This window comes from Gorilla gorilla, chromosome 1 (assembly GCF_029281585.2).
Source record: "Gorilla gorilla gorilla isolate KB3781 chromosome 1, NHGRI_mGorGor1-v2.1_pri, whole genome shotgun sequence".
NCBI lineage: Eukaryota > Metazoa > Chordata > Mammalia > Primates > Hominidae > Gorilla > Gorilla gorilla.
The window spans coordinates 217,820,737-218,062,192 of NC_073224.2; the positions used below are offsets into that span (position 1 = coordinate 217,820,737).

At 52.6% G+C, this 241,456-nt stretch overlaps 4 protein-coding genes, 1 non-coding gene and 2 pseudogenes across 14 annotated transcripts; 1 reads left to right on the forward strand and 6 right to left on the reverse strand.

The window, feature by feature from the left end:
• Nucleotides 1–11,846: 11,846 nt before the first annotated feature.
• LOC101137143 (chymotrypsin-like elastase family member 3A) lies at nucleotides 11,847–22,735 on the reverse strand. The gene is made up of 8 exons (XM_031001335.2): nucleotides 22,675–22,735; nucleotides 21,301–21,386; nucleotides 18,841–18,938; nucleotides 18,589–18,723; nucleotides 17,381–17,517; nucleotides 16,883–17,025; nucleotides 14,539–14,691; nucleotides 11,847–11,939 (listed from the first exon to the last, which is right to left on the reverse strand). Exons 1-8 carry the CDS (start codon nucleotides 22,715–22,717, stop codon nucleotides 11,922–11,924), a joined length of 813 nt encoding a protein of 270 aa, XP_030857195.1. The 5' UTR covers nucleotides 22,718–22,735; the 3' UTR covers nucleotides 11,847–11,921.
• On the reverse strand, nucleotides 13,298–13,410 carry LOC115932230 (uncharacterized; annotated as a pseudogene).
• An 11,224-nt stretch (nucleotides 22,736–33,959) lies between the features above and the next one.
• Nucleotides 33,960–46,317, reverse strand: LOC115930425 (chymotrypsin-like elastase family member 3B). The gene is made up of 8 exons (XM_031001332.3): nucleotides 46,257–46,317; nucleotides 44,886–44,971; nucleotides 42,425–42,522; nucleotides 42,174–42,308; nucleotides 39,515–39,651; nucleotides 39,014–39,156; nucleotides 36,661–36,813; nucleotides 33,960–34,052 (listed from the first exon to the last, which is right to left on the reverse strand). The coding sequence occupies exons 1-8, from the start codon at nucleotides 46,297–46,299 to the stop codon at nucleotides 34,035–34,037; spliced, it is 813 nt and encodes a 270-aa protein (XP_030857192.3). The 5' UTR covers nucleotides 46,300–46,317; the 3' UTR covers nucleotides 33,960–34,034.
• On the reverse strand, nucleotides 35,427–35,535 carry LOC115932186 (U6 spliceosomal RNA). Its single transcript, XR_004068505.1, has one exon. It is a non-coding gene; the product is annotated as a U6 spliceosomal RNA (small nuclear RNA).
• A 39,534-nt stretch (nucleotides 46,318–85,851) lies between the features above and the next one.
• Nucleotides 85,852–200,719, forward strand: HSPG2 (heparan sulfate proteoglycan 2). 10 transcript variants are annotated; one of them, XM_063701917.1, is made up of 100 exons: nucleotides 85,852–85,994; nucleotides 126,639–126,774; nucleotides 126,983–127,027; nucleotides 132,242–132,351; nucleotides 132,451–132,509; nucleotides 132,795–132,955; nucleotides 134,221–134,271; nucleotides 134,872–135,000; nucleotides 135,264–135,518; nucleotides 135,604–135,723; nucleotides 137,486–137,617; nucleotides 137,780–137,924; nucleotides 138,019–138,170; nucleotides 138,260–138,409; nucleotides 141,445–141,608; nucleotides 142,112–142,291; nucleotides 142,388–142,584; nucleotides 142,693–142,840; nucleotides 143,828–143,955; nucleotides 144,284–144,370; nucleotides 144,456–144,514; nucleotides 144,694–144,761; nucleotides 146,291–146,431; nucleotides 146,538–146,714; nucleotides 146,902–147,081; nucleotides 147,197–147,315; nucleotides 147,942–148,053; nucleotides 148,215–148,328; nucleotides 148,411–148,538; nucleotides 148,933–149,019; nucleotides 149,520–149,569; nucleotides 149,853–149,947; nucleotides 150,184–150,324; nucleotides 150,567–150,758; nucleotides 153,378–153,575; nucleotides 154,073–154,156; nucleotides 157,223–157,315; nucleotides 157,667–157,747; nucleotides 157,959–158,189; nucleotides 158,819–158,932; nucleotides 160,898–161,025; nucleotides 161,170–161,256; nucleotides 162,781–162,839; nucleotides 163,014–163,181; nucleotides 163,340–163,450; nucleotides 165,629–165,729; nucleotides 165,819–165,999; nucleotides 167,103–167,228; nucleotides 167,340–167,492; nucleotides 167,569–167,711; nucleotides 168,032–168,167; nucleotides 168,250–168,404; nucleotides 168,672–168,822; nucleotides 169,914–170,065; nucleotides 170,152–170,284; nucleotides 170,751–170,896; nucleotides 171,058–171,193; nucleotides 171,288–171,439; nucleotides 172,490–172,625; nucleotides 172,796–172,947; nucleotides 173,951–174,089; nucleotides 174,188–174,339; nucleotides 174,889–175,024; nucleotides 175,142–175,293; nucleotides 175,490–175,628; nucleotides 176,384–176,535; nucleotides 176,728–176,875; nucleotides 178,681–178,832; nucleotides 179,542–179,683; nucleotides 180,059–180,210; nucleotides 180,600–180,741; nucleotides 180,839–180,979; nucleotides 181,308–181,442; nucleotides 181,696–181,880; nucleotides 182,964–183,159; nucleotides 183,431–183,610; nucleotides 183,896–184,156; nucleotides 185,978–186,182; nucleotides 187,340–187,437; nucleotides 188,029–188,295; nucleotides 189,049–189,158; nucleotides 189,360–189,507; nucleotides 189,590–189,706; nucleotides 190,367–190,478; nucleotides 191,185–191,329; nucleotides 191,419–191,518; nucleotides 191,657–191,766; nucleotides 191,891–191,999; nucleotides 192,877–192,975; nucleotides 193,364–193,585; nucleotides 193,887–194,131; nucleotides 194,540–194,711; nucleotides 194,814–194,936; nucleotides 195,047–195,103; nucleotides 198,205–198,280; nucleotides 198,369–198,447; nucleotides 198,572–198,678; nucleotides 198,780–198,863; nucleotides 199,265–199,368; nucleotides 199,496–200,719. In XM_063701917.1, the coding sequence occupies exons 1-100, from the start codon at nucleotides 85,932–85,934 to the stop codon at nucleotides 199,666–199,668; spliced, it is 13,548 nt and encodes a 4,515-aa protein (XP_063557987.1). In that variant the 5' UTR covers nucleotides 85,852–85,931; the 3' UTR covers nucleotides 199,669–200,719. The 10 variants fall into 10 exon arrangements, with proteins under 10 accessions (XP_063557987.1, XP_055243232.2, XP_063557990.1 ...); XM_055387257.2 differs by having other exon boundaries at nucleotides 198,608–198,678; XM_063701920.1 differs by having other exon boundaries at nucleotides 138,263–138,409.
• Nucleotides 114,229–114,748, reverse strand: LOC101136767 (large ribosomal subunit protein eL21-like; annotated as a pseudogene).
• A 576-nt stretch (nucleotides 200,720–201,295) lies between the features above and the next one.
• On the reverse strand, nucleotides 201,296–210,218 carry LDLRAD2 (low density lipoprotein receptor class A domain containing 2). The gene is given in 5 exon segments (XM_019012301.4): nucleotides 201,296–201,513; nucleotides 206,577–206,708; nucleotides 207,826–207,970; nucleotides 207,973–208,268; nucleotides 210,134–210,218. Coding segments are annotated over 5 exon segments (876 nt in total).
• Nucleotides 210,219–241,456: the final 31,238 nt, after the last annotated feature.

The following is a 241,456-nucleotide window of genomic DNA, read 5'->3' on the forward strand; positions in this document are numbered from 1 at the left end:
TTCACAAACCAGGACTCCTTGCTCTGGCCCTACTCCTACCTACCAGAATGACCGTGAACCCTTCCCCACTCACTCCTAAAACCAGGTTTCCATCTCCTCTCTCAGCTTAGGTTTCCCTAACTGTAAAATAAAAAGGTTGGACTAGGTTAAGGACTTCCTGCTATTTCTCTCTCCCACACTAAGGTTCCTTAGGAATGCTTCAGAAAACAGCAGGGGTTGGGGCAAGGATGCCACTTGAGTCCCAGAGCAACTCCAATTTCATAGGACATAAATTTATGTGAAAGTATATACGTTTAGGCTTGTGTAAGATTATTTTATCATCCCAGGTAAAATTCAGCCTTTGTGCTTCATCTTTCCCCACCCTCCTGCTCACTCAGTTTGCTCCAAGAACGCTGACCTTCTGGCTATTTTGCAAATCTGACAATCTGACAAGCTCATCTTCACTTCTTTTTTTTTTCTTTCTTTCTTTTTTTTTTTTTTTTTTTTTGAGACGGAGTTTCGCTCTTGTTGTCTAAGCTGGAGTGCAATGGTGTGATCTCGACTCACTGCAACCTCTTCTTCCCGGATTCAAGCGATTCTCCTGCCTCAGCCTCCCGAGTAACTGGGATTACAGGCACGAGCCACCACACCCGGCTAATTTTTTGTACTTTTAGTAGAGATGGGGTTTCGCCATATTGGCCAGGCTGGTCTCGAACTCCTGACCTCAGGTGATCCGCCCACCTCAGCCTCCCAAAGTGCTGGGATTACAGGTGTGAGCCACCACGCCCAGCCTTTTTTTGAGACAGAGTCTCATTCTGTCACCCAGGCTGGAATGCAGTGGCATGATCTCAGCTCACTGCAACTTCCACCTCTTGGGTTGAAGTGATTCTCTTGCCTTAGCCTCCCAAGTAGTTCAGATTACAGACTTGCACCACCCTGTCCAGCTAATTTTTGTATTTTTAGTAGAGACAGGGTTTTGCCATGTTCCCCAGGCTGGTCTCGAACTCCTGACCTCAAGCGATCCACCCACCTCGGCTTCCCAAAGTGCTGGGATTACAGGCATGAGCCATCGCACCCGGCCTCATCTTCACTTCTTTTGCTGATCTCTGCTTGCAGTGCTCTTTCCTGAGATCTGTTCACCCAGGTTCCAGTTCAACTGTAGTGTCTCCTTTTCTGCCCACCTCCTCTATCCCCCGACCCCGGGCACCCTTCCAATTCCTTTATAACCTGTTACTTTGTTTTTGTGATTACCTAGTTATTTTCTATCTCATCCACTAGAGGCAGGGTCCACAAAGCTAAGGACTTTGTCTGCCCTGTCACCACCATGACCCCAGTACTTAAAACTGAGCATAGGCCGGGCGCAGTGTCTCACGCCTGTAATCCCAGCACTTTGGCAGGCCGAGATGGGCAGATCACAAGGTCAGGAAATCAAGACCATCCTGGCTAACACAGTGAAACTTCATCTCTACCAAAAATACAAAAAAAATTAGACGGGCGTGGTGGCGAGTGCCTGTAGTCCCAGCTACTCGGGAGGCTGAGACAGGAGAATGGCGTGAACCCGGGAGGCGGAGTTTGCAATGAGCTGAGGTCACGCCACTGCACTCCAGCCTGGGCGACAGAGCAAGACTCTGTCTCAAAAAAAAAACAAAAAAACAAAAAAACAAAAACTGAGCATAGGAGCCAGGCGCAGTGGCTCACGCCTATAATCCCAGCACTTTGGGAGGCCGAGGCAGGTGGATCACCTGAGGTCAGGAGTTCGAGACCAGCCTGGCTAACATGGCGAAACCCCGTCTCTACTAAAAATACAAAAATTAGCTAGGCATGGTGGCAGGCGCCTGTAATCCCAGCTACTCAGGAGGCTGAGGCAGGAGAATTGCTTGAACCTGGGAGGTGGAGGTTGCAGTGAGCTGAGATCACGCCATTGCACTCCAGCCTGGGCGACAAGAGTGAAACTCCATCTCAAAAAAAAACGAACAACAACAACAAACTGAGCATAGGCTGGACAAACACTGAATGAATGGATCAATGAGTGAGTAAAGGAACAGAGCAGCTGGGCGTGGTGGCTCACACCTGTAATCCCAACACTTTTGGAGGCTGAAGCAGGAGGATCCCTTGAGCCCAGGAGTTTGAGACCAACCAAGGCAACATAGTGAGACCCATCTCTACAGAAATTTTTTAAAAATCAGCCTGGTGTGGTGGTGCACATCTGTGGTCCCAGCTACTTGGGAGGCTGAAGTGGGAGGATCACTTTAGCCCGGGAGATTGAGGCTGCAGTGAACTGTGATTGAGCCACTGCACTCCAGCCTGGGCGGATAGAACAAAACTCAGCCTCAAAAAAAAAAAAAAAAAAATGGTCTGGGCATGGTGGCTTACGCCTGTAATCCCAGTACTTTGGAAGGCTGAGGCAGGTGGATCACCTGAGGTCAGGAGTTCGAGACCAGCCTAAGCAACATGGTGAAAACCCATCTCTACTAAGAATAGAAAATTAGCTGGGTGTGGTGGTGCATGCCTGTGACCCCAGCCACTTGGGAGGCTGAAGCAGAAGAATTGCTTGAACCCGGGAGGCAGAGATTGCAGTGAGCCAAGATTGTACCACTGCACTCCAGCCTGGGCAACAGAGTGAGACTCCATCTCAAAAGAAAAAAAAAAAAAAGAAAAGAGAAAGCCTGAATTTTATGACAAATCCAATCTGATAAAGACCACTAGGGATATAGCTGTAGTTTAACAAAATTAGGCTTATTAACTTGATGTAGCAAGAGAGACAACACACCAGAGAAACTGTGGAGGGTGTCACCAAACAAAAGAAGAAATGGGATTATCATAGGATTTGGGGGAGGTTGGAGTTTAGGTGAAATTGAAATGAAGCCGTGTTCATAGGTGCAAAGCAAAGCTGGCAATGTGTAAAGGGGTTAACATCTGGCGTGGGCTGAGAATCAGACTCAGAGTCTTGTTTCCTTGGACACCACAAAGGTAAGACAAATATAGACTATTGTGTCCAAAAACCCTTTATCTGAAGCTCTGCATCTGGGTAGGTACAGGCTATGTCTCTGTATCAAACCTGGCTCTTCTGACCCACTAGAGAAGCGTGGGATGTTCTGCTCTCACTAATGTGATTTCAAACAGCAAAGTTTCTGACAGTCTCTGATTTTAGAGAATGAGATTCCTTTTTTCTTTTTTCTTTTTTTTTTTTAGGTGGAGTTTCACTCTTGTCGCCCAGGCTGGAGTGCAATGGTGCGATCTCGGCTTACTGCAACCTCCGTCTTCTGGGTTCAAGCAATTATCCTGCCTCAGCCTCCTGAGTAGCTGGGATTACAGGTGCCCGCCACCACACCCAGCAAATTTTTGTATTTTAGTAGAGATGAGGTTTCACCATGTTGGCCAGGCAGAGAACGAGATTTCTCAGCACTGTCTTTTTTTTTTTTTTCTTTGAGACAGTCTCGCTCTGTGGCCCAGGCTGGAGTGCAGTGGCGTGATTTTGACTCACTGCAACCTCTACCTTCCTGGTTCAAGCAATTCTCCTGCCTCAGCCTCCAGAGTAGCAGGGATTACAGGCATCCACCACCACACCCAGCTAATTCAGCCTCCCAAAGTGCTGGGATAGCACTACGTCTTTGATGTTAATTGACAAAAGAAAGTTTGACAGATTCACCTTTTTTTTTTTTTTTTTTGAGACGGAGTTTTGCTCTTGTTGCCCAGGCTGGAATGCAATGGTGTGATCTCGGCTCACTGCAACCTCCACCTCCCAGGTTCAAGTGATTCTCCTGCGTCAGCCTCCCTAGTAGCTGGGATTACAGGCATTTGTCACCACGCCCAGCTAATTTTGTATTTTTAGTAGAGATGGGGTTTCTCCATGTTGGTCAGGCTGGTCTCAAACTCCCGACCTCAGGTGACCCGCCCACCTCGGCCTCCCAAAGTGCTGGGATTACAGGCATGAGCCACTGCGCCCGGCCTCACCTTTTTTTTTTTTTTTTTTTTTTTGACAGAGAGTCTTGCTCTGTGTCCCAGGCTGGAGTGCAGTGGCATGATCTTGGCTCACTGCAACCTCCACCTCTCAGGTTCAAGCAATTCTCCTGCCTCAACCTCCTGAGTAACTGAGACTACAGGTAAGTGCCACTACACCCAGCTAATTTTTAAATTTTTAGTAGAGACAGGGTTTCACCCTGTTGGCCAGGCTGGTCTTGAACTCCTGACCTCAAGTGATCCACTTGCCTCGGCCTCCCAAAGTGCTAGGATTACAGATGCAAGCCATTGCGCCCAGCCCAGATTCACATTTGATCTCAATCATCTGACCTATGTCCAGAATATATAAAGAATTCTACAAACCAGCCAGGCAGGGTGGCTCATGCCTGTAATCCCAGCACTTTGGGAGGCTGAGGAGGGCAGATCACAAGGTCAGGCATTCAAGACCAGCCTGGCCAACATGGTGAAACCCCGTCTCTACTAAAAATACAAAAATTAGCCAGGTGTGGTGGTGGGCCTGTAATCCCAGCTACTCAGGAAGCTGAGGCAGGAGAATCGCTTGAACCCGGGAGGTGGAGGTTGCAGTGAGCCAAGATTGCACCACTGCACTCCAGCCTGGGTGACAGAGTGAGACTCCGTCTCAAAAAAAAAAAAAAAAAAAAAAAGGAATTGAAGTATTGACATTGTGCCTTCTTGAAAAATGCATTGTTGGCTTTTCATGATTTAGAAATCAAAAGCAAAAAATTATTGGCCTTGACATTCTAATCATTATTCAAAGAATTAAGTTATTGACTATATGGGTTTTAAAAGACTTGAATTGATAAGACTTGGAGATTTGAACAAAGGGAAATTGAATGTTGGCAGTTTTAGGCAAGATTCCCTGACTCTCTGCTGCCCATGTGTGGAGAGAACTGGGTCATCACAGCTCCCAGCCTCCCTCTGAGGATGAGTAGAGGTCCCTTGGGGGCCCGCTGGCCAGCCACATTATGAAATTACATATATCCCACTGCCCTTTACTCTGAAACTATTTTGGAGAATTATCCAAGGGTTCTTCCTGACTCATTGGGAGGAAGTGGACACTCAGCCTTTGCAACCCTACTGTGCCTTGGCAACGCCTGACAGTTACATGTCAGCAGGCACTGTCTGTCTGACTCAATAACAATGATAAATGTGTGTGGTTTCAGAACTTCCTCCCCACCTCCCACCACCCTCATGATGCGGAAGTCTCTGTTCAGCTTGACTCCATTTCTTCCCTGCTCTCACTCTGCCCTTGCCATACCAGTTCTCAGGCTTTGCAAGACCTGGAGGGTGCAGGCAGATCACCTGAGGTCAGGAGTTCAAGACTAGCCTGGCGAACATGGTGAAATCCCGTCTCTACTAAAAATACAAAAAAATTAGCCAGGCATAGTGGCGTGTGCTTGTAATCTCAGCTAGTTGGGAGGCTGAGGCAGGAGAATCACTTGAACCCAGGAGGTGGAGGTTGCAGTGAGCCGTGATTGCGCCACTGCACTCCAGCCTAGGAGACAGAGTGAGACTCCATCTCAAAAAAAAAAAAAAGAGCTGGAGTGAGAGTAAGGATGGGAAGAGAGTTGTAGGGGACGGCTGAGATGCCAGAAGTGGTTTAGGAGAAAAATGGGGCCAGTTTGTAACATGTAGGGGCAGTGGATGGGAAAAGAAAAAAAAAAAGAGAATTTGAAGGAGTATTGTTGATACAATCACTTTGGAGAGCAATTTGGCAATTGGTAAAGTTGAAAATGAGCATGTCCTCCCAGTCAGCACGTCCATTTCTTGGAATATACCCTAGAGAAACTCTCCCACTTGTGCACCCGGAGACATGTCCAAGGACATCCACTGAAGCGCTGTTCGCAATCACAAAAAATTAGCTCTGCTTTAAATATCCCTGAGGAAGGAATAAAGAATAATAAAAATTTAGGCAATGGGATATGCTACAAACAGCAGCAACGAACTAGAGATATATAAAACAGCATGGATAGACCTCAAAAACACAACATTAAGGCCGGGCGGGGTGGCTCATGCCTATAATCCCAGCACTTTTGGAGGCTGAAGCAGGCAGATCACTTGAGGTCAGGCATTCGAGACCACCCTGGCCAACATGGTGAAACCCCATCTCTACTAAATATATATATATATATATATGTGTGTGTGTATATATATATATGTGTGTGTGTATATATATATGTGTGTGTGTGTATATATATGTGTGTGTGTGTGTGTGTGTGTGTATATATATATATATATATATATATATATATATATATATATATATAAATTAGCCGGGCATGGTCATGGGCACCTGTAGTACCAGCTACTCAGGAGGCTGAGCCAGGAGAATCACTGGAACCTGGGAGATGGAAGTTGCAGTGAGCCGAGGTGGCACCACTGCATTCTGGCCTGGGTGACAGAATAAGACTCCATCTCAAAAAAAAAAAAAAACCCACAACATTGAGTGAAAGAAGCAATTTGCAGGACAGTCCATACAGCATTAAGCTGTGCATGTATTTTTAAAACCCAAAACAATGCAATATATTGGTTTTGGATATTTATATATATGATAAAAACATAACAGCACAGAATAGAAGGACAAACACCAAACTCATATTATCAGTCAGGATAGGTTAGGTTCATGCCTCTGTGATAAATAACACCCAGTCTTAGTGGCTTATAACAGAGTTTATTTCATGGTTGGGCTACATGTCCATCAGGGGTTAGCAGAGTCTCCAGTTCACATCTCACTCTGGGACCAGGCTGACCAGCAACAACCAGATGTCACGGCAGAGAGAACGAGAGCCTGACAAATTGCTTTGTCTCTCAGTATTTCACCTTGGCAAGCCTAATGGCCAGACCCAACTTTTTTTTTTTTTCCCCAGATAGACAGGGTCTCACGGTCACCCAGGTTGGAGTACAGTGTGTGAGCACCACTCACTGAAGCCTCAACCTCCCAGGCTGAAACAATTCTCCCACTGTAGCCTCCCGAGTAGCTGGGACTACAGTCAGATGCCACCATGCCTAGCTAATTATTTTATTTTATTTTTAGTGGAGACGAAGTCTCATTATGTTGTCCAAGCTGGTATCAAACTCCTGGGCTCAAGCAATCCTCCTGCGTTGGCCTCCAAAGTGTTGGCATTACAGGCATGAACCATCCCATCCAGCCAAGGTGATAGATGTATTATTATTTTCTTTAAGACAGAGTCTCCCTCTGTCACTCAGGCTGGAGTGCAGTGGCATTATCATGGCTCACTGAATCCTCAGTGTCCTTGGCTCAAGCGATCCTCCTACCCTAAGCCTCACAAGTAGCTGGGACTACAGGCATGTGCCACCATGCCTGGCAAATTTTTTACTTTTTGTAGAGACGGCATCTCACTATGTTGCCCAGGCTAGCCTTGAACTCCCAGGCTGGTCTTGAACGCCCAGGCTTAAGTGATCCTCCCACCTCGGCCTCCCAAAGTGCTGGGATTATAGGTGTGAGCCACTGTGCCTGGCCCAAACCTAACTTTAAGGGGGCAAGAAAGAGGTATCCTATTATGTGCCCAAAAGCAAAAGCAGTAATTGATGGATAAAAACCCTCTGTCCATCATGGTGATGACTTTTGGGAAGAATACAAAGGTGCTTCCACCTTAACTGTGAAAACTGAAAATAAAATCCTAAGCCCTCTCAACCACTGAATGGGCCTCCTCTTGGCCAAGAGGACCCCAGAGAAACCTTAAAATTTGAGTTCCCAGCCATGACAGGATGGGAGTCAGACACACCTCATTAGACTTCCTTTTGGTGGTGTAGACACAACTGACCAGCATTAATGTTAAAAATTAGGCCGGGCGCTGTGGCTTATGCCTGTAATTCCAGCACTTTGGGAGGCCAAGGTGGGTGGATCACCTGAGGTCAGCAGTTTGAGACCAACCTGGACAACATGGCAAAACCCAATTTTGGCTAAAAATACAAAAAATTAGCCGGGCATGGTGGCCCACGCCTGTAATCCCAGCTACACAGGAAGCTGAGGCAGGGGAATCACTTGAACCCAGGAGGCAGAGGTTGCAGTGAGCCGAGATCGCAGCATTGCACTCCAGCCTGGGTGACAGAGTGAGACTCCATCCACCACCCCCGCAAAAAAAAATTAATGTTAAAATAGAGATCTTACAACTGAAGAACAGATTCTCAGTGGCAGTAAGATACCAAATTATAACAAGAGCTAAGGTCATGCCAGATAAGGGTTAAGATCCCTACACTTAAAAAAATAAGCTATGTTCTAACTGCCACAAGATTTTTCTTTCTTTCTTTCTTTTTTTGGAGACAAGGTCTCAATCTGTCATCCAGGCTGGAGTGGTACAGTGGTGCAATCACAGCTCACTGCAGCCTCAACCTCTCGGGCTCAAGTGATCTTCCCACCTCTGCCTCCCAAGTAGCTGGGACTACAGGCATGTGCCACCCCACCCAGCTAAGATGGGGTTTTGCCATGTTGCCCAGGCTGGTCTCAAACCCCTGGGTTCAAGCAGTCCTCCAGTCCTCCTACCCTAGCCTCCCAAAGGGCTGGGATTATAGGCATGAGCCACCGCTCCCAGCTGCCTGAGATTTTTCCTTTTCTCTAGCAGCTCAACAAGCACTGGCCTTGAGATCAATAATATTAAAACAACTGCAGCTCATCCACCACCAGACCCTAACAGACCTCCTGCTCCTGCTCCAAAGCCATAACTACAGCTTTGATTGGTAAGGACACAGATTTCAGTAACTTTCTCCTGATAAGAAGACCACAGAGCATGGACTGGTTCTGTCTGGTTTACAGAAGCTGCACTTGAGTACCTTCATGTTCCTGCTTCACCTTTTGATGCACAGGGTCTTGTTTTCATGCTTAAAGAGGTGGGGTCTCATTATGTTGTCCAGGCTGGAGTGCAGTGGCTATTCACAGGTGCGATCATAGTGCACTGCAGCCTTGAACTCCTAGCTTCAAGCTACCCTCCTGTCTCCACCTCCTGAGTAGCGGGGACTATAGGCACATGCCACCATGCCCAGCAATAATGCATTTAAATGTCAAGTCTCCACCCCACAGTGAACATGGGACACATGTAACATACGTTTGTTCAGTACACATGTGTCAGGACCCCCTTTGTTAATATTTACAGCTCCTTTTTTTTTTGAAACGGACTTTTGCTCTTGTCACCCAGGCTGGAGTGCAATGGCACGATCTCAGCTCATTGCAACATCTACCTCCCAGGTTCAAGCAATTCTCCTGCCTCAGCCTCCCGAGTAGCTGGGATTACAGGCACCTGCCACCACACCAGGCTAATTTTTGGATTTTTGGTAGAGACAGGGCTTCACCATGTTGGCCAGGCTGGTCACGAACTCCTGACCTCAAGTGATCCACCCACCTCAGCCTCCCAAAGTGCTGGGATGACAGGCATGAGCCACTGCGCCCAGCCCACAGCTCCTTCTATAACCTGTTGAATATGTATGTTTAGTCAACTCTTTCAGCTTCAAGCTTCCACTCCAATCCCTCCTCCTTTGGAGTGCCTGTTTCTCCTCTTTGCAGGAGGCTACACTTCCCAGCCTGTCAGCATGGCCACCATGCAGGCTGTAACCCTTTATAAGATATAAAATCCCCTTTCCAAATTTATAGATCCTGGCCAGGTACAATGGCTCACGCCTGTAATCCCAGCACTTTGGGAGACCAAGGCGGGTGATCACTTGAGGCCAGGAGTTCGAGACCAGCCTGGGCAACATGGTGAAACCTCATCTCTACTAAAAATACAAAAATTAGCTGAGCGTGGTGGCATGCGCCTGTAGTCCAAGCTGCTTGGGAGGCTGAGGCAGGAGAATTGCTTGAACCCGTGAGGCAGAGGTTGCAGTGAGCTGAGATCATGCCACTGCACTCCAGCCTGGGTGACAGAGCGAGACTCCAACTCAAAAACAAAAAAAATAAGCCAGGCATGGTGGTGGGTGACTGTAGTCCCAGCTACTCAGAAGGCTGAGGCAGGAGAATCGCTTGAACCTGGGAGGCGGAGGTTGCAGCGAGCCAGGATTGTGCCACTGCACTCCAGCCTGGGTGACAGGCTGGATCTAAAAAATTATAGATCTCTTGATTTTTTTTAGTGAATGATTGTAATTAATATTTTTTAGAATATGAAGCAAAATGTGAAATTTGTTAATTCTGAAGGGAGGATACCTATCTGAGTCTCTGCTATATTATTCTCTATGTTGCATCTTTTTCAGTTGTAGCTGAAAGTATAAAGGGAGGCTACAAATGGGCCATTAATATCAAAGTCATTTGTGTGTGTCCTTGCTGGGACAATCTTTCCTTTCATGGTGTTCAAAGAGAAATATGAGGAAAGAGATTCCGTTGAATTTTTTTTTTTTTTTTTCAGTCAGAGTCTTGCTCTGTGCCCAGGCTGGAGTACAGTGTCACAGTCTCAGCTCACTGCAGCTTCTGCCTCCTGGACTCAAGTGATTCTTCCACCTCAGTCTTCCGAGTAGCTGGGACTACAAGTACCCACCACCACACCTGGCTAATTTTTATGTTTTTCGTAGAGATGGGGTTTTACCATGTTTCCCAGGCTGGTCTCAAACTCGTGGGCTCAAGTGATCCACCCCCCCTGGCCTCCCAAAGTGCTGGGATTACAAGTATGAACCACCAGGCCCAGCCAGACTCCCTTGTTTTATGTTGCTTTTGTCTGTGTAACAGCATTCTTTTTTTTTTAAGAAGGAGTTTCGAACTCGTGACCTCAGTTGATCTACCTGCCTCAGCCTCCCAAAGTGCTGGGATTACAAGCATGAGCTACTGCACCTGGCCAGCGTTCTTTCTTTCAAAACTCAACTGTTTGCTGGCTCTGGGCTCGTGCGCAGCATTGTGTGTACCTGTGTGTGTATACCTGTGTACCTGTGTGTGTGTCTTCTCCCCCCTTTCAGCAAGGGCTCTTCCTAGGGTTGCCTGACTTGTCTCTGTTTTTCCAGCCCTGAACTTGCCACAAGGCAGGTACCTAATACATGTTTAATGAATGACCGTGATATGCTCATGACATGGTTAGGCTTTATGTCCCCACCCAAATCTCATCTTGAATTGTAATCCCCATAATCGCCATGTGTCAAGGGAGAAGGTAATTGAATCATAGGGCGGTTCCCCCATGCTGTTCTCATGATAGTGAGTGAGTTCTCACCAGATCTGATGGTTTTATAAGGGACTCTTCCCCCTTTGCTAGGCAATTTTGCTTCCTACCGCCTTGTAAAGAAGGTCCCTTGCTTCCTCTTCATCTTCCACCATGATTGTAAGTTTCCTGAGGCCTCCCCAGCCATGCTGAACTGTGAGTCAATTACACTTCTTTCCTTTATAAACTACCCAGTCTCGGGCAGTTCTTTATAGCAGTATGAACACAGACTAAGAGAGCTATCTTTAAATAATGAGCCACTTCAGGGCAGGAACCATGTCTCCTTACCCCTCTGAGCCCTCCTCTAAAACAAGGAATAAGTGTTTGTTGAATGGACAAATACCAAAGCCCCCAGCCCATCACTGGAAGCAGAACACACATTGTCCTTCCCACTCTACCATGAGCCTCCTCAAGGGCTGGCAGGGTCTGTTTATCTGCAGAGTTTTACCATGTTTATATGCCTGCATTGAAAAGCTACTGACTTATGTGTGACTATATACTAAGGCGACCAACTTTTCCCACTTTTCCTGGGACCTTCCCAGTTTTAGCATTAAATGTCCAGTGTCTTCACTCCTGAAGTTCCAGGCAAACCAGGATGCTCAGGTCACCACACAGCAACTCCCTGCTCTCCCAGCATCATTTTTCCCTCGTCTTCATATGAAAGGGTTGGACCTGGTCCTGTCTCTGCATATGAGATCTAAGATTTTAGGAACAGGCCAGAGGGGAAGAGGTGAGTCAACAAAGAAAGAAAGATTCAACTTGGAATTTTCTGAGAGATCTTTATTCTTTATTCAGGATGTGGGATCGATCAGCACTGCCAGCTGGGCCTTGGTTCTAGTGGCTTGCTATGGTCTGGAAAAGTTGGGGGGGCAGACAGAATAGTCAATTTACGAGCACAGGTTCTGGAGTCAGATGAAACTGGGTTCAACTTCCAGCCCTGCTGTGTGACCCTGGGAGAGGGATTGACCTCTCTGAGCCTCAGTTTCCTCCTCTATGTAGTAGGGATAGAACTTACCTCATGGGGGGGTTCTTGATTAAATTGTTAACTAAGGTTCTCTCTACAATGCCCAGCACAAATTTAGATGGGATGTGTACGTATATACATATATGTATATGCATGTGTGTGTATATGTGTGTGTGTATATATACGTATTTGTGTGTATATATACGTATGTGTTTGTGTATATATACGTATGTATGTGTATATATATAAACAAAATATATATATATTTTTTGTTTTTTTGGTTTTTTTTGAGACAGAGTCTCACTCTGTTGCCCAGGCTGGAGTGCACGATCTCAACTCACTGCAACCTCCACTTCTTGGGTTCATGCCATTCTCCTTCCTCAGCCTCCCAAGTAGCTGGGACTACAGGCGTACGCCACCATGCCTGGCTAATTTTTGTATTTTGTATTTTTAGTACAGATGGGATTTCACCGTGTTAGCCAGGATGGTCTCAATCTCCTGACCTCGTGATCTGCCCACCTCGGCCTCCGAAAGTGGTGGGATTACGGGTGTGAGCCACCGCGCCCGGCCTTTTTTTTTTTTTTAAGACAGAGTCTTGCTCTGTCACCGAGGCTGGAGGGCAGTGGCACAATCTCAGCTTACTGCAACCTCTGCCTCCCGAGTTCGAGCAATTCTTCTGCCTCAACCTCCCAAGTAGCTGAGATTACAGTGACGCACTACCACGCCTGGCCAATTTTTTTATATTTTTGTAGAGACAGGGTTTCACCATATTGGCCAGGCTGGTCTCGAACTCCTGACCTTGTGATCCGCCTGCCTTGGCCTACCAAAGTGCTTGGATTACAGGCATGAGCCACTGTGCCTGGCCTTATATATATATTTTTTTAACATGGGTCAGGGAACCAAGGGATTAAATGGTCTATAAATCATCACTGTTTTTTTGTTTGTTTGTTTGTTTTTGTTTTTGAGATGGAGTCTTGCTCTGTCACCCAGGCTGGAGTGCAGTGGCATAATCTCGGCGCACTGCAACCTCTGCCTCCCAGATTCAAGCAGTTCTCCTGCCTCAGCCTCCTGAGTAGCTGGGACCACAGGCATGCACCAACACGCCCAGATAATTTTTTGTATTCTTAGTAGAGATGGGGTTTCACCATGTTGGCTAGGCTGGTCTTGAACTCCTGACCTCAGGTGATCCATGCGCCTCGGCCTCCCAGAGTGCTGGGATTACAGGCATGAACCACTGCACTCAACCAGAAATGTTTTTTTATTGAAAGGCTTCATGACTTTGCATGTCATCCTTGCGCAGGGGCCGTGCTAATCTCTATATCATTCCAATTTTAGTATATGTGCTGCCAAAGCAAGCACTACTGTTTTATTTTATTTATTTTATTTTCATTTTTTTAAGAGAGAGGCTCTTGCTATGTTGCCCAGGCAGGAGTACAGTGGCTATTCACAGGTGTGATCCTACTACTTTTCAGCATGTGAGTTTTGACCTGCTCTGTTTCTGAGCTGGGACAGTTCACCCCTCCTTAGGCCACCTGGTGGTCCCCACTCCCAGGAGGTCACCACATTGATGCCAAACTTGGTGCAGAACCTGATGGGTATAGCGCACTATGACCCAGAACTCCAGGGCTCAATCGATCCTCCTGCCTCAGCCTCCCAAGTAGCAGGGACTACAGGTGGGCATCACTGCACCCAGCTAGCTATTACTCTTTTTTTTTTTTTTTTTTTTTTTGAGATGGAGTCTCGCTCTGTCACCCAGGCTGCAGTGCAGTGGTATGATCTCGACTAACTGCAACCTCCACCTCCCAGGTTCAAGCAATTCTCTGCCTGAGCCTCCCAAGCAGCTGGGATTACAGGCACCCACCACCATGCCCGGCTAATTTTTGTATTTTTCGTAGAGACAGGGTTTCACCATCTTGGCCAGGCTGGTCTTGAACTCCCAACCTCGTGATCCACCTGCCTCTGCTTCCCAAAGTGCTGGGATTACAGGCATGACTACGCCATGCCCAGCTATTACTCTCTTTTTTGTTGTTGTTTAGCTATTACTGTTACCATGAGCATTATTAGTCCTCTCTGATCACCCATCCCCAGATGAAGTCTGGGGCCTGGACTCCCCTCTCTCGGCTCTCATCAGACTGCATCGTTATCATTCATGTAATCACCTGTCCCCCACCAGGCAGCCTCTTGTCTGTCATGTCTCTCTATCCTCCCTGACAAGAGAGGACAAGACCAGAGGAGATACTTTATAAATACTTGTTGAAATAAGGAAGTTCAGCTGTAGTTCCAAGCACCACCCAGAAGCCATCAAGTTCCTGGGGTCACACTGTATCAGAAAACATCCCCAAGCCTTTCTGGAATGTCCCCAAGGGCCCTTCCCCACTGAGCTTCTAGGATCCTTTCAGGCCCTCCCCAGGATCCGATGTTTCTCACCTGTCACCTCTCAGAAGAGCCACCACCCTAAAGCCCTCCTGGCCGCCCTGCCCTCCTCACCTCCTCAATCCAGTCGATGAAGGCCGAGACTCGAGTGAACACCGTAGGCTTCCAGATGAAGTTGCAGCCAAAGCCAGAAACAAAGCTGGTCACACCGTGGACCTGCCAGCCACCATCCTCTGTGGGGCAGTTGAGGGGTCCTCCAGAGTCACCCTGGAACCGTCAGAGAGGAGTGGGTGGCTGAGCCATGTCTGAGGTTTACGGAACTGGTTCTGAATTCTAGGGATTTCAAGAAACTCTGACATTACTTGACACCTCTGAGCCTTAGCTCGCTCATTTTTTTTTATCATTTATTATTTTTATTTTTTTAGATGGAGTCTCGCTCTGTTGTCCAGGCTGGAGTGCAGTGGCGCAAGCTTGGCTCATTGCAACCTCTGTCTCCCGGCTCTCAGGTTCAAGTGTTTCTCCTGCTTCAGCCTCCTAAGTAGCTGGGATTACAGACACCTGCCATCACACCCGGCTAATTTTTCTTTCTTTCTTTCTTTATTTTTTATTAGAGATGAAGTCTCACTCTGAGGCCCAGGCTGGAGTACAGTGGCAGGATCTCAGCTCACTGCAAGCTCTGCCTCCAGGGTTCACGCCATTCTCCTGCCTCAGCCTCCCAAGTAGCTGGGACTATAGGCGCCCACCACCACGCCCGGCTAATTTTTGTATTTTTCGTAGAGACGGGGTTTCACCGTGTTAGCCAGGATGGTCTCGATCTCCTGACCTCGTGATCCGCCCGCCTCAGCCTCCCAAAGTGCTGGAATTACAGGCGTGAGTCACTGCGCCCAGCCATATTTAATAGAGATGGGATTTCACCACGTTGGCCAGGCTAGTCTCAAAGTCCTGACCTCAGGTGATCCACCTGCCTCGGCCTCCCAAAGGGATTATGGGTGTGAGCCACCACACCCAGCCAGCTGACTCATTTGTGATAGGGAATAGTAGTATCTGTCCAAGAGCCTAGGGAATTACATGAGATGATGCACGATCTTAGCACGATATCCAGTAGAGAAGAAGCACTCGATAAACATAGTTCTTATTAGTGGCACCATAGTTAATTATTAATTCATACTCAATTACAATACAATGAGGGTATTTGATAGTATTTTTTTTTTCTGAGTCAGTGTCTCACTGTCACCCAGGTTGGAGTGCAGTGGCGCGATCTCGGCTCACGGCAAGCTCCGACTCCCGGGTTCACACCATTATTCTGCCTCAGCCTCCCGAGTAGCTGGGACTACAGGCGCCCACCACCACACCCGGCTAACTTTTTGTGTGTTTAGTAGAGACGAGGTTTCACCATGTTAGCCAGGATGATCTCGATCTCCTGACCTCGTGATCCGCCCGGCTCGGCCTCCCAAAGTGCTGGGATTACAGGCGTGAGCCACCGCGCCCAGCCTTTGTTTTTTTTTTCTTAGACAAGGTCTTGGCCAGGAAAGTGGCTCACATCTGTAAACACAACACTTTGGAAGGCCAAGGCAGGAGGATTACTTGAGCCCAAGAGTTAGAGACCAGCCTGGGCAACATGGTGAGACCTCATCTCTACAAAAAATTTAAAAATTAGCTAGGCATTGTGGCACACACTTGTACTCCTGGCTGCTTGGGAGGCTGACATGGGAGGGTTGCTTGAGCCCAGGAGGGCAAGGCTACAGTGGGCTGTGATGGCATTACTGCACTCCAGCCTGGGCGACAGAGGAAGATCCTGTCTCAAAAAAAAAAAAAAAAAAGAGACAACGTCTTGCTCTGTCGCCCAGGCTTGAGTGCAGTGGCAAAAATCACAGCCACTGTGAGCTTGAACTCCCAGGCTCAAACAATCCTCACACCTCAGCCTATCAAGTAGTTGGGACTACAGGCAAGTGCCACCATGCCTGACTAAGTAAAAAAAGTTTTTTTGTAGATGGGCATCTCACTATGTTACCTAGGCTGGTCTCAAACTCCTAGCCTCAAGCAATCCTCCCGCCTCAGCCTCCCAAAGCACTTGGATTATAGGCAGGAGGGACTGTGCCCAGAACAATGATGGTATTCTTAACATTTAATTATAACTTCACAACCACAGAATTGACCTGCGTTAGAGGTCATGGGACCAGTATCTCCTGCTGTGCTGATGCGGAAGCCTGAGGACCAGGGAGAGACAGTGACTTGTCCCAAGTCATGTCAGTGTGTGAGCTGAGACTGCAACCCGGGGGTCCTGACTCCCAGACCTGGGCTCTGTGTCTGGACTGTGCTGATTTCCTCCAAGTCCTGCCTGGCCTGGAGGCTGAATGGGGCAAGCGGGCAAGATCCTTCCTCCACCTTCCAGGCAGTTGGCCCCATTCCAAGGTCCTGCACACCCAGCACCACCTTGCGCAGGTAAGAGCTGACTCACGTTGCAGCCGGAGCGGAGGTACCCTCCAGCACACACCATGGTTTTCTTCACGGCGGAACCCCACCAGTTCCACCTGGAGCAGTGCTCGTAGTCCACCACGGGCAGCAGCGCCTGCTGCAGCTTGTCTGGGAGTGGCCCGTTGGCTGCAAGGATAAAAAGCACAGAGTCAGGGGTCTGGGGGCACAGGGCTAGGAGACCCAGAGGAAGGGGGCATTCAAGGCGCACAGTTCTTCTGCTCTGATGAGGACTCTCCTCCCACCCGCTAAATGGTCCTGCATGCTTTGTGCACCATTACATCCCTAGCACGTGGCACGCAGGCACCAAAACATGTGCAATTGACCACATTCGTGTTTTGGAGGTTGGTGGGAGAAGGCTGCAGCTGGAGAGAAATGGGAGAAAAGTACAAGGTCCGGTCTTGGTGTTACCTTCAACCTGCAGCCCCCAGGCCCTGTCTTTCTGCCACTGTCTCTGTGGCCAGCTAGAGAAGTCAGCACGTACTATAGAGACGGCCCCAGCCGGTGATGTAGCAGGGTGTCTTGTTGGGAAGGATGTCACCAGCGGGAGGGAGTGAGGCGAGCTGGACGGCGTCTCCCAGCTGGGCGCTGCGTGAGAGCTTGATGAGGGCGATGTCATTGCTGGGGAGGAGGGAACAGTCACGGGGCCTGGTCCTCCAGCCGGCCCAAGTCCTACCTTCTAGCCGTTGCCCCAGGCTTTTCCACCTCTGAGATGCCCCAACTTCTTTACCCTCCAAATCCACTCTTTCATCATCATCATCATCATCATTGTTATTATTGAGACAGAGTCTCGGTCTGTTGCCCAGGCTGGAGTGCAGTGTCACAATCATAGCTCAATGCAGCCTCCTGGGCCAAGGGATCCTCCTGCTTTCACCTCCTGAAGTACTGGAATTACAGGCATGAGCCACTACACCTGGCCCAAATCGTTCTTAAGGCTGAGGAATTTTATTTATTTATTTATTTATTTTTGAGTCAGAGTCTCGCTCTGTTGCCCAGGCTGGAGTGCAATGGCATGATCTTGGCTCACTGCAGCCTCCGCCTCCCGAGTTCAAGCGATTCTCCTGCCTCAGCCTCTCGAGTAGCTGGGATTACAGGCTCATGCCACCACGCCTGGCTAATATTTCTTAAGATTTTTTCATACACTTGAAGGGCATAAGATTGTCTCCTTGGCCTTCACAACCACCCAGGAAGCCCAACTTCATGGTCACCTTTTGACAAATGGCAAAACTAAGGCCCAGAGAAGGCCAGTGACTTCCTCAGGCCATACACAGAGTTAATGCCAGAGCCTGACTCTTAGCCCATTGCTCGTCCTTTTGCCCATAGTGCTGGGAGCCCAGGATGCACTGGGTGAGCCACCTGTTGAATGGAGAAACCCTCGGATATGGGGGAAGGATGCCAGAGGAACCCTGAGCTCTGAAGCCACTAGCCAAGTGGTCTTGGGGGAGTTCCCGCCCCTCCCTGAACACTGCCATCCCCTCTGTAGGGAGACAGGTTTGGTGGTGATGGTCCTTAAAGGCTCTGCTGGCTTCAGCCCTCAGTGTGTGGGACCTGGGCACAGGCTGCTGGACTCAGCTCTCCCGTCCCTATGTCCCTACGTCCCTACTCAGAGTTGGAGCCTACTCAGACTTGGCTGTGGGTCATGGAGGGATGAGTAGAGGAGCCTCTGGGTTCCAGACCGGAGCATTCACTCACCCACAGGCCACACACGAGCTGTTCCAGAGTGGATGCACAAACAGGTCCTCAGAGTTGATGGGGATCACCTGCTCGGGGCCCTCCTTCACAGCAAGGTTGTACTCACCCAACACCACCTGGTAGGTCAGGTCCCTCCTGCAGGCAGAGGTGAGGTCAGTCCGGGCCTGACTGGCTCACCTCCCTCCTTCCCCATCATCACCCACTCTCCCCCGCTGCCCAGGGCCACAGGCAGGGACAGGGTAGAGAACTCACGAGATGCAGTGGCCCGCAGTCACAACCCAATCGGGGGCGATGAGGCTGCCACCACAGGTGTGGTAGAAGCTTCCGTTTTTCTCATACTGCAGGGAAACCTGGTGGCCCAGGAGGAAAGGGCCTCAGTGGGCTGGGCCTCACCATGAGAGTTGCCACCAATGGCTGTATAGGTTGTGCACTGTGCAACTCTAGAGGGTGCCATTCACACAGAAAACAAGAGCACCCTCTGAAATATGCAGCATACAACCTGCGACCTGTGCAGCTGCCCGTGGTGGCCCTATCACTTTTCCATGGGGGTCACATTCTGATTCTCCAAAGCCTCCCCACACCAGCACTATGACCTCCCTGGGGACCCCAACGTTCTCTACCTTCTGTCTCTTGAGAGCCCTTGAAGGCCCTCTGTTCTATCACACACCCCTCACCCTATGACTTTTTTTTTTTTTTAGATGCAGTTTTGCTCTTTTTGCCCAGGCTGGAGTGCAATGGTGGCAATCTCAGCTCATTTCAACCTCCGCCTCCCGGGTTCAAGCGATTCTCCTACCTCAGTCTGCAGAGTAACTGGGATTACAGGCACCTGCCATCGTGCCTGGCTAATTTTGTATTTTTAGTAGACACGGAGTTTCACCATGTTGGCCAGGCTGGTCTCGAGCTCCTCACCTCAGGTGATCTGCCCACCTCGGCCTCCCGAAGTGCTGGGATTATAGGCGTGAGCCACCGCGCCCAGCCCCGCTGACTCTCTTGAACCTCAGCTCTTTCAAGGCCTCTTGAGCCTTCTGAAGTACAGCTCACCCTGATGAGTTCTTTGCCTCTCTTCCCATTTCCTACACATTCTGATTTTCAAAAGCTCCCTCTAGACCAGGGTTAGCAAACTGTGGACAGTGGGCCACATCAGGCTTCTGGTCTGTTTTTGTAATAAAGATGTCCTGGAAATAGTCACATTCATTTCTGTATTGTTTGTGTCTGCTTTCATGCTACCATGGCACAGTCAAGTCATTACTATCCAAACCATCAAATAACCTAAAATATTCACTCTCTGGCCCTTTACAGAATAAGCCTGCTGACCTTCTCCAATAAAACTTCCCATAATCATGGGAATGTTCTATATCTTTGCTGTCCAATATGGTAGCCACTAGCCACGTGTGACTATTGAACATTTGAAATGTGGCAAGCAGACCAAGCATGGTGGCTCACGCCTATAATCCCAGCACTTTGGGAGGTCAAGACAGGAGGATCACTGGAGCTCAGAAGTTCGAGGCAAGCCTGGGCAACATAGTGAGACCCCATCTCTACAACAATACATAAAAATTAGCTGGGCGTGGTGGCGCATGCCTGTAGTCCTAGCTACACAGGAGGCTGAGGTGGGATGATTGCTTGGACCTAGGAGGTCAAGGCTGCAGTAAGCTGAGATCACACCACTGCACTCCAGCCTGGGCAACACAGCAAGACCCTGTCTCAAAAAAAAAAAAAAGAAAACAAAACAAAAAAAGAAATATGGCAAGCACTGAGGAATTGAATTGTTAACATTTTTAATGTAAGTAAATTTCGGCTGGGTGCAGTGACTCACACCTGTAATCCCAGCACTTTGAGAGGCCAAGGCAGGTGGATCCCCTGAGGTCAGAAGCTCCAGACCAGCCTGGCCAACATAGCGAAACCCTGTCTCTACTAAAAATACAAAATTAGCCGGGCTTGGTGGCGCGTGCATGTAATCCCAGCTACTTGGGAGGCTGAGGTAGGAGAATCGCTTGAACCCGGGTGGCAGAGGTTGCAGTGAGCCAAGATCGTGCCATTGCACTTCAGCCTGGGCAACAAGAGTGAAACTCTGTCTCAATAATAATAGTAATAATAATTTAATTTAATTTTTTTTTTTGAGACAGAGTCTCACTCTGTTGCCCGGGGCTGGAGTGCAGTGGTGCGATCTCGTCTCACTGCAACCTCCAACTCCCGGGTTCAAGCAATTCTCCTGCCTCAGCCTCCTGAGTAGCTGGGATTACAGGCGTGAGCCACCGCACCTGGCCTAATTTAATTAAATTTAAATAGCCACAGCACATCAAGTCCAGCCTTCTGAGCTTCCCTCCACTGGCCTTACAAGACCCCTCACTCTCTTATTGCTTTCAGACCCCATAGCCCTGTTGTATCATCCTAGGAATCTAGAAATGAGTCTCTCAAAATCTCACTTCTTCAACACAGTGCCTGAAATTCCACCATCAGCGTGCCAACTCCTTGAGTTTAGCATTTCCTTCACCCCCGATTCCACTTTTAAGTTGCAAATAGCCCAGTGAGGGTTACAGATGAAACGGGCAAAACCTCCCTGTGAAGTAGATGGTCCAAGGGCTGCCTGGTCTTTGGAAGCTGAAGTGGACATTGCAAAGGGAGCAATGGTGTCAAGGCTGGATGCCGCGCCATTAGAGCTTAGGGTCCAGAGCCCACGGTGGGAATGAGGGCAGCTGCTATTGCTCTTACCTGCCAGGGCCAGCTGTAGGGGACCGCATCCTCACCATGGACAACGCGGCTGGAAGGGCGAGAGGAAGGTGGGCCATAGCCTGAGGCTAGAGGGGAGAGGAGAGCTGTCAATCAGCTGGAGGGTCCCCAAAAGCAAAGAGGAGGCCAGGGTCCCAGTCCAAGCCGTGCCTTCAACTGGCTGTGTGACCCCATGCGAGCCCCTTTCGCCCTCTGGACCTCAGTAACCACATATGAACAGTGAACATTGAAACTAGAGCAGGGCTTTCCAGGATCCCAGGAGTCCAGGGATAGAGATTCAAATGTGGCCTCCTTCACTGGGAGGATTGAAGAGCTTGATACACTTAGAACAATGCCTGGCCCTCGATGAGCCCTCAAAAAGTGAGAGCTATTGTCATACAGAGTGGAGGCTTTAAAGAAGGACTTCCTGGGTTCAAAGTGCAGCTCTGGGCTGTGTGTGGTGGTTCACACCTGTAATCCTAGTGCTCTGAGAGGCGGAGGCGGGAGAATCGCTTGAGCCTGGGAGTTTGAGACCAGCCTGGGCAACATAGCAAGACCTTATCTCTAGAAAAATAAAGTCCAATAAAATAAAGTAGCCGGGTATGGTGGCATGTGCCTATAATCTCAGCTACTCAGGAGGCTAAGGTGGTAGGATTGCTTGAGGCCAGGATTTTGAGACCAGTCTGGGCAACAAAGCAAGACCCCATCTCTATTAAAAAAAAAACCGCAAAAAATAAAAACATTAAGTGCAGCTCTGCCTTTTGTTCTATGATAAGCTACTTTACTTCTCTGAGGGTCGGTAAAATGGGGATAATGATAGTACTGATCTCCTGAGGCTGTTGTGAGAATTACATGAGAAGATATAAGAAAAACCCTAAACATTCTGCCTGGCATAGTAAGCACTCAATCAATGTTATCTGTTACCATTATTGTCAGTCATGGGAGGCTGCTTGGAAGAGGTGGCCCTGAGCTGGAATGTAATATGGCAGAGAGACCAGGAAAAGGCCAGAGCATAGAATATGGAGCCAGGTAGGGGGAGTGAGAGGAGAGTTGGAGTGGTAAGTAGAGCTGTGGAAATTCCAACCCAAGAAGTCCAACCACACAGCCCAAACTCTTAACCGTTTTACTTTGTTTACTGCCCCCATCAGGGACTTCCACCACAGCCCTTTGGGGATCTTTCACCATCCACGGCTTCCCCTCCACTCTCCTGCTCCATCATCAGCTGAAAGCCCCCACAGTCATGCCCCCGGGTACAAGCTGAGACCCCCTCCTGTGGAACCAGGCGTAGCGTGTCATGGGACTCAGAGCGAGTGGTAGATTTCAAGGATTCCTAGTCCAGGGCAGCCCAGGGAGCACACACACAGGTTGGGGTCTTACCAACGGCCACAAGGAGGAGGGAACTGAGCAGCCGGAGCATCATGAGTTTTGTGATGATAGGAAAAGGGCACAGAACCTGGGGCTCTAATATAGGGAAGAAGGTAAGCAGGGGGGCTGACTGGGCCCCACTCCCAGAACAGGTGGTGGAACTCCAGGTCTCCCATGGCCCAAGGCCACAGTTCTCACCCACTGCAGATGGACGAGTGACAGCCAAAGGAAGGACCTAGCGTTCCCTCCAACAGGTGGCCGCACAGGTGTTGTGGAGTGGCCAACTGATAACAAGAGTTCAGGAAGAAAAGCTCATGTCAGGACAAGACCTCCTCTTTCGGAAAGAACAGGGGCACTGGAACCTGGCAGACCACGGTTCAGTCCTGGTTCTGCCACCTCCAAGCTCTGCGACTTTGGCCACATGGCTTAACCTCTCTGAGTCTCAGTTTTTTCCTCTCTAACATGAGATTCATATTAGTACCCACCTCCACAAAAAAATTCTTGTTGAGCACTTTTTCTCTATGTATCAGGCACTGTTCTAGGGGATACAGCTGTGAAAAATGCATGGTCTCAGCCCTTCTAGAGTTTGAGTCTAGGCCAGGAGCGGTGGCTCACACCTGTGATCCCAGCACTTTGGGAGGCCAAGGTGGGAGGTTCACTTGAGGTCAGAAGTTCGAGACATGATGAAACTCTATCTCTACTAAAACTACAAAAATTAGCCAGGCGTGGTGGTGAGCACCTGTAATCCCAGCCCCTGTAATCCTAGCTACTGGGAGGCTGAGGGAGGAGAATCACTTGAACCTGGGAGCAGAGGCAGAGGCTGCAGAGAGCCGAGATCATGCCACTGCACTCCAGCCTGGGCCACAGAGCAACACTGTCTCAAAAAACAAAAACAAAAACAAAAAAAAACAGAAAAGAAAAGAAAATGAAAATGGGTGATTGTGGTAGGAATGGGAGTAAGTCATTTAGATGGGGGGACAGAGAAAGTGACATTTGGGCTGAGGAGGTCATATCTGATGGAGTCCTGAGGATAAGTAAAAGCCAGCCATGGGAATCCCTGAAAGAAACGCACTCTGAAGGGAGGGGACAGCAGGTGCGAAGTTCTGGAGGCTGCAATGGGCTTGGCTTGTTCAAGGAAAGGGAGGCCAGTGTGACAGGAGCTTGGTAATCAAAGTAGAGAGTGGTGGGAGATGAGGTCAAAGAGCAGGCGACCCCGAAAACTGAATTCACGGGTGATCCAGCGGTTTCCCTCCTAGGTCTACACCATGAGGAAACCTTACACATGTGCTCCAGGAGGTGTGGATGAGATTGTTTGCCGCAGCCCCTGTTCTCAAATCTCAACAGCAAAGACCTAGAAAGAACTCCCACGTCCATCAAGGTTCATAGGTCAATATGTGTAGCATATTCACACAATAGATTTTTTTTTTTATAGTGGTGCGATCTTGGCTCACTGCAACCTCCACCTCACGGATTCAAGCGATTCTCCTGCCTCAGCCTCCCGAGTAGCTGGGATTACAGGCATGCACCACCACACCTGGCTAATTTTGTATTTTTAGTAGAGACGGGGTTTCACCATGTTGGCCAGGCTGGTCTCCAACTCCTGACCTCTGGTGATCCACCCACCTCGACCTCCCAAAGTACTGGGATTACAGGCATGAGCCACTGCACCCGGCCAGACGGGGCAATTTAAATGGATCCCTCCTGGGGGAAAGTCAGGCATCTTGCTGGGCAGGTTTTCTTTTAGGAGTGAACCCCCTCCAATCACACCCTAGCCATTCTGATAGCCTGGGTTCGTGGAACGTGTGTGGACACAAGGGAAGCAGCTGTGAAAATCCTTCACACTGTGATAAAAATAGCCATGCCCTCCCCTGCCCTCTGTTCCCTATGTGCCCGGACATGTTTGTTTGCTCAGCTTGAAAGCTCTGAGCCATTCCCTAGACCCTACGCCAGGGAAGAAGGAGGGAGGGGCCCAGGAGGTGGCTGGGGAGAGATAGGGTTAGGTCCGATAAGCCCAGATTCCACTGTAGAGTGTCTAAAACCCACAGGGCCTAAAACGCGATCTAATCCAACCACTTACATCTGACAGAAGGGAAAATGACGGGCCAGGCACGGTGGCTCACGCCTGTAATCCCAACACTTTGGGAGGCCGAGGAGGGTGGATCACCTGAGGTCAGGAGTTCGAGACCAGCCTGACCAACATGGAGAAACCCCATCTCTACTAAAAACACAAAATTAGCCGGGTGTGGTGGCACATGCCTGTAATCCCAGCTACTAGGGAGGGTGAGGCAGGAGAATAGCTTGAACCTGGGAGGCAGAGTTTGCGGTGAGCCGAGATCGTGCCATTGCACTCCAGCCTGGGCAATAAGAGCAAAACTCTGTCACAAAAAAAAAAAAAAAAAAAAAAGGAGAAAATGATGACCCAGAGAAAAGCCAGGACTTGCTCAAGTTTCCCTGGTTTGTTACTGCTTAGCCTGGTGAAGGGTAGCCCACGGGCACGGGGAGGGTCCACTCTCCCTCCCCCAACTTCAAACGAGAAGCCTTCCCAGCTTCTTACCCAGGTGACCTTGAGCAAGTCCCAGCCTCTCTGTCGGCTCTGCTGGGTCCCCAGGGAGAGGGGCTCCCTGACGCCAACTGTCCCATCACAACCCCTGCCTGATTGGTCACTTCAAGGCCTTATGGACTGACACTGGCAGTTGCACGGCTGATTAACTCTCCGAGGGTTTTCTGGCCTAGGAGTAGCCTGAGTGAAATCCCTGAAGATGAACCTCCTCCCAACACCTGCCCCTCGAAGAGGGAAGATGGAGGGGTTAGATCTACTTTAGGCCTCAGCCTGAAGCAAAGCAAGCCATTTCCTGAATGGGAGGTGGAGGTTAGGTCGGAGAGTATGCAAAATTAGGAGGTCAGTCTGGGAAGGAGAGGGAGGGCAGGGAAGCTGGCGAGGGGACAGAGGGGAAGCTGGTGAGCCTTTTTCCTGGGACTGGGGGAGTTCCATTCTTTCCAGTTCCTACCCCATAGGAAGCTCTTTGAGGATCAAAACTTTATCTTATTCATCTTCGGATTCCCAGTACCTAGAAGGGAGCCTGGCACATGGTAGGTTTTCAACAGCATTTATTCAAGGAGGCAACAAATGAATGAAGGAAGGGAAAGGACTCTTCAAATGCCCTCCTCTTCCTACCCTGAAAGCACGGTTGAGCCTGATATTCATGCAGGGTGCACCTGGAGGGTGTCCCCTCTGTGTGGCCTGGAAAAGCGCAGCAGCATGGATGGTGTCCTGATGGGCACATTCTAGAGATATTAATAGATGTTTGATGATAAATGGACCCACTAGAACGGAGCCCTATGGGGCAGGGGGTTTTGTGTGCTTTGTTCACTGCTGTGGCCTCGGCTCCCAGAATATAACCCAGTGGGCACTCAGTGAAGAACTAAAGCTCAGATGGGATTGGAAAATATGAGCTCAAACAAAGTTCAAATTGTCCTTTCCTACAGGACTTCTCAGAGCCTTTAATATGCCAGTGTTCACGGTGAATCACACACAGTGGTCCTGAGTCCGGGACTCTGGTGCCTTGTTGCCCTGTAGTTTCTGTGAAAATAAGATATTCAAAATCTAAGCTGTTGGAACTTTAAAATACCTTAGACTTAAGGGAATGAGATTATGGGACCTGAGTAATGTAAACAGGAAGGCATAACTTTTGTTTGTGTTATCGATTAGCTTTTCCTTACCTACATTGTTTTATAAAATGTTGTAAATGACTAAAGGGTGACAGGGCAGACTGTTTCCCTCTCAATAGTCAATCTTCATTATAGATTAACTTCCTTCTTTTCTCTCTCACACAAAGACTTCATGACTATCACATTATCTAAGATAGAATGTTAAATACACAAATTGGAAAGGAACATAAAACAAACTGTATGGAAAAGAAGACAAATTTTAACTAGCTATATTGTTGTAACTTATAAACCAGCCTGGTATAGAAATGTTATAGTCCTACTAAATTTGTTTTCTGCCTGTGTGAGCAAGATCATAACTTTTTTTTTTTTTTTGAGACGAAGTCTCACTCTTGTCCCCCAGGCTGGAGTGCAATGGCTAGATCTCGGCTCACTGCCACCTTCGCCTCCCGGGTTCAAGCGATTCTTCTGCCCTCAGCCTCCCAGGTAGCTGGGATTACAGGCACCTGCCACCACACCAGGCTAATTTTTGGATTTTTAGTAGAGGCAGGGTTTCACCACGTTGGCCAGGCTGGTCTCAAACTCCTAACCTCAGGTGATCCACCCTCCTTGGCCTCCCAAAGTGCTGGGATTACAGTCGTGAGCCACCACGCCCAGCATTTTTTTTTTTTTTTTTTTTTTTTTTTGAGACGAGTCTTGCTCTTGTCTTGCTCTTTTTTTTTTTTTTTTTTGAGACGAGTCGTGCCGGACTAGAGTGCAATGGCACAATCTGAGCTCACTGCAACCTCTGCCTCCCAGGTTCAAGCAATTCTCCTGCCTCAGCCTCCCGAGTAGCTGGGGTTACAGGCATGCACTACCACGCCCGGCTAATTTTTTGTATTTTTAGTAGAGATGGGGTCTCACCAGGTTGGCCAGCCTGGTCTCAAACTCCTGACTTCAAATGATCTGCCCGCCTCAGCCTCCCAAAATGCCGGGATTACAGGCGTGAGCCACCACGCCCGGCGGGACTTTAACTTTTAACTTTGGAGCACTTACTCCTCTTCTCTGGAGCCCATGTTTCTGGATGACTATTCTCAGATTTTTGCTGGAATAAATTCTTAAAAACCGGATTCTGATCTCTTTGATGACTACAGGTCAACATTTCCCAGCTACCAGCCCCAGCTGTCTCATATGGGTCAGCAGTGTCAGGGATGGGGAAGGAGGCCCTGCAGGTGCCCCACCTGTGGTACAAAGAAGCCACCATGGGAACCCAGGGCTAGGACAGTATGCAGGTATCTCTTGTCCCAGGGAAGGCATCACCCCGGCTGGGATCCAAGGAGGTTATTGAGCAATGGCAGTGGGGACAGGCACAGCCCTTTCCCCACGGCCAGTGCCATACCTTCCCGGTGTTACAGGAAAGGGGTCCCAATCCAGATGCCAAGAGAGGGTTCTTGGATCTTGTGCAAGAAAGAATTCAGGGCGAGTTCATAGAGGAAAGTGAAAGCAAGTTTATTAAGAAAGTAAAGGTATAAAGAATGGTTACTCCATAGACATGCCCATTTTTATGGTTATTTCTTGCTGATATGCTAAACAAGGGGTGGATTATTCATGCCTCCCCTTATTTTAGGCCATATAGGGTAACTTCCTGACGTTGCCATGGCATTTGTAAATTGTCATGGTGCTGGTGGGAGTGTAGCAGTCAGGACGACCCGAGGTCACTCTCATGGCTATCTTTGTTTTGGAGGGTTTGGGCCAGCTTCTTTACTGCCAACTGTTTTATCAGCAAGGTCTTTATGAGCTGTATTTTGTGTGGATCTCCTATCTCATCCTGTGACCTAAAACGCCTTAACCTTAACTGGCTATCTGTCTGGGAATGCAGCCCAGGTCTCAGCTTCATTTTACCTGGCTGTCGCTTAGGCTGGAGTACAGTGGCGCGATCTCGGCTCACTGCAGCCTCCGCCTCCAAGGTTCAAGCAATTCTCCTGCCTCAGCCTCCCCAGTAGCCAGGACTACAGGCACGTGCCACCACGCCCGGCTAATTTTTGTATTTCTGTAGAGACCTCGTTTTGCCATGTTGGTCAGGCTGGTCTCGAACTCCCGACCTCAGGTGATCTGCCCGCCTCAGCCTCCCAAAGTGCTGGGATTACAGGCTGAGCCACTGCGCCCAGCCTGACTGGTGTGCTTATATAAAGGGGAAACTGGGACACAGAGAAACTGCGGAGAGGGAAGGTGGCCATCTACAAGCCAAGGTGAGGGAACAGAACCTTTGCTCCTAGCCCTCAGAAGGAAACAAGCTGCTACTACCCTGATTTCCTTCTTCCGGCCTCAGGATTGTGAGACAATCAATTTCTGTTGTTTAAGCCACCCAGTTTGTGATACTTTCTTGTGGCTTCCCTGGCATTAAAAGTGATGGCAAAAACTGCAATTACGCTTTTACAGCAATCTAAAAATAGAGCATGAAATGGCTCCTCCAGGACAACCACATTCCAGATGAAGAAAAGGGAAGGGGAAAACTTCACCTTTACATGGTCAACCTGAAATTTGCACGCATCTCTTCTGCCACAGCCAGAAATCAGCACACAGCCTCACCTGGCTTCCTGGGAGACAGGCAAGCGTGCTTTCCATTCTGCACAGCCCCTGGACACAATAAAAAGTCCCCTTAACAAGCAGGGTGCAGTGTCTCATGCCTGTAATCCCAGCACTTTGGGAGGCCGAGGCAGACAGATCACGAGGTCAGGAGTTCAAGACCAGCCTGGGCAAAATGGTGAAACCCCGTCTTTACTAAAAATACAAAAATTAGCCAGACGTGGTGGTACACACCTGTAGTCCCAGCTTCTTGGGAGGCTGAGGCTGCAGAATTGCTTGAACTTCAGAGGCAGAGGTTGCAGTGAGGTCATGCCACTGCACTCCAGCCTGGGTGACAGAGCAAGACTCTGTCTCAAAAAAAAAAAAAGAAAAAGAAAGAAAAGAAAGGGGGAGAGCCAATATTGGGGACAGCCACCACAGGTCTCTTCCACAAAATACAAATATTTTCAGATGCAAACAACAGGACACTCTGCCTAAGTGAAACAATTAGGATTTTTTTTTTTTTTTTTTGAGACAAGTCTCACTCTGTCGCCCAGGCTGGGGTGCAGTGGCATGATGGGAGCTCATTGCAGCCTCAACCTTCCTGACTCAGGCGATCCTCCCACCTCAGCCTGCCGAGTCGCTGGGACTGCAGGCATGCACCACCACGCCCAGCTAATTTTAAAATATTTTTTGTAGAGATAAGGTTTCACCATGTTGCCCAGGCTGGTCTCAAACTATTGAGGTCAAATGATCTGCCTGACTCGGCCTCCCAAAGTGCTGGGATTACAGATCTGAGCCAGCAGGCCCAGCCACAAATAGGAAATGTACAATCTCACAGGACTTCACTTTAAGTGGAGAGACAGGGGAGCCAAAGAGAGGTGCACCCCAGCTCAGGCTTAGGATTTCTGCCGTTCCACTGGCTCTGCCCCACACCGGCTGCTGGCTTCCTCCTCAGGATGGAAGTCTGCCTTTGTCGGTCAGAGTCAAACCAGAAAACAGAAATCTCAAGTATTTGAAATACAGGGAATTTAATCTGGGGAATTGGCTGTCTCGGTGAGGAAGGTGCAGAGAAGCCAGCAGGGAAGATGTGGGAACTCAGAGATTAGTACAGCTCCCTCCCAAGATGGTAGGACAGAGAGAGGAGATGCTGGTAGCTGGAGCCCAGGAGCAGAGGTCACCTCGCCAAAGATGGGCCCAGCCCAGGCATGTCTGGTGGGAGCCGTGGAGGAAGTGTAGGGAGAGAAGTACCTTTTGGAGGATAGGAGGGAGGTTTCCCTCTCCCTCCTGCCTTTCAATCTCCCACTGGAAGTGGGAGAAGCCTGCTGTCATAGGTGCCTGGGAAATCCAGCCTGCCCCTGCCCAGCCACAATACAGCAAGGAATAAATCTAAGGACTGGAGCTTCTCTGGGAGGGGAGCAGAGAAGTGGGGCTGGAGATTCCTGCAGGGCAGGCACACAAGGCCACAGGGGGCCTTTGAAGGGTTTTCCACAGGAGAACATGATCCAGCTTCTGTCTTGAAGCGTGTCTCTGGCTGCTGAGTGGGAAACGGTTTGAAGAGGAGCCAGAATGCCATCAGGGAGGCTAGTGTGGGTTCTGCAGAGGTTCTCCAGGTAACCAGGATGGGGGCAGTGGAGGAACGGATGAGCTGAGGTCAAGGGAGGTTTTCAAGAAAGACAAAATCTGAGCCCAGGTGCAGTGGCTCACACCTGTAATCCTAGCACTTTGGGAGGCTGAAGTAGGTGGATTGCTTGAGCCTAGGCGTTCAAGACCAGCCTGGGCAATGGGGTGAAAGTCCGTCTCTACAAAAAAATACAAAAATTAGCTGGGCATGGTAGCATGCACCTGTAGTCCCAGCTACTTGGGAGGTTGAGTTGCGAGGATCACTTGAGCCCAGGAGGTCAAGGCTGCAGCGAGCAGTGATGGGGCCACCGTACTGCAGCCGGACAGCAGAGCAAGACTGCGTAGAAAAAAAAATGTTTTTTAAAGAAATTCAGAAGTATTTGGCTTTGAAAAATAAATAAATACACAAATACAATTTCTTTTCTTCTTCTTCTTCTTCTTTTTTTTGGGGGTGGGGGGAGACAGGGTCCTTTCTGTTGTGCAGGCTGGAGTGCAGTGGTGTGATCTCAGCTCACTGCAATCTCCGCCTCCCAGATTCAAGCAATTCTTCCACCTCAGCCTCCCAAGTAGCTGGGATTACGGGCATGAGCCACCATGCTCAGCTAATTTTTTGTATTTTTATTAGAGACAGGATTTCGCCATGTTGGCCAGTCTGGTCTCGAACTCCTGGCCTCAAGTGACCCACCTGCCTCAGCCTCCCAAAGTGCTGGTATTACAGGCATGAGCCACAGTGCCCAGCCATAAATACAATAACCTTTTTAAAAGAAAATTTAGTACTTTGTTGATTTAAAGAAAATTATCCTTGGTATTTTAGTGCGGAAATACATCAAAGCATGACTATAACTGTCTTAAAAGCGGATATTGTGATGTGGTATCAGGACATCTGGACATCCTGCCATTAGAACTATGTTCTAACTGCCACAAGATTTTTCTTTCTTTCTTTCTTTTTTTGGAGACAAGGTCTCAATCTGTCACCCAGGCTGGAGTGGTACAGTGGTGCAATCACAGCTCACTGCAGCCTCAACCTCTCGGGCTCAAGTGATCTTCCCACCTCTGCCTCCCAAGTAGCTGGGACTACAGGCATGTGCCACCCCACCCAGCTAAGATGGGGTTTTGCCATGTTGCCCAGGCTGGTCTCAAACCCCTGGGTTCAAGCAGTCCTCCAGTCCTCCTACCCTAGCCTCCCAAAGGGCTGGGATTATAGGCATGAGCCACCGCTCCCAGCTGCCTGAGATTTTTCCTTTTCTCTAGCAGCTCAACAAGCACTGGCCTTGAGATCAATAATATTAAAACAACTGCAGCTCATCCACCACCAGACCCTAACAGACCTCCTGCTCCTGCTCCAAAGCCATAACTACAGCTTTGATTGGTAAGGACACAGATTTCAGTAACTTTCTCCTGATAAGAAGACCACAGAGCATGGACTGGTTCTGTCTGGTTTACAGAAGCTGCACTTGAGTACCTTCATGTTCCTGCTTCACCTTTTGATGCACAGGGTCTTGTTTTCATGCTTAAAGAGGTGGGGTCTCACTGTGTTGTCCAGGCTGGAGTGCAGTGGCTATTCACAGGTGCGATCATAGTGCACTGCAGCCTTGAACTCCTAGCTTCAAGCTACCCTCCTGTCTCCACCTCCTGAGTAGCGGGGACTATAGGCACATGCCACCATGCCCAGCAGTAATGCATTTAAAAATCAAATCTCCACCCCACAGTGAACATGGGACACATGTAACATACGTTTGTTCAGTACACATGTGTCAGGACCCCCTTTGTTAATATTTACAGCTCCTTCTTTTTTTTTGAAACGGACTTTTGCTCTTGTCACCCAGGCTGGAGTGCAATGGCACGATCTCAGCTCATTGCAACATCTACCTCCCAGGTTCAAGCAATTCTCCTGCCTTAGCCTCCTGAGTAGCTGGGATTACAGGCACCCACCACCACACCTGCCTAATTTTGTATTTTTTAGTAGAGACGGGGCTTCACCATGTTGGCCAGGCTGGTCTCAAACTCGTGGGCTCAAGTGATCCACCCACCCTGGCCTCCCAAAGTGCCGGGATTACAGGTATGAACCATCAGGCCCAGCCAAACTCCCTTGTTTTATGTTGCTTTTGTCTGTGTAACAGCATTCTTTTTTTTTTTTTAAGATGGAGTTTCGAACTTGTGACCTCAGGTGATCTACCTGCCTCAGCCTCCCAAAGTGCTAGGATTACAAGCATGAGCTACTGCACCTAGCCAGCATTCTTTCTTTCAAAACTCAACTGTTTCCTGGGCTCTGGGCTCGTGTGCAGCATTGTGTGTACCTGTGTGCCTGTATGTGTGTACCTGTGTGTATACCTGTATACCTGTGTGTACCTGTGTGTATACCTGTGTGTACCTGTGTGCCTGTGTACCTGTGTGTGTATACCTGTATACCTGTACCTGTGTGTACCTGTGTGCCTGTGTGTGTGTACCTGTGTATGTGTCTTCTCCCCCCTGCAGCAGGGGCTCTTCCTAGGGTTGCCTGACTTGTCTGTTTTTCCAGCCCTGAACTTGCCACAAGGCAGGTACCTAATACATGTTTAATGAATGACCCTGAGATGCTCATGACATGGTTACACTTTGTGTCCCCACCCAAATCTCACCTTGAATTGTAATCCCCATAATCGCCATGTGTCAAGGGAGAAGGTAATTGAATCATAGGGCGGTTCCCCCATGCTGTTCTCATGATAGTGAGTTCTCACCAGATCTGATGGTTTTATAAGGGACTCTTCCCCCTTTGCTAGGCAATTTTGCTTCCTGCCGCCTTGTAAAGAAGGTCCCTTGCTTCCCCTTCATCTTCCACCATGATTGTAAGTTTCCTGGGGCCTCCCCAGCCATGCTGAACTGTGAGTCAATTACACTTCTTTCCTTTATAAACTACCCAGTCTCGGGCAGTTTTTTACAGCAGTATGAACACAGACTAAGAGAGCTATCTTTAAATAATGAGCCACTTCAGGGCAGGAACCATGTCTCCTTACCCCTCTGAGCCCTCCTCTAAAACAAGGAATAAGTGTTTGTTGAATGGACAAATACCAAAGCCCCCAGCCCATCACTGGAAGCAGAACACACATTGTCCTTCCCACTCTACCATGAGCCTCCTCAAGGGCTGGCAGGGTCTGTTTATCTGCAGAGTTTTACCATGTTTATATGCCTGCATTGAAAAGCTACTGACTTATGTGTGACTATATACTAAGGCGACCAACTTTTCCCACTTTTCCTGGGACCTTCCCAGTTTTAGCATTAAATGTCCAGTGTCTTCACTCCTGAAGTTCCAGGCAAACCAGGATGCTCAGGTCACCACACAGCAACTCCCTGCTCTCCCAGCATCATTTTTCCCTCGTCTTCATATGAAAGGGTTGGACCTGGTCCTGTCTCTGCATATGAGATCTAAGATTTTAGGAACAGGCCAGAGGGGAAGAGGTGAGTCAACAAAGAAAGAAAGATTCAACTTGGAATTTTCTGAGAGATCTTTATTCTTTATTCAGGATGTGGGATCGATCAGCACTGCCAGCTGGGCCTTGGTTCTAGTGGCTTGCTATGGTCTGGAAAAGTTGGGGGGGCAGACAGAATAGTCAATTTACGAGCACAGGTTCTGGAGTCAGATGAAACTGGGTTCAACTTCCAGCCCTGCTGTGTGACCCTGGGAGAGGGATTGACCTCTCTGAGCCTCAGTTTCCTCCTCTATGTAGTAGGGATAATGATAGAACTTACCTCATGGGGGGGTTCTTGATTAAATTGTTAACTAAGTTTCTCTCTACAATGGCCAGCGTGAATTTAGATGGGATGTGTGCATATATATATATACATATATATATACATATATATATATGTGTGTGTGTGTATGTGTGTGTGTGTGTATATATATATACGTATGTGTGTGTGTATATATATGTATGTATGTATGTATATAAACAAAATATATATTTTTGGGTTTTTTTTTTCTTTTCGAGACAGACTCTCACTCTGTTGCCCAGGCTGGAGTGCAGTGGCACGATCTCAACTCACTGCAACCTCCACCTCTTGGGTTCATGCCATTCTCCTGCCTCAGCCTCCCAAGTAGCTGGGACTACAGGCGTACGCCACCATGCCTGGCTAATTTTTGTATTTTTAGTAGAGACGGGGTTTCACCTTGTTAGCCAGGATGGTCCCAATCTCCTGACCTTGTGATCTGCCCACCTCGGCCTCCCAAAGTGGTGGGATTACAGGCATGAGCCACCATGCCCGGCTTTTTTTTTTTTTTTTTTTTAAGATGGAGTCTTGCTCTGTCGCCCAGGCTGGAGGGCAGTGGCGCAATCTTGGCTCACTGCAACTTCTGCCTCCCGAGTTCAAGCAATTCTTCTACCTCAGGCTCCCAAGTAGCTGAGATTACAGCCATGCAGCACCATGCCCGGCCAATTTTTTTATATTTTTGTAGAGACAGGGTTTCACCATATTGGCCAGGCTGGTCTCGAACTCCTGACCTTATGATCTGCCTGCCTCGGCCTACCAAATTGCTGGGATTACAGGCGTGAGCCACTGTGCCTGGCCTTATATATATATTTTTTTAACATGGGTCAGGGAACCAAGGGATTAAATGGTCTATAAATCATCACTGTTTTTTTGTTTGTTTGTTTGTTTGTTTGTTTTTGTTTTTGAGATGGAGTCTTGCTCTGTCACCCAGGCTGGAGTGCAGTGGCGTAATCTCGGCGCACTGCAACCTCCGCCTCCCAGATTCAAGCAGTTCTCCTGCCTCAGCCTCCTGAGTAGCTGGGACCACAGGCATGCACCAACACGCCCAGATAATTTTTTGTATTCTTAGTAGAGATGGGGTTTCACCATGTTGGCTAGGCTGGTCTTGAACTCCTGACCTCAGGTGATCCATGCGACTCGGCCTCCCAGAGTGCTGGGATTACAGGCATGAACCACTGCACTCGACCAGAAATGTTTAATGGAAGCCTTCATGATTTTGCATGTCATCCTTGCGCAGGGGCCGTGCTAATCTCTATATCATTCCAATTTTAGTATATGTGCTGCCAAAGCAAGCACTACTGTTTTATTTTATTTATTTTATTTTCATTTTTTTAAGAGAGAGGCTCTTGCTGTGTTGCCCAGGCTGGAGTACAGTGGCTATTCACAGGTGTGATCCTACTACTTTTCAGCATGTGAGTTTTGACCTGCTCTGTTTCTGAGCTGGGACAGTTCACCCCTCCTTAGGCCACCTGGTGGTCCCCACTCCCAGGAGGTCACCACATTGATGCCAAACTTGGTGCAGAACCAGATGGGTATAGCGCACTATGACCCAGAACTCCAGGGCTCAACCGATCCTCCTGCCTCAGCCTCCCGAGTAGCAGGGACTACAGGTGGGCATCACTGCACCCAGCTAGCTATTACTTTTTTTTTTTTTTTTGAGACGGAGTCTCGCTCTGTCACCCAGGCTGCAGTGCAGTGGTATGATCTCGACTAACTGCAACCTCCACCTCCCAGGTTCAAGCAATTCTCTGCCTGAGCCTCCCAAGCAGCTGGGATTACAGGCACCCACCACCATGCCCGGCTAATTTTTGTATTTTTCGTAGAGACAGGGTTTCACTGTCTTGGCCAGGCTGGTCTTGAACTCCTGACCTTGTGCTCCACCTGCCTCTGCTTCCCAAAGTGCTGGGATTACAGGCATGACTACGCCATGCACAGCTATTACTCTTTTTTTTTCTTTTTTTTTTGTTTAGCTATTACTGTTATCAGGAGTGTTATTAGTCCTCTCTGATCACCCATCCCCAGATGAAGTCTGGGGCCTGGACTCCCCTCTCTCGGCTCTCATCAGACTACATCGTTACCATTCATGTAATCACCTGTCCCCCACCAGGCAGCCTCTTGTCTGGCATGTCTCTCTATCCTCCCTGACAAGAGAGGACAAGACCAGAGGAGATACTTTATAAATACTTGTTGAAATAAGGAAGTTCAGCTGTAGTTCCACGCACCACCCAGAAGCCATCAAGTTCCTGGGGTCACACTGTATCAGAAAACATCCCCAAGCCTTTCTGGAATGTCCCCAAGGGCCCTTCCCCACTGAGCTTCTAGGATCCTTTCAGGCCCTCCCCAGGATCCGATGTTTCTCACCTGTCACCTCTCAGAAGAGCCACCACCCTAAAGCCCTCCTGGCCGCCCTGCCCTCCTCACCTCCTCAATCCAGTCGATGAAGGCCGAGACTCGAGTGAACACCGTGGGCTTCCTGAGGGTGTTGCAGCCAAAGGCAGAAACAAAGCTGGTCACACCATGGACCTGCCAGCCACCATCCTCTGTGGGGCAGTTGAGGGGTCCTCCAGAGTCACCCTGGAACCGTCAGAGAGGAGTGGGTGGCTGAGCCATGTCTGAGGTTTACGGAACTGGTTCTGAATTCTAGGGATTTCGAGAAACTCCGATATTACTTGACTCCTCTGAGCCTTAGCTCGCTCATTTTTTTATCATTTATTATTTTTATTTTTTTAGATGGAGTCTCGCTCTGTTGTCCAGGCTGGAGTGCAGTGGAGCTAGCTTGACTCATTGCAACCTCCGTCTCCCGGCTCCCAGGTTCAAGTGTTTGTCCTGCTTCAGCCTCCTAAGTAGCTGGGATTACAGGTACCTGCCACCACACCCAGCTAATTTTTGTATATTTAATAGAGATGGGATTTCACCATGTTGGCCAGGCTAGTCTCAAAGTCCTGACCTCAGGTGATCCACCTGCCTCGGCCTCCCAAAGGGATTATGGGTGTGAGCCACCACACCCAGCCAGCTGACTCATTTGTGATAGGGAATAGTAGTATCTGTCCAAGAGCCTAGGGAATTACATGAGATGATGCATGATCTTAGCACGATATCCAGTAGAGAAGAAGCACTCAGTAAACACAGTTCTTATTAGTAGCACCATAGTTAATTATTAATTCATACTCAATTACAATACAATGAGGGTATTTGATAGTATTCTTTTTTTTTCTGAGTCAGTGTCTCGCTCTGTCGCCCAGGTTGGAGTGCAGTGGCGCTATCTCGGCTCACTGCAAGCTCCACCTCCCAGGTTCACACCATTCTCCTGCCTCAGCCTCCCGAGTAGCTGGGACTACAGGCGCTCACCACCACGCCAGGCTAATTTTTTGTATTTTTAGTAGAGACGAGGTTTCACCATGTTAGCCAGGATGGTCTCGATCTCCTGACCTCGTGATCTGCCCGGCTCGGCCTCCCAAAGTGCTGGGATTACAGGCGTGAGCCACCACGCCCGGCCATTTTTTTTTTTTTTTTCTTTAACAGACAAGGTATTGTCCAGGAAAGTGGCTCACATCTGTAAACTCAACACTTTGGAAGGCCAAGGCAGGAGGATCACTTGAGCCCAAGAGTTAGAGACAAGCCTGGGCAACATGGTGAGACTTCATCTCTACAAAAAATTTTAAAATTAGCTAGGCGTTGTGGCACGCACTTGTACTCTTGGCTGCTTGGGAGGCTGACATGGGAGGATTGCTTGAGCCCAGGAGAGCAAGGCTACAGTGGGCTGTGATGGCATTACTGCACTCCAGCCTGGGCAACAGAGCAAGATCCTGTCTCAAAAAAAAAAAAAAGACAACGTCTTGCTCTGTCGCCCAGGCTTGAGTGCAGTGGCAAAAATCATAGCCATTGTGAGCTTGAACTCCCAGGCTCAAACAATCCTCCCACCTCAGCCTCTCAAGTAGTTGGGACTACAGGCGAGTGCCACCACGCCTGGCTAATTTAAAAAAGTTGTTTTTGTAGATGGGCATCTCACTATGTTACCTAGGCTGGTCTCAAACTCCTAGCCTCAAGCAATCCTCCCGCCTCAGCCTCCCAAAGCACTTGGATTATAGGCAGGAGGGACTGTGCCCAGAACAATGATGGTATTCTTAATGTTTAATTATAACTTAATTTATTTTTTTTTTAGACAGAGTCTCACTCTGTCGCCCAGCCTGGAGTGCAATGGTGCGATCTCCACTCACTGCAACCTCTGCCTCCTGGGTTCTAGTGATTCTCCTGTCTCAGCCTCCCAAATAACTGGGATTACAGGCACCGGCCACCATGCCTGGCTAATTTTTGTATTTTTAGTAGAGACGGGGTTTCACCATGTTGGCCAGGCTGGTCTCGAACTCCTGACCTCAAGTGATCCACCCGCATTGGCCTCCCAAAGTGCTAGGATTACAGGCATGAGCCACCATGCCCAGCCATAATTATAACTTTAGAACCACAGAATTGACCTGCGTTAGAGGTCATGGGACCAGTATCTCCTGCTGTGCTCACGCGGAAGCCTGAGGACCAGGGAGAGACAGTGACTTGTCCCAAGTCATGTCAGTGTGTGAGCTGAGACTGCAACCCAGGGGTCCTGACTCCCAGGCCTGGGCTCTGTGTCTGGACTGCGCTGATTTCCTCCAAGTCCTGCCTGGCCTGGAGGCTGAATGGGGCAAGCGGGCAAGATCCTTCCTCCACCTTCCAGGCAGTTGGCCCCATTCCAAGGTCCTGCACACCCAGCACCACCTTGCGCAGGTAAGAGCTGACTCACGTTGCAGCCGGAGCGGATGTCCCCTCCAGCACACACCATGGTCTTCTTCACGGAGGAACCCCACCAGTTCCACCTGGAGCAGTGCTCGTAGTCCACCACGGGCAGCAGGGCCTCCTGCAGCTTGTCTGGGAGTGGCCCGTTGGCTGCAGCGATAAAAAGCACAGAGTCAGGGGTCTGGGGGCACAGGGCTAGGAGACCCAGAGGAAGGGGGCATTCAAGGCGCACAGTTCTTCTGCTCTGATGAGGACTCTCCTCCCACCCGCTAAATGGTCCTGCATGCTTTGTGCACCATTACATCCCTAGCACGTGGCACACAGAAGGCACCAAAACATGTGCAATTGACCACATTCGTGTTTTGGAGGTTGGTGGGAGAAGGCTGCAGCTGGAGAGAAATGGGAGAAAAGTACAAGGTCCGGTCTTGGTGTTACCTTCAACCTGCAGCCCCCAGGCCCTGTCTTTCTGCCACTGTCTCTGTGGCCAGCTAGAGAAGTCAGCACGTACTATAGAGACGGCCCCAGCCAGTGATGTAGCAGGGTGTCTCGTTGGGAAGGATGTCACCAGCGGGAGGGAGTGAGGCGAGCTGGACGGCGTCTCCCAGCTGGGCACTGCGTGAGAGCTTGATGAGGGCGATGTCATTGCTGGGGAGGAGGGAACAGTCACGGGGCCTGGTCCTCCGGCCGGCCCATGTCCTACCTTCTAGCCGTTGCCCCAGGCTATTCCGCCTCTGAGATGCCCCAGCTCCTTTACCCTCCAAATCCACTCTTTCATCATCATCATCATCATTATTATTACTGAGACAGAGTCTCCATCTGTTGCCCAGGCTGGAGTGCAGTGTCACAATCATAGCTCACTGCAGCCTCCTGGGCCAAGGGATCCTCCTACTTTCACCTCCTGAAGTGCTGGAATTACAGGCATGAGCCACTACACCTGGCCCAAATCGTTCTTAAGGCTGAGCAAATTTTTTTATTTTTTATTTTTGAGTCAGAGTCTCGCTCTGTTGCCCAGGCTGGAGTGCAGTGGCATGATCTCGGCTCACTGCAACCTCTGCCTCCTGGGTTCAAGTGATTCTCCTGCCTCAGCCTCCCGAGTAGCTGGGATTACAGGTGCATGCCACCACGCCTGGCTAATTTTTATTTATTATTTTTAGTAGAGACGGGGTTTTGCCATGTTGGCCAGGCTGGTCTAGAACTCCTGACCTCAGGTGATATGCCCGCCTGGGCCTCCCAAAGTGCTGGGATTACAGGCATGAGCCACCGCGCCCAGCCAAGGCTGAGCAATTTTAAGAAACCCTTCTAGTCGCTTGGCTCACTCTGACCCTTGGCCTTCAGAATTGTCCTCTCCTTTGACCCTTTAACCCTCACAGTTCAGCTGTATCAGAATCACCTGGAGGGCTTGTTAAAACAGACTGCTGCGGATCACGAGGTTAAGAGATTGAGACCATCCTGGCTAACACGGTGAAACCCCATCTCTACTAAAAATACAAAAAAAAAATTAGCTGGGCTTGGTGGCGGGCACCTGCAGTCCCAGCTACCCGGGAGGATGAGGCAGGAGAATGGTGTGAACCTGGGAGGCGGAGCTTGTAGTGAGCCAAGACTGGGCCACTGCACTCCAGCCTGGGTGACAGAGCGAGACTCAGTCTCAAAAACAAAACAAAACAAAAACAGACTGCTGCATCCCACCCCAATTTCTGATGCAGTGGATCTTGGCTAAGGCCCAATAATTCACTTTTTTTTTTTTTGAGACAGAATATGGCTCTGTTGCCCAGGCTGGAGTACAATGGCACGATCTCGGCTCACTGCAACCTCCACCTCCTGGGTTCAAGCAATTCTCCTGCCTCAGCCTCCGGAGTAGCTGGGATTATAGGTGCGCGTCACCACACCTGGCTAATGTTTTTAATTTTTAGTAGAGATGGGGTTTCACCATGTTGGCCAGGCTGGTCACAAACTCCTGAGCTCAAGTGATCCACCCACCTTGGCCTCCGGCAGTGCTGGGATTACCGTGCCTGGCCAATAATTCACATTGCTGCAGGTTCCCAGGTGATGCTGATACTGCCAGCCCAGGTACCACATTTTGAGAACCACTGCCCTCTGTCTTCACCTGCCTGCGTGTCACTCCAGTCCTTTTGTCTGGGTCTCCCTTTTCTCTCTACTCACCCCAGAAGCCCTATGAAGATGGGTTGAGGTTTCCATCATATTGTGCTTCACTCCTATACTGCATTTGCAGGAGTTCCGCACCCGTCTTTGACCCTCTCGCCAGAAAATCTCTGAGAAAAAAGTCTGAGCCACTCAGACTTAAGAATTTTTCATATGGCAGGGCGCGGTGGCTCATGCCCGTAATCCTAGCACTTTGGGAGGCCGAGGCGGGCAGATCACGAGGTCAGGAGATCGAGATCATCCTGGCTAACACGGTGAAACCCCGTCTCTACTAAAAATACAAAAAATTAGCCAGGCGTGGTGGCGGGCGCCTGTAGTCCCAGCTACTTGGGACGCTGAGGCAGGAGAATGGTGCGAACCCGGGAGGCAGAGCTTTCAGTGAGCCGAGATCATGCCACTGCACTCCAGCCTGGGTGACAGAGCAAGACTCCATCTCAAAAAAAAAAAAAAAGAATTCTTCGTACACTTGAAGGGCATAAGATTGTCTCCTTGGCCTTCACAACCACCCAGGAAGCCCAACTTCATGGTCACCTTTTGACAAATGGCAAAACTAAGGCCCAGAGAAGGCCAGTGACTTGCTCAGGCCATACACAGAGTTAATGCCAGAGCCTGACTCTCAGCCCAGTGCTCGTCCTTTTGCCCATAGTGCTGGGAGCCCAGGATGCACTGGGTGAGCCATCTATTGAATGGAGAAACCCTCGGATTTGGGGGAAGGAGGCCAGAGGAACCCTGAGCTCTGAAGCCACTAGCCAAGTGGTCTTGGGGGAGTTCCTGCCCCTCCCTGAGCTCTGCCATCCCCTCTGTAGGGAGACAGGTTTGGTGGTGATGGTCCTTAAAGGCTCTGCTGGCTTCAATCCTCAGTGTGTGGGACCTGGGCACAGGCTGCTGGACTCAGCTCCCCCGTCCCTATGTCCCAACTCAGAGTTGGATCCTACTCAGACTTGGCTGTGGGTCATGGAGGGATGAGTAGAGGAGCCTCTGGGTTCCAGACCGGAGCATTCACTCACCCACAGGCCACACACGAGCTGTTCCAGAGTGGATGCACAAACAGGTCCTCAGAGTTGATGGGGATCACCTGCTCGGGGCCCTCCTTCACAGCACGGTCGTACTCGCCCAACACCACCTGGTAGGTCCGGGAGCTCCTGCAGGTGGAGGTGAGGTCAGTCTGGGCCTGACTGGCTACCTCCCTCCTTCCCCATCATCACCCACTCTCCCCCGCTGCCCGGGGCCACAGGCAGGGACAGGGTAGAGAACTCACGAGATGCAGTGGCCGGCAGTCACAACCCAATCGGGGGCGATGAGGCTGCCACCACAGGTGTGGTAGAAGCTTCCGCTTTTCTCATACTGCAGGGAAACCTGGTGGCCCAGGAGGAAAGGGCCTCAGTGGGCTGGGCCCCACCATGAGAGTTGCCACCAATGGCTGTATAGGTTGTGCACTGTGCAACTCTAGAGGGCGCCATTCACACAGAAAACAAGAGCACCCTCTGAAATATGCAGCATACAACCTGCGACCTGTGCAGCTGCCCATGGTGGCCCTATCACTTTTCCATGGGGGTCACATTCTGATTCTCCAAAGCCTCCCCACACCAGCACTATGACCTCCCTGGGGACCCCAACGTTCTCTACCTTCTGTCTCTTGAGAGCCATCGAAGGCCCTCTGTTCTATCACACACCCCTCACCCTGTGACTTTTTTTCTTTGAGATGGAGTTTTGCTCTTTTTGCCCAGGCTGGAGTGCAATGGTGGCAATCTCAGCTCATTTCAACCTCCGCCTCCCGGGTTCAAGCGATTCTCCTGCCTCAGCCTCCACAGTAACCGGGATTACAGGCACCTGCCATCGTGCCTGGCTAATTTTGTATTTTTAGTAGACACGGAGTTTCACCATGTTGGCCAGGCTGGTCTCGAGCTCCTCACCTCAGGTGATCTGCCCACCTCGGCCTCCCGAAGTGCTGGGATTACAGGCGTGAGCCACCGCGCCCAGCCCCCCTGACTCTTTTGAACCTCAGCTCTTTCAAGGCCTCTTGAGCCTTCTGAAGTACAGCTCACCCTGATGAGTTCTTTGCCTCTCTTCCCATTTCCTACACATTCTGATTTTCAAAAGCTCCCTCTAGACCAGGGTTAGCAAACTGTGGACAGTGGGCCACATCAGGCTTCTGGTCTGTTTTTGTAATAAAGATGTCCTGGAAATAGTCACATTCATTTCTGTATTGTTTGTGTCTGCTTTCATGCTACCATGGCACAGTCAAGTCATTACTATCCAAACCATCAAATAACCTAAAATATTCACTCTCTGGCCCTTTACAGAATAAGCCTGCTGACCTTCTCCCATAAAACTTCCCATAATCATGGGAATGTTCTATATCTTTGCTGTCCAATATGGTAGCCACTAGCCACGTGTGACTATTGAACATTTGAAATGTGGCAAGCAGACCAAGCATGGTGGCTCACGCCTATAATCCCAGCACTTTGGGAGGTCAAGACAGGAGGATCACTGGAGCTCAGAAGTTCGAGGCAAGCCTGGGCAACATAGTGAGACCCCATCTCTACAACAATATATAAAAATTAGCTGGGCGTGGTGGCGCATGCCTGTAGTCCTAGCTACACCGGAGGCTGAGGTGGGATGATTGCTTGGACCTAGGAGGTCAAGGCTGCAGTAAGCTGAGATCACACCACTGCACTCCAGCCTGGGCAACACAGCAAGACCCTGTCTCAGAAAAAAAAAAAAAGAAAAGAAAAGAAAAAAAGAAATATGGCAAGCATTGAGGAATTGAATTGTTAACATTATTTAATGTAAGTAAATTTCGGCTGGGTGCAGTGACTCACACCTGTAATCCCAGCACTTTGAGAGGCTGAGGCAGGTGGATCAGCTGAGGTCACAAGTTCCAGACTGGCCTGGCCAACATAGCGAAACCCTGTCTCTACTAAAAATACAGAATTAGCCGGGCTTGGTGGCACATGCCTGTAATCCCAGCTACTTGGGAGGCTGAGGTAGGAGAATCGCTTGAACCCGGGTGGCAGAGGTTGCAGTGAGCCAAGATCGTGCCATTGCACTTCAGCCTGGGCAACAAGAGTGAAACTCTGTCTCAATAATAATAGTAATAATAATTTAATTTAATTTTTTTTTTTTGAGACAGAGTCTCACTCTGTTGCCCGGGGCTGGAGTGCAGTGGTGCGATCTCGTCTCACTGCAACCTCCAACTCCCGGGTTCAAGCGATTCTCCTGCCTCAGCCTCCTGAGTAGCTGGGATTACAGGCGTGAGCCACCGCACCTGGCCTAATTTAATTAAATTTAAATAGCCACAGCACATCAAGTCCAGCCTTCTGAGCTTCCCTCCACTGGCCTTACAAGACCCCTCACTCTCTTATTGCTTTCAGACCCCATAGCCCTGTTGTATCATCCTAGGAATCTAGAAATGAGTCTCTCAAAATCTCACTTCTTCAACACAGTGCCTGAAATTCCACCATCAGTGTGCCAACTCCTTGAGTTTAGCATTTCCTTCACCCCCGATTCCACTTTTAAGTTGCAAATAGCCCAGTGAGGGTTACAGATGAAACGGGCAAAACCTCCCTGTGAAGTAGATGGTCCAAGGGCTGCCTGGTCTTTGGAAGCTGAAGTGGACATTGCAAAGGGAGCAATGGTGTCAAGGCTGGATGCCGCGCCATTAGAGCTTAGGGTCCAGAGCCCACGGTGGGAATGAGGGCAGCTGCTATTGCTCTTACCTGCCAGGGCCAGCTGTAGGGGACCGCATCCTCACCATTGACAACGCGGCTGGAAGGGCGAGAGGAAGGTGGGCCATAGCCTGAGGCTAGAGGGGAGAGGAGAGCTGTCAATCAGCTGGAGGGTCCCCAAAAGCAAAGAGGAGGCCAGGGTCCCAGTCCAAGCCGTGCCTTCAACTGGCTGTGTGACCCCATGCGAGCCCCTTTCGCCCTCTGGACCTCAGTAACCACATATGAACAGTGAACATTGAAACTAGAGCAGGGCTTTCCAGGATCCCAAGACTCCAGGGATAGAGATTCAAATGTGGCCTCCTTCACTGGGAGGATTGAAGAGCTTGATACACTTAGAACAATGCCTGGCCCTCGATGAGCCCTCAAAAAGTGAGAGCTATTGTCATACAGAGTGGAGGCTTTAAAGAAGGACTTCCTGGGTTCAAAGTGCAGCTCTGGGCTGTGTGTGGTGGTTCACACCTGTAATCCTAGTGCTCTGAGAGGCGGAGGCGGGAGGATCGCTTGAGCCCGGGAGTTTGAGACCAGCCTGGACACCATAGCAAGACCTCATCTCTAGAAAAATAAAGTCCAATAAAATAAAGTAGCCGGGTATGGTGGCATGTGCCTATAATCTCAGCTACTCAGGAGGCTAAGGTGGTAGGATTGCTTGAGGCCAGGATTTTGAGACCAGTCTGGGCAACAAAGCAAGACCCCATCTCTACAAAAAAAAAGCAAAAAATAAAAACGTTAAGTGCAGCTCTGCCTTTTGTTCTATGATAAGCTACTTTACTTCCTTGAGGATTGGTAAAATGGGGATAATGATAATACTGATCTCCTGAGGCTGTTGTGAGAATTACATGAGAAGATATAAGAAAAACCCTAAACATTCTGCCTGGCATAGTAAGCACTCAATCAATGTTATCTGTTACCATTATTGTCAGTCAAGGGAGGCTGCTTGGAAGAGGTGGCCCTGAGCTGGAATGTAATATGGCAGAGAGACCAGGAAAAGGCCAGAGCATAGAATATGGAGCCAGGTAGGGGGAGTGTGAGAGGAGAGTTGGAGTGGTAAGTAGAACTGTGGAAATTCCAACCCAAGAAGTCCAACCACACAGCCCAAACTCTTAACCGTTTGACTTTGTTTACTGCCCCCATCAGGGACTTCCACCATAGCCCTTTGGGGTCTTTCTCCATCCATGGCTTCCCCTCCACTCTCGTGCTCCATCATAAGCTGAAAGCCCCCACAGTCATGCCCCCGGGTACAAGCTGAGACCCCCTCCTGTGGAACCAGGCGTAGCGTGTCATGGGACTCAGAGCGAGTGGTAGATTTCAAGGATTCCTAATCTAGGGCAGCCCAGGGAGCACACACACAGGTTGGGGTCTTACCAACGGCCACAAGGAGGAGGGAACTGAGCAGCCGGAGCATCATGAGTTTTGTGATGATAGGAAAAGGGCACAGAGCCTGGGGCTCTAATATAGGGAAGAAGGTAAGCAGGGGGGCTGACTGGGCCCCACTCCCAGAACAGGTGGTGGAAATGCAGGTCTCCCATGGCCCAAGGCCACAGTTCTCACCCACTGCAGATGGAGGAGTGACAGCCAAAGGAAGGACCTAGTGTTCCCTCCAACAGGTGGCCGCACAGGTGGTGTGGAGTGGCCAACTGATAACAAGAGTTCAGGAAGAAAAGCTCATGTCAGGACAAGACCTCCCCTTTCGGAAAGAACAGGGGCACTGGAACCTGGCAGACCACGGTTCAGTCCTGGTCCTGCCACCTCCAAGCTCTGCAACTTTGGGCGCATGGCTTAACCTCTCTGAGTCTCAGTTTTCTGCTCTCTAACATGAGATTCATATTAGTACCCACCTCCACAAAAAATTTTTTGTTGAGCACTTTTTCTCTATATATCAGGCACTGTTCTAGGGGATACAGCTATGAAAAATACATGGTCTCAGCCCTTCTAGAGTTTGAGTCTAGACCAGGAGCAGTGGCTCACACCTATGATCCCAGCACTTTGGGAGGCTGAGGCCAGAGGATCACATGAGGTCAGAAGTTCGAAACATGGTGAAACCTTATCTCTACTAAAACTACAAAAATCAGCAGGCTTGGTGGTGGGCACCTATAATCCCAGCACCGGTAATCCTAGCTACTGTGAGGCTGAGGGAGGAGAATCGTTTGAACCCGGGAGGCAGGGAGGCAGAGGTTGCAGTGAGCTGAGATCATGCCACTGCACTCCTGCCTGGGCCACAGAGCAAGACTGTCTCAAAAAAAAACAAAACAAAACAAAAAAACAAACAAAAAAAAAACAGAAAAGAAAATGGGGCGGGAGCGGTGGCTCACGCCTGTAATCCCAGCACTTTGGGAGGCCGAGGCCGGCGGATCACGAGGTCAGGAGATCGAGACCATCCTGGCTAACACGGTGAAACCCCGTCTCCACTAAAAATACAAAATGTTAGCCGGGCGAGGTGGCGGGCACCTGTAGTCCCAGCTACTCAGGAGACTGAGGCAAGAGAATGGCGTGAACCCCAGGGGGCAGAGCCTGCAGTGAGCCAAGATCGCGCCCCTGCACTCCAGCCTGGGTGACAGCGAGACTCCGTGTCAAAAAAAAAAAAAAGAAAATGAAAATGGGTGATTGGGGTAGGAATGGGAGTAAGTCATTTAGATGAGGGGGACAGAGAAAGTGACATTTGGGCTGAGGAGGTCATATCTGATGGAGTCCTGAGGATAAGTTAAAGCCAGCCATGGGAATCCCTGAAAGAAACGCACTCTGAAGGGAGGGGACAGCAGGTGCGAAGTTCTAGAGGCTGTAATGGGCTTGGCTGGTTCAAGGAAAGGGAGGCCAGTGTGACAGGAGCTTGGTAGTCAAAGTAGAGAGTGGTGGGAGATGAGGTCAAAGAGCAGGCGACCCCGAAAGCTGAATTCACGGGTGATCCAGCGGTTTCCCTCCTAGGTCTACACCGTGAGAAAACCTTACGCATGTGCTCCAGGAGGTGTGGATGAGATTGTTTGCCGCAGCCCATTCCCAAACCTCAACAGCAAAGACCTAGAAACAACTCCCACGTCCATCAAGTTTCATAGCTCAATATGTGTAGCATATTCACACGATAGATTGCTACTTTTTTATAGTGGTGCGATCTTGGCTCACTGCAACCTCCACTTCGCGGGTTCAAGTGATTCTTCTGCCACAGCCTCCCGAGTAGCTGGGATTACAGGCATGCACCACCACACCCGGCTAATTTTTGTATTTTTAGTAGAGACGGGGTTTCACCATGTTGGCCAGGCTGGTCTCCAACTCCTGACCTCTGGTGATCCACCCACCTCGACCTCCCAAAGTACTGGGATTACAGGCATGAGCCACTGCACCCGGCCAGACGGGGCAATTTAAATGGATCCCTCCTGGGGGAAAGTCAGGCATCTTGCTGGGCAGGTTTTCTTTTAGGAGTGAACCCCCTCCAATCACACCCTAGCCATTCTGATAGCCTGGGTTCGTGGAACGTGTGTGGACACAAGGGAAGCAGCTGTGAAAATCCTTCATACTGTGATAAAAATAGCCATGCCCTCCCCTGCCCTCTGTTCCCTATGCACCTGGACATGTTTGCTCAGCTTGAAAGCTCTGAGCCATTCCCCAGACCCTACGCCAGGGAAAAAGGAGGGAGGGGCCCAGGAGGTGGCTGGGGAGAGAGAGGGTTAGGTCCGATAAGCCCAGATTCCACTGTAGAGTGTCTGAAACCCACAGGGCCTAAAACGCGATCTAATCCAACCACTTCTATCTGACAGAAGGGAAAATGATGGACCGGGCGCGGTGAGCCGAGATCGTGCCATTGCACTCCAGCCTGGGCAATAAGAGCAAAACTCTGTCACAAAAAAAAAAAAAAAAAAAGAAGGGAAAATGATGACCCAGAGAAAAGCCAGGACTTGCTCAAGTTTCCCTGGTTTGTTACTGCTTAGCCTGGTGAAGGGTGGCCCACGGGCACGGGGAGGGTCCACTCTCCCTCCCCCAACTTCAAACGAGAAGCCTTCCCAGCTTCTTACCCAGGTGACCTTGAGCAAGTCCCAGCCTCTCTGTCGGCTCTGCTGGGTCCCCAGGGAGAGGGGCTCCCTGACGCCAACTGTCCCATCACAACCCCTGCCTGGTCACTTCAAGGCCTTATGGACTGACACTGGCAGTTGCACGGCTGATTAACTCTCCGAGGGTTTTCTGGCCTAGGAGTAGCTTGAGTGAAATCCCTGAAGATGAACCTCCTTCCAACACCTGCCCCGCAAGAGGGAAGATGGAGGGGTTAGATCTACTTTAGGCCTCAGCCTGAAGCAAAGCAAGCCATTACCTGAATGGGAGGTGGAAGTTAGGTAGGAGAGTATGCAAAATTAGGAGGTCAGTCTGGGAAGGAGAGGGAGGGCAGGGAAGCTGGCGAGGGGACAGAGGGGAAGCTGGTGAGCCTTTTTCCTGGGACTGGGGGAGTTCCATTCTTTCTAGTTCCCACCCCATAGGAAGCTCTTCGAGGGTTAAAACTTTATCTTATTCATCTTCGGATTCCCAGTACCTAGAAGGGAGCCTGGCACATGGTAGGTTTTCAACAGCATTTATTCAAGGAGGCAACAAATGAATGAAGGAAGGGAAAGGACTCTTCAAATGCCCTCCTCTTCCTACCCTGAAAGCACGGTTGAGCCTGATATTCATGCAGGGTGCACCTGGAGGGTGTCCCCTCTGTGTGGCCTGGAAAAGCGCAGCAGCATGGATGGTGTCCTGATGGGCACATTCTAGAGATATTAATAGATGTTTGATGATAAATGGACCCACTAGAACGGAGCCCTATGGGGCAGGGGGTTTTGTGTGCTTTGTTCACTGCTGTGGCCTCGGCTCCCAGAACATAACCCAGTGGGCACTCAGTGAAGAACTAAAGCTCAGATGGGATTGGAAAATATGAGCTCAAACAAAGTTCAAATTGTCCTTTCCTACAGGACTTCTCAGAGCCTTTAATATGCCAGTGTTCACGGTGAATCACACACAGTGGTCCTGAGTCCGGGACTCTGGTGCCTTGTTGCCCTGTAGTTTCTGTGAAAATAAGATATTCAAAATCTAAGCTGTTGGAACTTTAAAATACCTTAGACTTAAGGGAATGAGATTATGGGACCTGAGTAATGTAAACAGGAAGGCATAACTTTTGTTTGTGTTATCGATTAGCTTTTCCTTACCTACATTGTTTTATAAAATGTTGTAAATGACTAAAGGGTGACAGGGCAGACTGCTTCCCTCTCAACAGTCAATCTTCATTATAGATTAACTTCCTTCTTTTCTCTCTCACACAAAGACTTCATGACTATCACATTATCTAAGATAGAATGTTAAATACACAAATTGGAAAGGAACATAAAACAAACTGTATGGAAAAGAAGACAAATTTTAACTAGCTATATTGTTGTAACTCATAAACCAGCCTGGTATAAAAATGTTATAGTCCTACTAAATTTCTTTGTTTTCTGCCTGTATGAGCAAGATCTTCTTTTTTTTTTTTTTTTTTCTTTTGAGACAAAGTCTCACTCTTGTCCCCCAAGCTGGAGTGCGATGGCTAGATCTCGGCTCACTGCCACCTTTGCCTCCCGAGTGCAAGTGATTCTCCTGCCCTCAGCCTCCCAAGTAGCTGGGATTACAGGCACCTGCCACCATGCCGGGCTAATTTTTGTATTTTTAGTAGAGGCGGGGTTTCACCACGTTGGCTAGGCTGGTCTCAAACTCCTAACCTCAGGTGATCCGTCTGCCTCGGCCCCCAAAAGGGCTGGGATTACAGGCACCTGCCACCACACCAGGCTAATTTTTTTTTTTTTTTTTTTTTTGAGACGGAGTTTCACTCTTGTTGCCCAGGCTGGAGTGCAATGGCGCAATCTTGGCTCATCACAGACTCCACCTCCCAGGTGCAAGCGATTCTCCTGCCTCAGCCTCCCGAGTAGCTGAGATTACAGGCGTGCGGCACCATGCCCGGCTAATTTTGTACTTTTAGTAGAGATGGCGTTTCTCCATGTTGGTCAGGCTGGTCTCAAACTCCCGACCTCAGGTGATCCACCCTCCTCAGCCTCCCAAAGTTCTGGGATTACAGGCGTGAGCCACCGCGCCCGGCTTTTTTTTTTTTTTTTTTTTTTGAGACGAGTCTTGCTGTTGTCACCCAGGCTGGAGTGCAATGGCACGATCTCGGCTCACTGCAACCTCTGCCTCCCAGATTCAAGCAATTCTCCTGCCTCAGCCTCCCGAGTAGCTGGGATTACAGGCGCCCAACTAATTTTTGTATTTTTAGTAGAGACGGAGTTTCGCCATATTGGCCAGGCTGGTCTTGAACTCCTGACCTTGTGATCCACCCACCTGGGCCTCCCAAAGTGCTGGGATTACAGGCGTGAGCCACTGTGCCCTACTGTGTTTTTTCTTTCTTTTTTTTTTTCTTTAAGAGAGGTAGTGTTTCACTCTGTAGCCTAGGCTGGAGTGCAGTGCTGTGATGATAGCTCAGAGCAGTCTCCAACTCGGGATCATGCTATCCTCCCACCTCAGCCTCCTGATAGCTGGGTCTACAGTTTCATGTCACCACACCTGGCTCCAAGACCTTAACTTTTTTTTTTTTGAAATGGAGTCTCACTCTGTTGCCCAGGCTGGAGTGCAGTGGCACGATCTCGGCTCACTGCAACCTCTGCCTCCTGGGTTCAAGCAATTCTCCTGCCTCAGCCTCTGGAGTAGCTGGGATTACAGGCATGCACCACCATGCCCGGCTAATTTTTTGTATTTTTAGTAGAGATGCGGTCTCACCAGGTTGGCCAGCCTGGTCTCAAACTCCTGACTTCAAGTGTTCTGCCCGCCTCAGCCTCCCAAAGTGCTGGGATTACAGGCGTGAGCCACCGTGCCTGGTGGGACTTTAACTTTTAACTTTGGATCACTTACTCCTCTTCTCTGGAGCCCATGTTTCTGGATGACTATTCTCAGATTTTTGCTGGAATAAACTCTTAAAAACTGGATTCTGATCTTTTGATGACTACAGGTCAACATTCCCCAGCTACCAGCCCCATCTGTCTCAGATGGGACAGCAGTGTCAGGCATGGGGAAGGAGGCCCTGCAGGTGCCCCACCTGTGGTACAAAGAAGCCACCATGGGAACCCAGGGCTAGGACAGTATGCAGGTATCTCTTGTCCCAGGGGAGGCATCACCCCGGCTGGGATCCAAGGAGGTTATTGAGCAATGGCAGTGGGGACAGGCACAGCCCTTTCCTCACGGCCAGTGCCATACCTTCCCGGTGTTACAGGAAAGGGGTCCCAATCCAGATGCCAAGAGAGGGTTCTTGGATCTTGTGCAAGAAAGAATTCAGGGCGAGTTCGTAGAGTAAAGTGAAAGCAAGTTTATTAAGAAAGTAAAGGTATAAAAAATGGTTACTCCATAAACATGCCCATTTTCATGGTTATTTCTTGCTGATATGTTAAACAAGCGGTGGATTATTCATGCCTCCCCTTATTTTAGGCCATATAGGGTAACTTCCTGACGTTGCCATGGCATTTGTAAATTGTCATGGTGCTGGTGGGAGTGTAGCAGTCAGGACGACCCGAGGTCACTCTCATGGCTGTCTTTGTTTTGGAGGGTTTGGGCCGGCTTCTTTACTGCCACCTGTTTTATCAGCAAGGTCTTTATGAGCTGTATTTTGTGTGGATCTCCTATCTCATCCTGTGACCTAAAACGCCTTAACCGTAACTGGCTATCTGTCTGGGAATGCAGCCCAGGTCTCAGCTTCATTTTACCTGGCTGTCGCTCAGGCTGGAGTACAGTGGTATGATCTCGGCTCACTGCAGCCTCCGCCTCCAAGGTTCAAGGGATTCTCCTGCCTCAGCCTCCCCAGTAGCCAGGACTACAGGCACATGCCACCACGCCTGGCTAATTTTTGTATTTCTGTAGAGACCTCATTTTGCCATGTTGGTCAGGCTGGTCTCGAACTCCCGACCTCAGGTGATCTGCCCGCCTCAGCCTCCCAAAGTGCTGGGATTACAGGCTGAGCCACTGCGCCCAGCCTGGCTGGTGTGCTTATATAAAGGGGAAACTGGGACACAGAGAAACTGCGGAGAGGCAAGGTGGCCATCTACAAGCCAAGGTGAGGGAACAGAACCTTTGCTTGTAGCCCTCAGAAGGAAACAAGCTGCTACTACCCTGATTTCCTTCTTCCGGCCTCAGGATTGTGAGACAATCAATTTCTGTTGTTTAAGCCACCCAGTTTGTGATACTTTCTTGTGGCTTCCCTGGCATTAAAAGTGATGGCAAAAACTGCAATTACGCTTTTACAGCAATCTAAAAATAGAGCATGAAATGGCTCCTCCAGGACAACCACATTCCAGATGAAGAAAAGGGAAGGGGATAACTTCACCTTTACATGGTCAACCTGAAATTTGCACACATCTCTTCTGCCACAGCCAGAAATCAGCACACAGCCTCACCTGGCTTCCTGGGAGACAGGCAAGCGTGCTTTCCATTCTGCACAGCCCCTGGACACAATAAAAAGTCCCCTTAAAAAGCAGGGTGCAGTGTCTCATGCCTGTAATCCCAGCACTTTGGGAGGCCGAGGCAGACAGATCACGAGGTCAGGAGTTCAAGACCAGCCTGGGCAAAATGGTGAAACCCCGTCTTTACTAAAAATACAAAAATTAGCCAGACGTGATGGTACACACCTGTAGTCCCAGCTTCTTGGGAGGCTGAGGCTGCAGAATTGCTTGAACTTCAGAGGCAGAGGTTGCAGTGAGGTCATGCCACTGCACTCCAGCCTGGGTGACAGAGCAAGACTCTGTCTCAAAAAAAAAAAAAGAAAAAGAAAGAAAAGAAAGGGGGAGAGCCAATATTGGGGACAGCCACCACAGGTCTCTTCCACAAAATACAAATATTTTCAGATGCAAACAACAGGACACTCTGCCTAAGTGAAACAATTAGGATTTTTTTTTTTTTTTTTGAGACAAGTCTCACTCTGTCGCCCAGGCTGGGGTGCAGTGGCATGATGGGAGCTCATTGCAGCCTCAACCTTCCTGACTCAGGCGATCCTCCCACCTCAGCCTGCCGAGTCGCTGGGACTGCAGGCATGCACCACCACGCCCAGCTAATTTTAAAATATTTTTTGTAGAGATAAGGTTTCACCATGTTGCCCAGGCTGGTCTCAAACTATTGAGGTCAAATGATCTGCCTGACTCGGCCTCCCAAAGTGCTGGGATTACAGATCTGAGCCAGCAGGCCCGGCCACAAATAGGAAATGTACAATCTCACAGGACTTCACTTTAAGTGGAGAGACAGGGGAGCCAAAGAGAGGTGCACCCCAGCTCAGGCTTAGGATTTCTGCCGTTCCACTGGCTCTGCCCCACACCGGCTGCTGGCTTCCTCCTCAGGATGGAAGTCTGCCTTTTTCAGTCAGAGTCAAACCAGAAAACAGAAATCTCAAGTATTTGAAATACAGGGAATTTAATCTGGGGAATTGGCTGTCTCGGTGAGGAAGGTGCAGAGAAGCCAGCAGGGAAGATGTGGGAACTCAGAGATTAGTACAGCTCCCTCCCAAGATGGTAGGACAGAGAGAGGAGATGCTGGTAGCTGGAGCCCAGGAGCAGAGGTCACCTCGCCAAAGCTGGGCCCAGCCCAGGCATGTCTGGTGGGAGCCGTGGAGGAAGTGTAAGGAGAGAAGTACCTTTTGGAGGATAGGAGGGAGGTTTCTCTCTCCCTCCTGCCTTTCAGTCTCCCACTGGAAGGGGGAGAAGGCTGCTGTCATAGGTACCTGGGAAATCCAGCCTGCCCCTACCCAGCCAGGATACAGCGAGGAATAAATCTAAGGACTGGAGCTTCTCTGGGAGGGGAGCAGAGAAGTGGGGCTGGAGATTCCTGCAGGGCAGGCACACAAGGCCACAGGGGGCCTTTGAAGGGTTTTCCACAGAACATGATCCAGCTTATGTCTTGAAGCGTGTCTCTGGCTGCTGAGTGGGAAACGGTTTGAAGAGGAGCCAGAATGCCATCAGGGAGGCTAGTGTGGGTTCTGCAGAGGTTCTCCAGGTAACCAGGGTGGGGGCAGTGGAGGAGCGGATGGGCTGAGGTCCAGGGAGGTTTTCAAGAAAGACAAAATCTGAGCCCAGGTGCAGTGGCTCACACCTGTAATCCTAGCACTTTGGGAGGCTGAGGTAGGTGGATCGCTTGAGCCTAGGAGTTCAAGACCAGCCTGGGCAATGGGGTGAAAGTCCATCTCTACAAAAAAATACAAAAATTAGCTGGGCATGGTAGCATGCACCTGTATTCCCAGCTACTTGGGAGGTTGAGTTGTGAGGATCACTTGAGCCCAGGAGGTCAAGGCTGCAGTGAGCAGTGATGGGGCCACTGTACTCCAGCCGGACAGCAGAGCGAGACTGTGTAGAAAAAAAAATTTTTTTTAAAAGAAATTCAGTATTTGGCTTTGAAAAATAAATAAATAAATAAATACAATTTCTTTTCTTTTCTCTTCTTCTTCTTCTTTTTTTTGGGGGTGGGGGGGAGACAGGGTCCTTTCTGTTGTGCAGGCTGGAGTGCAGTGGTGTGATCTCAGCTCACTGCAACCTCTGCCTCCCAGGTTGAAGCAATTCTTCCACCTCAGCCTCTCAAGTAGCTGGGATTACGGGCATGCGCCGCCATGCTCAGCTAATTTTTTGTATTTTTATTAGAGATGGGATTTCGCCATGTTGGCCAGTCTGGTCTCGAACTCCTGGCCTCAAGTGACCCACCTGCCTCAGCCTCCCAAAGTACTGGTATTACAGGCATGAGCCACAGTGCCCAGCCATAAATACAATAACCTTTTTATAGGAAAGTTTAGTACTTTGTTGATTTAAAGAAAATTATCCTTGGTATTTTAGTGCGGAAATACCTCAAAGCATGACTGTAACTGTCTTAAAAGCGGATATTGTGATGTGGTATCAGGACACCTGGACATCCTGCCATCATAGGAGTTTGCCTTGCAGGAATTACTAAACCGCTTCCTTTGCCAGAAACATCTCATGGCCGTGAGTTGTGACTGGCTAGGAGTGTGTCTTGTTAGTTTGAAGATGCAGTTCATTTTATTATTTTATTATTTTATTTTATTTTTTGGGACAGAGTGTCAGTCTGTCACCCAAGCAGGAGTGTAGTGGCATGATCTCAGCTCACTGCAAACTCTGCCTCTCAGGTTCAAGCGATTCTCCTGCCTCAGCCTTCCGAGTAGCTAGAATTACAGGCGCCCGCCACCACACCCGACTAATTTTTGTATTTTTAGTAGAGAGGGCATTTCTGCATGTTGGCCAGGCTGGTCTCGACCTCCTGACCTCAGGTGATCCACCTGCCTTGGCCTCCCAAAGTGCTGAGATTATAGGTGTGAGCCACTGCACCCAACCACAGCTTATTTTAAAATGGTGTCAGCCTGACTCTCTTATTCTCTGTTTCCCTAACTGTCACCGTGGACCCAGGCTCTTGCCATCTTTCTACTCTGCCAACCTCAGTGCGTTGCCCGCCCCAGGCTGCCTCCTTCATCTCCCGGGAGAAGACTCTGAGGCAGGATTCGAGCGCAAGTGATTTATGTGGGAGGAGATCCCAAGAAGCATGTGTAGGGGAGTGGGGAAGTGAGACAGGGAGGAGAGGGAAGCCAGAACAGGGGACGTTCATGGACAACTGGCACCAGATCCCACTAGGGAGCTCAGAGTCAAAGCCTCAGAGCTGCTCCATCTGAGGTGAGAATGCTGCCCATGCACCTCCATGCATGTACTCAGTGAACACCTAGTGTGCACAGGTAAGGACTACTCACACGCACTTCTCCATAGCACCAGAGCATGCTTGTAGGCAGATAGCCTGTTGCATGGCAAGAGTGACATCAACACGAAATGAAACTGCCATGATGACCGATGTCTGACTCCAGCATACCACAGTGTTTTGCAGCAATTTTATTACTTTTTTAAGACAAAGTCTCGCTCTGTCACCCAGGCTGGAATGCAGTGGTGCAATCACTGCAGCCTTGACCCCCCCCAGACTCAAGTGATCCTCTGACCTTAGCCTCCCGAGTAGCTGGGACTATAGACACACACTATCACACCTGGCTAATTAAAAAAAAAAAAAATTTGAGGCCAGGCACAGTGGCTCACGCCTGTAATCCCAGCACTTTGGGAGGCCGAGGCAGGCAGATCACCTGAAGTTGGGAGTTCGAGACCAGCCTGACCAACATGGAGAAACTCCATCTCTACTAAAAATACAAAATTAGCTGGGCATGGTAGCATATGCCTGCAATCCCAGCTACTTGGGAGGCTGAAGCGGGAGAATCACTTGAACCCTGGAGGCAGAGGTTGCAGTGAGCTGAGATCGCGCCATTGCACTCCAGTCTGGGCAACAAGAGCAAAACTCTGTCTCAAAAAAAAAAAAAATTTGTACGTACAGGGTGTTACTGTCACATAGTGCTGGGATTTAGGCATGAGTCACCTGCCTGACCAGCAAGTTCTTAAATTCTGCAGCAAGTTCTTAAGACAATGGCTGTAGCATAGATAACCCTTCATAAAAATGCTAATCACGATGCTGGGGCGGTGGCTCACACCTGTAATCCCAGCACTTTGGGAGGCTGAGGTGGGCAGATCATGAGATCAGGAGATGGAGACCATCCTGGCTAACACGGTGAAACCCCGACTCTACTAAAAATACAAAAAAATTAGCCAGGCGTGGTGGTGGGCGCCTGTAGTCCCAGCTACTCGGGAGGCTGAGGCAGGAGAATGGCATGAATCCAGGAGGCGGAGCTTGTAGTGAGCTAAGATCACGCCACTGCACTCTAGCCTGAGCAACAGAGCGAGACTCCGTCTCAAGAAAAAAAAAAAACGCTAATCACGGCCGGGGCGTGGTGGCTCACGCCTGTAATCCCAGCACTTTTGTAGTCTGAGGCAGGTGGATCCTGAGGTCAAGAGATCAAGACCATCCCGGCCAACATGATGAAACTCCGTCACCACTAAAAATACAAAATTAGCCAGTCATGGTTGTGGGCACCTGTAATCCCAGCTACTCGGGAGGCTGAGGCAGGAGAATCGCTTGAACCCGGGAGGCAGAGGTTGCAGTGAGCCGAGATTGTGCCACTGCACTCTAGCCTGGTGACAGAGTGAGACTCCATCTCAAAAAAAAAAAAAAATGCTAATCTGGACTCCCCAGTGGTCAAGAGCTTCAGAATATCTGAGGCATGACCAGCTGCACATGTCTTTACCCTAAAAGCTTGCTATAAAAAGAATGTTTTCTGGAGGGTAGGTACAGGGGTGCACCATCTTGCAATTGCTCGACGGTGTCGCTATGGATAGATCTCAAAAGCATTTTATTGAGTAAATGAATTTGCAACTTCTGTTTGCAAGTCCCTATTTTCTTTCTGATAAACTGCACTTGTCAGCCTCTTTCTTTGGCCTCTCAGCTCCCTCGGTCTTTGGTGGTGGTTTGCATAGGCCTGCTCACCGCAGGACAATGATACACAAGCACAAACTCAGAATGTGCACCCGGGCACCCCCGTGTACAGACCCCTCCCATGTACAACACGAGCACACACATCCATGATGCACACACACATTCCAGAGCACACACCCCGTCCCCCCTTCCCAGTACAACAAACATACATCTGTCACTGCTTCTTACTCTGGCCTTTGGCTTGGGCCTGACAAAGGCTAGGGCATTAGGCCGGGCGCAGTGGCTCACACCTGTCATCCCAGCACTTTGGGAGGCTGAGATGGGTGGATCACTTTTGAGACCCGCCTGGCCAATATGGTGAAACCCCATCTCTGCTAAAAAATACAAAAATTAGCCAGGCATGGTGGCACACACCTGTAGTCCCAGCTACTGGGGAGGCTGAAGCAGGAGAATCACTTGAACCCGGGAGGCGGAGGTTGCAGTGAGCCAAGATGGAGCCACTGCACTCCAGCCTGAGCAACAGAGTGAGAGTAGTCTAAAAAAAAAACCAAACAACAACAAACAAAAGGGTAGGGCACTAAACATTTATGACAAGGACCGCACTCTTAGAAACTCCTAGAATGGAACTGCTGGCAGAAGTGGCAGTGCACCAGGAGTTAGTGGGGAGCCAGGGCAGCACCTTCCTAGAGTCACACCTGGACTCTCCAGCCTAGGATGCAACATCCCAAGTTACCAGCAAGGGGCGCCCGAGAGCCATGATGGTCTCCAGGTGTTTTCTAGGAAGTTGCTAGGTGTGAGGGTGTGTTTGTCTCTGGGTGCGTCTGAGGGACACGGCAGATCTCAGAGCCTCCTCTTAGGGGTTGAGTTGAGTGTGGTGGACGCACTCACCACCAATTCTGGGGACTGCCTCACTCAGGTTCCAATGCCCTGGCACAGAGCTGGTGCTCAGTTTGTGTTAGATGAGTGGATGAATTAACAAATGAATGAATGGATGACTGGGGAATGAGGAGATAGGACAGAACTCAAGAGAAAGAAGGTAAAAAGAGAAGGATGGACCCCAGAGATCAGAGGGGAGCTGGAAGAAAGAGAAATGCAGGGAATGGCAGGGAGGAGTCAAGGGGTCGATGAGTGATTTGGGGGCAGGGGCTCAGTCGGCCAGCCTCCAAGCCTTGGCCCAAATGTCTCCCTCCCAGATGCCTCCCACTGCTGCCCTCTTCAATGTTCATCTTTCTAGGCCGGTTGGGATTGTCATCTCCTCCAGGAAGCCCTCCCTGAGCACCTCCCCGTTGGGACCAGTCTTTCCTGCCTTTGTGCTTCCACAGCTCTGCAGGATCGTACCAGGGACCCTCTGCTCTGGCTGAAATGTGGGAAGTTGTATCAGACAGACGTAGATTTGGTTTGAATTCCTGTTCAACCATAATTGTGTGATCTTTGCCAAGACACCTAACCTCTGTGTGTGTGTGTGTTTTTTTTTTTTTTTTTTTTGAGACAGAGTCTCGCTCTGTCACCCAGGCTGTAGTGCAGTGGCACAATCTCAGTTCACTGCAACCTCCGCCTCCCAGGTTCAAGCGATTCTCCTGCCTCAGCCTCCCAAGTAGCTGAGATTACAGATATGCACCACCACGCCCAGCTAATTTTTGTATTTTTGTTAGAGATGGGGGTGTCACCATGTTGGCCAGGCTGGTCTCGAACTCCTGGCCTCAAGTGATCCACCCACCTCAGCCTCCCAAAGTGCTGGGATTACACGTGTGAGCCACTGCACCCAGCCTGAGACACTTAACCTCTCTGTGCCTCAGTTTCTTCACCTAGGGTAACACCAATAGCTCCCTCACAAGGTTTCTGTGAGAATTCAAGGAGATAAAGCACTGAACACTGGGCTTGGCCCATAGGAAACACTGAACAGAGGGCAGCAATGATTGCTGTCCTGTACCAGAGAGTCCCAACCTTAAGTGCTCCGTCCCATTGTCAAGTCGTTTGCTGTAGTTTGGGCTCATAACATATTGTCATCAGAGCCTGTAGTGAATACCCCGGCTCAATGAATATATGCTCCCTGATAACACTCATCTGTAATTCATTTTTTTTGACATGTATGAGAATATTCATTTCAGTGTTGCTTAAAATAATGAAACATAATTGGAAACAACTTAAAAGTATGCATATTGACAGGAGAATGGATGAATTGGGTATATATAGAATGCAATGTTAAGCAGTGAAAATGATTAAATTAGAGTCATATGTGTCGCTATGGATAGATCTCAGAAGCATTTTACTGAGTAAAAAAGCAAATTACAGAATAATGCATTCAGTATAATGTCATAGTATGTAAAACATTTGAATCCATGCAGACCAATGCTATGCCACATACAGCAATGTGTAGGAATAGAATAAATACACGTAGCAAAGATAATCAGAGATTAGATGGTGCCACCCTCCAAGAAGAAAGGTTGTGAAGTTGGCCAGGGCTTCAGCTGTATCTGGAAGCTTAACTTGTTTTGAGTTCCTTGAATATGGTAAAGGAAGAGAATTCATGTGAGACCTTCTCTATTTTAATCCCTAAGCATGAAATAGGATGAAGCAACTGAGGCTCAGGGAGGCGTGGCAAAGTGCCCATGCTTTCCCAGACACTGAGAAGTAGAGGTGGGAACTGAACCCAGAGCTCCTGACCCCAGCACGTTCCCTGCCAGGGCAGGCTGCTTGGAACTGCTGGTGGTGGTTTCAGAGGCAAAGAGTATCCCCAAGTTGCTACAGCAGAGCAGCTCTGCCAGGCTGAGCAAGAAGGGTGGGCTTTTTGGTCCACTGGGTCCAGGCAGGGCTCAGCCCATGCCCGGTAGGAGCTTGGGTCCAGGCCAAGCCCAAGGAAGGTTTCCGGCCTTAAGGTCTGTTTCCTGGCACTCTCCTGGTGGAGTCAGAGGTCAGGGCTGGAGCCAGGCTTGGGCAGGGTCTCCACTGCAGGAAGTGGAGGCCTCTGAGCCTCTGAGCCTCCAATCCAGTTACCCTTTTACTCCTGCCACCTCCCTCACCTCTCAGGGCATCCAGGGGCCCAGGCAGGAGGAGGTGCATGAGTGGGCACCAGTCTCAAGGAGATCCAAGGCTTCCTGTTCCTGTCCAGGAACCCCAAACCCTTCAGGGGCAGAGGTGTTCTGAGACACAGGCTGGCAATCATTCATCTGTCATCTCCTCCTTCCATGAACCCACAAAGTGCCAGGGCCTGTACCAGGCTCTGGGGAGACAGCCCCTACCCTCTAGGGCCTCAGTGGCTGGTGGGAGGAGATTTGATATGTAAATAAACAGACACCTAGTAGATAACACTTGTGTGGATTGAAGTCAATGAAAAGTATCTAATTAAGTATGAGCTCTGGAAAGGCCAGTAGAGACTGGCTAGTGTGGCCCAGAGAAAGGCTGGGACTTGTCAATGTCATAGAGTGGTTCAACGGCATAGCACTGACAATAGAACCCAGGACTCCAGACACAAGCCAGGGCTCTTTCTGCTGCATCCTACCCCTGCATTTTCTATTCAAGTGTATCACTGTGAAAAAATTCAAGTGAACAGAAAAATTTATTTTGTTTTGTTTTGTTTTTTTTATTTGAGACGGAGTCTTGCTCTGTCGCCCAGGCTGGAGTGCAGTGGCGCGATCTCAGCTCACTCACTGCAAGCTCCGCCTCCCGGGTTCATGCCATTCTCCTGCCTCAGCCTCCCGAGTAGCTGAGACTACAGGTGCCCGCCACCACGCCCGGCTAATTTTTTGTATTTTTAGTAGAGACGAGATTTCACCATGTTAGCCAGGATGGTCTCAATCTCCTGACTTTGTGATCCGCCCACCTTGGCCTCCCAAAGTGCTGGGATTACAGGCGTGAGCCACCACGTCCGGCCGTGAACAGAAAAATTTAAACAGAACCATGCCTCTTGGGAAGCCACCAGCAGGCTTTGTCACATCCTCTCAGTGATCATGGCTGGTGCCTTCCCACTCTGAACAAGATGCTCTCCTTGTTTCCTGGGACACATTTCATTTTGTGGGTAGGAACTTCTTTCATTAATTTTATTACTATTATTTTTTTTTTTCTCACCCAGGCTGGAGTGCAGTGGTGCGATCTCAGCTCACTGCAGCCTCTGTCTCCCGGGTTCAAGTGATTCTCCTGTCTCAGTCTCCCAAGAAGCTGTGACTACAGGCACGCACAACCACACCCAGCTAATTTTGTATTTTTAGTAGAGACGGGGTTTCTCCATGTTGGCCAGGCTGGTCTCGAATTCCTGACCTCAGGCGATCCGTCTGCCTCGGCCTCCCAAAGTGCTGGGATTACAGGCGTGAGCAACCACGGCTGGTCTTCTTTCATCAATTTTAATTTTAATTTTTGTAAAGTACTGTTTTTTGTTTGTTTGTTTAAGACAGAGTCTCACTCTGTCACCCAGGCTGGAGTGCAGTTGTGCAATCTTGGCTCATTGCAACCTCTGCCTCCCAGGTTCAAGTGATTCTCATGCCTCAGCCTCCTGAGTAGCTGCAATTACTTGCGGGCACCACCACACCCCGCTAATTTTTGTAATTTTTAGTAGAGACAGGATTTCGCCATGTTGGCCAAGCTGGTCTCAAACTCCTGACCTCGAGTGATCTGCCCATCACAGCCTCCCAAAGTGCTGGGATTACAGGCCTGAGCCACTGTGCCCAGCCTAAAAGAATTGCTTTTTAAAAAAAAATTTTTGTGGAGACAAGGTCTCGCTCTGTTGCTCAGGCTGGAGTGCCGTGGTGCAATCATGGCTCACTTGCAGCTTTGAACCCCTGGGCTCAAGTGATCCTCCTGCCTCAGTCTCCCAGGGGAAATGGTTTTACCTCACAATGTTATTGAAAGGCGGTGCTTGTCTAAAGCATCCTCCCACCTTGGCCTCCCAAAGTGCTAGGATTACAGGCAATGGCCACGGCATCCAGCCTCAGCCTCCCGAAGTGCTGGGATTACAGGCATGGGCCACCGCATCCTGCCATGGCCTCCTGAAATGCTGGGATTACAGGCATGGGCCACCGTGCCCGGCCTAGAGCTTCTTTAAGTGGAGGCTGGGAGGTGTTTTCTGACACCAACCACTTTTTCATCTATTTGACATCAACTGGGTATGCAACAATTCAATTCATTTCTGACACTGTCTACCTGACTTTAGCATCAGATCCCACAATTTAAAGGGCTCGGGGCTCAGCCCCACAAGACTGTCCCCCTTCAGACACCGGTTGAAAGTCCTGGGGCCACCTCACCCCCATAATTCTGACCAACCAGCTATAAATTGGAGACTCCCACAACCCCCTCCTCAGGTTTAATAATTTGCTATTAATAGAACAGCTCACAGAACCTAGGAAGGTGATTTACTTACATCTACTGGTTTGTGATAAAGAATACAAATAGCCAGGCGCTGTGGCTCATGCCTGTAATCCCAGCACTTTGGGAGGCCGAGGTGGGAGGATCACTTGAGTCCAGGAGTTCAAGACCAGCCTGGGCAACATAGTGAGACCTCATCTCTACAAAAAAGAAACAAAATTAGTCGGGTGTGGTGGTGTCCACCTGTAGTCCCAGCTGCTCTGAAGGCTAAGGGGGGATAGGGTGACTTCAGCCTGGGAGGTTGAGGCTGCAGTGAGCTATGATCATGCCACTGTACTCCAACCTGGGCAACAGAGCAAGACCTTGTCTCAAAACAAACAAGCAAACAAAGAAACAAAAAGGGTACAATGAACAGCCAGCTGAAGAGGTCAGGAAGGGTCCCGAGACTGGAGGACGCCATTACTGAGACCAACAGGACTGGAACAGGCTTTAGAGACCATTTGGTCCCCTATTTTGTCCCCCAAACTCCTCCTTTTCCAGTTGGGCAAACTGAGGCCCAGCTCATTCAGCAAATTAATAACAGAGCCGGGTCTAGAACCCAATTTTCTCAACTGTCAAATAATGGTGGCAACAGCTAGTATTGATTGAGAGCCTACTACATTAGGGATAAACCTGGTGGAGCAGATATTATCTCAGGTGAGGAATTTGAGTCTCAGAAAAGAGAAATAACTTACCCAAGGTAACCCAGCTGGTACAACTGGTACAAAGAAGAACCTCACTGCCAAATTCCTCTCTTGGGAAAATGACTCTTTTTTGTTTGTTTGTTTTTTGAGACAGAGTCTTGCTCTGTCACCCAGGCTAGAGACAGAGTCGTGCTCTGTCACCCAGCTGACGTGATCCCAGCTCACTGTAGCCTCCACCTCCTGGGCTCAAGCTATCCTCCCACCTCAGCCTCCTGGGGGAAATGGCTTTTACCTCACAATGTTATTGAAAGGATGTTGTCATCTAAAGCATATTTGCAGGAAGGAACAAGTTGTCATCTGTTGCTCCCACATCTTAGTGGGGTTGGCAGAAGGAAGTCTGCTCCTTTGTCAAGGAAACCCCCCACCCCCCACCCCAGCTGAGAATCAAGATTGCCAGGAGCCACTCTGCTGGGTACAAGAAAGAACAGGGAATATTGGCTTTTCTAGTCAACAGCTGAAAGCCATCCATTTTTCAGGCTCAGCAGCCAGAGGGTGGGGGGACTACGGGGGCAGTGGGAGCCACGCAACAGGGGCAGGGGGAAGAGAGAAGCTGGAGAAAGGTCTCCTGTGGAGTAGCAGTCACAGAGCAGTGTGGCGGGGGCTGTGACTCTGCTGACAGAACATGACAGTCACAGAAGGTGGGGCGGCAAGAGGGGCTGAACACTGACCCAGAAGCAGAGATTCCGAGTGAGGGGTGACAAAAGGCCATAACAGCCTTCTGGGCTCCTTGAAAAATAGCAGGGAAGGCTCTGGACTTCCCACAGCCCGCGGGATGGAGACTTGAGCCATTATATCTGACGATTAAAGGAAAGGGGCTGGGCACGGTGGCTCATGCCTGTAATCCCAGCACTTTGGGAGGCCGAGGCAGGCGGATCATTTGAGGTCACGAGTTCAAGACCAGCCTGGTCAACATGGTGAAACCCCATCTCTACCAAAAATACAAAAGTTAGCTGGGTGTGGTGGCATGTGCCTGTAATCCCAGCTACTCGGGAGGCTGAGGGAGGAGAATCACTTGAACCTGGGAGGGAAGGTTGAAAGGCTGAAGTGAGCCGAGATCGCACCACTGCACTCCAGCCTGGGAGACTCGGTCTCAAAACAACAACAACAACAGCAACAAGTCCTAATGTGTCATCTATGCCAATTCCTGTCGTCTAAATATTTTCCTTATGGCTGATTTCAAGCTACCTGTGTTTTAACAACCATTCACCACATTTCAGAACATTTAACAATTGGCTCTTGTGGGCCAGCACACGGCTGCAGCCACTTGTAAGGTAATCAAGCACTCGGAAATGTGCCTGGGACACGGGGAGCACTTTGTGAACACTCGCTGTGATTGTGAGCCAGTCAAGTCAACAGTGTTCCGGAAGTCCCCTCCCTACCTCCACTTCACAGAATAGGAGATTGAGGTTTGGAGAAGTTCACCTGTTTGCCCCAGGTCACAGCACAAGCCTCTTACTTGCCATCCTACCTTCCGTGGGCGCTGTTCTCTCAGCAAGGTTGTACATAAGCCTGCCTGTGACCGTCCTCCTGCACCCTCCTTACAGGGACTTTCCCGGGCCCCATCAAGATGGAAGCCCTGCTGCCTCCCAGATTGGCTGCTCTACCCGCAAAGCCCTCAGGTAGCTTGGCGGGCGGGAAGCTCTCGCTGGCAGGGACTCCTGCCAAGACACTCCTGCCCAGTGCTCCTGAGCTCAGATCTGCCCCGGCTTGTGCCTGCCACACGTGGACTTGGGGAAGCGCTGTTTTTGGCAGTGGGTGAGCAGGGGCCCCATATCCTTGAGGGTGTTAGGTGAGGAGGACGCGTGACTCATTGTGCTCTGGTGGGTATAAGGCTGCAGCCGGGGGAGGGCCAGGTCCAGGCCCAGGAGAGATTTTCCAGTCTGGCAGGCAAGTTGGCTCAAGGCCAGGTATAGGCTCAGGACACAGTGCCAACAGTTGCCTGAGGCTGGACACAGATGCCCTTCGGGCAGGGTGGAGGGCTCTTGGCTCTAGCTGTCCCCTGAACTGACCTGGGTGTCACAAACATGTGGCTGCTGAGCTGGGCTTATAAGAGCCATGTGGCTGAAGGGATAAGGGGGCACTTCCCACCCTCTCAGGCCCCAGGGAAGGAGAGAAACTGCTGAGTGGCAGGTGAAGGCTTAATGGGCAGCACCTGCGCTAATGGGTCAGGGTCCTCAGGTCTCTGGAGAAGGGAGCTACTCCCCCTACCCAGGGGAGCACAGAGAATGAGATGCCCTGGAACTTCTGTGCTTGGGGTTGGGGAAGGGCCCCTAGTGTTCTTGGTGAGCACAGGATGGGCAGAGGATGTTGGTGGGACTGTGGCCCTTGGTGGGTGGGAGGGGGGATAGGTGAGAACGAGGAGAGCCGGTTGGGGTGGGTGCAGGGGGAGGGCAACGGATGATGCACAGCTACTTTTCAGCCAGTTTATCCTTGGCAATGAAGCCAAGGATCCAATGCTGGAGGTGGTGGAGAGGGGCCAGGTGGGGCAGCGGGTACCACTGTGGCTGGAGATGGCAGGACAGGGCACCCCACCACCCAGGACCTTCTGAGACTCTGCATCTTCTCTGCAGCGCTGGAAGCGGGGGCAGCTGGGCTTGGCTGGGGAGTGGAGAATGGGGCGAGTGGGGGATGGGACTGTTGCTGTCCAACATCCTGGGTCTCCCGACTAGACCCCTCCCAGTGCTGCTCAGTTCACAGGGCCACTTCCTGAGTCCTCACCGAGTGGGAGGGACAGCCTACCCTCTTTTGCACTTAAGAAGGCCAGGTTCTCACTCAAGCCTCCTGGGCAAGCTTGGGCAAGTCTCTAGCCTTCTCTGAGCCTCGATTACCTCATCTGGAAAACAAAATACCTCTTAGGGGTGCTGTGAGGATTAAATGGGAGGGAAGGAGGCTGAGAAGGGCCTGGGACCCACAATATCATGTTCTATGGCACATGATATGTGCCTCACAAATATCAGCTTCCCAGAGTTGAGCCTAGGAAAGAGGTGGGGCAGACCCTCTTCCCCATATCCTTCCCATCATGCGCCTCGGGCTTGGAGTCAGCTGGACTCCAGCCGGCCCAGCCTAACTCCAGCCTGGGCCCTAAGAGCCCAGGATCGAAGGCCAGAACTTCCCCTCCCCCACCAGGAAAGGGGCCTCCCACTTCCCACTCTTGACTCCCAGCCCCTTCTGGCTCTGAAGGCCTCTGTGGCCTTCAGTGGGGCTGGAGGTTCCCCTGAGGTGGGAGGCTGCAGAGGGACTGTCCTGATCTAGGACACAGCCTGGCTTTCTGGGAAGATGGAGGAATAGCACATTCTTCCTGAAATAATTGTCCTAGAGCTATTTCCAGTGCCTCTTAGGCCAGAAATGGGTAGTGATCTCGATGCCTGGGACCTTCAGGACAAGCATCCTAGAGAGGCCCAGCCCTCTTGCTGGGTGCCTGCCCACCCGGCCCCCCCACCCAGAGCTGAACCAAGCCCTGGCTCAGGCCCCACAGGGGAACTGTGGACACCGCTTCCCTGGTCCACCGAGCTCCCTCGCACTCCTCTTCCACTGGCTGCAGGCAGCCCTTCTGATCCCTCCTCCTGGCTCCCTGTTTCAGCAGCTGTAACTACCCAACCCAGGCAAAAGACTCCTAGTGACTGTGGACTGTGGATTGTGACAGGCCCACACAGGAGTTTCTATTACTAAAGAACTTTGTATGGCCGGGCACGGTGGCTCATGCCTATAATCCCAGCACTTTGGGAGGACGAGGCAGGTGGATCACAAGGTCAGGGGTTCGAGACCAGCCTGACCAACATGGTGAAACCCCGTCTCTACTAAAAATACAAAAAAATTAGCTGGGCGTGGTGGCAGGCACCTGTAATCTCAGCTACTCAGGAGGCTGAGGCAGGAGAATTGCTTGAACCCAGGAGGCGGAGGTTGCAGTGAGTCGAGATTGCACCACTGCACTCCAGCCTGGGCGACAGAGCAAGACTCTGTCTCAAAAAAAAAAAAAAAAAAAAAAGAACTTTGTAATCCTGGATCTGGTCATTAGCAAACATCAGATAAACCCAAATTGGAAAACATTCTCCACAATAACTGGCATGTACTCTTCAAAAATGTCAAAGTCATAAAAGACAAAGAAAGGCAATGATTCCAGGTCGAAGGAGCCCAAAGAGTCATAAGAACTAAATGCAATGCCTGATCCCAAAATGAATCCTGAATCAGGAAAATAATTGCCATGAAGGACATTAGAGGGACAATTGGTGAAATTTGAATATGGGCTGTAGATTTGATAATAGTACTATAGTGAAGTTCAGTGTCCTGAATTTGATCATTATGGTGTGCTAGAAAATGTCCCTGTTGGCCAGGCACAGTAGCCACGCCTGTAATCCCAGCACTTTGGAAGGCCGAGATGGGTGGATTACCTGAGGTCAAGAGTTCGAGACCAGCCTGGACAACATGACGAAACCCTGTCTCTACTAAAAATACAAAAATTAGCTGGGCATGGTGGCTTACGCCTGTAGTCCCAGCTACCGGGGATGCTGAGGCAGGAGAATCGCTTAAACTTGGGAGGCAGAGGTTTCAGTGAGCCGAGATCACACCACTGCACTCCAGCCTGAGCGACAGAGCAAGACTCTATCTCAAAAAAAAAAAAAAAAAAAAAAAAAAGCTGGGCACGGTGGCTCACTCCTGTAATCCCAGCACTTTGGGAGGCCAAGGCAGGCAGATCACCTGAGGTCGGGAGTTTGAGACCAGCCTGGCCAACATGGTGAAACCCTGTCTCTACTAAAAATACAAAAAATTAGCCAGGCATGGTGGTGCATGCCTGCAATCCCAGCTACCTGGAAGGCTGAGGCAGGAGAATTGCTTGAACTCAGGAGGCGGAGATTGCAGTGAGCTGAGATTGTGCCATTGGACTCCAGCCTGGGCAAGAAGAGCAAAACTCCGTCTCAAAAAAAAAAAAGAAAATGTTTTTGTTCTCCCAGCATGAGATGCACATGGAAGTAACGGGGTGAAAGATCCTGTTGTCTGCAACTTACTCTCAACATAATAAGTATGTGTGTAAGGGAGGGGGTGATAAATATGGCAAAAGTTATAATTAGGGGATTTGGATGAAGAGTATATGGGAGTTCATTGTCTTATAAGTTTTCAGTAAGCCAACATTTTTCAAAATAAAAGCTACAACTGTATATATTCAACATTTGAGGGAAGCAAATGATGGGGAGAGTCTTTTCCTGGCACCTATTATGAGACCTCAAATGAGAATCTTGTTCATTTGTTCAACAAATATGTACTGAATGCCTCTTATAGACCAGAGGCCCCAATGAGAGGCACTGGGTTTTGAAAGTTCTGAAATTTGCTCCCTGAAGAGTCCTGAGATTGAGGCTGACCGGAGTTATATTTGAGCTAGCGTAGATCTTCCTGGCTCTTGGCATAATTAAACTGAGAAAACCAATAGCAAACGCTGGAAGACAGCCACCCCACCCTTGTTTCAAAAATAGGGCCCATCTGTCCTGGCAGGCTTAAAGTGGCTCTGGCCCTGAGGCAGGGGCCTGACCAAGATGACCTCGAAGGCCCCTCCCAGCTCTAGGATTTCATGATTCCATGACATGGTCAGCAGTCCAGAGTGGCAGCATGAGGGCATCCCTCGAGGAGAGCAAGAGGAGGTCTAAATCATCTACCTCCTAAAACACAGAGTGAGAAGGGAGAGGCCCCTGGTGGCAGGCGGGGACCAAGCAGTAGGAGAGGGAAGGGCAGGGTCCTGCAGGGATTAGCCCTCCCTGGCCTCTTACTTTTCCAGAGGAGGAGATGGGGTGGGGTTGGACCAGGCAGGAAAGAGGCAAGGGTCTGGACATTCCACCCATATCAGACCCAAAAGACAAGGGCAGCTGAGGGGCCCGGGCTGGAAGGAGGGCAGGCAGCTGTTTGATGGGTGGGATGTGCTTAAACACTGCTCTGTTTTCACTAGGCAGACATGGAAAATCCGCATCAAGCTGGTAGCAGTAGGGGAGAGAAGTCAGAGCCTTCCTTCTGGCTAGGGGGGTGGGGTGGAGTGAGTCCTGGGGAGCCAGGGGACAATGGGGACAATGGGGAATGGCACTGCTTCTGGCTGGGCCCAGGGTCAGGAGGTGGGGTTAAGTGGATGGGACATCTCTTTGGCCTGGTCAGGTCTTTGTCTCTGAGAAGTACCCACGTTTGGGCCAGGAAGAGTGGGAACCCCCATCCCCTCTCCCCTTGTGAGGTGGGTGAGGAGATTCTGTACTTTCAGAGAGGACCCAGGCCAAATCCCTCGAAAAGTTCTGATCTCATAATCCAGCCCCATCAGCGGGTTTATCACGCCACCTGGCCCTCACCCTCATTTGGGGTTCTTAAAGTCAGGATCCACTTACTAGCAGGGTTACCTATAGTCCCTACTTCTTACCAAGGCCCCCATCTAGGCAGGCAGAGCGGGTGTGCTGAGAATTCATCCTTAGCAGGCTATGGGGGAGGCCAAATTCACCGTGATGATGTGACATTGTCTGTTAGGGGTCAACAGAGACACCCAAGATGCTATCTTGACCCCACCACTTACAAGCTGTGTGATCTTAGGCCAGTCCCGTCATCTCTCTGAGTCTCAGTTTCCCCATCGGCTAGGAATAGAATAGTAACTACCTCCTTGATTTGTAGCAGGAATTAAAGGAGTTAGCCCACAGGGGACACCCAGTGAGGAGTGTGGCACACAGTGAGAGTGTGTATAGCATTGCATCCATGCTAAGATACAGTTTTTAGTATCAGGGTGCATCGCATAGTTGATGGTTAGCTTTTTGATATGACCTCAAAAGCAGGTGTGTCTCTGCTTGGAATTTCACCATTAGAGATTCAGTCCTTGGCCTCTGTGGTCTTCTGGAGTACCCGCTTCAAGGGGGAATGGGAATTTCCAAATGTGGGCTAAAGCTAAAAGAAAAAGAAGGCACTGCCCCACTTCTAGGCGGGCCCCTTGGTCTCAGTCATCACGATGGTCTGGCCTTATGCCCCATCTCTCATGCTTTCCCTGGTGCATTCTGAAGAAGAGGCTGTTGGTTTTCCAGTTTGAGAATTCCTGGGCCTGGGAGGAGGATGGGGAGAGAAGCAGGACATGGAGCCCTGGGGGCAGAGGGAACACCTGGAGAGAAAGCCTGGAGGGTGGCGGCAGGGAGAGCAGCTGAGCTGAACTAACTCTGCCCCTGCCAGGCCCCGGTAACCAGTAACCAATCTCCAGACACTGTCACCGCTCAGCTACGAAGCTTTGTCCACCCAGCCAGGATGATGTCTGGATACCAGGCGAGCCATTCCAACACTCACGGCCGCTTGGGCCATCCCAACAACACATCCTTTCCAGCCCAAATTCCAGGCTGGACCAAATGCACCCTCCTGAATGAGGCCAAGAGCCTCAAGCGCCTCCACACCCGGAGTGGCTCTGGCTTGGAGTCCAGCAGCTGCAGCAGCTGCTCTGAGCAGCCCTTCAACCCCACTAGGCTTCTGCTAGGGAGAATCTGCATGGGCCGGCCCTGCTACTCCAAGTACGTAGAAACAAGTCACCTGGTGAACCCCAAGGTGGCCAGAAAGACCGTTTTCCAGGGCAGCCCCTGCTGCCTGCTCTGTAAGGATCGTCCCTCGGACTCCTCCAGCCCCACGTTCCTGGACGAGCTCATCAAAGGCATCAACTACCTGGACCAATCCACCAATGCCTGTAACAACTGCCACAAGACATTGCAGAGCCTGCCAAATCTTGCAGCCAACTACCTGAAAAGGGCTGCCAGCTCCCTCAAGCCAGGACCACCCCTTGCCCCAAAGTTACTCCAGCCGCAGCACCAGCGTGACCATCCCAAACAACTCCACCACCAGCACCTGCATGGTGCCATCCCTCAGGGGTGCCAGTGCCCTGCAGTGCCTGGATGACTCCACCAACACGAGTTATCTGTGCAGGTCTCATTGCCAGAACTTCACTATCGCGCTGCCGCGGGGTCCACGTACAAAGCTGCCTGAGCTCCCTTTGTTTAGCAATGGGCTCTTTGCCTTAGGTTGTCTGCCCAAGGTCTGGGAAGCAATCTGCTCAGGCTGGAGTGCCCCTGAGCCCATCTCCAAACCCCCAAGCTGGTGGTGACACTGACGCCAACCATGAAATGGGCACATGCCCCTCAGGCCACAGTTGTGGAAAACAAATCGTCTATGGCAAAATACCTCTTCTAAGACTTTGTTGGAGGGGAATGGCCATTTAGATTAGGTTTATAAACTCAAGGGCTTCTGGGGCCAGGCAGGGAAAAGTGAAATGAGAGAATTTCAGGCAGGGCAATAGCAGGGAATGATAGAGACTGTGGATGGGTGGAGAGGGACTGCCTAGTCTCAACCTGCCTCTCAAACAGGTTGAGGCCTTTATAAGAGAATCCAGGGAACTGATTTTTTTTTTTTTTTGAGTCTGAGTCTCGCCCTGTTGCCCAGGCTGGAGTGCAGTGGTGCAATCTCGGTTCACTGCAACCTCCGCCTTCTGTGTTCAAGCGATTCTCCTGCCTCAGCCTCCTGTGTAGCTGGGATTATAGGGACACGCCACCATGCCCAGCTAATTTTTGTATTTTTAGTAGAGACAGAGTTTCACCATGTTGGTCAAGCTGGTCTTGAACTTCTGACCTCATGATCTGCCCGCCTCGGCCTCCCAAACTGCTGGGATTACAGGCATGAGCCACCGCGCCCGGCCTCAGGGACCTGATTTTTATATGTCAGCGACAAATTAAAAAATGTCATGATGCTCTGTGGGCTGAACAAAAATACTTGCAGGCTAAATGTGAAACCCACAGGTCTTGGCTTGGAATCTCTGGTTTAGATCCTGAATGGATCACTGAGGAGGTTGCTGGCCTCCCTTAGCCTTGGTTGCCCCATGTGAAGAAACAGACTAGCTGTCCATTCCCAACTCCTATGCGTATTCCTCTCTTTTCAGGATTGTTGATTTTAGCACAGTCCCATGTGAGCAGAAATGTAGAATTAATACGAATTATAAGAAAAATAACAAGCACTCATAGAGTACTTATTATATAGCAGGAACTGTTCTAAGTACTTGATATATGTTTATTCTTTTAAAGGTGTGATTTTAATGATCAGGGCCTAGGTTAGACATAGAATAAAGCTTCTTGGTGGCTAGTGTGAGAGGCATTGGAACAGGCCACGAGGGATAGTAGCAGATAGTGGGATGGCCCTTTTTGGGAAATCTCTGCAGAGTGGTTCTGTCTGTGCCAGGGGAGGGCTGGAAGGGTCAAGATGAGCTGGTCCCCTTTTCCCACTACGCTGAATTTCTTGCTGGGAATATCTGGGAAAATGTTCCCTGGGCCACCAAGAACTCCAACTGAGCTCCTTCAGAGACCCAACTGAGCCTGGTGCTGGAACATAGGGCATTCAGCAACCCACCATCCTGCTGGCTAAGGGACCCTGGAGACAGGGATTCCAGCCTAGTCCCACCACTAACCTGCCCTGAGATCTTGGATATACCACTTCTCACTCCAGTCCTCGGATTCCCCATCTGTAACAAGGGTGCAGTAGCTCTGATGATCTCTAAGGGCCCTTAGACTGACGTTTCTGAGTGTCTCCTCTCGGTCCCAGGCCAGGTCTGGAGCCTCTCAGGCTGAGGATTGAGAGTACCTGCACCCAAGAACTCAGGCCTCCTGTACCCTGAGCCATCTTCCCAGGCTAACCAGGGGCCGTTTCAGGCCTCAGGGCCCATTTCTATATGGTGATGAACTTCAGGCTTCAGGTCTCTTATCGCTTGAGCTCTCCTCATCACCCTGGCAATGTGAAGGCCAATAGCAGCTCAGACTTCAGAATGGGGCTGACCTTGAGATAATGCAGAACCTGGAGGCCCACCAGGTTCCATGGTGTTTGGAGGCAGTGGCCAGTCAGAGAAAGTGACAAACCTGAGTATCCCCACCATGAGATCACCACAGTGGTCCCAGGGCAGGAGGAGGGAAGGGGCCAAACTCCTGGCCCACTGAATTCACCCTCCCTTCTATTCCATCTCTGGAGGACAAGGGCGATCCTCCCTGGGCCTACAGTGTAGTATGTGGCATACTCCTTTCTCTGTTGCACCCCTTCCCTCCTCAGGGAGAAGACTTTGGCTTTAGTCTGGTGGGTCCTCATCTTGCCAGAGACCCATTCCCCAGGTGAACATTCGCAGGAACACAGCTTGTTAGAATCCATCTGGCCTAGTTCAAGAGATAGTTCAAGGGTGTCCCGACTCCCAAAGCCTCTGTCTGGCCGTCTAAAGCCACCCTTCCCATTCCAGGGCTGTATTTTCCTGGCTCTCAGAGGCCTCAGAGCGGTCTGTCCCTGACTCTCCTGGAGATGCTCACCTCCAAAACGGTGCACTTTCTCCCAATGAGAGTGTAAGATCCTTGCCTAGGGTGCTGCTCTTAAGGTCTCCAGTATCTAGCTCGCTTCTGGCTCATGACAGGGACTTGAATATTAGACTAATGTTGATTACAAGCCTTGCACTCAATAGGTGCCCAGTAATAATAACTACTATTATCTTAAGGATGATTACAGGGTCTCATGTAATGGATGTTCAATAATTAACAATAGTAATGATGACAGCCAACATTAATTAAGCTCTTGGTTTTGGTTTTTGTTTTTTTTCTTTTTTCTCTTTTTTTGAGATGGAGCCTCGCTCTGCTGACCAGGCTAGAGTGCAGTGGCGCGATCTTGGTTCACAGTAACCTCCGCCTCCCGAGTTCAAGTGATTCTCATGCCTCAGCCTCCTGAGCAGCTGGGATTACAGATGTGCACCACCACATCAGCTAATTTTTGTATTTTTAGTAGAGATGCGGTTTCATCATGTTGGCCAGGCTTGTCTCAAACTCCTGACCTTGTGATCCACCCACCTCAGCCTCCCAAAGTGCTAGGATTACAGGTGTGAGCGACTGAGCCCGGCCTGTTTTTTTTTTTTTTTTTTTTTTCTGAGACGGTGTCTCGCTCTGTCGCCCAGGCTGGAGTGCAGTGGCACAATCTTGGCTCATTGCAACCTCTGCTTCCTGGGATCAAGTGATTCTCCTGCCTCAGCCTCCTGAGTAGCTGGGATTACAGGTGCCTGCTACCATGTCTGGCTAATTTTTGTATTTTTTAGTAGAGATGGGATTTCGCCGTGTTGGCCAGGCTGGTCTCGAACTCTTGACCTCAAGTGATCCACCTGCCTTGGCCTCCCAAAATGCTGGGATTACAGCATGAGCCACCGCCCCCGGCCGCACAGCAACTCTTTAAGGATGGTACCATTATCCTTATTTTACAGATGAGCAAACTGAGGCACAGAGTGGTCAGGTATAAATGATTATGATAAAGATGATTAAAGTGCATAGAACACATTGGCTTTTCAGAAAATATTCGGTATTAACATTACAGAGTACTATATGCAGAATAGGTACACAATAATATAATTATCTTCACAGGGACAACATCGTGCAAATGCAAGGTGTTCTGCAAATGCACACAGTAGGTGCTCAATGAATGGTAGATGTCATTATAGAGCCTCGTACTGAGTAGGTGCTCAAATGAGGTTTTCCCATTGGTTGGGGTTTGGATTGTATCCCAGAGAGACAGGATCTCAGCCCTTTGCCCAAACTGCTTCTCAGGATAGATACTTACTGTTCACAAATCCCTTCCACAAGTTATTCAGCCAGAGTTCAGGGAAAATAAGCATGTTAGGGAAGGTCCTCTGCTCCACATGGCCATGCAGAGGCCACAGGAAGCCTCCCAGGTCTACAGTTCAAGCCATGCATCTGCAGGGTCCATGTAAACAGGAAGCAGCGTGCTGGCTGCAGACAATGCCACAGCCTGCTGTACTGTCCCCCTTGTGTTCAGGAGTGGCCTTGGTGTCCCCGTGGCTGGGAGTGGCCAAGGAAAGTCTTTCACACTTGCAGAAGTATGTCGCTCATTGAGCACTCACGCTGTGTGCCAGGCATGCTGCCGAGGCCTGAAACGGAGGCTCTCAACCCTCCCCAGCTTGCCAGGCTAGGTTTCAGTGCCCCATTTTGCAGAGGGGGAAACTGAGGCTTAGTGAGAGGAAGTGACTGCCCAAGCGCCTGCAGCTGGTTGCAGAGCTGGGATTTCAACCCAGGGTTCTAACTCTCAGCCAGTGTCCTTTTCATCCAAAGTACAGCTTCTTTTTATTTATTTATTTTTATTTCAATAGTTTTGGGGAAGAGGTGGTGTTTGTTTAGCTGCGTAAGTTCTTTAGTGGTGATTTATGAGATTTTGGTGCACTCATCACCTAAGCAGTGTACACTGTACTCAGTGTGTAGTCTTTTATCCCTCACCCCCCTCCCATCCTTCCCCCTACCAAGTCCCCAAAGTCCATTACATCATTCTTATGCCTTTGCATCCTCACAGCTTAGCTCCCACTTTTTTTTTTTTTTTTTTTTTTGAGATGAAGTCTCACTCTTGTCGCCCAGGCTGGAGTGCAATGGCGCGATCTCAGCTCACTGCAACCTCCACCTCCCGAGTTCAAGCGATTCTCCTGCCTCAGCCTCCCCAGTAGCTGGGATTACAGGCGTTTGCCACCACACCTGGCTAATTTTTGTATTTTTAGTAGAGATGGGGTTTCATGATGTTGGCCAGGCTGGTCTCGAACTCCTGACCTCAGGCGATCCGCCTGCCTCGGCCTCCCAAAGTGCTGGGATTACAGGCATGAGCCACCATGCCCGGCCAGCTCCCACTTATAAGTGAAAACATATGATGTTTGATTTTTCCATTCCTGAGTTACTTCACTTAGAATAATGGTCTCCAACTCCATCCAAGTTGCTGTGAATGCCATTATTTCATTCCTTTTCATGGCTGAGTAGTATTTCATGGTCAAAGTGCAGTTTCTTTTCTTTTTTCTTTTTCTTCTTCTTCTTCTTCTTCTTCTTTTTTTTTTTTTTTTTTTTGAGACAGAATCTTGCTCTGTTGCCCAGGCTGGAGGGCAATGGTGTGATCTCGGCTCACTGCAACCTCTGCCTCCCAGGTTCAAGCGATTCTCCTGCCTCAGCCTCCCAAGTAGCTGTAAATACAGGCATCCACCACCACGCCTGGCTGATTTTTGTATTTTTTAGTAGAGATGGGGTTTCGCCATGTTGACCAGGATGGTCTTGAACTCCTGACCTCAGATGATCCACCTGCCTCAGCCTCCCAAAGTGCTGGGATTACAGGTGTGAGCCACCGCACCTGGCCCAGTTTCTTTCTTACTATTTATTAAACAAATTCCAAGAGAAAGAGGAGTAAATCTTGGTCTCCAAAATATGTAGTAAATTAGGAAAAGCAAGGATGGTATTTAACATGAGTTTGGGCTGCCCCACAATACCAGTGTTCTAAACAGGGCAGAGTAAACCTGGAACATGCTCTTTCCAGTAAATAGTAAGCAAAGGGAGACATTTCCTCAAAGGTCATCTATGGTATCAGTTGCCCAGTCCAATGGTCTCTGCATCCTTTGGTATCATTGGGTATAGCTGCATGAAATTAAATTTTTTTGTATATTTAAACAAATCTGGTGTGGTCCTTTTCAAACAGACAATTTGATGTCACTTCTGTGATTCTAGAAAATAAATGCAGCTTTTTGGCTGGGCGTGGTGGCTCAAGCCTGTAATCCCAGCACTTTTGGAGGCCAAGGCGGGAGGATTGCTTGAGCTCAGGAGTTCAGAACCAGTCTGGGTGACATGGCAAATTCCCATCTCTACTGAAAATACAAAAATTGGCCGGGCGTGGTGGCGTGCGCCTTTCTTCCCATCTACTTGGGAGGCTGAGGTAGGAGGATTGCTTGAGCCTGGGAGGTCGAGGCTGCAGTGAGCTGAGATTATGCTACTGCACTCCAGCCTGGGAGACAAAGTGAGGCCCTGTCTCATAAACAAAAAAAAAAAAAGAAAAAAGAAAATGAAAAGAAATGCAGCTTTTTTATTACCAAGGTGTCTGTGCCAGAGAGAGACACTCATGCTATTCCTCATTCTCACTCCACCCCACATCTTTCCTCACGGGCCTAACTCTCCTAAGCCTCAGCCCTGCCGTCCCTCACCCCATTCCTGGGCCCTCCTTTATCCCTTACTGCCTCTTCTGTCTACACAGGACTGGTCCTGCTTGCTCTAAGAAACATAAAAAGGAGGCCTGAGTGGCAATCCACCCGCACCTCAAAATGCACCCGCACTGCCCTCTCTCAGCTGAAATCTGCAGGAGCAGCAAAGAGGCTCGGCCATGTGCTGTGCCTGAGCCGGTACCACCATTTTTGGCAAACTCTTTAACAGCCTCCCAGGCCCCTCCCAACAGGGCAGGAATTTCTGGTGAACAATTGAACAAAGCCGGGAACTCGGAGAGAGAAGGCACAGGACATTCCAAAAGGATTTCTCTCAAGCTCCAAAAGACAACATGCGGGAACACTGCAGAAAGCTCACGGCCAAGCAAAGAAAATCATGAAAGGGACGGAAAATCCGTCTGGGAGGAAGGGCAGTGCAGGCTGCAGGAAGGAACAAGGGACTGGGGGTGGTCAGGAGGCCTGGGTGGGAGGCCTTTCTCTGCCACTTGTATCCCTGCGGAGGCCATTCCACCTCCCTAGCCTTGGATTTGTGGTCCTTAAAAACTGAGGGAGCTGCAAAGTGAACACACGGACCCACACACAGCCATTCATAGCAATGCCCTTGTGAATAACAAAGACCTGGAAACAGCCCAAATATCCAACATTTCCATCATTCACATAATGAATGGCAGTGTGTTGATAAGACATGATACCAAATGATTATCAAAAATACTGTGTGCAGGCTGGGCGCGGTGGTTCACGCCTGTAATCCCAGCACTTTGGGAGGTCGAGGTAGGCAGATCACCTGAGATCAGGAGTTTGAGACCAGCCTCAACATGGAGAAACCCCGTCGCTACTAAAAATACAAAAATTAGCCAGGCGTGGTGGTGCATGCCTGTAATCCCAGCTACTCGGGAGGCTGAGGCAGGAGAATTGCTTGAACCTGGGAGGCGGAGGTTGTGGTAGGCTGAGATCACGCCATTGCACTCCAGCCTGGGCAACAAGAGCGAAACTCCATCTCAAAAAAAAAAAAAAAAAAGAAAGAAATATTGTGTGCAAAGGCAATGTCTTTTTTTGTTTGTTTGTTTGTTTGTTTGTTTTGAGACCGAGTTTCGCTCTTGTTGCCCAAGCTGGAGTGCAATGGCACGATCTCGGCTCACTGCAACCTCCGCCTCCCGGATTCAAGTGATTCTCTTTTCTCAGCCTCCCGAGCAACTGGGATTACAGGCGCCTGCCACCACACCCGGCTAATTTTTTGTATTTTTAGTAGAAATGGGGTTTCACCATGTTAGCCAGGCTGGTCTCGAATGCCTGACCTCAGGTGATCCGCCTGCCTCGGACTCCCAAAGTGCTGGAATTACAGGCATGAGCCATCGCAAAGGCAATGTCAATGCTATTCAAAGTAGCTGGCCCAGGAATTGTTCATGGGCACCATCCGTCACAAAGAGCTTGCACCAGAATATAAATCTATGTGCTGCTTCCAATATGGGACAAGAATGGCCAGGAAAAAAAAAATTTCAACTGAGCTAAACTGTCACTAAGCTGTGCTTATTGAAACAGTTGATATACACCCGGAGCGAGCTCTTTATCTCATCTCAGACTGGTAATAAACAGTTTGGGGGCTGGCACCACAGGCTCATTTTTAAGTAGCTCTGTTCCTTCCTGACACATAGAACGTGTTTATCTAAAAAATGTTCAGTGAGAAAGGCCGGGCACGGTGACTCACGCCTGTAATCTCAGCACTTTGGGAGGCTGAGGCGGGTGGATCACGTGGTCAAGAGATCGAGACTATCCTGGCTAACACGGTGAAACCCTGTCTCTACTAAAAATACAAAAACATTAGCTGGGCATGGTGGTGGGTGCCTGTAGTCCCAGCTACTCGGGAGGCTGAGGCAGGAGAATGGCGAATGGCATGAACCCGGGAAGCGGAGCCTGCAGTGAGCCAAGATCACGCCACTGCACTCCAGCCTGGGCGACATAGCGAGACTCCGTCTAAAAAAAAAAAAAATGTTCGGTGAGAAAAGCAAGACATGAAATCGTACATATGCATGGAAATGTACACAGTGATATCAAATGCATAATGTCTACACTGACGAGGGAAGGGAAAGAAGCATTTATGGAGCTCTAACCATGAGCCTGGCAGAGAAGTCTTCTATAGCTGAAGTAGGGGCTAATAGGCAGGAATGTGAGTGTGTGTACGGAGCCGTAAGAATTCCAGCCTGGCTGGAGGGGAGGGGTGGGAGTGGAGAGCCATGAGTGCAAATTCAAATTATAAAGACCATCTATGGTCAGCTCAGGAGCCAGGCTCCGGGGCAGCATTCGCAAAGTGTTATGAGAAACCCCAGCCCTATAAGATTTTAAAAGGATTTTCCATAAAAACCACTGGGTTCCATTCTCAAAGAGGGTGAGGAAGGCTGGATTAAATACAGTTGCACAGGCGACTTCACTGGAGGCCTATTCAAAAACCTTTCTGCTTTGGTGTCCCTTGAGATGGTCAAAGTGTGGGAAAGAGTGCAGGGTACCCAAACTTCTTTGGCCAAAGAACCTCTTTTTCAAAGAGCATCTCAGATTGCAGGTGACCCATGAGGCACAGTGTGGGAACCCTGCCTTGGGCCTGGGACCCCAGTCCAAGAAAGCAATTGATAATGATGAAGGGTAGTGGGGAAACATCAAGTTGGGGCAGGGGGTCAAATACAAGAGCTTTCAGAAGATTCACGCTTCTGCCTGAGCTGGGAGAAGCGCACTTCTGCCTGGCCAGAGTTGAGAACAGCCCACAGGGAGGCAGAACGGGTGTGGTTGAGAATGGGAGTTTGTAGAATCAGACCAACATGGACATGAATCCTGGTTCTACCTCTTACTGACTGCATGACCTGGGCAAGCCACTTCATCCCCTGGGCCTCAGTTTTCCCAGCTGGAAAGGGAGGGGAATAATAAAATGTACTGCCTTGCCTGCTCCCCAGGGTTTATCTTTGTTCCAAGCACAAACCAGAACAGGGACATTTACACTGTGTGCCACGTTTGAACTAATGTCTTGTTCTTTCATTTAAGTAACAATTATCCAAATGCCAACTCTGTGCCACACACTGTGCTCTTCACAGGGGATATAATTGGGACCAAGACAGAAACAAGACCTTCATGCCCTCTGCCTTCATTATGCCTCATAATATTAAATGATCTTCCAAATAATTACAATGGTCAAAAATGCTACAAGAAAAGCATGGCGGGGGGGCGCTGTGGGAAAGTGTGGTGGGGAACACGACCTCGCTTGGGAGGTCAGAGAAGATTTCTGTGGTCATGTGATGTTTGGACTCAATCTTAAGGCAGAGTAGAGTGAAGGGGGATGGGTGTTAACTGGGAAAAGCACTTAGGAGAGGGAACAGCAACTGCAAAGACTATGGTGGGGAAGGGCTGTGGCTGGATTGATGGGCAGGACTAGATCATGCCAGGCCTTGTGGGGTCCCCGCCCTCTCCATGGGAACTTTTGCTGCCTGCTTAGACCTACCTCCTGCCTCCCCTTCCTCCTCTTCTTCAGTACTATCTTCTTGTTTTTTCTCCTCCATCTCAATTCTTTCACACCAATTTCTGACTCTTCATTTTCACCCAAGGACATATTGTTACTCTATTAGCATTTGTTTTCCCACATGGGCATAGAAACTCTCGTGGGTAGTGTTTAGTTTCACTATTGAATGAATGTAGGGCCACAGCTAGCCTTACAGTGCCTTCACTCATATCAGCAAAAAGTACCCGTTCTGGGCCGGGTGCAGTGGCTCACGCCTGTAATCCCAGCACTTTGGGAGGCTGAGACGGGTGGATCACTTGAGGTCAGGAGTTCGAGACCAGCCTGGCCAACATGATGAAACCCCGTCTCTACTAAAAATACAAAAATTAGCCAGGTGTGGTGGCATGTGCCTGTAATCCCAGCTACTTGGGAGGCTGAGGCAGGAGAATTGCTTGAACCCGTGAGGCAGAGGTTGCAGTGAGTTGAGACTGTGCCACTGCACTCCAACCTGGGCAACAGAGCAAGATTCTGTCTCAAAAAGAAAAAAGTACCCATTCTGGGCAGATGTAGCCCCACAACAGGGCCCATTACAGTTCCTATTTACCCACTTGGCTGCACACCTTTGTTCAGTGAACAACCTGCCCAACTGTCCACTGCAGCCCTGAATGAATGAATGAATGAATGGACAAAGGAATGTGATTAAGATGAATGATAAGCTCTCAGGCAGAGAAAAGATTTGGAATGGGAGTGGAAGCCAGAAGATGAGTCCTACTGAATTTGGAGGAGTGGACAGGTAAGCCACAAACTCCAGCTGCTGGTTCCAGAACCCCCAACACCTATTCTCAGAAGTCAAGCTGTTTGACTATTTCTGCCTATCCAAGCTGTTGTAGTCTCTCCGTGCCCAGGGAACCTTGTATGAGGCTTGAGTTGTTTCTCTCCTCGAGTGTGACCAGCACCCTGAACTCTGTGTACATACAGTGAGATTATGGGCGCCTCCAAGGTTTTGCCAAGCCCAGAAGGCCTTGTGCCTGCTCCTCTTCTTAGCCATATGAGGAGATAGCCAGGCTCTAGACAAAGCAACTTGAGAGCATTTGCTAAAGATATCAAGGACTGCAAACTAAAACAGACCCAGGCAAATCCCTTAGTGGGAAGAAGAGGACGCAGAATAAATAGGTGGATGACCAATCCTCCGCTGCTGGAGCCGCCCTGGAAGACTTTCTCAACATGCCGTATATTCCTGCTTTCTGCGTGTCAGCCCAGCTCCTTCCAGTCCCCAGTCGGCCTTACCATCTCTTTCCTCAACCCCTTTGAGGAAGCAAGACTTATAGCTCTGGGTTAGTCTTGACCAAACATCTACAAAGGGTTGCTTGTTTCCCTTTTTTTCCCCCTTTGCTCATGAGCAAATCATCCAAGAAGCCAAAGCTCTGGTACTTAAAGGGCCCGAGGTAGGGAACAGACACTGAGGCAGCTCATGAAATGCGATTTGTCACGGATGCTGACAAATCCATGGACAGGCAAGGCCTTGGAAAAATCCTGCCACTAGGGCTGGCCACCTGCCAGCTCTGAAGTCAGTGGAGTTTTGAAGCCTTTCTCATCAGACAGGGAGTTTCCAAGCGCAAACCTGGTGTACTCTCCCCTCAAATGGGAGGTCCCTGGGGTGGCTGTGGAGGCTGCTCCTCTATCAGACCTCAGCTCCCCAAGGGCTGAGTCATGCCTCTCTCTTTAGATTGGGAGCACACCAGAAATGGTAATAAGAGAAATGGCTACCACTTATTTCATGCTTACCAAGTGTCTGAAATGGCTGTGTTTTTTAAAGAAATATATTAATTCATCTTAATTCTCATAACAACACTAAGAGAGACGTCTTAACGTTATTCTCATTTTCTGCATGCAGAGACTGAGACATGGAAGTTGAATCATGTGCTCAAGATTGCACGGCTAGGTGGTGGAGGCAGGATTCTCTATCAGACTGAGAACAATACCTGACAGGGACGATTCTTCCCCACACCTCTATCAGATTAAGAGTTTACTGAGGGCCAAGATTGGGCGTCCCTCCTCTGTCCACCCCTATCTCCCTGTGCGGATCAGAGATAGACCTTATTCAGTGCTGTGCCTGGAGCCTGGGTTGGGGCCAGGCAGTTGGCCTGACTACCATGGATGCAATTTCTGTTCTTTACAACTCTGAGCTGGTCCCACAGAAATATGCCCCACAGGGCATATTTTGGAGATATCTTTTGGAGATAGGGGATCTATCTGGGATGGGGGTCAGGATGCCAGTGTTTTTTCAATCCCCCAGATGCCTGGATGAGAGGCCCCAATGTGCCTGGGAGCCTGCGGACCCCTATCACAGGGAACATAGCTTCCGGAGCCAGGCCTGGTGCCGCCCAGTGAGCTGGGCATTTCCTTCTTTCCACAGGTCACCTCACTCCTGGCTGCAAATGAGTTTCTGGAACCTAGCAACTCTCACAGGAAACAATGGAAACTTCAGTTTTATTCTCCTCCTCTATCATTACTCAAAAGGTTTTCCTCAAAGCTACACACACATAGTTTTCCTCTCCACCCATCAGCCTGGGGCTGCCCTGGAAATTTCAGGCAGAAGAGGGGAGCTGAAGAGTAGGCAGTGGAGAGGTCCAGGGGCTTGGTGCTGTTTGCTGCCTGCGGTTGGGTCAGAGACAGATCATGGGGCTGTGATTTTACCACCCACCCGAGCATCTGTGATGGGGCTTTGGCAGGGTCTGTCTGTCTGGGCCTGAGTGTGTGAGTTGGTGTGGTTCTGGCTCTGGGGCTGTGATTTACGTGACTCAAAGTTGGTGTGTGAGTGATTTACATGGAAAATGGTGCAGGTGGGGTGGGCAGCTCAGTTCAGTACCCAGTGCCCACTATGAGGCACTGTGATTAGTGGGTGAGAACAGATAAAAGATACAGGCTGAGGCTGGGTGCGGTGGCTCACGCCTGTAATCCCATCACTTTGGGAGGGCGCGGCGGGCAGATCACAAGGTCAGGAGTTCGAGACCAGCCTGGCCAACATGGTAAAAACCCCATCTCTACTAAAAATACAAAAATTAGCCAGGCGTGGTGGCACGCCTGTAATCCCAGCTATTCAGGAGGCTGAGGCCGGAGAATTGCTTGAACCCGGAGGCGGAGGTTGCAGTGAGCCAAGATCGCACCACCGCACTCCAGCCTGGGGACAGAGCGAGACTCCTTCTCAAAAAACAAAAAACAAAAAACAAAAAACAAGCTGGTAAGCATGCAGGCAATGATGTGGGCCTGTGTGTGAAATGTGCGTGCCTGCGAGGAATCTGTGTGAAAAGGCGTCCTCCCGCTCCGTGACTTGTTGGGATGTATGCGTGAGTCTGTGTGACATGGGAACAAGCCTGTGAGGGGCTGAGTGTGGTGTGAGGGCTGTCCCCTGTGTCCCTGGTGGAGGTGAGAGTTTGGAAGCGAGGTAAGTGTGCGTGTGAGCCGGTGAGGATTGTTGGTACTTCAGAGTTGGGTCCAGAGTGTGAAAGTGTTCCCGGGTAGCGCACAAGTGTGTTCGTGCAGTAAAGTTATGGTGTGAAGGTGTTCTTGGGTGTGGAAGTTGGCGTGCACGTGTGGCGCGGAGCGGCAGCTGCGTGCGTGTGAGCGTGGGAAGGAGATCCCGGGATCTTCAAAAGCTGCGCGAGTGGAGTCGGCCGTGCGGGGCGTGCAGGGGCGTGGAAGTCGACGGCGCGCGCGGGGAAGCGGGGGAGCCGGGGATCGGGGAGGCGAGAGCGCCTGGCCCGGCGGCCCCATCCCATGCCCGGGCCCGGGCCCCCAGTCCCCCGCCCCGTCCCATCCCACACTCCAGGCCGGGTTTGGCGGGGAGCCGGGCCGGGCCGCGGCCCGCGCGGAGGGGGCTGGGGGCCCAGACAAAGGCCTAGTGGGCTGCGCGGCCGGCTGGGGCGAGCAGAGCCCGCGGCCCGGGGGCGGTCCGTGGGCGGGGCCTGGCGCTCCGGGGGGGGGGGCGGTTCGGGGGCGGGGCCGGCGCCGCGGGGGCGGGGCGGGCGGGGAGGAAAGGGGGCGGTGGGGAGAGGGCCGCGCTGTCCCGAGCTGGCCGGCGAGCGGGCGGCTGCGGGCGGCGCGGAGCGAGCGAGCGAGAGAGCGGCGCGGGCCGGGCCATGGGGTGGCGGGCGGCGGGCGCGCTGCTGCTGGCGCTGCTGCTGCACGGGCGGCTGCTGGCGGTGAGTGTGCGGGGCAGAGGGGCGGGGGGCGGGGGGCGGAGGGGCTAGGGGCGCCCCGGTCCCGCTCGCCGCCTCCCGCCAACTTGGCTGGGGCGCCCAAGGCTGCGCGGCGGGGACTCTGGCCCGGGACGGCGGCGCCCGCCGGGGACCCCGGGCCGGCGCCACCCTGCGGCATGGGGCTAATCCAGGGGGGCCACCAGTCAGGACCCTTCGTGGGGCCGGGGGCGGGGCTGGCCCGCGTGGGAGCCCGTGGGTCTCTCGGCCACGTTGCCGAGTGCTGGAGTCTCGCTGGGCATGGTCCGGCCTACCATTCCTGGGGACCAGGAGGGGAAACTTTGAGCAGGGTGGGAACTTGGCAGGACGAGGGAACCCTTCTGCGCCAGCTTGGCAGAACGGCCACTCAGTGGTGATGGGGACCCTGTGAGTCTCGCTGAAACTTTACCACACCGTCTATCACCTTGGGGAGCTTGGACCCAGGTAGGCACAAGCAAAACTTTTGGGACAGAACTGAAGCTTGTGTGGAACACCCACGGGCCTTGGAGTCATACAGCCGAAGAGTTGAATCAATCCCTGCCTTTCACTGAGTAACTGTGTGACCTGGGGCAAGCTAGTTAACCTCTCTGAGGCCAGCCCCACGTGGGTCAAGGGAACTCAAAATGCAGGCCTCAAAATGCATAGCTGCAGGGCGTTGCTGGACTGCGTGGAATGAGCTGCAAAGTGCGTGGTGCAGGGATGCAGTGCACCCTTGGGGGACCCGAGTTCCCCAGCTTTCCTCTTCCCAGGTCTCCAAGAGGCAGGGAGAGGCCTGCCCTTGCAGTCTAGTCCCCTATTCTGAGCTTAGGTGGAGGAAAAGGGAATTCTACGGTCAGGAATCCCGAGGCTTAGAAGGCACTTGGCCAGCAGAGGCCCTGAGGACCTGAGTGAACTTGAGGAGGACTGGGTGGGGTCGGTGGGCAGGGAGCTAGTGGCAGATGTGGGTGGGGGCACATCTGGGGAGCCGAGCCTACCGTGGGGAGCCACAGAGCCACCCCCACTCTCTTCGAGGTGCTCCTAGGCAGTCCCCATACCTGCCTCCCTGTTCTCTGAGCCAAGAGAGGGACTTTTCTAACCAGGCTGGTGTTTACCCAGGAACTGCCTGCCTGGCCTCACCTTGCTGGCTTCATCGCACCTCTGCCCTCCTGAGTCACTCGTCAAGCCCCCACCCAGACCTGGCTCCTCACTGCTCTTGCCCCACCCACCCAGCACTTCTCCTCCCCCACCCCCACTCTGGGCAGCCTCCTCTGTCGTCCTCCTGTTTCAGCCTCTCACCCCGAAATATTCAGCAGGGCCATCCAGTAGCTCCCTAGTCTTGACCTGAACTTGCACTCCCGGCACTGACTTTTACTTTTCCCAACGCACCAACCTAGCACGTGGGACGTTTTCCGAGGCCCAACAGTCTTTCCTGACCTTCCCCCAGCTCTGCCCCCGATGAGGGGCTCCTCCATGCCCGGGTGCGGTAGGATGGCAGTGGGTGGAGTTGTTTGCTGTGTGCATGAGGAATTTCCACAGACATTCCTGGACCGTGGCAGATCATCTCATTCACTTGTTCATTCAACAGATCATCACTGAGCGACATTCCATGGCAGTCACCCGGAGTACAGGGGTTCATTCTTCGGGCAGATATTTGCCATGCACCTACTGTGTGCCAGTGAACCAGTGAACCTGGTGTGGTGCTAGGGGCTGAGGTGGTGTGGACCAGCAAGGACAGGCCCTGTCTGTGCCTTCCCAGCACTCACAGGCTGGTGGGCGGTAATTTAGACAAATAAACAGGCAGCTCCAATCCTGTGGGATTAGAGAGCCTTCTCAGCAACACATGGAGGTTCGCTGTCCCACCCCAGGCTGCTGGTGGTGGGCTGTAAAGAGCTTGGCCCCTGAAGTCTCTTTATAAAATTCTTTTTAAAAAGTTTTTCAGGCCAGGCGCGGTGGCTCATGCCTGTAATCCCAGCACTTTGGGAGGCCACGGCGGGCGGATCACGAGGTCAGGAGTTTGAGACCAGCCTGGCCAACATAGTGAAACCCCATCTGTACTGAAAATACAAAAATTAGACGGGTGTGGTGGCGCATGCCTGTAATCCCAACTACTCGGGAGGCTGAGGCAGGAGAATCGCTTGAACCCAGGAGGCGGAGGTTGCAGTGAGCCGAGACCACACCATTGCACTCCAGCCTGGGTGACAGAGTGAGACTCCGCCTCAAAACAAACAAACAATAAAAAGTTTTTCCGGGCCAGGCGCGGTGGCACACGCCTATAATCCCAGCACTTTGGGAGGCCGAGGCGAGCGGATCATGAGGTCAGGAGTTCGAGATCAGCCTGGCCAGCGTAGTGAAACCCTGTCTCTACTAAAAATACAAAAAGTTAGCCAGGCGTGGTGGCACGTGCCTGTAGTCCCAGCTACTCCGGAGGCTGAGGCAGGAGAATGGTGTTAACCTGGGAGGCGGAGCTTGCAGTGAGCCGAGATCGCGCCACTGCACTCCAGCCTGGGCGACAGAGCAAGACTCTGTCTCAAAAAAAAAAAGAGGGCATCACACTTTGTTGCCCAGGCTGGTCTCAAACTCCTGGCTTCAAGCGATCCTCTCGCCTCGGTCTCCTAAAGTGTTGGGATGACAGGCATAAGCCACCATGCCTGGCCTGTCTCTGAAGTCTTACAGACCCAAGTTTGAGTCTCCGGGCTGTGGTTTCTGGCTGTGTGATCTGGGGCGAGTTCCTCTCTCTGAGCCTTAGTTTCCAAATCTGTACAATGGGGTTGAGGAGTTAGCTGCAAGACAAAAATGAGATCAATTCCTAGCCCAGGCTCCCAGCACACCTTGGACCCTCTTTGCCTGCTGCCCTTGCTCTCATGCGCCCTTCAGTTCGGTCCGGAGCCAGTGGCGTATGGGGAAGGGTTGGGCACAGGAGCAGGGTGAGATGGGCCTTAGGGAGCTCCAGGCTTCCCCGGGACGGGGGACAGGACCGCAGGAAGCTGGTCTGTGATTAAATGTGGGTGGAATTTCAGCTGTTGGGAGGTGAGGAGGCTTGCTGGACGAGGGGGCTGGGCCTGGGAGACTCGGCAGGCCTTGGCCTGCTGACCCCTTTAGGGTGGCCCTGCAGGGGACAGGCGTCTTGAGGGAGCCTCGGTGGTGATTAAGGTGTTTTCCAGGGCTGAGGAGGGAAGTCGCTGAGATACCTGTTTCCTGCCTCAGCTGGATTTCCTCACTGGGGAGGCTGCCAGCTGAACTGCAGGAGCCTCCCCTTCCTGGCGGTTCCTCAGCCCTCCCCTCCACGCAGCCAGCTGCTCTGTCCCCTGACGCTAGCCTACTCGTTCCATACCTGCAGCCGGCACAGGATGGGGTTTTGAGTGTGCCCTGGACGTTCCCGGAGGGAAGAAGGGCAGGCTGCAGGTCTGTCTGCAGGGTGGAGGCTGGAAGGGGCAGAGATGGACCACCCCCCCATCCCTTAGGCCCAGTTCCCCGTGTCTGGGGAGTTGTGGCCCCTGCCTGGCTTGGCCCGGGCCTGCTCTCAGGCTGAGCGCAGACAAGTTAGGATCTGTGGGTCTGAAGCCCTGCCCGGGAGACGGTGGAAAGAAGGTGGCAGGAGGTGACTGGGTTCAGGGCCTGGAAGACAGGTGAGCAAAGTGGAGAGGAAGGAGCTCTTGGGGTGCCAGGCTGGATGATGACAAAGTAATATGGGTACTTCAGACTTACCCAGTACCCACTGTCTGCTCTGAGTTTCTCAGTGAATCCTCCCATTCGCCTGTGTTTCCTGCTCACCACCTCCCTGCGGTGCTCAGAATTAGGTCCCAGCCCCTGACTTAATATAGCCTACGAGGCCCTGCAAGACCCGGCCTCCTGCCACCTGCTCCTCTCAAACTCCTCCAGCTATACCAGTCTTTGTTTCTTTTTCTTTTTTTTTTTTTTTTGAGACAGGGTCTCACACTGTCACCCAGGCTGGAGTGCAGTGGCACAATCACAGCTCACTGCTGCCTCAACCTCCCAAGCTCAGGTGATCCTCCCACCTCAGCCCCCTGAGTAGCTGGGACTACAGACACCCTCCTCTACACCTGGCTAATTTTTGTATTTTTTATAGAGACAGGGTTTTGCCATGTTCCCCCAGGCAGGTCTCGAACTCCTGGGCTCAAATGATCCACCCCTTTCGGCCTCCCAAAGTGCTAGGATTATAGGCGTGAGCCACTGCACCCAGCCTTTTCTTTTCTAATGAATATAAAAATTTAAAACAAATAGAGATGGGATCTCATTGTATTGCCCAGGCTGGTCCCAAACTCTTTAACTCAAGCTATCCTCCCACCTCAGCCTTCTGAAGTGCTAGGATTATAGGCATGGGCCACCTCGCCTGACCAAGGCTTTGTTTCTTGAGCATGTGAAACACACTCCCACCTTAGGGTCTCTGCGTCTGCTGTTCCTTCTGCCTGGGACATTTGTCCCTGTAATGTCCATATGACCCTCTCCCTCTCCTTCTGGTCCTTACCACTCTTCCCATAATGGCTGTCTCCTTAAACTGCTTTATTTTTGTTCTCGCAATTGTCTGGCCTGTATTTGTCTGTATTTGTTTATGTGTTTATTTGCCTCCTCCTGCTCAGTTTAAGTTCTACAAGAGCAGGACCTCATTTGTTTTTGTTCACTGCTGTATGCTTAGCACCTGGCAGGTAGTAAGTGCTTAGTGAATATCTTTGTCGAATGTTTTAAGCTGTAGCTACTAGCCTGATCCCCATTCTCTAAGCAGAGGACATTGAGGCACTGAGAGGTTACGTAACTTGCCTAGTGACTTACATATCCACACACTCAGAGATGCTGCAAGCCAAGTTTTGAATCCAGACGAAGCTCTCCTAATCACGCCACGTACTGCCCCATGTGCTTGTCGTGGGCAGTCAGTAGATATTGCTACAACTTGTCACAGATGTTGATTAAGAACTCTGGTCCCAAGTAGTACAGGGGCTACCTCAGGCAAGGAATATCAGGGATTGGCTCGGGGACAGAAGCTCTTAGGTTGGGTATGCCTCAGTGTCCATGGGGTCTCCTAGGGACGCCTGTGCCTGGAGGGAAAGCCTAGGAACTAAACTCTAGGGTGGTCATTTTTAGGTTTGTTAATTCATTAGTTTTCTCATCAGATATTCCCTGGGACTCTACAGGCAGTTGAATTTATCCAGGGACTTTTAGGCCTGAGTGGGCCAGGCTGGCCCTGCCCAGTGTGGGAGATCAGGGGCCCCTGCCCCTGCCATGCTGCTAGTGGGGGAAGGGAAGAACACCCTCCTGGTTGTCCTGTGTGGAGCCTGCGCTGTTTTTTTCTGGCTGTTCCCTGGGGGCTCAAGGTTTAGGGTGAGTCTGCAGAGCTTCAAGGGCTGCCTGGCCTTGGGGTGAGAGGCTCAGGAGGGAGGGCAGGAGGGCCTGCCCAGGCTATGGAAAGATCTGGAGCAATGATTCAGAGGCCACTTGGAGGCCAGAGGTGTGGGCTCTGCACCCTCAGACTACTTGGGGTATATGGGAAGGGTTCCCAGCCCTGGCCTGTTGCCCCCTCCTCTCCACCCAATCCAGTCCCAGCTATGAGGGGTCAGACTGGAGGAGGAAGTGAATATGACTCGGTTCCCCGGCAGCTTCCCAAGTATCTGCTGGGCCTACCTCTCCCCGTCCGAGGGCCTACCCTGGCCTTTTCCTCCTCTCGCTCCTGCTCCTGCCAAGAAGAAGGAGTCTGCGCCGAGGGTCCCGGCCCTGCTGGAATGTTGCTTCAGCCTGGGCCTTGGCCTCTTTGGCCCTGCCACCCCCTCCTGCTCCCGGGGCCAGCTGCCCCAGCGCCCAGAGCTGGCTGACTGAAACCCAGAAGTATGTGTGGAACTCACTTCGCGGGGAGCCGCCGGCCTCACTGCCCAGCCTGGTGGCGTCAGGGCTGTGTCAATAGCAGCCTTGAGAGGGGTGTGGCTCATGGCTGCTGGGGTGACCGGGTCGGGGGTGCTGTCATGAAAGCCCTGAGAACAAGGTGGCTCTTTGAGGCCTGGGAATATGAGGCCTTTGAGTCTTGCTGCCCCCAGAACCACCCTCCCTTCCCTTCCATGATGCTCATCTGTGCCAGGCCTGCAGGAACCTCAGAGCATCCCTGGAGGCATCTGTGGCATCCTGAGATAGCCTTAGGACCAGCTCCTAGCTCCTGACCAGAGCCCATTCCCTGAGCCATGAAGGAGGGTGTCCTGTTGCTCTGGGTTTTAGGGGAGTATCTGGTGCGCAAAGCCTTGCAGAGTGTGTTGAATGAATGAATGAACAAATGATGTATGTGATTAAGCGTTTGTTAAAATTCATTTCACAAATATCTGTGGAGCGTCTTCTATGTATCTGACTGTGTTCTAGATCTTTTTTTTTTTTTTGAGATGGAGTCTTGATCTGTTACCCAGGCTAGAGTGCAGTGGTATGATCTCGCCGCACTGCAACCTCTGCCCCCCAGGTTCAAGAGATTATCCTGCCTTAGCCTCCCAAGTAGCTGGGATTACAGGAACGCGCCACCACATCCAGCTAATTTTTGTATTTTTAGTAGAGATGGAGTTCCACCATGTTGGCCAGGTTGGTCTTGAACTCCTGACCTCAAGTGATCCACTCATCTTGGCCTCCCAAAGCGCTGGGATTACAGGCGTGAGCCACTGCACCCGCCCTGTTCTAGATCTTGAGGTTACCGCAGAGAATAAAAATGTCAGATTCCTTCCTCTCATGTCACTTGCGTTATAGCTAGTGCAGGAAGACAGACAATAAATGAAATACATCAGGTGGTGATAAGTGCTCAGAAGAAAAAATAAAACAGGGAAGAGGGCAGTGAGTGATGAGGCGGGGTAGGGTGGGGTGGTAGGAAAAGCCTCTGATAAGATAAATTTGAACTGAAGGAGACCTGAAGTAAGTGAGCGGGTGAGCCTCGCAGATATCAATGGAAAGGGCATTCCAGGCAGAGGGCACAGCTAGTGCAGAGGCCCAGAGGTGGGAGTGTCCTTGGCATGTCTGTGGAAAAGCAAGGAGGCCCGTGGGGCTGGAGCAGCATCAGTGAGGGGGAGCGTGGTGGGCGCAGCAGGCAGGGGGGTGGCAGAGAGTGATCAGCACAGCTTTGGCCATGGGAAGGACCTTGGATTTGCGTCTGAGTGAATTGAGAAGTCACTGAAGGGGCCCGGTGTTCCATAGGATTGCTTTGGCTGCTGTGTGGAGAGGAGCACGGGGAGGGTCCAGAGCAAAGGCAAGGAGGCCGTGACCCAGGACAGACGATGGGAGCTCAAGCTAGGACCACGGAGGTGGGAGATGGTTGAATCCCCAGTACATTTTGAAGATGGGTCACCAGGATTTGCTAGTGGGTTGGATGTGGGGCGGGACAGAAAGAGAAGAGTCCGGGATGCCTCCACAGTTTTTGGCTTCAGCATCCCGAAGGATGGAGCTGCCGCTACCTGAGATGGGAAAGCTCCAGGAGGAGTGGGCAGGAGGTGGAGTCCAGAATTCTCAGAACAGTTAATTTATTTGTGTCTTCTCTTACAATCTCTTGTTTGGACAATAAAAATTCTTAAAAAAAAAAAAACAACCGGCAGGTGGGCCAGGAGTGGTGGCTCACACCTGTAATCCCAACACTTTGGGAGACCAAGGTAGGAGGATCACTTGAGCCCAGGAGGTGGAGGTTGCAGTGAACCATGATCTCGCCACTGCGCTCCAGCCTGGGTGATAGAGCGCGATCCTGTCTCTTAAAAAAAAAAAAAAAAAAAGAAAAAAAGAATGGCAAGTGATGGAGGGGACAGCATGGGTGGGGGTTGGACTGGCTCACATGCCTGACAGTCATCCCCCTACCCGTCTGCAGCCAGGAGCTCCCCCGTCCCCACCCAAGCTGGGGCCTCTGCATTGGCTTATGGTGTAGGCGGAGGGGATCTTGCTGAGTGTTCATTTGTGGAGTTGCAGACTCTGCCTTAGAACTCCACAGCCGGAGCTCATGGCTTGTAGATTTATTCTTACCCCCTCATCTAGAGTGAAAGCTGCCTGAGGGCAGGGACTTGGCTTCATTCATTGCTGTTTGCCTGGTGCTAGGCAGATAGTAGGTGAACACATTAAAACTTCAAGTGAGGCTGGGCACAGTGGCTCACAACCTGTAATCCCAGCACTTTGGGAGGCCAAGGCGGGTGGATCACCTGAGGTTGGGAGTTCGAGACCAGCCTGACCACCATGGAGAAACCTCATCTCTACTGAAAATAATAATAATAAAAAAATCAGCTAAGCATGGTGGCACATGCCTGTAATCCCAGCTACTCAGGGAGGCTGAGGCAGGAGAAACACTTGAACCCGGGAGGCGGAGGTTGTGGTGAGCTGAGATCGTGCCATTGCACTCCAGCCTGAGCAACAAGAACAAAACTCCATCTCAAAAAAAAAAAATCAAGTGAATAAAGGATGGGCGTGGTGGCTCACGCCTGTAATCCCAGCACTTTGGGAGGCTGAGGTGAGCAGATACTTGAGGTCAGGAGTTCGAGACTAGCCTGGCCAATATGGTGAAACCACGTCTCTACTAAAAATACAAAAAAGTTAGCCGGGTGTGGTGGTGCATGACTGTAGTCTCAGCTACTCAGGAGGCTGAGGTAAGAGAATCGCTTGAACCTGGGAAGTGGAGGTTGCAGTGAGCCGAGATCATGCCATTGCACTCCAGCCTGGGCGTCATTGCGAGACTCTGTCTCAAAACAACAAACAAACAAACAAATTCAAGTGAGCAAATTAATGGCTTTGAGGAAGCCAGCAGGCCAAGAAGGCCCAGGCTCCTTGCTGAGATTGGAAAGGGGCGTGCTCTGGCCCCTGCACTTGGGAGCTGCCTGCCCAGCCATGCTCTCTGCAGGGCCCCAGAAGACGTGGGACAAGCTGGGATGTCCACTCTGCCCTTTTTGACTTGTCTGTGTCCTCATTGGTCTCAGAGCCACTTCCCTGGGCACTGTGGTCAAGGGAAAGATGTGGGCTCAAAAGGCCTTGCCTTCAAGTCTTGGCCCAGCCCTGACTGACTCTGTGACCTTGGGCAAGTTGCTTTACCTCTCTGAGCCTCAGTCAAATGTGAAATGGGGAGGCCTGCTTCCTGGTGGTTATGAAGTAACCAGGTGGATGCACCTTGCTCAGTGCCTGGAATGTGGCAGGTATTTGACAATCCGTGATTGCACTAAGTCTTGTTCCTGCTAAAGACAAGGCCGGTGGAATATCTGAGGCAGGGTTCCCAGGGCCCAGCCGGGCACGCCTTCTCTATGACCCAGGTCCTGTACTGGGCTTGTTGAATGAATGGCTGTGTAAGGGGATTGTCCATTCCCTGGGCCTCTTTCGCAGTCTCAGAGCTCCGGGTGTAACTGCCTCTGATCTGTCACTGCCCCTCCTTCCCCTACCGAGGCCGCAGCTGTAGGACAGAGTCCATCCTTCCACCCTGATTGCTCCTTCCTGGACTGGGAGAAGGAGGGGGGCACACCCCAGGGTGTGGCCTGGGAAAGGCTGGAGTCTTTGGACGCCTTGTCCCCTTCCCAGATGTGTGCAGTTGGTGGGCTCTGAGCAACAGGAGGTGTGGCCAAGGGCTCCCATGGGTGCAGAAAGGATGTTCATGCATCCTGAGGGTAGTGACGGTGTGGGGGTGGGGGATGTCCTGGGACCCCATCCTAGCCCTGTCCCCCCCGGCCTACACTGGAGGAGGCAGGACCTTGCCTGGGGAGCTCTGGGCCAACCTGCAGTTGGTCCTTACTTGGTGGGATGTGGGGCTGCTCGACTCTAAATCTGGCTCCCGTGGCCTCAGAGAAACAGCAGGACTCAGGAGAGAGAGACACACAGGCCTGGGGATCTCACCCCACCCCACCCTATGCTTTGGGCTTGGGCTGTTGGGTAGAGATGTGTCCCCCCCCCATCAGGCGGGTCACACCTAGGTGTTTTGTAACATTTGGCCTCTTTCCCCATCTTTCTCCCATCCCAGTCGGTGGGGAAGGGGAGGCCTGGCTGGGGCCTGAGCCTGGGGAGGACTTCAGAGGTGGCCTCGGGTCACCCCACAGATGCTTCTCCACGGGTGGGGCTGGGATTCCCAGCTGCCTCTGGCCCCTTCCCAGCCCACCTCCGGGTCCCTGCCGCCACCTCCCCACTCCCCGCGCCTGCCCATGGCTCTCTCCCAGGAAGCCGGCTCCGGCCCCCACCTCCTGGTCCTGGCCTCCCCCTCCTAACTAACCCCAGCTGACTCAACCCTCTCCTTGTTTGGCGTTTCCAATTTTCAAATAGTTGGGAACTGGGATCATGCCTCTTCTTGGATCCCTTACTGGGCTGGATGGATTGAAATTCTGGCCTGATAAATCCCAGCCCTAGTGGCCTCTACTCTATCATTTTCTTTCTTTCTTTTTTTTTTTTTTTTTTGAGACTGAGTCTCACTCTGTCTCCCAGCCTGAAGTGTAGTGGTGCGATCTCAGCTCACTGCAACCTCTGCCTCTCGGATTCAATAGCGATTCTTTTGCCTCAGCCTCCCTGGTGGCTGGGATTATGGATTACAGGCATGCACTACCACGCCTGGCTAATTTTTGTATTTTTAGTAGAGACGGGCTTTCACCATGTTGGCCAGGCTGGTCTCGAACTTCTGACCTCAGGTGATCCACATGCCTCAGCCTCCTAAAGTGCTGGCATTGTAGGTGTGAGCCACCACACCCAGCAGCCTCTGTCACTTTCACGGCTCTTCACCCTTTCCCGCCTTTTGCCTTGCTATGACCCTTAGGCCAGAGGAACAGAAACCCAGGAGTTTCCTGGGGACAGACCAGTCTCTTCCCTGTCCTGGGACCTGCAGGTTCTCCTCCCCAGTGGCCTCAGTCACATAGGTCACCAGTCAACGTTCCCTGAGTGCTGACACCTTCTCATTAAAACCGCCACCCTCTTTAGAGCCAGGCCTCCCACTGGGCTCTTGCCAGGCATTATCGCATATAATACTCACAGCAATCTTTTGAAGTTGGCATTATATCTCCATTTTGCAGGGCGGGAAACTGAGGCATCAGGAGGGGGAGTTGGGGGCCAGATTCTCACTTTTAATCCCAGCACTTTGGGAGGCCTAGGCGGGCAGATTGCTTGAGGCTAGGAGTTCGAGAGCAGCCTGGACAACATGGTAAAACCCCATCTCTACTGAAAATACAAAAATTAGCCGGGCGTGGTGGCTCATGCCTGTAGTGCCAGCTTCTTGGGAGGCTAAGGCAGGAGAATCGCTTCAACCCGGGAGGCGGAGGCTGCAGTGAGCCGAGACTGTCTCAAAAAAAAATAAAAATAAAAAAATAGAGGGAATGGCTGGCCCTTCATCCATCCAGTACGTGCCACACCTGGGAATGGAGCCCAGGTTGTCAGAGTCCCGAGTCATCGTTGTTTTCCCCAGGGGATCCTGTTGTGTCCAGACAGAGGAAGTCTGGGAGGGCTGTGTGGAGAAGCTGGGTCCAGGCTGGCCTTGGCAGAGGGTTATAGGAGGCTGCATGTCTGCCACATGGGCTTTGCCAGTTCCTGCTTCACAGACTCGGGTGTCTTTTTACCCTTTGGCTTCCATTTCAACCCAGTGATAATGTTCCCCAGAGAGATGGATGTGACCTTCCCTGTGATTGAGACCCCTGGGAACCCTGATTCTTCTCATTCAGGTCCCAAGCTCCCTGTGGGGCCTGCAGGTTTTGCCCTGTTGGGAGTTCAGTGAGTTTTGCTGAGCGGGGCCTGCTCTGAGCCAGCCCTGTGTCCCCCTCATACTGGGGGCTTGGGTGAAATACAAGGCGGAGAAGCACATGGCTCAGCTGCGAGATGAAATCTACATCCAGGTCCCGCGTTGTGTTGTTTCAACAGCCCTGTGCGGTGGAAGCTTCAGGAATCCTTCCATCCATCCCTCTGTCCACTCATTTGTTCACATATTCAGCTAGTGCTGCCTGAGGACCTGCTGTGCGCCTGACATCGCACTCATTGTTTGATCTGTGTTATCAATCCCCCTGTACAGCTGGGGTTATGCCTCCATTTCCCAGATGAGAAGTAGCTCAGAGAGCAGGGAATAGCCAGGCGCAGAGGAAGGTAGAGGCTGCCTTCAGCGTCACCAGACCTCCTGGAAGAAATTGGAGGCATGGTCCCTACTCTCTGGATGCCTTGGATCTTGTTGGAGAGGCAGGACTCGTAAGCTATAAGTGCCCAACACAACTCAAAGTCCAGACAATAGCAGAGTGTCAGGGGAAGGAAAAGACTGATTGGGCATGAGTTATCTGAAAAGACTTTCTAGAGGAAATGGGGCTTAAAGAGCAAGTCTGATTTGGCTGGTAGAGGAGGAAAGCATTGTGGCAGGGGTCCAGGAGTTGTCCCCATTGTCCCTGGACTCACATTGTCCGCATTGTTGTTGCATGTGCAAGAGCAGGAAGACACTCGCTTGCTGCCAGAGTCGTTAAAGTTGGGAAAGAATAAGAGGAAGTCCCCAAGATAGCTGAGGTGACATTCATTGCTGGTCAGACCAGGGAGGCAAGAGGTTAAGGCCTGGGCCTCCACTTGGTCACCAGTCGGCTACCATCTCTCCTCCCTGGGCCTCAGTTTTCCTACTCACAAGATGGGCTCCTTTCTTGTTTGTTGGCAGCCTTCCAAGCAGAACAAAGGGACCCTGAGTTCTTGGAGAAAACTGCTCACTACCCCCCAAAAGTTGGTGGTGTTCCATTCTCTGGGGCCTGGGGTGGTAGGCACCTCAAGGAGCCCACCACATCACCAATCCCATGTCTTCCTTCATTGACGCTATTGATTCCTTCCCCTGACACTGTTATTTTCTGGACTTTGAGTTGTGTTGGGCACTTATAGCTTATGAGTCCTGCCTCTCCAACAAGATCCAAGGCATCCGGAGAGTAGGGACCATGCCTCCAATTTCTTCCAGGATGTCTGGTGATGCTGAAGGCAGCTTCCACCTTCCTCTGCGCCTGGCTATTCCCTGCTCCCTGAGCTACTTCTCATCTGGGAAATGGAGGCATAACCCCAGCTCCCAAGTGCCAGGCTCTGGGCTAGGGAAGCAGATGAAGGAGATAGCCCCTGTGCCCTAGACCTTGAAGCATGTCCTGTCTTCTTGTGTAGCCCCAGAATCTCTCCTGCCGTGCTCTGTCCATGTCAGTTCACCTCTGCTCTTGGGTACCTGCTGCTAAGCTGACATCAGGGGCATTCATTGTAAATGTCTGTTTATAAAGTGTGACTAGGAGTCACAAGATTCCTAAACTCTTAAGTGATCCCAAGCCATTGAACTTCTTTGAGCTTAATTTTCCCCAGAAGCAAAATGGGACCGTTCATTCATTCGGCAAACATTCTCGCAGTGACAGCAGTTTGCGAGGCCTTGTGTTGGATCTAAACACCAACCGTGGGCTTATGGAGCTTGTGGTCTGATAGGGGAGAGAGGCTGGGTGGTGAGCCAGTTGGTAAAGGAGTAGGGAGAAGGAGACTGCATTCAAGGAAGACACTCGAGGACTATAGCAGGATTTCAGGGCCACCAGACCTCTGGGAGATCTCTTGAGTCTTTGTGACTTGGTCTCAGCGCTCATTTATGAGTCTGTTTCCCTTGCAGTGAGCCTGTGGGAGGAGAGGACCTGGGAGCCAGCTCCCCTGGGTGAGGGCAGGGGGAGGGCCCACAGCAGCAGAGAGAAGGGCAGGCCGATTTTATCGTGAGTCTCAGATGAGCTCATGGATGTGCAAAATAGCGAGGGCTATTTATGTTGAGTCTGGTTATTTTATTTTATTTTTTTTTTGAGACGGAGTCTTGCTCTGTCGCCCAGGCTGGAGTGCAATGGCACGATCTCGGCTCACTGCAAGCTCTGCCTCCCGGTTCAAGCGATTCTCCTGCCTCAGCCTCCCGAGTAGCTGGGATTACAGGCGCCTGCCATTACGCCCAGCTAGTTTTTGTATTTTTAGTAGAGATGGGATTTCACCATGTTAGTCAGGCTGGTCTCCAACTTCTGACCTCAGGTGATCCGCCTCCCTTGGCCTCCCAAAGTGCTGGGATTACAGGTGTGAGCCACCGTGCCCGGCTGAGTCTGGTTATTTTCATTTAGGAGAAATGGAAGCTGCCGACAGAGCCCAGGTTTGGGGTTCCCTGGCATTGAGTGGATTAAATGAGGGGCGCAGTCTTGGGGTGCCTGCTTTTCGCTTTCCTCCCTCTTTTTTCCCTCCCCGCCTTCTGGGGTGGGGGCGGGGGCGGGATGGGGGCAACATCAGCTCAAGCCTGGATTCGACTTGAGGAAATGGGAGGAAAGGGTTAATTAAGTCAGTCTGGCTTCCCACCTCCCTAGTAGGGGTTGAGGAGGGGGCACTGGGATGGCTAGGGCAGGAATGTGTGATAAGATCAAAGCTTTCAGCCGGCCTGGGCCCCACCTCTGGTTTCACCTGAGCAATTGAAGGGAATTCTCTAGCTGGGAGGACTGTGGCCTCCTAGGCAGGGGGGTTTTAGGCAGGGCCACCTTCCTCCAAGAGGCTCCACCTTACGTTGGCTTCAGGTGCTTCCTCCTTCCCCCCACACCTCCACCTCATCTCCCAGAACACCCACCTTGTGCCCTGACAGGTACTAGAAGCCCCAGGAGCCACCTTTACTTCGTACTTCAAATGGTGGGGGGATGCACCCTCTCTAGCAACAGGACTCTCTCCTGCTCCCTCCACTGCCCTCTCATAGTTTGGGTTTCTAAGCCCAGGACACTTGGTTTTAGAAAGACCAGGAGGACCCTGGCTAAGGAGCTGAAAGGCTTCAGACCGCCCAGAAAAGAGCCCAGAGCCGCCTTGCTGTGGCTGTTAGCTCCCGTCCATCAATTCCGCACGGTTTCATTCTGCAGGTTGCACTTTGGGACAGTGTCATAGGCAGGAGGCATAGCCCTGAGGCCTATCCTAGCTTCATCACTGATTGCTGTGTGACCCTGGGAGGGTGAGTTCGCCTCTCTGAGCCTCCTCTGTCAGGTGGGAATGGCAATTCCTACACTGCAGGGTTTTGGTGAAGATTAGAGATCATATAAATAGCCTACAGCCGGAATGGGCAGTTGATAAATAACGGGAACTATTATTTTGTGATTTTATCTTTCCTCCTTCGAGAGAGCCCCTGGTACTTGGTCCTAGATAAACCTCTGGGTCTCAGTTCTATTGTGTCGTCCCCCTACAACCCCACCTGCCACCTCACCCCCGCTATGGGAAGGCCCTAAGTCCCAGAGTCCATCCTCTCCAACACTCTTTTCTTACGGGATCTTCATAATGTTGGGAGGGGAGCAAGGTGGGAAGGGGTGTGAGTGCAGGGGGCCGAAGGCTCTCTAAATGCTCTCAGGGACCTTCCCTAGGGATAGCAGGTTGAGCCTTCCTGGACAGCTGGTGGTCCAAGCTTTCTCTCTCCACTGCCAGAGGCCTCACCAGGCCGGCTGGGCTTACAGAAGTGGCCCCAGGATGCACTCAGTAGGGAGGAGCGGATGCTGGGGTTGCCGCAGCCCGGGCTTCTGCCTGCTTTCCACGCTGGCTCTGCCCTGGTTAATGATTACTCTGAGTGAGCAGGAGAGCAGCAGAGGGGACCCTCCCAGCCCCTTAACCACTGGTTGCACCTGAGGTATGTCAGTAGTCCGGTGTTCCCTGCTTTAATGTGGCAGCCTGCTCTGGGGTATGCGGGGCAGGGAAGCAGGGGCTTGGAGTCACATATTGACAGGTAGCTTGTGCACCTGGGGTCCCGGAGACAGTCTTAGGGCCCACAGGGTCTAGGTGCAATGTGAACTCTGGTATAGTAACAGGCCCTGTGGTTTGGTGGCAGCTGTATGAACAGATCCTGCAATAATACACAAGGCAAGGAAGCCGCTTCTAGCACAGAAAATCCTGCACTCCTCTCCCAGGCTCAGACCCTGCACAGGAGTCCTGATATGAGGATTAGGGCTTTGGGGCAGCTGGGCTTGGCTTCCAGCCCCCAACTCTGCCAGTTCTGGGCTGTATGACCTTGGGCAAGTCACTTTACCTTTCTGAGTGGCTGCTTCCTTCCTTATCTGAAAGAAGAGAATGCTAATCCCTACTTTGCAATGGCAGCGAGCCACTGGGAGGGAGGTATTTAGTTCACAATTAATACCTGGGGAATGGCAGCAATTGTTATATTACTGTTATAGTTTTTGTTATTAGGAGAAAGGGAAATTGAATCTTCGTCTTGGGTAACCAGGGTGACAATGGCCGTTGGGGATGAGCTGGAAGATCTGCCTGGGGGAGGAGGCATAGGCAGACCCCAGACACATGTTTGAAGAGGGCATGTAGGAAAGGGCTGGAAGGATGAAGAGAACAGGGGCTTAGCAGAGATCTCAGCCACGCTAGGCCCACCTCAGACCTCTCAGCCTGGATTCCTCCCTGGGCTGGGTCCTGCTGCTGGCGAAGTCCAGGAGTGGGGGAGGAGGGAGAACTGTTTTATTTTGATAACATTAGGGCATTTTCCCCTACTGGCAGCTGCTATTTTGAGAGCCCCGGAGAGCAGGGGCTATGGTTAAATTAGGTAATGTTGCTCCAACAGGAATGTGTGAAGCAGGCAGGCTGAGGTTGCAGAGAGAGGACGGTCAGTTCACTCCATATAACATTAAACTGCAGCCTGGAAAAGAGCAGCTTGGGCCACTTTATAAGGCGATGTGGGGGGAACCACTGGAAGCTGCTGCTAGTGGAGTGAAAGTGATGGCCCAGGACCTCTTTTTAGGGAGCCTGGGCCTCTGCCCGGAGGCCTGGCTGACCCAGCAAGGAGCCGGTGACTGGCCTGAGGGGCAGAGCTGGGGTGTCTTCAACTCCACGCCTGTGGCTGCTACTCGAGGCGGGTGGGGTTTAGGGTGGCGTGATGCATGAGAAGGATGACTTGGCAGACTTGGCCTTGAATCCTGCCTCTGCCTCTTTCTAGCATTCTGTGCTTGGGCAAACCCCTCAGCCTCAGTGGACCTCAGTATTAGCAGCAGTGGAAAAACAGTTCCAGCCACGCACAGTGGCTCACGCCTGTAATCCCAGCACTTTGGGAGGCCAAGGCTGGCGGATCACTTGAGGCCAGGAGTTCGAGACCAGCCTGGCCAACATGGTGAAACCTCATCTCTGCTAAAAATATAAAAATTAGCTGGGTGTGGTGGTGCATGCCTGTAATCCCAGCTACCTGGGAGGCTGAAGCAGTAGAATCGCTTGAACCCGGGAGGCGGCAGTTGCAATGAGCCAAGATTGTGCCACTGCACTCCAGCCTGGGCAACAGAGCGAGACTCTGTCTCAAAAAAGAAAAAACAGTTCCAGTCCCTTAGGAGAGTTTCTTATAGATCAAATCACAAGAAACAAAGGCATAGCTCACTTTTACGGAGGGCCTACTGTGTGCAGTAATCCCTTTATGTTCTTATAACTCCGAGGATGGTCCAGGCACTAGCAGCCCTGGCCTCAACCGGGAGCTTGTCAGAAATGCAGAGTTTCAGGCCCCCTTGGACCTACTGACTCAGAATCTGCATGCCGACAAGATCTCCAAGTGACTCATGTGCTCGTTAAAGCTGGAGAAGGGCTGCTTTCTGTCTGCTGTCTCATTTCATCCTGAAAACCACCCCTGGAGAGACGACTGCCATAGAAACTCCATCAATTTTCATACTCTTCCCAGATTCTTCCCTTCTTCCCTTTCTTTGGTCCAGGTGGGGGTTCAGTGAAGAATAGGGTGTCAAAGCCCCTGACAGGACTGGAGAAAGTTGAGAGTATTACTTGCTTTTGAGACTTTTTTTTTTTTTTTTTTTTTTGAGACAGGGTCTTGCTCTGTCACCCAGGCTGGAGTGCAGTGGCACAATCTTGGCTCACTGCAGCCTCCGCCTCCTGAGTTCAAGAGATTCTCCTGCCTCAGCCTCCCAAGTAGCTGGGATTACAGGTGCACACCACCACACCCAGCTAATTTTTGTATTTTTAGTAGAGATGGGGTTTCACCATGTTGGCCAGGCTGGTCTCAAACTCCCGACCTCAAGTGATCCGTCAGCCTTGGTTGCTCAAAGTGCTGGGATTACAGGCCTGAGCCACTGCGCCCAGCCCCTTTGAGACTTAATCAGACTTTCTTGTCTCCATTCACCTGCAGGCTCGGCACAGCTGGACAAAGGTCATTTCCCCAAAGTCATTCCATGCTGCCTGCCTTTGGGGAAAGATGGGGGCAGGAAAGCGGTTCTCTACTGACATGGCCTGTAGGGCAGGCAGCAGCAGCCACTGCCCTATAGATCAGAGGAGAGGGGGAGGAACCCAGTGGGGAGGGGAATCAGAGAGGGGCGGCCCTGGACTTAGTTTAGGGTTCTCCCACCTATCACTGGTACATCTGGGACTGAGACGGTCTAGGAGCAAATATTTGGAGAACGCTGACTATGTGCCCAGCCCTGGGGAAGTATCCTCAATTTCCCCTATTTCTGTAGACCCTTTATTATTCAGAAATAAAGCTCCACAACTGTTAATACAATTTATTTAGTACGTAGCATGTGCCACACACTATACTGAGCACTTGAGTTGCATTAGCTCTTTGATCTATTTAATTTCACCATTACTTCCCTCCTCTATAAAATGAGGGTGGTAATAATAATACCGATCTTGTGGGGCTGTTGTGAAGATAACTCAATGTTTGTCAAGTATGTGGCACATAGTGTTAAATAAATATAGTAAGTACAAATAATCTCCCAATAAGGCAGGTACTATTATTGTCCCACCCCTCCTTTTTTTTTTTTTATTCCCACAGAGTCTCACTTTGTTGCCCATGCTGGAGTGCAGTGGCGCCATCTTGGCTCACTGCAACCTCTGCCTTCCAGGTTCAAGTGATTCTCCTGCCTCAGCCTCCCAAGAAGCTGGGACTACAGGTGTGCGCCACCACACCCTGCTAATTTTTGTATTTTTAGTAGAGACAGGGTTTTACTATGTTGGCCAGGCTGGTCTCGAGCTCCTGACCTCAGGTGATCCGCCTGCCTTGGCCTCCCAAAGTGCTGAGATTACAGACGTGAGCAACTGCACACGGCCTGTTGTCCCATTTTACAGAGGTACAAATTGAAGTTCAGTGCAGGGAAGGGTCTGGACTCCTCTGCTGGGATCACAGGAGACTCGGGAAGAGCCATAAGAAATTGAGTCCTCAAACTTATAAGCCAATATTATAATTCAGTTCAACATAGTAAGTATTTGTTTATTATCCCCTAGCTGCTGGACATTAGGAAGTATCTAAAGGTTGAATATATACATATGTTTAAAAGAAAAAAAACTTGGTCTCTGTCCCCAAGGAGCTTTGGTTCCAGCAGGAGAGAAGAGACAGTAACTCAAGTGATTATAATTAAGACTGAATCTCTACTGTTCTGAGGTAGAAATTAAGTCCACATATTTGTAGGGAGAAGGATGTCTTTATAGGAGTTCCAAAAAGTCTTTAGAGTGGAGGTGGTGATTGAGTGGGCCTTGAAGGATGGATGAATAGATTAGCTCAAAGGGCATGGGAACAGCATTCCAAGAAGAGGGAACCACATGACTAAAGGCGTAGAGGCAGGTAAATGTGCCCTGTGTTACCTGAGTGGGTGTCGTCCAGTTCTTAGGAGCCTCAGGGGGCTGATGAGTGGAGAAGTCCAAGCCCAGCTTTTTTGCCATTGAAGATTCTCGGTGTTCTTAAAGACATGGCTTCTCGACCAACTGGGACTATTCCATCCCCATTCTACCCTGTCTTTTATTTTTATTTATTTATTGATTGATTGATTGATTTACTTTTGAGACAGGGTCTTGCTCTGTCACCCAGGCTGGAATGCAGTGGCACGATCATGGCCCACTGCAGCCTCGACCTCCTGGGCTCAAGTGATCCTCCCATCTCAGCCTCCCGAGTAGCTGGGACCACAGGCACACACCACCACACTTGGCTGCTTTTTGTATTTTTCATAGAGACGGGGTCTCGCCATGTTGCTGAGTCTGGTCCCAAGCTTCTTGGGCTCAAGCAATCCACCTGTCTCAGCCTCCCGAAGAGCTAGGATTACAGGCATGCGCCACCACGCCCAGCCATTCTGCCCTTTCTTAGTGTGAAAAAATCAAAGACCTTTGTAAACAGGCGGTCAGAACTTCTGGTCAGCGTGTGATAACTGGTGTAGCTGACAGAATTCAGGCCAAAAGCAGACAGACTTGATGTCTTGATTAACGAGGCAGCCTTATCACCACACATGTTCGATTTCCGTTAGCCGTTTCCAGCCTTGACAATAACCGTGGGTGGGGAGCCCTGTGGCAGGGCCAGGCCTGGTTCCGATTTTGCCTCTGCAGCCTACAGCTGTGCAGCCTTGGCAAACCTCAGTTTCCTCCTTTGTAAAATGGAGATAGCTCCATCTCCAGCCTTGGCCTAAGGATCAATGATGGTATAATCTGCACTGTCTGATACGGTAACTGCTAGTCACACATGACTATTTAATGCAAAATTTAAAATTAAATAAAGTTTTAAATAAAAATTCAGTTTCTTTTTTTTTTTTTTTTGAGATGGAGTCTCGCACTGTCGCCTGGGCTGGAGTGCAATGGCGCAATCTCGGCTCACTGCAACCTCTGCCTCCCGGGTTCACGCAATTCTCCTGCCTCAGCCTCTGGAGTAGCGGGGATTACAGGCACACACCACCACACTGGCAATTTTTTTTTGTGTTATTTATTTATTTTTTTATTTTTATTTTTTTTAAGACAGAGTCTTGCTCTGTCGCCCAGGCCGGAGTGCAGTGGCACAATCTCGGCTCACTGCAAGCTTCGCCTCCCGGATTCATGCCATTCTCCTGCCTCCTCCTCCCGAGTATCTGGCACTACAGGTGCACGCCACCACGCCTGACTAATTGTGTTTTTGTATTACTAGTAGAGACGGGGTTTCACCGTGTTAGCCAGGATGGTCTCGATCTCCTGACCTCGTGATCCACCCGCCTTGGTCTCCCAAAGTGCTGGGATTACAGGCGTGAGCCACCGCACCCAACCAAATTTTTTGTATTTTTAGTAGAGATGGAGTTTCACTATGTTGGCCAGACTGGTCTCCAACTCCTGACCTCATGATCTGCCCGCCTCGGCCTCCCAAAGTGCTGGGATTACAGGCGTGAGCCACCATGCCCAGCAAAAAATTCAGTTTCTTGATGGCACTAGCCTCATTTGAAGCGCTTAGTAGCTATCTTATTGGATGAGTGCAGGCACGCAACATTTCCATTGCACCAGAAAGTTCTGTCGGAAGCGCTGTGTATGTTAAGTGCTGGGTATTGCTGGAAGGAGTTGCTGTGGTCATTATCCCTGGTTCCCTGTCCCATATTGGAACCGTTCCGGCTCTCATTGGTTCTTCTTGCTGCTCCTCTCTCTGCTGGGCCCTTCCTGCTTTCTTCTCGGCAGCCTCTCACTCTCCCTTTGCCTGACCACACCCATAATGTGAAAAACTCCATGACTTGCCTTCATCCAGCTCCTCTGCCCCTGTTATTTTCCCACGTGCTCCCTGCAGCCTGTCTGCATATCTGCCCTTTCAGCTGCTGGCATCTGGAATCTCCATGTCCAGGCTCTGAAATTCCCACTACCCATTCCCAGTGGGAGAAGGGGAGGAGGCCTCCCCTGGCAGTCCCTAGTCCCCAGCTCCCAGCAGAGGTGCCGGCTGCCTGGGCCCCTTAGCGGGGTGGAGATGATGGTTTGTTGTGACGGGGGCAGTGGGCAGCCTGCCCGCTCTAACGCACCCGTATCAGGGCGCCAAGCGTGCTGTTTGCACTTGGCTGGGCCTCACGATCTGGCCGGGTGCCCATGAGGGCTGGCCCGCTGGCACCCTTGGTAACAAAGGCCAATCATGGACCCTCCGCCCGGTCAGGAACATGAGGAGCCGGTCCTGGGCTGGGCCCTGGGGGTGAGGGACATCTGACACCCAGAACCAGAGTGCAGGACAGAGGCCGTGGCTGTGGCTGGGCTCTGGGTGCTGAGTGGGACAAGGCCCAGGCAGGCATAGGCAGGAGGTGAGCTTTTGGGGGTCAGGCAGGTGGTTGCTCTGGGCGGTTCAGGTGGGCAGGGTCTGCACCTGGCATTCACACCTGCCCGGGGAGGAGCTTTGGCCTGAGATGCCAGAGAAGCTCAAGGTCACCTCCCAGCACCATCCTTTCTCCTCCCCTTCCTTTTGGGGAGGAGAAAGTCATCTGCGAAGTGGATGGAACAGGCATCTCTAGCCCATGAGTGACAAGGACATTGAGGCCCTGCAAGGAGCTGCAGCTGGTCTGAGATCACATGGCCAATCCCTGGAAGAATCAGAGCTTGGACTCAGACACCTGCGCTTTTCTACCTTTCTGCTCCTCCCCGTGGGAGTTCTGAAGCGAGTAGTCCCTGGACACCTGGCTATGGAGGGTCAGATCCTGGCCCTGCCAGATTCTCCTCCGGGGCATAGAGACAATTACACCTAGCTCTCAGGGCAGTCATGGGGGTTAGATAACCGGCCTCCTGGCTGTTTCCAAAACATTCTGAGGCTCCTCCTGCCTCTGGGATCTTTATAGATGCTGCTCCTGGTGCCTGGGTGCTCTTCCTCTAAGTATGCACCTGACTTACTCTGTCAGCATCACCCTCCATACCCAGGGAAATAGCAACCCTCAACAGGCCACTCCCCGTCCCCTCACCCTGCTGTATTTTCTTTTCAGCACTCTCACCATTTGACATGTATATTTGGGGTATTAATTTATGGTCCATCGGTCTTCAAGTAGAAGGTCAGCACCAGCAAGGGCAGAGAACATTGTGTGGCTCATAGTACCTGCTCCTATAATAATTACTGTTTTTTCCCCCTTCTCTTTCTAATACTTCCCAATACCTAATAGCCACTGTTTACTGGGCCCTCTCTACTCACCAGGTCCTGGGCTAAATGACTCACAGCTTAGCGCCACAAATTTCACAGGTTCCTGTCACAGGCTGCTGTCACTTTTGTATTAGAATTGAGGGCGGAAGGCACTGCAGTGCCTTACCCAGAGCCACCCAGCTGGCAAGCGGCAGAGCCATGCCTCCGGCTGGGTTAGTCCCACCCAGAACTCACACTGTACTGCCTCTTGTGTTGGGTTTATGAGATCAGAGCCTTCATCCAAACTGGGGACTCAGAATGCACGTATGATGGGATTGGATGGATCAGATTAGGGGGTAGCTCTCAATCTTTTGGGGGTTCCCCTTCTAGCCTTCTCCTCCTTCCCTGTGCCCAGCACACATTTCCTAGGATGGCTCCTTCCCTGGGATTGGTCAGTTAGTTACAGCCGGGCTCACTGCCCCAGAATGACAGGTACCCTTTGGCTGGGGGGACCCAGCAGCTAACCTAAGGCCTGGGGGTGGGGCAGGGAGCAGAGAGTGGGTCCAGGTTCCTGGCTGTCCCTGGGCTGTCTGAGGGCAGGTGGACAGGATGTTCCCTGGGGCAGCAGACATTCCTGGTCGAAGGTGACAGGCAGTGGGGAGATTTACCATTTCCGGTAACCCGAGTCCCTGGGATGTCGCGTTTTCTTTGCCAAGGACACGGCATCCCTCCCTTGCCAGCCCTTCCTGTCATTTCCTAGGCTGGGCCTGTCTGACTGGGGCTTGAAGACAGGCTGGAGGGACCAGCTCTGGGTGCCAGAGGTTGAGACTGAGGGCTCTGGCCCTGATTAGCACGCCCACAAAGACCTAGCCCATTGCCACCCTCCCAGAGGCCTCATCTGTGTAGCTCCTTATCCTGGCCTTTGAGAATCCTTGCCCCAAGGAGAGGAGGAGGTGGCTTCGTGAAAGGTAAATGACCGTTCGTTAGGAACCAAGAGGCTGGGTCCTGGATCTGCCTCTGCCAATCGAGTTGCTGGGAGGCTTCTCTGTCTTCTCACGGCTGCCCAAAAGCACCATTCTTAACACTCTGTATACATAATCCAGCTTTTTTTTTTTTTTGAGATAGAGCCTCACTCTTTTGCCCAGGCTGGAGTGCAGTGGCGCAATCTCAGCTCACTGCAACCTCCGCCTCCCGGGTTCAAGTGATTCTCCTGCCTCAGCTCCCCAAGTAGCTGAGATTATAGGCACGTGCCACCACGCTCTGCTAATTTTTATATTTTTAGTGGAGATGAGGTTTCACCATGTTGGCCAGGCTGGTATCAAACTCCTGATCTTAAGTAATCCACCTGCCTCGGCCTCCCAAATTGCTGGGGTTACAGATGCAAGCCACTGCGCCCAGCAATAATTATTAATCCAACATTATGGGGGTATGGGAGGCACGAAAATGAGGCTCAAAGTGATAAAGTTCCCCAGCAGCCGGAAGTGTCAGAGATGGGATTGAACCCAGGCCCTCCAAGTCTGGTTGGTTCCCCATAACATGCTCACTTCCCTTCTTTGGGATTTGGTTTCCCCATCTGATAAGTGAGGGTGTTGGGCTAGGTGATCCCTCCCAGCTTGGACAGTACAGGATCCAGGAATGCATTGGAACCTTTTGCAGGCAGGTTTCTCTTGTGTCTCGTTCTCCCCGGGGGTCTTTGGAGAGCTCACTCGCTTGGTGTGTGAGCTCTGGGGTGGATAGGCCTGGGAGAGAAGGAAGAAGTGGTACTTACACCTCATAAGTGCCTGATACTAGCACTTAGGTTGTCCTGTTGAATTCTCACAGCAGCCTTGTGAGGGGGTCATTTTTATTCCCATTTTACAGATGAAGACACAGAGGCTCAGAGAGGTCAAGTGATTTGCCCAGGGCCGCACAGCTAGGAAACTGCCAGGCTAAAGTGTCCAGTCAACAGTTAACAGTGGTATGGGGTGGCATGTGCCCAACACACATTTCCTAGGATGGCTTTGACTTATTAATAAAATATGATAGATATAGTAGTCATCCCAAAAAACTATCAACGTGTCTCAGAGATTTGAATACCTCTGCATCCAAACTTCACCTCCCAGGCTGCCTCTGACACTCAGAAGTAGCCCAGAAATCCTTTATTCAGTGGTTTCTTGATTTCTGCTTTGGAAAATATGGTCAGTTGTAATTATGGGTATGTGAGAGTTCAGAGGAGAGAGAGCTGCGTGGGCTGGAGCGGGCTGGAAAGGCTTGGCACCAAACTGGGAGTGGAGCTGGGCTGGCCGGCAGCTGAGGGGGCTGAGATGGGCTGGGGTGGGCCAAGCTCACAGCCTCCAGGGACGTTTCCTGAAGGGCCTGCAGTGGGTCTGTGCACCAGGGAAATTGCAAGCCTCTTCAGGACTCCCTCCCTCCCGGCCCTGCACCTCCCCACGGGGGCCCTGGAGCAGGCCAGGCTCCAGTTAAGGCATGTTCAGCCCCAGACCTTTGCTCCGGCCTCTCCACCCAGGCTTCCCAGGGAACTGGGTAAAGGGCTGTGCTATGGGACAGCGAGGCCAGGCACCCTGAGGCTTGAGCAGTTGACAGCATGAGGACTAAGATGACCCCAGCCAGCCCGCCCACCCCCTCCACACCCCCACTCCCTGCCTGCTCTGGGGCCCTTGGCCCTGAGGCCTCAGCAGCTGTCAGCAGGGAAGGGTGACAGAGGAGGGCCAGAGGTGACTTCCCAGCCTGCCCATTCTCCCCCTGCTTGGGCCAGGCCCAGAGCTCTCCCCAGCTGTTGTCAGCAGCTGCGGAGCTTTGTTCTGGGGCCAGCTCTGGGTAGCCCCCTCCTCCCAGTACATCTTCCCACCATCCTTCACAGCTGCTGCCCCTGGGGAGGGGCTGGGGCTAGTGTGGGAGACAGAGTCACATCCTTTGGTTCCTTTGATCCTACCAACGACCTGAAGAAGAGGAATTCATGCCCTTGTTTTTATGGAAGAGAAAACTGATTCAGAGAGGCCAAGCAACTTGCTTGAAGTCACACAGCTTAGTGGCTGACTTCAGGCTCCTGGCTCCCCACCCAGTGCTCTCCGACCGCCTTTCTTCAATGTGCATTTGGCGCAGGATGCCAGGGGCTTCAGGGCTCCTGGGCTTGACTCCCAGCTTGGCCATTTGGGACCTCAGGCGAGCTGCTTAACCACCTGGACTGGAACTCCCGTTTTCTTGCTTGTGAAATAAGATAATGGTACCGACCTCTTGGGACTGTTGAGCAAATTAAATCAGATAATTAACATCAGGTACTTAGCATAAGGCTTGATGTGTTCTTTGTGCTCAAGCTGAGAGCTGGCAACGTTACCATCGAGGGTATTGACCACCTGTGTGCCTGGCATTCTGGGTGGTTCTATGGAGGCTACAGACACATTCCATAAATATTTGTATCAGTCAGTAAATATTTATTTGGCACCTACTGTGTGCCAGGTGCTAGAAAAAGGGCAGCGAAAAAACAGACCAATTCCCGTTCCTGCTTATATTCTGCTTCACAAAGTGGCTGGAGAGACACTACTCATCCTAACCATGGAAGCCTCTGGAGTGCTTTCACACACTGGGATTCACATCCACATTTTGCAGATGAGAAAACTGGGACCCAGAGAAGATCGATGGCAGAGTTGAGCCAGGGCCCAGCTTTTCTGAGGGTCTCAGGCAGTGCTGCTGAGCACAGGAGGCAGCCCTGTGGGCTTCCTGGAGGAGGCATTTTGTGCTGAATCTTACAGGGCCTCAGGGCCTGGCAGGGGAGGTGGGGAACAGTACAGGATGCAGCCACCACAGTCTGGGCAGGAACAATTTCAGGAAGGTCTTACGGAGGGCAAGGCCTTTTGTTCCCCAGGGAGGAGGCCCAGTCAGAGCTTTAAATACCCCGTGCAGCCCAGAATAGCCCCCATTGTGTTGGTCTGCAGCTGGGGGACCCAGGGAGGAACCAACATCGCCATGGAGGATCCTGAGGGGGCTGATTCTGGCAGATTCTGGAGGTGGGGCGGGGAGGTCTTCAGGCACTTCCCTATATGGTGCGGTGGCATTTCTGTGGAAGGCTTTTCTAGTCTGGCTCAGGCAGGAAAGCCTGCTTTGTGGGAAGGGTGGAGCAGCAGCTCAAGTTCTGCGTGAGCAACGTGCAGCTGAGGGGGGAGCCTGGTGGGTGGGGGACTCCCAGGGACGGCTCTGTGCCTGACTGAAGGTGCCTCTTTGTGCACCAGAGGTATGTGTGCATTGGCCCACTGGGCCCTCCTGTAGGTGGGCCTAGCCCAGGCCCTTGCCAGGGCCTCTTGGCACCCTCTCCTGCTCTAGCTATTTTGGGCACTGGCTGTGTTCGGGTTTGGGGAGTGATGGGTAATCCTGCCTAGACCAAGGCTGCTGGGGTGAGGTTGGTGGGGTACTGCCTGGACTGCCATTCCAGCTCCCTGAATCTTTGATCACTGTAGCCTCTGCCCCTGGCTTCAGCTTCAAAGGGTCAGGGTCAGCAGACTCTGAGGGGATGCCAGCCCCAATGATGAGGCAGAGAAGGGTGCCAGACAAGCCTGTCCCTTGGGACATTCCCTGCTCTCAGTATCAGGGATAGTTGTGCTTTTTCTAAGCAACTGTTTTGTTTTTACATGGTGAGACATGGAATCTAGGGACTGGTCAGGTTTCCTTCTTCCCATTGGCTGCTGGCAAGCTCAGGGCCACATGAGTTGTCCCTTTCCTAGATCTCTGGGATTCAGCATGTGCTCTCTGTCTGCTTGCCTCACTCCAGGCTCCATCTGCCTGCCCTGCCTGAGTTTTTCTTACATATCTTTAGTTAATATTCTCTTGGCTGTTAAGTGTGTATCTTTGTAAGCTGTCTGCAGCCTTTTTGTAACAGGGCAAGAGGGGAGGTATAAATGAATGATGAGGATGATGGTGATGATGACCCTTTGCTCGGCAGGTCTCTGCAGCCTGACTCCTTCTGGCTCTGTCCTGACATTGTTTTTGTTTTTGTTTTTTGAGATGGAGTCTCACTCTGTCGCCCAGGCTGGAGTGCAATGGCGCCATCTTGGCTCACTGCAACCTCCACCTCCTGGGTTCAAGCGATTCTCCTGCCTCAGCCTCCCAAGTAGCTGGGATTACAGGCATGTGCCACCATGCCCGGCTAATTTTTGTATTTTTTAGTAGAGACGGGGTTTCACCATGTTGGTCAGGCTGGTCTCGAACTCCTGACCACCACTCCCAAAGTGCTGGAATTATAGGCATGAGCCACCGCACCCAGCCTGTCCTGACTTTGTAATCCCCTCCTTTAGCCCTGTTCCTTTTGCAGGTGGGACACAGCCTAGAATTTTAGAATCCTAATGTTTTAGAGTGTCAGTACTCTAAAATATCAAAACCAGAGGAAGCTTTGGGATCGTTTAAGTTGATGGCTTTCAAACTCATTAAGCAGTGAGACCCTTATTTTAATCAAAATAACAAAGATAATCACAGCAAACACTTTTTTTTTTTTTAACAGCCCAGAGGTCTTTTTTTTTTTTTTAATACCTATTATGCCGTGAATTCATAGAGAATAGGTTCCAGCAGCTCAGGCTGCTTCCCATTGGTTCTCACAAAGTGTGCTTCGCTGGGTGGAGCAGGCTGGCGCTTTAGTTGAACCCAGGTGCCTTTCTCTTTGGCTTCTTTCTTTTTCTGATCATTTTCCTTCACGCGTTTCAGGAAGCTATCTCGGCTCTTAGAGTGCTTAATGTGCTCAATACACACATTAATTCTCTTGGCAAGAATCTTGCCCTTAACTTGTTTGTTTACAACAATGCTAGCAGCATGCTGGATAACATTGTAGACTCTTCCAGTTTTGCCATGGTAACACTTGTGGGGCATTCCTTTTTGAACAGTACCCATTCCCTTGATGTCTACAATATCACCTTTCTTATAGATTCGCATATACGTGGCCAAAGGAACAACTCCATGTTTTCTAAAAGGCCTGGAGAACATCTATTGGGTGCCTCTCCTCTTTCCCTTTGTGTTCGTCATTTTGGCGAATTACTGGAAGATGGCGGTTCCGGCCGAAAGGCAGCAAACACTTATAGAACATTCACCATGTGCTGTGTTATTTGTAGCATTTTACATCTGTATTTAACCCTCACAACAGCTGTATGAGATAGATATTATTACTATGAATGATCGTGCCCATTTTACAGATGAGGAAACGGAGGCACAGAGAGGAGAAATGACTTGCTCATGGCCTCACAGCTAACCAAGGGCTGAACCAGATATTTATGTAGAAGGTGAGAATATAGAAAGGAAAGAGGTGGATTTGTAGCTGGGCACAGTGGCTCATGCCTGTAATCCCAGCACTTTAGGAGGCCGAGGCAGGAGGATCGCTTGAGACCAGGAGTTCGAGACCAGCCTGGGCAACGTAGCGAGACCTCATCTCTACAAAAAATAAATTAGCCAGATGTAGTGATGTACACCTATACTCCCAGCTACTTGGAAGGCTGAGGCAGGAGGATATCTTGAGCCTAGGAGGCTCTGAGGAGGCCCACTGCCCTCCAGCCTGGGCGACAGAGCAGAACCCTGTTAAAAAAAAATTGGATGTGTTTTGATGAAAGTGAGTATTTGGGAAGGGGCCCAAACTCTAACGGTGCCCTGCTTCCACCTCACTCCTGTCCAGAGTGGCCCTGAGGCTGCTGAGGATGGACTGGAGAGCCATGACCTAGGGCTGCTTCATCATCGGACAGAGGGGAGTCTGAGGCCCAGAGAAGGGAAGGGACCAGCGAGCAGAGCTGGTTGGGATCCCTGTTCTCAGTCGCTGCCCTGAAGGGCACCAGCACCCCCTTACCTGCATGGTCGCCAGCCCTGGGAGTGAGCCCCTGCCCCGGTCTCTGCACTCAGCAGCTGAACAAAGCTTTCTTTCTCTCTGGGGCACAGGTACCTCCAGACTTTCTGGAGGGTCCCAGCGGACCAGGAATGACTGGGTGCTGGGCCACCTTCTCTTTCACCTCCGACAGGAGTCACCCCCTGAGAGAGCAGATTGATGGCCAGGGAGGGAAGGCTCAGGCTGTGTCTGGATTTCTCAGGTGACAGGTGTCAATCACCCTGAGGAGAGAGAACACACCTCTCCTACTACCAGCTAGCCTGCCGCCAGCCCGCTTTTCCTTCCATGGGGCCTTGCAGCTTTTCTTATCTTCAAGAGCCTCCTTTACAGAGCCCCTGGGTACTGGGGAGCCTATCTTACATCTAAACTCTTACTTAAGGCTAACTTGAGGGAAAGGCGGGATGGTTGGGGTGGTGTTCCCAAAGTGTGTTCTGTGGAACCCTAGTCTAGTGAGCCTTGCATACCTAAAGGGTTCCAAGTTAAGCAACTTGGGAAACACTAAATAGTTGCACGTGACCCCCCCCAACCCTCCAGTCCCATCATGTTGCTTCAGTCATTTAGGACTTAGGGAGGCAGCTCAGCTTTGTGTAACCAGCCTTTCCCAGATGTGTTTGTCTCCCCCGTGCCTATTCTCATCCGAGAGTTTCTGTGTCCAGGAAAGGACGTGAAGAAAGCAGACATGGGGCGCTTTAGGACGAGGACCCCTTGCTCTGATTTCCAGCTCTGCTGTCCACAGGCCTATCTCAGCCGTGGGCCTGGCCCTGCCTGCCCCTTCCTCTTCTTCCATACAGCAGATGAGGAAAGCCCGGCCTGGGGGCAGGGGGAGCCGACCTCCTTGGCCACAGCTGCCGGGCCGTTCCAGCCTGTTTTTTCCTGTTGCCGATGCCCACGGGAACAAGCGCTGAGTACAGTCACTGAGGCCTGGCTGTCTGGCTGTGTTGCGCAAGGCCCTGGAGCCAGAGTTCTGGCCCCTGCTCGCCTCCGAGGCCCCCACCCACCCCTCCGGGATGCTCTTCAGTGACTATGGGCAGCCTCTTGTCACCCCAGAGATGGGCTTCCCAGCAGGAAAGTCCCAGGCATCATCGGCGGGACCAGGTGGTATGGAGTTCCTTCCAGGTGTGGAGCCAGGGGTCTTAGATTCAAGTCTTGGTTCTTCCAACCCTGTGACTATGGGCAAGTTAGCTCTCTGAGCCTCAGGCTCCTCACTTATAAACCCCATTAATTAATTAACTAATTAATTGTTTTTAGAGACAGGGTCTCACTCTTTTATCCAGACTGGAGTACAGTGGTGCAATCATAGCTCACTGCAGCCTCGAACTCCTGGCTCAAGCAGTCCCTCCTGCCTCAGCCTCCTAAGTAGCTGGGACTACAGATGTGCACCACCACAACGGGCTGATTTTTAATTTCTTTGTAGAGACAGAGTCTCACTATGTTGTCCAGGCTGGTCTTGAACGCCTGGCCTCAAGTAATCCTCCTGCCTCAGCCTTCGTTAATTAATTCAACAATTTATTTTTTTAGATGGATTTTCACTCTTATTGCCCAGGCTGGAGTGCAATGGCACAATCTTGGCTCACTGCAACCTCTGCCTCCTGGGCTTAAGTGATTCTCCTGCCTCAGCCTCCCAAGTAGCTGGGATTACAAGCCTCCCAAGTAGCTGCCACCACAGCAGGCTAAGTTTTGTATTTTTAGTAGAGACGGGGTTTCACCATGTTGGCCAGGCTGGTCTCGAACTCCTGACCTCAGGTGATCCACCCGCCTCGGCCTCCCAAGTAGCTGGGATTACAAGCCTCCCAAGTAGCTGCCACCACAGCAGGCTAAGTTTTGTATTTTTAGTAGAGACGGGGTTTCACCATGTTGGCCAGGCTGGTCTCGAACTCCTGACCTCAGGTGATCCACCCGCCTCGGCCTCCCAATGTGCTGGGATTATAGGCGTGAGGCACCGACCATGCGCGGCTGAAAGGTGACATTTGAGCAAAAACTGGAAGAAGTGGAGCGAGTGATGGAATATGTGGGGACAGTGTCCCAGGCAGGGGGCTTGGTGTGTTTGACGACTATTGAGGGGATGCATGTGGCTATTTTAGAAGGCAGGGAGTTGGGGGAGCACAGTAGCAAAAGAGGTTGGAGCGTGGGGTGTGTGTGTGTGTGTGTGTGTGTGGGTGTGGGTGTGTGTGTGTGTGTAGACAGATTACATAGAACCTGGTTGGCCATGATTGTGTGTGTGTGTGTGTGTGTGTGTGTGTAGACAGATTACATAGAACCTGGCTGGCCATGATAAGGGCTTTTCCTCTCACCCATTGGTGAGTCAGGAGTCGTGGGAAGGCCTAACCCGACAGGTTCAGGAAGCGGCTGTGGTTGTTAGTGGTGTCTCATGGCAACGTAACTTTGTGGAACATTCCGCCCATCCTTCCATAGTCCTGGCACTGTGCAAGGGGCATCATTCATGAAATCTGTGGGCAGTGACCCAGGAGGATATGGGCAGGCCCAACCAGGTTGGTGTGCCCTTGAAGCCCCACAGACCTACCAGGGCAGCAGGGCAGCTGGGAGCCGGAGAACCTGAGAACCAAGCCAGGCTGCATGCAGGAGGCTGGCACGTGAACGCTGCAGGTGCTGCCGGCAGCCGCGGTGCCTGGCAGATAGTGTTCAACCCCCAGGGACCTTCTTGCTGGGCAGCCCAGTCCAGAAGCTGTTCCCGCTTAGGCCACCCCCACCGCCTTGGCCACACCTGGCACATGGGTGAGGCAAGGGGATTTCCCGGTGGCTTCCTGGTTCCCTGTAAGCTGGCAGGCAGCTCATTCAGCCACCAGGGGAGACCTAATCTTGGGGTGTCTGTGGGGGACGGAGGAGAGTGCAGGGACTCTGGGGGTACAGGGGAGACTTGGCCTCTGTGACTAGCACCGGGTCAGCAGCACAACTGAGGGGCGGCCCTTTTAAATGGAAAAGCCCACTCGTGCCGCCCTTTGACTCCTCTGCCACTCACACGCGTGTCCCGCTGCACCAGGCTTCCTCCCACCCCGCGAACGTGCCATGCCCTCTCCAGCCCTGGCCTCAGCGTGTGCCCTTCCCTCCACCTGGTCCACACTCTTCCCCTTCTCTGCTTTGCTTAGGTGAAGTCATCTCTCAGGCCCAGCTGAGTTAGCATTTCTTCTGGAAATCTTCCCCAGCCTCCCAGCCACCTCCCTAAGTGAGGGGACCCTCCCCTGGGCTCTACCGGCCCCTGTCCTTCCCCTTCAGCACTCTCTTCGCACGGTGTTGCCAGCACGTGGTTCCGTGGCCTGTGTCCCCCAGGAACATGGAGTTCTGTGTCCATTTCACATTTTGTCCCCCGGGCCCAGCACATAGTAGGTACCCAGTAAGTCGAGGTTGGAGTGACTTGAATTGAACCAAATGGGACAGATCTGATCGATTCTACTTTTTTTAAGGATGAGGAAGCTGAAGCCCCCCAGCTAGAATATGGCCAGGGTGGCCCGGACTTGGAGGTGTCTGACAGCACAGCCTGCTCTGCCCCACCAGCTGGCGGTCAAGTGTTCTCGCCAGTCCCCTGCCTGGTCAGTGCCAGACCAGGTTGGGTGCCCACCCCTAGCTATGTCATAGGAGCCTCCAAGGCAGAGACCACATGGAGCCTGCCTGGAGAAGGGCCAGGCAGATTCAGAGATTGGGACTGTGCCTCTCAAAGAGGTCACCGCCTCATTCCACATGCCTCTCCCAGTAGCCCCAGGAAGGAGGCAAAGCAGGGACCTTTTTTTGCTTCCATTTTATTTATTTTTATTTTATTTTATTTATTTATTTTTTGAGATGGAGTTTTGCTCTTGTTGCCCAGGCTGGAGTGCAGTGGCGCAATCTTGGCTCACTGCAACCTCTGCCTCCTGGGTTCAAGCAATTCTCCTGCCTCAGCCTCCAGGGTAGCTGAGATTACAGGCACCCGCCACCACGCCCAGATAATTTTTGCATTTTTGGTAGAGATGGGGTTTCGCCATGTTGGCCAGGCTAGTCTCGAACTCCTGACCTCAGGTGATCCGCCTGCCTCTGCCTCCCAAAGTGCAGGGACTACAGGCGTGAGCCACTGTGCCCGGCCTTTTGCTCCCATTTCATAGCGGAGAGAACTAAGCCTTGGAGGGATTGTTCTGCAAGGACAGGGGTGTCTTGGAATGGATTTCAGGGCTCGTGTGACCTAGTCTCCTCTTTCCCTTGGGATGAAGTGTTATGGCCTCTGTCGTATTAATGGGAACTGAGGACTAGAGGTAATTCTGGCACTTTCAAGCTGTGTAATCTTGGGCAAGTCTCCTGAAGTTAGCTTTCTTCTGTCAGGTGGGTTAATTTCCACCTCAGGGCTGTTGGGTAGGTTCATTCATTTGGTTTGTCTGTGAGTCCGCAGATTTATTAGTACCTACTGTGTGTTTTCTGTTGTGGAGTTGCAGCAATGCTCAAAACAGATCAAAGTCACTGCCTTCCGCGTGTTGTTCACATGGACTGAGATGGTGGGTGTGGATGCCCAGTGCGTACAGTAGAGACTCACTAAAGTTAGCTAAAAGGTAAAGGAGGCAGGGGCTTGTCCAAGGCAACGTGGTGAGTGCGGGGCTAAGCTGGGACTAGAAACTCCAGACCCCAGCTTCCCACCCTCTGGGCCTCTGCTGAAGGCCCTGACCTGCCCCAGCGCTCCCGAGAAGCCCTGGATGGAATGCAGCTTTTCCAGGTTGCAGGCCTTGATATGAGCTTACAGAGGGCAAGGGGTCAGAGTTTAGAAGCAGGGCCCTGCTGGCAGCTGTGCCTCTGAGCTAGCCAAATACAGAAGCATGAACCCAGCAGAGGGGAGTCCTGGTTTCAGACTCCGTTCCCATTGCCTTTGCTGTGTGACCTGGAGCAGGTAACTGTACCCTCTCTGAGCCTGGTTTCCTTATTTATCAAATGAGTGTGCCTCCAGTGTCTCCCTCGTGAGGTTGTGGTGGATCTGAGTTACGTAAGTCTTGTGAAGACCTTAGCTCAGACCCTGGCACAAAGAAGCCGTGGATGCTTGTTGGACCCTCTCCTTGTTTGGGGGCGTCCGTATTCCTCCTGGCTGACTGGCTGGTGAAGTTCCTGCCACCTTGGGGGCCCCTGTGTGAGAAGCTGGCAGGCCTCCCGAGTGGCACGGGCAGCACAAGCATGCCAGAGGAGGCTGTGGCCACCTCCCTTCCGGCCCGGCGCCCCTCTCAGACTGCCAGGGGATTAAAGGCCTTTTGGCCTTTGTGTCGGGCTCTGCGCCCCTGGCAGTTTGTACAACAAAGTGCTGCCCCGACAGATTCCTTCCTGTGTGCTGTCTGTCGCCTGTGGACAGGGCACTGGGTGGCCTGGGGGTGGGGCAGGGCACGTTGATCCTGTATCTGGGGCCTGGGTTGCAGCCGAGCAGGGGAAGCACTTGTTTTGGGGTTACCTAGGAGCCTGCATCCTGGCAGAGGGGGATGGGGACCTTGTCTGGGTTCATGTCCCTCCCCAGAGATTTGGGGACCATGGGTCACATTGTCTGCTGGTTCCTTGGCAGTGGGCAGGGGAAGGGGCACTGAGGCAGAGCCTGTGGTGACCGTGGCAGGGAGGCAGGTGGGCAGGCAGGAGCTCTTTTGTCTCCCCGCCCCCGCACTGTCTCTGGATTTTGATGGGGTGAGCTCACGCCATCCCCACATGCCTGGAGCCTGGCCCTGGGCAGCTGCAGCTGCCCTGGGGACTGTGCAGTGCTCAGACCTTCCTGCCTAGCTGCGGGGGCAGTCGGGGGCTCAGTCCCAGGCTTGGGCTACAAGGAGGGTGGGGTGGACTGGCTGCTGAAGGCATGTGAACAATGTGTCTGGAGAAGCCCAAAGCCCTGGGTTGGTCCCAGAGTCAGCCTCTGAGCAGGCAGACAACTTTGAGCCATGGGACCCAATTCTACTGCCCACCCCTTGCTAGGGTCCCGCCCACTCAGCCAGGCTCCTCCCTTCATCCCAGATCTGGAGGCGACCCCAGGCCTGAGCCCACACCTCACACTCCGCATGCATCACCCCTCAACCACACCTACCCCTCACCCCTACCATGCACCCCCTGCATGGTACTAATCCTAATGCTTATTAAGCACTTACTGTATAAGTAATTCTAGTGCTTATTAAGCACTTACTGTATAAGTAAACGCCTCACTAAGTGCCTTACCTGCTTGATCCCATTTACCCAGCCCATCCTCTCTGAGCCTCAGTTTCTTCATCCAGAAAACGGAAATAATAATAACACAAGCTCACAGTTTCTTGACTGAAAGCCTCAGAGTCAGATGTGTTCTGGAATTCAGAATTTTTCAAGTTTGAGAAGGTGACATAGAGCATGTGCCCAGCCGGCATGTGACATCCCCATTGGAGTCTGGGGGTCACACCCCATGATCAAACAACAGTAATATTGCTACAGTGAAACACAGGACTCTTCCCTCTGAGTGGAGTGAACACACTCTGAATAGCTTCATGTCAGTTCAGTTCAGGGCTTGGCACCCAATGAGCTTGCTATAAACTTTTTTTTTTAACAGAGTCTTGCTCTGTCGCCCAGGCTGGAGTACAGTGGTGCAATCTCGGTTCACTGCAACCTCCGCCTCCTGGGTTCAAGCAATTCTCCTACCTCAGCCTCCCGAGTAGTTGGGACTATAGGCATGCACCGCCACGCTGGGCTAATTTTTGTATTTTTAGTAGAGATGGGGTTTCACCATGTTGGCCAGGCTGGTCTCGAACTTCTGGCCTCAAGTGATCTGTACCTGCTCTCCGTATCTGTACCTCTCCCGCCTTCTCTCCATTCTGTGCCCCACTCCTGTGGTTCTCTCCTCCGTTCTTAGTCCTTTCCTAGGCAGCCTTGTCTGCCTCTTTATCCTCACCCAGGCCAGGAGAGGAGGATCCAGCCTGCATTCATTGTCCCTAAGGACACAACTTGGACCTGGAGTTCCATGTGACCCTCGTTCTCACCAGGAGGGCCTGGACATAGCCCACCTCTGGGATTGGGTGCCTCCCAGAAGCCCTCGCCTACAGTCCTGCCAGTGTTCAAGGAATGCCTGCCCACTGGGGGTCACCCTGCCTGCATCCCAGCCCCAAGCAATTGTTCTCAGCCTGTTAGAACAATTCTCTGGCCTGGGCCCGGTTGAGTCAGCTGCCTGCACACCGCCAAACCAGGACCTGCAGGGTCTGGAAAATCCCCCTCTCTGTTTAGCTCCTTCCTCTCTGGCCAAGGTCTGACCCCTAGACCCCTCCTCTCCAGCTGCCCGTCCGGCTCCAACACATGCCTGAAGTGCTGGGTTCCTCTGGGAGGAAGCCGGGCTCCCTCACCGCCGGAGACGGGTTGGAGGGCAGGAAACCTGGGTTCTATTTCTGCCCCTGACCTTGGAGCTGCTAATGGTCCTCCTTGGGACCTGAGGCACATGCACACAGTCCCAGGCCACTGCCAGCTCAGGCATCCCATGGGGCCATTCTGAGAGCTGGTCAGGTTGGGGACAGGGACTGGCCAACCCTGGGCTCCCTGGTATTGCTCTCTGCTTAGGCCTCATGGCCAGCTCAGAGGTCCAGCCCTGCCTCATATCCTGGTGAGCAGAAGGCTTGGGGTGGGATGCCAGCTCCTCACCTGTGGTCTGGGCAGACACGTCTCCCGGGGCTCCCTGGGGAAGGGGAGCATTCATACCTCCTCAGCCTCCTCCAAGGGTCACTGTCAACTCAGGTGATACTAGGCTAAGGAAATGCATTGCAAAGTGGCATGCGGTGTGGCTGAGAGGCTTTGCAAGAGTGACTCCCAGTGATCTCGTATCTGCCTCATTGCACACCCCTGGTCACAGAGGTGATACAGCACAGTGGTAGCTGCTTAGGTATTGGAGCCCGACCACCAGGGTTCAAATCTCAGCCCTGCCACATGCCAGTTTCCACAGGTAACCTGACTTTCTCTGCTCTCTTTGCCCCCCTTCTCAGTGGACCCCATAAGACCTATAACCTGGTTTAGGAGTGCCTGGTGCATAGTAAGTGCTCAATAAATGTTAGCTGTTATTATTCTTCAAGCAGATCCTGGACTTTCCCTTTCTGGGTCCAAGGTCCTTCTATGGTCAAGTCTCAAGTTCCTTTTGGCTCTTTCTGGGAGCCTCTTTCCTGTCTGGTTCCATCTCCTCTCCTAGATGTGAAATACAGCTGCTGGAACCTTTTGATCTTCAGCTTTTTACAAATGAAGTCTCTGCTGTTGCTGACTTATTCCTTGCTATGGGCCCTTATCTGACCCTGGATCCTCAGACCCTAGGGTGGGGGCTGCAAGCAACAGCAGACTGGCAGATGGAGGGACCCGTGCTCTGGAGTCCTCTGGTGGAGTGTGGGGCACTTCTGTCCAAGTCCCGACGTGCTCTGGCCTCTCTTTCCCCTCTCCCTGCAGATGTGTGTTCCTGGCTTTCTTTCCATGTTGAATCTCACTTTGCTATTTCCTGTCTGGTCCCAAGGCCACCCCCGCCGCCGCCCGCTGACCAGCTCCCTGCTCCCTGGGAAAAGCTCTGGACCTTGCTCATCATTCACTGCTAGGTTTTCCTTTCCAGACGGCAGTGTCTAGGAGATGCTGGGAGTCGCAGTGCTCCAGGCATGCCCTCCATAACCTTGGTTGCAGTGAGAGGGGGATTGGCATTGACAGAGCCCCCCACCAGGTTGAGGGGACCCCTAAATCTCCTCTAACCAGAGTCAGTGCCCCTGCACCAGCCCCAGCCTCATACCCACGTTGGGTCAGTCAGGCCTGCTCCAGCCAGTGGGAACACTGCCCTGTACCCCACCCAGGGAAGGAGGCAGAGCGCCTGGTAGGGGCTGGTCTTATGGTTCTAACCAGGGACTGTGGGAATCCCCTGGACATGCACAACTAAGACCACCCTCCTGGGATGGAAAAACCTGACTCACTGTCTCTGAGAAGGAGCCCAGGAATCTGCATTTCTCACCAGCTCCTGGACGTTCTAAAGCACACTCCTGAATGCACATCCCACGGGCACAGCCTAGAAGTCCACAGGCCAGCACTCAGGAGGACAGGGAGAGGGCAGGGAGAGGAGAAGGAACAGGAGGCAACATTTGCCGTTGGATTGTTGGGGGTAAGGGCTTTAGGCCAAAGCAGGAATAAGATGTGGACAACTCAGACCTTCCCCAAGGTCTGAGAGCACCGCAAACACAAAGATGAACAAATGGCACCCAGCCACTCCCCCATCCAGGGAGCTCACAGCCTAGGACAGGAGATGCTTATAGATTGCACAGAGGTAGGTAGTGCCTCCCCAAAGCAAGTCATCTTCACAGAGTGACTGGAATTCATAGGTGATGACATTTTTGTCCGTTCATTTATTCATTCATTCAAGTATTTATTGAGCACAGGGTGCAGAAAAGGTGGAGATGAATTCATCACAGCCCTTGCCTTCAAGGTGCTTCCATTCCAACGGAGGTACAGACAATAATCTTGTGAGCCCAGGAGGGCCCAGAACCAGACTGGGGTTGAGGTCACTGTGAACAGCAAGGAGTCGGGACAAAGAGAGTTTCTTTCTAGTCATCCTTATTTAGGCATAAATACACACAACAAAATATACCCATTTTCAGGGTACAGTCAGTAACGAGATATGTATGCCCAGGGAACCATCACCCCAGAAGTGTCTCTTGTGCCCCCTTCCCAGTCACCCCCAGCCTGCCCTTGGTCCCAAGTGACTACTGATCTTTCTGTCACTATGGATTAGACTTTGACCCCTAAGGGTTCATATAAATGGAATCGTATAGTTTGTAGTCTTGTGTGTCTGGCTTCTTTCAGATCCACACCTATCAATCAGTTGTTTGATCCTCCTTATTCCTGAGTAGGTGGAGGAGGTGGTATTTAAGTTGATTTTGGAGGATGCATTGGAGTTCGCCTGAGAAACAAAGAGAGGAAGGGCATTCCAGCAGAGGGCCCGGCGTGAGAGATATGGACTGTGGGAGCAGTAGGGGTGGGGAGGGAAGGGGGCTTGGCTGGCTCTTTGTTTTTTTCTCCTCCTTGGCCTTTGCTCTGGCTTGGACCTCACTACCTTGTCTAGCCCTTGTGGGTTTGGTTTTCAAAAGCAAGACCATTTCCTTCTGGCTTAAGGCCAGGGCAGGGCCTGAGGCCCTCATGCCAGGCCATTGCCAGTCTGTGCATACTTGTGCTTGTGGAATCTGGGGTCCAGCCATCGTGAATCTGCACACTTGTGGGCCACGGGGTTCCCTTGGGCTCCCCTGGGTTTGTTTTCCTCTAAGTTATTTGGTAAAACTGCTTTGGAATCATCCGGATCTTGTCTAGGGGGAAGAGGCACTCATTGCCCGGACCCACACCTGAGAAGGCAGGTGTTATGGCTGCTGGGGCCCTTCTGCTCCGGCCCACATAGTTTGCAGGCCCCAAGGTGGAGCTTATCCTGGGCTCGGCAGCAGCCTGAGGTCACGTGGAGTTGACACCACGCCTGTCCCCATTCAGCCCAGATACTGAGCTCCGCCTCTGCGCTGCTGGGCCCAGGGATGAGCCTGTCAGTGTGGCTGCATGTGCCAAAGCTAATTCTCCAACACAGTGGAATGTGTTCCCTGCAGCCTGGAGATGGGCAGGCCAGAGTGAGGCAGGAAGAGGAGCCAAATGGCCTGGGGAGGAGCTGCCTGGGGAGGCAACGGCTTTGAGCAGCTCGCCCTCGACTTCTGCCTGTGTCCCCACCCATGCTGACCCTGGCCAGCCTTCCACCTGCCTGTGCCCCCCATCTGCACTGCCCGAGGCCACCCCTTTACCCGCCCGCATCCCCCCATCCACTCACTCATGTCCTGGGTGTCCCTTGCCTTCTCCAAAGGAAAAGGAGTCTACTTACCAAAGTGATTTACATTTTATTGTCTGCTTTATTTGAGGATTCATTCGGAAATAGCAGGGTTGGGCTCTGAAGCCTCCAGGGGCTAATGGGACTTGGGGAAACTGAATCAAAAGGGTTCAGCCCCAGCCTGGCTCACTGAGCCATACTAAGTCAAATTTAACCACTAAGGGGCCTGAAGGTGGGATTCTGGGTCCCCCTGGAAGTGAGGGGAAGGACCGTGGGGCTCAGTGGGAGATAGAGAGAGTGACTCAATCAGCTCTCGTTTGCTTACAGGTGACCCATGGGCTGAGGGCATATGATGGCTTGTCTCTGCCTGAGGACATAGAGACCGTCACAGCAAGCCAAATGCGCTGGACACATTCGTACCTTTCTGATGATGAGGACATGCTGGCTGACAGCATCTCAGGAGGTGAGCCAAGGATCCAAGGCTGGGAGCAGAGGGGTGGGGGGTGAGACTGTGCTTCTTCCCACTGGCATGGGGGAGGCGGGTGACCGACCATTCCGAGCTTTCTCAACCCTGTCCCACTGTATACTAGGTGCCCAGAACAGTGCCTGACACCCAGTAGGTACTCAACAAATACTTGTTGTTGCTGATTACATCTCTTTTTTGCTTATAGACGACCTGGGCAGTGGGGACCTGGGCAGCGGGGACTTCCAGATGGGTAAGTTGCTGCAGGCCTCCTGCAGGTCTCCCTCCTGTCCCCCAGGGAAGCCCCAGAGCCAGTCTCCTGGGCTGAGGGTTCCTTGGGCCTGCCCTGGGTACAAAGCAAGAAGAAGTGGGTGTGATCTCTTAACCTGCTGAGTGACAGTTGTGCAGACTGATTGGCAGGTCCCTGCAAGGCTGGTGTGGCCAGGTCCTGTGCTTGCCCATGCCACAGGCACAGATATCAGGGCACTGGGCAGGTAAAGCCCAGTTCTGCTGGGGACTGACAGCCAGTCAGCTGTTTCACATTCAAAGCAAAGTTCTCACCTCCCAGGGCAGCTCAGCTGTTGAGTCCTTCCCCAGAGCCCTCCTGGGGGCACAGAGCTGGGGATCCCAGGCAAAGACAAGTGGAACAGAGGGGCTCTGTGGAATCGGGCATTCAGGCAGGTAGCAGGGCACGCAGAGCACAGATCGAGCCTGACGCTAGGCTTGGGAGAGAACCCTGCCTTCAGGTGGGTCATCGGCTGGGAAGCAAGGGTTCCTAGCTTAGGGAGGCAAGGCTAGGCTCTTGGAGGGAGGAGAGGCAGCCCCCACCCTGGTCAGACTGGCCCAGCACTGGGATGGGGACTTATAGTCCCTGCTTCCTTCCACTCTGGGATACTGGGTGGAGAAGGACCTACCCCAGGACAAGGCCCTGTGGCTCTTTATGGTTCCTACTGCCCTCTCTGGGAGGCAGCTCCTGGGACAATCTGTGACCAGGGCCAAGGATGGAGCAGGTGCTCAGGTCAGACCAACTACTGGGCCATCCCGTGGCATCCAGGGCTGCCTTTACCCTAGGCAGGCCTTGGCCAAATCTGGCCTGGGCCTACTTCAAGGGTGCAGTCACCTCCCTTTAGCTGACATATCAGGGGCCTTCAAATGCCAGTGGGTAGCATCCTAACTGGGTCAGTGTAGACAGGAGGGTAGGTCACTGGGTAACCTAGTCCTGACTGTGACCTCCCAGAGCCTGGACTTGGGGCTCCGCCTAAAGGTTTTCCATGTGTAGGTCTCCACAAGGCTGCAGGATGCCTGGGAGCTGGGTGGGGCTTGGGAGAGAGAGTGTCAGGTGGGCCCCAGGCACACATGGCACGTCCCGTCCTGGAATGGCCTATGCTAATGTGTCCCTGGAGCTGCCTCTGGCCAAGCCAGGCTTGCCTCTGAGTCCACCCTGTCCATTCATGAACCATCTCCAGCCCCTCCCCGGGGGCTGCCCACTGCAGCAGCTCTGCCCCAGCTGGGCAGTCCTGGCCAGCCCACCTGCCCTCCCTGAGAAGCAGCTGTGAGGGCAGACGAGGCCAGAGGGGGAAGAGGTGGGGAACAGGGCACAGCAGCTGTAGGGGGCCCAAGACCAGGGTAGGTGCCTTTCCTCGCAAGTGGGAACAGGTGGGGCCTCAGACCCTCCAGGCCAAACCCTGGCTCCTGCCAGCTGCCCTTGGGGCAGGTCCAGGCAGCTGGGCTGAATGCCAGTCAGGGAGGCAGCAGGTGTGCCTCCCTGATCCTGGGGTCCCAGGGTGCCCACTCAGACTTGACCAAGGGCAGTCCCCCACTGCGCCCATGAGCCAGAGCCATCCTGCCTGTCATGGGGCCATGCCTAGCCTCTGGCCCAGTCCCAGACCCTGGACTCCAGACCCTGAGATGGCTCTTCCCCTCCTCCCCCTGGGCATGGCTGTGGCTCCCTGGCTCAGCTCCAGCCCCCTGTGTGTCAAGACCCGTCCCTGATAGCCTCCCCTCCCTAGGACCCCTTCCCACCTCTCCTCCCCCAGTTCCTTTCCATCTTCTGACCTGTCTCTTTCTGTCTTCCCCCATGCCTGTGTGTCCTGCTCTGACCCTTGTCGGCATGTCTGTGTGTGTCCCCTGTCCTCCCTGCCCTGCACCCTCTTCCCCACTCCTTGAGTGTCTGTCTCTGCGCCTCCTCCCTCTGCCTCATCCTGTTCTCCTCCCTCTCTCTGGCTCACCATCTCTGCTTCTGTCGCCCTCTGTCTTTCCCTCTCTCCCCTCTGCCTGTTCTTTTTTTTTTTTCTTTTTCCCTCTGCCTTTTTCTTTACCTTTGTCTTACCTTTTCTCTCTCATTCTCCCCCGCCCCACTTTCTTTATCTCTGTCTCTGTCTTTCTGTCTCTTTGTGTCTCCCTCTCTCTTGCAATGTCTCTGCCTCTCTCTCTGCTTCTCTCCGTCTCGTCTCCCTCACTGTCAATGTCCCTTCTTGCCTCCTTCTCTGTCTCTACTCTGCAGGCTCAGGGCCGCCCCTGGGCCACCCGCCTGTGGCTGGCATGATGGTCTCGGAGCCTGATGAGGAGTCCCCTCTCAGTAAGTGACCCAGGCCCTGGCCAGGTGGGAGCGCTGCTCTCCCTCTGCCTCCCGCCCTATCCTCTCTCCCCACTCTTCCTTTTCTCTCCTTTCTCCCTGTTCTCTTCCTCCCCAACCTGCACTTTGCTGCGAGTCACACAAGAGGCTCAGAGGCACCTCCCTGCAGAGTCCAGGGGCCAGGCCAGCCACTGCCCCTGCCCAGGACACAGCCAGGCCCACCCTGGGCCCACAGATCTAAACACAGTGGGCTGGAACCCTGGCGGGCATTCTTCCCCATGGGGTGTTGACGGGCAGAGATGGGTGCAGCAGCCCTGCAAGGACCAGGCCCTGCATTCCAGAGGCCACTTGTGTCCACCCCAGCACAGGCCAATCCTGGGCCCACCCGAGGGACCCACAGGGACCCAGGGCTGGAGTTCGGGGGCCTGGGTGTGTTGCAGAGAGTTCTGTTGAGCAGGGATGGGAATCAGGAGTTGGTGAGTAGCCTGCTCCGGGGCCAGGGCTAGTCAGGTGTGCAGCCCCCACTTCTACCCTGAGTGCAGGGCAGCTGTCTCCCTCTCCCGGCCTCTGGCTCCAAGGGAACTCACCAGATAGGGTGAGAGGAGGGAGAGGACTGGCCAGAGAGCACCCCTATTCCAAGGCAGCCTCGCCCCTGCTGGCTGCACCAGTGTCCTTGGCTCTGGAGGCTGGTTCTTTTTTCCTTTTCTTTTCTTTTTTTTTTTTTTTTTTGAGATGGAGTCTCACTCTGTCACCCAGGCTGGAAGGTAGTACAGTAGCACAATCTCGGCTCACTGCAACCTCTGCCTCCCTGATTCAAGCAATCCTCCTGCCTCAGCCTGGGCTGGGATTACAGGCATGCACTACCACGCCTGGTTAATTTTTGTATTTTCACCATGTTGGCCAGCCTGGTCTTGAACTCCTGACCTCAAGTGATCTGCCGGCCTTGGCCTCCCAAAGTGCTGGGATTACAGGCGTGAGCCACTGCGCCCAGCCCGGGGGCTGGTTCTTGAAATAGAGGTGGCCTCACCTTCTGCCCCAATGCTCAGGCACCAGCTGCAGGGTGGGAGACGGGAGGTGTTCGCCCGGACCTGCCCTTGGTCTCGAAGAACGAAGCGGGGTGGGGTCAGGCTGAAGGGCCTGTGCCCTTCCCAGGCCCTAGTAGAAAGGGGCTTTGTGGAGCTCCAGTCCCCTTCCCCAGGAGCGGGCACATTCCTGGGCAGAGGCCCGGCCTCCTCGCCCGCGCTGGGCCGTGGGGCTGAGGCCAGGGGCTTGGGTGGGGGGACTCTCAATGGGCCTCTGTGCTGGCTCACAAGGGGCCTCTGTGGCTGAGCCATGGCCCCCACACTCCAGCCCACAGAGCCCCGCCCACCCGGCACCCAGGAGCCTAGCCCAGCGGTTCAGGGCAGGCAGCGCCAGGGCTTTCTTCACCTGAGCCACAGAGCAAGAATGTCCTGTGCACCTGCGGGCCTGACGGACAGAGTAAAGCGGGAGGAGGATGGGCCTGGCAGTAGCACAGACAGTGCCACTCCCTGCTCTGCCACCTACACACCGGATTTCAGATTTTTGGATTAGGGATGCTTGGCTTGTATATGACTCATTTGTCACTCTTATTCATTCATATCTATCACATACATGAATTCACAAATATTGTGAAACGTAATGAGCATAAAATGTCTCATATATAGTAGGTGCTTAAGAAACGATAGATGTACTTTGGGAGGCCAAAGTGAGAGGATTGCTTGAGCCCAGGAGTTTGAGACCAGCCTGGGCAACATAGCAAGACCCCATCTCTATCAAAAGTCAAAAAATTAGCTGGGCATGGTGGCATGCACCTGTAATCCCAGCTACTCAGGAGGCTGCAGTGGGAGGATAGCTTGAGCCTTAGAGTTTGAGGCTGCAGTGAGCTGTGATTTTGCTACCGCACTCCAGTGTGGGTGACAGAGCAAGACCCTGCCTAAAAAAAAAAAGAAACAACAGATGCATGTGTATGTTCACACCAGTCTGAGATGAATTTATTCAGCCATCACTTTCGAGGAACCCGCTGTGTACCAGGCACTCGGCAGGCACTGGGGATGCGGGCGTGAATGAAATCCCAGGTTCCCCTCCATCAAGCCTAGAGTCTGGTGGTGGAGAGAGGACCACAGCAGCTTCGATTCTTGGGCGGTTTGCTGTGTGCCAGGCGCTGCATCTGAGTACAAGGGCCTGGTGCATGTGAGCACAATGTCATGCACTCCTCGCAGCAACCCAGGTGGTGCATGCAGTCAATATCCCCATTAGGAAACAGAAACTCAGAGCCGAGGTCAGTGCCTGAGGCATGGCTGACCTTAGAACTCACAATTGTTACTGTGATGTGAAACCTGGCAGAATCTATGCCGTACACGGTGGAAGGTGCTCTGCTAGGGAAAGCAGGGCACTGTGGGAGCCCAGGGCAGCGGTCTCTACCCCAGCCAGGGCAGATCAGGAAGATCAGGAGACAATGGCTGAGCCAAGTCCTGAGGAATGAGTGGGAACTGGCCGAGGAAGGCTGGCAGAGCCTTTCCCAGTCACACGCAGGTAATCCCTGTGCCAGGCCAACTCCCTCTGGGAGCCATCCCTTCTTGTCCAGCCTTCCTCTGAACTGCGGGGGTCTCCTCTTTTGCACTAGCACTTGGTTTCTGGATCAGACCATTTCCCCTGTTAGTTAAAGCCCCTCAGTCAAGTTGGGGCCTTGGCATTGACCCCTGAGCATGTATACCTACAGGCAGTCCTGGGTGTGGCTGTGGGCACACAGGTGTCAGCCTCGAGGGAGGCCTCTGGGGGCCATCACCCCAACTCTGCCTGAATGGTCCAACTGCCTAAGGCCACTAGATGCCAGGCTGGGGCTCTCAAAATGATCCTCCTTCGATTTTCCAGTTTATTTCCGAGCCCTGGTGAATTTCACTCGCTCCATCGAGTACAGCCCTCAGCTGGAGGATGCAGGCTCCAGAGAGTTCCGAGAGGTGTCCGAGGCTGTGGTAGACACGGTGAGGTGAAGGGGGTTTGGGAAGCTCGCGGGTGTGGCCGGGCAGGACCGAGGATGGGGTGAAGGCCTCTGGGGCTGATGGCACTGTGTCCCTCCCCAGCTGGAGTCGGAGTACTTGAAAATTCCCGGAGACCAGGTTGTCAGTGTGGTGTTCATCAAGTGAGAAGGGGCCCCCTGGGGGCTGCTGGGGGACTTGAGCGGGTAACCTGGAGGGGGCTGATGAGGATGGAAAGGAAGCCTGTCACCGCGGAAAGGCCTATGGGATGAGTCGCTGTGGGTGGAAATTCAGGAATTGGTGGGGGGATCATTGGGACCTTTAGGTGCCCTTCTTTGGGTACAGGCTGTCCCGGAACAGGGCCTGAGCATCGGGGCGGGAGCCTCATGGAGGAGCTGAGAACACAGGCGTCTCGCTGACCCTCCTCTCCTGCCTATCTCCATCCCCAGGGAGCTGGATGGCTGGGTTTTTGTGGAGCTGGATGTGGGCTCAGAAGGGAATGTGGATGGGGCTCAGATTCAGGAGGTGCTGCTCAGGGTCATCTCCAGCGGCTCTATGGCCTCCTACATCACCTCTCCCCAGGGATTCCAGTTCCGACGCCTGGGCACAGGTGAGCCTATCCTGGTGTCTGGGATCGCCTCCTCCAGATTCGTGGGGTCCCCTTTCAGTGTCTCCGCCATAGGCTCCCAACTTGGGCTTGCACACCACTAGAAACAGGGAGCTCACTACTCCTGAGTCTGCCCCATCGATCTTTACACAATCTTGGCTTGGTAGAGCACAGACTGTTTCCTCTAGCACATACCCATTAGACCCGAGTTCTGCTCCTTCCTTCTAAACCTCTGCACATTGACAATAGGTAATCAGGCCTTTATTTATCCTGTACTTCCAAGTCCAAAACACATTAGTACTTAATAATAATGAGCAACTGTTTACTGAGCACTGACTGCCTTTATTTCCAGCCTCCGGGTCAGTCTTCACAGCAATTCCTATGAAGGAGATGTTATTCCTCCTGTTTCAGAGACGAGGGAACTGAGGCCCAGAAAGGAAAATCTAAATTTGTCCAGAATCAGATGGGCAGATAGTGAAAAGGCGAGGATTTCAAACAAACTCGGTGTCTGTGACAGTCTTGCCAGAACCTGTGATGACAGAAGCAGGAGAAACTGAAGCACAGAGAGACTAGGAAACTGGTCCAAAGCCACACAGCTGTTAGGTGCAGAATCCTGGCCTTTGTACTCTGGGTCAGCCCAGATTTCCTTCTACTGTGCCTTTGGTCTCCTGTTTTAACCTCCTGAGTCTCTTTTTTTTCTCTAGACCGAACAGCCCTAGTTCATCCCTCACAGGTGTGGTTCTCGGCCCTGTCTCCATCTCAGTTCCCTGTCTCTGGGAAGACCCTGACCCAGTGGAACTCAGAATGGAACAAACTCCATCCCCTACTATGGTGTAGCCCAATTAGGAAAAGACAGTGAAACCATCACCTCCCTTGTTCCACAACTCAATTCAAGCCAAGCATGGTGGTGCGCGCCTGTAGTCCTAGCTACTCAGGAGGCTGAGGCAGGAGGATCACTGGAGCCCAGGAGTTTGAGGCTGCAGTGAGCTAGGATCATGCCACTGCACTCCAGCCTGGGCGATAGAGCAAAACCCTGCCTCTAAAACAAAACAAACAAACAAAAACCCTTAATTATTGCACCCAGAGATCAAGCTTGCTCTTCTGCATCATCAGGCCCAGGTCTAAAGACTGCTGGGGGTCCAGCCCTCCTCTCTCACTTTTCAATAAGTCCTCCTGGCTAGGGATGGTGGAATGGCCTGGCCCAGCCCTGCAGCCCTCAGCTCCCGGCTCCCAGGTGGAACAGCCACTGACCACATCTTCCTTTCCAGCACAGACCCCCCCACCCCCGCCGGCCGCTGTGGCGGTCGCAGTGACACCAGGTGAGAGTGTAAGCCAGGCCGAGGCCCAGCCAGGTTCCTAGAGAAGTTAAGGTTGGAGAGGAGGCCGGGTGCGGGGGCTCACACCTGTAACCCCAGCACTTTGGGAGGCCAAGACGGGAGGATTGCTTGAGGCAAAGAGTTCGAGACCAGCTTGGGCAACATAGCAAGACCCTGTCTCTAAAAAAATAAAAAAGAAGAGAGAAAAAAATTTTTTAAAGGATGGAGAGGAAAGAAGGGTGTGGGCAAGATGGCTGGCTGGGCGCAGCCCAAGACAGCTGGGCACTCCCTTCTCCCCTCCTTCTTTGTCCTCACTGGGCCAGGCTGCGGCCTGCATGTGTGTGGTGTGGTGGTTGCATGCGTGTGGCATGTCAACTGTGTGTGGGGTCTGTGTTAGAGATGGGGGAGGCCACTGCCACATGTCCCATGCCCCACGTGTGCTGTGGATGTGTCTAGTATGTGCTGCTTGCCCTCGTTGTGCCTGCCAGAAACCGAGCTGCCTGACACAGGGCCCTGAAGCCCACTCCAGCCACACAGCACCTACAGCTTCCCGCACCTCCCTCCTGCCGCCTCTGACTCCAGTCTGCTTCCTTCCACCTGCAGTGCCCCAGTTCCCAAGAGCCTGCACGGAGGCTGAGTTTGCCTGCCACAGCTACAATGAGTGTGTGGCCCTGGAGTATCGCTGTGACCGGCGGCCCGACTGCAGGGACATGTCTGATGAGCTCAATTGTGGTGAGGGGATGTCCGGGGCCAAGAGTGGTTTGGGTGCCAGGGGAGGGCCAGGGTCCTACACCTGGGTCTTGGAGCCCATCAAGGGCTATGAGGGTTTGGTGCAGGCAGAGGATGGGGGCATAGGAAGGGTGATGACAAAGCCAGGCAGGGGGTGGCAGGGAGTGGTGTTGGGGAGTACAGGGTGGGCCTGGGGAGGGTTGGGGACAAGGAGCAGGTGAGGAGCCATCTGCTTCTGCCAAATGCCAAGCGGAATCTATCCACAGAGGAGCCAGTCCTGGGTATCAGCCCCACATTCTCTCTCCTCATGGAGACGACACCTTTACCGCCCCGGCCAGAGACAACCATCATGCGACAGCCACCAGTCACCCACGCTCCTCAGCCCCTGCTTCCCGGTTCCGTCCGGCCCCTACCCTGTGGGCCCCAGGAGGCCGCATGCCGCAGTGGGCACTGCATCCCCAGAGACTACCTCTGCGACGGACAGGAGGACTGCGAGGATGGCAGCGATGAGCTAGACTGTGGTGCGCACCGCCAGGGGTGCAGGTGGGTGCGGGGAGCAGGAAGCTGGCCCGGGAGGATGCTGCTGACCCCTGCCCGGTCTCCTAGGCCCCCCGCCACCCTGTGAGCCCAACGAGTTCCCCTGCGGGAATGGACATTGTGCCCTCAAGCTGTGGCGCTGCGATGGTGACTTTGACTGTGAGGACCGAACTGATGAAGCCAACTGCCGTGAGTATCCGAGGGTCCAGCTGAGGCCCCCCTGCCCTGCCCAGGCCGCTTGCTCCTGCCCCGCCTTCCACTCCTGCCCCGCCCCTACCCTGCCCCTCCGCTTTCCCCCCTCCCCAGTCCCCCAAGCCTGTTTGTTTGCTCTCCCTGGCTGAGTGCGGAAGGCCCTGGAGACACACCCCAAGGTTTATCTCTAACCAGAGCCGTAAGGCCCCTTGGCCCTGAGCTGGCCTTTGGTGAAGCTGTGTGGTTAGCCTGCCTGTGGTTCGTGTCTCATCATTTCTTTCCTTTATTTTTGTTACCATGAAGCTTCTCTTTGTTTTGTATGTGGGTCGGATGAATGGCTAGGAGGGTTCCATGTGCCAAGGTCCCTTGGTGATGGGTCCTTGGTGTATGTATGCAAGTCAGAGCCTTACCCATCCATCTGTCCAACTCCCCAGCCACCCATGCACCCACCTATACACCCATTATCCATCCACCCAGCCCTTCATCCATCTATCCACCCATCCATCTGTCGTCCTTCTTCCCTCCCATCCATCCTTCCAGCCTCCCACTTCCCCACCCTTGTGGTATCCATCTTTTCCAGTCGTGGACATTACGGGCATCCTGACAGTTAAATAGGAGGGGGAGGCTGGAGAGGCAGCGACCACATCAGGTGGTATCCTGTATGTCCCGTCCCGCGAGAAGCCTGATGCTTGTTAGTGCAAGATTAAGGATAATCTTCAGGCTCTTCTCTGTGGTCCTGGGTGGTGTGTCTGGGCGCGTGTCCATGTTCCTGCTGTGAACTTGTCCAGCTTCTCCTTGCCTTCCTTCCCCTGCCCACTCCACAGCAAGCCCTGGGGAGAGGCTGCATCATGCCACAGACTGGCGGAGTTTGAGAACGCCTTTCTGTGGCTCTAAGCTTGCCTGATAGCACCAGCCCCTTGGGAGAGATAAAGTAATTGGGGGCTTTAGTTGGAAGGCCCTTCTCAGGGGCCTCTCCTGGGGAAGTCAAAGGAAGGACAGGTCCTTGTGGACAGCACAGAAACAGAGAACATGAAAGCTGAATGGCCTCGTGGGCTCCTGAGAGTGTGGGGAACAGAAGCGCCTGAGCTGCGCCCACGGCTACCTCCTGGTCTCCTCTCGCACCTGCTCTGTGGATGTGCAGCTTCCGCTCCTGCATGGCTGTGACTTCTCTGTCCCTGTCTGTGTCTCTCTCAAGCTCCATCTCCCTGAGGAAGAACATTGGTCACCAGCCACTAGAGAGGCCTAGCAGGGCCCAGCCCTTGTCCCGGGCCACTTCCAGCCTCTGGCCACTCCACAGAGGGCCTGTCAGTGGGAGCACAGACCGTCGAGCCCCTCAGGGGACCACACTGTGCCAGGCGTTCTGGTAGAGAAGGGTGTGCGGGGCATTGCTGGTGCCCAGAGATGCCAGCCCCACTGGTTGTGCCTTTGACATGGGTCTTGTCCATGTGAGCAAGATAGTGCTTCTGTGCCTCTGAGCGTGGCTGGGTGACGCTGTGGTTGTGACAGTGATGTGCCAGCCATAACTGGCATGGGGAATGCAGGTGGAGTGAGGGGTGGGGGCCGGGTAATGTGATGAGTGGTTTAATGACAGCTGGTGGCCGCATCATGCTGGCTGTGAGTTGGACAGTGTTGTGCAGCAGGGGCTAGGCATGGCAAGGGCCGCTGTGGGTTATGTGGGCAAGATGAGAGAGTGGCCCTGGGGATGCCCAGGGAGGATGGACGGGGTGGGCTATTGGGAACCACCTGGCTTTGTCCCCAGCCACCAAGCGTCCTGAGGAAGTGTGCGGGCCCACACAGTTCCGATGCGTCTCTACCAACATGTGCATCCCAGCCAGCTTCCACTGTGACGAGGAGAGTGACTGTCCTGACCGGAGCGACGAGTTTGGCTGCAGTGAGCAGGGAGCTGGGGTCGAGATGCGGGCCCTGGGCTGGGTTCTGGGGGTTCTGTCCACAGCCTCAGCCTCCACTCTTCTCCCTCCTAGCCCCTCGGAGTCCTCCTTCCGCTCCTCCTTCCTTTGCCCCCGACCCCTCACTCCTGCCCTGGTCTCCTCAGTGCCCCCCCAGGTGGTGACACCTCCCCGGGAGTCCATCCAGGCTTCCCGGGGCCAGACAGTGACCTTCACCTGCGTGGCCATTGGCGTCCCCACCCCCATCATCAATTGGAGGCTCAACTGGGGCCACATCCCCTCTCATCCCAGGTGCGGCTCTGGGCCCAGGTGGTGGGGTGGGAATGAGGGGCAGCTGGTCCAGAGCCATAGGACAGATCCCACCACTTGTCTTGGGGCTCACCAGGGTGACAGTGACCAGCGAGGGTGGCCGTGGCACACTGATCATCCGTGATGTGAAGGAGTCAGACCAGGGTGCCTACACCTGTGAGGCTATGAACGCCCGGGGCATGGTGTTTGGCATTCCTGACGGTGTCCTTGAGCTCGTCCCACAACGAGGTACTGCCGGAGGGCAGGTGTCACCGGGTGTGGGGGCGGAGCCGGGCTGCCCACCACAGCCAGCTGCAGCCCCCGCCCATGCCGCCCAGCAGGCCCCTGCCCTGACGGCCACTTCTACCTGGAGCACAGCGCCGCCTGCCTGCCCTGCTTCTGCTTTGGCATCACCAGCGTGTGCCAGAGCACCCGCCGCTTCCGGGACCAGATCAGGCTGCGCTTTGACCAACCCGATGACTTCAAGGGTGCGTTGGCGGGCGGGTGAGCACTGCGGGAGGTGGGAGGTGGGTACCTCTGTACCCAGTGGGCACAGAGGATAGATGCGGACAGAGGGGGCCAGGTTTCGGGAAGGAATGTGAGTTGCTGAAGAAACACTGAGCCCTGTCAAAAAAGCATTTCGGGGGGAAAACCAAGATGTTTAGGAAGAGCCAAATCCCCCCTTGCTACCTACCTGCCTCAGGTTACGGCGAGGACGGGCCCTGGAGCCAGCTTCCTGCTTCAGATCCTGACGTGGACGCTGTCCACCTGTGTCCTGGGTCAAGTTACCCACTATCTCGTGTCTGTTTTGTCATCTGTAAAGTCGGGGGGTATGGAATAACTACCTCCTAGGGGTTGGTAAGGACTTAGTGGAGTCACGTATGTAAGCCTCTCAGAATTGTGCTCAGCGCATTTTCAGCACCCAGGAGGTATTTGCTAACGTCACAGTCATTGTCCTCATTCTGAGAGACAGAGGTGCCAATGTACCCAGATTATAGGAGCCCAGGCTTTGGCATCTCCTTGGTCTGAGGGTGGCCTCCAGCTACACCACGTACTGCCGCTGTGTCTTTGGGCAAGTCTCTTGGCTTCCCTGGTCCTATTTTCCCAAAGATAGAGGCAGGCAGATGGACTCAGTTCTTTCTGGCACTGAGAGGCAGAATGGCAGGATGGCTGAGGGCATGAGCCCAGGCACTGCCTGGACTGGGGCTCAGGTCTCAGCTCTGTCGTTTCCCACCTGGCATCAAGCAGCCCTCACCCTGCTGAGTCTCACTTCTTCATTGCAGAGAATTAAATGCATGTAGAGAGTTAGCTCCAAAGCACTCAACACATTTTATGCCCTTTTGTTGGTTGAGGAACCTAAAAATGACTTGTATAAAACTTAGTTACCTGGCCAGGCATGGTGGCTTATGCCTGTAATCCAAGTACTTTGGGAGGCTGGGGAGGGAGGATTGCTTGTGGCCAGGAGTTCAAGACCAGCCTGGGTAACACAGAGAGACCCCCATCTCTACAAATAATTAAAAACAAAAAATCTAGCCAGGCGTGGTGGCTTGCACCTGTAGTCCCAGCTACTTGAGAGGCTGAGGCAGGAGGATCTGTTGAGCCTAGGAGGTTGAGGCTGCAGTGAGCTATGATCACACCATTGCACTCCAGCCTGGACAATAGAGTGAGACCCCATCCCTAAAAACAAAACAAAACTTAGTTACTTCCCAAAGTTGTCCCCCAGTATATTTACAATGCTAATGGCCGTGGCCACCATTTGGTGAGCAGGCAGTTCGCCCTGTGGCTTGACGTGACAGTCAACGAACTGCCAAAAACCCTTGCAAGGTCAGGGCTGATTTCACAGTTTTAAGATGAGAGCCCCAGGGCTCTGAGATGTTGTGGGGCTTCCCTGGGTTCACACAGCAGTTCAGAGAGGGAGCTGAACCCAGGGCTGTCTGATTGGAATCTGGGTGGTCCAGGGGAGGGAGTGGTGGGAATTCCAGGGTGAGCAGGTGGCCTGTGTGTGGATGGTGACCAGGAGGGAGGAGGCCTGAAGACATGCCCGGAAGGCAGGGAGGAAAGAGGATTGAGTAACCTAGACCCGGGGCTGTGCTCGGTCATTCTGCGGGTGAGGAGCTGGATTCCCCTGTGGTTGCAGGGGGTTAATTCAGGATGAGGGGGAGAAGCTATTGGCAGACAGATGTGGACTCTGTGTAAGGAAGAACTTGCTAAGAGTCAAAGTTGTCCAGAGCCGGGAGGGACGGCCTTTGGAGGTTGTACGCTCTCCATCCATGACGGCTGCACCATCCAATGTGGCAGTCACTGGCCATGTGTGGCTCTTTAAATTGAAATACAATGATTCATTCCTGAGCAGCACTAGACATGTCTCCAGTGCTCAGTGGCCACATGTTGCTGGTACCATTACTTTTAATGGCAAAACCAAACCAGCAATTACTTTTTCACCAACCTAACAGCTACCGTAACGAAGAGTGTAGGTACAGGATAGTTTCATTCCACCGAAAGTTCTCTAGGATGGAGCTGTCCTAGAGATCTGGGAGGATGCTGTCAAGGGAATTCCCATGTAGGGTGACTCTGTGTGTGTGTGTGTGTGTGTGTGTGTGTGTGTGTGTGTGTGTGTGTGTGTGTGTGTGTACATAGGAGAGGGTTGGACTGGACGACCCGTCATAACAACAGCAACAATAAGAGCTAGCCATTTTATATCAATGTGCTCATTTTAGCTTATACCTCTAGGAGGCAGGCTACTTTAAGCACCATCTTACAGATTAGGAAACTGAGGCCCTTGCCCAGGCTTACAACACACCTGGACTTGGTCTCCTGTTCCTCAGACCTGTGTAGCTCTCCTGCCTGCAGGGTTGTTCCAGCTCTGAAAGTCTGTGGGTCTCTTAGCAAGAAAGGCCCTGAGAAGTCTGGCTGCAAAGAATCCCCTTGTCCTTTCTTTGACCCTGTGGTTCCCAAATGGTTCCCAGCTATCATTCCATGGCATTGACTTTCCCAGAGCATGCTTTGAGAAATGCTGCTCCAGTATTTGGGAAGGAGGGAAAAAACTGCATTTTCTTTTTCTTTTCTTTTCTTTTTTTTTTTTTGAGACAGAGTCTTGCTCTGTCCCCCAGGCTGTAGTACACTGGTGTGATCTCAGCTCGCTGCAGCCTCCGCCTCCCGGGTTCAAGTGATTCTGCTGTCTCAGCCTCCTGAGTAGCTGGGACTACAGGCGTGCACCGCCATGCCTGTCTAATTTTTTTATTTTTAGTAGAGACGGGGTTTCACCATGTTGGGAAGGCTGGTCATGAACTCCTGGCCTCAAGTGATCTGCCCGCCTCAGCCTCTCAAAGTGTTGGCATTATAGGCGTGAGCCACCACACCTGGCCAAAAACTGCATTTTCTTCACTTTGGAAGAGAGATCAAAGTTTTCTCGAAATCAAATTTCCACTAGAACTTTCCCACCTTTCTGGATTGCTGCCCCTCAAGATAGGTATATCAGGCAGGCCCAGGCTGCAGCCCTCAGCCTCCCCCTTGCCACCCACAGGCGTGAATGTGACAATGCCTGCACAGCCCGGCACGCCACCCCTCTCCTCCACGCAGCTGCAGATCGACCCATCCCTGCACGAGTTCCAGCTAGTCGACCTGTCCCGCCGCTTCCTCGTCCACGACTCCTTCTGGGCTCTGCCTGAACAGTTCCTGGGCAACAAGGTGAGGGGCCTGGGCTGCCGCCCTGGGTGGGGAAAGAATCCCTGTGGGCTCTGCTCCCTCTGCAGTTGGTGGACAACAAGGCAGACTTGGAGGGAAAGGTGTTACCATGCCCCAGTGCAGCCCCCTGTGGCAGCAGCTCATCCATTCAGGGCAGGACCTCTCCCCAGCACTGTCGGCTTAGGAAGAAGAACTGGCCTCCCCTCCTCCCGGGAGCCCTCCCTGACCGCTCCCCCATGCCTGGGCTGGGTTCTGTGCCTCCGCACTGGCTTCCCTGGGTACCCTGTGCACTGCATGATTCCACACCCTGCCATGGACCAAACACCCTAGAGTCAGGGCCTGAGTCTCACCCATCTCGGTTTCCCTGTGCCTAGCTCAGTGCCTGGCACACAGTAAGTCTCAGGTAGGCAGAGTGAGGGAGGAGCTGGAAGACTATAGGCACCTCATAGGCACGAGGTGTCAAGTGTGCCCACAGCTGCCCGTGCTGATCCACCCTGTTGTGCCAGGTGGACTCCTATGGCGGCTCCCTGCGTTACAACGTGCGCTACGAGTTGGCCCGTGGCATGCTGGAGCCAGTGCAGCGGCCGGACGTGGTCCTCGTGGGTGCCGGGTACCGCCTCCTCTCCCGAGGCCACACACCCACCCAACCTGGTGCTCTGAACCAGCGCCAGGTCCAGTTCTCTGAGGTGGGTGGCGCCTGAGCCCTTAGGGCTGGGAGCAAAGGGGGATTTAGGCTGGGTAGGCGCTGATGTGTGACCCCTGCCACCTTCACCCATACCCAGGAGCACTGGGTCCATGAGTCTGGCCGGCCGGTGCAGCGCACAGAGCTGCTGCAGGTGCTGCAGAGCCTGGAGGCCGTGCTCATCCAGACCGTGTACAACACCAAGATGGCCAGCGTGGGACTTAGCGACATCGCCATGGATACCACCGTCACCCATGCCACCAGCCATGGCCGTGCCCACAGTGTGGAGGAGTGCAGGTGCCTGAGCCGGCAGGGCTGGGAACCACAGAGACCCTGGCAAGGATAGAGGAGAAACGGCAGGGCCTCACCGTCCTTGCAGCGACTCTTTTGGTCCTGTCCCCACAGATGCCCCATTGGCTATTCTGGCTTGTCCTGCGAGAGCTGTGATGCCCACTTCACTCGGGTGCCTGGTGGGCCCTACCTGGGCACCTGCTCTGGTTGCAATTGCAATGGCCATGCCAGCTCCTGTGACCCTGTGTATGGCCACTGCCTGGTGAGTAGTGCTAGCAGACACTTGAACACTAAAATAGGAGCAGGGACAAGGCGTGAGACTCCCTGTGTTCATGAGCTCAGCACAAGCCTCCAGAATGACTGTCATGACTGCCAGATGAACTATCATGACCTCTGGATGCAATAACAGAAATATAGGTCAGGCGCGGTGGCTCATGCCTGTAATCCCAGCACTTTGGGAAGCCTAGATGGGTGGATCACTTGAGGTCAGGAGTTTGAGACCAGCCTGGCCAACATGGTAAAACCCCATTTCTACTAAAAATACAAAAATTAGCCAGGCGTGGTGGCGTACGCCTGTAATCCCAGCTACTCAGGAGGCTGAGGCAGGAGAATCGCTTGAACCCAGGAGGTGGAGGTTACAGTAAGCCAAGACTGTGCCACTGCACTCCAGCCTGGGCAATAGAGCAAGACTCCGTCTCAAAAAAAAAAAAAAAAACCCAGAGATGTAGCATCCAGACAAGGGAGGTGTTGGCCCTCCTCTCCACCCTCATCAGACTAATCCTGGAGAGTGCCAAATGAAGAAGCATGGCCTGCAGAGGGCAACTCTAGGGGGAAGAGCCCTTGGGGTGGTACCTTATTTCTTAGGAATAGTGGCGAGAGCTGGGATTGTGGAGCAGACGGAAGAAAAGGCTCAAGCAGGGCAGCATTGTCATCTCCAAATCCCTGCAAAGGTGTCGGATAGAAGAAACAGACTCTGGAGAGCAGAACTGGCCAGTGGGTGCGGATTGGAAGAGGGTGGCAGGTTTAGGTCAATAAAAAGCAGGCATTTGGAACCATCTATGGGACAGGCTGCCGTGTAAGATGATGAGCTCCCCATCATCTATAAGTGGTTGCAGTTGATGCTCCCCTGTCTGCAAAGCTGTGCCTCCAGCGTGATGGGGAGGCTGAGCTAGACAGCCTCCAAGGTCCCCCGCAGCATCTGGCCCAGTTCTGCTCTAGAAGTTGAGCCATACCCTCCTCCTTCTTCTAGAATTGCCAGCACAACACAGAGGGGCCACAGTGCAACAAGTGCAAGGCTGGCTTCTTTGGGGACGCCATGAAGGCCACGGCCACTGCCTGCCGGCCCTGCCCTTGCCCATACATCGATGCCTCCCGCAGGTCAGCCCCAGCTCAGGGTGGGGGGGTTTGGCCGGGGACAGTGCAACAGGCCAGAGAATATTCTGGGCAGGGAGGCTGGAGACTTGGATTCAGATCTCTACCTGATCACTAAGTTATCCCATGCTCCTTGACCTCTCTAGGCCTCTGTTTCCTTTTCTGTATAATGGGCCCCCTGACTTCCTACAGTTGCTGTGAGGCTGCCGGGCAGGGAGATGGCGTCATGCCTCATGGCACACTGTGTCTGTGTAGACAGCAGTCATTTCCCAGGGTGGGAGGAGAAAGCCTGACCCCAGCCCTGCCCCATGCCCTGTCCACTTGATACCTACAGATTCTCAGACACTTGCTTCCTGGACACGGATGGCCAAGCCACATGTGACGCCTGCGCCCCAGGCTACACTGGCCGCCGCTGTGAGAGGTGAGGGAGAGCCTTGGGGGCTGCAGGAAGGGGGCTCCTGGGTGGGGTCATGGAAGTGCTGATGGCGGCCCCCTCTCTCCCCTAGCTGTGCCCCCGGATACGAGGGCAACCCCATCCAGCCCGGCGGGAAGTGCAGGCCCGTCAGTGAGTATGGCTGCCACCATCCCCTGACACCCACCTCCCAACCCAACCTGGGCTGCACACCAGGCACCCTCCCTCCCTGCCCCAGCTCATGAACCTTGGGGAGCCACTGTTCCTCTATCTGCCCGGACCACGTATATCCCATTCCCACCTGCCCTGCCAACACTCGTTTTGTATCCCAGACCAGGAGATTGTGCGCTGTGACGAGCGTGGCAGCATGGGGACCTCCGGGGAGGCCTGCCGCTGTAAGGTACGCATGCCATCTGCCACCCACCCAGGGGCCTTGGGCCCAGCACCACAGCTGGGAGGAGGAAGAAGGAAGCTCCGTCCTCTCCATAGATCCTTGGCCAGTGGGTGGTAACCCAGTCAGAGGCTGGTGGACCTGGCCCACCGGCCTTCCGTACCAGGACAGGTGGCCTGGCGTTGGGAAGGAGCACTGGTTAGGGAGTCAGGTGACCACAGTTCAAGTCCCAGTCATTCTTTATGCAGCCTTTGTATCTACATTGTACCTTTGCTTTTGCCATACTTTGTCCATTGTCACATTGATACAATGATGTAGATATTAGTGTCCCCAATTTGTGAATGAGGAAATGGAGGCTCAGAGAAGGGAGGTCACTTGCGTTAAGAATGGGAGCATCGGCCGGGCGCAGTGGCTCACGCCTGTAATCCCAGCACTTTGGGAGGCTGAGGTGGGTGGATCACTTGAGGTCAGGAGTTCAAGACCAGCCTGGCCAACATGGTGAAACCTCGTCTCTACTAAAAATACAAAAATTAGCCAGGCGTGGTGGCGGGCACCTATAATCCCAGCTACTCAGGAGGCTGAGGCAGGAGAATCACTTGAACCTGGGAAGCAGGGTTGCAGTGAGCTGAGACCGCACCACTGTACTCCATTGTGGGCAACAAGGCTGAAACTCCGTCTCAAAAAAAAAAAAAAAAAAAGAATGTGAGTATCAAGTGTCGGTGTAAAAAAGAATGGATGGATTCTGGAGTCAGGCACTCCTGGTCTTAAATCCCAGAGTGGATGGGCAAGCTGAGTAACTTTGTGCAAGTCATTTCACATCCCTGAGCCTCTGTTTCCTCATGTGAAGGATGAAGGTATCACCTACCTCTCAAGGTCCTTAGGGGAGTTAAATGAGGTGATGTCGAATGGAAAGCAGAACAGTGCGTGAAACACTCCATAAATAGAAGCAGCAATTATTTCAATCAAGTCGCTGTATTTCAAGTCTAAATTTATTGGTGAACCCCCTGGCAGCCAAAGAGAAAAGGGAAAAATGCTTGCCTAAGTGCTTGTTAAGTGGGAATTACTATTCAGATGGCAATGACGCCTCATACCTGTGCTCTTTCTTTTCTTTTCTTTTCTTTTTTTTTTTTTGAGATGGAGTCTCGCTCCCATCGCGTAGGCTGGAGTGCAGTGGCGCGATCTCGGCTCACTGCAACCCCCACCTCCCGGATTCAAACAATTCTCCTGCCTCAGCCTCCTGAGTAGCTGGGATTACAGCTGTGTGCCACCACGCCAGGCTAATTTTTGTATTTTTAATAGAGACGGGGTTTTGCCATGTTGGCCAGGCTGGTCTTAAACTCCTGACCTGAGGTGATCCACCCGCCTTGGCCTCCCAAAGTGCTCGGATTACAGGCATGAGCCACCGCGCCCAGCCACATGTGCTCTTTCAGTGGCTCCCCTGGGTCTTGGGTTCTTATCTGGACTGAGGGTGGATTCGGCCAGAGCTCCAGGCAGCCTCTCCCGTGGGCTGTCCTTCAGCTCCAACTCTGTGCCTGCAGAACAATGTGGTGGGGCGCTTGTGCAATGAATGTGCTGACGGCTCTTTCCACCTGAGTACCCGAAACCCCGATGGCTGCCTCAAGTGCTTCTGCATGGGTGTCAGTCGCCACTGCACCAGCTCTTCATGGAGCCGTGCCCAGGTACCTCTGCAAGGTGGGCGGGCAGGACCGCCAAGCCCTGGGCCGGATGGACCAAGCGCCAGTCCCAGGCTACGGCCCCCATCCCAGCCCTTTCTCCTCCTCCCAGGTGCATGGGGCCTCTGAGGAGCCTGGTCACTTCAGCCTGACCAACGCCGCAAGCACCCACACCACCACCGAGGGCATCTTCTCCCCCACGCCCGGGGAACTGGGATTCTCCTCCTTCCACAGACTCTTATCTGGACCCTACTTCTGGAGCCTCCCTTCACGCTTCCTGGGGGACAAGGTGGGTAGTGGGTGGGAAGGCAAAGGAGACTCCAGGCAGCAGGAACAGCGCAGGCAAAGGCTTGGAGGCAGGAGGGTCGTGGTGCCTTGGGAGAATAGTGAGATACACTGCATGGAAAAGGTGGCTGGAGCAGTGACAGGGCCCGAATTCAGGCCTCCGCTAAGCTCCTGTCTAACCCTGGTCCCAGGTGACCTCCTATGGAGGAGAGCTGCGCTTCACAGTGACCCAGCGGTCCCAGCCGGGCTCCACACCCCTGCACGGGCAGCCGTTGGTGGTGCTGCAAGGTAACAACATCATCCTAGAGCACCATGTGGCCCAGGAGCCCAGCCCCGGCCAGCCCAGCACCTTCACTGTGCCTTTCCGGGAGGTGAGCAATACTGTCCCCTGGGGGTAGGGGTGCGGGCAGGCCCTTGCTCCTGCCTCTCCGGCATTCAATACTCCAGGACATCAGGGGCTGAGCACATGTGTCCTTTCCTTGGCAGCAAGCATGGCAGCGGCCCGATGGGCAGCCAGCCACACGGGAGCACCTGCTGATGGCACTGGCAGGCATCGACACCCTCCTGATCCGAGCATCCTACGCCCAGCAGCCCACTGAGAGCAGGTGTCTGGAGCCGGGGCAGGAGGACCAGCATGGGCTTGGGGAGGGGGCTCCATCTAAGCGGTGCAGTAAGGCACAGCCACTTACAGACTGTGTGACCCTTTTGTGCCTCACTTTCCCTGTCTGTAAAACGGAGAGTCTTAACAATGTCTCCCATACAGGCTGGTCTGGGGCCAGGCTCCCTAGAAAGAAGCCTGAGACGGGGATTGGGGTGCATGTGATTCACAAGGAGAGGGACGCAGGAGCGGGGAGGGTCCATGCAGGGATGTGGTTTCAGGTCAAGTCTAGCCCCAGCCTCAGCCCACAGGGAGCTCTGGAGAGTCATTCGCCGGAGAGTGATCGTTCTTTCAGGCCCGTGGGCTCTTATAGCCTGTATCAGCCTGTCATTGGGGACCCCAGGGGAACGGGGTGGTATAACCTCTCCAGGTGAGGAAGGGTGATAGTTTGGAGTAAGTTGCAGGTAACAGCTGTTTGCCACGGTCCTGGCAGCCCCTGGAGATCTGGACAGGTCCCAGCAGCACTGTGACAGGGCTGTCGGGAGGACTAATAAGACCCTGCCAGTGGAGGACCCCAGGCGTGCCTGGCACAGAGCCAGCACTCCCATTCACACTGGGTCTTGTCACGCCCAGGGTCTCTGGCATCAGCATGGACGTGGCTGTGCCCGAGGAAACCGGCCAGGACCCTGCGCTGGAAGTGGAACAGTGCTCCTGCCCACCCGGGTACCGTGGGCCGTCCTGCCAGGTGAGTCCTGGGCCCCACGCCAGCCCAGCCAGCCCCCTCCATGGTGCTTCCCACTCCTTCTCCATGAGCCCTCCACACCTCCCCAGCCTTGGCCATCCAGTGCCCCTACCTGAATGGGCCGTGTTCGGAAGGCCCTCCCACTGCCATCTTTCTGCCCCCAGGACTGTGACACAGGCTACACACGCACGCCCAGTGGCCTCTACCTGGGTACCTGCGAACGCTGCAGCTGCCATGGCCACTCAGAGGCCTGCGAGCCCGAAACAGGTGCCTGCCAGGTGAGTCCCGCCCTCCTTCCGCCCACCCCAGCAATCTGTGGCCTCTGGAGGCCCAGCCTCAACTCACATCCCGCTCCTCCAGGGCTGCCAGCATCACACGGAGGGCCCTCAGTGTGAGCGGTGCCAGCCAGGATACTACGGGGACGCCCAGCGGGGGACACCACAGGACTGCCAGCTGTGCCCCTGCTACGGAGACCCTGCTGCCGGCCAGTGCGTCCAGTCCCTGCCTGCACCTGCCCTTCCCTGAAATGTCTACCACCCCCTCCCACACCCCCTTCGTCCAGGGCCCTTCTGAGAGGCAGTGGTTAAATCCTGGCCTTACTGCCTCCTCAGTGTCACTTGGTGTGAGATACACTTCACTTTCAGGGCCTCAGCTGCCTCATCTGTGAAATGGGGTAGTCCACCCTCCTCAGCCCCTTGTGTGAGAGTTGAATGAGGCTATGCATGTGGAACTCTTAGCACAGTGCCAGGCATGCAGTGGCACTCAGGACACATGAGTTCACATGCCTGTTCTTCCCCTCCCCTCTCCCCTGGTCCTGAAGGAGGATCGGGGGAGAGGAAGGAGCCACTGCGTTCCTGACTAGAAATCTGCCCCCACACTCAGGGCTGCCCACACTTGTTTTCTGGACACAGACGGCCACCCCACCTGTGATGCGTGCTCCCCAGGCCACAGTGGGCGTCACTGTGAGAGGTTAGGCAGGGGGTGGAGAGGGTGGGGGGATGCGCACAGGGGGTGTCCCTGGAATCCTCAGGCAGGGCCCAGCCCTCCCAACCCAGAGGAGTCAGGGATGCCTCTCACTCTTAACCTTGCACAGGCCCCAGAAGACAGTCAGCTCCCCTCCTCGGGAGACTCAACCTCTAGCCCAGAATTCAAGACCCTCAGACACACATCCTAGCCTGCGGTTCACCTTCAGCCCCCTGGCCCCCTGCCCCAGCCAGGCCAGAGTCTTCCCACAAAACCCCTGCTTCTTTCTGAAACTCCTGGGTTCCTGACTGCCCCGATTCACTGGCTGTGCGGTCCAGGGCGCGTCCCTGCTCTTCTCTGCCCAGTTTCCCCGTAACGTGGGCGAGTCAGGCTGTTCGTTTCTTCCAGTGCATGAGGCCATTGAATTCAATATGGGGCCCCCAGCCCAGCCCTGGGGTTCTGCTTCCCTTCATCCAAAATTCATCAAAGGCTTTTTCTCTCTGCAGGTGTGCCCCTGGCTACTATGGCAACCCCAGCCAGGGCCAGCCATGCCAGAGTGAGTAGGATTGGGGAGGTCGTTGGGGTCGGGTTACCCAGAGTCCCTAGGGCGGAGCTAGGACAGAAGCCTTTACTCCCTTTTGGCTTTGCCTGTCCGAGCCTGTTTCTTCATCTGTAAAATGGGGATAGGAGCAGGCCCCACGACCTCCGAGGGCTGTCGTGAGAGTGTTGAGTGCTCACATCAGAAATCAGAGCTCCCACTCAGTGGTGAGCAGAGTGGAGGGAAGAGGGGTGCTGGGTGGCGGGTTTGGGGCTCCAGCCATGGCTTTCTTCCACCTCAGGAGACAGCCAGGTGCCAGGGCCCATAGGCTGCAACTGTGACCCCCAAGGCAGCGTCAGCAGCCGGTGTGATGCTGCTGGTCAGTGCCAGTGCAAGGTCAGTCCGAATCCCCGTCCCTGCGGGGCCTGCTCTGCCCCGCTGCCCAGACCCTGCGGGGAAATCAGGCAGCATCTGGTGGAAGCTGAGACCTGGGCATGGGGGGCAGGGCATGGGGGACAGGGCAGGGGCTGCCTGGGGCTGCTGGAAGTGGCCAGGGAGGCTGGCCTCAGGCTGCTGGGGGTGCAGGAGACCCACTGAGTCCCCTGCCTGCCTCCTTCCATCCGTCTACCCAGGCCCAGGTGGAAGGCCTCACTTGCAGCCACTGCCGGCCCCACCACTTCCACCTGAGTGCCAGCAACCCAGACGGCTGCCTGCCCTGCTTCTGTATGGGCATCACCCAGCAGTGCACCAGCTCCGCCTACACACGCCACCTGGTGAGAGCCTGTGCTGCCCAGCCCCAGGCGGAGTTGCCACCTGCTGCCTGTTACTGTCCATCTCAGCGCTGAGCCCAGCGACCCTCATCCCTGCCTCAGTACCCTCATGTGCCCCCATTATTTCTCTCGCAGGCCTGATCTCAACAGGACCCCATTCCGCACCTTAACACCCTCCCATGCCCCATCCCCCACCAAGGCACCCCGGTGCTCAGGCTGACGCCCCCTCCTTTTTCCCCTGCCAGATCTCCACCCACTTTGCCCCTGGGGACTTCCAAGGCTTTGCCCTGGTGAACCCACAGCGGAACAGCCGCCTGACAGGAGAATTCACTGTGGAACCCGTGCCCGAGGGTGCCCAGCTCTCTTTCGGCAACTTTGCCCAACTCGGCCACGAGTCCTTCTACTGGCAGCTGCCGGAGACATACCAGGGAGACAAGGTGGGCCCCAGCCCGGCACCAGGGTCAGCCGTGACTCAGACATGAGTTCACCTCTGTGCCGTCTCTCAGCAGGCAGGCACCTGCCACCTGCATGGCCATATCATGGTTAGGCACGTGGCTTTTGCAGTCCCATAGACATCGGTCTGAACCCCAGCTCTGCCGCTTGCCAGCCAGACACCATTTGATAAACCTTAACTTCATGGTGGCTGAGGGGATTGGAGATCGTGCCTGGCACATAATAAGTGCTCGGCTGTTCATGACTTTTAGCTTTCATGCAGTTATTCTACAAACAGATCTGGGAGAGGCCGGGAAATATAAAGACAAGTGAGACACAGTTTCAGTGTCATTCACGTGCCCGCTCCGACTTCACTCATCCACACTGCTGGCTCTGTGCTTGTGCTGGACACAGTAATTCTCATGATAGGTCATGTGTGTTGAGCTCTCACTATGTGCTAGGCAGCATCCTTTACAAATCACAAATCACAACTGTGTGAGTCAGGTCCTGCTACTGCCCCATTTCATAAATAAGGCAAGAGGGGCTCGGTAACTTACCCAAAGCCCCGCAGCTGGGAGGCGGGAATGCTGGGATCCAAACCCAGGTCAGAGGCTGCCCTTCAAATGCTCTGCCAAAGGCCAGAGCCCACACCTGTAATTCCAGCACTTTGGAAGGCTGAGGCGGGAGGACCACTTGAGCTCAGGAGTTTGAGACCAGCCTGGGCAATGTGACGAAACCCTGTCTCTACAAAAAGTACAAAAAATTAGCTGGGCGTGTTGGTGCATGCCTGTAGTCCCAGCTACTTAGGGAGGCTGAGGTGGGAGGATCACTGGTACCCAGGATGGGGAGGTTGCAGTGAGCCATAATTGCACCATTGCACTCCAGCCTGGGTGACAAGGTAAGACCCTGTCTCAAAAAAAAAAAACAAATACTCTGCCAGTCAGAGGTGAACCTGTCTTTGCTACTCCAGAACAGGGTCTGGTGGGAAGGTGGTGATGATGGTGGTGGCGATGTTGTGATGGTGTTGTGAGGGGCAGGGGCTCAGGGGTGGGCTCTGGGACAGCCTGCCCAAATGCGTTCTTGAGCAGCACGGGCATCCGGTGGCACCCAGGGCAAGTGGGTCTTGGCACAGGAATCCACTGCTGGTCGAGGCCAGTGTTCCAGGAGATGTGCCCCCAGGCAGGGGTGAGGGGGCCAGGGACACCTAGGAGGGGGCGCTCTGGGGTTGGGGTTGCCCTATCCCTGTTCGTTGGACACAGCCAGGTACTCCAGGCTTCTCCCGGGGCTGGCTGCCTTCTGGTCCCTTCTCCCCTCTCCCTTCTGGGGTTCGCTATCTCCTGGCCTCCCTGCTGCCCTGTCCTGCAATTCTCAGACCTATCTCTGTCTCCTGTCCTGGCATTTCCCTGCGCCCCATAGGGGGAGGCGTACTTTGCGCGGATGCGCCGGGCTCACCAGGTAGGCCCAGGACGTGCGCGGTGTGAAGCTGGTGTGGTGGGGCGTGGTGCCTTCTTGGGTGCTCCCAGCCCTGCGTGGGGAGATGCGCAGTGCCCAAGGCATTGGGGGTCTGCATGAACCCAGGCAGTGTCCCATGACCCCAGGGTTGGAGCCAGGAGGGTATGTGCCTCACCTTGCCTCACCTGCTGTGTGGTCTGGTCCTGGTGCCAACTGTCTGAAGTCAGAATGGCAACTGAGGTAGCAAGGCGACTAACCCGATGCTAATCCACATGACTGTATCTAGCCCCCCGGGTTCCCCTGGCCTTGCCTCTCAAGCAACCACCATGAACCCTCTGTGTGCATGTGGGCGGCCTGGAGTTAACCCTTGGGTGCCAGCCTGGAGAGGGGGGCATGCATCTTTCTTCCTAATTAGTGTGGGCCTTTCTGACTACCATGTCCGTGGGTAGAGGACCCTGTCCATGGCTCTAGCTCCAGGACTTTGGGAGGTCTTAGCTCGCCTGCTCCCTCCATGTCATCAGAACCGCACATCCCTCTCAGAGGAGCAGTTGCGGGCAGCCGTGACAGGTGGGAGGATCCCAGAGCCCCCAGAGGGCAGGGACTGGGCACAGCGCACATCACAGGTAACTGAGGACCTGGCTAGGACAGGTTGTACCTAGGGCCACAGGGAGGAGACCAGAGAGCTGAGTCCAGGCAGGCACCTGAGCGAAGACTCCAGCTTTCCTGGGCCATTTCCCCTATGCCAGGCCAGGCCCCAGCCTGATGCCTGGTCTGCTCTGGTGTCTCCCCTGGGAAACATTCCAGAACCGTGAATGGCTTGGGCTGTTGCCAGGGCACACAAAGAGAGTCAGGCCGAGGAGCAACAACCCTGTCCAGATGCCCCTGGGGCTGCCTCCAGCACTTCTGCCCCTCCCTTGCTGGGCACCCTTTGTAGGGCTTTTCCCATCAGTCACGGCCCATAGGCAGCCAACCCTATCCCGGGATATCCCCGCCTAGCTCAGGAGGAACAAGAGGGCAGTGGGTACAAGGGCCAGAGTGCCAGGTATCAGCACTTGTGAGCAGACAGTGCAGAGCGGGTGGCTGGCTGGGCCCGTGGGGAGGTGAAGCCTCACGGACGTCCTTTCTGTCCCTCTCTGCTCCCTTCTGCTGCTCTTCGGCTCCTGGTCCCCCAGGTGGACGAGGCTCAGAGACGGATGGATGCTGAGATCTGGCGGCTCCTGTCCAGCTTTGCTGCCCAACCCCAACCCCCTCCCCAGGGGCTCTCTCCTCATCCCCAGCCTGCAGCTGCTCTGCGAGCAGCACCTCCTCCTTCTTCTGCCTCCTCCTCCTCCTCTTCCTCAGCTTCTCTGTCTTTCTCACCAGGCTCTCAGGTATGTGCCAAGATGCCCATCAAGGGATCCCCACCCAGCATGCTTTCTAGACTTCAGTCATTTCTGAATCAACTTCACCAATTTCTGTGAACTACTTGGACTATTATTTCTTTCCAATTTTCTCTTAAATCAATCATGTACCAACTCAGGCTGGTTACTCTCTTTCAAATACATGTGAAAGGAGCCACCCCATTGAAATTGTTTACTGATGTGCTGTGTAAACATTGGTCCACAAAAGAGACCCACCAGATGGGAGGAGAAGCCGACCCAGGCCACGCCCAGAGAGAGCAGCTGGGGACCTGGGCCGGGATTGGGAAGAAAGTCGTCCAAAGAGCAAGGCCAGGACCCGCACTGTCGGGTGGGAGTGGGGGGCTCTGTCTCTCTGCCCTGCCACCAGGCCCCCCTCCCATGATGGTCCACCCCTGCCGGAACCACCTCCGCCCTCCCACCCCCACCCCCGCTCCCCTCGGCTCTCACCACCTGCCCTTCCCTCCTAGTTCTCTCTCTCCTACGAAGGCTTCTCTCTGCTTCCTGGAAGCCTCTATTACTGGCAGCTGCCCCGGGCCTTCCTGGGGGACAAGGTAACAAGGATTTGGGGGGATTATAGGGGTGTCATAGAATCCTAAAATATCAGAGGGCCCTTTATGACACAAATGGGGAGACCGAGCCTCACGGTGGGTAGAGACTTGCCTGGGGTCTCATGTTCAGGTCAGAGCACAGCTGAGACTGAACTCAGCTCTGCCCCTGTCCTTCAGCGGACCCTGACCCCTGACCCCTGTCAGAGGAGCTGTCTTGCCTGGGAGGGTTTCTCTAGTGCCTTTTCTCTGGGCTTCCTTGACCTTGTGTCTAGATGCTGGCCTAGTTTTTGGTACTTCTCTCAGTCATTCAAGAAGCATTAATTATTTACTGTGTGCTGCGTCGTGTACAGGCAGAGTGGGCCCTGGCCTCCCAGAGCTCCCTGTCTATCCGATTATCATTCCTGTCACCATCAGTATCATTATTATTATCATCATGAGTGCTGGCATTGGCCTTAGATGAGTATCAATATTGCCTCTATTTTGTTCCAACAATTTCAAGTACCTCTTGAGAGTACACATAACAGGCTGGGCGCGGTGGCTCACACCTGTAATCCCAGCACTTTGGGAGACTGGGGCAGGCGAACACCTGAGGTCAGGAGTTCGAGACCAGCCTGGCCAACATGGTGAAACCCTGTCTCTACTAAAATAACAAAAATTAGCTGGGCGTGGTGGCGGGCGCCTGTAATCTCAGCTGCTTAGGAGACTGAGGCTGTAGAATCGCTTGAACCCGGGAGGCGGAGGTTGCAGTGAGCCTAGATCATGCCACTTCACTCCAGCCTGGGCAACAGAGCAAGACTCCGTCTCAAAGAAAAAAAAAAAATTCAGCTTCCTGGCTGGGTGCGGTGGCTCATGCCTATAATCGCAGCACTTTGGGAGACTTGGGCAGGCAGAACACCTGAGGACAGGAGTTTGAGACCAGCCTGGCCAACATGGGGAAACCCTGTCTCTACTAAAAAATACAAAAACTAGCCGGGTGTGTTGGCAGGCACCTGTAATCCCACTGCTTGGGAGGCTGAAGGGGGAGAATCACTTGAACCCGGGAGGCAGAGATTACAGTGAGCTGAGATTGCACCACTGTACTCCAGCTGGGCAACAAGAGTGAAACTCCATCTCAAAAAACAAACAAAAAAAAGAATAGGCATGACATGTCACAAGGTACATTCAGAGAAGTGAGACAGGGAGGTTGAGGGGTGAGGATAAGAAGCGATCTGCTGGAGCCGAGGGTGGAGCTGGAGTACTGCAGGGTTATCGAGCGTGATGTGCATTCTCAAACTGTGTGGAGTACATCACCATTTGTGTCCTGTATTACTTAATCCTCATGATACCCTTCAAAGTGGGTATTACTTTTACTTCCATTTCCATGTGAGGAAAGTAGGGCTCAGAGAGGTGAAGCGACTTGTCCAAGGCTGTATAGCCAGTAGAGCTAGAGTTTGAACCCAGGTCATTCAGACTGTGGAGTCTGCTGTTTTAATCACTATGCTGGATCTGGGTACAATGGCTCACACCTATAATCCCAGCACTTTGGGAGACTGAGGCTGAAAAATCACTTCAGGCCAGGAGTTGAGACCAGCTTAAGCAACATAGCGAAATGCTGTCTCTAAAAAAATAAATCGGCCGGGCTTGGTGGCTCATGCCTGTAATCCCAGCATTTTGGGAGGCTGAGGCAGGACGATCGCTTGAGTCCAGGAGTTTGAGACCAGCCTGAGCAACATAGGGAGACCCCATCTCTATTTAAAAAAAAAAAAAAAAAAAGTGCCTGAGCAACATAGGGCGACCCCATCTCTATTTTAAAAAAAAAAAAAAAGGTGAAAAAAATAAATAAAAAATTTTTTAAAATCACTGTGCTGTACACACCTGCAACTTGCTAGAAAGTCAGTCCCAGAAATGGCTGTGAACTTGCTGGCATTCAAAGCAAACATGAAACCAGTTATTTTATGGTTATTTGGTTCCACTCCAAAATTCCTTACCATGCCTTGAGCTCATGGAGAATATCCCTGTAGCCATGTAGCCCAGGGCCGTGTGTGTAATCAGTAGGTGTTTGATAAATGCTGGTTAGCTGAGTGAACACACAAATGAACAAAGAGGTAGGCTTGATGCAGTTTGGTATTGAGATGAATGTCTGCCCTGGTGGCAGAGGAGAGAAAGCAAAGTCCTGTGGGACAGAGCTGGGGAGCCTCAGCTGTCCACGTGAAGGTCCTCTGCAGCAAAAGTAAGGACTCTCCAGTCATGAGCAACACAGTGCCCAAGTCCAGTGGGCTTGTCTGCAACAAAGAGTCTATCGGCTTATGCAACTGCAGAGTCTAAGCATGTATGGTGTCAGGCATGGCCTTATCCAGGGGCTCATTAGGGCTTTATCTTGGTTCTCCAGCTTCTCATCTGACTGCAGAAGGGACTTTCTCTGGCCTGGTAGAAAGAGCATAAGTGCACGGGTTACTTGTCTATCCCTGATGGGGTGGCAAAGGGCAGTGATAGGTTATGCAGATTGGCCAGGCCTGGCTCATGTCTCCACTATAGAGGAGGAGGGGATCAGGGCTCTCAGACCACATGGTCTGCATGTGCGGAGAGAGTTGTTCTTTATAGAAAACCACGGTTTAGTTTCTAGAAAGCAGGAACTGGATTCTGGGCAAACAAAAACCACCTGCCTAGGAGGCAAGGCCTCCGAGGGGCTGCCCTCAGCCCCGCCCCCATGGCTGAGAACTTTTGAAGCTTCCGCAGCCTCCCCATGGTGGTCACTGTCATTACACTTGTCTGCTTCATGGGAAATTCCTGTGAATGAAAGCAGACCTGGAGTTTGTTCGCCGGCACCGTCAGGCAATGGGGAATAGAGAACCTTGCAGAGCAAAGAGGCTGCTCAGCATCATCACCACCATGTCTGGGGCTACAGAGGAACTGAGAAATGTCCTGTTTCCCAGGCAACCATGCACCCTGGCCTCTTGGTTTGGGCAGGGAGGGGGTGGGGGAGTGTGGCACAGGTGCAAAAAGGCCGCCAGATGCTCCATCCCTCACCTATATGGTCCAACACTCACACCCCAAGGTCAGCCTGTGACCTCTGGGCTTGCCTCTTTGCAGGTGGCGGCCTATGGTGGGAAGTTGCGATACACCCTCTCCTACACAGCAGGCCCACAGGGCAGCCCGCTCTCTGACCCCGATGTGCAGATCACGGTGAGCATTTGGACACCATGCTGGGTGGGCAGAAGGGCAGGATGGAAGCCAGGGGCACCCTCGGCATTTGTCCTTTGTCCTTTCCATCCAGCACTCAGTTTCCTGGCACAGGCTGGGGGAGTTAGGCCCGTGCCCCCACATCCCTGCCTGGTTGGACACTACCCAAGCAGATGATCCTGCTGCTGGGAGAAGGGGGCAGTGGGCATGTGCCTGACTCCTTTGGGCGCATGAGCTTGGGAGAGCAGAGAGGTGGGAGGCTGGGGGTTACAGAGAATCTAGGACTGGTGGAGGACACCCTGGCACCCCAGGGACCCCTCGGCTCCCCTTCCAATCCTGCTGGTGTCTTTCCAGGGCAACAACATCATGCTAGTAGCCTCCCAGCCAGCACTGCAGGGCCCCGAGAGGAGGAGCTACGAGATCGTGTTCCGAGAGGTAAGGGGCACCTGGCCACGCTGTGTCTAACCCCACCCCACCCTCCACCCTGACTCAGAGCCTGGCTTTGATACCCACCCTGCCTCTCGCTCCCCAACCTTCACCTGGCAGCCCTCAGTCAGTGCCTGTAAGGCAGGAGTTGGGGGGTGGTAACTGTAGGAGCAGCCCACAAAGCCCACTGCCCCCGCCCACGTTGCCACCCCCAACCCAGGAATTCTGGCGCCGGCCCGATGGGCAGCCGGCCACACGCGAGCACCTCCTGATGGCACTGGCCGACCTGGATGAGCTCCTGATCCGGGCCACGTTCTCCTCCGTGCCGCTGGCGGCCAGCATCAGCGCAGTCAGCCTGGAGGTCGCCCAGCCGGGGCCCTCAAACGGACCCCGCGCCCTCGAGGTGGAGGAGTGCCGCTGCCCGCCAGGCTACATCGGTCTTTCCTGCCAGGTGAGTGTGTGGCCAGCTCCACCACCTCTGCACAGGCACAGAGGCATCAGCAAGCAAATCAGCCGGCGTCGCCGCAGCCTTGATTACCATCATAACTATAATGACCCCTGCATCTGGGCCCTGCATGTATTCGTCCCGACGGCCCTGAGTTACATATCATTATCCCCTTTAACAGGTAAAAAAATAGAGGTGCTGAGGGGTGAGTGTGTCCCAAGGGCACACGGCTAATGTGTGGCAGAAACTAATTTGAACCTGGGTCTGATTGACTCCAAAGCCTAGCATGTCCTAACCACTGGGCAGTGCAGCCTCACGTTTGGGCCACACTCTCCAGGGGTTAAAACCCAGTTCATGCCCTTGAGGGGGCCCACCAGAGACAGGGAGCCAATTCAGAAACACAGATTACTCCGGCCCAAAGCACAGCATAGAGATGCCTCCCAGAGGTGAACAGTGTGGACTGGGAGAGGGCCGTGGGTGGGAGGACAGACTGAGCAGAAGTGGGGAAGGAGGGGCGCCAGCCTGTGATGTTCCAGGGTCACCCCTGGGAGGACACTGGAGGGAGGGGTTCTGGGTCTGCTGGCTGTGGGTGGGGCACGTTGGGAACAGAAGCCAACCTTCCTCTCTGCCCCTAGGACTGTGCCCCCGGCTACACGCGCACCGGGAGTGGGCTCTACCTCGGCCACTGCGAGCTATGTGAATGCAATGGCCACTCAGACCTGTGCCACCCAGAGACTGGGGCCTGCTCGGTGAGCTGCAAGCGAGGCCAGGACAGGGGGTCAGCTCAGCTGGGCCTGGGTGGGGGACCAGGGCTGGACAAGGCAGGCATCAATCCAGGGGATCAGGATCATGGGGCATGGCCTGTGGTTCAAAGCACCTGGGTCAGCAGGCCAGGTCACCGGGGATGGTGGGGTGGCCAGAGCTATGGAATAACATCCTTCTGTGTAAAGAAAACTTTGGTTCTTTACTATTTTTTTCTTTTTCTTAAAAAAAATTTTTTTATCTAATACAGATGGGGTCTCACTTTGTTGCTCAGAAGGTCTTAAACTCCTGAGCTCAAGCAACCCACCCGCCTCAGCCTCCCAGAGTGCTGGGATTACAGGCGTGAGCCACCACGCCTGGCCTTTTTACTTTTTTTTTTTTTTTGAGACAGGGTCTCAGTCTCGTTCTGCCTCCTGGGTTCAAGTGAATCTCATGCCTCAGCCTCCCGAGTAGCTGGGACTACAGACATGAGCCACTGTGCCTGGGCTCATTACGTATATTTTTTATACCTTGACTTTTCAGAGTAGCATGTATATAGCCCCCCAGGGTACGCAGTGAAAGGGCAGGTGGTTGACAGCCATAACCTAAACTTGGAGCAAGGAACACCCTATTGTTGATACCACAAACGTGAATCTCTTTGGAGGAGAATCTGTAACCCACATGCTTTTATGAGGATGCACGTATTTTCTTTTTCTTTTTTTTTTCGAGACAATCTCGCTCTGTCGCCCAGGCTGGAGTGCAGTGGCGCCATCTGGGCTCACTGCAAGCTCCACCTCCTGGGTTCACGCCATTCTCCTGCCTCAGCCTCCCGAGTAGCTGGGACTACAGGCTCCCGCTACCACACCCAGCTAATTTTTTGTATTTTTAGTAGAGGCGGGGTTTCACCTGTGTCAGCCAGGATGGTCTCGATCTCCTGACCTTGTGATCCACCCGCCTTGGCCTCCCAAAGTGCTGGGATTACAGGTGTGAGCCACCACGCCCAGCCTCTTTTTTTTTTTTTTTTTTTTTTTTTGAGATGGAGTCTCGCTTTTGTCACCTAGGCTGGAGTGCAATGGCACAATCTCGGCTCACCGCAAGCTCCACCTCCTGGGTTCACGCCATTCTCCTGCCTCAGCCTCCGGAGTAGCTGGGATTACAGGCATCTGCCACCATGCCTGGCGAATTTTTGTATTTTTAGTAGAGATGGGATTTCACCATGTTGGCAGGCTGGTCTCAAACTCCTGATCTCAGGTGATCCACCCACCTCGGCCTCCCAAAGTGCTGGGATTACAGGCGTGAGCCACTGTGCCCGGCTGACAATACACATTTTTAATGCTCTGCCCCCAAATACCTGAGTGTATACCTTTCCTTTGCTATCACAGGTACTTAGGGAGAAAATAGAATTAGCATCACCCTTTTTGACAGCTATTTGGATGGATGTACTTTTTAATTTATCCAATTCCCTATTCATGGATGTTTAGGTTTGTTTCTAGCTTTTTTTTTTTGAGATGGAGTCTCGCTCTGTTGCCCAGGCTGGAGTGCAGTGGTGCAATCTCGGCTCACTCCAACCTCCACCTCCTGGATTCAAGCAACTCTCCTGCCTCAGCCTCCTGAGTAGCTGGGACTACAGACGCACACCACCATACCCAGCTAATTTTTGTATTTGTTAGTAGAGATGGGGTTTCACCGTGTCGGCCAGTTGGCCTTGAACTCCGGACCTCAGGTGATCCACCCGCCTCGGCCTCCCAGAGTGCTGGGATTACAGACATGAGTCACTGTGCCCAGCCCATTTTGCTTTTTATAAACACCACGGAGATGAGTGTCCTTGTAATGAAATCTTTGTGCCCTTCCATGATTCTTTCTTTAAGATGAGTTCACAAACTTGGAATTTCTAGATCAAGGGATTACAACCCTGAAAGGCTTCTGGTAAATTTGGCCTAATGGCTGGTGCCTGCCCTCCTTGTGCCCTGCAGCAATGCCAGCACAATGCCGCAGGGGAGTTCTGCGAGCTTTGTGCCCCTGGCTACTACGGAGATGCCACAGCCGGGACGCCTGAGGACTGCCAGCCGTGTGCCTGCCCACTGACCAACCCAGAGAACATGTGGGTACCCTAGCTCAAGGCCCAAGGACATACTTCCACTGGGGAATGAATGGAAGGTGTTGCACTGGCTTTTGGGGCAGAAGTGAAGGGAGCAAGATGGAGATTGGGCTTCCCATGACCTGACCTTTGCCTCCCCGATCCCAGGTTTTCCCGCACCTGTGAGAGCCTGGGAGCCGGCGGGTACCGCTGCACGGCCTGCGAACCCGGCTACACTGGCCAGTACTGTGAGCAGTAAGTTTGTAAACAGAAGTAGGGGGAGGGTGGAGGACAAATGGTGGACTCCCAAGTGAGAGCCTTAAAGGGTGTTGCTCAGAAAAGTCTCTTCTAGGATTTTGCTCCTTCCCTGCCTCAAACACTTCTAAGACACCTCATTGCTCTTGGGACAAGCCCACCCTCCTTAGGCAGCTTTACTGTAGCAGTCTCATCCCACTTCTGACACCCAACTCTGTACTTTAGCTGGGCTTAACTTTTTAAATGCTGTTTCTTTTTTTTTTTTTTTTAAACTGAGACAGGGTCTCACTGTGTTGCCCAGGCTGGTCTTAAACTCCTGGGCTCAAGCAGTCCTCCTGCCTCAGTGCTGGGATTACAGGCGTGAGCCACCATGCCCAGCCACTTTTTGAATTCTTGATGTTCAGGCCTTGCTTATGCTGTTCCCTCTGCATGGAACAGTCTTCACCCCAAACCACCCATTCCTGGCTAACTTCCCCTTAGCCTTCAGACCCAGCTTCATTCACTCATTCAGCAAATTTTTATCAAGCAGCTCCTGTGTACCACGCTGTGTGCTGAGGTGTTGGAGATAATGGAGTGAACAGAACAGATTCCACCCCAGCCCTTACGGAGTCTGCCACCTAATAAGAGATCAGCCCTAATAGAAGATAAGACAGGGAAAAAGTAATTGTGCAAATGTGTATTTACAAACCATGATAAGTTATCTGAAAGAAAAGTACAGCCTGCTCTGAGGTAATACGAGAAGTCCCATCCTCTTGGAAGCCTCCCTGGCTCTCCAGGCTGGGCCAGTGCCCTCCTCTGCACCCGCACAGCCCTGATATGCTTCCTGCACTCTCATTTTCATGTAGAATTTCCATGTTGGGTTCCCAACTAGTAAGTCCCACAGACCAGGGACTTCATCACATTCATTGTTGTATTTCCAACACCTATAGCACATGCCTGGCATTCAGTCATTGCTTAATGGACGTTTGCTGGCCAGGCGTGGTGGCTCATGCCTATAATCCCAGCACTTTGGGAGGCTGAGGTGGGCGGATCATGAGGTCAGGAGATCGAGACCATCCTGACTAGCACATCCTGCCTCTACTAAAAATACAAAAAATTAGCTGGGTGTGGTGGCGCACACCTGCAGCCCCAGCTAATCGGGAGGCTGAGGCAGGAGAATGGTGGGAACCCCGGAGACGGAGCTTGCAGTGAGCCGAGATCGCACCACTGCACTCGAGCCTGGGTGACAGAGCGAGAATCTGTCTCAAAAAAAAAAAAAAAATGGACGTTTGCTGAATGAATTTCTCTGGAGAATAGAGACCTTATCTCTCTCATCACCCAACCTGCTAACACTCCCTTACACTCCCCTTTCTCAGTTCACCAGCACCCTGCGTTGGGGCCTGTCTAGTCCCCAAAGTGCTTCCAGAGCTCCGAGCCTCCTCACCTGACATTGGGCGGCCTGCTGAGCTTCTGGCTCCCCAAGTCCACCATGAGGCACTGGGGCCCTTGAGGCCTGACATTGCCGGCCCTTGTTCCCCCTTACAGGTGTGGCCCAGGTTACGTGGGTAACCCCAGTGTGCAAGGGGGCCGGTGCCTGCCAGAGAGTAAGTGGGACCATGGCCCAGGATGGGGACGATGGGCAAGGCAGGGAGCCCTGGGAATCTGGGGGATACTGGGTCTGGGGACAGGGCTGAGGGTGGGGTACCCCAGCTTTTGGGAGAGCAGAGATATTGAAGACAATGCTGAAAGGCCCTTCCTGTCCCGGCCCCCACCCCCAGCAAACCAAGCCCCACTGGTGGTCGAGGTCCATCCTGCTCGAAGCATAGTGCCCCAAGGTGGCTCCCACTCCCTGCGGTGCCAGGTCAGTGGGAGCCCACCCCACTACTTCTATTGGTCCCGTGAGGATGGGCGGCCTGTGCCCAGCGGCACCCAGCAGCGACATCAAGGTACCCATGGCCCTAGGCTCCTCAGCCCCAAGAGCCATCCCAGTGGGAGGGGAGGCAGGGGCCTGTCCCTGCCCTAGTGGGATGCTGTCCTTGCGCATGGGGCTGGATGTGAGAAAGAGTGTATCTGCACCAACAAGCTCTTGTCTCCTCCCCACCAGGCTCCGAGCTCCACTTCCCCAGCGTCCAGCCCTCGGATGCTGGGGTCTACATTTGCACCTGCCGTAATCTCCACCAATCCAATACCAGCCGGGCAGAGCTGCTGGTCACTGGTGAGTCCCTACGCCCCCTGTAACCAAGACTGCCTGTCCTGGGCTGGGCTGCAGGCTGCAGATTCAGGCAGATGGTGCATTCACCTGCTGGGAGGGGGCAGTGGTTGCCCGGACAAGGTCAGCAGCCATGGAGATGAGGAGAGGTGGCAGATTCAAGACTCATTTTAGAGGTAGGATCAGCAGGACTTGACTGGTCGGTGAGGGCAAAAGAAAAGGGTGGGCCGGGCACGGTGGGTCACGCCTATAATCCCAACACTTTGGGAGGCCAAGGTGGGCAGATCATGAGGTCAGGAGTTCGAGACCAGCCTGGCCAACATGGTAAAACCCTGTCTCTAGTACAAATGAAAAAATTAGCTGGGCATGGTGGTACACACCTATAATCCCAGCTACTCGGGAGAACTGAGGCAGGAGAATTGCTTGAACCCGGGAGGTGGAGGTTGCAGTGAGCCAAGATTGCGCCACTGCACTCCAGCCTGGGCAACAGAGCAAGACTCTGTCTTAAAATAATAATAATAATAATGCACCTCAGAGTCACCCTGCCCTGGCGTCCAGGGAAAAGTGAGACAGGGATGGGAGGGCGTCCATAAAGGCTGTGTCATCAAGCAGATTGCCACCGTGAGCAGTTGTTGCTTAGTACAACCGAGGAAGCTTTTAAAGGGAGCCAGTGTAAACCACGCACCTCAAAGTCACCCTGCCCTGGGGTCCAAGGAGCTGCAGTATGTCTAGGCCAGCTTCTGTCAGTCATTGACTGAGACCTATTCTGGGAGCATCAAGTCCCCTGCACATCTGTCCCACCCATGGGTGTGCACTGTGGGCTCCAGTGGCCTGAGAAAACCCTCAATGCAAAGAAGTGCAGTGGCTGGCAGAAGTCAGGCAGGTGGGCACGGGGGGTGGGAAGCATGGCTAGGCCACCAGCAGCACAGGCTACAAACAGGTCAGAGATAATCGCAAGTTTGTTTTGGACGTGTTAGTCTGAGACGTTTGGGAAGATATCTCATTGAGTCCACCAGGCAGGCATTTGGGTATGTGAGTCTGAACTCCGGTAAGAGGCCCCAGCCAGAGAAATGAGTCTGGTTGCTGTTGGCACAGGGATGGTGTTCAAAGCTATGGGACAGGATGAAGTCACCTAGGGAGAGTGTGGCCCGAGGACAGGGCCCCAGCCCAGAGTCCCGAGGAGCTCCAGTGTGAACATGTCAAATGGAAGAGGAAGGGCAGGAAGAGCCTGAGAGAGTGCACCCATGAGGCAGGAAGAGACAGGGGGCATCATGGGAATCAGAGGGAAAAGGGCTTTCAGGGCAGCCTCCCTGCTGGGAAGTCACATAAGGGCAGAGAAATAGCCCTTGGAGGTCATGCTTTGACAAGAGCGGTTTTCAGTGGAGAGAAGGGATAGAAACCAGATTGGAAGGAGGTGACGCATGGGTGGGAAGGCAGCGAGTGTGGACAACTCCTGCAAGAGTCTTGGCTCTGAAGGGAGGCCAGGAAGTGGGTCATTGACTGCGAGAGCATGAGGTCAAGGGGGAGTTTTCGGAAATGGGAAATCCTAGAATGCACTCTGGACCGAAGTGATCGCATGAGAAGGAGGAGACGCTGATGTCGCGAGAGCAGAAGAAGCCCCGGGGAGGGGTGGCACTCAGGCGCAGCAGTGGGATGGGGTGAGGGCAGGAGAAGGGGCTTGTCCTTCAGGGACCAGTATCTAGAGAGCTGGTAGATTTGAGAGGCTGGGAAAACTCCTGACTTGTTGTTTCTATTTTCTCCATAAGTGTGTGTCAGCGCCACTAGCTAAGAAAGTGGAAGGGTGGTTGGAGAGGCTGGAGGAGATGGGAGGAGGTGTGAAATAGTTGTTTTGGGGGGATAGAAACTCAAACCAGACGGAGAAACCCAGTTGGAGTGAGGTGTGATGTGTCAGGAGCTCATTGTGGTCTGTGATCAGGAACTGGAGCCAAGTAGACCCATGGTGTGATGTTCCCCAACCACATCCTGTGGCCACTCTGTGCTGGCAAGGAGGGTGGGGATGGTGGGGTTCAGCCAGAATGGGGGAGGGAGGTGCCAGGGGGTAGAATGAGAGCTAGGCTGGACCAGGAAGGAAGTGATGCCTAGAGGTTATGGAGAAAGACAAAGTGGCCACAGGACCGGGGCCTAGCCAGCACCGGCTCACAGGGGGGCTTCCCATCCCTGCAGAGGCTCCAAGCAAGCCCATCACAGTGACAGTGGAGGAGCAGCGGAGCCAGAGCGTGCGCCCCGGAGCTGACGTCACCTTCATCTGCACAGCCAAAAGCAAGGTGTGCAGGTCAGGGAGTGGGGATGGAGGAAGTCTGTCTTCTGGGGTCTCTGAGCCCCACCCATGACCCCCTTTCGCCTTGCCCTGCAGTCCCCAGCCTATACCCTGGTGTGGACCCGCCTGCACAACGGGAAACTGCCCACCCGAGCCATGGATTTCAATGGCATCCTGACCATTCGCAACGTCCAGCTGAGTGATGCAGGCACCTACGTGTGCACCGGCTCCAACATGTTTGCCATGGACCAGGGCACAGCCACTCTACATGTGCAGGGTACACCTCCCATCTATACCTGATTCTCCCACCCTGGCTCTCCCCCATTCCCACCAGAATTAGCACAGCATTTCTTCATTCTGCTGATCATTTCTGAGCACCTGCTGCATGCCTGGTCCTGGTCTAGGCTCTGCAGAAGCAGGGGAGAGAAGCATGTACAGTATCTCGGTCCTCCTGAAGTACACGTCCTAGGCAGGGAGACCATAAGCATGGGAATAAATGAACAAGCAAGATAACTACACATGGCGATGAGTGCCAGGCTAGGAATGACGAGAAAGCAAGAAACAAGGTGGGAGAAGGCCAGGAGCGGTGGCTCACACCTGTAAGCCCAGCACTTTGGGAGGCTGAGGCAGGTGGATCACTTGAGGTCAGGAGTTCCAGACCAGCCTGGCCAACATGGTGAAACCCTGTCTCTACTAAAAATACAAAAACTAGCTGGGTGTGGTGGCAGGTGCCTATAATCCCAGCTACTCAGGAGGCTGAGGCAGGAGAATCGCTTGAACCCGGGAGGCTTAGGTTGCAGTGAGCCGAGATCGCGCCACTGCACTCCAGCCTGGGTGACAGAGCAAGAATCCATCTCAGAAAAATAAATAAAATAAAACAAGGTGGGAGAGGCAAGGGCTACTCTAGATAGGGCAGTCAGGGAGGGCCTCTCTGAGGAGGTGACACCTAAGCTGAGACCTGAAGGAAAGGTAGGCATTGAGCAAGTTAGAGAGTTGGCAGAGTGTTCTTGGCAGAGGGAGCAGCACATGGCAAGGCCCTGAGGCAGGAGCACATTGCTATGTTTGAGGAACAGCAGAGACCACGTGGCTGGGGCTGTGGGAGGGAGGACGGGTGTGGGCAGACGGGAGAGCATGGAGTATGTGGTGGATCAGGGTAGGAATTTTGGATTTTATTCTAAAAGCAACAGGGAGTCATGGACAGGTCTCAAGGTGGGAGGTCACAAGGTCCTGTTGACATTTCCCAAGCTCCCTCTGGCTCCTGTGTGCACAGATGGCCGTGGAGGGCTAGCCTGGAAGCAGAGAAAGTAGGCAGCAGGACTGTTGTGTGAGTCAGATGACACTCCCCACCCTGAGTGCATGTTCCTTTTCCTCCCTTGTCAGCCTCGGGCACCTTGTCCGCCCCCGTGGTCTCCATCCATCCGCCACAGCTCACAGTGCAGCCTGGGCAACTGGCGGAGTTCCGCTGCAGCGCCACAGGGAGCCCCACGCCCACCCTCGAGTGGACAGGTGAGGCCGTGATGGGAATGACATTCAGGGCCTGACTCTCCTGGGTGTGGGAGGGGAGGGGCAGGACTCTGAGCAGGCTTGGTGGGTGCTGACCCCATGTCTACTCGTCAGGGGGCCCCGGCGGCCAGCTCCCTGCAAAGGCACAAATCCACGGCGGCATCCTGCGCCTGCCAGCGGTCGAGCCCACGGATCAGGCCCAGTACTTGTGCCGAGCCCACAGCAGCGCTGGGCAGCAGGTGGCCAGGGCTGTGCTCCACGTGCATGGTGAGAGGCCGGGCTCAGGGTGGGGGCCGGGAGTGTGCTCAGCCCAGGGCGTGTTCTCACAGGACTCTGTCTGCAGGGGGCGGTGGGCCCAGAGTCCAAGTGAGCCCAGAGAGGACCCAGGTCCACGAAGGCCGCACTGTCAGGCTGTACTGCAGGGCTGCAGGCGTGCCTAGCGCCACCATCACCTGGAGGAAGGAAGGGGGCAGCCTCCCACCACAGGTGAGGAGATGGGCCCACCCAGGAGGAGGAGGCCCACAGGCTCTGCAGAGAGTCCCAGCCACCTTCCCTCCCCCTTCACGCCCTACCCCACCTCCTCCTCTGTGGCTCCCTTCACCTCCAAGATGGTGGTCTCCTGCCCCTGCGTCCCAGCAGGGAGCCCCTGCCGTCCTCTTGGCTGCCTGGTGTTTGTCCTCCTTCATGCCCCACTGGGCCCTAATATTGGCCCTGCACCTGCCTCTCCCTTTTATGCCCTATCTGTCCCCCTGGCCAGCCGTTGTCCAGCTGCCTCTGGGGCAGCTGACCCATCTCACCCATGGCAGGCCCGGTCAGAGCGCACAGACATCGCGACACTGCTCATCCCAGCCATCACGACTGCTGACGCCGGCTTTTACCTCTGCGTGGCCACCAGCCCTGCAGGCACTGCCCAGGCCCGGATCCAAGTGGTTGTCCTTTCAGGTGTGGACTCTCTGGGAACGGAGGGGTGCGGAGGGCAAGCCAGGGCTCCCCTGGGGCCTGCTGACCCCTACTCTGGCCCCAGCCTCAGATGCCAGCCCACCGCCGGTCAAGATTGAGTCCTCATCGCCTTCTGTGACAGAAGGGCAAACACTCGACCTCAACTGTGTGGTGGCAGGGTCAGCCCATGCCCAGGTCACCTGGTACAGGCGAGGGGGTAGCCTGCCTCCCCACACCCAGGTATGTGGGCCCTGAGCCTATGGCAGGGGACCCAGGGTGCAGGGGCTGTGGCGGAGGCGGGGCCTGTACGCTGGGCGGGGGAGGCGGCACACTGCCCCACATGTTCCACCAGCAGAAGCCAGGCCTTATCTCCCTCCCTGCCAGTTTCTAGCATGGGATGGCTCAGAGCAGAGCCAGTGAGAGTTTGAATGAATCACTGAGGCTGAGGGAGTGGTGACAATAGCCCCCGTCCCTGTCCTCACGTACCTCTGGCTCTTCCTGGCCCAGGTGCACGGCTCCCGTCTGCGGCTCCCCCAGGTCTCACCAGCTGATTCTGGAGAATATGTGTGCCGTGTGGAGAATGGATTGGGCCCCAAGGAAGCCTCCATTACTGTGTCTGTCCTCCACGGCACCCATTCTGGCCCCAGCTACACCCCAGGTGAGGAGCCAGGTGTGGCTGGGCCGGGGCTGAGCCCTAGGAGCTCCCAAGGAAGATGCCTGTGGCTTCTTCAGTGGGACCAGGACAGGGGGGCATTCCAGGCAGGCTTTGACCCTTCAGTGCCTGCTCAGAGAGAGGATGAGGTTGAGTGGACGGGAGGGAGGTTAAGGCTGGTCCAGCTTACCTGGGCTCCCTATAAGTGACTGTTTCAGAATTTGTCAGGAAGCAGCAGAGTGTCCGGGTTGAACACTAAGCTGGGAGTCGGCTGACCTGGTTCAAATCCCAGATCTGCCCCTTAGCAACCTTGAACTGCTTTTAACTTTTGGGGCCTCAGATTCATCTATGAAATGGAGCAGTACCGCCCACCTGCTTGGTCATGGTATGGTTTTTTTATTATTTTATTTTATTTTTTTGAGAGGGAGTCTCGCTCTGTCACCCAGGCTGGAGTGCAGTGGCGCGTGATCTCGGCTCACTGCAAGCTCCGCCTTCCGGGTTCACACCATTCTCCTGCCTCAGCCTTCCGAGTAGCTAGGACTACAGGCACACCTGCCACCAGGCCGGCTAATTTTTTGTATGTTTTTTAGTAGAGACGGGGTTTCACCGTGTTAGCCAGGATGGTCTCGATCTCCTGACCTCGTGATCCGACCGTCTCGGCCTCCCAAAGTGCTGGGATTATAGGCATGAGCCACCGCGCCTGGCCAGTCCTGGTGTGGTTTAAATGAGACAGTGTCTATGGAAAGTACTTGTGAGCACACAGAAGACGTCCTGTAGAAGGGAGGTGTCTCACTGTCATCCGCATCCTTGGGCGCAGCCTGGGTAGTAAAGCTTGCTGGTTCCCTATGGGCCAGAGGAGCTCATCATCAAGAAGTCATGGGTGGGTCAATGGGCCTCCAGCTTGTGGTTAGAGGCTGGGGAGGGAAGAAGCCATATTCGGCTGGCCATGTGGAGGCAGAAGGGTGTGGCCCTAGTCCCAGAAAGGCCACCTGTCGGCCGTCCCCACTAGGGCCTGGTCACAGCCCAGAGCCTTCTGCCCCAGGGCTACAGGTTACAGCCCAAGAGTTCAGGCCTCTGAGCAGCCGCTCTGTGTCCAGTGCCCGGCAGCACCCAGCCCATCCGCATCGAGCCCTCCTCCTCACACGTGGCTGAAGGGCAGACCCTGGATCTGAACTGCGTGGTGCCTGGGCAGGCCCACGCCCAGGTCACGTGGCACAAGCGTGGGGGCAGCCTCCCTGCCCGGCACCAGGTATGGCAGCCCCGCGGGACCACCTTGCTTGAGGGGCTGGATGGGACTGTTCCAACCCCCTCCCAACCCACCCCATTTGCACACAGACCCACGGCTCGCTGCTGCGGCTGCACCAGGTGACCCCGGCCGACTCAGGCGAGTATGTGTGCCGTGTGGTGGGCACCTCCGGCCCCCTAGAGGCCTCAGTCCTGGTCACCATCGAAGCCTCTGTCATCCCTGGTGAGTGACTCCCAGTGACATGGAAAGCTGGAGGAGGCAGAGAGGCCTCCAGGGTGGTGAGATCCAAGGGATCCCTGTTGCTGACGGGGCAGAAGGCCCACACTGGAGCTGGCTGCAGGGCCCTGCCCAGGCCGACTCCACCTGTCAGGGTAACCACCGCCTTCCCATCACACTTCGCTTTGGCCACATGACTCCTCAGGCGTCCCCTCCCATCTCCTCTTCCTCTCTCCAACTCATCTCTGCCCTCATCTCTCTCACTTCCTCACTCCCCTCTGCAAGGCGTGGCCCATGCCCTGGTCCTCCCATCAGGGTTGCTGAGCTGAGGGCATCAAGTCCAGGCCCCCAGATGCCTGAAAAGCTGGATCTGGCCTTGAAACCCTGGGCTGAGCTAGCTGCAGGGTGGGCAACCCCTGCCCTCTCATCTCAGGAGCATCTACAACTCTCACTCCCATCCCCACTGCTGCAGGACCCGTCCCACCTGTCAGGATCGAGTCTTCATCCTCCACAGTGGCCGAGGGGCAGACCCTGGATCTGAGCTGTGTGGTGGCAGGGCAGGCCCATGCCCAGGTCACATGGTACAAGCGTGGGGGCAGCCTCCCTGCCCGTCACCAGGTACAGGGCACCAAGAATGTGGGACGGGGCCATGGACAGTGGGTTGCAGGATCCTGGCCCCTAGGCTGAGGGGCTGGCACTTCCTAGATCGGGGGGACAGGGGTGGGGCATCTGCTGGCCTCCGGGAAGCCTCCCTCACACCTCTGCCCACGGCTGCCCAGGTTCGTGGCTCCCGCCTGTACATCTTCCAGGCCTCACCTGCCGATGCGGGACAGTACGTCTGCCGGGCCAGCAACGGCATGGAGGCCTCCATCACGGTCACAGTAACTGGGACCCAGGGGGCCAACTTAGCCTACCGTGAGTGGGGCCACCAGGCTGGGCTGGGATGCAGAGAACAGGCTGGAGTGGCTTCAGAGAACAGGAGTGACCCAGTGACCATCTTATCCCTCAGCTGCCGGCAGCACTCAGCCCATCCGCATTGAGCCCTCCTCCTCACAAGTGGCCGAAGGGCAGACCCTGGATCTGAACTGCGTGGTGCCCGGGCAGTCCCATGCCCAGGTCACATGGCACAAGCGTGGGGGCAGCCTCCCTGTCCGGCACCAGGTATGGGACTGGAGGACAGACAGGCCAAGAAGAGGAAGCGGGTCCCTGGGTGGCAGAGGTTATTGGGGGAGGGCTAGAGGCTCCCCTGAGATCAGGAAGCCCTGGACCCCATTGCACAGATGTATAGTGCAGTGGTTAGAAACCAGAATCTAGGACTGACTAACCTGGGTGTGAATTCTGGCTCCACCACTTAGCTTGTGACCTCGGACAAGTTACTTAACCTTTCTGTGCTATAGTTTCAGGGCCTATAAAATGGTAATAATGGTACGTACCAGCCGGGTGTGGTGGCTCACGCCTGTAATCCCAGCACTTTGGGAGGCCGAGGTGGGCGAATCGCCTGAGGTCGGGAGTTCGAGACCAGCCTGGCCAGTATGGTGAAACCCCATCTCTATTAAAAATATAAAAATTAGCCGGGCGTGGTGGCAGGCACCTGTAATCCCAGCCACTCGGGAAGCTGAGGCAGGAGAATCGCTTGAACCCGGGAGGCGGAGGCTGCAGTGAGCCAAGATCATGCCATTGCACTGCAGCCTGGGCAACAGAGCGACACTCAGTCTCAAAAAAAAAAAAAAAAAAAGTACCTTACAGAATTATCTTAAAGATTAAAATATATGCAAAATCCTCAGAGCTTAGGCTCACAGAAAGTACTCTTAGCTGTTAATATTTTACTATAATGCCATTAGCTATTGTTGTTACCATATTTTGTAGAATTTAGGATACCACTGATTGCAAGATCCGCTATGATTTTATGTACCTCTAAGAAAAATCTTCCATTTGTAAGGTTATTCATTGTAGATGCATCTTGATTTTGGAGACATTGAAATGTGTGTCTAGAATTGATGGGATGTGGTGTGAGTGTGTACCCAGCTCACTGGGGCTCCTCTGGTCTACCACCCCGCTGCTGGACAAGAGTCCCCCTTCCCCATGTGAAGGACAGGGAAACTGATCCAGAGCTGATGACCAGGCCTTGGGGGTCAGAGTGAGGCAGGGTTGCAGGTTATAGGAACAGGGGTCTCCTGAGGGCTCCCTCTGACTCACCCCCATTCTGGCCAGACCCACGGCTCCCTGCTGAGACTCTACCAAGTGTCCCCTGCCGACTCAGGCGAGTACGTGTGCCGAGTGTTGGGCAGCTCCGTGCCTCTAGAGGCCTCTGTCCTGGTGACCATTGAGCCTGCGGGCTCAGTGCCTGGTGAGTAGCTCTCAGGGAGGGCAGGGCTGGGGACCCAGGGTGGGAGGCTCCCCACTCTTGCAACGGCAGGATCAGGAGGCCAAGCCGCAGACTGCACCTGCCTTGAGACCAGGAGCCCCATCTCATCTCACCTCCTAGCCGGCTACTGACACTTTGCCCTCTGTCCCCAGCACTTGGGGTCACCCCCACAGTCCGGATTGAGTCATCATCTTCGCATGTGGCTGAAGGGCAGACCCTGGATCTGAACTGCCTCGTTGCTGGTCAGGCCCATGCCCAGGTTACATGGCACAAGCGTGGGGGCAGCCTCCCGGCCTGGCACCAGGTAGGAGGCAGGAGCTAAGGAAGCCTGAAGGACCCTGTAGCTGCAGTACAAGAGCATAGGCTTGACCGGGCCCAGTGGCTCACGCCTGTAATCCCAGCACTTTGGGAGGCCAAGGCGGGAAGATCACGAGGTCAGGAGTTTGAGACCAGCCTGACCAACATAATGAAACCCCATCTCTACAAAAAATCCACAAATTAGCCGGGCATGGTGGTGCGCGCCTGTAATCCCAGCTACTCAGGAGGCTGAGGCAGGAGAATCGCTTGAACCCGGGAGGCGGAGGTTGCAGTGAGCCAAGATCGTGTCGTTGCACTCCAGCCTGGGCGACGGAGCAAGACTCCGTCTCAAAAAAAAAAAAAAAAAAAAAAATAGGCTTTGAACTCAGGCATGTTCGAGTTCAGACACTGTTCCGCTACTTGCATGCTGTGTGACTTTAGGCCAGTCACTTGTCACTTGATTCCCTGACCCTCAGTGTCCTATGATTTTATGTACCTCTAAGAAAAAGCTTCCATTTGTAAGGTTATTCATTGTAGATGCATCTTGATTTTGGAGACACTGAAATGTGTGTCTAGAATTGATGGGATGTGGCAGCTCACTGGGGCTCCTCTGGTCGACCACCCCGCTCCTGGACAAGAGTCCCCCTTCCCCATGTGAAGGACAGGGACAGTGATCCAGAGCTGATGGCCAGGCCTTGGGGGTCAGAGTGAGGGGCCAAATGGGCTCATGCTGCCTACCTCATCTCCCCTGTAGCATGTCAACAAACACTGGTCCCCACTTTTCTCTGGTGCCAAGTCTCAGTCGTCCCTGGCATGGGTGAGGTGGGACGCTAGACCCAGTCCTGACACTGGGGCGGGAGATAGGAAGGGAGAAGGTGGTTTTCCCTGGAAGAGTTTCCATCGAGTTCCAGCTGGCTGGGCTGGGAGTGGCACCAGGGAAGGGAACAGGAGCTTGGCATGAGCCGCAGTGCCCAGCTCTGAGCCTGCCTCCTCCCTCCTGACCCTCCCAGGTGCATGGCTCGAGGCTACGCCTGCTCCAGGTGACCCCAGCTGATTCAGGGGAGTACGTGTGCCGTGTGGTCGGCAGCTCAGGTACCCAGGAAGCCTCAGTCCTTGTCACCATCCAGCAGCGCCTTAGTGGCTCCCACTGTGAGTGTCTCGGGGGTCATGCAAATGGTGGAGGGCTGGGGGACCCCGACTGCACCCTCAGCAGCTCCCACACCCTGCCTTACATCTCACCCTCCCAGCCCAGGGTGTGGCGTACCCCGTCCGCATTGAGTCCTCCTCAGCCTCCCTGGCCAATGGACACACCCTGGACCTCAACTGCCTGGTTGCCAGCCAGGCTCCCCACACCATCACCTGGTATAAGCGTGGAGGCAGCTTACCCAGCCGGCACCAGGTACAGGGCCAGCAGGTGGGGAGGGCAAAAGCAGGGCACGCCAACCCCCAATGGGAAGAGGGGGGACTCTCAGCACCTCACTCTGTGCTCATTCAGTCATTCAACAAACATTGAGTATCCTTGCTGGATGGGTCCTAGACTGGTGCTGAGAATACAGAAATAAGGCTCCCTGACCTCAGGGAGATCCACTTCTGCACCAAATCTCACTGAAAAGCTGCTCCGGGCCATGTCTTGTGCCTGACACTGAAGATTCCAGATGGAATGAGACAGTTGCCTGCTCTCAGGCAGCTCGCAGGCTGTGGGAGCCCCAGCAGGATACTGTGTCAACACTCCGGAGGGCCTTAACAGGCTTTCTGGAGGGGTGACAAAAGGCTAGACGTCCACCCCAGCCCAGAGACAGGCCACATGCCATGCTGGGAGCTTCACAAAGGCCACTGAGGAGGCAAGGCAGGGAGGCCCCCAGAGCCCAGGGGCAGCGGCAGCAGTGCCCAAGATGTGGAGGAGCTGCCCACACCTACTGCCACACCTCCTGCCACCTGCTTCCTGCAGATCGTGGGCTCCCGGCTGCGGATCCCTCAGGTGACTCCGGCAGACTCGGGCGAGTACGTGTGTCACGTCAGTAACGGTGCAGGCTCCCGGGAGACCTCGCTCATCGTCACCATCCAGGGCAGCGGTTCCTCCCACGGTGAGAGCAGAGAGGGCAGGGGGTCCAGACAAGTGGCACAGAGGGTGGCAGAGAGGTCCCCGGTGCCATCACTGTTATCTCACTCTGGCTGCGTGGTCCACACCCCTCTGTCCCCAGTGCCCAGCGTCTCCCCACCAATCAGGATCGAGTCCTCTTCCCCCGTGGTGGTGGAAGGGCAGACCTTGGATCTGAACTGCGTGGTCGCCAGGCAGCCCCAGGCTATCATCACATGGTACAAGCGTGGGGGCAGCCTTCCCTCCCGACACCAGGTACAGAGTGGAGCCATGGCAGCGGGGGTGGAACCTTGGTCTCCTGGGGTGAGCAGAGCAGGCTCCCTGTCTCACGGATTGGGCCCTGGGTAGACCGATAGCAGCCTCAATAGGCTGAGCAGGAAGGCCTGAGCCAGCTGGTGACCCCAGGGTCCCTCCACTCCCTCTCCCTCTCCTTCCCCATCCGCACGCCCAGACCCATGGCTCCCACCTGCGGTTGCACCAAATGTCTGTGGCTGACTCGGGCGAGTATGTGTGTCGGGCCAACAACAACATCGATGCCCTGGAGGCCTCCATCGTCATCTCTGTCTCCCCTGGCGCCGGCAGCCCCTCTGGTGAGTCTGCCTAGGAAAGGGACGAGGGATGCAGGCAACAGTGTTCCCTGGGGAGAAGGAACTTTCAGGTCAGAGTCCTCAGACCTGGTGGTACTCAGGCAAGGGCCAGCGGAAAGATGCGTGGGTTCAGTGGCTACGGCTACCCCATTTCTAACATTTCAAGTTCTCAATAGCCACGTGTGGCTTGCAGCCACTGGCTTGGCCTGTGCAGATAAAAAACATTTCCATCATCAAGGAAGTTTATGAATTTTGTGAGGGTTAAGTGAGTTAGTGCATGTAATGTGCTTAGAGCGTGCCTGGCATGCCAGAAGTGCTTTATAAGTGTTAACTATTATTATCATTTTTTTTTTTTTTTGAGAGGGAGTCTTGCTCTGTCACCTAGGCTGGAGTGCAGTGGCGCGATCTCAACTCACTGCAACTTCCGCCTTCCAGGTTCAAGCGATTCTCCTGTCTCAGCTTCCCAAGTAGCTGGGACTACAGGCACATGCCACCGTGCCCAGCTAATTTTTGTATTTTTAGTAGAGACAGGATTTCACCATATTGGTCAGGCAAGTCTCAAACTCGTGACCTCAGGTCATCCACCCACCTCAGCCTCCCAAAGTGCTGGGATTACAGGCATGAGCCACCATGCCCGGCCAAGTGTTAACTATTAGTGTTACTCTGGGGGGTGAGATTTTCTATGGCAGAGGGTCCCACCAACCCTGTTCCCAAATCTGACAACGGCTGTGCCAACTCACTGATCTCTGTTCCCCCAGCCCCTGGCAGTTCCATGCCCATCAGAATTGAGTCATCATCCTCACACGTGGCTGAAGGGCAGACCCTGGATCTGAACTGCGTGGTCCCCGGGCAGGCCCATGCCCAGGTCACTTGGCACAAGCGTGGGGGCAGCCTCCCCAGTCACCATCAGGTATGCAGCTGGCAGGAAATGGTGGGAGGGCCGCTGGATGTGGGGGCCCTGGCTAGCTTTGCCAAGAGGGAGACCTAGCAGCCCCCATGGGGTGCAGTACCCACCTGTGTCAGAGGTTAGACCCTGGCCCCAGGCCTTCAACAGTTCCAGACTGGCACCTGACTCTCTTCCTCTGTCCTGTCCCCTATTCAGACCCACGGCTCACGGCTGCGGCTGCACCAGGTGTCCCCGGCCGACTCGGGTGAATACATGTGCCGGGTGATGGGCAGCTCTGGCCCCCTGGAGGCCTCAGTCCTGGTCACCATCGAAGCCTCTGGCTCAAGTGCTGTCCACGTCCCCGGTGAGGGTCCCTGCAGTGGGACTGGAAGGCCGGGGGAGGGAGGAAGGGACAGAGACCAGGGGGCAGAACTGGCAGAAGGAAACACTTTCTGGCACTTGGCGAGAACTGCCGCTCTGATTCCAGACTTCACCTCCTGCCACCCGCACGGTCCCAGGACCAAGGAGCCGGCTCAAGTGGAGTGGCTCCTGTCCCTCTCCACGCCTTGCGAGCACAGGCTTTGGAGTCTGGCATCTGTGCATGAGTCCCAGCTCCTCTGGCCACACTTGGAGATGTTGCACAAGGGACCTCAGCTTTCCACGTGTCACTGTCCCTTATCTGTAAAGAAAGGGTAGTAGTGCTCTTGTACTCTACTATCTAATAGAGTTCCCAAAAGCCTGGGACTGCACCTCTGCGAGTATTGGAGGGTGATTTACACATCTTTATTAGAGCCGGTGTGGTAGCTCACACCTGAATCCCAGCACTTTGGGAGGCCGAGGTGGGCAGATTGCCTGAGCTCATGAGTTCGAGACCAGTCTGGGTAACATGGTGAAACCCCATCTCTACTAAAAATACAAAAAATTACCTGGGCATGGTGGCGCGTACCGTTAGTCCTAACTACTTGAGAGGCTGAAGCACAAGAATCACTTGAACCCAGGAGGCAGAGGTTGCAGTGAGCCGAGATTGCACCACTGCACTCCAGCCTGGGGAACAAAGTGAGACTCTGTCTCCAAAAATAAATAAATAAATAAATAAACATCTTTATTAGTACTGGTGGCATATAAGGGACAAAAAAACACATCAAGCCTGTCCTTATTTCTTGGAAATCTTTGCTTACGATGGGGCTAAGTAGTTAAGGTTTTTTTTGTTTTGTTTTGTTTTGAGACGGAGTCTTGCTCTGTTGCCCAGGCTGGAGTGCAGTGGCATGACCTCGGCTCACTGCAATCTCCACCTCTGGGGTTCAAGCGATTCTCCTGCCTCAGCCTCCTGAGTAGCTGGGATTACAGGTGTGCTCCACCATGCCCAGCTAATTTTTGTATTTTTAGTAGAGACGGGGTTTCACCATGTTGGTCAGGCTGGTCTCGAACTCCTGACCTCATGATCCGCCCGGCCCGGCCTCCCAAAGTGCTGGGATTACAGGCGTGAGCCACCGCGCCCAGTGTGTCGTTAAGGCTTTTTTTAAAGTGAATCAGTTGAAAGGAAAATGTCCAGTAATTAATAGCACAGGGGGCACATGCTATGCAGAAATCATGATAAGGGGACACGGATTGCTAAGTAGTAAACATGATCCAGCACTTCTTAGGTGTTGGACCCTATCATATTTACACATATTAGTTCATTTTATCCTCACAACAGCCCTTTGAGGTAGATGGCATTGTTCTCTCCATTTTACAGATGGGGAAACTGAGACTCAGAGAGGTGAAGTTGTTTTCCAAAGGTCATACAACTAATCAATGGCAGAGCTGGGATTTGAACCCAGGCAGTCTGGCCCCAGAGTCTGGGTTCCTAGCCACATTCTGTCTGAGTTTGCCAAACATTAGTGGTCTAGTGGTCTGTGTGGAAGTGTCTAGACCTCAGCCCTGGCCCCACTGGTGCTGGGAGCATGGGAGGAGGAGGAGATGGTGGGGCCATTGCCTGGGGGCAGGGCTGGGGGAATGAGAAGTGCCTCCACCTCCCAGGCTAGCCCAGCTGCTCCAGGCCTCAATGGAATGGGAAGGGAAAGAAGCCATGTCCCAAATGGCCTCTGGTCCTAACATCTGGGCCCCAGGGGAAGGGCTGAGGGCATCAGGGTGGCATCTCAGCTCACTGACCTGTCCCCTGTGCCCCAGCCCCAGGTGGAGCCCCACCCATTCGCATCGAGACCTCCTCCTCCCGAGTGGCCGAAGGGCAGACCCTGGATCTGAAGTGCGTGGTGCCCGGGCAGGCCCACGCCCAGGTTACATGGCACAAGCGTGGAGGAAACCTCCCTGCCCGGCACCAGGTAAAGGAGCTGGAGAAGGATGCATGCATCCTCCACACCTGCAGCGGTCCTGCCTGAATCCAGCGTTGAAGGGAAAGTGGCCTCAGCAACTGGGGCTTGTAGGAAATGGCAGCAGGAGGTCAATGGAATCAGGAAGTTGAGAGCGGGCTGGGCACAGCAGGGCCACCACCAGCCCCACAGCACCTTGGTGCAAAATAGAAAAGGACATCTCTGGCTGGGCGCGGTGGCTCATGTCTATAATCCCAGCACTTTGGGAGGCTGAGGCAGGTGGATCACTTGAGGTCAGGAGTTCAAAGCCAGCCTGGCCAACATGGGGAAACGAAAAATACAAAAATTGGCCAGGCATGGTGGCAGATACCTGTAATCCCAGCTACTCAGGAGGCTGAGGCAGGAGAATCACTTGAACCCAGGAGGCAGAGGTTGCGGTGAGCCGAGATTGCACCACTGCACTCCAGCCTGGATGACAGAGCGAGACACTGTCTCAAAAAAGAAAGAAAAGGACACCTGTTACTCAAGGCTCTTGACTTCCTCCTGCTGGAAAAACCATCATAATAAACATGCCCTCCACAATGAGGACTGTCAAAGGGGTCGCCTCCAACAGGATGCACCTACATATCTGTGCATGGCAGTCCCAGGATGTGGGTACCAGAGGCCTGGGCATCTGAAGGCACCCAGCTCACCCTCCCCGCTCTCACCCCACCTTGGCCAGGTCCACGGCCCACTGCTGAGGCTGAACCAGGTGTCCCCGACTGACTCTGGCGAGTACTCGTGCCAAGTGACCGGAAGCTCAGGCACCCTGGAGGCATCTGTCCTGGTCACAATTGAGCCCTCCAGCCCAGGACCCATTCCTGGTGAGTGATAGGGAGCAGTGGGCGATGCCGGAGCACAGGTGCGGGGCCCCTTCCCGGCTCTGCTCCTCTCCTCTCTCCCAGCCGGGCACTTATTGTTGCCTGCAGGCGGGGTTTCCTACCACGGAGGATCAAGCCAACCCAGGTGTTCCCAAGTCTGACAATGGTCCCGTCCCCTCAACCAGGGGGACCCCAGCCCTGAGTTTCAGGAGGACCCCTGAGTCCCCAGGGAAAGGAGACCCTTCTTAGGTTATATCAGCCACTCTCAAGCCACCACGTCCCCAGGACCAACTGGAGCTGGTCTTCACTGCCACCACCTTCAGCCCCTGCCTTGATCCCCGGAGCCTGGCCTCTCTCACCCACCCCCTGTGCCCATAGCTCCAGGACTGGCCCAGCCCATCTACATCGAGGCCTCCTCTTCACACGTGACTGAAGGGCAGACTCTGGATCTGAACTGTGTGGTGCCCGGGCAGGCCCATGCCCAGGTCACGTGGTACAAGCGCGGGGGCAGCCTCCCCGCCCGGCACCAGGTACAGGGGCCAGGATGGGGAGGATTCCAGGTCAGGCAAGGTTAGACCTGCAGTTGCTTTCTGTACGCAAACCTCATGCAAACACCAGCCTGCTTGGGGACCCCAGGGGATAAAATACGTTTGGGGGACGAGTTCACCAGCCTGCAAATCAGGAGACCTGGGTTTTTCTCTTGGCTCTGCAGCTGAATCCTTTCCTGGGCCTCAGTTTCCTCCACTGTAAAGTGAGTGGGTTGGACCTCTAGGATTCTGTGAATGAAGCTTCCACCAGCCCTACCAGCTGGGACCCTGAGCTTCCGAGAGAACTCTCGGGTACCGGCACAGTTGGGCTTGGGGACATTCCTTGTCCCGGGGACTTTGCCCTGATAACTGTCCCCTCGCTGCTCTGACAGACCCATGGCTCCCAGCTGCGGCTCCACCACGTCTCCCCTGCCGACTCAGGCGAGTATGTGTGTCGTGCAGCCGGCGGCCCAGGCCCTGAGCAAGAAGCCTCCTTCACAGTCACCGTCCCGCCCAGTGAGGGGTCTTCCTACCGTGAGTATGGCAGATGCCATGGGCAAGGGGGGAAGGGGAGGGCCCTGAAGCTGAGCCCACCCCTGCTGAGCCCAGCCCTCTGCCCCTTTGGCCCCAGGCCTTAGGAGCCCGGTCATCTCCATCGACCCGCCCAGCAGCACCGTGCAGCAGGGCCAAGATGCCAGCTTCAAGTGCCTCATCCATGATGGGGCAGCCCCCATCAGCCTCGAGTGGAAGACCCGGAACCAGGAGCTGGAGGGTGAGCCAGGCTGGTGGGCAGGTGGGCAAGCTGGGGGCAGGCATGGGGGTGCCGTCATCCCCACTGTGCAAGGGTGGGGAAGAAGTCTGGACGCCCCACATTCATGGTGTGGCCCTGAGTAAGGCCCTTCCCGTCTCTGTATGGCAAGAGCACTGGACCCAGGAGTTTCCAAGGCCTTTGTTACCTTCTGCTATCTGCGACTCCATGAGCTAGACACACCCAGGCCGGAGGGGTTGGGGAAGTGGGCCCAGGGGCACAGGCTGGCAGCACCAAGACACGAGAAGGACCAGGTCAATCCTCTCTCACCCTCCCCCATGCAACCTCACAGACAACGTCCACATCAGTCCCAATGGCTCCATCATCACCATCGTGGGCACCCGGCCCAGCAACCACGGTACCTACCGCTGCGTGGCCTCCAATGCCTACGGCGTGGCCCAGAGTGTGGTGAACCTCAGTGTGCACGGTGAGGGGACGTTGACCCTGTGGGGCTCTGCCCTGTTTCCAGCCCTGATTCTCAGCTCAGAGCCTCCAAGTTTAAATCCTCCTTCCACCATTGACTCTGTCTTGGGCATTCTCCCTCTCTGAGGCTCAGTTTCCACCTCAGTGCAGTGGGGAGACAGGTGCCCACCCAGCAGTTACTAAGCTGGAGGCCATGGCAGTGTGGGTGAGCAGCAGAGCCCTGCCTGTGTGTCAGTGGTTGTCATTCCTCCGCACAGGGCCCCCTACAGTGTCCGTGCTCCCCGAGGGCCCCGTGTGGGTGAAAGTGGGAAAGGCTGTCACCCTGGAGTGTGTCAGTGCCGGGGAGCCCCGCTCCTCTGCTCGTTGGACCCGGATCAGCAGCACCCCTGCCAAGTTGGAGCAGCGGACATATGGGCTCATGGACAGCCACGCGGTGCTGCAGGTGAAGCCGGGGCTGCCTCTCTGGGTCTGAGGCCCAGTCCATGGCCCAGCCTTGAGCGGGTGCTTGGAGGAGATAGTAGTGGATGGGCAGGTGGTGATGAGTGGATGGAGAGAGGAAGGGAGGAATGGGATGGGATGGGTGGATGACGAATAGACTGGAAGATGAGAGGGAAGAGAGAAGGAAGGTAGGAGAAGGAAGAAAGAATGAGTGGGAGGGTGGGTCGAAGGCCAAGTGGATGGATGGACTAATGGGGTGTCATGAGGGTGAGCCCTCAAGCAACCAGATGGGACAGCTAAAAACCAAGGAAAGGGCCAGGCATGGTGGCACGTGCCTGTAATCCCAGCACTTTGGGAGGCTGAGGCAGGAAGATCACTTGAGCCCAAGAGTTTGAGACCAGCCTGGGAGGCCAAAGTGGGTGGATCACCTGAGGTCAGGAGTTCGAGACCACCCTGGCCAATATGGTGAAACCCCGTCTCTACTAAAAATACAAAATTAGGCCGGGTGCAGTGGCTCACACCTGTAATCCTAGCAATTTGGGAGGCTGAGGCGGGCGGATCACAAGGTCAGGAGATTGAGACCATCTTGGCTAACATGGTGAAACCCCGTCTCTACTAAAAATACAAAAAAGTTAGCCAGGCGTGATGGCGGGTGCCTATAGTCCCAGCTACTCAGGAGGCTGAGGCAGGAGAATGATGTGAACCTGGGAGGTGGAGCTTTCAGTGAGCAGAGATCGTGCCACAGCACTGCAGCCTGGGTGACAGAGCGAGACCCTCAAAAAACAAACAAACAAACAAAATTAGCTGAGTGTGGTGGCACATACCTGTAGTCCCAGCTATTCAGGAGGCTGAGGTGAGAGGATTGCTTGAGCCCAGGAGGCAGAGGTTGCAATGAGCCAGATGGTGCCACTGCACTCCAACCTGTGCAACAGAGTAAGACCCTGTCTCAAAAAATAAATATATAAATAAGTAAATAAATAAATACCAAGGCAGGGTAGAGGAAATAGGGAAGACCAAGCCAGAGCTGGGGCTGACATCAGAGTCCCCACTCAGTCCCCACATAACCAGCCTCCTTGCTTTCTCCCAGATTTCGTCAGCTAAACCATCAGATGCGGGCACTTATGTGTGCCTTGCTCAGAATGCACTAGGCACAGCACAGAAGCAGGTGGAGGTGATCGTGGACACGGGCGCCATGGCCCCAGGGGCCCCTCAGGTCCAAGCTGAAGAAGCTGAGCTGACTGTGGAGGCTGGACACACGGCCACCTTGCGCTGCTCAGCCACAGGTGTGGCCAAGGGCTGGCACATAGGGCTGGCAGGGCAGGGATGCCCTGGGGTCTGAAATGTAGACACATGTGATCTAGAGATGATGTCATGCCCAGGGGTGGGGAGTACAGGGAGACCGTGTTGCTAGCATCCCCCAGTGATGGCCGAGGAACCCAATTGGGGTCCCCATAGAGGGACAGGATCACCCAGGGCCCTTCCTCACCATGGCCACCCTCTGCGGGTCCCTGAGGTAGCCCAGTGACTTCTGTCATCTTCCACTCGACTCCACAGGCAGCCCCGCGCCCACCATCCACTGGTCCAAGCTGCGTTCCCCACTGCCCTGGCAGCACCGGCTGGAAGGTGACACACTCATCATACCCCGGGTAGCCCAGCAGGACTCGGGCCAGTACATCTGCAATGCCACTAGCCCTGCCGGGCACGCTGAGGCCACCATCATCCTGCACGTGGAGAGTAAGGCCTCATCCCTTCTTTGTCTGCACCAAATGGAGATCTGAGCCCCCCGACTAGGCTCCACCCCACACAGAACCCCAGGAACCCCATCCAGAGGTCTCCAGGCGCTGCAGGGTCCTGGAGCCTGCCCTGCCTGACACCCACACCCTGGCCTGGGACCTTTGCTTTCCTTATCCCCAGTCCTCTGGGCTCACCATTCAGCTTCCCTGGACACTGGATCCAACGACCTGCTGCCATTCTGACCTTTGCCCTTCCCCATCCTGACCTCTATGTCCCCCCATTCAGGCCCACCATATGCCACCACGGTCCCAGAGCACGCTTCGGTGCAGGCAGGGGAGACGGTGCAGCTCCAGTGCCTGGCTCACGGGACACCCCCACTCACCTTCCAGTGGAGCCGCGTGGGCAGCAGCCTTCCTGGGAGGGCGACCGCCAGGAATGAGCTGCTGCACTTTGAGCGTGCAGCCCCCGAGGACTCAGGCCGCTACCGCTGCCGGGTCACCAACAAGGTGGGCTCAGCCGAGGCCTTTGCCCAGCTGCTCGTCCAAGGTAAGCAGCCCCGGCTCAGCGTGGAAGGGGATCACCTTTCCTCCTGGCCCTTTGATGACCCAGCTAGGCAGACTCGGGTGGGAAGGCCTCCCTCCATAACCCCACCTGGAATGCCCTCATCTCCCCTACTCTCCAGGGCCCGAGGCAGGCTTGCCTCCTCCAGGAAGCCCTCCATCATGTGTGCTCAGCTCCTCTAGCTCTCACGGCTGCTCCCCACCTTTGGCACAGCCCTGCACTGCCAAAGGAAACCATTCTGTGTACATAAGCACCCCAGCCTGCCTCCCCTGCCAGGCAGTGAGAATGCTCAGGGCAGGGCCTGGACCCAGGCATCTCAGCAGCCCTGGGCTTAATTGAGGGCAACAAGGCCCAGGATGGGCTGGGTAAATGCTTGACAAGGACAGCAGTGAATGAGTGATAGGAGCACCCACCCCAGCACGCCCAGGGCTTCAGTGGATCTTCAGAGAGCCCAGCATTTCCATGGCCTCCTGCATCAATGATACAAATGAGGGCTTTTGGGCCCCAAACTTAAAGCAGCACAGCATGTAGCCCACTGGTCAAGGGCCTGGACTGTGGACTCAGACCTGGGTTCAAAGCACAGCTTGGCCATTTGCTGGCTGTGCAACCTTGGCCAAGTCACTGAACCTTTTTGAGCCTCAGTTTCTTTCTTTTTTTTTTTTTTTGAGACAGAATCTTACTCTGTCACCCAGGCTGGAGTGCAGTGGCATGATCTCGGTTCACTGCAACCTCCATCTCCCGAGTTCAAGCCTTTCTCGTGCCTCAGCCTCCCGAGTAGCTGGCACTACAGGCACGCGCCACCACGCTTGGCTAATTTCTGTGTTTTTAGTAGAGAAGGGGATTCGCCATGTTGGCCAGGCTGGTCTCGAACTCCTGACCTCATGTGATCCACCCACCTCAGCCTCCCAAAGTGCTGGGATTACCGGCGTGAGCCACTGCGCTTGTCCTGAGCCTCAGTTTCTTAATCTGTAAAGTGGAGAGAACAATGCCAACCATGTAGGCTGAGTTGGAAAGGTACACAGAGGTAAACACAGATGTAAAACTGTGGCTCGCAGTAGGCACTTAGTAAATGGGGACAGTATGCATCAGCCCGCGCCTCCCATCTGTCCCCTGCATGTGTAGGTGTCTTTGCCATGGCCAAGTCCCTGGATTCTCTTATTTAAACTGCAGGCAGAATAGGCTTTGCTGTCCTTCCTTAAAATGTCTGAGTATGGCCGGGCGCGGTGGCTCACGCCTGTAATCCTAGCACCTTGGGAGGCCGAGGCAGGCAGATTGCCTGAGCTCAGGAGTTCGAGACCAGCCTGGGCAACATGGTGAAACCCCGTCTCTACTAAAATACAAAAAAAAAAAAAAAAAAAAAATTAGCCAGGCGTGGTGGCACACCTGTAGTCTCAGCTCAGCTACTCGGGAGGCTGAGGCAGGAGAATCGCTTGAACCCGGGAGGTGGACGTTGCAGTGAGCTGAGATCGTGCCACTGCACTCCAGCCTGGGAACAGAGCGGGACTCCATCTCAAAAATAGTCTTGAGTCCCTCCCACTCTTTCTGTGGCCTGCCCTCCCCACCCAGAAGCGAGGAGCTGTGGAAAACAGAGCCCAGCACTCCACAGGCCCTTATCCATGTTGGTGGAATGGCAGCTGTGTGTGCAGATGAATGAATCTGCCACTGAACGGTCTTTTTTCCCTGGTCAGAGAGGCTATCAGGAGAACATTCGTTGAATGTTGGGCTGGGGGTTTCCTGGGTCCCTGGAGGGGCATCAGGGACATCACACACACATATACCTGCAGAACCTCATACATGTCCCCGCAGGCCCTCCCGGCTCTCTCCCTGCCACCTCCATCCCAGCAGGGTCCACGCCCACGGTGCAGGTCACGCCTCAGCTAGAGACCAAGAGCATTGGGGCCAGCGTTGAGTTCCACTGTGCTGTGCCCGGCGACCGGGGTACCCAGCTCCGTTGGTTCAAGGAAGGGGGTCAGCTGCCTCCGGGTCACAGCGTGCAGGATGGGGTGCTCCGGTGAGTGGGGCCGGGGGCAGGACTGGACTTGGGCAGCGTAGCCCAAGGCTCACAGTGAGCAGAGTTAAAGCACCTGCCCCAGGGGGCGCAACATGAAGCACTGTCCTTGGACACATCACTTTACCTCTCTGAGCCTCAGTGTTCTCAGCTGTACAGTGGGTTATATAAGACTGAATGAGGTCCAGGCACGGTGGCTCATGCCTGTAATCCCAGCACTTTGGGAGGCTGAGGCGGGCAGATCACCTGAGGTCAGGAGTTTGAGACCAGCCTGGCCAACATGGTGAAACCCTGCCTCTACTAAAAATACAAAAAATTAACTGGGTGTGGTGGTGGGCACCTGTAATCCCAACTACGCTGGAGGCTGAGGCAGGAGAATCACTTGAACCCAGGAGGCGGAAGTTGCAGTGAGCCGAGATCGCACCGTTGCACTCCAGCCTGGGTGACAAGAGCAAAACTCCATCTCAAAAAGAAAAAAGACTGAAAGGAGATTGTCTGAAGCACTTGCACAGTGCTTGGTGCTTGGAAGGCCTTCAGTAAACAGTGGCCCGTTCATATTTATTATTAGCGGAGGAAAGAGAACAGGCCCTGGGGCCAGAAATACACAAATGACCCCAGATCTCAGCTCTGCTACTTGATAACTGTAATCTTGAGCCCTAGACCATAAGGTCTTTGTCTAAAATGAGTGTGGTGCCCCCCAACCTGCCTGCCTACCTCTAGTGGTTATTGGGAAACTAGAATGCAACACTGCGTGCTGTTCTACATCAGTTTTTAATGCCCACACAATTGCAAAGCATTCTTTTTTTTTTTTTTTGAGACAGAATCTTACTCTGTCACCCACGCTGGAGTGCAGTGGCGCAATCTCGGCTTACTGCAACCTCCGCCTCCCGGGTTCAAGTGTTTCTCGTGCCTCAGTCTTCCGAGTATCTGGGATTACAGGCGTGTGCCACCACACCTGGCTAATTTTTGTATTTTGAGTAGAGACAGGGTTTCACCATGTTGGCCAGGCTGGTCTCAAGCTCCTGATCTCAAGTGATCTGCCTGCCTCAGCCTCCCAAAGTGCTGGGATTACAGGCGTCAGCCACCGCGCCCAGCCCAATTGCAAAGCATTCTATCAGTTGTTTTCAACTCCCTGATGTCTTATTATTTTTTCTTTATAGAATCCAGAACTTGGACCAGAGCTGCCAAGGGACGTATATATGCCAGGCCCATGGACCTTGGGGGAAGGCCCAGGCCAGTGCCCAGCTGGTTGTCCAAGGTAGGAGGGTGGCTTCAGGCCTCTGCTAAGAGCAGGAAACAGAGATGAGAAAGGCAGAGAGGTACAAGGCCCAGACCCTGTTCCCTAGGAATCCCCCTAAATGTGTCAGAATAAAGAGAATTATTCTATTTTGCCTTGCTTGTGTCTAGCATAGAGTAAAAGGGGCTTGATAAATATTTCAAGGGAGGGAAGAAGGATATGGATGGAGTGTGTGAGTGCTCAGATGAACCGATGAAGATTGAATCAGTGTGAACCAGGCATGGTGGAACGCACCTGTAGTCCCACCTACTCAGGAGGCTAAGCTGGGAGCATTGCTTGAGCGCATGAATTCTAGGCTGTGGTGAGCCGTGATCACACCTGTGAATACAGCCAAGACCCTTTGTCTAAAAAAAAAAAGAAGTGGACACGTGAGTGAGTAAATGCATAAGACCTGACAAGCGAGTGTGTTTGTGAGTGAATGCATGAAAAAGTGAATGAGGAATGAATGAATGCTGGAGCTTCTGCTCACCTTTCCTTGAGCAGTCTATGGCCTCCCTTGGGCCAGGCCTGCAGTGACTGATCTCACTGGACCTCTGCCTCCCTCCTCCCCAGCCCTGCCCTCGGTGCTCATCAACATCCGGACCTCTGTGCAGACCGTGGTGGTTGGCCACGCCGTGGAGTTCGAATGCCTGGCACTGGGTGACCCCAAGCCTCAGGTGACATGGAGCAAAGTTGGGGGGCACCTGCGGCCAGGCATTGTGCAGAGCGGAGGTGTTGTCAGGATCGCCCACGTAGAGCTGGCTGATGCGGGACAGTATCGCTGCACTGCCACCAACGCAGCTGGCACCACACAATCCCACGTCCTGCTGCTTGTGCAAGGTGAAGGCCAGTGGGGACTTTTGTTGGGGGACAGTGAGTGGGGCAGGGGCTTCTCCTGCTGCCATCTTCTGCCTGCCTGCTCTGCTCTTCCTTTCTGTTCACTTGGGACATTTTCCACTGTGTGTGTTTAAGGGGCAGGTTTCATAACAGGTGGCAGCAGCAGGGGATAAAAGTGAGATTCCCTCAGGGCAGCCTGGAATGTACAGGGAGAGAGCTAGGCCATAGAGCATCAAGAAGAAAAAAGAAACCTTGTCCTCATCTGCAGGGAGTGCCTGCTCTGCTGGGAGAGACCTGCAGCATAGTCTGAGGGCAGAGACATAACCCAGTCAACAAACAGACCTAATAGAGAGTAAAACAAGGACAACAGATGCAGGGCAGACACAAACACTGTGTGTTCTTTAAAGGCAATTCCTTTTTACCCCAAGCCCTGTGACTTGCCTCCAAACTTTCTTACCTATACTGCCCCTAGTGTGCACTTCTCAGGTCCCCAAAGGGCTGCACAATTTTTTGCCCAGGCATATTGAAGAGGTCTCAGGCTGTGGAGTGAAATGGATCTGGCCCTGAACCCTGACTCTGCCCAACCAGGAGCAAACAGCCGCTTTTCCCCTCTGAGCCATAATTTCCTCATCTGTGAAATGGAATGTAGTGGCTTCCTTCAAGGGGTGGTGTGAAGATGAAATGAATCAGGGTGCAGGCTGGGCACACATCTGTGACTGTCATGTTGATGGCCTATGTCTCTTCCATGCCTCTCAGCCTTGCCCCAGATCTCAATGCCCCAAGAAGTCCGTGTGCCTGCTGGTTCTGCAGCTGTCTTCCCCTGCATAGCCTCAGGCTACCCCACTCCTGACATCAGCTGGAGCAAGGTAAGTGCTGGAGAGGGAACCAGCAGGCATGACTTGGGGGCTGGGAACAGATCTGAAGCATCTCAGTGTCCCCAGGATGTGGCACAGGCTTGGCCAAGAGCAAACGCTCAATGTTGGAAGGTGGGCCTGAGGCACAGATGGGGGGTGGGCCCCTGGAGCCGTGGGCCAAGGCCAGGGCCCTCAGTGCTAGTGCATTTGCAGCTGGATGGCAGCCTGCCACCTGACAGCCGCCTGGAGAACAACATGCTGATGCTGCCCTCAGTCCGACCCCAGGACGCAGGTACCTACGTCTGCACCGCCACTAACCGCCAGGGCAAGGTCAAAGCCTTTGCCCACCTGCAGGTGCCAGGTAAGACACCACTCCTAAGAATTGGCAGTGCCCTGCCCACTCCCTGACTGGCAGGGTCTTCAGCTGTGCTCTCTGCTGGCAGAGCGGGTGGTGCCCTACTTCACGCAGACCCCCTACTCCTTCCTACCGCTGCCCACCATCAAGGATGCCTACAGGAAGTTTGAGATCAAGATCACCTTCCGGCCCGACTCAGCCGATGGTGAGCAGGAGGGTTAATTTGCGGGGTGGGCTGGCCTGGGTTGAGGGACCTCGTGGAGTAACTGCCATCATGGCATGAGCCCTGGCTGCCCCTCAGTCCTGCCCCAATCCCTCAGCCCTCCCTCTCCAGAAGCCCCCAGACCTCTGGGCCTCCACCCTGGTGTGCCTTCTCTTGTGCCTCCCGGCTTCTCCATCCCTGCCTCTGTGATATCTCCAGCCTCCTCGTGGCTCCTCTGCCACCGGGGCATCACCCCAGTCCTCCTGTCCCAGCTTCCTTTCCCCGTCTCTGCTCCTTCCTCCCTCCTCTGCCTCCATCTCACCCTTTCCTCCTCTCTTTCTCTCATCTCTTACGGGTCTCTGACTTTCACTGTCCAGGCCTCCTTCTCTACTCGGGTGAGTCTCTGCCTCCCTCTCCCCCTTGAGGGAGACTCCAGTGTGTGTGAAGCAAATTCAGTTTCTTTCTAGGGGCGCTCAGTAAGGCCCTTGTGTTTGGGGCACCAGCCCTGAGATCGTGAAAAGGCCCTGGCTGTGTGAGGAGTGCCAGAGGGAGGGACAGGTTCCGAGAGTGGACAGGCTCAAGAGCTTGGGTGGTTTCTAGGGTGGGGGAGGACGGGGAGCCTGTGGCTGGAAGGGGGCCCCTTACACAGTGGTGCCCACCCAGGGATGCTGCTGTACAACGGGCAGAAGCGAGTCCCAGGGAGCCCCACCAACCTGGCCAACCGGCAGCCCGACTTCATCTCCTTCGGCCTCGTGGGGGGAAGGCCCGAGTTCCGGTGAGACCCCCAGCCTCCCCACCTACAGGGGGACTGGACACAGGGCTTTGGTCTGGCAAGTGCTACCCTGGGCTCCATTATACAAAGGAGATCTGGAGGAAGGAGAAAATGTGGCCGTTACCCTTGGTGACCATCCAATCTGCTAGAGTAGGAATAGTATGCCAGTCAGGTGGAGGAGGGTGCAACCTCAGACTTGGGACTGCTGCAGGCCAGGATTCATTCATTCATTCGTTCATTCATTCATTCATGCATGCATGCATCAGTTATTTGCTGACCACCCCATGTGTGCCAGGCACTGATACAGGTAAAACAAAACAGACCAAATTCTGGCTCTTGTGGGAAGAGGTGTATTCTCACTGGGGAAGAATAAACAAGCCATAAACAGAGAACCAAGGTGATCACAGGGAGAGAGGAGTCCTCAGAGGAACAGGGAGGCCAGGTGCTAGGCTGCAGGGCGCTGAGCCTGGGGTCCCTGTGGGCTGCTCTGGGAAAGCTCCCAGCAAAAGGATGTGGGGAGAGAAGATCCAGGGGATGGGTCACGGGGAGGGACGACAAGACAGGGACAGGAACGGGAACAGCCCCAGGGCTGGGACTGCAGGAAGTGGTGACATCCCTCCTCTGGGGCCCCTCTATCCAACTGGGCCCCTAGCCCTTCTTACAAACCCCCTATCCACCCTCTCCTGCCCCGGCCTGCCCCACGGAGCAGGTTCGATGCAGGCTCAGGCATGGCCACCATCCGCCACCCCACACCACTGGCCCTGGGCCATTTCCACACCGTGACCCTGCTGCGCAGCCTCACCCAGGGCTCCCTGATTGTGGGTGACCTGGCCCCGGTCAACGGGACCTCCCAGGTGAGACCCAACCCCATACTGCTACTTCCAGCCCTCATCCCGCCCTTGCCCAGCCTCTGTTGCCATTCCTGACTTCCCCACCTCCCCAGGGCAAGTTCCAGGGCCTGGACCTGAACGAGGAACTCTACCTGGGTGGCTACCCTGACTATGGTGCCATCCCCAAGGCGGGGCTGAGCGGCGGCTTCATAGGTGAGCCCCCTCCCCACCTCCAGCTGAGGCTGGGCCTTACCTGGCTGGCTGGAAGAGCCCTGGAGAGCCTGGGAGGGCACCTCAGGGTATGGGCTGGGACACCCTGCCCTGTGCTCATCCTGCCCACTCACCTCCCAGGCTGTGTCCGGGAGCTGCGCATCCAGGGCGAGGAGATCGTCTTCCATGACCTCAACCTCACGGCGCACGGCATCTCCCACTGCCCCACCTGTCGGGACCGGCCCTGCCAGGTGACCCCACACCCCACATACCACCTGGCTGCCGTGGCCTCCACCCCTAGCCGTGGCTGGCCCCTGTGGGGATTATGGGGGGTACTGAATGTTCTCGGCCTTACTTCTGGGGGCTGCTTTGCAGAATGGGGGTCAGTGCCATGACTCCGAGAGCAGCAGCTACGTGTGCGTCTGCCCAGCTGGCTTCACCGGGAGCCGCTGTGAGCACTCGCAGGCCCTGCACTGCCATCCAGGTACGCACCCCGACCGCCAGTCACTGTTGCCCCAGGGCCTGCCTCTTCCCTTTGCTGCCTCCCCATATCCACCACCATCTCAACCACTGGGGCACTTCCACACCCCCCACTCTCACCTGAGCATTCTCCACTCCTCCCACGTACCCATCCCCCATCTCTGCTACCCAAAGGCCCTCGCCCCATCACTGCTGCTGCCCCTCCTCCAGCCCTGCTGACCAAATTCTTACCACTACCCCGCCACCCAGGCACTCCCCCACCCCCAGCCCCATTTTTTTTTTTTTTTTTTTGAGACGAAGTTTCACTCTTGTTGCCCAGGCTGGAGTGCAGTGGCACGATCTCAGCTCACTGCAACTTCCACCTCCCGGGTTCAAGTGATTCTCCTGCCTCAGCCTCCTGAGTAGCTGGCAATACAAGTGTCTGCCACCACCCCTGGCTAAATTTTTTGCATTTTTAGTAGAGGTGGGGTTTCACTACGTTGGCCATGGCTGGTCTGACCTCAGGTGATCCACCTGCCTCGGCCTCCCAAAGTGCTGGGATTACAGGCATGAGCCCCCACGCCCGGCCCCCAGTCCCATCTTATTACCCAGGTGCCCACCCCATTACCCGCCACCAGGTGCTCCCCCTCCAACACTGTCCAGTCTCTGAAGAACCTGCAGACACACAGAGTCCCTCGACTGCTTCCCCTGCAGTCCTCCCTGTGGCCTCTTCTGGCTCCCGCCTTGCTCTGCTCAGTTCCCTCCTCCAAGGCCTCCCAGGAGGCTGGCCTGGCCCTCACTAGCCCAGCCCCCCGGGGTGTGATGGGCAGGGCTCTGGCATCAGGACCCCCCTCCCTTCAGAGTCACCTCCATGTCTTTTCACTGGCCTATGTGCCCCCCAGAGGCCTGTGGGCCCGACGCCACCTGTGTGAACCGGCCTGACGGTCGAGGCTACACCTGCCGCTGCCACCTGGGCCGCTCGGGGTTGCGGTGTGAGGAAGGTGAGGGGAGCCAGGCCTGAGACCCCCAGGGTCCTAGTGTCAGCTGGGGAGGCTGGGTGGGGCACTCTGAGGCCATGATGGGCCCTACGGATGATAAAACGATTCCCAAGCCAGAGGATCTCGAAGTCACCTGGCCACATGTCTGCCCAGCCTGAGCCCCTTATTGAGTGAGGGCCCCCAAAGAGGACCCCTGTCATATTGGAGCTCCTCCCAGCCCCGTGTGCAAGGGCAGGGGGGCTCCTGTGCCACTGCAGCTGGTGCCAACTGGTCCTGAGCCTCTGGGCCTGGAGAGTGAGGCAGGCAAGGGTCCCAGAGGAAGACAGAGTAGCTGGACCCCACCCGAGGGTTGAGGATCCCCACTGCCTCAGCTGAGCTGTGGCTGCTGCAGGTGTGACAGTGACCACCCCCTCGCTGTCGGGTGCTGGCTCCTACCTGGCACTGCCCGCCCTCACCAACACACACCACGAGCTACGCCTGGACGTGGAGTTCAAGCCACTCGCCCCTGACGGGGTCCTGCTGTTCAGCGGGGGGAAGAGTGGGCCTGTGGAGGACTTCGTGTCCCTGGCGATGGTGGGCGGCCACCTGGAGTTCCGCTACGAGTTGGGGTCAGGTAAGCACCCAGCACCAAATGCGGGGCTCTGCACACCAAGCCTTGTGCCCCCCTCGGCTCTCCAAGCCCCAGGGAGGCATGGGAGGATAAATGCAGGGATCAGGGCAAGTCCCCTCTTCCTGTGCATTTCGTCTCTGTGTCACTTGAGGCCAATCCCTAGCCCTCTGAGCCATGGGCTCCTCATCTGGAATACAGAAGGCTGTAGGGCATTCCCCATCTGCTCAGGGCCGTGTTTGTGGTGGAGAGGGCAGGGAGCCCCGTGTGCCCCCATGTGCCCAACCCTGCCTGGCATCCTCCCCAGGGCTGGCCGTTCTGCGGAGCGCCGAGCCGCTGGCCCTGGGCCGCTGGCACCGTGTGTCTGCAGAGCGTCTCAACAAGGACGGCAGCCTGCGGGTGAATGGTGGACGCCCTGTGCTGCGCTCCTCGCCCGGCAAGAGCCAGGGCCTCAACCTGCACACCCTGCTCTACCTGGGGGGTGTGGAGCCTTCCGTGCCACTGTCCCCAGCCACCAACACGAGCGCTCACTTCCGCGGCTGTGTGGGTGAGGTAAGAGCAGCCTCCTCAGGACAAGCGGGAGGGGAGGGGTGCCAAGCCTTGTGTCCCCCTCGGCTCTCCAAGCACCTTGGCATTGGGCCCCTCCACCTGCAGCCACCCGTGGGCCCTGGGCCAGGACCCTGTACCTCTGAGCCTCAGTTTCCTCCTCTGTAAAATGGGCATGATCACACCTACTTTGAAAGGTTGGGCAGAGGATTGTCTGCACTGACGGATGAATGTTTCTAGCACACAGTAGGCACTCAACTCCTGTGCCTCCCTCCCCACACTGAGAATCCATGCTGCCACTCAGGGCCCAATGTGGGCTCCCAGCTCCCCTCTGCTGCATTCTTCTCCCTGCTGGTACACCTGGGTCTCTGCCTCCCAGGCCCCTTTAGTCCCTCGGTGTCCCTGTCCCCACAGGTGTCAGTGAATGGCAAACGGCTGGACCTCACCTACAGTTTCCTAGGCAGCCAGGGCATCGGGCAATGCTATGACAGCTCCCCATGTGAGCGCCAGCCTTGCCAACATGGTGCCACGTGCATGCCCGCTGGCGAGTATGAGTTCCAGTGCCTGTGTCGAGATGGATTCAAAGGTGGGAAAGCCTGCCCAGGGCACCGGAGGGGAGGGGCACAGGTGATCAGCGACACCTCCAGCCCATGCCCACCCACCCACTCGCCTCTGCCCTGGCCCACAGGAGACCTGTGTGAGCACGAGGAGAACCCCTGCCAGCTCCGTGAACCCTGTCTGCATGGGGGCACCTGCCAGGGCACCCGCTGCCTCTGCCTCCCTGGCTTCTCTGGCCCACGCTGCCAACAAGGTACCCAGGCCTGGCTTCTCTCCACTTCATCTCTGTCTTGGGGCCCCGGGGCTCGACATAGTACCCACGGGTGTCTATGCCCACCAACTGGACCCTGCCCTTCTCCATAGGCTCTGGACATGGCATAGCAGAGTCCGACTGGCATCTTGAAGGCAGCGGGGGCAATGGTGAGTACTTGCCATGGCCTCCTCCCCAGCTTCAGCTCAGCTCACTCTTCCAGTTACCCCACACCCTCAATTCTGGCCTGCAAGCAAAACAGCTTTATATGAGGAGCTTGCTGGGCAGAGAGACAGAATGAAGACCACAGCCATGTGGAGCTAGGGCCTGCCCCACACTTACTGGCTGGGTGACCTTGGGCAGGCCTTTGAAACCACTCTGACCTCAGTTTCCACCTCTGTATTCATGTATTCAGTCAACAAACTATTGTTGCCCATCCTTGCCCTGAGAGCAGTAAATATAAGATGCATAAAGCAAGACCCTCATTCCCAAGAATTCGACCGTCTACTGAAAAGCTAAGGAAACAGTGAAGAGTGAATGCTGATTGAATGTTTACGGACACTGTGCTAACCCCTTTACAGACACTTCTCTTCTTATGTATCACTAATATAATAGGCGAGGCAGTGGTATAGTGGGTAAGAGTATAGACTTGGAGCCAGCCTGCTTGGGTTCAAATCCTAACTCTCCCACTTATTAGCTGTGGAACTTTGGGTGAGTCGCTTAACCTCTCTGTGCCTCATATAAAATGGAGATGAGTAACATCTTTCCCTAAGGATTTGGATAAAATTTTATGTGAGAGTAAAATTACTTAGTGCATTTTTTTTTTAAGGTGGAGTCTTGCTCTTTCACCCAGGCTGGAGTGCAGTGGCACAATCTCGGCTCACTGCAACCTCCGCCTCCCAGACTCAAGCGATTCTGCTGCCTCAGCTTCCTGAGTAGCTGGGATTACAGGTGCCTGCCACCACACCCAGCTAATTTTTGTATTTTTTGTAGAGACGGGGTTTCACCATGTTGGCCAGGCCTGTCTCTAACTCCTGACCTCAGGTGATCCGCCCCCCTTGGCTTCCTAAAGTGCTGGATTACAGGCGTAAGCCACCATCCTAAAGTGCTGGATTACAGGCATAAGCCACCGCGCCCGGCCACTTAGTGCATTTTAAATGCCTAGAGCAATGTGTGGTACAGAGTCAGTACAGAATGTTAGCTGTTGTTAATATTATGTTCAGCTGGCCGGGCACACTGGCTCACGCCTGTAATCCCAGCACTTTAGGAGGCTGAAGCGGGCAGATCACCTGAGGTTGGGAATTTGAGACCAGCGTGACCAACATGGAGAAACCCCATCTCTACTAAAAATACAAAATTAGCTGGGCGTGGTGGCACACGCCTATAATCCCAGCTACTCCAGAGGCTGAGGCAGGAGAATCGCTTGAACCTGGGAGGTGGAGGTTGCTATGGGCCAAGATTGCATGCACCATTGCACTCCAGCCTGGGCAACAAGAGCGAAACTCCCTCTCAAAAAAAAAAAAAAAAAAAAGTACTATATTCAGCTGGGTATGGTGACTCACGCCTATAATCCCAGCACTTTGGGAGGCTGTGGCGGGCAGATTGCTTGAGCCCAGGAGTTCCAGACCAGCCTGGGCAACAAGGCGAAATCCTGTCTCTACAAAAAAATACAAAAAGTAGCTGGGCATGGTGGTGCTCATCTATGGTCCCAGCTACTCAGGAGACAGGCAGGAGGATTGCTTGAGCCCAGGAGTTCAAGATCAACCTGGGCAACACAGGGAGACCTCATCTCTACAAGAAATTTAAGAATTAGCTGGGTCTGGTGGCACATGGCTGTGGTCCCAGCTGAGGCAGAAGGATCACTTGAGCCCAGGAGGTCGAGGCTGTAGTGAGCTACGACTGGGTCACTGCACTCTAGCCTGGGCAACAGACTGAGACCCTGTCTCAAAAAAATAAAAAATAAGGCTGGGTGCGGTGGCTCACACCTGTCATCCCAGCACTTTGGGAGGACAAGGTGGGTGGATCACCTGAGATCAGTTCAAGACCAGCCTGGCCAACATGGCGAAACCCCATCTCTACTAAAAATACAAAAATTAGCCAGGCGTGGTGGTGCACACCTGTAGTCCCAGCTACTCGGGAGGCCAAGGCAGGAGAATTGCTTGAACCTGGGAGGCGGGGGTTGTAGTGAACCAAGATTGTGCCACTGCACTCCAGCCTGGGCCACGGAGCGAGACTCCATCTCAAAAATAAATAAATAAAATAAAAATTATCTATATATAATATTCATTCATAGGGTTGTTGTAAGGATTGAGTTAAATGCAATGGTGTCTGTAGCTGGATGGGACACTCCCCGCACAGCCACATCATAGGTGTTAGGTAAATGTCAGCCATTCTCCTCATCATTTGGTGGAGGGTAGCAGAGGGTCCCCTACTCTTGTTCCCTGCCAGAGCTACTGTGGCCAGTGCCGGCCTGTAGGATGGGTCATGAGCAGATAGGGCTGGGGGGGTGTGGAGCCACACACAGTATGGACATCCTGGGCCAGTCACTCGCCCAAGCCTGCCTGCTCATCTGTAAGATGGAGAGAACACCAAGGCTCTGAACCGTTTATTGCCACAGTCCAAGGTGACCAACGGTCCCAGTAGCTCCGGACTGAGGGGTTTCTTGGGATGTGGGACTTTCAGTGCTAAAGCCAGACAGAACTTGGCAAGTAGAATGGCGGGTCACCCGACACGGATCCTGTTGACTACATAAAATAAAATAAAATAAAATAAAATACATTGATTTAAGGAAAGCAATTATGCTGAAGTAAAGTAATCAAAACATGTTTTAAGTTTTCTGACTTGCTATATATGTGCTTCTTTATTAACACATCAAATAACAAGATCTGGTGGTCTCAGTAGCTACCACAATTTCAAAGCAGCAATATGTGTAAATGATATTTTGAAATATTTGCAGCTACTGTCATGTGATAAGCAAATACTAATAACAAAGTTGCAGGTCCTACCACTGCTACTTTGGTTTCTTGCCTACATCTCATTGACAGAACTGCTCAATTTCAGTGAGAAGTGAGTGAAATTGAGGTGTAATGCTTTCCCATCCAAGGTCATGGGCTCCCTGAATTCTGTCGACAGCCCCCGTGGGTCCCCAGGGACTGCAGGCTCAGAGCCCCCTAGTCCTGCATATTGGCGTGGAGGTGGGGGTCAGGGGAACTGACGGGAGATTTTGATGCCTGATGCAGCAGGTATGGCACCATCCTCCTCTCTCCCACAGATGCCCCTGGGCAGTACGGAGCCTATTTCCATGATGATGGCTTCCTCGCCTTCCCTGGCCGTGTCTTCTCCAGGAGGTGAGACTGGCATTGGAAGGGCCCATGGGCCTAATGGGGAGGATGGGAATCTGGGACTTCTGTCCCCTCACCCACTCTTCCTCCGCAGCCTGCCCGAGGTGCCCGAGACCATCGAGCTGGAGGTTCGGACCAGCACAGCCAATGGCCTCCTGCTCTGGCAGGGTGTGGTGAGTGTGGGCATCCGGCTGGGCTCTTGGGGCTCCTGGGTCAGGAAGCTGGCTTCCTGGTGGCCGGAATGGTGGGGGGAGGGGAAAGTGGAGCCCCCTGGCCTCGGCAGCCTCTGCTCTCCAGGCTGGGGACCCCAGAGACCCTGTGCTTCCCTGGCAGGAGGTGGGAGAGGCCGGCCGAGGCAAGGACTTCATCAGCCTCGGGCTTCAAGACGGGCACCTTGTCTTCAGGTAGGTCCTGGCACCTGGCCGTTCCTCTCCCTTCCCTGGTCCCAGCACCCCACCCCCCGGTCCTGCCCCAGCTCATACTTCTTGGGCCTGGATGACTGCAGGTACCAGCTGGGTAGTGGGGAGGCCCGCCTGGTCTCTGAGGACCCCATCAATGACGGCGAGTGGCACCGGGTGACCGCGCTGCGGTAAGGGACCCTGCCGGGCACTCGGGATGGGGCCCAGCGTTCTGGAGTGGGGCAGGACGCCCGCTACCATGGGCAGAGAGGCAGGTATTGAGCTCTGTGGAGACAGAACTTGAAGCCAGGGGAGGGGAGAACCCACCAGCCAGGGCTCGGGCTTCCATCTCGGACTGAACTCCGCTGGGGGCAGGCGAGTGCCCCAGGAGTGGGAGGAAACCTGGGTGCAGAAATGAGGAAGCTGTGTTTGTGGGGCCCGATCTCTCGTTCAGCGGGGGAAAGAAAGAGCTTGGGGAACAGGGACAGACTTCTGAGTCTGGAGTCTCGATGCCAGAGGGAGGGGACTCTGTTGTGGGGCCGAGGAGGACCAGGGAGTTTGTGGGAAGGGGCCTGACCCAGTTCCACTGCAGGGAGGGCCGCAGAGGTTCCATCCAAGTCGACGGTGAGGAGCTGGTCAGCGGCCGGTCCCCAGGTCCCAACGTGGCAGTCAATGCCAAGGGCAGCGTCTACATCGGTAAGTCTGGGGCTCCTTCTCAGGGCAGGGGCAGGAACGGCACTCCCTTAGGGCTAGAGCTCGCCCAGCCTTCCTCGCCTCCTGGGCTGCTGGAGCCCACAGGCCCTGTCCTCTCACCTCCCGGCAGGCGGAGCCCCTGACGTGGCCACGCTGACCGGGGGCAGATTCTCCTCGGGCATCACAGGCTGTGTCAAGAACCTGGTGCTGCACTCGGCCCGACCCGGCGCCCCGCCCCCACAGCCCCTGGACCTGCAGCACCGCGCCCAGGCTGGGGCCAACACACGCCCCTGCCCCTCGTAGGCACCTGCCTGCCCCACACGGACTCCCGGGCCACGCCCCAGCCCGACAATGTCGAGTATATTATTATTAATATTATTATGAATTTTTGTAAGAAACCGAGGCGATGCCACGCTTTGCTGCTACCGCCCTGGGCTGGACTGGAGGTGGGCATGCCACCCCCACACACACAGCTGGGCAAAGCCACAAGGCTGGCCGGCAAGGCAGGTTGGATGGGAGTGGGCGCCTCAGAAAGTCACCAGGACTTGGGGTCAGGAACGGTGGCTGGGTGGGCCCAGAACTGCCCCCACTGTCCCCCTACCCACCGATGGAGCCCCCAGATAGAGCTGGGTGGCCTGTTTCTGCAGCCCTTGGGCAGTTCTCACTCCTAGGAGAGCCAACCTCGGCTTGTGGGCTGGTGCCCCACAGCTACCTGAGACGGGCATCGCAGGAGTCTCTGCCACCCACTCAGGATTGGGAATTGTCTTTAGTGCCGGCTGTGGAGCAAAAGGCAGCTCACCCTGGGCAGGCGGTCCCCATCACCACCAGCTCATTTTTCAGCACCCCCACCCACCTCCACCCAGTCCCTGGCACCTCCTCTGGCAGCCTCCCCCTCCTACCACGTCCTCCTGGCCTGCATTCCCACCCCCTCCTGCCAGCACACAGCCTGGGGTCCCTCCCTCAGGGGCTGTAAGGGAAGGCCCACCCCAACTCTTACCAGGAGCTGCTACAGGCAGAGCCCAGCACTGATAGGGCCCCGCCCACCCCAGGCCACATCCCCACCCATCTGGAAGTGAAGGCCCAGGGACTCCTCCAACGGACAACGGACGGATGCCGCTGGTGCTCAGGAAGAGCTAGTGCCTTAGGTGGGGGAGGCAGGACTCACGACTGAGAGAGAGAGGAGGGGATATGACCACCCTGCCCCTTCTGCGGGAGCCTGAAGATCCAGCTCAAGTGCCATCCTGCCAGTGGCCCCCAGACTGTGGGGTTGGGACGCCTGGCCTCTGTGTCCTAGAAGGGACCCTCCTGTGGTCTTTGTCTTGATTTTTCTTAATAAACGGTGCTATCCCCGCCAGGGGCCTCCCTAGTCTTTGATGAGGGCTTCACTCAGTGGAGCCTGTGGATGGGGCAGAGCAGGGCAGGTGAGATCTGGGGGTGAAGCAAGCTGGCTTTGGATCAGCGAGGCCCCCAGGCCCCCAACCCTGTGAGGCAGGAATTGTCCTATTTTCTAGAGGGGCAGCTGAGTCTCAGAGGGTTAGGGGGCCTGTCCGACATCAGACAGAGAGCCAGGGGGTTAGAACCCAAAGAGTCTGACCCCAGAGCCTAGTCTCATTCCCGTGTGCCCGAAGCCCCTCTAGGGATGGCCTCCCTGATCCTATAAGGCTGGGCCACTCAACTGCAGCCCCCTGGGGAGACCTGGCTGGGACATGGGTAGCACGTGGTACAGGCTGTGCTGCAGTGGAGGCAGAGGCCATGGGCACCAGGTTGCCAGGCCAGCCAGCTGGGAGAGCAACAGCACCAGAGGAGGCCCACGAGGAGGCCAGCAGAGGCCAGGAGCATCGAGGAGGCCAGCGCCACCCCTCGGAGCTGGGGGCCTGTGGGAAGAGAAAGTCCACTCAGGCCTCGGCCTGGGTCCTCTGCCCCGTCTCCATCACCTAGAGAGGGACAGGTGTGATTTTGGTGGGAAGAGTAGGAGCAAGGTGTAACCTTCCAAAGCTGCATCTTGTCTTGTGGGGTCCCTGCCTGCTGGGGAACTCCTCTCAGCTGCAATCCGGAGGGATCCTGCAGACCCGAGAGCTGGGGAGGGAGTCGGGGGTCTGGAGGTATGGGCATCTGTACTTCCTGTCTGGCTGGGCACCGGAGAGGGACCTGCATGGGAAAGAACAGAACTAGCACACTGAGAACTGCCCTTTCTGGGACACTTGTGTGTTTCATTCAATCCTCACAAGACTTCCCTGAGTTTGTCACTCTTTGTGTTTCCATTTTACAGAGAGGTTGTCACTTGCTGAGTTCAATTAGCTGGAAGTGATAGGAGGACTTGAACTCACACGGTCTGGCTCCAGGGCCTAAGGTCTATGAGTGGAGCTACTTCCCAAGGAAGAGGGTGTACATGTACTGAGCATTGAGGCAGGGTCTCACTCTGTCGCCCAGGCTGGAGTCCAGTGGCGCAATCACCACTCACTGCAACTTCTGCTTCCCAGGCTCAAGCGATCCTCCTACCTCAGCCTCCCGAGTAGCTGGGACTACCAGCACATGCCACCATGCCTGGCTAATTTTTCTATTTTTTGTAGAGATGGGATCTCACTATGTTGCCCAAGCTGGTCTCGACTCCTGAGCTCAAGCAATCCACCTGCCTCAGCCTCCCAAAATGCTGGGATTCCAGGTGTGAGCCACCATGCCTGGCCATGAGCATTTTCTGTGCATCAAGCACCACACTCTGTGCTGGGCCCATTACCTATGTATGCCACTCACAGTTTACAACAGCTCTGAAGGGTGAGGTTTATCCCCATTTCACAGATAAGGAAACTGAGGCATAGAGGTTCATTCTTCCATTCATTTGACTAGTATTTCTTGAGCATCTCCTATGCCCCCAGGCATGGCTCTAGCAACTGGGGGATACAACCATGAGCACATGACAAATATGTCTTCATGGCACTGGGAGTTTAGTGTGGGGAGAAACAAAACACATGAATAGAATGTATGTCTAAAGGAGATAGATGCTAGTGAGAAAAATTACGCATGTTTGTGGGGGCAGGGCTGCCGCTTTTCTTACTGTGGCAAAGCACATAACGTTTACCATTTAACCATGGTTAGGGGTACAGTTCAGTGGCATTAAATATATTCTGATAGAGTTTGGATCTGTGTTCCCACCCAAATCTCAGGTCAAATGGTAATTCCCAGTATTGGAGGTGGGGCCTGGTAGGAAGTGATTAGATCATGGGGGTGGATTTCTCATGAATAGTTTAGCACCATCCCTTTGGTGCTGTTCTCAAGATAGTGAGTTCTCTCAAGATCTGGTTGTTTAAAAGTGTGCAGTGCCTCCCCACTCACTCTCTCTTGCTCCTACTCTGGCTGTGCCTGCTCCCCTCGCCTTCTGCCAAGATTGTAAGTTTCTTGAGGCATCCCCAGAAGCTGAGCAGATGCCAGCATCATGCTTCCTGTGTAGCCTGCAGAACTGTGAGACAATTAAACCTCTTTTCTTTATAAATTACCCAGTCTCAGGTGTTTTTTTATAGCAATGCGAGAATGGACTAATACGCATTCACATTGTGCAGCCATCACCGCCATCCATCTCCAGAACTTTCTATCTGCCCAAACTGAAACTCCATCAACTCCGTCAATTCCATTAACTCCATATCCTCCTTGTCCCCACCCCCCCAGCCCCTAGTGACCATGGCTCTACTTCCTGTCTCTGTGATTTTGACTATTCTAATATACATATGTATATGCTTATAAAGAAAATTTATAATTTTCTTATAAATTTATAAAGAAAGGTAATTTATAAAGGTAATTTATAAATTTATTAATTTATAAAGGTAATTTATAAATTTATAAAGGTAATTTATAAATTTATAAATTTATAAAGGTAATTTATAAATTTATAAAGGTAATTTATAAATATAAAGGTAATTTATAAATTTATAAAGGTAATTTATAAAGAAAAGAGGTTTAATTGTCTCACAGTTCTGCAGGCTGTACAGGAAGCATATCTAATATACATATTAGAATATAATATTTTAAGTTACTAATAATATAATAACTTTTTTTTCTGAGACAGAGTTTCGCTCTGGTTGCTCAAGCTGGAGTGCAATGGTGCGATCTCGGCTCACCGCAACCTATGCCTCCCGGGTTCAAGTGATTCTCCTGCCTTAGCCTCCCAAGTAGCTGGGACTACAGACATATGCCACCACGCCCAGCTAATTTTGTATTTTTAGTACAGATGGGGTTTCTCCATGTTGGTCAGGTTGGTCTCGAACTCCCGACTACAGGTGATCCGCCCACCTCGGCCTCCCAAAGTGCTGGGATTACAGGCGTGGGCCACCGCACCTGTCCAGGGTTGCTATTTTTACATAAAGGAGTCAGGGAAGAACTTAGAGACCCACCAGGAAGCAAAGGAACGAGCTTGCAATGCAGATCTCAGAAGAAAAGTCTTCTGGTAGAGGACACAGCTACTGCAAAGGCCAGAACAAAGCTGGAGTTGTGGAGGGGAGGCGGGGCCAGGGAGGGGGTGGGGCAGGGAGGAGGCGGGGCCAGGGAGGGGGTGGGGCGGGGAGGCGGGGCCAGGAAGGAAGAGGCGAGGCCAGGAAAGAAGGGGCAGGGCCAGATCGTGCAGGGCCTTTGAGCCCGGGGGAGGCTTTGCCTTTGCTGAATGTGATGAGGGTTTTGAGCAGGAGAGTGACATAACCTGATTTACTGTTTTAAAAGGTTCCTCTGGCGGGGAAGAATAACTCCCCACTCAAGTGGGCTATACCTAGTGACTTCCCAAGAATACAGTGGGGAAAGATGGGACCAAAAGTAACGGTGGAGAAATGAGGCAGACATCAGCCAGGCGGTCAAGGTCAGCGTCAACCACCGTCCAACACCAAACACCCAACACCAAAGTCATGTTTGGTGTGATGTGATGTGATGAAGACGGCATTTCACCTCTGTGAACTGTAACTCTAGTCTTTTCATGAGAAAAGTATCAAATAAATCCCAATAGTGGGGCATCCTACAAAATCCCTGAGCAGTACTCACAACTGTCAAGGTCATTAAAAACAAGGAAATCCTGAGAAACTGCCACAGCCAAGGGGAGCCTAAAGAGGCATCATGACTATTAATGAATGTAACATGAGTCTGGGTGCGGAGGCTCACGTCTGTAATCCCAGCACTTTGGGAGGCCAAGGCGGGTGGATCACTTGAGGTCAGGAGTTTGAGACCAGCCTGTCCAACATGGAGAAATCCCGTCTCTACTAAAAATACAAAAATTAGCTGAGCGTGGTGGTGTGCACCTGTAATCCCAGCTACACGGGAGGCTGAGGCAGGAGAATCGCTTGAACCAGGGAGGCAGAGGTTGCAGTGAGCCGAGATCACGCCACTGCAGTCTGTCTAGCCTAGGCGACAGAGCAAGACTCTATCTGAAAAAAAGTAATAAAATAAATAAATAAATAAATGTAACATGAGATGCTGAGTGGGATCCTGGGACAGAAAAAGGACATGAGGTAAAAACTAGGGAAAACTGAACAAACTGTGGAATTTAGTTAATAATATTACTTCATTAATTAAAACAAATGTCTCATACTAATGTAAAATGTCAGTAATAGCACCCAAACTGAGTGCTGGGTATATGAGAATTTTCTGTACTATTTTCTCAATTTTTTTGTAAATCTAAAACTGCCCTAAAAAATGAAGTTCATGCAATCCCGGCACTTTGGGAGGCCAAGGTGGGAAGATCTTGAGTCCAGGAGTTCGAGACTAGCCCTTGCAATACAGTGAGACCTCATCTCTACAGAAAACACAAAAATTAGCTGGGCATGGTGGTTCATGTGTGGTCCCAGCTACTCTGGGGGCTGAGGTGGGAGGATCACCTGAGCCCAGGAAGCAGAGGTTGCAGTGAGCCGAGATGGCGCCACTGCACTCCAGCCTGGATAACAGAATGAGAACCTATCTCAAAACAATAAATAAGTTCATTTGAAAAAAAGAAAAAGAAAAAGAAGGCTCCCCCAGGCTTCCTTCTTCCTGTGTTGTCAGAGGCAAAGGACAGAAGGAGGGAGACCAGTTCAGAAGTTATTAGAACAACCCAGACAAGAGCTGGTGGTGGCTCAGACCAGGTGATGGCAGAGCAGGTGTGAGAAGGGTCAGAGTCTGGAGAGCTTTCAAAGGACTTGTCGCTGGCTTGGTTATGGGTTATAGGCTATGGGTTAAGCGAGGAGTAAAAGATGACTCAGTGAGGCCTGGGCAGCTGGAATGTGAAGTCGCTGCTCAGCGAGAGGGAAGTAGGATGCAGGGAGGGCTGTGGACAAGGAGTCCAGTATGGGGCAAGTTAAGTTTGAGATTTCGCCTATACACCCATGCAGAGATGCTGAGCAGGGAGGAGGTTATGTGGCTGAAGTTCAAAGACAAGTCCCACAGGTGATACGATATAAATGAGACCCACAAGGGAATGAGCCTGGATGGAGGACAAGGGGACATAGGACCTGGGTCTCATGGCACAAAGCATACAGCATCAGGGAAATGACCAGGAACCTGCAAAGAAGGCTGAGCGGGGGATGGGGAAGGTAAGTGTGTGGGGTTCTGGGAAACTGCATTTCACCCCTGTTCAACTGTACATGGCAGCCCTACCTCCATCCCACTCCTAATTGGGTGTGGTGGGCAGGTGGGACATCTCTAGATCCCCAGGAAGGTTATTCCTGGGTGATTTATTCTGGTCCCTTCCACCAACCCTAGCCCTCCTATCCCACTCCCCTGTCTACAGAGATCATTCCTGCTCATTTTACTCACTGGCTTTATGACCTTGGGCAAGTCACTTCTTTCTAGGCCTCAGTTTCCTGATCTGTAAAGTGTAGGAATCAGACTGGATTGATGGTTTTCAAAGTATGTCTTGAGGTTGACACTCAGGGCCCTCAGAGAGACATCAGGCAGCCAGGGCCCCAGGCCCACCATCCAGTTAAGCAGAGGATATCTCCTTTGAATGTCTTGGGCCTCCATGCCAGGTCCCATTTAGCAAAAGTTTCCACCACTAAAGCATCATTTGGAATCCGCCGGCTGAGATCATCTGCAGCATAGTTCTGGCCCTGACTGCTCTGCCCCTCCAGCCCTTGGCCTAAGCCGATTCCACACTTCCGCTTTCCTCTCTCCTGCCTCCCCACCGGGGCCCTGCCCTAGGGAAGGGGAGTTAGGGCCAGGCTTCCCTCCAGCTGTTCAGTAGGGCCCAGTCCACACCCCGCACTGACCTCTGCAGTCAGCTGGTGACCAGGAGCCCTGGTCACTGCCATCGCCACGGTTGTCCATGCCCCAGGGGTCACACACGAGGCTTGAGGGGATGCACCTGCCATTCTGGCAGCGGAAGTAGGCACCACAAGGTCCTGAGGCCAGAAGCAGAAGCCTGAGGTGAGGATTCTGGTCCAGCCCACGACACAGCAGGATGTGTGGCCCCATGGTGACAGTGTGGGGGTGTGGGCAGGAGAGAGCTGCCCTCATGCATGCAGATGAGAACATGGATGAGTGTTTCATGGGGAGGAGGGTGGAGGACGGCAGCTAACATGTACTGACTTCCTCTTCTGTGCCATGCACAGCTGTAAATACTTCACATCCTGGCCCATTGAGGCCTCACAATACCCCTATGGGGCAAATACTGTTATTAGTTTTATTATTTTTTAATTATTATATTTTTTAAATAATTTTTTGTTGTTGTTTTAGGCAGGTCTCTCTCTGTCACCCGGGCTGGTCTTGAATTCCTGAGCTCAAGTGATCCTCATGACTTGGCCTCCCAAGTGCTGGGATTACAGGCGAAAGCCACGGCGCCCAGTTGGGCGAGTATTATTAATTTCAGTTCCAAGAGGCCCCTTTCCTGGCTTGAGTTGGTTTCTGCTGCCTACAGGCCTGGCGAGTCCTAAGCACACCCTTCTGCAAACATCCGAAGGGCTGACCCAGCGCAGAGCGGCCAGCATGTGGCATGAGAGCATGTGAGCTGTGTGTAAGTGTGCAAGGCGGTGCTGTGTGCATATGAGGTGTGTGATGGTGAGTGTGCAGTGTGAGGTGTGTGCTGCAGTGAGAGGCATGAGTGTGGAGTGTGTGGGGGCGATGAGGTGCGTGGGTTGTGCGTATGTGACATGGGTGTGGATGTCAGAGTGTGAGGTGTGAACGTGTGGGAGTTGTGTGTGAATGTGTGTGGGGAGGAAGTTGTGTGTGGCTGTGTGTGTATGTGTGTGTGCACTGGGGCTGGTAGGACAGTCTGACGCACACATCCATGGTAGCCAGATTTATATGGTTTGCTCTTAGGATCCGGGAGGTCCCTTATTGTGACTCTGCCACTAGCCACCACCTTCTTCCCTCCCGTTGGACCCAGTCCCTGCCATCTTGTGCTTCGGGCACCCCCGCCATTCCCCTGTCGGCAGCGGCCCTCACCGGGGCCCCCACTGTGGCCCCAGTCCCGCATGGCCTCTGCAGAGGGTCCCGTCCCGGCCTTCAGCCCCAGCTCACCCAGACGGAAAGAGGTGACTTCGCCCACGAAGTCCACGCGGGGCTTGCGGCCTCTCGTGACCAGGCGCAGGCCTAGAAAGGGTCCGGAGGATGCCACAGGCACCGGGATGGTCAGGCCGCACAGGGGGGACCCCAGGGGCCGGGGGACCCCAGGGGCCGGGGCGCCCCCGGCGGGCCCTCGTAGAACTGCAGGTAGGAGCCGGGGGCGCACGGGTCGGCCGGGGCCGGGGAGGAGGTGTTGAGCGCCGGGGGCGCGGGGGTCAGGCTGTAGACCAGGAAGAAGCGGAACTGGAAGCGGATCCGGTCGCCGGGGGCCGCCGCCTGCACCCAGAGCCCGCAGTCGGTGTCCGGAGCCACGAAGTAGAACCTGCGCGATGCGGCGTGCGAGCGCAGCAGCAGCCCGTCCCCCTGCCACGTCTGCCCGCACAGTTCCGCCAGGTCGGCTGCAGCAGAAGGCACGGACCCTGGAGCCGCGTGGCGCGACCCCGAACTCTACTCTGTCCCCTGCCCGCTGTGTGATCCCAAGCGAGTTACTCGCCCTCTCTGAGCCTCATTTTCCTCATCGGTAAAATGGGGATGATTAATCAATCTCAGAATGATTGTAAGGATTAAATGATTTAATTTAATTTAATTCAAATCTACAATCCGTTATTCAAAACCCTAAGATGCGGGGCCGAGCGCAGTGGCTCACGCCTGTAATCCCAGCACTTTGGAGGCCAAGGCGGGTGGATCACCTGAGGTCAGGAGTTCGAGACCAGCCTGGCCAACATGGTGAAACCCCATCTCTACTAAAATACAAAAAATTAGCCGGGCGTGGTGGCGCGCACCTGTAATCCCAACTACTCAAGAGGCTGAGGCTGAGAATCGCTTGAACTCTGGAGAAGGAGGTTGCAGTGAGCTGAGATCAAGCCACTGCACTCCAGCCTGGGTAACACAGCGAAACTCCATCACCAAAAAAAAAAAAAAAAGGGAGAGCTGTGTGATAAGGAGCCCCTTTTCTTCCTGCTTTTGAAAGCTGCTGACTGAGGATGAGGATGAGATGTCCAGAGCTGCAACAGCCATTTTGCAAAGATGAGGTCAGAGCATTTCAGAGGAACAGTGACATTGTTGAGCGGTTGAGTTAACCATCTCTGGAATCACCTCTGACCACTCTTAACTGAAATAGCAAATATCCTACCATTTAAGCCCCATTTAGTTTGTTATCTGTTACTTACAGCCCAAAATATCCTCACTGGTACAGGGTTGTTGTGAGGATTCAATGAGATGATGTGCAAGTACTCAAAGTAGCCCTGATTTCTGTAAGCACAGAGAGGAAAGAGGAGGTGGGTTTTCTGGTGCAAGATAGGGACCAGTGGGTACTTGAGGACCAGCCAGGATGTGGGTCTTTGAGGAAAAAATCCTTCATCAGAGCTCAGGATGTGGGAGCACTTTCCAATATTTGGTATTTGTCTGCTAAAGCCAGAGCCTACCCTGAAGGTACACAGGGCAGGCACGGAGTTTAGAGAGTAAGGGAATTGGGCACCCTTTTTTTTTTTTTTTTTTTTTTGAGACGGAGTCTCTCTCTGTTGCCAGGCTGGAGTGCAGTGGCGCAATCTCGGCTCACTGCAGCCTCCGACTCCCTGGTTCAAGCGATTCTCCTGCCTCAGCCTCCCAAGTAGCTGGGATTACAGGCACATGCCACCATGCCCAGCTAATTTTTGTATTTTTAGTAGAGATGTGGTTTCACCATGTTGGCCAGGATGGTCTTGATCTCGTGACCTCATGATCCGCCCGCCTTGGCATCACAAAGTGCTGGGATTACAGGCGTGAGCCACTGCGCCCAGCCGGGAATTTGGCACCTTTTGTGTGCCAGGTATTATGAAGTGCCTTGCATGACTTATCTCATCTTATATGCCAATAATCATAGTCCCTTAAGGGGCAAGGGGCTATTATTTTCATTTTACTGCCAAAGAAATTCAGACAGAGAGTTGAAACAATGATCTCAAAGGTACAAACATAAGAAGTGGCAGTGTGTAAATGCAGCTTCTCTGAATCCGAAGCCTACAGAGTTTTGCAAAGCAGGCCCTGAGGGCTGTCCTGCCCACTCCCAGACAGACTCCTGCTTCTAGGTGACTGGCAGGTCCAGCCTTCCAGAAGGCTTTGGGTTGGATTTGGGGATGCCAAGCAAGACCAGACACAGTTTCCCAGCCTCCCCCAACTCAAAAGGTCTCAGCCCAGCAGGATGAGTGCTGACTGGGGAAACATAGTCTCTAAGGATGGTGGGGGCCCAAGTCTTCTGGGTGCCCCAACCAAGCCCCCTGATACTTACCTGTCTCCAAAGCAGTTGCAGTCAGGGCGGCTGCCCCCAGCAAGAGCAACCTTTGGGGCAACTGCAGAAGACAACAAGCCTCCATCCAGGCTCTGCTGTGCCCAGCAATGGGGCAGACCCACAGAATCTTCAGCTTAGGGTCTCTGGGGAGACTGGAGTATGGAGCCTGGTCAGGCCAGCAGGGAGGCTGGTGGGACACAAGGAGAAGGAGGAGGCAAGTCTTCACTATGATCTTAGTGCTTTGCCTTCCAGATCCTCCTCATTTGGTTCAGAACTGTGTCCAGGGGTTGCCATGGAGATTTGGAGCAAGGGCTAGAGCCTGGGGAGAGGAGGCAGGGAGGAGATCTGCTCCCCTTCTGCCAGACAGGAACCAGGAAACTCAGATCCGGTTCAGCCACAGGGCTTCTGGGAGGAGGACCCGCAGGAAGCCAGATCTGCTACCTTCCTAGATCAGCTGGCACCTTAGGGACTGAGCTTGAGGGAGGTCCAGGACACCAAAGGAGCCTCTCTGAGGGGCCTAGAGAGCAGCAGGCAGAGAAGGAGCACTGGACCAGGAGTCTGCTCTATTACTAACAAGCCATTCCTGCCTCAGGGCCTTTGCACTCATAGATCCCTCTGTCTGGAGTGTTCTCCCCCCATAGCAGTGCACGGCTGACTTCTTCAGGTCATCAGGTTGTAGCTCACATGTTACCTCCACAGACCACACTCTCCTGACCACCTCTCCAACTAAATTAACACTCTCTCTCTTTGTCACTCAATCACATCTCAAATGTATCATCCCAGCACTCTCTGGAATTATTTTGCCTATTCATTTCTTCTTGTATATATTGTCCACTGGCCTCCACTAAAATTATATTCCATGAGTATCTTGTTTACCTCTGAACCCTTATGTCATGGCACAGTCACTGGCACAAGGCAGGTGCCCAGGAAATAATGAAAGAATAAGTGTGTGACATTGAACAAATGACCCCTTTTTCTGGATTTTACTTCCCCATGTGTAAAATAAATACCCTGGATTAATTCAGACTTTTTCAAAACGTGTTATTAGTAGAACAATTTTTTTTCAAAAGGTATGTTACAAGGAACCTTTATCTATAAAACTGAAGCTTTTCAAGCCCTGGTATCCTTCTCTGGAAAATGGGATAATGATAATTCCAACCACATAGTTACATTGTAAGAATTAAGTAACTTGGCCTGGCTTGGTGGCTCATGCCTGTAATCCCAGCACTTTGGGAGGCAGAGGTGGGTGGATCACAAGGTCAGGAGTTCAAGGCCAGCCTGGCCAATATAGTGAAACCCCATCTCTACTAAAAATACAAAAAAAATTAGCCGGGCATGGTGGTGCATTCCTGTAGTCCCAGCTACTCGGGAGGCTGAGGCAGGAGAATCGCTTGAATCCGGGAGGTGGAGGTTGCAGTGAGCTGAGATTGTGCCACTGCACTCCAGCTTGAGCAACAGAGTGAGACTTCATCTCAAAAAAAAAATAAAAAAGAATTAAGTAACTTAATACAAGTGGGGTACTTGGAATAGTGTCTATCATGTAGTAAAGTATCCAATGTATGTCAGCTTGAATGATGATCATTAATGTCATCGTTATTATTTAAGCAGATGTTTCAGGTGTGGGGGAGGGGAGGAGCTAAGCAGCCCAAATTGGCAGTGCCTGAGACACCACCTCAAAATCCCAGGAATCCATGAGAAGGTTAAGACCTCTGGACCTGGCCGGGCATAGTGGCTCACACCTGTAATCCCATCACGTTGGGAGGCCAAGGCAGGCAATCACCTGAGGTTGGGAATTCGAGAGCAGCCTGGCCAGCATGGCAAAACCCCGTCTCTACTATAAATACAAATATTAGCCAGGTGTTGTGGCACAGAGGCTGAGGCACAAGAATCGCTTGAACCCGGGAGGCGGAGATTGCAGTGAGCCGAGATTGCACACTGCACTCCAACCTGGGCAATAAAATAAAAATACAAACCCAAAACAAACACCTCTGGACCTATTATTCCCTAACAGCTCTCCCTCCTGGAGCGATCATTTGATGCAACCTTGATTTCCTACAGTGTATGATGTCCAAATCTGTACCTTGGGGAACTCCAAAAAGACTCATATCTTCCCTCAGCAAGAATGAATTTATCAAGAAGCCCACTGAAGCTTAAACTTCAGAACTCATCACCTGCATGGGATTATATGGTTTTTATTTTGTTTTGTTTTTGTTTTTGTTTTTGTTTTGAGACTGAGTCTTGCTCTGTCGCCCAGGCTGCAGTGCAGTGGCACAATCTCGGTTTATTGCAAGCTCCGCCTCCCGGGTTCACACCATTCTCCTGCCTCAGCCTCCCAAGAAGCTGGGATTACAGGCACCTGCCACCACACCCGGCTAATTTTTTGTATTTTTAGTACAGATGGGGTTTCACCGTGTTAGCCAGGCTGGTCTTAATCTCCTGACCTCGTGATCCACCCACCTCAGCCTCCCAAAGTGCTAGGATTACAGGCGTGAGCCACTGCGCCCGACCTTTTGTTTTTGTTTTTGTTTTGAGATGGAGTCTCACTCTGTTGCCCAGGCTGGAGTGCAGTGGCATGATCTCAGCTCACTGCAACCTCCCAGGCTGCAGTGCAGTGGCACAATATTAGCTCACTGCAACCTCTGCTTCCCAGGTTCAAGAGATTCTCCTGCCTCAGCTTCCCGAGTAGCTGGAACTACAGGTGTGTGCCACCACACCCAGCTAATTTTTTATTTTTAGTAGAGATGGGGTTTCACCATGTTGGTCAGGCTGGTCTCGAACTCCTGACCTCAGGTGATCCGCCCACCTCGGCGTCCCAGAGTGCTGGATTACCGGAGTGAGCCACCGCGCCCAGCCGGGATTATATGTCTTTATAAAATTTGCAAAAGTAAGAATGGTTATAAACTTTCAGTTTTGCAAGATGAAAATGTTTTAGAGATCTGTTGCACAGTGCTGTGAAAATACTTAACGCTACTGAACTGTACACTTAGAATGGCTAAGACTGGCTAGGTGCAAGGCTCACACCTTTAATCTCAACACTTTGGGAGCCTGAGGTGAGAGGATCGCTTGAAACCAGGAGTTCAAGACCAACCTGGGCCTGTAATCCCAGCACTTTGCCTGAGGTCAGGAGTTCGACAGCAGCCTGGCCAACATGGTGAAGCCCAGTCTCTACAAAAAATACAAAAAATTAGCCAGGCGTGGTGGCACACACCTGTAATCCCAGCTACTCGGCAGGGTGAGGCAGGAGAATCTCTTGAACCCAGGAGGCAGAAGTTGCAGCGAGCCGAGATCGAGCCACTGCACTCCAGCCTGGGCGACAGAGTGAGACTCCGTCTCAAAAACAAAAACAAAAAAGACCAACCTGGCAACATAGCGAAACCCTGTCTCTACATAAAATTAAAGTTAAAATTAAAAGATTAGGTGGTGCCTATACTCTTAGCTATACTATAGCTACTCAGGAGACTAAGGCAGAAGGATCACTTGAGCCCAGAAGCTTGAGGTTACAGTGAGCTATGATCATGACACTGCACTCCAGCCTAGGCAACAGAGCAGATCCATCTCAGAAAAAATGGTTAAGATAGTAAGCTTTGTTATGTATTTTCTTGCCATAATTTTTTAAAATTTTGCAAACATGAGGGGTACATGTTCTCAGGACCTCTTGATACTGTGCCTCAAGCCAAATAAAATTTTTAAAAAATACAAATAGGGTTGGGAGTGGTGGCTTACGCCTGTAATCCCAGGACTTTGGGAGGCCAAGGTGAGTGGATCACCTGAGATCAGGAATTCAAGACCAGCCTGGCCAAACTGGTGAAAACCTATCTCTACTAAAAATACACAAATTAGCTGGGCGTGGCCAGGTGCGGTGGCTCACGCCTGTAATCCCAGAACTCTGGGAAGCCGAGGCAGGTGGATTGCCTGAGGTCAGGAGTTCAAGACCAGCCTGACCAATATGGTGAAACCTCATCTCTACTAAAAATACAAAAATTAGCCAGGCGTGGTGTTGGGCGCCTGTAATCCCAGCTACTCGGGAGGCTGAGGCAGCAGAATTGCTTGAACCTGGGAGGCGGAGGTTGCAGTGAGCTGAGACTGGGCCATTGCGCTCCAACCTGGGTGATACAGCGAGACTCTGTCTCAAAAACAATTAATTCATTAAATAAAAAATTTAAAAAATAAAAATAGGCCATGTGCAGTGGCTCACCCCTGTAAACCCAGCACTTTGGGAGGCCAAGACAGGCAGATCACCTGAGGTCAGGAGTTTGAGACCAGCCTGGCCAACATGGTAAAACCCCATCTCTACTAAAAATACAAAAATTAGCAGGTGTGGTGGTATGTGCCTGGATTCCCAGCTACTTGGGAAGCTGAGGCAGGAGAATTGCTTGAATCCAGGAGGCGGAGGTTGCAGTGAGCTGAGGTTGTGCCATTGCACTCCAGCCTGGGCGACAGAGTGAGACTGTCTCAAAAAAGTAAAAATAAATAAATTAAAATAAAATAAAAAATTAAAATAAAAATTTTGCAAACATAAGATATTTTAACCACAGTTACTTCAGACTTTTTTCTCTTTCCACTCCCAACCTCTCCTTCATCACACCTCGCTTCATATCAGGTGGCCACAGGTGTTTTGAAATCTGGCTAGGGAGAGGCTGATTTGGGTTTAGGGCTGGGGGTGAGTATATTTATGGGATTCTGGCCCCTTGCAGGTAAGTTATATTATTCCTAGGTGCCCCGGATGGCATTCAGGAATATTTCTAATGCCATTGTTCTGTCTCCCTGAGTGTTGTGATCTGAAGGTGCTGACTCAGAGATTATATGATGCCCAGCCCCAGGAGTACAAGGGCATTGTAAAAGAAATAAAATTTGAAATGCACGAAGTCAGAAATCGTGTGTGGAAAATCCTTCCAAATACACAGCTCACATGAGTAAGATATTTTATAGCAGTTGCTCCAAATTTAACAACAATCATTGAGTTAAATAATCTTACCAACAATGAATTACAAAACTGAAGGAAAAAAATTCCTAAACTATCACTAATAAAAAACTAATTTTGGGCTGGGCGCAGTGGCTCACGCCTGTAATCCCAGTACTATGAGAGGCCGAGGCGGGCGGATCACGAGGTCAGGAGATCGAGATCATCCTGGCTAACACGGTGAAACCCTGTCTCCACTAAGAATAAAAAAAATTCTCCAGGTGTGGTGGCGGGCGCCTGTAGTCCCAGCTACTCAGGAGGCTGAGGCAGGAGAATGGCGTGAGCCTGGGAGGCAGAGTTTGCAGTGAGCCAAGATCGCGCCACTGCACTCCAGCCTGGGCGACAGAGCGAGACTCCGTCTCGAAAAAAAAAAAAAAAAAACAAAAACAAAAGCACAAAAAAAACTAATTTTGATCAATCATGGTAGAGGAAAGACTGAATTATCTTTCCAGTCCTGCTATAAAAATATCCTGGCCAGGCGCGGTGGCTCACACCTATAATCCCAGCACTTTGGGAGGCCAAGGCGAGCGGATCACGAGGTCAGGAGTTTGAAACCAGCCTGGCCAACATGATGAAACCCTGTCTCTACTAAAAATACAAAAAAATAGCTGGGTGTGGTGGCGGGCGCCTGTAATCCCAGCAACTCGGGAAGCTGAGGCAGGAGAATCGTTTGAACCCAGGAGATGGAAGCTGCAGTGAGCTGAGATCACGCCATTGCACTCCAGCCTGGGCAACAGGGCAAGACTCCCTCTCAAAAACAAAAACAAAAACAAAAAAAATCCTACTGCCCAGGCACAGTGGTTCATGCTTGTAATCCCAGCACTTTGGGAGGTGGAAGTGGGAGGATCGCTTGAGGCTAGGAGTTCGGGACCAGCCTAGGCAACAGAGTGACCAAACCCCATCTCCACAAAAAACATAAAAATTAACCAAGCGTGGTGGCATGCATCTGTAGTCCCAGCTCCTTGGGAGGCTGCAGCAGGAAGATTGCTTGAGCCCAGGAGCTCAAGGCTGCAGTGAGCTATGATCGTTCCACTGCACTCCACCCTGGGCAACAGAGCAAGACTCCATCTAGCAAAAAAAAAAATAGAGAAAATACCATACAGTTGCTGTCACATAAATCAAAAAGTGTGCAGCCAAAAAAAAAAAAAAAGTAAGCAAAAAAGGCCAGGTGCTGAGGCTCACACCTGCAATCTCAGTGCTTTGGGAAGTTGAGGTGGGAGGATTGCTTGCGCCCGGGAGTTTGAGATCAGCCTGGGTAGCATTGTGAGACCCTGTCTCTATTTAAAAAAAAAAAAAAAAGTATTATAGAAGAATGTTAAGCAGTTAATAAAAGTTTGTTATTATTTTGGATTTTATATATTTTTGTCTTATTTGTCTGTTTTTTACATTTCAAAACTTGTTGGGATTTTTTCTCATTCTAAATAAATATTCACTTTCAAACATGATTTTTGTTTTTTTTTTTTTTTGAGATGGAATCTCGCTCTGTTGCCCAGGCTGGAGTGTAGTGGCACAATCTCGGCTCACTGCAGCCTCTGCCTCCCAGGTTCAACGAATTTTCCTGTCTCAGCCTCCCGAGTAGCTGGGACTACAGGTGCACATCACCACACCCAGTTAATTTTTGTATTTTTTGTAGAGACGGGGTTTCACCATATTGGCCAGGCTGGTCTCGAACTCCTGACCTCAGGTGATCCACCCGTCTCAGCCTCCCAAAGTGCTGGGATTACAGGCATGAGCCAGCACATCTGGCCTCAAACCTGATTTTGTGTTAATAATTTCATATTTTAAAGAGGGCCCCAAATTGTTTCTGCTTCAGGACCCACAAAATGTGGCCCTCCAGGACCTCAGAGACTGGTAGGGACTTCAGATTAAACAAACAAACAAAAAACAAATCAATAAATAAATTGCAACCCTAACTATAACAGGAATGTGACATACCTCAGGAAGTCAGGAGAAGCTTCCCAGAGGAGATATTTGAGTTGGGCCACGAAGGATGCATGTGAGTTTCCGTGCAGAAACTACGCTAAATGCATTCCAAGCAGAGGACCTAGTATGTGTCGTGGTCACAGAGGAGCTCATTCTGGGAACAGGTTGGTATGGCTAAATCCTGCTGCACAGAAAAGTGATAGAAACGACAACAATATTAACGACAATAGGCCAAGTGAGCCAAGATCATGCCACTGTACTCCAGCCTGGGCAATAGAGGGAGACTTTGTCTCAAAAACAAAACAAGGCCGGGCGCGGTGGCTCACGCCTATAATCCCAGCACTTTGGGAGGCCGAGGCGGGTGGATCACGAGGTCAGGAGTTCAAGACCAGCCTGGCCAAGATGGTGAAACCCCGTCTCTACTAAAAATACAAAAATTAGCCAGGTGTGGTGGTGGTTGCCTTTAATCCCAGCTACTCGGGAGGCTGAGGCAGAGAATTGCTTGAACCCGGGAGGTGGAGGTTGCAGTGAGCTGAGGTCGCACCACTGTACCCCAACCTGGGCGACAGAGTGAGACTCTGTCTCAAAAACAAAAACAAAAACAATAATAGTAACTTCCTGGCCCCTTGATCAGCCTCTGTGCTGAAATATTCCTACCTTTCATGACTAGGGACAAACACCTTGTACATCCTTTCGTATTTCTAGAGGCTACTTCTGTTTTTTTTTTTTGGTTTGGTTTGGTTTCGTTTTGTTTTTGAGATGGAGTCTCACTCTGTTAACCAGGCTGTAGTGCAGTGGTGCGATCTTAGCTCACTACAACCTCTGCCTCCCAAGATTGGCTGATCTTCCCACCTCAGCCTCCCAAGTAGCTGGAATTACAGGCATGTGCCACCTCACTCGGCCAGAGACTACTTCTTGAGTGATTACAGCATGCCAAGCACTGGCTTTAAGTTTGTCATATGCTCTATCACACACAATCTTCACAATATGTCACAATGACCCTGCGAAGAGGGCATTCTTTTAGAAACCTCATTTAAATGATAAGAAATCTGAGGTAAGGGGGTAGAGTCTTCCCCTGAGCCACACTTCCCAGCCGTATGACCCTTAGGCAAGTGACCTGATCGCTCTGTGCCTCAGGTTTTTAATCTACAAAATGGAGACAATACTGAAGTATCTTACTGGGAAGATTAAAATGGAAAAAAATACGTATGCATTCATTTTTCAAATTTTACTAACCTCTGTTTTAAGCATTGAAGAAATTTCAGGGAACAAAATAAACAAAATTTCTGGGCCAGACATTGTGGCTCATGTCTATAATCCCAGCACTTTGGAAGGGCAAGGTAGGAGGACTGCTTAAACTCAGAAGTTCAAGGCTGCAGTGAGCTATGATTGTGCCACTGAACTCCAGCTTGAGTGACAGAGCGAGACCTTGAAAAAATAAAATGAAATTTTTCTAATGTTTTGGAACTTACATTCCAGTGGAGGATAAATGAGTAAGATGTTTGATATATGGAATAGTGATAAATACAAAGGAGAAAATACATAAAGCATGGTTGGCAGGCATGTCAGAGGGGTGTTGACATTTTGATAGGATAGCCAGGGAAAGTCACACTGAGAGGGGCCTTTTGAGTAGAGACCAGAAAGAAGCCAGGGGACCAGTCATGCAGTTATTTGGAGAAAGAACATTCTAGGCAGAGGCAATAGCAAGTGCAAAGGCCCTGAGGCAGGAATGTACCTGGCACAAGGAATACATGCGGAACGAAGGCAGAGATGCAAAGAGTGATAAAAGATGAGTCAGATAATGTCGAGCCCTAGAGGTCATTGTAAAGACTTTGGCTTTTTCCGCTGGGCGCGAGGGCTCATGCTTGTAATCCCAGCACTTTGGGAGGCCAAGGCAGGTGGATCACCTGAGGTCAGGAGTTCGAGACCAGCCTGGCCAACATGGTGAAACCCCGTCTCTACCAAAAATACAAAAATTAGCTGGGCGTGGTGGCATGCACCTGTAGTCCCAGCTACTCAGGAGGCTGAGGCAGGAGAATCGCTTGAACCCAGGAGTCAGAGGTTGCAGTGAGTGGAGATTGCACCACTGCACTCCAGCCTGGGTGAAAGAGTGAGACTCCATCTCAAAAAAAAAAAAAAAAAAAAAAGACTGCCTTTTTCTCCAACTGAGATGAGAACTACTGGGTAAGGCCAGATGCCGCAGGACCAGATAGGAAACTATTTGAGTAAGAAGTCTAGAGATGATGATGGCCTGGACCAAGGTAGCTAGAAGTGGTCAGATTCTGGACATACTTTGAAGGTATAGCCAATAGGATTTGCTGAAGGGTTGGACTTGGGGAATGCAGGAAACAGAGGCACCAAGGATGGCACCCAGGGTTTCAATGTAGGCATCTGGAAGGACGGAGCTGCATAACTGAGATGGCGGGGACCGAGAGCAGCAGGCTTGGGGAGGATGAGGAACTCAGTTTTGGACACATTCAGACTGAGATGACTGCCAGACATCCCGGGGGAGAGAGAGGACTATGGCAGTTGGATCTCCAAGTTTGCAGTTTGGGGTTGGGGGAGTGTGCACTGGGTGATATAATTTTGGGAGTGTTCTGCACACGAATGTGATGTAATGCCACAGGCATGAGCAGAAGGGAGAGGGTCTTGGTCTTCTCCTAACCCTTCTCCTGTACCCGTAGTTCTGGAGCAAAATGCCCCCTAGGGGGCAGTCAAAGCAAATCAAAGAATGGGAACACAGCCCAGCATCCCAGAAGCAGCTCCCTGGAGGCTGCAGGATGCCTCCCAGTTTAGAGGCAGGGGAGGGTGGCAGCTCCACCAAGAAGCCAAGTTCTTAGCATCGCAGGACTGAGGCCTTGGTCTCTTCACTCTATGTTTTGGTCACCGTAGAGAAGGACAACTTCCCTGCTTGCCCGACACGCCCTTATCGTTCTATAGAATAGGACCTCAAGGCCAGGTGCGGTGGCTCACACCTGTAATCCAACACTTTGGGAGGCCGAGGCAGGCAGATCACATGAGGCTAGGAGTTCAAGACCAGCTTGACCAACATGACAAAAGCCCGTCTCTACAAAAAATACAAAAATCAGCCCAGTGTGGTGGCGCACATCTGTCATCCCAGCTACTCGGGAGGCTGAGGCACAAGAATCACTGAGAGTGTACCACTGCACTCCACTCTGGGTGACAGAGTGAGACTCTTGTCTTTAAAAAAAAAAAAAAAAAAAAGACCTTAAGCAAGATGGATTTATCTCTAAGAGGCTTAGATATAGGCTGATGCTTGTGCATTGAGGAGATCACATCTCATGTCACATTCTTTCATGCAACATTACATTTGAGGTGGGACACTGTGGCTCACACCTGTAATCTCAGCACTTGGGAGGCCGAGGCGGGCAGATCACCTGAGGTCAGGAGTTTCAGCAAAACCCCGTCTCTACCAAAAATACAAAAATTAGCTGGGCATGGTGGTGCGTGCCTGTAATCCCAGCTACTCGAGAGGCTGAGGCAGAAGAATGGCTTGAACCCGGGAGGCGGACGTTGCAGTGAGCTGAGATCGCGCCACTGCACTCCAGCCTGGGTGACAGAGCGAGACTCCATCTCAAAACACACACACACACACACACACACACACACACACACACACACACACACAAACTCATTACATTTGATAAGCTACTAGTAAATAACTATTCATTGACACCAATTCCAAGCCTGCTGCTTTGAATACTCTCATTCAAGAAAAGCTATAAGGCAAGTAAAATTATCACCATTTATATGTAGATGAGGAAACCAAAGTCCACAGAGGTGAGGTACTTGTTCCAGATAACCCAGGAAATGGCAGGCAGGGCTAGGACTGCCCACTTCGGTGTGGCGCCAGACCCCATTCGTTTTCTATTATGTCATCCCACTTTGACCTTGAGTGCTAAAGAGTCTGGCCCCGCACTCAGAGCTGGGGGGGAATGATAAAAGGCATGCTCCTGCCTTTAAGCGGGTCAGTGCTTAGCAGACAAGCAAAACAAAACTGCTCAGCATTATAAGAAACAAGGCTGGCTGGGCGCAATGGCTCATACCTGTAATCCCAGCACTTTGGAAGGTCGAGGCAGGTGGATCACTTGAGGTCAGGAGTTTGAGAACAGCCTGACCAACATGGTGAAACCCTGTCTCTACTAGAAACACAAAAAATTAGCCAGGCATGGTGGCGGGTGCCTGTAGTCCCAGCTACTAGGGAGGCCAAGGCAGGAGAATCACTTAAACCATGGAGGTGGAGGTTGCAGTGAGCCGAGATCGCACCACTGCACCCCAGCCTGGGCGACAGAGCAAGACTCCATCACAAAAAAAAAAAAAACAGCCAAGGCTGTGGGGACATCGATGGGGGAATCCCAGCTTTCTGGAGCAGAGAAGCCGGAAAACAATAAACCAAATAAAATTAATCAATAATAATATTAATACTTAATAAAAACAATGATTATCAATATCAAGTACTTACTATTTGGTAAAGATTGTTTTCATGAGGCTGGGCACAGTGGCTCACGCCTGTAATCCCAGCACTTTGGGAGGCCAAGGCGGTGGATCATGAGGTCAGGAGATCGAGACCATCCTGGCTAACATGATGAAACCCCGTCTCTACTAAAAAAATATGAAAAATTAGCTGGGCATGGTGGCGGGCACCTGTAGTTCCAGCTACTTGGGAGGCTGAGGCAGGAGAATGGCGTGAACCTGGGAGGTGGAGCTTGCACTGAGCTGAGATCGCGCCACTGCACTCAAGCCTGGGTGATAGAGCAAGACTCCATCTCAAAAAAAGAAAAAAAAGATTGCTTTCATGTATTGGCATATATACATATGTGTGTGTGTGTGTGTGTGTATATATATATATATATATATATATATATATACTTTTTTTTTTTTTTTTTTAGACAGAGTCTTACTCTGCTGCCCGGGCTGGAGTGCAGTGGCACGATCTCGGCTCACTGCAACCTCCACCTCCCAGGTTCAAGCAATTCTCCCTCAGCCTCCCAAGTAGCTGGGGTTACAATCATGCACCACAATGCCCAGCTAATTTTTTTTTTGTATTTTTAGTAGAGACGGAGTTTCACCTTGTTGGTCAGCTCTTTATATAGTTTTTGAGACAGGGTCTTGCTCTGTTGCCCAGGCTACATTGCTGTGACGCGATCACAGCTCACTGCAGCCTCTACTTCCTGGGTTCAGGTGATCCTCCCACCTCAGCCTCTCAAGTAACTGGGACAACAGGCATGCACCACCATGCCCGGCTAATTTTTTTGCATTTTTTGTAGCGATGGGGTTTCGCCACGTTGCCCAGCCTGACCTTGAACTCCTAGGCTCAAGCGATCCTCCCAGTTTGGCCTCCCAAAGTGCTGGGATTATAGGCTTTAGGCACCTTGCCCGGATGGCTAATTTAAGCTGATTTATTCTTCACAGTAGTGCCATAAAGTGGGTACTCTTATCATCTCCATTTTGCAGAGGAAGAAGCTGAGGCACAAAGATGTTAAATGCAGAAATATTATGTAAGTAGGAAATGGGGAAGCAACAGTGTTCCAGGCAGAAGGAGAATTACACACAAAGCCTAGAAGGCCGGGGACAGCCTGGCTTTGCTGGCTTTTATGCAGCAACCGGAGAAAGTACCTTCTTCTGGCTACACTGGGCTCATATCCCACACACGCCAATCAAGTGTTAAGCTTCAGCCACAGTGGAAGGGACACAGCCAGGATTTGAACTCAGAGGCTGTCTCACTTCCAAATCCATGACAACCATGTCAAGTAAGTTTTCTCAATATTGAGTCACGTGGGGAGAGAGTTCTTCCCTTTCTGTTACCCATATTTTTCTGGTTTTTTGGGTTTTTTGAGACAGAGTCTCACTCTGTCACCCAGGCTGGAGTGCAGTGGCATGATCTTGGCTCACTGCAGCCTCCGCCTCCCAGGTTCAAGCAATTCTGCCTCCTCCGCCCCCCGAGTAGCTGCGATTGCAGGCGTGTGCCACCATGCCCTGCTATTTTTGTGTTTTTAGTAGAGATGGGGTTTCACCATGTTGGCCATGCTGGTCTCAAACTCCTGGCTTCAAATGATCCGCCAGTCTTGACGTCCCAAAGTGCTGGGATTACAGGTGTATGGCCACTACATGCCAGCCATATACTGACAGAGGTTGTTAATCCCCTCACAATACATACTTCAAGGATGAAATAATGAGATCACAGACATTTTTACTAGATTAGAAAAAGAAGGCATCATTAGGCAAACCTACGTCCCTACAAGTCACTAGTGTGGCCAGAAGGAAAATGAAAATTGACAACAGACAACGAAAAATACAAATATAACGTGCAAAATAAAATAAATGTACAAAAAATGTAGTGAGCTCTTATCTAACACATTAGAAATCACAGAAAGGGGTCAGGTGCTGTAGCTTACGCACATAATCCCAGCACTTTGGGAGGCCAAAGCAGGAGGATCACTTGAGCTCCAGTTTGAGATCAGTCTAGGCAACATGGTGAGACCCTGTCTCTACCAAAAAGGCTGGGTGCGGTGGCTCACGCCTGTAATCCCAGCACTTTGGGAGGCCGAGGCGGGCAGATCACCTGAGGTCAGGAGTTCGAGACCGGCCTGACCAACATGGTGAAACTCCGTCTCTACTAAAAATACACAAATTAGCCAGGCATGGTGGCACACTCCTGTAATCCTAGCTACTTGGGAGGCTGAGGCAGGAGAATCTCTTGAACCCAAGAGGCAGAGGTTGCAATGAGTCAAGATCGCACCACTGCACTCCAGCCTGGGTGACAGATCGAGACTCTGTCTCAAAAAAAAAAAAAAAAAAAAGGAAAAGAAAAAGCTTCTATAATTAATGAGATTATTTGGCTATTAGAGAAAACTTATACTAAGCTGAATATTGTTTTACAATATATCAAGTCACCAGGAAAAAAATCCACAAATTTCCTTGAGGATCAGATATCCTTCAATGAACTGAAGGGGGTAGCAAGACACTTTACCCTGAGCACCTATACTAATAATGTAAACAAAGATTTCAATGACTCATGAACATGCTGATTGGTCACTCTGAGTCAGATTTTGAAGGTTAGGCATGGGATCATTTCTTTGTCAGTCTACTGGACACAGAAATTTCTGATACAGAAAACTAGCCCCTGGCCACGTGCGGTGGCTCACACCTGTAATTCCAGCATTTTGGGAGGCCGAGGCAGGCGGATCACTTGAGGTCAAGAGTTCGACAACGGCCTGGCCAACATGATGAAACACCGTCTCTACTAAAAATACAAAAATTAGCTGGGCATGGTGGCAGTTGCCTGTAATCCAAGCTACTTAGGAGTCTGAGGCAGGAGAATCACTTGAACCGGGGAGGTGGAGGTTGCAGTGAGCCAAGACCACACCATTGCACTCCAGCCTGGGCAATAAGAGCAGAAATAAATAAATAAATAAATAAATAAATAAATAAATAAAACTAGCCCCACAGAGAAAAAGGGCACTGGTGACATCCTTGCATTACAGGATGCAGAGGAACTATTCGGTAGCCCCAAAATAAGAACAAAGCTACTCATCCTAACATGAGCTAGACTCAGTTCTGATCAGACAAACGGAGTAGCCCAAGTATTACCCACCTAGAATGGAAATGGAACATAATGGAAAGGACAATGCAGGGTCCCAATGATACATCAAAGGTGCATGAGAGGCCAGGTGCGATGGCTCAGTTCTATAATCCCAGCACTTTGAGATACTGAGGTGGGTGGATTGCTTGAACTCAGGAGTTTGAGACCAGCCTGGGCAACATGGTGAAAACTCATCTCTACAAAAAAAGAAAAAAATTAGTCCAGGCGCAGTGGCTCACGCTTGTAATTCTAGCACTTTGGGAGGCCGAAGTGGGCAGATCACGAGGTCAGGAGATCGAGACCATCCTGGCTAACATGGTGAAACCCTATCTCTACTAAAAATACAAAAAGTTAGCCGGGCATGGTGGCGGACGCCTGTAGTTCCAGCTATTCAGGAGGCTGAGGCAGGAGAATGGCGTGAACCTGGGAGGCGGAGCTTGCAGTGAGCCGAGATCACGCCACTGAACTCCAGTCTGGGCAACAGAGCGAGACTCCGTCTGAAAAAAGAAAAAAGAAAAAAATTAGCAGGGTGTGGTGGCATGCACCTGTAGTCCTAGCTACTCAAGAGGCTGAGGTGGGAGGATTGCTTGAGCCTGGGAGGCGGAGGTTGCAGTGAGCCGAGATTGCGCCATTGCACTTACACCTGGGGGACAGAGCCAGCAGAACCTGTCTAAAAAAAAAAAAAAAAAAAAAAAGTGCATGAGGAGGTAGTGTCTTAGCTGTTGCTAGACTTGCTCTGTGAGCAGAGAGAATAGGAAACATCTTGACCACCACCCCTAGAGACAGCAGCTTCCTCCTGTCTGAGCTGGCACTGGGGCACAGGTGATGTGCGTGGTTCGTGGATGTGAATGCCTCACTCATACCACAGGAATCAAGCAGAAAGCAGCAGCAGCCCTAAATTCATCACAGGTGACACCCTGGCAGGTGGAGGGACAGAAAAGTCATCCCAGTATAATGAATTACAATCAATGAGGCCGGTCACGGTGGCTCACACGTGTAATCCCAGCACTTTGGGAGGCAGAGGTGGGCAGATCACCTGAGGTCAGGAGTTTAAGACCAGCCTGGCCAACAAGGTGAAACCACTTCTCTACTAAAAATACAAAAAGTAGATGGGTGTGGTGGCGGGCACCTGTAATCCCAGCTACTCAGGAGGCCAAGGCAGGAAAATCGCTTGAGCCTGGGAGGCAGAGGTTGCAGTGAGCCGAGATCATGCCACTGCACTCCAGCCTGAGCAACAGAGGGAGACTCCGTCTCAAAAAAATATATTAAAAAAAAAAATCAATGCAATTGCCGATAAGTCATAACTTACAGAAGGAACATCCCAGTCTGATCCATGGGTGGTAGCTAAGGGCCTGATAATTTGGTGCTCAAAGTGGAAAATAATTGTCTAACAAACATTCAGTATGGAGAAAACCGGTAGGGGAGTATATACATCCAATTACACAGTCTCACATTCAAGAGACCATGTTTCAGACCCAGAAAAGTAAAACTTTCTGAAGCAAAATAAAATTAGAAGGTAGATAAATTGGCAGGGCTCAGTGGCTCACGCCTGTAATCCCAGCAGTTTGGAAGGCCAAGGTGGGTGGATCACCTGAGGTCAGGAGTTCGAGACCAGCCTGACCAACATAGTGAAACCCCATCTCTACTAAAAATGCAAAAATTAGCCAGCGTGGTGGCAGGCGCCTGTAATCCCAGCTACTTGGGGGTCTGAGTCAGGAGAATTGCTTAAACCCAGGAGGCAGAGGTTGCAGTGAGCCAAGATCACACCATTGCACTCCAGCCTGGGCAACGAGAGTGAAACTCCTTTTCAAAAAAAAAAAAAAAAAAAAAAGAAGAAGAAAAGAAAAGAAAAGGGAAGTAGATAAATTAACCAGAAGTATAACATCAAAAATGTTCAATTGGCCAGGCGCAGTGGCTCACGCCTGTAATCCCAACACTTTGGGAGGAGGAGGCAGCTGGATCACTTGAGGTCAGGAGTTTGAAACCAGCCTGGCCAACATGGCAAAACCTCATCTCTACTAAAAATACAAAAATTAGCCAGGCATGGTGGCACGTGCCTGTATTCTCAGCTACTTGGGAGGCTGAGGCATGAGAATCCTTTGAACCTGGGAGGCAGAGGTTGCAGTGAGCCAAGATGGTGCCACTGCACTCCAGCCTGGGCAACAGAGTAAGACTCCATCTCAAAACAAAAAAAAAGAGAGCAATGGTCCAGTTTCACATGAAAGGAAAGAAAGCGGGTCGGGCGCAGTGGCTCACACCTGTAATCCCAACACTTTGGGCGGCCAAGGCAGGTGGATCACTTGATTTCAGGAGTTCAAGACCAGCCTGAGCAACATGGAGAAACTCTGTCTCTATAAATAATACGAAAATAGGGCCGGGTATGGTGGCTCACACCTGTAATCCCAGCACTTTGGGAGGCTGAGGCAGGCGGATCACGAGGTCAGGAGTTCGAGACCACCCTGGCTAACACAGTGAAACCCCGTCTCTACTAAAAATAAAAAAAAAATTAGACAGGTGTGGTGGCAGGCACCTGTAGTCCCAGGTACTCGGGAGGCTGAGGCAGGAGAATGGCATGAACCCAGAAGTGGAGGGTGCAGTGAGGTGAGATCACACCACTGCACTCCAGCCTGGGGACAGAGTGAGACTCTGTCTCAAAAAAAAAAAAACCAAAACCAAAACCAAAAATTATCCAGGTGTGGTCGTGCACACCTGTAGTCCCAGCTACTCAGGAGGCTGAGGCCAGAGGATCCCTTGAGCCCAGGAGGTTGAGACTACAGTGAGCCATGATTGCACCACTGCACTACAGCCTGGGCAACAGTGTGAGACCCTGTCTCAAAAGAAAAGGAAAGAAAGCCGGATGATGCTTCAGATGGCCTGGCTGAGGTCAATGTAACTCAATCCAGGGATCCTAAATGGGGATATTGACCTTATCAGAGAGATGTCAGTAACAACAGAGAATCAGACATGTACCCTGTGGATCTCAGCCTATACGTAGAACTTCATCTCAGAGGCATCTACTAAGAGTAGATCCAACAGGAATTATAATGCCTTCCTAGAGGAAAACAAGTGAACTAAGAGACGGAGAAGACTTATAACATCATCATCATCAAAGAATGTGAAGACCATTAGGAAGAAGGGAAAATAGGCCAGGTGCAGTGGCTCAGGCCTGTAATCCCAGCACTTTGGGAGGCCGAGGCAGGCGGATCACTTGAGGCCAGGAGTTTGAGACCAGCCTGACCAACATGATGAAACCCTGTCTCTACTAAAAATACAAAAATTAGCTGGGCTTGGTGGCACGTGCCTGTAGTCCCAACCACTCAGGAGGCTGAGGCAGGAGAATCTCTTGAACCCAGGAGGTGGAAGTTGCAGTGAGCAGAGATCATGCCACTACACTCCAGTCTGGGCGACAGAGTGAAACTCCATCTCAATAAAAGAAAAAAAGAAAGGAAGAAGAGAAAAGAGACAGACTTGAGAGAGGATATCACAAATGGTCATAGACACTGAGCACAGTGACCTGAACAGGTACATGGACAATTATAAAAAAGATGCACTGGAGGGAGTTATATCTTTTCCTGGGGTGGCAAGATTATGTGCCATGGGTATTTATAGGACTACTTTTTGGGTTTTTTTGAGACAGGGTCTCACTCTGTTACCCAGGCTGGAGTGTAGTGGTCCCATCACAGCTCACTGCAGCCGCGACCTCCTGAGCTCAATCGATCAGTAACAATCCCTCAGAGTACCAGACACAAACCTTGTGTCCCTCCTGAGTGGCTGAGACTACAGGCACACACCATCGCACCCTGCTAATTTTTTTTATTTTTTATGTTGTAGAGATGAGGTTTCGGCATGTTGCCCAGGTTGGTCTCAAACTCTAGGGCTCAAGCAATGTGCCCACCTCAGTCTCCTAAAGTGCTAAGGCTGCAGGTGTGAACCACCGTGCCCGGCCTATGAGATTGATATGATCTCAGTGACTAGACACATCGAGACACTATCGCATACTTTATTTAATTATATATTTCCTTATTTATTTATTTTTTGAGACGGAGTTTCGCTCTTGTTGCTCAGGCTGGAGGGCAACGGTACAATCTCGGCTCCCTGCAACCTCCACGTCCCGGGTTCAAGTGATTCTCCTGCCTCAGCCTCCTGAGTAGCTGGGATTACAGGCATGCACCACCATGTCCGGCTAATTTTGTATTTTTAGTAGAGATGGGGTTTTACCATGTTGGCCAGGCTGGTCTCGAACTCCTGACTTCAGGTGATCTGCCCGCCTCGGCCTCCCAAAGTGCTGGGATTACAGGTGTGAGCCACCACACCTGGCCTCTTTTAAAAAATGGACTGATATAAGCCAGGTGCGGTGGCTCACGCCTATAATCCCAGCACTTTGGGAGGCCAAGGCAGGTGGATCACCTGAGGTCAGGAGTTCCAGACCAACCTGGCCAATGTCGTGAAACCCTGTCTCTACTAAAAATACAAAAATTAGCTGGGCATGGTGGTGGGCACCTGCAATCCCAGCTACTCGAGAGGCTGAGGCAGGAGGATCACTTGAACCTGGGAGGTGGAGGTTGCAGTGAGCCGAGATTGCACCATTGCAATCCATCCTGGATGACAGAGTAAGACTCCATCTCAAACATAAATAAATACATATATAAAATAAAAATTGACTGATACAAAAGAGGGCCCAGGACAAAGGCTAGAAAAACTCCAGCATTTGGAAAACCAGTATAGGAGGAAGCACCAAAGAAGGTTGAGAGTGATAGAGGCAGGAGGCAGATGAAAGCCTAGGCAGATACGGGCGGGTCCCCATTGAAACCCCAACTCCAAGTCAAAGACAGTTTAAAGGCTGAAAGTCAAGCTATAAGTCACATCCACAGACTGGATTGAGAACCTGTCTTACTGTTTGGCATGGTTTCCTCTGATTGATCCGTACCCTTCACCTATTTCACATATACCTACCCTTCCCTAATTTGTTTTTTACCCTGTAATGCCCACTTTTGACTGGGGTCTTTTTTTTTTTTTTTTTTTTTTTTTTCCCAGACAGAGTCTCAATCCGTCACCCAGGCTGGAGTGCAGTGGCGTGATCTCGGCTCACTGCACCCTCCACCTCCTGGGTTCAAGCTATTCTCCTGCCTCAGACTCCCGAGTAGCTGGGATTACAGGGGCGTGCCACCACGCCTGGCTAATTTTTGTATCTTTAGTAGAGACACGGTTTCACCATGTTGGTCAGGCTGGTCTCAAACTCCTGAATTTGTGATCTGCCCACCTCGGCCTCCCAAAGTGCTGAGATTACAGGTGTAAGCCATCACACCTGACTGACCGATGCCTTTGTTTTAACCTTTTTTTACATACTCACAAACCAATCAGCATGCACTCCCCTATTCTGAGCCCATAAAAGCCCTGGACTCAGCCATGCTCGTGGAGAAACCACCCCACTCCTGGTGGTTGACCACCCTCTTGTCTCCTCTCCACTGAGAGCTGTTTCATCACTCAATAAAATTATTCTCCTCCCTCCTCATCCTTCGCTTAGCAGTGTATCCTCATTCTTCTTGGATGTGGGACAAGAGCTTGAAAACCACCAAACACAGGTACGAGCTATAACACAGTTGGGCTGGGGTTAGTCCTGTGCACAAACCCAAGCACAAGCCAGGTATGGTCCGGTGGGCCGAATGGATGGGACGCCTCCTGCAGCAGGCCCGGGGCCAAGCAAAGCCCAGGTAGGGACATCACCAGCCAGAGGTCTCTGACCAGCAAAAGTGGCTGAGAAAAATCCTGTGTCAGAAGGAGCAGCCACTGAAGGAGGTGGAGAATCAAGAGGGACATTTTGAGGTGGCAGGAGTGGTCATCTGTGCTGGTGACTGCAGAGAGCTGAGGCCAGAAAGAAGACCACTGAATTTGGTAACATGGAAGTCGTGGTAACCTTGATAAAGGAGCTGTAGAGGAGTGACAAGGTCATAGGCCAGACTAGAGTTGGTTGATGAGTACATAGCAGATGAGGAAGCCAAAAGGGTGTAGATCTGTGCCATCTACTAGGGTAGCCACTTGCCATATGTGGCTATTGAGCACTTGAAATGTGGCTCCTGTGAACTGAGATGAGCTGTAAGTGCAAAATACACACCAGAGTTCCAAAACTTAGTGTGGAAAAAATAATGTAGAATATCTCATTAGTCTTTTTATAATACTGAAAAATATTGATTACATGTGGAAATGTAAATGTTCTGAATATACTAAAGATTTTTTTTTTTTTTTTTGAGACAAGGTCTCACTCTGTCACCCAGGCTGGAGTGCAGTGGTATGATCTCAGCTCGCTGCAACCTTTGCCTCCCAGGCTCAAGTGATCCTCCCACCTCAGCCTCACAAGTAGTTGGGACTACAGGTGCATGCCACCACAACCAGGTAACTTTTGTATTTCTTGTAGAGAGACAGGGTTTTACCATGTTGCCTCGAACATTTCACTATGCTGGTCCGAAATCCTGGGCTCAAGCAATCTACCTGCCTTGGCCTCCCAAAGTGCTAGGATTACAGGCACGAGCCACCATGCCCAGCCAAGTTAAAGATATTATTTTTTCTTATTTTTATTTTTCGAGATGGAGTCTCACTCTGTCACCCAGGGTGGAGTGCAGTGGCACAATTTCAGCTCACCGCAACCTCTGCCACCCAGGTTCAAGCGATTCTTTTGCCTCAGCCTCCCGAGTGGCTGGGACTGCAGGCACGTGCCACCATGTCCAGCTAATGTAAAGATATTATTAAATTAATTTTACTTGTTTCTTTGGACTTTTAAAAAAGTAGTTAACTAGAAAAATAAAAATTGGCTGGTTTGCTTGAGCCCAGGAGTTCAGGACCAATCTGGGAAACATGAAGAAACTTCCTTTCATCAGCCATGGTGGCTCACACCTGTAATCCCAGCACTTTGGGAGGCCGAGGGGGGTGGATCACGAGGTCAGGAGATCGAGACCATCCTGGCTAACACGGAGAAACCCCGTCTCTACTAAAAATACAGAAAATTAGCCAGGCATGGTGGCAGGCTTCTGTAGTCCTAGCTACTCGGGAGACTGAGGCAGGAGAATGGCGTGAACCCAGGAGGCAGAGCTTGCAGTGAGCCAAGATCACGCCACTGCACTCCAGCCTGGGCGACAGAGTGAGACTCCGTCTCAAAAAAAAAAAACAAAACAAAAACAAAAAAACTTCCTCTCTACAAAAAAAAAAAAATACAAAAATTAGTTGGGCATGGTGGTTTATGCTTGTAGTCCCAGCTAGTCACGAGGCTGGGGTGGGAGGATTACCTGAGCCTGAAGAGGTTGAGGCTGCAGTGAGTCTCAAACTTCAAGGCTCAAGCAATCCTCCTGCCTCAGCCTGGGTGACATTCAAAGACCCTGTCTAAAAAAACAAATTGGCTAGGTGTGGTGGCTCATGCCTGTAATCCCAGTACTTTGGGAAGCCAAAGCATGAAGGTCGATGATCCCAAGAGTGGTAGACCAGCCTGGGCAATATAGTGAGACCTTATCTGTACAAAAAAATTTAAAAATTAGCCACATGTGATGGCAAAAGCCTGTAGTCTCAGCTACTGGAGAGGCTGAGGTGGCCTTGAACCTGGGAGGTCGAGGTTGCAGTAAGTTGAGAACATACCACTGCACTCCAGCCTGGGTGAGAGATTGAGACCCTGTCTCAAAAAAGAAAAAAAAAAAAGGCCAGGTGTGGTGGCTCACACCTGTAATACCAGCACTTTGGGAGGCCGAGGTGGGCGGGTCATGAGGTAAGGGGTTCCAGACCAGCCTGGCAAACATGGTGAAACCCCATCTCTACTAAAATTACAAAAATTAGCCAGGTGTGGTGACACGTGCCTGCAATTCCAGCTACTAAGGAGGCTGAGGCAGGAGAATTGCTTGAACCCAGGAGGCGGAGGTTGCAGTGAGCCAAGATCGCACCACTGTACTCCGGCCTGGCTGACAGAGCAAGACTGTCTCAAAAAAGTAATAGTAAGAATAATAAATAAATAAATAAATAAATAAATAAAATTCACCATGAAAGGAGCCAAGAAATGAGAAGGAAGGTGGAGATTTCACATTGCTGATCAGGCTGGGCGTGGTGGCTCATGCCTGTAATCCTAGCACTTTGGGAGGCCAAGGTGGGTGGATCACCTGAGGTCAGTAGTTCAAGACCAGCCTGACCAATATGGTGAAACCCCGTCTCTACTAAAAATACAAAAATTAGCTGGGCATGGTGGTGTGCACCTGTAGTCCTAGCTACTCAGGAGGCTGAGACAGGAGAACTGCTTGAACCTGGGAGGTGGAGGTTGCAGTGAGCCGAGATCATGCCACTGAACTCCAGCCTGGGCGACAGAGCGAGACTCTGTCTCAAAAAACAAACAAACAAAAACCATTGCTGATCATTTCCAGCTTCTTTTAGCTTTCCTCTCTAAGGTTCTGAGATAGTTCTTGTGATTCTCCTCATATCTAACAGTTGTTCCTTCTGAACCTTCTTCTTAGGTCTTCTTCCTGTTCCTGTTGTCAGAGGTTGTTCTGACCAGAATGACTCCATCTTGAATAGGGGCTAGACAGAATGAGGATGGGACCTGCTGGGCTGGTGTGCAGCGGCACAATCTCGGCTCACTGCAAGCTCTGCCTCCTGGGTTCACACCATTCTCCTGCCTAAGCCTCCCAAGTAGCTAGGATTACAGGCACCCGCCACCACGCCTGGTCAATTTTTTTGTATTTTTAGTAGACATAGGGTTTCACCATGTTAGCCAGGATGGTCTCGATCTCCTGACCTCGTGATCCGCCTGCCTCGGCCTCCCAAAGTGCTAGGATTACAGGCGTGAGCCACCATGCCCGGCCGACGTTAGGCATTCTCAGTCACAGGATGAGATAGGAGGCCAGCACGACTGGTATCACAAGACACAGTTCATAAAGACCTGCTGATAAAACACAGGATGTGGTAAGGAAGCTGGCCAAAACCCACTGAAACCAAGATGGTGATGAAGGTGACCTCTGCTTGTCCTCCCTGCTTATTACATGCTAATTATAATATATTAACATGCTAAAAGACACACCCACCAGCGCCACGATAGTTTACAAACGCCATGGCAACATCCGAAAGTTACCCTCTAAGGTCTAAAAAGGGGAGGAACTCTCAGTTCTGGGAAATGCCCATCCCTTTCTCGGAAAACTCATGAATAATCCACCCCTTGTTTAGCATATAATCGAAAAGTAACTATCTCAAGTATACCCTGCTCTGTCCAAGTACACAGTTGCTCTGTCCAAGGAATATTCATTCCTTCGTATCTTTACTTCTCTAATAAACTTGCTTTCACTTTATTCTATGGACTCACCCCAAATTCTTTCTTGGAGCTTGCACACACTCCAAGAACCCTTTCTTTCTTTCTTTCTTTTTTCTTTTTTTTGAGACAGAATCTCGCTCTGTTGCCCAGGCTGGAGTGGAATGGTGCAATCTTGGCTCACTGCAAACTCCACCTCCCAGGTTCAAGAGATTCTCCTGCCTCAGCCTCCCGAGTAACTGGGATTACAGGTGCCCACCACCACGCCCAGCTAATTTTTGTATTTTTAGTAGAGACGGGGTTTCCCCACGTTGGCCAGGCTGGTCTCAAACTCCTGACCTCAGTTGAGCCACCCGCCTCGGCCTCCCAAAGCGCTGGGATTACAGGCGTGAGCCACCGCACCCAGCCTTCTTTTTTTTTTTTTGTGATGGAGTCTCTCTCTTGTTGCCCAGGCTGGAGTGCAGTGGTGCTATCTCAGCTCATTGCAACCTCCACCTCCTGGGCTCAAGCAATTCTTCTGCCTCAGCCTCCCAAGTAGCTGGGAATACAGGTGCCCGCCATCACACCCAGCTAATTTTTGTATTTTTAGTAGAGACGGGGTTTTACCATGTTGACCAGGCTGGTCTTGAACTCCTGATCTCAGGCAATCCACCCACCTCACCTTCCCAAAGTGCTGGGATTACAGGCGTGAGCCACCGCACCTGGCCTCACCTGATAAACTTTTTTTTGTAGTGATGGAGTGTGTGCCTGTGGTACCACCTCAGCCTTCAGAGTAGTTGAGACCACAGGCACACACCACCACACCTGGCAATTTTTTTTTTTTTTTTGTTTGGTAGAGACAGGGTCTCACTGTGTTGCTCAGATAGGTCTCAAACTCTTGTCCTCAAGCAAGCAATCCTCTAGCCTCAGCCTTCCAAAAGGCTGAGATTACAGGCATGAGCCACTGTGCTCAGCCCTTTGTCATTTATACTAAATGATAGGAAATCTTTGGAGGTTTTTCAGGAATGACATGATTTACATGCCCAGAGCAGACTATGTAAGGGGGCAAGGGTGAAACAGGAAGACCAGTATTGACGAAAAGAGTCAAACTCTGTAAAATATTTGAAGAGGTTTATTCTGAGCCAAATATGAGTGACCACAGCCTGTGACACCGACCCTCAGGAGCTCCTGAGAACATGTAGCCAAGGTGGTCGGGGTGCAGCTTGGTTTCATACATTTTTAGGGAGACATGAGACATCAATCAAATACATTTAAGATATACATAGGTTCAGTCCAGAAAGGCAGGACATCTAGAAGTGAGGGAGGGTGCAGGGGGTGCTTCCAGGTTATAGGTAAATTTTAAATGTTTCTGATTGGCAACTGGTTGAAAGCGTTATTATCAATAGAAAGGACAGTCTGGGTTATGATAAGAGCTTGTGGAGACCAAAGTTTTCTCATGCAGATGAGGCCTCCAGGTAGCAGGCTTCAAAGAAAATAGATTGTAAATGTCTCTTCAAGACTTAAGGTCTGTGTTGATGTTAAATGCTGGTCACTTTTCCCAAACCCCAAAAGGAAGGAGGGCATAATGAGGCATGGCTGAACCCCACTTCCTGTCAAGGCCTGAACCAGTCTTTGAGGTTAACTTTTGAGTACCTTGGCCAATGAGGGAGTCCATTTAGGTGGTTGGGACACTTGTGAATTTTTTTTTTTTTTTAGATGGAGTTTCGCTCTTGTTGCCCAAACTGAAGTGCAGTGGCATGATCTTGGCTCACTGTAACCTCTGCCTCCTGGGTTCAAGCCATTCTCCTGCGTCAGCCTCCCGAGTAGCTGGGATTACAGGCATGTGCCACCACGCCCAGCTAATTTTTTTGTGTTTTTAGTAGAAACGGGGTTTCATGATGTTAGCCATGGCTGGTCTCGAACTCCTGACCTCAGGTGATCCACCCGCTTCAGCCTCCCAAAGTGCTGGGATTACAGGTGTGAGCCACTGCGCCTGGCCGACACCTTTAAATTTTATTTTTGGTTTACACCACTTGGGAAGCTTTTGCAGTAATCTGGGTGAGACCAGAGTGATAATGATAACAGAACAGTGATGGCACTCTACATATATTTTGTTTCCCTGTTTGTTTGAGACAGAGTGTTGCTCTGTCTCCCAGGCTGGAGTGCAGTGGCGCAATCTCGGCTCACTGCAACCTCCGTCTCCTGGGTTCAAGCTATTCTCCTGCCTCAGCCTCCCAAGTAGCTGGGACTACAGGCATGTGCCACCACATACAGCTAATTTTTTTTTGTTTTTGTATTTTTAGTGGAGGCGGGTTTTTGCCGTGTTGGCCAGGCTGGTCTTGAACTCCTGACCTCAAGTGATCTGTAGATCACTCCACAAAAATACAAAAATTAGCCGGGTGTGGTGGTGTGCCTCAGCCTCCAAAAGTGCTGGGATTACAGGCGTGAGCACTTAATCTGCCTGGCCTCTACATCTATTTTGAAGGCAAGCTGACAGGTTTTGCAGGACTGGATGGGGACATAAGGGAAAGAGAGAAGTCGGCCTGCAAGATTTCTGGTAGGATGAAGTTGACACCTACCAAGATGGAAAGATTTCTGTCTTTTGGATGGAAGGATATGTGAGGAGAGGGGAGGTTGGGGTGGAATAGGAATACACTTTGGCCCTGTAACATGTGAGATATCTATTGCACACTGGAGACGCCAAGCAAGCAGTAGGATATATAAATCTAGCATTTTAGAAGTTAGGTCAGGTCTGGAGATGTGAATTTAGGAGTCATCCACACACAGCAGGAGGAGATGAGATTGTAAAAAGTAAAGTAGAGGTTCCTCTTCAAAGAGACTTTCCTCCCCATCTAATTAGGAATAAATAGTTACTTCTCAGCCCAGGCGTGGTGGCTCACGCCTGTAATCCTAGCACTTTGGGAGGCTGAGGTGGGCGGATCACCTGAGGTCAGGAGTGCAAGACCAGCCTGACCAACGTGGAGAAATCCCGTCTCTACTAAAAAAATACAAAATTGGCCGGGCGTGGTGGCACATGCCTGTAATCCCAGCTACTCGGGTGGCTAAGGCAGGAGAATCGCCTGAACCCGGGAGGCAGAGGTTGCGGTCAGCGGAGATTGCACCATCCAGCCTGGGCAACAAGAGTGAAACTCCGTCTCAAAATGTATTCAAAGACCTGTGCTAACATTCTTAAATATCTGCTAGCCGTAATAAAGAAATCAACGTACTTTATGTTCTTAGCTCCCACAATTTAGCCTAAATATTTGCCCTGGCATGCTTACACTGGTCCAAGCAAGCATGAGTCATAGCCTGTTCCTCTTCCTTATTTAAAGGTGTTTTTACCTTTCTCAGCATTCCACAGGTTACTTCCCTTGTTCGCCTCTGCCTCTGCTTTTTTTTTTTTCTTTTTTTTTGAGACAGAATTTCACTCTTGTTGCCCAAGCTGGAGTGCAATGCATGATCTTGGCTCAAAGCAACCTCCACCTCCCAGGTTCAAGCGATTCTCCTGCCTCAGCCTCCCGATAGCTGGGATTACAGACATGCGTCACCACGCCCGGCTAATTTTTTTTTTTGCATTTTTAGTAGAGGCAGGGTTTCTCCATGTTGGTCAGGCTGGTCTCGAACTCCTGACCCCAGGTGATCCGCCCCCCTCGGCCTCCCAAAGTGCTGGGATTACAGGTGTGAGCCACTGCGCCCAGCCAGCCTTTGCCTCTTTTAAAAAGTTCTAAGTTGCTAGCCAATCAGGACAAATATAGAATGTGAGGTCCTGTTCCAGCCAATGGAAGTCAGACACAGCAGTAGGGTGGACGCTTCAGGTTATAAATGACCCTGTCCCGTTTGTTCAGTGTACTCTAGTGGCAAAACTGCTGGCGAGTGTACCCTTTCTGCAGAAAGTAAAAATGGCCTTGCTAAGGATGTTAAATTTATGTTCAAGTGCTATTTGTTTTTTGTTTTTTTTTTTTAGATGAAGTCTCGCTCTGTCGCCAGGCTGGAGTGCAGTGGCACAATCTTGGCTCACTGCAACCGCTGCCTCCCAGGTTCAAGCGATTCTCCTGCCTCAGCCTCCTGAGTAGCTAGGACTACAGGCGTGTGCCACCATGCCCAGCTAATTTTTTGTATTTTTTGTAGAGACGGGGTTTCACCATGTTGGCCAGGATGGTCTTGATCTCTTGACCTCATGATCTGCCTGCCTCGGCCTCCCAAAGTGCTGGGATTACAGGTGTGAGCCACCGCGCCCGGCCGCAAGTGCTACTTCTTTACGGCACTGGGGAACAAGCATTTCTAACAAGATCCCCCAGGGAGTAAACAAAGTTAAAGGAGAGGTCCAAAGGACTGAACCCTAGGCCACTCAAGTTTCCAGGTTAGAGGAGAAAGAAGCTGCAAAGGACACTGGAAGGGATGGCCAGCAGTAAAGAGAAAACCAGGAGAGTGTGGCACCCTGTGATTTAAGAGAAGAAAGTGTTTCTAAGAGGAAAGAGTGAATAACTGGGTCAATTGCTGCTAACAGGTCTAGTAAAATAAATACAGTATGAGTTTACCACAGCATTTAACAAGGTGAAGGCCATTGGTGTTCTTCATACGAGCAGTTTTGGAGGTGATAGAGGCAAGAATCTGATTTGGGAGGTTTAAGGAGGAATAGGAGGAGAACTGGAGAAGAGTACAGAAAATGCTTTCCAGGAGTTTTGCTATAAAGGGAAAAAGAGAAATGGGACAGTAGCTGGAGGGGGATGTGGGAGTCAAGAGAGAGTTTGTTAAACTTCAGAGAAATTACAGCAAATTAGCACATTTGGGTTTTGTTTGTTTGTTTTTAAGACAGGGTCTCCCTCTGTCACCCAGACTGGAGTGCAGTGGTGAGATCTCTGCTCACTGCAACCTCAACCTCCTGGGCTCAAGCAATCCCTCCACTTTAGCCTTCTGAGTAGCTGGGACTACAGGTGCCTACCACCACACCTGGCAAATTTTTGTATTTTTGTAGAGACAGGGTTTCACCATGTTGCCCAAGCTGGTCTCGAACTCCTGACCTCAGGTGATCTGTCCATCTCGGCCTTCCAAAGTGCTGGATTACAGGTGTGAGCCACCGTGCCTGGCCGAAATCATCTTCTTTCTAAATCTATTCCTTCTTCTGGTGTTGCTATCTCATTTGGTAGAAATTCCATTTAATTATCCAATTTAGAAAACTGCCATATAGTAGTGTCTTCATGGTGAATGATAGTCACAATTTCATCATGTGCTAAGTGAAGCAAGGGATGACACAGGGAGCTGTGGATACTGAGGAAAGGGGTGTGACCAGACTTGAAGGTCAAATATCAGAAAGGTGAAGATATACCGGTCAGGTCAACATCATCAAGCTGTAGCAAGTCCTCATTCTGTCCAAGGCGTTTGAACCAGAGTGACTCTATCTTGAATGGGGGCTGGGTAAAATAAGGCTGAGACCTACTGGGCTGCATTCCCAGGAGGTGAAGACATTTTTTTTGCCTGAGTTTCCCACGGTCGCCTGGGATGGAGTGCAATGCCACGATCTTGGCTCACTGTAACCTCCGCCTCCTGGGTTCAAGCGATTGTCCTGCCTCAGCCTCCTGAGTAGCTGGGATTACAGGTGCCCGCCACCATGCCTGGCTAATTTTTGTACTTTTAATAGACCCAGGGTTTCACTATATTGGCCAGGCTCATCTCGAACTCCTGACCTCGTGATCCGCCCACCTTGGCCTCCTAAAGTGCTGGGATTACAGGCATGAGCCACCATGCCCAGCCTAAGGCATTCTTAGACACAGGATGAGATAGGAGGTCTACACAAGATACAGGTCATAAAGACATTGCTGATAAAACAATGCAGTAAAGAAGCTGGTTAAAACCCACCAAAACCAAGATGGCCATGAGACTGACCTCTGGTCGTCCTCACTGCTTATTATATGCTAATTATTATACGCTAATTATTATACATTAGCATGCTAAAAGACATGCCCACCAGTGCATGACAGGTTACAAATGCCATGGCAAAGTCAGGAAGTTACCCTATATGGTCTAAAAAGGGGAGGAGGCCAGGCGCGGTAGCTCACACCTGTAATCCCAGTACTTTGAGAGGCCGAGGTGGGCGGATCACCTGAAGTCCGGAGTTCGAGACCAGCCTGACCAACATAGTGAAACCCCGTCTCTACTAAAAAATACAAAAAAATTAGCCAGGCGTGGTGGCAAAAGCCTGTAATCCTAGCTACTTGGGAGGTTGAGGCAGGAGAATCGCTTGAACCCGGGAGGCGGAGGTTGCAGTGAGCCCAGACCTCACCACTGCACTCCAGCCTGGGCAACAAGAGCAAAACTCCGTCTCAGGAAAAAAAAAAAAAAAAGAGTCTTCTCTGCCTCACTATACAAAATGCAAATCTCCATTATAGCACTCAACAGCTGTATATCTTCAGTGGGTACTTTGAATAAAGGTCTTTCTTTTTTTTTTTTGTTATTGTTGTTTTATTGTTGTTGTTATTGTTGTTTTGTTTTTGTTTTTTTTTTTTTGGAGACGGAGTCTCGCTCAGTCTCCCAGGCTGGAGGGCAGTGGCGCGATCTCCGCTCACTGTAAGCTCCGCCTCCTGGGTTCCCGCCCTTCTCCTGCCTCAGCCTCCGGAGTAGCTGGGACTACAGGCGCCCGCCGCTACGCCCGGCTATTTTTTTTGTATTTTTAGTAGAGAGGGGGTTTCACCGTGTTAGCCAGGATGGTCTCGATCTCCTGATCTCGTGATCCGCCCGCCTTGGCCTCCCAAAGTGCTGGGATTACAGGCGTGAGCCACCGCGCCCGGCGGCGAGGTCTTCCTTTCAAGCCATAACTCTCACCTGTCCCTGTCTCAGAAATTGTGGCCCTCTCACGCCAAGCTTTTCTCTTCTGTGCCTTTGCTCCTTGTGGTTTCTTTTTTTCTGGAATGGTGTCTTTCTTCTATCCTGGATAAGTCTAACCCACCTGTTAAAGGCGGGCTTCGGAATTACTTCTGGGAAGCCTTTTCTCAAGTACCCCGAAGCCTCCCAAGACTGGGATGGGGATCTTTGTATTTCTACCGCTCACTCCCTAACCCACTTCCAAGGGCAGGGACCACATCTTACTTTCTTCTGCCCTCAGCGAATTTTTTTGTTTTTTTTGAGACGGAGTTTTACTCTTGTTGCCCAGGCTGGAGTGCAATGGCGTGATCTCGCCTAACCACAACCTCCGCCTCCCGGGTTCAAGCGATTCTCCTGCCTCAGCCTCCCGAGTAGCTGGGATTACAGGCATGCGCGACCGCGCCTTGCTAATTTTGTATTTTCAGTAGAGACGGGGTTTCTCCATTTTGATCAGGCTGGCCTCGAACTCCTGACCTCAGGTGATCCGCCCACCTCGGCCTCCCAAAGTGCTGGGATTGGATCCTTGAGCCACGGTGCTCGGCCCAGTGAATGTTTATCTAAAGAATTCAGCCTAAGGTTTTCCAGCAGGCAAGCAGCTGAGTCAGAAGTTAGCGCTTAGATTCTGGCAGGGCTCTAATTCAAATTCAAAATTCTTAAATATCCTCACTTTAGTAGAGTTCTTTACAGTTTGCAAAACAATTCTCATAAAGCTACTCTTTATGTCCTGGGGCA

Bases quoted from the DNA above. Each gene is read 5' to 3' on its own strand.
- LOC101137143 (XM_031001335.2), bottom strand. From the start codon at position 22,717: ATGATGCTCCGGCTGCTCAGTTCCCTCCTCCTTGTGGCCGTTG. The intron at 21,387-22,674 runs GTAAGACCCCAA...TCTCCCCTCTAG, and splicing joins CCTCCTCCTTGTGGCCGTTG to CCTCAGGCTATGGCCCACCT. The intron at 14,692-16,882 runs GTGAGTCAGCTC...TGACGGTTCCAG, and splicing joins ACCTCCGCTCCGGCTGCAAC to GGTGACTCTGGAGGACCCCT.
- LOC115930425 (XM_031001332.3), bottom strand. From the start codon at position 46,299: ATGATGCTCCGGCTGCTCAGTTCCCTCCTCCTTGTGGCCGTTG. The intron at 44,972-46,256 runs GTAAGACCCCAA...TCTCCCCTCTAG, and splicing joins CCTCCTCCTTGTGGCCGTTG to CCTCAGGCTATGGCCCACCT. The intron at 36,814-39,013 runs GTGAGTCAGCTC...TGACGGTTCCAG, and splicing joins ACATCCGCTCCGGCTGCAAC to GGTGACTCTGGAGGACCCCT.
- HSPG2 (XM_063701917.1), top strand. From the start codon at position 85,932: ATGGGGTGGCGGGCGGCGGGCGCGCTGCTGCTGGCGCTGCTGCTGCAC. The intron at 144,371-144,455 runs GTGAGGGAGAGC...TCTCTCCCCTAG, and splicing joins ACTGGCCGCCGCTGTGAGAG to CTGTGCCCCCGGATACGAGG. The intron at 179,684-180,058 runs GTGAGTGATAGG...CTGTGCCCATAG, and splicing joins CAGCCCAGGACCCATTCCTG to CTCCAGGACTGGCCCAGCCC.